This window comes from the organism of the source record quoted next, unplaced genomic scaffold, assembly GCF_019419815.1.
Source record: "Pyrus x bretschneideri cultivar Hongxiangsu unplaced genomic scaffold, Pyrus_bretschneideri_v1 Contig5, whole genome shotgun sequence".
Classification (NCBI taxonomy): Eukaryota; Viridiplantae; Streptophyta; class Magnoliopsida; order Rosales; family Rosaceae; genus Pyrus; species Pyrus x bretschneideri.
Window position 1 is genome coordinate 1610745 of NW_025999787.1, and position 277744 is coordinate 1888488.

The window sequence follows — 277744 nt, forward strand, 5'->3', positions numbered from 1 at the left end:
TATGGTTATAATGTATGACTTCACATGCAATCATAAAAAATTTTCGTTTCTTTGCTTGGTTACTACTTAGAAGGCGTTTCATCATATAGTTCCAAATGCTAGAACTCATGCCCATTTCATTCAAAGCATGTTATTGATTTACATAACAGATATCAAGATGAAGTTGTGTAGTTGCCACCATAGCCAAATAACCTCACTTCCCATATTTCGTATACGTTGTAAGTTTTACCCCCGTTGAGCTTTGTTTAGCCTTTATTCTTTGTCAACCCACATTATCCTCACCTAGCCTAGTTTAGGACAATCCACACCCTTGTTCTTAAAAGATAGTGAGCATAACTTAAATGAATTCCTTTTGAGTTACATTATGCAAGAAAATGAGTGTGGGGGAAGGAATGCTTGTTCTTAAGTATGTTTTGAGTTTCAACAGAAAAGAAAAACAGAAAAGAAAGAAAGAAAGAAAAAAAAAAGAGCTTGAAAAATGAAAGAATGAGTGATTGAAGAAAGGGCTCAAAACACCAATTCTGGCCCTAAATTGTCTCCCTTTTTGTTCCAAAGATGAGTTTTCATTCAAAAGTGAATTCTAAGTTGAATCAATTGCCTTGCTCACTATTTCTTTAAGAACCTTTATTTTCCATATCCCTTCTTTGTTATCCACACTCCCCAAGCCCCATTACAACCCGTGACTTCAATCTTGAGTGTTATGTGTTTCAATTTGTGGAGTTTGAACTTGGTATGAGCATATGGTGTCACTGGTTCTCGCGTCTAAGTAGTAGCATTCCATTCATGAGATCATATCTAAACATGCTTATTAACTCCAGAAATTGCTCTCTTTGTGATATATATATATATATATATGTGAGTGTTCGTTTTCATGTTTACATCAATCTTCTCACATATGACTAGATTAGGGTGTGTAGTTAGAAAATCTGAGTGAAAATCGAGTGCATATCTTGTAAGGAATTGTGCAAATTCTCTAAGGCATGTTACTACATTCAAAACATGGTTTTAAATGCTTATTTGTGAACTAGTATATGGTGACTATGATTAAGAATGTACTTAAGTGTGAAGATGACTAAAATCTGTGGGAATGATGATTTTTAACGTGTCATGTGCATTGGAAATCCCTAAGACAGTTGTTGGAGGGTTTAGGTTGTGTTTTACGTGTTTAGTGTCGTTTTGTTTATTTGTTTTTATTCTGTTTTGCTCGAGGACTAGCAAAAGATAAGTGTGGGGGAGTTTGATAGGAGCATATTTAGGCGACTTACTTAGCTTGTTTTCGTGCATCTATGTTGTTAATTCATAGTTGTTTTAGTAGTTTAAGCCATTTTCGTGTGTTTTTAGGTTCATATGGCTAAGGAAGCAAAAAGATGCATTTTGGAGCATTTTGGAGCAAAATTGGGCTTGGAATGGATAGCATATGATTGGAGCCAAAGTGTTGGACGAATTTGAAGGCCTTGTATTCATTTTGGACATAAAACAAAGGGCCTAGCCCATTCTCTCTTAAACCAACCCCAAGGCCATGCATTTCCTTCCAATTCCAAAGCCCACAATCACTTCAAAAGCCATGCAAAGAACCATCCATTCCATCAAAAACAATCCATCAATTCACATGCAAAACCACCATTAACACACATGCACCCAAACAAAGCCAACCTAGCTAACCCTACATGCATTCTTTATGCAACTCTTCATCATTCCACCATTCATTCTTTATTCCACAAACAAGTCACATGCATTTCCACCTTCCTACTTCATCATTTCACCACATTCTCCCTCTTTAACTCATTTCATTATTCATTCACTTTGCATTCATTCAATTCCACCCCATATGCACCTTTTATTCTTCATCATTGCAACCATGGCACATTTACACCAACAAAACAACTCCCATGCCATGGCCTACTCATATTCCCATTTCCTTTCCAACATCTCACATGCATTTCCACCTTCCTACTTCATCATTTCACCACATTCTCCCTCTTTAATTCCACATGCATTCACTTCATCATTACACCACCACTCATTCTTTAATTCCACATGCAATTCTTCATCATTCCTTCACACAAATGCTTAAACAAACATCCATATGTTCCCTCCACTCCTCCTATAAATACCCTTGCATTCCCATTCATTCATATCATCTCATTCACAACACAACAACACACCACAAACACATTCCTTTCTCCCTTAGAATCCAAAAACCATTCTTCCATTTCCACCACTCCTCATCCACTTCCATAATTCCACACTTTCATTCCCCCAAACCAACTATCCTTAGACCTTATGCTACAACGAAGAGGAAGATAAGAGGGCCTAAACGTTCATACAATTCAAGTTTGAGTTGTTGGAATGTTTAGGCGTTTCTTTGATTTCAATGTTTAATTTCAATTCTCTTTGTTTTGTACGTATGAGGAACTAAACCCCCCTTAGCTAGGGGGTGATTCGAAATATATGTTTATGCTTGCAATATGATTTGAGTACTTCTAATTACATTTCATAAGTTGTGAATTCAATTTGTTTAACTATTTGATTGATAACCTATTTATGTATGTTTATTGAGAGTCGACGCTTAATTTTCATGCATGAATTTGACGCTAGAATATAAGTGAGTTTCACGTAATAGTTATGAACTTATATTCACAAGTAGTGGAGGTTGCTTATAAACAATCGCGTTAAACAAATTCTTGGCATAAGTTTCATGCAATCATAGTAACGAATGCTTCGTCAACACTTATAGTTTTCATATTGCTTAATGATTCTTGCTTGTATCTCTATTATGCAATTCATGTAGGGAACTTGTGAGGAATGCTTTGGATTGTCGTATGCAATCATCCAATTCATTAACTTAAGGAAAACTTGACGGTTAATTTAAGCGGACCTAATTAACCCGGGGCGTTGAGAATTCATAATGGTTTATTGAAAAGCAATTGGAAATCGTTTTATTATGCAAGTGTAACATGTGTGGAGATGAACCCCTTGGCTAGTATCCATTCATTCCATTTCATCAATTTCATATTTACATTATGTTTTAATTGCAATTTGTTCATTTAGTTTAATTCCGTCCAAAACTCAATCCCCCTTTTGCTTTAATGTTCAATATAGTTAGAAATCAATTTAGTTTGTGTTTTTAAAGCATTTTGAGTCTTTTGGTTTGTCTTAGTGTTTTAACGTTTAGTTTCATATTCTTTGAGTCTAGTTTAGTGTTTTATATTGTTTTTACGTTTTTGAGTCATTTTCCAAGAGATTAACAGTCCCTCCTAATCCCCGGTCCAGAACGATCCCTACTTACATCCATACTACAATTGTCAAAAAGAGGGTTTAATTTGTGTGCGTATAATTCTCGCATCAGGCCTCAAACATCACAATGCAACAAACTGAAAATGGTAGTTGAAGAAGAACTAGAATGCGTAAATAGAAGCTTAAGATTCTTCGCAATTGCACATTCAGAGCAGAAGAAATCAACAGAGTGTTCCCCTTGCAGTGCAATCGTAATAGTGGATATAACTTTCCTGAATATGGAAGAAGATAGGTGCCCCAAGCGACTGTGCCAAATTTTCACAGGTGCTTTAGTACATACTAAGGCATGAGATGGAAAATTAGATTGAGGTAAAGAAGCATGGATACCTTGAAGATCATAGAAACCATTCTAACCAATCCCTGCAAAAGCATCTTCCCCTTAAAACAATCCTTAACAACAGATTCATTGAAATTGAAAGTCAAAGAATAGTAATTATCTTTGAGAAATTGACATGTAGAGAGTAATTCATTGTTTAATTGAAAAGAAGAATGAGCAGTATTTAAGGATGAATTGCTAGTATGATAGATGGACAAACCTTTACCATTGTCGATATACACCTTGTCTTTACATGTGTAAGGAGTTGGGGATGAAATATTGGAAATATCATGTGTGATATGAAAGGTAACACCAAAATCGAGAATCCAGGAAGGAGATGGTTTGGATGTATAATGAGTATAAATGGTTGCAAGCTTGGTAGAAGGTATTTTCCCAAAGATGATTGGATTCATTCGATCATAGCAACCAATGGCTTCATGACTTGTTGATCCATAGATTTGACATGTATTGGGAGAACCAAAGGAACCTTGAGAACAAAATCCTTGATTGTTATACTTATTGCAGCTAGAATTGGAATGATTTCTCCGATTGTTTCCTTGAAAATTGCAATTTCCTTTGTTGTTGTGAAATCGATTGTTATTCCTGCCACGGTTAGAATTGTAATGAAAAGAATTGTGCAAAGGCTAATTTTGAGTTGTATAAGCTTGAGATGAATGTGGTATGGGAAGTAGTGGTTATTCGTTCTGAGTTGCACAAGTTTGAAACGGTTTAGCAGCAACGTAACAGATCTGTTTCTAACGATGAGCCATTGACAATTCTTTGGAAAGAAGAATACCATGAAGTTCATCTAAAGTATTAGATGATAATTGAAGAGTAATGGAATCAACAAATGAATTAAATTCCTCTGGTAGGCCATGTAACATAGCAGCAATTAAGTTACGATCGGACACAAAAGCACCAACTATTGTTAAGGAATTTGAAATTTCCTTGATTTGCTGCAAATACTCAGAGATCGATTGAGATCATTTCTAAAGAGATTGAAGGCGAGATTAAAGCTGATGAACATAAGCAACAAAGACTCCACCAAAGTGCTGTTCCAATTTGAGCCACATATCACGAGAAGAAGAAACCCCAACAGTGAAATAAATGAGTGATCTCTTTTGAAAGTGTAGAATTTAACCAGATCAAGAGGTTTTGATCTTTTTTCATACCATAGTTCAAGCACAGGATTGAGTGAACCATCTGGGAGTAAAGGAGATGAACATGGCTTAGAACCATCAATAACTTCGATGAGTTTGTACCGACGAAGAATTGGAGCAAACAATGCACACCATGGAAGGTAATTCAATCTCTTGAGATTAATAGGCACCATACTCATAATATATTGGATCGTGAGAGAGGTATAACTTTGCACCGAATTAGGGTTTGGAATAGAAGAATTTGGGAGAGAAGACGAACAATCGGACGCCATTCTTGAAAGAAAGATCAAGATTCAACTGATTTTCAAAACAAAGGACAAGAATTCAAGAGAAAATTCACTAGAGATCGAAGCGGAGAAGCAATGAGGTGGTGGCGATTGATACCATATTGAATCTTAGCTTGTAAGAAAACTTAAAGGTGTAAAAATATTTCTTATCATTTCATTAACTGACTAAACAATGTTCACATTTTAGTATATACAGATAGAATTCAATTAACATGACCCTAACATTTGCAACTAATTACACATCCCTTGGCTAACTAATTCCAACTCTACAAGTACTATTAGACTCTTTAATTTCATGTTATGCTTCATGATTGGTTGATCGGCCAATGGAAAGGAAATGACACTTTTACTCTAACATTTGACAAAAAAATGCGATTTTTTTATTTTTATTTTTTTGTTTTTTTGGGACTATGAATGCTAAAGGACTTTAGTACAAGGTTACGACTAATAACTTTTTGACCACATAAATTGATTTAAATGTAAGATCTGACCACACTGATCACAAGAAAAATTGTAATGTTAGGGAGACTAAATTTATAGATAAAATTTTGTAAACTAAATGACATGAAAGTTAATGATTGAACTATATCTACAAATTTAGTCTTTCTAGTATTACCCTAAGAAAAAAAAGTGGCTTTCCTTTTTATCAAAGCAAGAATGCAATTTCATTATTCATTCAACATATACATCAGCTTGGAGAGTAGGTGACAATTAGAGCAAACTTGGCATACTTGTAGTCCGCCATCACTGTGACTGTCATGAAATAATTCATTAAATCAAAATCTCGTAATTATACTAACATCACAACTTAACTTGAAGCCTTTGCCACGGTAAGAGTCTTCTATACCTTGGAAGAGAGAGGAAGGGACCATTTCTAAATTACATGAGGATGTCACTTTTTTTTTTTCCTCCAAATTAAGAATACATTTAATATACAATTAAACCAAATCCGTAGATAGGCTATATCCAATTTAAAGTTCAAAGTTATTGAATAATATTTGATTCCAAAAGTCATTTCATCTGAAATGCATAAATTAGAGCAATCATTTTAAAAGAAAAAATTGGAGTCAATATGATTGTGCATTTTATTCCAAGAGTTACTTAGAATCCTTAATTAGTAAAGAGAGAGACTTTGAATGTGGTCGCTAGCTATGAATATTCTTTGACAGAAACATTGTTGGTTTTCAATTTTTGATCGAAGGCTCAGAAATTAAAGTGATAATTTATTTCTATATATGTTATTATATTTTTTAAATTAAAAATTGAAATTTATAGTCGTTTATATTAATGAGATTTTAAATAAAAAACCATAATTTGTGGGATTAAAAATATTAAAATATAAATATACTATTGTGTGTGCGTGTGTGTGTGTCTATATATATATATATATATATATATATATAAACATGGGTACATTCATCAAAATTAACCAAAACATGGGTACATTCTCAAATCAAAGAAAAAATAATGTAACCATATGAGTTTAAAAATGGATTAGAAAAAAATTGAATAGATTTTATATATATAAAAAAACATTTTACATATAACAAATTGGTATATTTAAGAATGAGTACATTTTAAGATTAATTTTTTTTTAAAATTACATGAAAGGGTACATACAAGTTTAAAAAAATGAAAACATCTTTTTTTTTTTTTTTTTTAAAAAAAAAAAGCTAATGGGTACAAACTTATTCTAATTTATTTATTTATTTTGGAAATGTTTTGAATTGAAAATTAGTTAGGAGTTTAATGAATGTGTGAGTATTAAAGTTCTAAATCAATTAGTAATTTTTATTTTATAAAATTATGCAGCTAACATGTAAATTCATTATTACATTAATGCTAGAGACTTGGATCAAAATATGAAAACTAATAAGGTTTCAATCAATAAATATTAGTAATTAGAGGTTGAATACTAATTTTTCCTATATAATATGACTGCATTTTATTCCAAGAGTTACTTAGGATCCCTTGTAAAGACAAAAAAAACAACCATATATAATATGACTCCAACTTTTCTAATATAATCTGAAGTCAGAAATATAACTTTTGTCTCTAACTTTTCCTGCATGTATTTCAAATCTTCATATATGCGAACTTTTTAAACAACTTTTTGTCATCCCATCCTGGGCCAGAAGATGTTTGAGCCATATGCAGGGCTTAGGACTCAAATCTGGTGAGGCCTTTCCCAACCAGTCCAACCATTTTCATATACAATTAACTAACCCAATTTAAATAACACTCAGTTTCTTCTCCTCGTGTTGGAACTCATTGTTGTTCCACATGGGCTAGAGAGCGAAAGATAAAGTAGTTTAAATAGAAATACCTCTCTTTAACTAACATCGAGGTATTTTGTGATAAAATTCTACACCTGAGGATTGTGCAAGTGATTAAGTGAAGACAGTATCAGTGTTGTTAAAGTAGGCCATCAGCCTGTCAAAAATAACGTAAAATGAGAGTGTAGTCCAAGTCAATCCTTCATAACATGGTTTTTGTGAGTTGGCGTCAAAGCCCAATTGTAGTTGAAATTTTAGTCGTCCAAGGCAATGATGAAGATTAAGAATCAACTTTGTTTCAATTTCAAAGCATAACAAAAGCCCTAGACATAAGTGTGCGCACTTTGAATTCACAGACCCTGTTTGGTATTCTGCCATTGGTATCTCAACGTCTCAAAACTGCCATATGTATGAGTCAAGGTCCACTCAGCAGCCAATCTTTTTATCTAATGGAAATTCAATACCAGATCTATACCCAATACCCATGCACCTCACTTATTCATCTTTATAAGATGAAGAAAACGAGGTTAACCCCAACAGCCTCCAATTACATTGGGATCTCAACGTCTCAAAACTGCCATATGTATGAGTCAAGGTCCACTCAGCAGCCAATCTTTTTATCTAATGGAAATTCAATACCAGAGCTATACCCAATACCCATGCACCTCACTTATTCATCTTTATAAGATGAAGAAAACGAGGTTAACCCCAACAGCCTCCAATTACATCTGCTCGAATAGTCGTTTAGTTAAAAAAATTAATTAGCAAAACGATGATTGTCCGGAAAAATATACATAGTTCACATTTGTACCATATTTACTTGATTATATTGTTAAAGTTGTACATTTAACAAGAAATAATAGAGAACATTGTAACCAAAAAAAGAAGATGAATAGAGTCCACAAGTGCCAAACTTTCGGTTCTAATATTCTTCTTTCATATATCTTTTTAGTGAACTACTTATATGGCACATAACACCAGTAGTGTTTTGTTTCAATTCAATAAAAATGCGTAAGCTTTTCTTCACATATCTTTTGTTTCATTGGCACATGAACCCTAGTATCCGTATACATGTGCCATACAACAAGTTTTCATCATTCTTGGGGGTGATACTTACTCCTTAAAGTTGTACATTTGCACTGCTGTCTTGCTCCAACGGAAAAGCTATAAATCAGATATAACAGACATGCTACTCCCTCATGTCGCAATGGATAAAAAAAATGCAACTAATGGATTATGGATAAATGTAAAACATATATGGAAACAAGTCAATCTCTGCAAAATTAAATAAGTAAAATGTCACATTTACTTGAAGACTGTTTTTGGTAGAACTAAGAGGCTACTTAAAGTATACTAGGTGGAAGTGCGGGAAGCAAAAGAAGACAAAAAGGGACACGAAGAGATGCAATGCATGCAGATAAAAGTTTGGCAGAGTTATGGTATTTGTCGTAACTTTGGTGTAAAAGAGAAATATAAATTTTATACAGTGGAAAAGGATGTGAGGTGAGAGTTTATGCGTAGTTATCTCCTGAAAATCCGTTGGGATATCTTGTTGTCGGCAAGCTTTAACTTTCTGAGTTCAACTAAACCCAGTTGCCTTTCTGAATTCCTGTGCTCTGTGCGCCTACCTTTTTATGTTTTTCCAAAGAAAGAAGACTAAATTTTGAAAACTAAAGGATATGAAAGTTGATGATTCATTTATTATTTAATCGTTGATAAACATGCTCAGCCCTATTAGTGATACATAATTTAATTTGCAAGTTTAGTCTTTCTAGCATTATCTTTTTTTAAAACATTTCTTTTTACCTTTTTTTTTTCCTTGCATTGCGTATTTAGTCGGTTACTTTTGGCAAGTGTGTTTGTTAATATTCTGCGCGTGGGGAGTAATTCTGGTATAGACTATTGTTTATAACGTGTGGCAAAGAATTAATCTTTGTTCAAATATATTCCTAATTGCACGATGGACAACCGGAACAAGAGTGTTGAATAATAGAGTTCGCCATTTGCATATACACGGAACAAAAGAAAACATCACGCCGCAATTAAACTTACTTACCGTGGTGTTAGGTGATAAAATGATAAAATTACATATTAAGCGTTGATAAACGTGCTCACTTCCTATTGGTGACACATTATTTAGTTTGTAAATTTTGTCTACAAGTTTAGTCTCCCTGACATTACCCACCAACACTATCTAACAAGCTACCTATGATGAGTGTCCCTACATCAATGAATGAAAGTCACAAGCATTTGTATTAAAAATTTATTATGAAACAATAAAAAACGTACATAAGAAAGACATGCTAAAAGTAATCAAGATGTCACACAAACCAAAAGAAATATCATAAGCTTACAAATATAAAAGCATCTACAATTTCTCAACCACGTAAACAATATGAAAGATAACACTTATGAGAACTAAACTTTGTAAGTCATAGTTACACCCATTGTTCTAAAAATCTCCGCCTAGCGACACCTAGGTTCCGCCCAGGCACTAGGCGGCTGGTCACCGCCTCGATTAATGCCCATGCATTTGAAAATTAAGAAAGGGCGCCTAGACCTGCTGAGGTGCCCACCTAGACCTCCTAGGCACCCACCTAGCCCGCCCATACCCTTCTAGGTTGCGACTCACTTAGACAGAAAATAGATAACTTTCATTTTGCATTTTATTTTATTTTTTTTCAATAAATTATAAGAGCTTTATTGAATACGTAAATCAACACACATTATATGCTTGTTCCCCATGTTTTCATTATGTTTCAATACTTCATAATATATATATCATTCTATTTTGTAGTTTATGATAAAATTATATATATTTTAACTATAAACATACACTTATTTACACAATATGATAGATTTTATTATATTTACTTAAATCTGCCTAGTTCACTTAGGCGCCTGCCTAGGCCTTGCCCATCGCCCAACTAACGTGTAGTGTATTTTAAAACCTTGATTACACCGTAAAGGCATCATGAGGAAAAGGCCATTCCACCCTCTGATGACCTTGCAATCGTCGACAAAGAAGCACTGCTATGAATCACTCCTTACAAATACTGAGCTTCCTTCTCATGGGCTTTTGGCATGTGCACAAACCAAAAGAACAACACCAAGAGAAATTGCTACCGACCCCAAAGCCAATGATTAGGGTTAGCGGATGAGTTTTTTTTTTTTTTTTTTTTTTTTTTTTCATTTTTCTCTCTAGCTAGCAGCTAGGGGTTAAGCCTTTAAGGCCCAAATGACCTATGATTTAAATGATCAGCAATTACATTAAATATCCTAAGGTTGTTTAAGCGCCATTTGCTTAAAGAATTACGTGGTGTTTTTTTAACAAGTTGCACGGTTTTAAGATTTATAAAAATTCATACGAGCTTTCATGAGCAGTCATTACCAGAAATTATGGCTTGCTCTACAAAATTTAAGGAACGGACGAATTTCGTCGGTTAAATTCTTCTCACTCAACGAATTCACAGGTACGTAGAGTTAGTAAAGTCAACATTTTAGGTTTACTGGAAAATCTTTCGAGACGGAACAATGTCATAGGGTAAAAATATTTCCACCGGGAAAACATTTGTCAGCAAAGGAAAAATTTGGTGGACAATTAATGAGGGTTTATGGGCGGATATCTGTTCGTCGTGTAAATATAGTTTAACTGATGGATGTATCCATCATGTAAGATTATGTGGTCGTCAACAAAAGCATAAATTATGATGTGCAAAAAACAGGGGAATATGTACTTAAGAGACGAGCACTTGAAGTTCTGTCCAATATATGGATGGGATCGACAATTTTATTAAATTTGCAAGGAATCATGTTAGTGCTCAGAATCGTAGTCGATGTCCATGCATGAAATGTAATAATTGTGTGTGGATGATAGCGGATGAAGCTCAATATCACATGTATTCAAATGAGATGGTACATAGTTACTACAGTCGACTCATCATGGGGAATCGTCCATTACAATGTCAGCGTCCTCCGGCAGTGGGATAGTTTCGCACGAACCTTTTACATTTGGTCGTGTTGATGAGGACCAAGTGATGGACATTTTGAATGATGTTTTTCCAAATGCTGCATTGAACATAGAAGATGAGGTGTTCATTGACCCCAATAAGTATGATAAATTGTTGAAGGAAGCTGAGCGAGAATTGTACCCTTGTTGTAAAGATTATTCCGTCCTCACAATTGTTGTAGAATTGATGCACATGAAAGTACAATGTAATATGACCAATCCAAACTTCGATATGATGATGGGTATTCGCAAACGTTTGCTTCCGAAACCAAATGCATTTCCTTCAAACCATTCTGGGTTGAAAGAGATCTTGAAAGATCTCAGTTTAGGATATGACAAGGCACATGCATGCAAGAACAATTGTATATTGTTCTACTGTCAGTTTGAGAAGTTAGAAAATGTCCCAAGTGCAATGAGCCTCAATATTGAACTAACAAGATTTCGAATAAGGTGTTCCATTATTTTCCCCTCACACCAAGATTACAGAGATTGTACATGTCGAACTATATTGCACGTGATATGATGTGGCATAAGGAGGTATAGGTTGATGACTAGGACTTGCTTTTGACGATTTCAATCCGCGTGGAAATTTTTCCACTGAGTACAGTAGTTGGCCGGTGGTCATTATTCCTTACAATTTGCAATCTTTGGGGTGCATGAAGAAAAAATTTAGTATTATGATTCTTTTAATACCAGGGCTAAAATCATCAGGCGACTCCATTGATGTAAATTTGCAGCCGTTGATAAAAAGCCCATTTGGATGTGCTTTTAAAATTACTAAAAGCGCTTTTGATGAAAATATTTTTGGAAACAGTCCTTAGTAAAAATGTTAGTAAATCTTGGAAAAGCACTTAAATTGCTTCCTGGAAGAAGCACATAACTGGTGCTTTTTGTAGAAAGCACTTAAAGTGCTTTTGGAATTGAAAAACACTTTATATAAAAGCGCTTTCAGTCTTTTTAAAAGCACATCCAAATGAGCTCAAAATTATGGACAAATGGTGTACGAACGTATGATATGTCGACGAGGGAAATGTTCACTTTGAGAGTTGCAGTAATGTGGACAATTAATGATTTCCCTGCTTATGGTATGTTGTCAGGCTGGAGTATTAAAGGGTATGTGGCATGGCCAACATGCAGTGAGTACATATCGCCATTTTGGCACGCTGGAAGGGTATGCAACTTGGGTCACCGTAGGTGGCTTCCCTGGAATCATGAGTGGCCTGAGAAGCCTGCATCTTTTGATAGGATAACAGAGTATCGAACTCGACCATGAGAATTACTCGAGATGAAATATTGGCCAAGTTGAATATGCTCTAATTTGATGAAGGTTCGAGACTGGTGGAACAACTTAATTAGACCAAAAAGAGTATTTTCTTTGACTTAGAATATTGGTCAAAATTGAGACACATTGAGGATCCCATGCATGTAATGTATGTGACAATGTGTTGTGTACAAGTCTACCTATCGAGGGAAAATCGAAGGAAACAATGAAGACTTGTATTGGAATGCAAGAAATGAGGATAAGGCATGTGGCCTACATTGGAAAATGGTAAATACAAGAAAAAGAACATCAATTTAACTTTCAAGTCGACTAGTAAGAAGAATTTCTTAAACTGGTAGAATTGTGTGAAATTCCCAGACAGGTATGCAAGCAATATAGCAAGACATGGGAAAATGGACATTGGGACAATGTCGGGTCTGAAAAGTCATGATTGTCATCTCTTGCTCCAACGGCTACTCCCGATTGGTATTTGGCCTTACTTGGACAACAAGGTTGTTGAGACGCTAACACATTTGTGTCAATTCTTCCTGCAACTATATTGTTAAATGCCACGCAAGTCCACCGTAGCTAAGATGGACGAAGATATTGTGCACATCCTATGGTCGGATAAAGCAAATGTATCCATTAACATTTTCATGAGTATGGTTCACGTAATGATACATTTGCCAAATGAGGCAAAGCTTACTGGCCCGGTGCACCCTCGTTGGATGTAATCATTTGAGAGGTAAGCTTGAAAATCATCTTAATTTATTAATATTAATTATGAAGTGCTTCAAAATGAATTTTTTCACACATTTTTTTATATTTTAGGCTCCTTCGCGGTTACAAACGGTTCGTCCGCAACATGGCACAACTAGAAGGATCCATTGCGAAGGTAGTAATTGTACAAGAATCAGTAACATTTTGTTCGAGGTACCTACAAAATGTTGAAACTTCGTATAACAATCAACTGCGCAATTTTGGTGGGCGTGGGCGGGTGGAAAAGTTAAATGTGTTTGCACAACTTGAACGCCTATTTGGCGGAGGGCCTTCGTCTGAGCCTTTTACTAAATCTGACTTAGAGGTGGCTCACTGGTTCATATTAAACAGCTACAATGAAGTCGAGCCATTCATTGAACAACATGAAGTAATTATGAAGACTCGTTATCCATCAAGTTGGGTTGAAATGCATAGGCAATTATTTCCTAATTGGTTTGAAGAACATAAGTGTTTTCATTTTACTTAAAACTAAAATTGTTCATCTTGTAGATTAAATTATGTATTAAATTGTTCTTGCACTTTACTAGATGAGACAATTAAAAGCAGCTAAGTCACCTATGTTTGGCGAAGAATTGTTCTAGCTCGCTTGTCTTGTTAGAGCTGAAACGTACTCTGGATGTCATGTCAGTGAAGTTAAATTTTTGACAGTTGCACAAGATGATAAATTATGCACTCAAAACAGTGGCATTTATGTCCCAAGGGAAGATGAAAAAACGTTTTTTTTTTTTTTGGGGTAAACTGTTGACTGTGGTTCAATTGTTATACACAAACCATAAGGAAATGATGTTTAAGTGTCATTGGTATGATACAAACTTGGACAAACCAAATAGTGTCGTTGAAGATATATATTTGTTATCTGTTAACACGAATATTGGTGATTTGAAAGTGATCCTTATATCCTCGCCAATATGGCAAAACTAGTATTCTACTTGGATGATCCAAAGCTCAAGGGTGGTTGGAAAGTAGTCCAAGGCTTACTACATAGAAACCTTTGGAACTTGTAAGCTTAAGATCACGAAGAGGATATCAATGATGACCATGATCACGATGTGGGTTCTTCATTCACCAAAAACCTTCCTAGAGTACGAAGAAACCACATTGTTCAACCACCATTCGAGCTAGAAGGTGCCCCCAAAATTGAAATAGATGCATTATCTATTGACCTTGGACGCACACCACCAAATCAATAGAATTCCTTGGTAGAAGATAGCAGCGATGACTCAAGGAGTGAAAGCGACATTGAGAGGGACAGAAAGGAAGCAAATCAGTATATCGACAATGACTGAGAGTTTATTAATGTACAATTGTTGTAACAAACTATATTTAATTATCTTTTTTTTTTAAATGAAAAATGAAAAATTCAAGCTCTTATGCGACGGACCTCCGTCTTTATAACGTTACGCTATATTTTACATGACAAATTGTTTGTTTGGCAATTGATTAGGGCATTTATTGAGCATAAATTAAGGTATAGGGTTTAGGTATTTGTTGAGCATATATTTTAAGTTTGCCCGACGGAGGCTCCATCTTTTAAGTTCAGGCCTTATTTCACATATTCAAATCCATATATGATTGTTGGTGTATAATTATTTTCGACAATCCAACTGTCAGTATTATTCATATAAATATGAGATCATAAACGCCAAAAATTACACATAATTTTTTTCTTTTATGTTAGGTAACGTGACAAAATATTCAACGGTTATAAACTTTAATGTAATTTTCAACTATCATTTTATCTCTGAACTTTCCCATTTTCTACCAAAACAGTAACTGACTCTACAATAATACAATGAACGGGCCCGATCATCATTACAAGAATATTGATTATTAGAGGCAGTAGCTTAGGGGCGAAAATAAGGATTCATCTCTATTAATTTGCATTGGGGGCGGATATATAGATTTGCCTCTAATTAAAGTGATAGGGCCGAAATAAAAATTGTTGCTATTAATTTCAGATATTAGAGGCAAATCAATGGGCCTCTAATATATTTAATGAAATTTAATAATTTTAGTTTGGTATTTACATATTTTTCCGTTTTTTTATGTGTTTGATTTGATAAATAAAAAGATATTAACTCCCAAACCCCTAGTTCTCCGATACCTATGCACCCACATCCCTTAATTCTCTCATTCCAACCTTCCTCGCGCACAGACCCTCCATCTACTCCTTCCTTTTGAACTCGTGTTCTGTCTCATTTCTTCCTTCTTTTTAATCTTTTATTTTCTATTTCTTCTTTATCTTTCTTCATTGTGATATTCCAGAGATAAAAAAACTGAGCGACAAAATTTAAGAATGGGGAGAGTGCCTGGATTTGAAGAATTCGAAGTAGAACTGATTGAAAATTTTCAAGAAATTTTAAGGTAAAGGCCTTGTGCTAATCTTCACTTATGGATTTTATTATACTTTTAACTTGGTGCAAGATTTCTAGGTTTTATTTTTAGAAGATTACCTTATGAAACGGCTCAATTTGGGGTTGGGATTTCTTTGTTATTTTTGTTTGTTTTGCTTTTGCAGATTTAATGTACAATTCTTTTGAGAAGGGTGACAATACAAGTTTCCTCTTACTTTTGTGAGTTCTGTTTATATTTAAACATTACTTTATCTTATATTGCACTTTTATCTGGGATTTTCAATTGAAGTTTTATTGTGGAAATCTATTTACTTTTCTTTCATCTCTCTCTACTGTATCTGCAGGGATGAAGAACGATAAAAGATGTATGCATTTGGGCTTTCGGAGGCTGAAGATTGAGTCTGATTATATATAATTTTGTTATAATTTTATATGTACTACATTTTGGGCTAGATTTGTACTTCTTCCTCTTTCATGTATTCCCTATAAACATTGTAAATCAAAGATTTAACATTAGTAAAGAAATTTATTTCCTTAACTGGTACTAGAGTTTTTGTTTCAATGCATTCAAGAAAAATATCTAGAATATATATATATACACAATTCAATGACATCGGGCCCTGTGGTTGCCATGATGACAAAGCCCCAGTAGTGTGCTGACGAGCCTGCCCCATCCCCCGACAATACTTCCCCAGCCTTTGCATGAGGGTTGCATCCAAGGTCTCAGTCAAGATCTGAAACCCCGTATCCTCAGGTTGAGCCACGGACTCGATAGGAGTGTCCGAGGGAAGCTGGGAGGCAAACTCTTGAAGGACGGTTTGGCTCATCTCCACCATCATTGACTATGACAATGAGGTAAGAATTAATATTAAATTAAATTTTGCAATTTTTGGAAAGGTAAAATAGGAAATTGAAAAGAAGTACTTATGTGCAGCTGCTCGGCAAGCTCATCCCCGGGTTGAACATAAATGTCCTTAAAGATGTCTATCTCGGGGAATTTAGAACCCCTCATGTAATAAAAGCAACAAAAAAACATAAAGATAGTGGAAAATAAATTCAATATTTGTAAGAAATTGGAAGTGTGAATATTAAACTCTCATTACAAGTCGCCGCACCTCCATCCTATAGGAGATGGGTCTTGAACCAGAATGGTGGAGAAAAATTTTCTTCTCCCGGTTGATCTTGTTTGCCTTCGCCTTCTTCTGTTAACATAAAATAAACGTATTAGTGTAATATTTAAAGACAATGAAACAAACGCATAACCCAAAGTAGGAATAATTTTTAAAGCAGTTAAAATTAAATAAGTACTACATATAAAAACATACCACATGGGTGGGCTCTTGAAAATAGCCACAAAGCCATGCCCACTCGTTCGCCCGATCCTCCAACTCCAGCGGGCAACCCTCCTCTAGAGCGACCTCAGGATCATCAAACAACTCATAATGTTTGTAGAGGTTGCTCTTCCACTGCTTGTACTACTCGTAAAACAACCTTTCTAGGTAGCTGTCCATCGACTCATTTACGTCGTCAAAATTGTAGTTTGTCTATAATTTACCAAGTATTAAATTAAAATAAAAAAAATTAAAATTAAAATTGAAGTCAAAGTTGAAAAAGGAAAAAAAAAAAAATTAATACAAAAATATGAACTTGATATATAATTGAATAAAACAATGTTAGGAACTTACCGATAAATAGTTGCAGACTAGGTTCTTCATCTTCGTCAGGATCTCGCACCACAATTTTCACAACATAGGGCACTTGGTCCTAACGACATGTCCCACGTCATGGGCCAATGCACTATGCTGCTCTGCTGTAGGTGCAGCTCAATGCCTCTCTTCATATCCTGTCGTCACTTGGGTGACCTGCCACGTGTTCAGTTGTTGGCAAGGTCCCTAGGTGTTTTTCTTAGCTGCAAAACAACAAAACAAATGTCAAACATTTAAGTTAAATCTAAAAAGCAACATTGTGAACAAATTTTAAGGGACGAAAAATTTAAAACACATATTTTTTAAGATAAAAATCAATTTTTGTAAATATACTTAACTAGTCATTTAGCTAGTTTTATATTTTTCTTCTCCATTTCTTTTGTTAAAGTAGCAAATAACTGCATTTGAATTAGCTAAATTAAATGGATTTTGTTATTTTACTTGAGTAGGGGCGTTGGATGCGGATGTCGTGTTGGGAGTCCGAGCACGCCTGTGAGTACGACGTGCACTAGACGGAAGCGCCACCAAAGACGTTGATGATGCCGGTGCCTGTGCCACGTCAAGTCTTCCTGACGCAGCCATAGGAGGGTCCACTATTGTTAGAGCGCTCCTCGCAGTACGAGATGGTGGAGGAGGTGCTCGGGGGGGGGGGGGGGGGTCCACTACTCGCAGCCCTTCGGGTAGATATAAGGCGAGACATCTACAAAAATATAAGAGAAATAAAATGAAATCTTAGAATATAACTATTATAGGTAAATAAATTTAAAACAAAATGTGTAATTACAAAATAACATTATATAACATGAATGCACAAATTTAAATTAATCCACTACAACCGTAACCTATTCTCCTAGAACCCTAACCTAATCCGGCCACTAAAAACTATCCCTAACCTTAATTTGATTATATAACTATAATTTAGAAAATTAAACTAAATGTAATTTTGATTATATAACTATAATTTAATTATCCAAATTCCCGAAATTAGAAAATTCCCCTATCCCTAATCTACTCCGTGACTACACCTAACCCTAATCCCCCAAATTACATTCCCTAATTAAATTCCTCCTAATTAAAAACTACCCCTAATTTCAAATTAGTCCTAATTTAAATTGAGCCCCAATTATGAAATTAACCCTAATTATATGTCATTCCCCTAAATTAGAAAATTCCCTTATACCTAATCTAATATGTGTCTACCCCTAACCCTAATCCCCCAAATTACATTTTCTAATTAAATTCCCCTTTAAAAACTACCCCTAATTACAAATTAGCCCTAATTTCAATTGAGCCCTAATTATAAAATTAACCCTAATTATATATCATTCCCCTAAATTAGAAAATTCCCCTATCCCTAATCTAATCTATGCCTAACCCTAACCCTAATCCCCCAAATTACATTCTCTAATTAAATTCCCCCTAATCACAAATGAACCCTAATTTCAATTGAGCTCTAATAATAAAATTAACCCTAATTATATATCATTCCCCTAAATTAGAAAAATCCCCTATCCCTAATCTAATTCATGCCTACCCTAACCCTAATCCCCCAAATTACATTCTCTAATTAAATTCCCCCTATTTAAAAACTAACCCTAATTAAAAATTAGCTCTAATTTCAATTAAGCCCTAATTATAAAATTAACCCTAATTATATACCATTCCCTTAAATTAGAAGATTTCCATATCCGTAATCTAATCTGTGCCTACCCCAAGCCCCCTCAATAACATTCTCTAATTAAATTGCCCCTAATAAAAAACTACCCCTAACTACAAATTAAGGATAAAATTCCCCAAATCTAGAAACCCTAATGTTGAACCCTGATCCCTAAATCTAAACCCTAATCCCCAAATCGAAATCCTAATCGGCAAAACCTAATCCCCAAATTGAAATCCTAATTGGCAAACCCTAATCCCCTAATCTAATAAGTCTAACTGGTTAATTAAAATGAAATTAAAAATAAAAGAAAAGAAAAGCAAGATACCTGAGAATGGAGGACGGCGACTGGATTGACGGATGGTGAAAGAGGGAGGGACGCACGGCGTAGGTTGCGCGGGAAAGGTATAGGCATATTGTGCCTGAGTGACGGAGATAGTAGGTGAGAGAGGGGGAGGGTGGCTGGGAGAGACGAGGACGGTGGCTGGGAGGGAAGGAGAGTGCGTATGAGAGAAGGAAAGAGCGGCGGAGAAAGGGAGTGCACAGGCAAAAGAAAGAAAAAAGTGAAGGAGAGGAGGAGGGTTGTCTGAAATAATTAAAACGTACACCTTTGCGCGGTGCATGGTTTGTCGCGTAGATGTCGTTTAGTTTTTCACGCGACAAAGGCATCCATCGCAAAACCCTAAAGTCGTTGCACATTTTTTTGAATTTTCGTGGAAATTTAAAATTTTCAAGATAAAATTTAATGGCATGCCAAATATTTGAAATTGCGCGACTGAAAATGAAAGTTCGTTGCGCAAATAGGCTTCGAGCGACAATTTTTTGGTATTCTTCGCACAAGAATGTGTAATAATTTAAAAAAAATCAAATTATTTCAGAAACACTTGAATTTATAGGACCCAACATGGTGTCCCCGCATAAAATTAAAAACCTTGTGCAATGAATTTATATATTTCGTTGCACAAGTGTGAATTTAAAAAAAAAAAAAAAAGAATCTTTTGGTAAACCGAACATTTAACTAAATACATAAATTTACATATATTTCCCCAAAATTATTTTATGATAGATACAGTTGCAATTAATTTACAAAAAAATTCCAAATTATATTAATTAATCCTCGTCAGAACTATAATAACTTTCACTATCGTCGGTATCATCATCTTCAGTGTCCCATTCCTCCTCATCGATAGGTACATCACTGTCGTCGTTCACAACCTTTGGTGGATCGTATCGGGAAAGATCACCGAGGTCAATTGAAATTGAATCAATCGGTATTTGGTATTTGAAATGGTTCTTGGACAAGATTATTATCACGTACTGTTTCCCTGCCAATTTATATCGAAGACTCAAGATGTGGGTCCGCGACATTGATGTCGTCCCCATCGGAACTAGAATCTTGGTTTGGTACAGCATATATGTTCCTATGCTCAATCCTTTGAACAACTTTCTAACCCTTTCCGGCCTTAGGGTCATCGATATAAAAAAAATTGTTTTGCCATACGTGCCAAAATGTAAGGGTCATCATTGTACCAAGTTTTGGAAGTGTTGACTAAGAGTAAGCCAAGGTCCCTCTTAAGAGTTCCGTGCCCATGTGGGTTTGTATCAAACCATCAGCATTTAAAGAAGATAACTTGGTAACAGTCTTTGTACATCGCTTGTATGCCACTGGATAGTTTGCCATAAAACTCAATGTCTGTACTTCCGCCACCACCCAGGACATGGACATCGCAGTTTTGCGTGCATAACTTATCATCACGCTCAGCCCGCAAAAACTTGACGCCGTTAATATGGCAACCGGAGTACAATTCTGCCCGAATATGATCGAATGCCAAGTTATATAACTCTTCAATGTAAGCGGGTGAATTGGATGCTTTTAACTAATTTACCTGACATGATAGAAAAAAATAACTTCTTGTTTTAGCCACTTCGAATATATTGATGAAATTACTACAACATGTTCAATACAAACACAAAAAACTTACATATTCAAGAAACCACCGAGGAAACAATTCACGGTGCTTCTTCGCACATATATGTGAAGGATAATCTCGCTTCATCATTTGTTCATGCTCATCCACGTAAATCATTGTCTGGTCACAATTGTTTACTATGAACCAATGCACAACCTCCATGTCCTTTTTGGTAAATGCCTCCCCTCGAACAGGCTCACCAAAGGGTCGTGCAACTTGGGCAAAAGCAGAAAATTTCTCTTTTCACACACCCCCGTCATTATTGCCTTGAGGACGATTAAAAGCCATCTGAACATCTTTTAGATACATTCCACAAAATGTAAGTGACTCATATGCAACCCAAGCCTCTATAATGGTTCCTTCGGGCTTGCCCCTATTTCATACACTTTTTTTTAGGTCATCGAGAAGCCTAGAAAAATACAAACACCGTTAGCAAATAAATTAGATAAACATGTTGTATGATGACGAATAAACATTTGAATAACGAGTTTATACCTTTATATTAGGTACATCCATCGATAATTAACTGGTCCAACAAGAAGTGTCTCATCTGGCATGTGAACCATAACACAGATCATACTTGTGAAGAAAACTGGAGGAAATATTTGTTTGAACTTGTAGAGGACTTAGACAATGTCATGGCGCAACTAATTAATGTCTAATTTTTTGCAACGACCTTGCAGTCAATTGGTAAAAAAAATACTGACAACAATATGATTGGCTTCACAACATCATTGGGCAACAGGCGTTGAATACCAACTAGAAGTAGGCATTGTAGAATGACACGGCAATCATGACTCTTTAGTCCTCAAGTTTTCCGCCATCAACGTTCACTCAACAACCAATATTTGAAGCATACCCATTTTGAAACTTGACTAGAGATAGAAACTTCAAAAATTCTTTTCTGTCTTTCGATTTGAGTGAAAAAAACATAAGGAACCTTCTCGCTATGTCATCGTCCCTATTCATCCATAAATAGGGCCGTATTCCCATTCATTTCAAATCGAGACGAGCTTTAACAGTGTCTTTCATCTTGCCCTTAATATCTAGAATTGTGCCCACCAATGTGTCAAATTTTTTTTTTCAACATGCATAACATCAAGGTTATGTCTCAAATTTAGCTTCGACCAATATGGGAGCTCAAAAAATATAGACTTGTGGGTCCAATTCAAATGGGTTGCTAGTCGAGGCCTAGTTACAATTTTCCTGAAAGGATTGAAATCTAACTGGTTAAGCTACTCTAAAATTTGGTCATTGGACCACTCACTAGGTCTGAGTCGAGGCTTTGTTTGGTCGTCAAATCTTTGTCCTTCTCACACCACTCGTGGTTCCAAGGTGACCATCTTTAAGGACCAAGATGTGACGTCATCCTTACAAACTGGACATGCAAAATGACATTTAGTGCTCTACTCAGTAACCATGGCATATGCTGGAAAATCGTTTACTATCCACATCACTGCTGCCCGCATTGTGAACATCTTCCCAATAGATTTATCGTATGTGCGGACACCATTTTCCCATAAATCTTTTAGCTCATCAACCAACAGCCACAAATAAACATCAATAGACTTACCGGGACCCTCGGTGATCAAAAAAGTCATCATCATATATTATTTCTTCATGCATTTCCAAGGCGGCAAATTGTAAGGAAAAATAAATATCGGCCAAGTATTATGGTATTGGTTTAGAACCCCGAAAGGATTGAGTACATCAGTGGCAAGTCCCAACTTAACGTTACAAGTCTCAGATACAAAATCGGGGTATATTCGATTGAAATCTTTCCAAGCCTTTCCATCTATAGGATGCCTCATCACGTCATCATCCACCTGACTTTCTTTATGCCATCTTATGTCACTTGCAATATGTGTCGACATATACAATCGTTGCAACCTCGGCTTTAGTGGAAAATAGTGCAACTTTATGTGGAATCTTTGTCGATTTATTCTACGATGCCATTTTGAACCTCGACTCGTTACATACCGGGCATTTGTCCAATGCTTTATTCTCCTTATAGAACAATAAACAATTATTTTTGCAAGCGTGAATCTTTTTATAACCTAATCCCAGACCATTCAACACCTTTTGCACACTTTTATGATCTTTCGGCAAACTATTGTTGTTTGGCAGCATTCTCTTGATAACCCCCAAAAAATGGTCTAAGCACTAGTTGGAATTGTGATACTTTATTTTGCCATACATTAACCCCACAATGGTCCTAAGCACCAAATAGTCTTCGCATCCCAGGTATAATTCTTGGTTTGCACTTTTTAACAGTTTTTCATATTGTTCGAAAGCTTCACTATCGTCGATTCAAGCACACCATCACCCCCTCCCTCGTTTGTATTAATCGAGGGAAATGGAAAAGTGTCATTTATAATATTCATAACCTGTTCATTAGAATCCACATTAGGTTCAACATTTTCCATTCGTGTCACGTTTGATGACGAAGCATAGTCTAATTGTTCCCCATGGTAATTCCAAGTCGTATATGTGTTTGTCATCCCATTTGTTAGTAAGTGGAATCGAACATTTTCAAAAGTCTCCCTTAAGGTGTTGTTGCACCTCCTACATGGACATCGGATTCTAATTGCCCTCGTGTTGTGTCTAGATGTGAACTCAATAAACTCATTTATTCCGCAAGCACAATAAAATTGCAATAATTCATGACTCCAGCGAGATTTTGTCACCTTATGCCTCCAGTAAGGGCCCTAATCTCATTTGGGAATACATAGTTATGTTACGCAATTTACGGCTCCATCAGATTAGATTTTGACGTGGGAAAATTCTGGCAGCATCTCCCTACAGTTCTTCAAGTGGCTGATGTAGATATCAAAATACCTATCTGGCACTTGAAGAATGTAAAGAGATGTGACTGAAATTCCCTATGAAACCTAATCCTTCAACCGTAAACTACACCTCATAATTGGGCATTCCCAAACTGTCCAAATAATGGGACAATTCAAGAATCAACTAGACCTCAATCATGCTTTCACATCCATGAGCGAAATCCAACTAATCCTTAAACGGGAGACTAAGCTTTTATTAAAAATGCACGTACAGAGTTAATTACTATTAACTCAGTACAACACAAAACAATTTTGTACGAGACATACACTTCTGGATTTCATCCAAAAACCAAATACAAACAATACACCTCTAATTAACAAAAAAATTAACAAGCCTCATTAACAATTCACATCTAATTTGTTGTAAATTCAAATAACTCCTAATTAAAAACCCAAACAATTTACCTCTAATTTTATCATTCACCAAGCGATAATTGTACACACCAACCCTATACACAACAAATTTAATGGCGTTAGTTTGAATTCACAACAAAGTTTTGAAATATATAATGGAAACACTTACTAAATATAGCACCGAGGAAGGATGGTAGAGGCAGCAGCTGCAAAATTTGCAGTTTTTGCTTCTGCACCTAAGGAAACTGATTATAGAGATGAAGAATTTTTGCGACAAACAAGATGCCACCCAAAACATATAGGTCCGAAATATGGAGCCAAATATATCCGCGTTTTTTACCACCCCTTACGTGACGAACAATTCATCACGCAAAACATATAGATTTGAAATATTACGGTAAACTTAACCGCATTTTTACGCCCTTTGTGCGACAACACGTTCATTGCAAGCGTATTTGTGGGAGATCGTCGCATAAATTCTATGTGACTAAGTTTCGTCGCGCAAAATTTATAGCGACGAACAAATACGTAATTAATTATAATTATGGTAAACATAGATCTTTAGTATCTATATTTATGTAAACTTCATAAGTACAAACAAATATTTGATTATAATATTTATTCTAAAAATAATTGAAAACTTAAATAAATTAAATTAACTCATTTAATTATTTAAACAACAAAACATGAATTAAAGCCTAATTAAGTCCAAATACATAACTTAGAATAAAACCTTCAAATTATATATTGTCCTCAAAAACATAAATTTAAAACTACGGCTCTATTGGTCTTCCATTCAGCTCAACATCATAACGCCACTACTTGTAACCCATCTTCAACGCCTCCTCCATCAACTTCATCAAGTCTTCATTCATATCATCAAGAGTATAGTTACACTGTTACACATATATACAAATAATTAATTACAATATTTAACAAGCAATTTCACAAAATTAATTGTTTTCAACATTTGTCACACTTACTAATAATTGATCCATCACCAATTCTTCATGTCCTCGGACACAAATTTCCAAGAGCGTTGCTTAGCAGTAAGACAATTTTTCCGCATTGCTACACCAATTGCATGTGCAAACTCCACATACTTTGTCATATCACAAGGCTCGAAGGGCATGCTCTGCTGCCGGTTTCTTTCCTCCATTCAAGCCAAACCGTCACTCTCATACTATGATTATTATCTACCATCAGGTATACAAAAGAATGTGAAGAAAACTACAACACAATCTATGCTTATAAAGAACATGTAACATTTTACGTGACGAACTATTCATCTCGTGTTGTGGACTACAACCTTTGCACGACGAACCTTTTGTCGCAACAAAATACGAAATAAATATGTAGTAAATAAGCAATAAATGACACAACTTCAACACCCCCAACCATCGCTTTGCGTGACGAAGTCTCGTCCCTCAACGTTCTGCGCGACCAAACTTTTGTAGTGTAATTAAGTGACAAATATGCAGTAAATATGACAACTTAAACGCTAAGCGACCGTTTTACAGTGTTTTTGATTGACAAAATGTTGTCCCGCAAAAGTTTTAGCGAAAAACATTTTGTCGTGTAAATCCTTGTGCGACGATCGGAAATATTTATTTTATTCTATCTTGAAAACAGTTTCTCAAAATACTAATGTCAATATTAGAGTATTTTGAAAATTTATTCTTGAGATGAAATAAAAAAAATACAGTCCATACAAATTTATTCTTCCAAATTAATAATAATTCAATGTCATTATTTAATAAACCATAAATAGACTACTAAAAAACCTTAATCTAATCATCCGCTAGTTCAGCCACTCCGTGTCTCTCTGCGTCACGTTCAACATCAAACTTCAACTCCAGGGAACGATACTTGAACACAACGTCGATGCACTTCATCAGATTTGCGTCACTTTTGTCATACCCCAATTAGGCTTATATGCAAAAATAAATAAATTATATGCATCACTATTATATTTTCTCTAAAGAACAAAATTATTATTTAACTAATTAATAATTTACACGTACTGCTAACGCATCGATCATGACCGTCTTTATCTCCTTAGGGACATCTCTCCAAGACTCCCAATTCACTTCGCATCTGTCACGCACCAATACCCCGATTTCGTCCCCAAACTTGTTCACCACATCCAACTTCTCATATCCTATTAATTCTGTGTAAATGATTCGGTAGTGCTACCTAGAAAAAGAACTGTATCAAATGCATGTCGCAGATCTCTTCTTTTTCTTGTCTACCAACAAAATAAAAACTCATATTAGTCTACTTAAATATTTAATTAATTTACACAACCAACAAAATTTAGCACATATTACCTTTCTCAGAATATTCGCCTTGAGCTCTCTTTAACAAAGAACCACCAGAGTTTGCCATCGTGTGACACACCCCAACTGAAGTCGACACATGATGGCCGTCACGTGAGGGAGACGTAGCCAAGTGCGCAACATAAGTGATGATAATAATAAGAAAATGCGACTAAGTAAAAATAAAAACTAAACTTACTTAAACTAGAGATAATATGTAAGTACGTGAAAGTGATCAAGGACTTGATTCGTGATGTTTCAGTATGGTTTGAGTGTGGTGGTCTCACGGTTGTACGGACACAAAGAAGGAGAGGGTGAGGGATACATGTGTGTGTGGTGACGGATTGGACAAAAAGAAAAGAAGTAAGGCCCTGATTAGGCTGCCATGAGAAAAAAGAAAGAAAGAGAGTTTTAGGGTCCAATTAGCCCTAGGAAAACAACAATTCAACCTAAAACCTGATTGGGCTAGACATAACAGGAACTAATTGATTGGTAAATAAAATATTGTCAACCCAACAATATATTTCTATCCTAACTCATTAGTTAATTGTCGTAACATTTTCATTAGGAATCTTATTCGTTAATAGCAAGGAAGATTATTTAAAACTACATATGTACATCCACGTCACTAAGCCACCGAGGGCATAATCGTCATCTCACATACTCGGTGAGAAAATTATAATAACAGTTGGGACGGGTCGTCATAGTCTATCCCCCTTAAGAAAATTTCGTCCCCAAAATTTGTACACAACAACACATATCAATAACCATAAAAAAGACGTGGATACTGGTCTCGCATATGCTTTGTAGTTTCCTAGGTGGCTTCCTCGACCGAATGATTCCTTCATAAAACTTTCACCATGCACACAGTCTTGTTCCTAAGAACTTTATCCTTCCAATCCAAAATGGTTACTGGCTCTTCATTATAGGTCAAGTCTGGGTTAATCTCTAGTGGTTGAGGAGGGATCACGTGCGACAAATAGGAGACATAATGCTGAAGCATAGATACATGGAAAACACCATGTACCTTTGACAACTCTGGAGGTAGAAAGGTCGAATAGTGTGATACATCTTGGTACTCCCAAGATGCATAACATAAGCCGAAACATGTGCCTCATCAAGTATATCTTTCTTTAATTCTTCGACATTAGGCACGTACATTCGATTACCCTGCATCATCATACCATCGGAATTCCTAATCCTGAGATCTTTCTTTTTCCCGTCTGAACTTGCTTGAATTAATTCCTGAGATTCTGCATCATTCATTTGAGCTCGAAAACTTGCAAGTAGGGGTTCTTCCCAATCTTCCACTTCTAAATCAACTCCAGTAGATCTCAATTCAGTGAGGAGAGGAATACAACATGCATATAGAGCATTAATTTGACCGCGGGATTTCCTGCTAATTGTAATCACTGAGTAATTCTATCCATCTCTGCTATTGGAGATTAAGATCTTTTTGTGTGAAAATATATTTGAGGCTATTATGATCCTTAAAAATTTTACACTTTTCCCCATAAAGATAATGCCTCCAAATCTTCAAAGCAAAAACAATGGCCACCAACTCAAGATCATGAGAAGGATAATTCATTTCATGGGGCTTTAACTGTTACGAGGCATAAGCAATCACCCTACCATGCTACATTAACACACAACCCAAGCCATTCAAGGAAACATCACTATAAATCTCGAAGTTCCCAGTTGATAGGAGCATATTTATGCGCCTTAGTTAGCTAGTTCTTATGCATTTTTGTTATGTTTTATTCGTTAAAGTAGTCTTTTAAGCTACTTTCATGTGTTTTCAGGTTTAAAGGACATATTACATGAAATGATGCAATTGGGAGCTTTTGGAGCAAAACTGAGCTGGAATGTGGTGTATGCAAATGGAGCACGAGGAATGAACGAGGTTGAAGGTCAAAGGAGCTTAAGAAATGAAGAAATGAAAGTGAAGAGCAAGGAAGTCGGAATTGGTAACCAAAGTTTCTAAAGTTGGAAGTTTCTATTCTTGGAGGTTTCCATTGTCGTGAGTTTCTATTCTTGGCTTTGGGCTTTTAGATGACCTAAACCCTAACCTTAGTCCATTTTAGAGCCATTGCCGTGGGCTTTAGCCCAAGTCCTTTCCATTGTCATGCAAGGGGGGGCATTTTAGGCCCAAATCCATGCATTAAGCCCTTCATCATAATTGGCCCAAATCCATGCATTAAGCCCTTCACCCTAATTCTTCCTCCTAATTAGTGCATCCCACCATTCCATTCCATAATTTCCATTAGTGCATCCCACCATTCCATTCACACTTAAATGCCCATTATCCCATTTTTTTTAGCTTTTAATTCCACACCATCCCATTATCCTTTACATCCACTAAACCATGCATCCACATTCACCTAAATAAACCCTAAATTACATCCACTAAACCATCCATCCACCATAATTCCCACCATCCACACCTTTTCCCATCCACCAAATACCTTAAACAAACATCCATTAACACCCATTCTCTTCCTATAAATACCCATTCATTCCATTCACCAAATCATCTCATTTTCCATTGTAATACACAAACACTTCCCCTTCTCCATCTTCTCCATTTCCACTCCATTCCACACTTCCATCCCCCCAACCAACCTATCCTTAAACCTTGTGCTACAACAACGAGGAAGAGAAGAGTGCCTAAACGTTCATACAATTCAAGTTTGAGTTGTTGGAATGTTTAGGTGTTTCTTTGATTTCAAAGTTTCATTTTAATTCTCTTTGTTTTGTACGTATAAGGAATGGAAGAGAAGAGTGCTTAAACGTTCATACAATTCAAGTTTTGAGTTGTTGGAATGTTTAGGTGTTTCTTTGATTTCAAAGGTATGAGGAACTAAACCCCGTTTAGCTAGGGGGTGATTCGAAACTATGTTTATATTTGCAATATGAATTGATTAACTTTCGTTGGAATTTCATAAGTTGTTGATTCAATTTGTTTAACCGTTTGATTGATAACTTATTTATGAATGTTTATTAAGAATGCGCGCTTAATTTTCATGCATAAATATGACGCTAGAATATAAGTGATTTTCACCTAATCGTTATGAACTTATATTCACAAGTAGTGGAGGTTGCTTATAAACAATCGTGTTAAATGAATTCTTGGCACGAGTTTCATGCTCATCATAGTAACGAATGCCTCGTCAACACTTATAGTTTTCATAATACTTAATGATCTTTAATTGTATCTTTATTGTGCTGTTCACGTAAAGGACTTTTGGAGAATGTTGTGAATTGCGTTGCGCAAACCCATCCAATTCATTAACTTAAGGAAAACTTGACGGTTAATTTAAGCGGACCTAATTAATCCGGAGTGTTGAGTTTCATAATTTATCGAAAGACCAACTGAGAATCAATCTTGTATGCAAGTATAACATGTGTGGAGAAGAACCCCTTAGCTAGCCTTCATTCCATTCATTCCATCACAAATTCATATTTACATTCCGCTTAGTTTATTAACTTGTTTTGTTATTTCAATTTTTGTCAAATCAAAACTTTTCCCCCCCCTTTACTTTCTTGTTCTTTAGTGCTTAGAATCTGTTTAGTTTATGTTTTAAAGTATTTTGAATCAAGCCATAATCTTAAATTCGTCCAAAATTAGTTTTGAGTCTTTTGGTTTGTCTTAATGTTTTAAATTTTAGTTTTGCATTCTTTGAGTCTAGTTTAGTGTTTTATATTGTTTTTACGTTCTTAAGTCAATTTAGAAGGTTTTAGCAAGCCCTCCTAATCCCCGGTCTAGAACGATCCCTCACTTATCCATTCTACTACAATTGTCAAACGAGGGTTTAATTTGAGTGTCAAGTAATTATCGCATCAAATTTTGGCGCCGTTGCCGGGGATTAGCAACTTTGCTAATCCCTTAGATTGTTTTATTTTCGTTTGTTTTTATTTTTCCAGATTCTTAAATTTGTTTTGTTTCTTGTTTTAGGTACTAGTTCATGACTCGGAGTTCTCATCCGATTCGTGAACATATCCTGGAGTGATTGGGTTCATCGTCCGGCTGTACGACGTTAAAGCAAGCGCTACTTGGGAGGCAACCCAATACAGTGAATAAAGCTTGTTTATTGATTTCCGAGTGATTGTAAAAAAAAAAAAAAAAAAAAAAAAAAAAAAAAAAAAAAACTTGTTCATTTATTTTTGAGAAATTACAATTGTATCTAAACATGGCAGAAAGATGGAGCCTTCACAAGGGTTGTGTACGTGAGGCCCCACTATATGGCAATACTCTCGGAGCAGGAGGTCTCGGAGCAGAAGGTATCGGAGCAAGAGGCATCGGAGCGGAAGGCATCGGAGCGGGAGGTACCAAAGATAGATCATTCAAGGCCTCAAACCTTGGTGGAACGCTGGATGACCCAGGAAAGAAGTGCCTCTGGAAGAAAGCCGCAAGCTTTTGACGGTCATCAAGCTCATCAAGCTTCCTCTTCATGCCTGACGAATAATTGTTGGCAAGCACGTGCAAACTTCGGTTCTCGTACTTAAGCTGTTTGATCTCCTGCTTAAGACTCTCCACCTCCGCCATCAAGGATTCAACCTGACGGGAGCGAGCAAGAAGGCGTTGGCCCATGTTGGACACAGAGCCAGCGCACTGAACGCTAAGAGCCAAGGACTCTTGAACGGCCAACTCATCGGACCGTCCAGAAAGCAACTGACTGTCTTTGGGAGTGAGGAGGTTCCGAGCCACTATCGTAGCCGTTGTGGGATCCGTCATCACAGAGTCCTCATCTGTAAGAGGGCCATGGGAAGATAAGAAAGACGGGCACCATACCTTACCCTGACGAGACGCGACCGGATCACTGCTTAGACTCAAATCTAAGCAAAGGTTCGATGGGTTGGATGAGCTAGCCATTGTTCACGAAGTTAAAAGAGAAGGGGTGGACGGAGTAGATTTTCAAACGGGCCGGAGATGATTTCTGGGCAATTTTCAAGTGTGCATGCTAGAGGTGATCAATCACCTCTATTAAAGGAGAGGCATTCACCAATTCAGAATGAAGAGACACCACTCTTCAAAAACCGGAATTTCCGGCGTAAAGATCGCCAGCTCGTCAGACGCAATCCCAGCTTTTCAGAAGACGCGTGGAAGGCGAGAAATCAGCTGCACACTTTAGCCGACAAATGTGGGAGACAAAGCCGAAAGCTCCCGGCTTTCCAGAAAGCGTGTGCATATTTGTCGAAAACTCCCGGCTTTGCAGAAAACGCGTGCCACTTGTCAAAAGATCTCAGACAGAGCCGCATCCGCGCTACTACGTGTCGTTCAGAAAGCGAAGAGCATCGTTCAGAAATCGAAGGGGCGACTGCTCAGAAATCGAAGAGGCAAACTCAAAGATCGAAGAGTCGTCACTATTTCAAAAAGCCGGATTTGCGGGATCAAAACGTTTGTCGACAACGGTAAAAGAACAGTACCACCACTTGCTATTGAATTCCCTATATATGTCGACCTTCATTTTTTGGCAAAGCAAAACTGAAGAAAATGCCCAACTCTTTCTCACCTCTGAGGGCGCACTCCCAGCAAAGCCTTTCAAAATACTCAATTTTTTCTTCTTCCCCAAAGATGATACCAGATGCCTGGAGTACAGATGACCCAGGAGGAAACAGCACCACAAATACATGTGCTGATTCATTCACCGCTTCTTCAAAAGCAAAGGTATCTCATATCATCAAGGGCAAAAGCAAAGGTATCTCATATCATGCTCTTTCCCTGTCTTTTCCTTTGTCCTTGATATTACTTGCATGGCAAAGTGAAAGAAGCAATCAGCCGGCACTTGGAGTCTATCTGGACTCTATTCCCTGGTTGCTTACCTAGCTTTGCTGAGCTATCCTCTAACCCTCTTCAATACGAATTGGAGAGATTGAACAAAGAAACAGATAAAAGGAGGAAGCTCAGACCTTCGTGGGAGACCAAAGGAAGCCTGCTACCCAGTTCACGAGTAGCACAAAGGAAAATCAACGATGGGAGCAGCGCATTTCAAGAGTAAGCCTGTGGAATCACTCAAGATGAAGCCTCACTGCAATCACCAAGGAGAAGATGGAATTTACACTCCACAACCAGATTTGCATCTCTAAAACTCTTCTCTTTGATAGATACATTCTGCCATGTTTAGTATGTTTAGTATGTTTAGTATGTTTAATACGTTTAGTTGTTGTTTTATATGTTTTCTTTTGTTTGGTGTGTTTTAAGCTTAAAACATTGAGGACAATGTTTGATTTAAGTGTGGGGGGGTAACTAAGTATGTTGATGCAAATTTGTTGGATTTTATCACCCATAACTTCAAGTATTGATCCTTGCTGTTTTAAAATGTTTTTAAACTGTTTTAATGTGTTTTGACTTAAAAATTCGAAAATCCCATAAAAATTTGAAAAATTGTTTTGAAAAACCCAAAAAGAGTTGTTTTTGTGTGTTTGTGTCGTAGGTTACCTTCCAACACAATGATGAGGATTTGGTTTTTAATTGCATGACGGTTAAAGAAAGTTACAAACATGGATGGACGTTTGATATACTCTTTGGTTTATGCTTGGTTGTAGTTATAGTTCACGAATTCACATGTAATCACAAAGAAAAAAATTAGTTTTTGTAACATGCTTGAAGGAATGAGCTCAAACTAACACTACATCCCTGTGAGACTTGAGCTTAAACGTTTATTTGGAGAGTTAAAATCTGTGCATTCTTTGTTTTCTAAAGTCGTTGCATGATCTCATTATTCTTTGCTTGGTTGCTACTTAGAAGGCGTTTCATCACTTAGTTCCAAATGCTAGAACTCATGCCCATTTCATTCAAAGCATGTCATTGATTTGCATAACACGTATTCAAGATGAAGTTGTGTAGTGAACACCATAGCCAAATTGCCATATTTCCCTTTTCATTTGTTTTATAGGATTTAACCCCGTTGAGCCTTGTGTAGCCTACTTTCTTTGTTAACCCACATTATCTTCACCTAGCCTAGATTAGGAACATCCGTACCCTTGTTCTTGAAGCATAGTAAGCATGAATGAATTCCCTTTGATTAATGTGTGCAGAAAATAAGTGTGGGGGAAAGTGTATTCATGTGAGTTTTTGTGCCATAGGCACGGTGGAAAAAAAAAAAAAAAAAAAAAAAGAAAAGAAAAAAAATGGAAAAAGAGTTGAAAATAGTTGAAAAGTATTGGTTGTTGAAGTAAGAGCCCAAAACAATGAATTAGGCCCTAAGAGTTGTTTGAATCTCCCCTATTTGTTTAAAAGTTGATTTCTGCATTCTAAGGGAATTCTAGGTCTTAATTTCATTACTTTACTTATTATTGCTTAAAGAACGTTTGTTATTCCTTACCTTCCCTTGTTAGCCAAAACCCCAAGCCCCGTTACAACCCTTGACTTCTATCTTGAGTGTTGTGCATTTCAAATGTGGAGTTTGAATTTGGTATGAGCATATGGTGTCACTGGTTCTCGCATCTAAGTAGTAGCATCCCATTCATGAGATCATATCCATACACGTTTAATTACTCCCGAAATTGCTTTCTTTGTATAACGTATGTGAGTACTAGTCTTTCATGTTTACATCAATCTTCTCACATATAACTAGTGTAGGGTGTGTAGTCAGAAAATTTGAGTGAAAATTGAGTGCATAACGAGTGAGGAATTGAGGGAATTCTCTAAGGCATGTTACTACATTCAAAATATGTTTTAATTGATTAAATGCGAACTAGTGAATGGTGACTATGATTAAGTATGTGCTTGAGGGAAAGGAAGACTAAAAGCCATGTGAGTAATGAATTTTGACATGTCATGTTTCATTGGAAATCCCTGAGGCGAACGTTGGAAGGTTTAGTTTTTGGTTTTGGTTAGTTTGTTTCGTTTTGTTTTCTTTCTTTTGTTTGTTTTGCTCGAGGACTAGCAAAAGCTAAGTGTGGGGGAATTTGATAGGAGCATATTTATGCGCCTTAGTTAGCTAGTTCTTACGCATTTTTGTTATGTTTTATTCGTTAAAGTAGTCTTTTAAGCTACTTTCATGTGTTTTCAGGTTTAAAGGACATATTACATGAAATGATGCAATTGGGAGCTTTTGGAGCAAAACTGAGCTGGAATGTGGTGTATGCAAATGGAGCACGAGGAATGAACGAGGTTGAAGGTCAAAGGAGCTTAAGAAATGAAGAAATGAAAGTGAAGAGCAAGGAAGTCGGAATTGGTAACCAAAGTTTCTAAAGTTGGAAGTTTCTATTCTTGGAGGTTTCCATTGTCGTGAGTTTCTATTCTTGGCTTTGGGCTTTTAGATGACCTAAACCCTAACCTTAGCCCATTTTAGAGCCATTGCCGTGGGCTTTAGCCCAAGTCCTTTCCATTGCCATGCAAGGGGGGGCATTTTAGGCCCAAATCCATGCATTAAGCCCTTCATCATAATTGGCCCAAATCCATGCATTAAGCCCTTCACCCTAATTGGCCCAAATCCATGCATTAAGCCCTTCACCCTAATTCTTCCTCCTAATTAGTGCATCCCACCATTCCATTCCATAATTTCCATTAGTGCATCCCACCATTCCATTCACACTTAAATGCCCATTATCCCATTTTTTTTAGCTTTTAATTCCACACCATCCCATTATCCTTTACATCCACTAAACCATGCATCCACATTCACCTAAATAAACCCTAAATTACATCCACTAAACCATCCATCCACCATAATTCCCACCATCCACACCTTTTCCCATCCACCAAATACCTTAAACAAACATCCATTAATACCCATTCTCTTCCTATAAATACCCATTCATTCCATTCACCAAATCATCTCATTTTCCATTGTAATACACAAACACTTCCCCTTCTCCATCTTCTCCATTTCCACTCCATTCCACACTTCCATCCCCCCAACCAACCTATCCTTAAACCTTGTGCTACAACAACGAGGAAGAGAAGAGTGCCTAAACGTTCATACAATTCAAGTTTGAGTTGTTGGAATGTTTAGGTGTTTCTTTGATTTCAAAGTTTCATTTTAATTCTCTTTGTTTTGTACGTATAAGGAATGGAAGAGATGAGTGCTTAAACGTTCATACAATTCAAGTTTTGAGTTGTTGGAATGTTTAGGTGTTTCTTTGATTTCAAAGGTATGAGGAACTAAACCCCGTTTAGCTAGGGGGTGATTCGAAACTATGTTTATATTTGCAATATGAATTGATTAACTTTCGTTGGAATTTCATAAGTTGTGGATTCAATTTGTTTAACCGTTTGATTGATAACTTATTTATGAATGTTTATTAAGAATGCGCGCTTAATTTTCATGCATAAATATGACGCTAGAATATAAGTGATTTTCACCTAATCGTTATGAACTTATATTCACAAGTAGTGGAGGTTGCTTATAAACAATCGTGTTAAATGAATTCTTGGCACGAGTTTCATGCTCATCATAGTAACGAATGCCTCGTCAACACTTATAGTTTTCATAATACTTAATGATCTTTAATTGTATCTTTATTGTGCTGTTCACGTAAAGGACTTTTGGAGAATGTTGTGAATTGCGTTGCGCAAACCCATCCAATTCATTAACTTAAGGAAAACTTGACGGTTAATTTAAGCGGACCTAATTAATCCGGAGTGTTGAGTTTCATAATTTATCGAAAGACCAACTGAGAATCAATCTTGTATGCAAGTATAACATGTGTGGAGAAGAACCCCTTAGCTAGCCTTCATTCCATTCATTCCATCACAAATTCATATTTACATTCCGCTTAGTTTATTAACTTGTTTTGTTATTTCAATTTTTGTCAAATCAAAACTTTCCCCCCCCCTTTACTTTCTTGTTCTTTAGTGCTTAGAATCTGTTTAGTTTATGTTTTAAAGTATTTTGAATCAAGCCATAATCTTAAATTCGTCCAAAATTAGTTTTGAGTCTTTTGGTTTGTCTTAATGTTTTAAATTTTAGTTTTGCATTCTTTGAGTCTAGTTTAGTGTTTTATATTGTTTTTACGTTCTTAAGTCAATTTAGAAGGTTTTAGCAAGCCCTCCTAATCCCTGGTCTAGAACGATCCCTCACTTATCCATTCTACTACAATTGTCAAACGAGGGTTTAATTTGAGTGTCAAGTAATTATCGCATCACCAGTATCATTTGGAAGTGGTAAACAGGTGCGTAAGTGAAGCAATACTTCAGCTGCTGAAAAATCTGCTCGCAATCATCAATCCACTCTAATTTAATTCTCTTCTTGGTTAACCTCGTTAATGGCAGAGCTATAGCTGAGAAATCTTTCACAAAACTTTTATAGTAGCCAGCCAAACCAAGAAAACTCCGTAATTTCATGACAGTATGAGGTTGTTCCCAATTCTCTACTGCAGCTACCTTCTGAGGATCCATAAGAATACCCTGGGCTGATATCACATGTCCCAAGATCCAGCCAAAATTGACATTTGCTAAATTTAGCATACAACTAATGTTCCCTTAACTTCTTTAGAACCAGCGTGAGATGTCTAGTATGTTCTGCCTTAGATTTAGAATATACCAAAATATCATCAATGAAGTCAATAATGAACTTGTCGAGATACGGGTGAAATACCCGAATCATTAAATCCATAAAAGTAGCTGGAGCATTAGTTAACCGGGATGGCATTATAAGAAACTCATAATGACCATATCGAGTTCAAAATGTTGTCTTAGGGACATCCTCATGCTTGATCTTCAACTGATAATACCCAGATCTCAGGTCAATCTTTAAAAGCAAACAAGCACCCCAAAACTGGCCAAAAAGATCATCAATATGAGGCAACGGATAACGATTTTTAATCGTTACCCAATTCAACTGTCGATAATCAATACACAGCCTCAGAGTTCCGTTTTTCTTTCACACAAACAAAATTGGAGCTCCCTATGGTGAAGTATTCTGCTAAATAAAACCCTTATAAAAAAGTTCTTGTTTGAGTTTTCAATTCTCTTAATTCCGCAGGAGCCATTCGGTAAAGGGTTAAAGAAATAGGATATGTACCTGGAATTAAATCCATAGCGAATTCCACCTCAGAATCTGGTGGTAATCTAGGTAAATCATCAGGAAATACATCAGGAAAATGCCTAACTACCCAAACATCCTCCACATGAATATAAGTATCCTAGTTCAACCCCACATGAGCTAGATAGCCCTGACATCCTTTCCTCAATAGTTTCTTCGCTCTTATGGCCAAGATAACGCCCTGTCTCAATCCATAACGCTCGCCAACAAAAATAACCACAGGCAAGCCCGGCCGATGGAAAGTGACAACCTTCTCATAACAATCTAACTTGGCACGATTGCAATGTAATCAATCCATGCCAAGAATAAGATTGAAATCAACAATATCCAGAGGAACAAGATAAGCTGGCTGACAACATCTTCTACCAGAACAGGACATCCCTGATACTCCCAGCTAACATAACATGTCTTACCTTTAGGCATCGAAAACTTTAACTCATACCCGAGAGGTATTGGGTAAGGTTGAGTCTTTTGAGCAAACATATAAGAAATAACAGAATGTGTAGCACCTGAATCAATCAATATTCTAACAAAATGACCAAGATTATTCAACGTACCCATAATCAAATCAGGGTTGCTCTGAGCATCTTGCAGAGTGATGTGATGAACACGGCCTTACCCCTGCTGCCGACCTCCAAGACCTTTATTCCCGTGATTACCGCGTCCTTAAATACATCGTCCCTGACTGGGTTGATTAGGCTATCTCGTCGAACCAGCATTGCTAGAAGCAACATCACTATTTTGAGATTGTCCTCCAGTATACCATTATGGTCCACCACCCTGGTATGGTGCATACAGGGTATAATCTCCCTGATATGGTGTATAACCACCCTGATAATACGGATCAACTAGATATTGATAGGCTCCACTAGAATACGCAGCTACATCCCCATGATAGTGGTAAGCACCACCGTAACCCATCGGGGTATAACCACGAGGCCCTTGAATCTGCTGAAGAGGAATCACTGGTGGTAAAGCAGGAGGCTGGGTTTTCTGCTGATTCTACAGGTACTGGTTAGCCCGATGTCCCATATGGCCATAAGTAAAACATCAACTGCTACCTTATCTACACTCCCCAAAATGCCAATTATTGCATCTTTGACAAAGTAGAGCACCAAAACTATTAGAATCTATTTGTCTCTGGAATCGGGAACCTCCTGAAGATCGGCTGCCCCTCCGAGGCGTAGTAGAACTCAAACCATCACTGGACAAACCATAGCTAGTACCATTTCGTTTAAAATTTTGTGTCTTACGAGGACCGTGGGATGATTGCCCTTTGTCCTTACTAATATTATTTTTCTAAGCATTACCTTTTTCTTCCTCCTCATCACTATCATCTGGAGCATTCTTGGAGTCCTCAACCCGGAGTAGAACCTCAAAAAATTCTTGATATGTAGAATAGGGAGTCGAAGTCACCATAGAACGCAACTTTTTTCGAGTACCTCACTTAAAACATCAGAGCATCTCAGCAGTATTTGCATCAATCTCTAGACAATATCAAGATAAATCTGTGAACTTTCGATGGTAATATGTAGCTGACATTTTCCCCTGCTTCAAATTCGAGAATTCTTCCCTCTTATGATCCAAAAACTCCGGAGGTATAAATCTCCCCTGAAATAGATGCTTGAAAATCTCCCAATTTGTGGCATCTTCAACTGTCAACTGAAAAGATTCCTATCTCCATCATGATGCAGCCTCCTCACACAAGAACCAAGTGGCTATCTCGACCCATCTGTCCTAAAAAAGATTTCCCTGTTGCTGCATCACCCGAAAAGTTTTCCCAACATGGTTGAGCCAAGGCTCAGCTCCATCGGACCCCTCATTTCCAAAGAAATTACTTAGCTTCAAGTTATATACCGTCTCCAAAGGGGTCATCTGGGGAAGACGAAGTGAGGACTGAATATCATTAGCAATAGCTTTACCAAGTTGTCCAATATCTGAAAAATTAGATTGAGAAGAAATAGGTAGCCCTCTACGAGACGACATGGTTCTGACATAAGAGATCAAAATGATTAGGACTTAAACAAAAATGCAGGACTGCCCAAACCTAGTGCTTTGATACCAAACTGACACACCTCGACCGAAGTCGAGACGTGCTGGCTGTTATATGAGGATGACGTAGCCAAGTATGCAACCTAAGTGAAGATAATAATAAGAAAATGCGACTAAGTAAAAGCCAAAACTAAACTTACTTAAACGAGAGATAATATGTAAGTGTGTGAAAGTGATCAAGGACTCGATCAGTGATGTTTTAGTATGGTTTGAGTGTGCTGCTCTCACGGTTGTACGGATGGAAAGCAAAATCGAGAAAGAAGGAAAGGGTGAGGGATACGTGTGTGTGTGGTCACAGATTGGCCAGAAAGAAAAGAAGTAAGGCCTTGATCGGGCTGCCGTGAGAAAAAAGAAAGAGAAAGAGTTTTAGGGTCCAATTAGCCCAAGGAAAATAACAATTCAACCTAAAACCTGATTGGGCTAGACATAACAGGAACTAATTGATTGGTGAACAAAATATAGTCAACCCAACAATATATTTCTACCCTAACTCGTTCTTTAATCGCTGTAACATTTTCATTAGGAATCCGATTTGATCCTACCTCGCTTCGACGCTCTTGTGACGTCGAGTATGATTTAATTACAATAGCGAGGAAGATTATTTAAAAGTACATATGTACATCCACGTCACTAAGCCATCGAGGGCATAATCGTCATCTCACATACTTGAGGAGAAAATTATAATGACAATTAGGATGGGTCGCCACAGTCTATCCCCCTTAAGAAAATTTCATCCTTGAAGTTTCTACACAACAACACGTATCAATAACCATAAAACAGACTTCTCGCATATGCTCTACAGTTTCCCAGGTGGCTTCCTCGACCGAATGATTCCTCCATAAAACTTTCACCATGCGCACAGTCTTGTTCCTGAGAACTTTATCCTTCCAATCCAAAATCGTTACTGGCTCTTCATCATAAGTCAAGTCTGGGTTAATCTCTAGTGGTTGAGGAGGGATCACATGTGAAAAATCGGAGACATAATGATGAGGCATAATCGTCATCTCACATACTCTGGGAGAAACTTATAATGACAATTGGGACGGGTCGTCACATCGCGTACAAAAAAACAAACAAAAATTGAAAAAATAATTCGGTGAAAGTAAAGATTTTTCGAATTGAATTTTGTTAAGACTGAACAAAATTGTCAATTTAAACGAATTCTGGCTTCTTTGCGCAACGAAACCTTCGTCACGCAAAACCATGGAGTAAATACTGCATTCAACACTTTGACTAAACAACTCACGGTCTAGTAAATGTGTGAACCCTTGCACGACGAAATATTGGTCACGCAAAGTGACACACGCTATATCTGTTGTTTGGCGCAAAATACAGGCATTCACGCATTTTTTTGCGAACCTTTGGACGACGAAGGGTTTTTTTTTTGTTATATGAAGTGGTTTTGCAGGAGGAAAGATTACGTCGCGCAAGTTGTTTGTCCCATTAAATTATTTTCAACGAAGTGGCTCGACAAAATAGCATATTTGTTGCACTAACCTGTTCTACGTGACGAGTTTCCTTTCGTCGCATAGAGTTTGGTCGCGTAAGTAGTTTTTTCTACTAGTGTAAATAGATGTCTAGGAACATTGTTCTTGTCAACGGACGAGTTAAAGTTGACTATGATGAACGACATAGGTGTTTGATAGGAGCATATTAATGCGACTTAATTGGCTTGTTCTCGTGCATTTATGTTGTGTTTCCTTAGTTATTTTAGTCTTTTATGCTTCTTTTGTGTGTTTTCAGCTTCATATGATGGAGTTGGTGAAAAGATGCATTTTGGTGCCTTTTGGAGCAAAATTGGGCTTGGAATGATCATCACATGCTTGGAGCACAAGGATTGGACCTAATTGAAGACTTGAAGTCGACAAGGATTCCCATCATGAGAAGGTTTCCAAATTGAAGGAGGTTTCCCACTCACATGAGGATTCCTAATCACACAAGGATTCCTATTTGAAGTAGGAAAGTTAAGCCCAGGGTTTCCTATCTTGGTTTGACATTTCCTAAATTCTAATTGTCCTTATGTCCCAAACACTTTGAAGACTTCATATGCATTCTAGGACACAAAACAAAGGTCTCTTGCATTTTTTCCTTCCCTTGCCATACACCATGTCAACTTCCCCTTTATCATCATCCCTTGCCGTGCAAGGGAACCTTGTTTCCTTTAGTTTTAGGACATTTAAACCTTTCCTATATCATCCACACCTCCCTTGACCTTTCCTCTTCCTTGCCATGCAAGGGAGATGGTTCTTTCCTATTTCCTTGCATTAAAACACATTCCTTTTGTGTTTTATGCAATTGCCGCAACTTTTAGTTAGTTTCCTTTAAATTTCTGATTTGATTTCCTATTTCTAGAAGCTTTTGACTTAATTTCTGTTTACCTAAATAACCTAGGGTTTTAACTCCTGAAATCCTCTAAATAAACATCCTTGTTGCAGCCACAAAAATTGATTCATTAACCATTCACGCCAAAAAATCATCCCATCCCTCTAACACATCCATACTTCACCATTCTCCATAATTTCTGCCCAAAACTAACCCTTGCCGTCCCCTACATCCATCCCAAACCTAAATCCATCATTCTACATCATCCATAACCCCCTAAACTCACCAGAACCTCTTGTGCCGTAGCAAAGGAGAGGAAGAAGATTGCTTGAAGATTCTAGCTATTCAACATTGGATCGTTGGAATATTTAGGTGTCCTCTTTCTTATATTTACAATGTATAAATCTGTTTTCCTTTGTTTTGTGAACATGAGGAACTAAGCCTTTTGGCTAGGGGCTATTCAATACCATGATTATGCTTGCAAGATGAATTGATTACATTCAATTGTTATTTCAGAAGTTGTGACTTCAATTTGCTTAACTGTTTGATTGATAACTCATTCTTGTGTGTTGATTAAGGTGGCCACTTAGTTTTTCATGCAGGGATTTGAAGCTAAAATAAAAAGGAATTTCACCTAATAGTTATAACCTTATATTTGCTAGTAGTGGAGGTCGTTTATCGACGATTGCGTTAAGTGAATTCTTGGCAAAAGTTTCATGCTTTTCATAGTAACAATTGCCTCGTCAATACTTATAGTTTTCATGAAACTTAATGATCTTTGATTGTACCTTTATTGTGCTTTTCACGTAAGGGACTTTTAGAGAATGTTTTGAGTTGTTGTATGCGCATTCCCATCCAATTCAATAACTTAAGGAAAACTTGAAAGTTAAAAAAGTGCTGTTCACGGTTAACTTGGGGTATTGAGTTTCATGATTTATTGAAAGAAGCAATTGGAAATCAATTTGAATGTAAGTGTGTCATGTGTGGAGAAGAACCCTCTAGTTAGCTCATCATTCATCAATTCACCTAATTTAGTCTAAAGAATCTGTTTTCTTTGTCCTTGTCTTAATTTACTTAATTTTCGTCAAAACCAATTCCCCCATTAATTTAAAGTGTTAGATTAGTTAGAAATCAATTTAGTTGATGTTTTTAAGTGTTTTGAGTCAAGTGATAACTTAATTTCGTCCAGATTTGAGTATAGTGTTCGAAACTGCCCAGAAAGTATTTTTAAGACAGTTTTGAGTGTTTGTTTGCTGTTTTGAGTCTTTTGGTTTGTTTTGGTGTTTTATAGTTTAGTTTTGCATTCTTTGAGTCTAGTTTAGTGTTTAAACTTTGTTTTTACGATTTGGAGTCAGTTTAGAGTGTTTAGCAATCCCTCCTAATCCCCGGTTTAAGAACGATCCCTACTTACATATCTACTACAATTGTCAACAAGAGGGTTTAATTTGTGTGTTAAGTAATTTTCACATCAAATTTTGGCGCCGTTGCCGGGGATTAGCAACTTTGCTAATCCCTCGTTATTTCTTTTTATTTATTTTTCGTTTGTTTTCTATCTTAGTTACTGATTTGTTTGTTTCATTGTTTTTAGGTACTAGTTTATGACTCGAAGTTCCCAACCTGTTGATAAGAATATTTTGGACTTTGACGATGATTTTGAGAGGACTTTGAGAAGACAAAAGAACCAGCAAGAGTCTAACTCACCTAGCCCTGAACCTGACCTTGAAGAACAAGTTTTAGAAGAGGAAGAAAGGGGCATGGCAGAGACTTTTGAGGATGTACCCATCATGGCAGCCGACAATCGAACAATCAAGGAGCTTTCGGCTTCGGGAATGGACAATGCCGCACCTTTATGTATTCAATATCCCGTGGCAGCTGAAGGCAAGACCGAGGGGTTTGAATTGAAGTCTAGCTTGTTGCACCACATCCCGAAGTTCCATGGGCTGTCCATGGAAGACCCTAACAAGCACTTGAAGGAATTTGAAGTGGTTTGTTCAAGCATGACTCCTGTCAATGTCGATGGTAGCATCTTAAAGATGAAGGCTTTTCCATTCTCTCTAATGGACAAAGCTAAAGATTGGTTATATGAGTTAGCACCAGGGACAGTGACATCTTGGGAAAGTATGAAACGAGCGTTCTTGGAGAAATTTTTTCCCACTTTAAGAATCATTCTCCTGAGGAAACAAATAAGTGGCATACAACAAAAGCAAGGTGAATCATTTCCTACTTATTATGAACGTTTTAAATCACTTGTTGCTTCTTGTCCACAACATCAAATGAAGGAAGAGTTACTCCTTCAATATTTCTATGAAGGCCTTCTACCAATTGAACGTCAAATGCTAGATGCCTCGGCGAGAGGAGCTTTGGTAGATAAAACACCCATGGCAGCCAAGACACTCATTGCAAACTGTACATTAAATGCACAACAATACGAAAGCATAGGACAAAGGGATAACCCACAGCCACAAGTTAATGAGGTAAGCTCTTCATCCGATATTCAATCTTAATTAGCTAATCTTACTTCTATTGTGTCTCAGATGGCCGAAGGTATGAAGATCCAAGGACCAATGGTGTGTGGAGTATGTTCTATCCAAGGACATGTTTCTGACATGTGTCCTCAACTTATTGAGAATGGTGGATGGGAGAGCGCGAATGCAATTGGATTTTAAAGCCAAAATCAACCTAGGAACGATCCATATTCCAACACCTACAATCCCGGTTGGAGAGATCCCCAAACTTCAAGTGGAGGGACCCACAACAACCCCAATCACAAGGAGGCTTTGGGCAACAACCACCGGGCTTCTACAACAAGCCATACACACCCACACAAGCACCTCCACAATCTGCCCAAACAAGTTCAGGTAACACTTTAGACAATGATACACTTCTTAAATTACTAACTAACTTGTCTTAGGGGCAAGAAAATCAAGCCAAGGCAATGCAAAACAATAACAAAAGGGTGGATCATTTGGAGAAACAAATTGGGCAAATTGCAGATTTTGTAGGGAAATTTCGAAACCAAGGCCAACTCCCTAGTTCTACCATTCCAAATCCAAAAAGAGGGTTCGAAAGTGCAAAAGCCATATTGTTGAGAAGTGGAAAAGAAGTTGGGGCAGGTTCTTCATCAAAAACAGGTCACAAAGAGGATGTAAAACTGCACTTTGAAGAGGGGGAAACAAGCAAACCCACGGCAGGGGTGGAACTCCCTTTGCCGCAAGTTTCTAGTGACCCTAAACCATCCAATCTGTCCAATAATGGTAAGAATGTGTCAAATTCAGTTCCTACTAATGTTTTTCCTTCGAATGTTCCTTTTCCTTGTAGGTTCATGCAAACAAAGAAGGAGGAAGCTGAAAAAGACATTCTTGAGACATTTAGGCAAGTTCAAGTTAACATACCCCTTTTGGATGCAATCAAGCAAGTTCCACGCTATGCCAAGTTTTTAAAGGAGTTGTGCACCACTAGGAAGAGGATTTCGACCAAGGAGGTTGTCAAGGTAGGTGAAAATGTCTCCGCCATCTTGCAACGAAAACTACCCCCAAAATGCAAAGATCCAGGTAGTTTTACAATTCCTTGTGTCATTGGTAATATTCGCTTTGAATCTGCCATGCTAGACTTAGGTGCCTCTATAAATGTTATGCCATACTCAATTTATGCATCTATGAATTTAGGAGTGTTGAAAAATGATGGTGTAATCATACAATTGGCCGATAGATCTAATGCCTATCCAAAGGGAGTTTTGGAAGATGTTTTAGTGCAGGTTAATCATTTAATCTTCCCGGCGGATTTCTATGTTCTCGACATGGATGAATCGGATCATGCCACTTCATTGCCCATCCTCCTTGGAAGGCCATTCATGAAAACGGCCCAGACCAAGATTGACGTGTTTAATGGAACTTTGTCCATGGAATTTGATAGGGAAGTTGTTAAATTCAATCTTTCTAATTCTATTAAGTACCCTAGTGAGGACCATTCATGTTTCTCTATTGATATAATTGACTCTTTGGCGCAGGGATATCTTGACAATTTGAATGATGATGTGCTTGAAAAAGTCATTACAAGAGGCATGGAACGCAACAACAAGGAGGTAGCACCTATGTTAACCCACGGCACACCTAAAGCACTTTATGCCATGCCTCATAGTGAGGAACTTAGTGAGATGGTTGCTGCCCTTGAGTTGTTGCCTACGCATGATGGTAAGTTTCCTAATCGTGAGTCAATTCCTATTTCGACTAACAAGTTGCTTCCGTCCATAATTCAGGCACCCGACCTTGAACTAAAACCATTACCAAGCCATTTGAAGTACATTTTCTTGGGAGAAAATGAGACCCTACCTGCCATCATCTCCTCATCCCTCACAGCACAAGAAGAGGAGAAACTAGTTCAAGTTTTGAAAGAGTTCAAATCTATCCTAGGATGGACATTGGCCAATATCAAAGGTATAAGCCCTACAACATGCATGCATCATCCAATATCAAAGTTGAGCCAAACCAACTAGAGAGGCTCAACGCCGTCTTGACCCTCGGATGATGGAAGTTGTGAAAAAGGAGATAATCAAACTTCTAGATTGTGGAGTCATCTATCCAATGTGTGCCTAAGAAATCCGGTGTGACGGTTGTGGAAAATGCCAAGAATGAGCTTGTACCTACTCGCATTCAAACCGGTTGGAGAGTATGCATTGATTATAGGAAGATAAATGCCACCACAAGGAAGGATAACTTCCCATTGCCATTTTTGGATCAAATGCTTGAAAGGTTAGCAGGTTATTCCTTTTATTGTTTTCTTGATGGATACTCTGGTTATAATCAAATTGTTATAGCCCCGGATGATCAAGAAAAGACCACTTTTACTTGTCCCTTTGGAACGTTTGCATATCGACGCATGCCATTCGGTTTGTGCAATGCTCCGGCCATGTTTCAAAGGTGTATGGTTAGCATCTTTTCTGATTATGTTGAAAGGATTATTGAAATATTCATGGATGATTTTAGTGTATTTGGTAGTTCATTTGATAATTGCTTAGATAATCTCACTTTAATCTTGAAACGTTGTGTTGAAACAAACCTTGTGTTAAATTGGGAGAAATGCCATTTTATGGTTAAACAAGGTATTGTTTTGGGTCATATAATCTCTGAAAAAGGAATTGAAGTTGATAAGTCTAAAATAGATCTTGTACGCTACTTACCCTCTCCTACTTCGGTGAGAGAGGTTCGTTCTTTTCTTGGTCATGCAGGATTCTATCGACGATTTATCAAGGACTTTTCCAAGATTCACAGCCCCTATGCCGTCTCCTCTAAAAGGAAGTGCCTTTCGAGTTCAACGAGGCTTGTGAGAAAGCATTCAACCATCTCAAAGAACTCCTCACCACGGCACCAATTATAACTCCACCAGATTGGTCCATTCCCTTCGAACTAATGTGTGATGCATCGGATTATGCACTTGGAGCTGTTTTGGGCCAAAGGAAAAATAAGCAGCCATATGTTATTTATTATGCTTCACGCACTTTAAATGATGCTCAATTGAATTATTGAACTGAAAAAGAACTTTTGGCGGTTGTATTTGCATTAGATAAGTTTAGATCATATCTACTTGGCACTAAAGTAATTGTTTTCACTGACCATGCAGCCTTGAAGTATCTTCTCACCAAAAAGGAGGCCAAACCAAGACTCATTCGTTGGATGCTCATACTTCAAGAGTTCGATATTGAAATTAGGGACAAGAAAGGGTGTGAAAACGTGGTGGCTGACCACCTAAGTAGAATGGTGCGTGAGGAAGAGCCCATCCTTATTTTAGAAACGTTTCTGGATGAGCAACTTCTGTCCATTCAGGTAAGTACCCCTTGGTATGCCGATTTGGTCAATTATTTGGTATCTAGGCAAGTTCCTAGCACCCTAAACAAATTCCAACGTGATAAACTTAAAAAGGATGCTAGATTTTATGTTTGGGATAACCCATACTTGTGGAAACATTGCCCAGATCAGATTATAAGGAGATGTGTGCATGAATCAGATTTTCATTCAATTTTAAGTTTTTGTCACACATATGCTTGTAGGGGTCATTTTGGCACCTAAAGGACAGCTTGAAAAGTTCTTGAATGTGGTTTTTATTGGCCTACTTTGTTTAAAGATGCAAGAACCTTTTGTTTAGCTTGTGATCGATGCCAAAAGACAGGTAATATAGGCCAAAGAGATCAATTGCCGCAGGTACCCATTGTTGTTGTTGAAATTTTTGATGTGTGGGGAATTGATTTTATGGGTCCGTTTCCTTCATCTTTTGGTTTCAATTACATATTACTTGCAGTTGATTATGTTTCAAAATGGGTGGAAGCAAAAGCCACTCGAACTAATGATTCTAAAGTTGTGGCAGATTTTGTGAAAACTAATATCTTTTCAAGATTTGGGATGCCTAGGGTGCTAATCGGTGATGGGGGGTCTCACTTTTGCAATCGTACCATTGAAGCCTTACTCAAGAAGTACCATGTGACGCATAAGGTTTCCACACCTTACCACCCCCAAACCAATGGCCAAGCCGAGGTGTCCAATAGAGAGATCAAACAGATTTTGGAGAAGACCGTTGGGCCAAATAGAAAAGATTGGAGCTTGCGTTTGGATGATGCTCTTTGGGCATATAGAACAGCGTACAAAACTCCCATTGGTATGTCTCCTTTTCGTCTTGTTTATGGTAAACCATGTCATCTCCCTATGGAATTAGAACATAGAGCTCATTGGGCTATCTGTAGACATCAAAATTTCGGTGAAACAAATGTTCACCAACGTATTAAAGTTTTGACGTGTCAGGGCATACATGGCATACGCCATGTGTCGTACAAATTGTACACATGGCATGTGACTCAACAAAATAGGAAGAAATACCCTTGGATGATTAAACAAGTTTTTCTTCTCAATTTGGGCAATGACAAGGTAAGCACATTTCAATCCATTACGGATCAAAGCAAGTTTTTCTCATTTAGGCAATGACAAAGCAAGCACATTTCAAGCTTAAAATTGTATTAAGTGGGAAATTAGGCCATAAATAAGACCACTTCAATTTCAATATTGCATTAAGTGGAAAGTTAGGCCATTTGTTAGACCACTTCAATTTCAATATTGTATTAAGTGGGAAATTATGCCATAAAGAAGACCACTTCAATTTCAATATTGCATTAAGTGGAAAATTAGGCCATTTGTTAGACCACTTCAATTTCAATATTGCATTAAGTGGGAAAATTAGGTAATAGTGCTTCGGTGGGAAAATTTTGTGGTGGTGATTCACTCTCAAAGCCTATAAATAGGCTTCTCCATCAAGAGGAAAAAACACCAATTCACAAATACATTTCTCTACACACACCAAAACCTTGAAGCCTTAAAGTTCTAAAGCTCTCAAGAAAATCCCGAAGGATCAAGAAAGCACTCTTCGTTCTTCATCAAATCCTCCTTCAAGATCAAGCCCCAACGGCCCTTGAAGAACTTCCACCAACTCAAGATCAAGCCCCGACGGCCCCTTGAAGAAAGTGTTCATCGTTCATCCTAAGATCAAGCCCCAACGGCCCTTTGGATCAACAACATCAACAAATCCACACATCCAACCGTTCTTCAAGATCAAGCCCAAAAGCTCTTGAAGATCCGCTCATCCATCAACCTTCAAGATCAAAGCCACGAAGGCCCTTAAAGAAACTTCCAACTGTTCATCCTAAGATCAAGCCCCAACGGCCCTTTGGATCAACAACCTCAACAAACACACACCAAAACCTTGAAGCCTTAAAGTTCTAAAGCTCTCAAGAAAATCCCAAAGGATCAAGAAAGCACTCTTCGTTCTTCGTCAAATCCTCCTTCAAGATCAAGCCCCAACGGCCCTTGAAGAACTTCCACCAACTCAAGATCAAGCCCCGACGACCTTTGAAGAAAGTGTTCATAATTCATCATCCGTTCATCCTAAGATCAAGCCCAAAAGCCCTTGAAGAAATCCACACAACCATTATTCAAGATTAAGCCCAAAAGCCCTTGAAGATCCGCTCATCCATCAACCTTCAAGATCAAGCCCCGACGGCCCCTTGAAGAAAGTGTTCATCATTCATCATCCGTTCATCCTAAGATCAAGCCCCAACGGCCCTTTGGATCAACAACCTCAACAAACCCATACATCCATTCTTCAAGATCAAGCCCAACGCCCCTTGAAGATCCATTCATCAACTGTTCATCCTTAGATCAAGCCCCGACGGCCCTTTGGATCAACAACTCATCCACAAACCCACACATCTATTCTTCAAGATCAAGCCCAACGCCCCTTGAAGATCCGTTCATCCAAGATCAAGCCCCGAACGCCCTTGGATCAACAAACAAATCCACACATCTATTCTTCAAGATCAAGCCCAAAAGCCCTTGAAGAAATCCAACTGTTCATTCAAGATCAAGCCTCGACGGCCCTTAAAGAAAACCAACCGTTCTTCAAGATCAAGCCCAAAAGTCCTTGAAGATCCACTCATCCATCAACCTTCAAGATCAAGCCCCGACGGCCCCTTGAAGAAACTTCCATCAACCTTCAAGATCAAAGCCACGAAGGCCCTTGAAGAAACTTACAACTGTTCATCCAAGATCAAGCCTCGACGGCCCTTGGATCAACAAATCTACATCTTACGGAGATCGAATCAGAGGATCAAATTACAAAGAGATCGTAACCCCAAAATCATTAAACACAAAAATATTACTTTGTACACGTATTCTTGTTTCTTGTTTCAGGAATTTTTCGTGTTCACACTATCAAAACATTCAATTTGAATGTGGACCAAGGTGGAATTCATAGGAAGCTTCAATTATGTGAACTTGATGAAATAAGGCATGAAGCTTATGAGAATGCTAGAATTTACAAAGAGAAGACCACGGCATTCCATGATAAGATGATTAGAGGCAAGACTTTTACAATAGGGCAGAAAGTGTTGTTGTTCAACTCCCTTCTTCGTCTCTTCCCTGGTAAGTTACGTTCCAAGTGGGTTGGTCCTTTTGTTATTACTAATCTTTTTGTGCATGGTGTGATGCGAGAATTATATGCACACAAATTAAACCCTCTTTTTATCAATTGTAGTATAAGTATAAGTAGGGATAGTTCTTAACCGGGGATTAGGAGGGATTGCAAAATCACTTGGAAACTGACTCAAAAACGTAAAATAAAGTTTAAAACACTAAACTAGACTCAAAGAATGCAAAACTAAACATTTAAAACACTAAAACAAACCAAAAGACTCAAATAGCACCCAAAACACTCAAAACTGCCTTAAAAACACTTTCTGGGCAGTTTTGAGCACTTTGACTACTTTGGACGAAATTGGGTAATAAAATGAATCAAAACACTTAGAAACCCAAACTAAGACATTTTCTAACTAAGTTGGACACTAAAGTAAAGGGGGATTGAGTTTTTGACGAAATTAACTAAAATGCACAGATTGTAATTAAAAACATATTGTAAAGATGAATGTGATGGAATTGAATGGATGGGATGGCTAGCTAAGGGGTTCATCTCCACACATGTTACACTTGCATAATAAAAAGATTTCCAATTGCATTTCAATAAACCATGAATTCTCAACACCCCAAGTTAATTAGGTCCGCTTAAATTAACCTTCAAATCTTCCTAACGTTATTGAATTGGATGATTGCATACGACAACCCAAAACATTCCCCACAAGTCCCCTACATGATTGCATAATAGAGATACAAGCAAGAATCATTACGCTCTATGAAAATTATAAGTGTTAACGAGGCATTCGTTACTATGATTGCATGAAACTTATGCCAAGAATTCGTTTAACGCGATTGTTTATAAGCAACCTCCACTACTTGTGAATATAAGTTCATAACTATTACATGAAACTCCCTTATATTCTAGCGTCATATTCATGCATGAAAATTAAGTGTGCACTCTCAATAAACATACATAAATAGGTTATCAATCAAATAGTTAAACAAATTGAATTCACAATTTATGAAACGCAATTAGAAGTAATCAAATCAAAATGCAAGCATAAACATATATTTCAAATCCCCCCCTTAACCAGCGGGGGTTTAGTTCCTCATGATACAAAACAAAGAGAATCAAAGAAACGCCTAAACATTCCAACAACTCAAACTTGAATTGTATGAACGTTTAGGCCCTCTTCTCTTCCATTCCTCATTTGTACAAAACAAAGGGTATTGAAATTAAACATTGAAATCAAAGAAACACCTAAACATTCCAACAACTCAAACTTGAATTGTATGAACGTTTAGGCACTCTTCTCCTCCTCTTCGTTGTAGCACAAGGTCTAAGGATAGGTTTAGAGGGATGGGGAGTTATGGATGGTGTAGAATGATGTGTTTAGGATAGGGATGGATGTAGGGAACCTCAAGGCTTCTTTTTGGGCAGAAAATATGAAGAATGGTGAAGTATGGATGTGTTATAGAGAGGGGATGAATTTCTGGCGTGAATGGTGAATGAATTGTGTATGAATGGGAATGAATCCATTGTGGCTGCAATGGATGCTTATTTATAGGTGAAAAGGAGGGAATATGACAACTAGGAACTTGGTGGAAATCTGGAATGGTGATGGGAGATGCAATTGGCTGATTTGTGAAGGGAATGCATGTGGATTAAAGTGGAATGACAGCTAGGTTATGATGATGAATGCATGTGCAAAGTTGGTTGAATGATTATGGGTGCATGTGGCTGATTTATATGAAGGGAATGCATGTGGAATGAATGTGTGAATGATGGCAGATTGTGTATGTGAATGATTAGGGTGAATGTGCATGTGCTTTGACAGCTAGGTTGAATAAATTAAAGGGAGTGCATGTGGCTTGGCTGGAATGATTGGAATGCAATCTGAAATGGGATGTGTTGGTCTGAATTTCTGGTACAAAGGGCCTCCTTTGGTCTTCAATTTCGTCCATCTACTTGGCTTCAAGTATATGCAATCCATTTAACGCCCCAAACTACTCCAAAATGCACCAAAATGCACCCTTTTGCATACTTTGCCCTTAGAACCTGAAAACACACAAAAGAAGCATAAAGGACTAAAATAACTAAAGAAACATAACGTAAATGTACGAGAACAAGCCATTTAAGTCGCATGAATATGCTCCTATCAAATACCCCCACACTTATCTTTTGCTAGTCCTCGAGCAAAACAGAAAGAAAAACAAAACAAAACGAAACGAAACAAAACAAGTAAAACACAACCTAAACCTTCCAACAATCGTCTTAGGGATTTCCAATGCACATGACATGTTAAAAATCATCATTCCCACATATTTTAGTCATCTTCACACTTAATTACATTCTTAATCACAGTCACCACATACTATTTCACAATTAAGCATTTAAAACCATGTTTTGAATGTAGTAACATGCCTTAGAGAATTTGCTCAATTCCTCACAAGATATGCACTCAATTTTTACTTAGATTTTCTGACTACACACCCTACACTAAGTATATGTGAGAAGATTGATGTAAACATGAAACCGAACACTCACATATATGTATCACAAAGAACGCAATTTCTGGAGTTAATAAGCATGTTTAGATATGATCTCATGAATGGAATGCTACTACTTAGACGCGAGAACCAGTGACACCATATGCTCATACCAAGTTCAAACTCCACAAATTGAAACACATAACACTCAAGATTGAAGTCACGGGTTGTAATGGGTTTCGGGGCGTGTGGATAACAAAGAAGGGATATGGAAAACAAAGGTTCTTAAAGAAATAGTGAGCAAAGCACTTGAATCAACTTAGAATTCACTTTTGAATGAAAACTCAACTTTTGAACAAAAATGGATAATTTAGACAATTTACGGCCAGAATTGGTGTTTTGGACCCTTTCTTCAATCACTCATTCTTTCATTTTTTTCAAGTTTTTTTTTTTCTCTTTCTTTCTTTCTTTTTTTTTTTATTTTTTTTTCTTTTCTTTTGAATCTCAAAACATACATAAACACTTAAACATTCTCTCCCCCACACTCATTTTCTTTCATAATGTAACTCAAAAGGAATTCAATTAAGTCATGCTCACTATCTTTTAAGAACAAGGGTAGGGATTGTCCTAAACTAGGCTAGGTGAAGAAAATGTGGGTAAACAAAGAATAAAGGCTAAACAAGGCTCAACGGGGTTAAAACTTACAACATATACGAAATATGGGAAGTAAGGCTATTTGGCTATGGTGGTGGTCACTACACAACTTCTTCTTGAATATGTGTTATGCAAATCAATAACATGCTTTGAATGAAATGGGCATGAGTTCTAGCATTTGGAACTATATGATGAAACGCCTTCTAAGTAGTAACCAAGCAAAGAATAATGAGATCATGCAACGACTTTAGAAAACAAGAAATCACAGATTGTAACTCTCCAAAGAAGGTAATGGCTCGAGTCTCACAGGGTTGTAGCGTTTGTTTGAGTTCCTTCCTTCAAGCATGTTACAAAAACGAATTTTTCTTTTATGATTGCATGTGAAGTCATACATTATAACCATAACCAAGCATATACCAAGAGTAAATCAAACTTTTCTCTATGTTTATAACTCTTTTTAACAGTCATGCAATTACAAACCAAATCCTTATCATTGTGTTGGAAGGTATCCTAAGACACAAACACACAAAAACGATTCAAAACACTCTTTTTAGGCTTTTCAAAACATGTTTTTCAAATTTTTATGTGATTTTTGGAGTTATAAAACAAAACATACTAAAACACTCTAAAACATCTTAAAAACACCTTAAAACAGCAAGGAACAACATTTGAAGTTATGGGTGATAAAATCCCACGAATTTGCATCAAATAAACTTAGTTACCCCCCCACACTTAAATCACACATTGTCCTCAATGTTTTAAGCATAGATTTACATAAAACATAAGTAAACACACAAACAGCAACTAAACATACTAAACATGGCAGAATGTAGTTAACAAAGAGAAGAGTTTAGAGACGCAAATCTAGTTATAGAGTGTAAATTCCATCTTCTCCTTGGTAATTGCATTGAGGCTTGGATCTTTGTGATTCCACATGCTTACTCTTGAACTGCGCTGCTCCCATCGTTGATTTTCCTTTGTGCTACTTTTGAACTGGGCAGCAGGCTTCCTTTGGTCTCCCCCGAAGGTCTGAGCTTCCTCCTTTTATCTGTTTCTTTGTTCAATCTCTCCAATTCGTATTGAAGAGGGTTAGAGGATAGCTCAGCATATGCAGTTGTTGCTTGTCTCCACATGCTTCAATGTGTCATTTTCACTTGCCTTACTTGCTCCCCTTTGCAGAAGTGGGCCCTTCTCTAGAAGTGTATCAACCGTTGAAGATGACTACTCGAGAGCAACGCTAGGTAAGCAATCAGGAAAGGGATTCCCAGTCGTCGGAAGACTGACTCCAAGTGCCGGCTGATTGCTTCTTTTACTTTGCTATGCGAGTAATAACAAAGACAAAGGAAAAGACAGGGAAAGAGCATGATATGAGATACTTTTGCTTTTGACCTTGATGATATGAGATACCTTTGCTTTTGAAGAAGCGGTGAATGAATCAGCACATGTATTTGTTGTGCTGTTTCCTCCTGGGTCATCTGTACTCCAGGCATCTGGTATCATCTTTGGGGAAGAAGAAAGAATTGAGTATTTCGAAAGGCTTTACTGGGAGTGCGCCCTTAAAAGTGAGGAAGAGTTGGGCATTTTCTTCAGGTTTGCCTTGCCATAAAAGATGAAGGTCGACATATATAGGGATTTCCCAATAGCAAGTGGTGGTATTGTTCTTTTACCCTTGTCGACAAATGTTTTGATCCCGCAAATCCGGTTTTTTGAAATAGTGACGCCTCTTCGATTTCTGAACGACGCCTCTTCGATTTCTGAGCAGGCGCCCCTTCGATTTCTAAGCGACGCCCCTTCGCTTTCTGAACGACACGTAGTAGTGCGGATGCGGCTCTTTTGACAAAGCTGCATGCGTTTTCTGAAAAGTAGAGAAAGCGTCGTCGAACTTTGCGTTTGTCGGCTAAAGATGTGTAGTTGAGATGATGGCCTCCACGTGTTTTCACTTTGTCAGAGATCTTTTGACAAAGTGAACGCGTTTTCTGAAAAGCCGAGAGATCGTCGCCGAACTTTGCGCAGGAAATTCTGGCTTTTTGAATTGGTGGACGCGTCGCCTTGGCTTTTTACAGAGCTACCGATCACCTCAAACATACACACTCTGAAGACTGCCCATTTTTGAAAATTGTCTCCGGCCCTTTGAAATTTAACTCCATCCACCCCTTCTCTTGAACACCTTTGAAAAATGGCAAACCCATCGAACCTTAGCTTAGAATTGAGTCTCAGCAGTGATACGGGCGCGCCGCGTCAAGGTAACGTATGGCGCCCTTCTTTCTTATCTTCTAACGGTCCTCTTACAGGTGAAGACTCCGTGATGCAGGATGCCACAACAGCTACAATAGTAGCTAGGAACCTCCTCACTCCTAAAGATAGTCAGCTGCTTTCAGGACGGTCCGATGAGTTGGCCGTTCAAGAATCCCTCGCACTTAGTGTTCAATGTGCGAGCTCTGTGTCCAACATGGGCCAACGCCTGCTTGCTCGGTCCCGTCAAGTGGAATCATTGATGGCAGAGGTGGAAAATCTTAAGCAGGAGATCAAACAGCTTAAGTACGAGAATAGAAGTTTGCATGTGCTTGCAAATAACTATTCGTCGGGCATGAAGAGGAAGTTTGATGAGCTGCAAGAATCTCAAGGTCGCGTTCAAAGTGACCGTCAAAGGCTTGCATCTTTCTTCCAGATGCACCTTTTTCCTGGGTCATCTAGCGTTCCACCCAGTATTGAGGCCTAGAATGCTCTAGCTCTGATGCCTCCCGCTCCAATGCCTTCCGCTCCGATGCCTTCCACTCCGATTCCTTCTGCTCCGACGCCTCGTAGTGGGGCTTCACGTAAACATCCTTTGTGAAGGCTCCATCTTTCTCCATGTTTAGTATCTTTTCTTTTCTTTTCTTTTTTTTTTTTTTTTTTTTTCTATTTGAATCAAACGGCATGGAATTGATCTTTGAATGGAAGGTGATACTTGAAATGATCCGGTAATGGTTTAAATTCAAGATTGGATGCCTGAATCATTAACAACATGTTAGTATAAAAGAAAATTGAAATTGGAGGAGGTGGCTTACTTATGTGATCCAATAAGAACTCAAGAATAAACACCCCTTCTTTGAACGTTTCAGGGACTTTGCACTTGGTTAGATTTGATGTGAGGATTGGTCCTTGTCTTGTGTCATAAAATTCAACTTCTTTGGGGTTGTTTATCTCAAGAACGTCCTCTTTGATGAATTCATGATATTCCCTACTTTTCACCTTTGGAAGGGCTTCCAAGGTGTCTTTTTCACTTTCTTCTTCCTTGGAATTCATGAACCTGCAAGGCATAGGGATATTAGGTGGAATGGGGTTAGAACTAATTAAATTTGGAACAACCTTACTTGAATTAGATGGCGTGGGAGCAATAGGTGCCTCCGGCAAAGGTGTTTCCACTCTTGCCGTGGGTTGGGTGTATTCCTCTTCCTTGTGATTTGATTTTGATGGTTGAGGGTCCGTTCCAACCTCCTTGCTACTTCTCAAGGCAGTTTCAGATCCTTCCTTTGGATTTGCAATGGTTGAAATAAGGAGTTTGCCTTGGTCTTGAAATTGTCCTACGAACTCCGCGATCTGCCCAATTTGCTTTTCCAAGTAGTCCAACCTTTTGTCTTGATTTTGCCTTGCTTTGTTTAGATCTTCTTGCCCCTGAGACAAATTGGTGAGTAACTTACAAACCGTATCATTATACAAAGACTCACTTGAATTTGTTTGGGCAGGTTGTGGTGGCTGCATAGGTGTTGTATAGAACTCCTCATATGGTTGCCAATATCCTTCTTGTTGAATATGTTGAGGTTCCCACCACATAGAGTTTGAATGATCACTCCAATCCGAATTGTAAGTATTGGAAAAGACGTCGTTCCTTGATTGATTATGATCAAATGTACCAACTCTTTGCGTTTGGTACTCTTCCATAAGCTGTGACAAAAGAAAATCACTATCAAGTGCCATGTCTTGCTTCTAAAATCAACAAAATAAAACTAAAAATATATACACACAAACGAAAATAAAACAATCTAAGAGATTAGCAAAGTTGCTAATCCCCGGCAACGGCGCCAAAATTTGATGCGAGAATTATACGCACACAAATTAAACCCTCTTTTTATCAATTGTAGTATAAGTATAAGTAGGGATCGTTCTTAACCGGGGATTAGGAGGGATTGCAAAATCACTTGGAAACTGACTCAAAAACGTAAAATAAAGTTTAAAACACTAAACTAGACTCAAAGAATGCAAAACTAAACATTTAAAACACTAAAACAAACCAAAAGACTCAAACAGCACCCAAAACACTCAAAACTGCCTTAAAAACACTTTCTGGGCAGTTTTGAGCACTTTGACTACTTTGGACGAAATTGGGTAATAAAATGAATCAAAACACTTAGAAACCCAAACTAAGACACTTTCTAACTAAGTTGGACACTAAAGTAAAGGGGGATTGAGTTTTTGACGAAATTAACTAAAATGCACAGATTGTAATTAAAAACAGATTGTAAAGATGAATGTGATGGAATTGAATGGATGGGATGGCTAGCTAAGTGGTTCATCTCCACACATGTTACACTTGCATAATAAAAAGATTTCCAATTGCATTTCAATAAACCATGAATTCTCAACACCCCAAGTTAATTAGGTCCGCTTAAATTAACCTTCAAATCTTCCTAACGTTATTGAATTGGATGATTGCATACGACAACCCAAAACATTCCCCACAAGTCCCCTACATGATTGCATAATAGAGATACAAGCAAGAATCATTACGCTCTATGAAAATTATAAGTGTTAACGAGGCATTCGTTACTATGATTGCATGAAACTTATGCCAAGAATTCGTTTAACGCGATTGTTTATAAGCAACCTCCACTACTTGTGAATATAAGTTCATAACTATTACATGAAACTCCCTTATATTCTAGCGTCATATTCATGCATGAAAATTAAGTGTGCATTCTCAATAAACATACATAAATAGGTTATCAATCAAATAGTTAAACAAATTGAATTCACAACTTATGAAATGCAATTAGAAGTAATCAAATCAAAATGCAAGCATAAACATATATTTCAAATCCCCTCCTTAACCAGCGGGGGTTTAGTTCCTCATGATACAAAACAAAGAGAATCAAAGAAACGCCTAAACATTCCAACAACTCAAACTTGAATTGTATGAACGTTTAGGCCCTCTTCTCTTCCATTCCTCATTTGTACAAAACAAAGGGTATTGAAATTAAACATTGAAATCAAAGAAACACCTAAACATTCCAACAACTCAAACTTGAATTGTATGAACGTTTAGGCACTCTTCTCCTCCTCTTCGTTGTAGCACAAGGTCTAAGGATAGGTTTAGAGGGATGGGGAGTTATGGATGGTGTAGAATGATGTGTTTAGGATAGGGATGGATGTAGGGAACCTCAAGGCTTCTTTTTGGGCAGAAAATATGAAGAATGGTGAAGTATGGATGTGTTATAGAGAGGGGATGAATTTCTGGCGTGAATGGTGAATGAATTGTGTATGAATGGGAATGAATCCATTGTGGCTGCAATGGATGCTTATTTATAGGTGAAAAGGAGGGAATATGACAGCTAGGAACTTGGTGGAAATCTGGAATGGTGATGGGAGATGCATGTGGCTGATTTGTGAAGGGAATGCATGTGGATTAAAGTGGAATGATAGCTAGGTTATGATGATGAATGCATGTGCAAAGTTGGTTGAATGATTATGGGTGCATGTGGCTGATTTATATGAAGGGAATGCATGTGGAATGAATGTGTGAATGATGGCAGATTGTGTATGTGAATGATTAGGGTGAATGTGCATGTGCTTTGACAGCTAGGTTGAATAAATTAAAGGAAGTGCATGTGGCTTGGCTGGAATGATTGGAATGCAATCTGAAATGGGATGTGTTGGTGTGAATTTCTGGTACAAAGGCCTCCTTTGGTCTTCAATTTCGTCCATCTACTTGGCTTCAAGTATATGCAATCCATTTAACGCCCCAAACTACTCCAAAATGCACCAAAATGCACCATTTTGCATACTTTGCCCTTAGAACCTGAAAACACACAAAAGAAGCATAAAGGACTAAAATAACTAAAGAAACATAACGTAAATGTACGAGAACAAGCCATTTAAGTCGCATGAATATGCTCCTATCATGGTGCAGTCCAAATTAAGAGTTTGAGAATAGGGCAAGAATTCAAGGTGAACGGACATAGATTGAATCCATACTATGAGAACTTTGTGGAGCATGTTGTGGAAGAGATTCCCTTGCATGCCGTGGGTTCCAAATTGGAGTGAAGATGTTCTTCGTCCGGCTGTACGACGTTAAAGCAAGCGCTATATGGGAGGCAACCCATCCATTCAACAAAGGAAGCCCTAGGAATCCCCCAAATTCCAGATTCACATTCCTCAAACCCTTCTCTTTGTTGTTGTTTCTAATCTGCCATGTTATGTTGTTTAGTTGTTGTTTGTGTGTTTACTTGTGTTTTGTGTGAATTTATGTTTAAAACATTGAGGACAATGTTTGATTTAAGTGTGAGGGGGGGTAACTAAGTATATTTAATGCAAATTTGTGGGATTTTATCACCCATAACTTCAAGTGTTGTTCCTTGCTGTTTTAAAGTGTTTTTAAGCTATTTTGGAGTGTTTTAGTGTGTTTTGTTTTATAACTCCGAAAATCAGATAAAAATTTGAAAAACATGTTTTGAAAAGCCTAAAAAGAGTGTTTTGAGTTGTTTTTGTGTGTTTGTATCTTAGGGTACCTTCCAACACAATGATGAGGATTTGGTTTTTAATTGCATGACTGTTAAAAAAGAGTTATAAACATGGAGAAAAGTTTGATTTACTCTTGGTATATGCTTGGTTATGGTTATAATGTATGACTTCACATGCAATCATAAAAGAAAAATTAGTTTTTGTAACATGTTTGAAGGAAGGAACTTAAACAAACGCTACAACCTTGTGAGACTTGAGCCTAAATGTTATTTGGAGAGTTAAATTCTGTGCATTATTGTTTTCTAAAGTCGTTGCATGATCTCATTATTCTTTGCTTGGTTACTACTTAGAAGGCGTTTCATCATATAGTTCCAAATGCTAGAACTCATGCCCATTTCATTCGAAGCATGTTATTGATTTGCATAACACATATTTAAGAAGAAGTTGTGTAGTGACCACCACCAAAGCCAAATTGCTGTGTATCCTACTTTATTATATGTTTAAGTTAACCCCATTGAGCCTTGTTAAGCTTACATTCTTTGTTAACCCACATTATCCTCACCTAGCCTAGATTAGGACCATCCATACCTTTATTCTTGAAGCATAGCAAAGCATGATTTGAATTGAACTCCTTTTGATTAATGTATGGCAGAAAACAAGTGTGGGGGAAGTATTTCTCATGTGAGTTATTGTGCCATAGGCACAGGTGGAAAAGAAAAAAAAAATTCGTGGAAAAAGAAAAAGAAAAGAAAAAGTTGTGAAAAGAAAGAAAAAAGAGTATGAAATAAGTGAAAATAAGTTCACATGTTTGTGGTAGTTGAAGAAAGGGTCCAAAATGTTGAATATCGCCCTGAGTGTTGCTTAGATCTTCCTTTTGTGTTAAAAGTTGATTTCTGTGTTTTAAAGTGAATTCTAAGTCTCAATTTCATTACTTTGCTTGCCATTGCTTTAAGAATGTTTGTTATCCCTATCTTTCCATTGTTAACCAATACCCCAAGCCCCATTACAACCCTTGACTTCAATCTTGAGTGTTATGTATTTCAATTTGTGGAGTTTGAATTTGGTATGAGCATATGGTGTCACTGGTTCTCGCGTCTAAGTAGTAGCATTCCATTCATGAGATCATATCTAAACATGCTTATTAACTCTAGAAATTTCTTTCTTTGTGATACATATATGTGAGTGTTCGTTTTCATGTTTACATCAATCTTCTCACATATAACTAGATTAGGGTGTGTAGTTAGAAAATCTGAGTGAAAATTGAGTGCATATCTTGTAAGGAATTGAGCAAATTCTCTAAGGCATGTTACTACATTCAAAACATGGTTTTAAATGCTTAATTGTGAACTAGTATGTGGTGACTATGATTAAGAATGTACTTAAGTGTGAAGATGACTAAAATCTGTGGAGATAATGAATTTTAACATATCATGTGCATTGAAAATCCCTGAGGCAACGTTGGAAGGTTTAGATTGTCTTTTGTTTGTTTTGTTTTGTTTCGTTTTGTTTAGTTTGTTTGTTTTTCTCGAGGACTAGCAAAAGCTAAGTGTGGGGGAATTTGATAGGAGCATATTTATGCGACTTAATTGGCTTGTTCTCGTGCATTTACGTTGTGTTTCCTTAGTTATTTTAGTCCTTTATGCTTCTTTTGTGTGTTTTCAGGTTCATATGATGGAGTTGGTGAAAAGATGCATTTTGGTGCCTTTTGGAGCAAAATTGGGCTTGGAATGATCATCACATGCTTGGAGCACAAGGATTGGACATAATTGAAGACTTGAAGTCGACAAGGATTCCTATCACAAGAAGGTTTCCAAATTGAAGGAGGTTTCCCACTCACATGAGGATTCCTAATCACACAAGGATTCCTATTTGAAGTAGGAAAGTTAAGCCCAAGGTTTCCTATCTTGGTTTGACATTTCCTAAATTCTAATTGTCCTTATGTCCCAAACACTTTGAAGACTTCATATGCATTCTAGGACACAAAACAAAGGTCTCTTGCATTTTTTTCCTTCCCTTGCCGTACACCATATCAACTTCCCCTTTATCATCATCCCTTGCCGTGCAAGGGAACCTTGTTTCCTTTGGTTTTAGGACATTTAAACCTTTCCTATATCACATCCGCACCTCCCTTGACCTTTCCTCTTCCTTGCCGTGCAAGGGAGATGGTTCTTTCTTATTTCCTTGCATTAAAACACATTCCTTTTGTGTTTTATGCCATTGCCGCAACTTTTAGTTAGTTTCCTTTAAATTTCTGATTTGATTTCCTATTTCTAGAAGCTTTTGACTTAATTTCTGTTTACCTAAATAACCTAGGGTTTTAACTCCTAAAATCCTATAAATAAACATCCTTGTTGCAGCCACAAAAATTGATTCATTCACCATTCATGCCAGAAAATCATCCCATCCCTCTAACGCATCCATACTTCACCATTCTCCATAATTTCTATCCAAAACTAACCCTTGTCGTCCCCTACATCCATCCCAAACCTAAATCCATCATTCTACATCATCCATAACCTCCTAAACTCACCAGAACCTCTTGTGCCGTAGCAAAGGAGAGGAAGAAGATTGCTTGAAGATTCTAGCTATTCAACATTGGATCGTTGGAGTATTTAGGTGTCCTCTTTCTTATATTTACAATGTATAAATCTGTTTTCCTTTGTTTTGTGAACTAAGCCTTTTGGCTAGGGGGCTATTCAATACCATGATTATGCTTGCAAGATGAATTGATTACATCCAATTGTTATTTCATAAGTTGTGAATTCAATTTGCTTAACTGTTTGATTGATAACTCATTCTTGTGTGTTGATTAAGGTGGCCACTTAGTTTTTCATGCAGGGATTTGAAGCTAAAATATAAGGGAATTTCACCTAATAGTTAGAACCTTATATTTGCTAGTAGTGGAGGTCGTTTATCGACGATCGCGTTAAGTGAATTCTTGGCAAAAGTTTCATGCTTTTCATAGTAACAATTGCCTCGTCAATACTTATAGTTTTCATGAAACTTAATGATCTTTGATTGTACCTTTATTGTGCTTTTCAAGTAAGGGACTTTTAGAGAATGTTTTGAGTTGTTGTATGCGCATTCCCATCCAATTCAATAACTTAAGGAAAACTTGAAAGTTAAAAAAGTGCTGTTCATGGTTAACTTGGGGTATTGAGTTTCATGATTTATTGAAAGAAGCAATTGGAAATCAATTTGAATGTAAGTGTGTCATGTGTGGAGAAGAACCCTCTAGTTAGCTCATCATTCATCAATTCACCTAATTTAGTCTAAAGAATCTGTTTTCTTTATCCTTGTCTTAATTTACTTAATTTTCGTCAAAACCAATTCCCCCATTAATTTAAAGTGTTAGATTAGTTAGAAATCAATTTAGTTGATATTTTTAAGTGTTTTGAGTCAAGTGATAACTTAATTTCGTCCAGATTTGAGTATAGTGTTCGAAACTGCCCAGAAAGTGTTTTTAAGGCAGTTTTGAGTGTTTGTTTGTTGTTTTGAGTCTTTTGGTTTGTTTTGGTGTTTTATAGTTTAGTTTTGCATTCTTTGAGTCTAGTTTAGTGTTTAAACTTTGTTTTTACGATTTTGAGTCAGTTTAGAGTGTTTAGCAATCCCTCCTAATCCCCAGTTTAAGAACGATCCCTATTTACATATCTACTACAATTGTCAACAAGAGGGTTTAATTTGTGTGTTAAGTAATTTTCACATCAAACCGACATGTCTTTGAGTTCGGGCTGTGTTGTCTAGCTCCATAGGTGCACTCCTTCGTACCCAGTGCTCTATTACTACCCACAAATGGAAATATGTCCCCTTAATGTGAAGCACGACCTAATGGAAAAACTCTCGGTATGTACTTTATTTGTTCATATAATATTTTTATTAAATTTAATTATATATATAATTAGTTTTTTTTTTATTTTTTTCTATAGCTAACATTTGTTCGTGTTTTTTTGTTTTTCCCTATTTTAGACCGAGTTTGATATTGACTCTGGTGTATCACAAATGTTTGACATTAATTCGCTATGGATGGCATATTTCAAAGAGTGGATGTTCGAGCTTGATAGGAGCATATTTATGCGCCTTAGTTAGCTAGTTCTTATGCATTTTTGTTATGTTTTATTCATTAAAGTAGTCTTTTAAGCTACTTTCATGTGTTTTCAGGTTTAAAGGACATATTACATGAAATGATGCAATTGGGAGCTTTTGGAGCAAAACTGAGCTGGAATGTGGTGTATGCAAATGGAGCACGAGGAATGAACGAGGTTGAAGGTCAAAGGAGCTTAAGAAATGAAGAAATGAAAGTGAAGAGCAAGGAAGTCAGAATTGGTAACCAAAGTTTCTAAAGTTGGAAGTTTCTATTCTTGGAGGTTTCCATTGTCGTGAGTTTCTATTCTTGGCTTTGGGCTTTTAGATGACCTAAACCCTAACCTTAGCCCATTTTAGAGCCATTGTCGTGGGCTTTAGCCCAAGTCCTTTCCCTTGCCATGCAAGGGGGGGCATTTTAGGCCCAAATCCATGCATTAAGCCTTTCATGATAATTGGCCCAAATCCATGCATTAAGCCCTTCACCCTAATTGGCCCAAATCTATGCATTAAGCCCTTCACCCTAATTCTTCCTCCTAATTAGTGCATCCCACCATTCCATTCCATAATTTCCATTAGTGCATCCCACCATTCCATTCCATAATTTCCATTAGTGCATTCCATCATTCCATTCACACTTAAATGCCCATTATCCCATTTTTTTTAGCTTTTAATTCCACACCATCCCATTATCCTTTACATCCACTAAACCATGCATCCACATTCACCTAAATAAACCCTAAATTACATCCACTAAACCATCCATCCACCATAATTCCCACCATCCACACCTTTTCCCATCCACCAAATACCTTAAACAAACATCCATTAACACCCATTCTCTTCCTATAAATACCCATTCATTCCATTCACCAAATCATCTCATTTTCCATTGTAATACACAAACACTTCCCCTTCTCCATCTTCTCCATTTCCACTCCATTCCACACTTCCATCCCATCAACCAACCTATCCTTAAACCTTGTGCTACAACAACGAGGAAGAGAAGAGTGCTTAAACGTTCATACAATTCAAGTTTTGAGTTGTTGGAATGTTTAGGTGTTTCTTTGATTTCAAAGTTTCATTTTAATTCTCTTTGTTTTGTACGTATAAGGAATGGAAGAGAAGAGTGCTTAAACGTTCATACAATTCAAGTTTTGAGTTGTTGGAATGTTTAGGTGTTTCTTTGATTTCAAAGTTATGAGGAACTAAACCCCCTTTAGCTAGGGGTGATTCGAAACCATGGTTATACTTGCAATATGAATTGATTACTTTTGGTTGGGATTTCATGAATGTTGGATTCAATTTGTTTAACCGTTTGATTGATAACTTATTTATGAATGTTTATTAAGAATGCGTGCTTAATTTTCATGCATAAATATGACGCTAGAATATAAGTGAATTTCACCTAATAGTTATGAACTTATATTCACAAGTAGTGGAGGTTGCTTATAAACAATCGCGTTAATTGAATTCCTGGCAAGAGTATCATGCTTTTCATAGTTACAAATGCCTTGTCGATGCTTATAATTTCCAAAGAACGTAATGATTCTAACTTGTATCTTTATCATGCTGTTCATATAGAGAACTTGTTAGGAATAATTTGTTTGCGATGCATATTCATCCAATTCAATGATTCTAGGGAAATTTGAAGGTTAATTTAAGCGGACCTAATTAACTTGGAGTGTCGAGTTTCATAATTTATCGAAAGACCAACTGAGAATCAATTTTGTATGCAAGTATAACATGTGTGGAGATGAACCCCTTGGCTATTCCATCATCCATATTTTCATCTCATTCATATTTACGTTTTGCCTTTAATTACAATTTGTCCATTTAATTTAATCTCGTCCAAACACAATCCCCCCTTTACTTTATTGTCAAATTAGTTAGAAATCAATTTAGTTTAGTGTTTTATATTGTTTTTACGTTTTTGAGTCAAAAATCCAAGTGATTAACAATCCCTCCTAATCCCCGGTCCAGAACGATCCCTACTTATACTTATACTACAATTGTCAAAAAGAGGGTTTAATTTGTGCGCGTATAAATCTCGCATCAGAGCTACGCAACTACTATGTTGATCAAGGAAGTCGTCAACAAGCTCTAAACAATCCTCCCAATGAATTTGAGGATCGAAGCGAGCAGTGGCGTGGCTATGCGAGTTTTTTTATGGGTATTTTTGAAGGAGAATTACTTGTTTTTTTATTTATTTGCGAAGGACAATTACTTTAATTACATAATTGTGTTTACTATTTTAATATTAAATAAGTTGATTTAAAAATAAATTAATTAATTAATCAAACATTAATAACGTTTGATTAATTAATTTGTTAAATTTTTTAAATTTTACAACTTTTACCCGACGAACCATTCCGTTGGTTAACTCTTACTAAACTGACCAAATTGTTGATCAAGGAACTACTATGTTGATCGAGGAAGTCGTCAACAAGCTCTAAACAATCCTCCCAATGAATTTGAGGATCAGAGGGAGCAGTGGCTTTCGAAGGACAATTACTTGTTTTTTTATTTATTTGTGAAGGACAATTACTTTAATTAAATAACTGTGTTTACTATTTTAATATTAAATAAGTCGATTTAAAAATAAAAAAAATTAATTAATTAAACATTATTAATGTTTGATTAATTAATTTGTTTTTTTTTTTTTAATTTTACTATTTTTACCCAGCGAACCATTCCGTTGGTTAACTCTTACTAAACTGACGAAATTGGACACAGAGCATTAATTAATAATTTTGTGTTACCTACCCGATGGCAATGTCCGTCGCATTAAAACATATTATGGGGCTTTTAGATTTTAGGGTTTTAATAAGATTCTTTTTACGTTTTAACATAGATGGTTTTGTAAATCTAATTTAAGTCCATTTTATTAAAACTTACCATATTTAAATATTTATGACACATTTATTATTTATAACTTACCATCCAACATTGTCTACCCGTCCATAATGAGTGTATTTTCTTGTGCTTCAATTATATAAATAGATAAAACTTATTAAAATTCAATTTCTTATAATTAGAAAAAACGCAACAATAATATAAAAACAATTTATATTTTTTTAAACAAGCCTCACAGGTACAAAAGTATGAGCATGTAAGTTTCGATATGATTGCATCAATATATAAGTTTCGGTATGGTGTATCAGTATAAAGTTTCGGTACGACGTATCAGTACATAAGTTTCGGTATGATTGCATCATCACATAAGTTTCGATACGAATATATCGATACATAAGTTTTGGTACGAATGTATCAATACAATTGCATCGATACATAAGTTTCAGTACAAATATATCAATACATATATTTTGGTACGAATGTGTTAGGTACATAAATTTCGGCACGATTGTATTAGTACATAAGTTTCGGTACGAATGTATCAGTGTATAAGTTTCAGTACGAATGTATCAATACATAAGTTTTGGTACAAAATGTCTTGGCACATAACTATAGTATATACATACGTACAAATATATATGATATATATGGCTTTTTTATTGTGGGAACTTAATAATAATTGTCAAATAAAGGATAAATATATAACCTACGGACAAATGCTCAATAATTATTGCAAATATACTCGATCGTTACAATTAAATGTCAAGAACTAAAGTTAGTTTTTAATCTTATACACAGTTTTATTTTAAAAGTAATATTATTCAATGAAATAGGATTTTCTATTAAATGAATTTAACAGAAGATTTGCCATTGGTCAGATCAAAAATAATTTATTGAAATCTAAAAGTAATCTTATATGCAGTTTTAATCTAAGTATAGATAATATCATTGGTTTAGCCATAATAAAAAAAAATAAAAAAATAAAAAAACAAGTGTTGGCACGATCACCAAAATTTTGTCGATTAAACTTCAGTCAACTCAAGTTTGCCCGCCAGATTGTTGTTGCAAATTTCATTGGGTAAATAGAAGTTAACCGACATAATCATGTTGCGGTCAGGAAACTACATTTACAACAGTGTTGACACAATTAATTTTGACTGACAAACTTCCATCAGGTAAAAGATCAAGTGGCGACCCTAGGTTTTAGGACACGGTTCTTGTTCGTCTCACAATTTAATTTTTCCAGTAGTGAGTGCTCAAACCCGCTCAAGAATTTCTAGTCCCCATCTGACTGATTAAAATTCTCTGAGTCTAAAAAAAGGGGCTAAAAGTTTTGATATATATGTCTAAATTTTGCTTCTTATCAAAATTTCTTTCTGGTTCGGGTCCTAGGTGGACTTGAATAAATAATAATAATAATATAAACAAATTAGCTTGTCTCATGCCCTTACTCTAATTGCCTAGCTCACAAGGTAAGCTATATGGATATGAAGAGTACCAATTGGCAATATGGAAAATAATTGAACTTATAAATTTATGTAAGGTCTCCCTTCATATTAATGTGTGATCAATTCTCAACATGAGAAAGCAAATATAATTCAATTCCCATATGCACTGAATGTTTCGAATAAAGATGATGATAAACAAATGGCAATGAACTTCCGTCCATATATCTAACAATCTAGTACTAGAAGCAAAATCGGTTCTACAACCCTACTATATGGGAACAAACATCAGTAACTAGCAATTAATAGTTCAAAAATCTTGTTTATATTAACTGCAATGAAAAGGACAATCACGAATTAGCTATCCAAATTGTAATGGTTACAAATGTACGGGTCGAGTAATTTCTTGGTTATATGCCGGGGCTTGTGGATTCAAGGGTACAAGAAGGGGTACACCGTTTACCACTCAAACTGCAGTAGGAAATGCTATTCAAACAGTAGTGGATCAAAGTTACAACGAACATGAGTTATGATAAATGGCCTGGGTTTCAGAAGAGATGCGGCATTAAAAGCCTTAAATCTTTTCTACGTAAAGTATACTCCGAAGACATCGAACAATTATTTATCACCATGATCAGATCGAACAAGTATATATCCTATTATCATGTAATATCCTTTACATATATATTGTTTGATGGCGTATATCTCCTATATATTTGTCTGAAATTTTGAGTATTTTAAATTGATTAAAGTTCAACTGATTACATCATATGCAAGACAATAAACAAATTGTTCCGCAGCTAAATTTGAAAATTAACTTGTAACTCCCATCAAGGCTACCTAACCACAATGCTTATATATTTAGTTTAGTATTTTTTTTTTCTTATTTGATCCTTGTAATCTTGCAGTTCTCGTTGAATTTGACTTTCAACAAAGTGCTTGAAGTCTAGTAATTGCTTTTTGCGGTTTATTATGCTTTATTTGTAATTATTTTGCAAAAATTGTTTTAGAGGTGAATGTTTATTCAATAAATTAAATATTTACTTCTTAAAATAAAATAAAAAGTTAGTTTGAGAATTGAGATTTATATAATGGAAGTTAAACGAGATTAGGCATAATATACTCGTTAGTCGACAAGCCTATCATGTCCAATGTCAGTTTTGTTCTACCAAGTGCTCTCGCCTTTTTCCTTCCGGTATTTCAGGTCATTGGTAAAATGTCAATGTAGTATGAGAAATGCGTGCACATAGGTCAAATTCCATGACATTATTATTAACACGAAAAAGAATTAAAGAAAATACATGTATAATTATAAGAAAAATTTATTGGGATCCAACTAAACAATTTTCCCTACTAAATTTTCAAATTTTCACTTAATAAATAAGAAAAAAAAAATATGGTTGTTTTTCTCTCTACACCCAATAACCCTAATTAAACCCACCACACCATTTCTATTATTTCCAACAAACTCAAACCAAACATCTATAAAAAAAAAAAATTCCAAGGTCGTCTACGACGGTGAACTTCTATTCTTTTCCTTCTCTTTCTCCTCCTCCCTCTTCCAACCTTGAGAAGAATATGAACCACCAAACTCCGCTAGTTTTCAGCGTCGAAATCAAACATGGGTGCGCACCATTCACACTAATTCACAGTTGTCTCTCTTTTTCCTGATTGATTTGATCCAAGTTCACATAGAGAAGCAAGACAGAGAGAAAGGAGAGCATCAATTGAATTCGTCAGAGCTTCAAATGTGTTCGCCGAAAAAAAAGAAAGGCGTCTCGTTTTGGTGGGTAGACTTATTTATTGTTTTTTTTTTTTTTTAAATTTATTTATTGTTAGATCTACAAGTTGTAATTGTTGTTAAACTTGTTTCTTTCAGGGAAAAAATGATATTGTATCAAATAAATTTTGAAGTTGGGTGGAATGATAAAATAAATGGGCTCAAATAGAATTTTCTCTTTACCTGAGTCTCAATTTTGCATGTCATAATCTGTAACCCCACCATTACTACTCTCTCTCTCACTCTCACTTTATAAACCAAACAAGGGCCAAAGGTAGACAATGAAAGGAGAAAAAAAGGTTCCAAAACAGACAAACCAAACCCCATTTCATAAATCAACCCTATAAGCTAGTGAAGCTTTCCCACAAAAGGTCTGGATAAATTCTCTGAGGAGAGAATTAATCAAGGAGCTCTCTCTCTCTCTCTCTCTCTCTCTCTCTCCATCCCCCTCTACAGATGGGTTTATGGAACCATCATGTGGAAGACCAAAATTTGTGCTTTCAAGCACCTCCTTTTATTGAATGGCTGAAGCCATCTTCCTCTTTTTCATCATCATCAACATCATCATCGTCTTCCCCTTGTTTATCTGAGCATGGCACTATACAATGCTTGCCTCTTTTAAGCCAGTTTACGGATACCAAGCTGGTGAAAGTAGAAGATCGCGGGGTTCAGGAAGAGGGTTTTGGAGTCAAAGAAGAGCAGATGGAGAAAGTTACAGTTGCCTTGCACATTGGACTTCCTAATAGTACTAGTAGTACAGGTGATAAATCAGAAACATATGATGAAAATAAGAAGGTTTTGAATCTCAAGGAAGAACAAGTGGTCATGAAGAAGAGCATTCATGGTTGTTCGTTTAAGGCAGAAAGTAGGTTTTGGATACCAACGCCTGCTCAGGTTCTTGTTGGGCCGATGCAGTTTGCTTGCTCCATTTGCAGCAAGACCTTCAATAGGTACAATAACATGCAGGTTAGTATTAATTCTTACCCATCATCGATTTGCTTGAATAAATTTGTTAGGGTTTCGAAATTGTGGACCTTCAAGATTAATTTTCGGCTACAATCAAACTACAGCCTGAGTCAAGATACAACATGGAATTAAAAATAAAACAAAAATATAGAGTTTGTAGTGAATTTATAAATCATTATATACAGATTTACTAATTTTACTGTTGACTATGCTTAGACAAATTTTTATCATTGACTGTAAATTTTAACACAAACTGCTTTTCTGTGAGAACTGGTGGTTGTAAGTAAATACGTGTAGTAGCATATGCATCTCTCCGCCCTAAATTCTTACTTTCGTTTTGCAAGATTGTATTTACAATGGCTTGATAAAGTTACAATATAAGTTACAATCATATAAATCTTTGCTTTTTGCTTGGCTTCATAAAGTAGTTCGACTTTTACAAAAGAGAGACACCGGATTTTGAGGAAATTATTAATCATTAAAGTTTTTCTTGTCTAGAAGGAGAAAAGGAACGTACAGAAGAATGGTGAAAGAAAATTCTTGGGGAAATTAAGCACATTATAGTACTAAAGTTACTAATACAGCGCTAGAGCTTAGTAATATTTATCTTCTTTTGTAAGTTTAAGGTTTTAAGTTCTACTCATATGTTAGTGTACGTATTTACTTCCACAAATTCTCAAATAAAGAGAGTTTGAAAATTAAAAACTTAAATGGTTAGTTACAAAACGAGGCATTTGTTTTCACTTTTCTTACAACGAAAACTTAAAACTAAAAACTAAAAACTAGAAACTAGAAACTGAAAATTGACAATTGAAATGATTATCAAACGGATCATCTATTAAATACTATTGTTGCTCACAGTTTAGGTTCATATATCCATTCAATTTCATTCTCTGTGGACAAATAAGAGGGTAAATTTTGTCCCTTTTCATTTTAACATGCAATGTTGGTTGACCCTGAGGTTTTTTAGTTAACGATATTCTACTTTAATTTAACATGACTTATTAGGAGGTGGCTTCAAACTCGTTTATTGAACTTTTGAGTGATTCATATCTTAATCCATGTCAAAATGAGGAAGAGGTTGACATCGAATCCAAAAACCTCTAGACTACATTGTGGTACCAAATTATTTTACAAATATATAAGGATAGGACTATAACAATGATCAACCCTCTGGCTATATCATATTAACTCCCATTGCCATTTCCTTTTCTTCTTCTAGTCCCTCAATGTTCAAATCTGAAGTGAAAGGTGTGGTTTTAAGAAGCTGAAGCAAGTTGGGGAAGGCTTTTGGGCTTGTAAAAGTTTACATGATATAAATTGAGGGCATGAATGAGTTGAAGGGCAATAGAAAAAGAATAAACAAACAAACAATTTTTCTTATCTATGTACATTGTTAGTGTATATATATTTGGTTCATATTTTGTTGATATTTGATAAAATCGGTTAATATCGACCAAAGTATCTATAATGTTTCCCTTATTGTAGATTATTACTTGACACCAGCCAATCACTAGCCTACAACAATTTTTACACTTAGAAGTTCTTTTTGGGTTCGTAAATACTTTTTTTCTAAGTCAAAGTACTGTGTATTCGGGTTGCAGATGCATATGTGGGGCCACGGATCTGAATATAGAAAAGGGCCGGATTCTCTAAAAGGAACACAACCAGCCGCAATGCTGAGGCTACCATGCTACTGTTGTGCTCAAGGCTGCAAGAACAACATCAACCACCCAAGAGCCAAGCCACTCAAAGACTTCAGAACTCTCCAGACTCATTACAAGAGAAAGCACGGAGCAAAGCCATTCATGTGTAGAAAATGTGCCAAAACATTTGCAGTTAAAGGAGACTGGAGAACCCATGAAAAGAACTGTGGCAAGCTGTGGTATTGCACTTGTGGATCGGATTTTAAACACAAAAGATCACTCAAGGACCATATTAGATCATTTGGTAAGGGGCATTCTCCACACCCTTCTCTTGATGGTTTTCACGAGGATGAGAAGGAATGTGTAACTGGTTCGGAAGAGGAATGAGTTTTTATCCAAACTAGCCAAAGTAATTTGCCCCTTTTTCTGAAAAAAATAAAAAATAAAAGATTTGTTCCTATCTCACATGTCATGTTACAAGTAACAAAATGTGTGAGACAAGAACAACTAGGAACAAGGGGTAAACTTCTGCTAGTTTTGATAAAAACTCAAGATGTGGACATTATGGAGCTTAATTTATCTTTCTTTTGGGTTTACGATTTCAAACTATCGAAGCTCAGAGAATGAAGGTAATTAATTAGGAGGGTATGTACTATATATATCCAAGCTTGTGCTCTGTAACAAAAAATTCTCAGCAGCTTGCACACCATGCACATAGGGGAGCGGTTTGCTACGGAGCACTTGCTGTGTGATAGGGAGTAGTTAATAACTCTAAGCAGTTTGCTTAGTGGTTTAAATATAAATAAGTTGATGATTACTTGAAGCGATGAAGCAGATGAATTTCTTTCTCCTATCAACACATGGTAGGTATCATGCAGTTACTATCTTTTGTAGCATCTCCCCATGGAGAAAATTTATCAGCTTCATTGTCAACTGGTAATCTATTCATGATTGTTGTATTATCAAATTGAAATGTTTGGAATCTTGATAATCTCCTCTCTCTCTCTCTCTCTCTCTCTCTCTCTCTCCCTCTCTCTGCATTTTTTATTTTATTTTTTCTTTTATTAATGATAAACTTTTTCATGCTAAAGAGAATGAAATCTTTGACTTTTTCTCTAACGTGTGATGATCCTAGTATCTACTTATGACTAAAATAAGGGTACATAAGGGGTAGGGTACGACTAAAATAAGGGTACATAAGGGGTAGGGTACAAATATGTGGAAAAGGATTCTCGCCGCTTTTTCCTAGGGATCTTAGGGATTCCGTGATTATGACCGTTTATCGTACATTCTATAGTTAGTTTTCGTTAAGTACTATTTATATTTAATTTTAAATTTTGAAGTGATTTCTAACCGTACGATGTACTATGAATGGTCACGATCATGAGATCCCTAGGATCCCCCGAAAAAGAATCAGACGAAAATCCTTTTCGCAAATATGAAGTTAAAAAAAAAACGAAGGAAGGATAATTAATTAACTACTATGGTAGCTAGATCGCCTTTTGACTAATTCCATGATAATCCTTAATGGCATGCTTTCATAAATTAATAGCTAGAGAACAGTACTGCCATTTGTTGTTTAGGGGGAGATGCATGTAGTTTCATCTCCTTTCTCTGCCTTGGTTGGCAGCATAACTACTGAAGATGCATGTACGTAGCTGTGATAATGTTAAATCATTACCAACAGGGTTTTTTTCACAAATGGTCACTAAGATTGACTAAACTCATTATTTTGGTCCCTCACTTTCAAAATCAATCAATATCATCCCTAACATTCACTATGGTATTTCCATTTAGATTCCGTCAATTATTCTTTTAGTTTGTATGTGGGATTCACAAATCCAATAAAATGGTGACATGTGGATTATACAAAAGAATGGTTTTTATCGCAGATGGTCCTTGACTTTGATCAAACTCTTCATTCTAGTCCCTGAGTTTCAAAAATCAATAAACTTGGTCCCTAACTTTCACTATCGCACATCAATAGAATCCTTCCTTTAAAATTTCGTCAATATTTTTTGTTAGTGTGCTAATGTGGTCCCACTAATCCAATCATATAGCGCCAAGTGGATTAACTAAAAGAAACTAATCTTTTTTTTTCTTTTAGTTTTTGTTTTTAATTTCTTATAGTACTTTTAGTTTTAAATCTTAAAAAAATATTTTTTTATAGTCAATCCATGTGGCGCCATATGATTGGACCAGTGAAACCATATTATCACACTAACAAAAAAATATTGACGAAATTTTAATGGAATGACTAAATTGATGTGTAGTAATGAAAGTCAAGAACCAAATTTATTGATTTTTCAAACTTAGGGACCAAAATGAGGAGTTTGATCAATGTGAGAGACCATTTGTGATAAAAACTCTTCTTTTGTGTAATCCACGTGTCACCATTTTATTGGATTTGTGGGTCCCACATGCAAACTAACAGAATAGTTGACAGAATCTAAACGGAATGACCAAATTGATCTGTGGTGGTGAATGTCAAGGACGACATTGATTGATTTTGAAAGTGAGAGACCAAAATGATAAGTTTGGTCAATCTCAGGGACCATTGGTGAAAAAAACCCTTACCAATATGCTTCAACATAAAATAGTTTTTTTCAATTCATTATTTCCAATTTTGCAGTGGCAAGGTGGATATCCAGTGTAAGTCCAATTTGGGGGCCAATACCTAATCACCCATCGAGGTTTTAACATCAATTATATAATGATTGGGTGTTGATTTGTTGAGATGGATATACGTAGAAAAACTTTAATCTTACCTTGAGCATTTTCATCCTTTAGTTATAAAAATTTAAATTAATACCCAAAACAAGTAAACACAAAACCGAAATGTGATTGTGTGAAAGGGAGATTTGGCAAAGACTTTTTATAAAGAAGACGCACAAAAAAGAGTGATGGAGAGAAAAAGGCGCTTAAAAGAGGTTGAAATTTGGTTTCTTGTGAGGTAGGCTTGACCAGGTGTAAAAAAAGGAATAGGAGAAACGTGAAATGGTGTTTGATTTTTGAAGATAATTAGGGTCCTCCACCATATTTTGTCGGGTGAGAGAAAAACTTGAGAGAAAGTGAAAAACTACTCCTTTTTGTCAATACGTTAGGTGTTCTGAGGGGAGGGAAGGCAAAGGGGGTGGGGTAACTTCGAATGGGTGAGAGAAAAACTTGAGAGGAAGTGAAAAACTACCCGTTTTTGTCAATACATTAGGTGTTCTGAGGGGAGGGAGGGCAAAGGGGGTGGGGGGAACTTCGAATCCTGGGTGCTTAATTTCTATTATAGCATAAGTCCTCTTCAACAACCACCCATTTTGTTTGTACATATTTTTTTAGCTATATCCTTTCACATTCAACCATACATGTCATATATGTATACTTGCATGCACCAAAATTGGACCACTTTCAAGCATGAGTCCTCTTGGTGATGCTTTACACTTACCCTCTTAGCCAGCTTAGCCTCATGTCCAATAAAGGGCCGCCAATTAGGAGAGACCAAGGCTTACTTTTTGTTCATCATTATCATTGCCTTAAGAATGAAAACAAAGCCTCGAAATGTAATCACATAATCTATGGTAGCAAGCTAGGGTCTGTTAGTTAATTTGGGGTTAAGGGGTGTATGGGAGTTAAACCATATTCTATAGTACTCTGAGCCAAGTGAAATAAGCATGGTATGGGATGTATAGGCTTGATACTCTAGGTATGTGTTAGCATAATTAGAGGAGGTGAGTTCATTTTTTCATCTCATCGGCACTGATTTAACTTATTGTATTGTTCAATGCATAACACTTTGATTAATCGTAATAATTGAACTTGAGGGTTGTACATTTCTCCATGGGCATAAAATGCTTACCCATATTAAATGTCGCATGTACCTTTACACATTTTGAGGAAGACAACGTCGCACTAGACGCCTATGTGAATAACTTGTGTGCCTGATGCATAATCTTATTAAGGAACAAATGTTAAATGTCCTAAGAAGTGAGTTGGGTTAAGCCGAATCATACTTAACTCGATTTTTTATTAAGCTGACAATTGCAATAACTCTTTTTGTCTGATAACGTTAAGGTGAAATTATACATTAAAAACTTTCACTAGGAAAAGAAAATCTAAAGGAAAATGCTAGGGAAATCAAAATTTTGAAACAAATTTTGTAAAACAAATGTGGTTGTTGATGATTGAATTATTATAGTTTAGTGTTGATTAATGTGATTATTTCTTATTAGTGGCACATCATTTAATTTGCAAATTTAATTTCAAAAATTTGATCTACCTAGCATTACTCAAATTTAAAATACAAAACTAGAAGGAAAAAAGAACTATACATTAGATGTGTCATTTTGCACATTTAATTTATGTTTTAAGAGTTGAGCGTCATACCCATCATGAAAACTATACATTTGTTGTAAAGCTTTTTTTTTATTTTTTTATTTTTTTTATTTTTTTGAACAAACGATTAAGAGAGAAGGGATAGACTTAGCTCCTCAATGAGCTAGCAATAATATGGTTCAAATTCAACTTTGCAAGAATCGAACCTAATACATCTCACTCACAAGTAAAAAGAAATATCACTAAACCGTAGTGCTAAATTGTTTGTTGTAAATACTATTAATTGTGTAGTTGTGATGCGAGTTTTATGCGCACAAATTAAACCCTCTTTTTGACAATTGTAGTATAAGTATAAGTAGGGATCGTTCTGGACCGGGGATTAGGAGGGATTGTTAATCACTTGGATTTTTGACTTAAAAACGTAAAAACAATATAAAACACTAAACTAAATTGATTTCTAACTAATTTGACAATAAAGTAAAGGGGGGATTGTGTTTAGACAATATTAAATTAAATGGAAAAATTGTAATTAAAGGCAAAACGTAAATATGAATGAGATGAAAATATGGATGATGGAATAGCCAAGGGGTTTTTCTCCACACATGTTATACTTGCATACAAAATTGATTCTCAGTTGGTCTTTCGATAAATTATGAAACTCGACACTTCAAGTTAATTAGGTCCGCTTAAATTAACTTTCAAATTTCCCTAGAATCATTGAATTGGATGAATATGCATCGCAAACAAATTATTCCTAACAAGTTCTTTATATGAACAGCATGATAAAGATACAAGTTAGAATCATTACGTTCTTTGGAAATTATAAGCATCGACAAGGCATTTGTAACTATGAAAAGCATGATACTCGTGCCAAGAATTCATTTAACGCGATTGTTTATAAGCAACCTCCACTACTTGTGAATATAAGTTTATAACGATTAGGTGAAATTCACTTATATTCTAGCATCATATTTATGCATGAAAATTAAGCGCGCATTCTTAATAAACATTCATAAATAAGTTATCACTCAAACGGTTAAACAAATTGAATCCAACATTCATGAAATTCCAACCAAATATAATCAATTCATATTGCAAGTATAACCATGGTTTCGAATCACCCCCTAGCTAACTAGGGGGATTTAGCCTCTCATGTTCACAAAAAGAGAAATACAAATGAATTTAAACATAAAGCACAAAGGATTGATTACACCTAGAACGCCCAACGAATCCACGTGAATTGGTGCGCGTCGAAGCTCCTCTTTCCTCTTCTCCTTCTGCGGCAGTGAGGTTAAATGGATGATTTGGATTTTATTTTGGGTTGGGGATGGATTTAGGGAGGATTGGTGGTGTAGGAAGGTGTGTAAGGTGATGTGTAGAGGTGTGGAATTCGAAGATGTGGCTGAAGGAAGGCACGGATTATATTGGGAATTATGGAAGGAAAATGGAAGAAAAAAATGTAGATGGTGATAAGGTGGAATGATGGGTGAAGATTGCACTAATGGGTTAGTGGAATGGTAATGCACGGATGATGGGGATTTAGTGGCAAAAGCAATAGGATAAAATATGGGATAATGGGAAGTGGACGGCAATATATGGATAATGGGATATGGTGCTCGGTTTTAGGTGAAGATAAGTGGGAGATAATGGCATGGAATTAGGGTTAGTGGAATGAATGGAATGGTGTGAATAATGAATGGGAAAATGGGATATAGTGGTGTAGGTGGAATGGTGGGGGGATATTAGATTAGAAAAATGGCATGGTGGAGGTAATGCACGGTTTAGTTAGAATTATGGAGGAATTAGGAGATAATGGAGAATAAGAAAATGGAGAATGAATGGGATTTGCGGATGTAGGTGGGAATTATCAATGGGTGGATTAAATGGAAGGCTATGGATTAAAGGGAATTAGGGTTTATGGATGATAGATAGGAATGGTGGGATGCACGGCTTAGGAGGAAGATTGTGTGATGCATTGTTTTGGACGTCCATTCCTCGTGCTCTATTTGCATACACCACATTCCAGCTCAGTTTTGCTCCAAATTGCATCATTTCATGTAATATGTCCTTTAAACCTGAAAACACATGAACGTAGCTTAAAAGACTACTTTAACGAAGAAAACATAACAAAAATGCATAAGAACTAGCTAACTAAGGAGCATAAATATGCTCCTATCAAGTTGTCCACTTGAGATCAACAGGTAATAAATTAGTTAGTATATTTTATATATAAATTCTAAACCTTCAAATAGGCACTCAAATAACTACTTCTCCTCACAATCTCTCTTGTCTCAATTTCTATGTCTTACCCTTTATTTTATTTCAAACCATTTATATTCAAACACGAAAATGGCTTCGATCTGGGTATTCGGGTGGTAACTGACGACGTTTTGTTAGACCCAGTTGGTGGCATAAGACTGGTACTTGGCGACGGTGGAGAGGAACTCGCTGGGAAGGTCGACGGTGACTTTGATGTCAAATTCGAAAGTCCTGGAACATGGCTGGGTTGGAGTTGAAGGCCTTGACCTACTCAAAACCTTGGATTTTCAGATGTTGCACTACCTTGTGTGCCGAGAGAGGTTTTCAAGTGAGAAAGAGGTAGAGAGATGACTGAACGGTGGGGCTAGAAAAGAGTGTGAGATAGGAGAAGGGGAGGTGGAGAGAAGGGTTCCAATATGGCAGCTAATAATTGGCCATTCAATGACAATTTAACTTAAAGGACCAAAAAGCACTGCCACGTAAGCCAAGTTAAAAATCCTTAACAGAATAGACGGAAACATGGCAATGCAAATACAAAACGGTGTTTCAGGGGAAAGTGGGACAAACTGCATTTTAGGGGATAAAGTGACACTATGTAGCAGTTTAAGGGGGTGTTGCTGTAAACAGTGGGAATGTTTGGTCACATACCAACAGTAACTTTCTCACATGCCTAATAGTGTTGTTTTTGTTTGTTGTATAGCAATTATCCACTTTTTGTAAACTAATCATGGATGTTGTTGGATTGGTCACGGGCATAATTTTCATTCATTATAAACCTACGGATGTGGCTTTATAAATATAGCACTCCGCAAATGATCAAGGGACAACAACTGAAAGAGAAAAGAACTGAATGCAATAATATCAGTATCCCTCCATTCCTCTCTTTAACTACAATCCTTTTGTGTTACAAAACTAAATAGTGTGATATTTTGCACCCACTTCGCTCATGTCCCTAGCAAAGGTTATCTTTCTAACTTTTACCTATTTATAACACATTATCAGCACGATTCTCTAACCCTAAACAGTTCTCATCTCCATTCGCCGAAAAATGCTTCCTCTAAGGATTTTACTGTTCTTCTTTTTCCTCTACCTCACTTGCCTGGTGTACCCTTGCGAAGAATTGCTAGTGCCATGCCTGCTTATAGTTGTCAATATAACAATTACTTATATCTTTGGTTTCTTGTTTGGTGTAGTTCCTGATTACTAACCCAATGTATATTTATCTTTGCTGCAATCGAAGATGGTGAAGTATCATTGCCCATCTTGGACTGCAGATTTAATTTTACTGCAATTTTAGGTGTTGCGGTATAATCGCCCACCCTACTCTACATATTTAAATTTTCTTGCTGCTTGAGTGGTGCGGAATTGCTCATCCTATGTTATATTGTTTCAATGAAAGTGGTGCAGCACAATCGCCTTCCTCATCAATCATGTAAATCTCGAGCCTGAAGTTTCAAGTACTTATCATTTTGGCCTGAAGATCAAAATGAAAAAAAAAATTTGTAAGAACCAGAAGTTCTAACACTATATTCCTCTAGAATACATATTATTGCAAGTTCTTACGCATCTCATTTTTCTTTTAGAAAAGAAAATGACGAACTTGACAAAGCTTGATTTTGTTGCCCTGGATATTACTGGAAAGAACTACCTTACCTAGGTAGTGGATGCCAAGATCCATCTGGAGGCAGGGAATCTTGGAGAAATCATTAAGGAGGAGAACAGTGCATCCTCTCAAGATCGGGTGAAGGCTATGATCTTTATTCATCGCCACCTTGACGAAGGACTAAAGAGCGAATACCTAACTGTTGCGGATCCATCAGCCCTCTGGAAGGCACTGAGAAATAGATACAATCACCAGAAAATGGTGATTCTTCCAAGGGCTCATTATGAGTGGACTCACCTAAGGATCTAGGATTTCAAGACAGTGGCTGAGTACAATTCTGCAATGTTCAGAATCAGCTACCAGATGAAGCTCTGTGGGGAAACCATCACTAAGGAAGATATGTTGGAAAATACTTTCAGCACATTTTATGCCTCCAACGTGCTCCTACAGCAACAGTATAGAAAGAGAGGCTTTACTAAGTACATCCAGCTGATATCTATATTCCTTGTGGATGAATAAAACTCCTGATGAAGAATCATCAGTCCCGACCTACTGGATTGGCATAATTCCCAGAAATGAATGCTGATACCCTTGAAGTGAACACCACATCCTCTCGTGGTAATAATTACAAATGAAGACGTGACCACAAGCGAGGCCGATGGAGGGAAAGGCAAGAATTGTGGTGCCCATTTTCACAGCCAGGTTCCAAGGCATAATTCAGGCCCAAGCTTCAAGAATGCAAATCGCCAAAAAGGCAAAGCTCATATGAATAACACTCATAGAAATCTTGAAAGAGTTTGCAATAGGTGTGATGACAATTGGCACTAGGTGCGTACCTGTCATACCCCAAAACATCTGGTGGACCTGTATCAAGCCTCCCTCTAGGAGAAGGGCGTCGAAACTAATTTTATCGACCAGGCTAAACTGATGGATATACCTAATCCAATGTCCGATTTATCAGGACAATTGAACACAACCCACCTGGATGTTTCAGACTTCATTGTGGAAAGAGGGAATGAAGTGAATCGGTCTGATTGAATCACTTCTGTTTGATGTACTCTTATCTGAATTTGTAGTTTAAATCTCGCATTTTCAATTCAATAAAAGTGGCATTTCAATTTCCTTTATTATGAATAAACTGTTTTTTAACTAAGATTTCCTTACTCAAAGAGCATGGATAAAAATTATGGTTATTCTCAAAATAAGAGCAATGGTGGAGATATTTATCCTGTAGACAGCGCAACCACGCCTACAATACTTCGAAATCGAAAATATTTCTCAAGCTTGATGCTTGCAAAAGTAAAGGTAACAACAATATCAGGCTAATCAGATGTAATTGAAGGCTCAGGAAAAGCCCAGATCATGTTCCATACAAAATGCATTGCATGCTACTCGATCTACTCGATCTACTCGAAATTTGTTGAGTTTTAAAGACATAGGTTTAAATGGATACCATATTGAAACGAAAAGTGTAGAAAATGTGGAATACCTATGCATTATCTCCAATGATACCCTGAAATGTATATTAGAGAAGCTGCGTGGTTTATTAAGTGGATTGTATTATACATACATAAAGACAATCGAAGCACATAATGGCATCAACTAGAAGTTCATTGATTCAAAAGTTCATATGCTTTGGCATGACCGTCTAGGTCATCCAGGATCCACCATGATGCGTAGGATCATTACCAACTCTAATGGACATCCATTATTAAGCAAACACATTGCTTTCTCACATGATAACCCTTGCAAGGCTTGTTCTCAAGGAAAGTTGGTAATTAGACCATCATAACTAAAGATTGATGTTGAATCCCCATCAATTTTGCAAAGAATTCACGAGGATATTTGTGGGCCTATTCAACCACCTTGTGGACCTTTTCGATATTTTATAATTTTGGTTGATGCATCTACCCGATGGACACATGTTTGCCTATTGTTTACTCGAAATGTAGCTTTTGCGAGACTTCTTGCTCAGATAATTAAGTTGTGAGCACAGTTCCTAGATCACACCCCATTAAGTCAATTCGACTTGATAACGCTGGTGAATTTACTTCTCAAACCTTTGATGATTACTACATGAAATTGGGCATTAATGTTGAACACCTTGTTCCTCATGTCCATAATCAAAATGGTTTAGCAAAAGGTTTAGCAAAAGCATTTACCAAGCGGCTTCAATTAATAACTTGCACTCTGCTCATGAAAAACAAATTGCTAGTCTCTGCATGGGGACATGCCATCTTACATGTTGCATCATTGGTTTGACCAACCATCAATACTCATCAATACAACCTGTGTTTGGGCATCAGCCAAATATTTCACATTTACGAGTTTTTAGTTGTGCTATTTATGTGCCTATTGCACTGCCACAACGCACTAAAATGGAACCTCAGCGCAGACTAGGAATTTATGTGGGTTTTGATTCACCATTTATCATTAGATATTTGGAACTTTTGACAGGTGATATGTTTACAGCTCATTTTGTAGATTATCACTTTGATGAGATAGTGTTCCCGTCATTAGGGGAGAAAATACCGTTCCAGAAAAACGGCAAGAGGTGACATGGTTTGTACTTAACTTATCTCATCTTGATCCATGAAGCACTCAATGTGAAAATGAAGTGAAAAGGATCGTTCGTCTTCAAAGTATTGCTAATCAAATGCCAGATGCATTTAATGATGCTATGAAAATGACAAAATCACATATACCGGTTGCAAATGCACCTGCAAGAATTGATGTCCCTATTGGACAAAATAAAGTGGCAGTGAATTATTCATCTAGTGCACGCCTGAAGCATGGCAAACCTCCAGGTTCAAAGATTCAACCTCTCAAAAAAGAAAGATGAGGGCATAGCTGAATCCAAATGAAATCATTTAGGAAAAGAAAATGAATGACAAATTCACAATTCAAAATTCTGAACTTTCAGAAATGAAAAATGTCATTAATGAGACACATGCCCCTGAAGAGACAAAAGTACATGAAAGCAAAGAAATCTCCATAAATTATGCATGTACTAACGAATTGTGGGATCGAAATGAAATAATCATCAATGATATGTTCGCTTTCGCAGTAGCCACTGAACTCATATTAAACAATGATTTTAAGTCCCGCTCTATTGATGAATGCAAACAGAGACAGGATTGGCCTAGGTGGAAAGATGCAATCCAGGCAGAATTAAATTCCTTGGAAAGGCGAAGTGTTTTTGGACCGGTAGTCCAAACACCACCTGGTGTCAACCCCGTGGGTTACAAATGGGTATTCACAAGAAAATGCAATGAGAAAAACGAGATTGCAAGATATAAAGCATGACTCGTTGCACAAGGTTTTTCACAAATACCTGAAATTGATTACGAGGAGACATACTCTCCTGTAATGGACACAATTATGTTCCAATTATGTTCCGTTACTTAACAAGTTAGGTGGTTTCAGAAAAACTTGACATGCAACTTATGGATGTCATCACTGCATATCTATATGGAGAATTAGATACTGACATATATATATATATATATATATATGAAAGTCCCATAAGAACTTAAGTTGCCTGTAGATCGAGCATTGTGCTAATGGAATTTTGGTCCATCAATTAGCTTACATTGAAAAAATCCTAAAATGATTTGGCATAGACAAGGCTTATCCACTTAGCAGGCCAATGATCGTTTGTTCTTTGGACATTAAGAAAGATCCATTCCGTCCAAAAGAAGATGATGATATGGTCCTTGGTCCAGAAGTACCATATTTGAGTGCAATAGGTGCTTTATTATATTTAGCACAATTTATTAGACCAGACATAGCTTTTTAAGTCAACTTGTTAGCAAGGTATAACTTTGCTCCAACAATTCGTCATTAGAAGAGAAACAAAGATGTTTTACGATACCTTCGTGGGACAACAGACATGGGCCTCTTCTACTCAGAGAAATCCACAAATGACCAGATTCTTGTTGGATATGCAGATTCTGGTTTTTTCTCTGAACCGCACAAAGCCAGCTTACAAATTGGATATGTGTTCACTAATGGAGATACAACAATTTCATGGCGCTCAATAAAGCAAACATTAGTTGCTACATCTTCCAACACTTGGAAATACTTGCTTTACATGAAGCAAGTTGTGAATGTTCTTGGTTAAGATCAATGATCCATCATATCCGGAATTCATGTGGTTTACCTTCAAAGATAGACACTTCAACTATCATTCATGAAGATAATGCAACCCGTGTTGCCTAAATGATGGAAGGATTCATCAAGGACGATAAGACTAAACATGTATCTCCAAAGTTTTTCAGTGCACATGAGCTTTAAAAGGCTAAAGTTATTGAAGTTAGACAAATCTGTTCCAATGAAAATATGGCAGACCTGTTCACTAATTCTCTACCAAAGTGCACATTTCAGAAGCTAGTGCAGGGTATTGGATTACGTCGGCTTACCAATGAGCTAAATTTGACGAATGCAGAATCAGGGGGAGATACAATTCAGGGGGAGCATCCATGATACATACATGTTGTACTCTTTTTCCTTCGACTAGGATTTTTCCCACTAGGTTTTTCCTATCAAGGTTTTAATGAGGCAACATAAGCATGCTTAACACTATATCAACAATCTAGGTAAAGTTGTGCCATTTTTCCTTGACTATGGTTTTCTCCCACTGGGTTTTTCCAAGCAAGGTTTTAACGAGGCAACTGATGTTGATTTGTGGACACTCAAGGGGGAATATTGTAAACAGTGGGAATGTGTGCCCACATGCCAACAGTAACTTTCTCACATGCCTAATAGTGTTGTTTTTGTTTGTTGTATATCAATCATCCACTTTCTGTAAACTAATCAAGGATGTTGTTAGATTGGTCACAGGTGTAATTTTCATTCACTGTAAACCTACGGATGTTGCTCTATAAATAGAGCACATCGCAGGTGATCAAGGGACAACAACTGAAAGAGAAAAAAAAATTGAATGCAATAATATTAGTATCCTTTCATACTCTCTTTACCTACAATCCTTTTGTGTTACGAAACTAAACAGTGTGATATCTTGCACCCGCTTCGCTCCTGTCCTTAGCAAAGGTTATCTCTCTAACTTTTGCCTATATTATAACAGGTGTTTCAATATATAAGCATTTTTATTTATTAAACAATGCCATTATGTTTCTTTTGATTTTGTTTTTTTTTTTTTTTCAGTATTATTGTGAATTCTTATTTCAATATCTTTTGTCTGAGAAGCTATTATTTTCTTTTATAAGTTGTATTGCACAATAATAGAAGTAGCGTACACTTGTAATCAACTAGAAGTTCATTGACCAAATGATGACATGAGTATCTTGGCTATTCAAGATCCACAATGACGTGTAGGATTACTACACATCCGAACATTCATATTGAGACCGCAATATAGCGCATTTTTCACGTCCTTGCAAGCACTACTAAAAAAATAGCTTTTCCTGATGACTATGCTGGTGAAAATTTGCGCCACGATAGGTAATTTTGTTACGACCTGTCCTAAATTTACCATATTTTAATCCTTAATGTGGGAAATATCCAAAATGCCCCTAGTGGGTATATGTTGACATAGTAGTTAGGACAAATGTGACATTATTTAGTGTGTTATTACGAACACGTAAACACATGTAGTACAAGATTTGGATTTAAAATGAAGCTTTTATGAAACGCTAAAGTCAGAAGCATTTTTGTAGATTTATTTTTTATTTTAGAGACTTCAATTGGTTTTTTGGGTTTACTGGGGCCCAAACCCCTCTTTTTCTTCTGTATTTTCTCTCTGCAGAGGAAAACTCTATTGAACTCTCTCGCTTTCTCCCTTCCTGGAGCTATGCCCACTGAGCACCACCATCGCCTCCAATCTCCAACGGATTGAGTTTCCAAAATCATCACCGTCTTCCTCTTGTCACCACAAGCATAACCCCAACCTTTTTTTCGTGGAATTTGAACCCGCAACAACAGTCCTAGGAGATTCGCCACGGGCTCACTTTCCTTGATGAAATTTTGGTGATTTCCGAGGAAAGTAATGCTTCTAACCACCATCATTAGATTCCTCTCATTAACCCGACCTGAAAATCCAGCTCGGATCTAACCCAATCCCAAAACAGATTGTTGACTTTTACTATTGGTCATTGATGAAATATTCTGTTGATTTTAACTATTGAACATTGACTTCCGGTTTATGCCCCATGACCTTTCTAAAGGTATTTCCACGCGTTGATTCAAGGTTCACTTCGTTTCTTCAAATTTGATCGTTTGAACACAGTTCCAAGATTGACCGCCATTTGAATTTGTAGCAGGCGGAAAACCTACTGTTGGATCGTTATAAAATTGTAGGGTTAATGACAAAAAACTACCTCAAGTTTGGGTCAAATGACACTTTCATACCTCATCTTTTAAAATTGACAATGTCATACCTCATCTTACGAATTTGTGTCAATGTTATACCTTCCGTTAGCTTGGCCGTTTATTTCTTAGTTAAATGCTGACGTGGCTTGATGCGGGACCCATTTTTATTAAAAAATTATTAAAAAAGTTATTAAAAACAAAAAAAATCATTTAATATTATTTAAATATTAAAATTATAAAGACCCTTTTTTTTTTTCTTCTCTCTTCTTCTTCTTCCCTCTTCTTCCCTCTTCTTCTTCTTCCTCTTCTTCTTCTGCAGGGGGACGAACTGGGGCTTTTTTTTTTTTTTTTTTTTTTTTTTTTGTTCTTCTCTCTTCTTCTTCTTCCCCCTTCTTCCCTCTTCTTCTTCTTCTTCTTCTTCTTCTTCTTCTTCTTCTTCTTCTTCTACTTCTGCAGGGGGACGAACTGGGTTTTTTTCTTTTTTTTTTTTCTGGGTTTTTTTCTGTAGGTCCATGGTTATTTCGTGCATCTCCCCCTCTCTAATCCCATCATCTTCCTGCAACCCAGCAACCCAGAAAAGAAGAAGGAGAAAGAAGAAGAAGAAGAAGAGAAAAAAAAAAAAAAAAAACCAGCAGCAAACCCGTCCACTCCCACCCAACCCCACCCCCCCCCCCAACCTAACCCGCAGAAGAAGAAGAAGAAGAAGAAGAAGAAGAAGAAGAAGAAGAAGAAGAAGGAAGCAGAAGAAGAGAGAAGAAGAAAAAAAAAAAAGCCCAGTTCATCCCCCTGCAGAAGGGGAAGAAGAAGAAGAAGAAGAGGGAAGAAGAGAGAAGGAAAAAAACAAAAAAAAAAAAAAAAAAAAAACCCCAGTTCGTCCTCTGCAGAAGGGGAAGAAGAAGAAGAAAAAAAAAAAAAAAAAACCCCCCAGTTCGTCCTCTGCAGAAGGGGAAGAAGAAGAAAAAAAAAAAAAAAAAAAACCCCCCCCCCCCCAGTTCGTCCCTTGTCCTCTGCAGAAGGGGAAGAAGAAAAAAAAAAAAAAAAAAAAAAAACCCCCCCTCCCAGTTCGTCCTCTGCAGAAGGGGAAGAAGAAGAAAAAAAAAAAAAACCCCCCCCCCCCCCCCAGTTCGTCCTCTGCAGAAGGGGAAGAAGAAGAAAAAAAAAAAAAAAAAAACAAACAGCAGCAACCCAGTTCGCCCCCCTCACACCCACCCTCTCCTCTCCACACCCATTCCCCCACCCCCCCCTCTCCCCCCCTCCCCCCACCCGGACCCCCGCCGCCCATTTTCTCCTCGCCCAGGAGAATGGGTTTTTTTTTTCTGGGTTTTTTTTTTTTTTTTTTTTTTTAAGGGGTTGTAGATAGTGGGTGCGAGGTTGGGGTGCGAAGGTGGGGAGGTTGGGTGCGTGGGTGTGGGGAGAAGAGGGGGTGAGGAGCAAGGAAAACAAATTGATTTTTTTTTTTTTTCTCTTCTGTTTTTCTGGGTTGTAGTTGCAGAAAGGGGAAGAAGATGAAGATGGGGAGAAGGGAGAGAGGGCGGGGGGGGGGGGAAGGGAGATTGACGTTGGTTTTTTTTTTTTTAAATAAATTTTTTATTATTTTAATATTTAAATAATATTAAATGATTTTTTTTTTGTTTTTAATAATTTTTTTTATTAATTTTTTAATAAAAATGGGTCCCAGATCAAGCCACGTCAACATTTAACTGAGAATAAACGGCCAAACTAACGGAAGGTATAACATTGACATAAATTCGTAAGATGAGGTATGACATTGTCAATTTTAAAAGATGAGGTATGAAAGTGTCATTTGACCCATACTTGAGGTAGTTTTTTGTAATTAACCCAAAATTGTAATATGTTATTGTAGAAGTAATGTGTTGGCCTTAGGAACTTATGAATCGGAAATCCGATTTGCAGATCTTTCAGAATAAGAATAATTAGGGTAGTTGGCTTAAGTAGAAACCACTCGACTTAGAGCATCTCCAATGGGAGTCCCTAAATAGAGACTCCCACCACCAACTTTGAGTACTCATTTAAGGACTTAAAGGGAATCTTTGTGTCCCTAAAGGAATATTGCCTCCAATGGGAGAGTCCTTATAGTAGAATCCCTAAATTTGAGGATTTTATGATTTTATGTGATAATTTGAATAAGTGCACATTTTTTGTTTATGTTAATCTTTTTAAAAATAATTTAACATTACGTTCTCGTACAACATTTTTGTGAATATTCTGACACAAAAAAATTCAAATTCTAACACCAAATTGTTTTCTTCATAGAAACGTAACCAGAATTGCTTGATTATTAGATTATGTAATTGCAAATTGATTAGGTATGTAGTTGGGCACAATGAAAAAAAAAAAAGAAATAGGGTTCATATATTGTAATGTGCTAATCTTTTTTTGTTTTTTTATATATAATTAAACTAGGTCAATGGTGAAAATATGAAGAATAATTAGGGACACAGAAAGATGGCATTATCTTACTATTAATTAAAAGAAACACATTGATTCAATACCCAATGAACAAAACATTAACTTGGTACTTAGTTTAAAAGAAATACATTGCTACATAATTTAAGATGAAGGTGATGACAGTGGTGCGGGGTGGTAGTCATAATCAAAGCTTATAGTACAAGTTAGCCATTTTTCTTCTCTCTCCTTTTTTTTTTGGTATGTAATCCATGCCTTTGAATCTGAACTCATTTGGGAAGTATCGGCCAACATCATCTTCAAGTCTGCCTTTTTCTCAAAACTTCTTTAAATTCTCTCATTTGTTTTGCTACTGCGCTACCTTCATTCACCTTCTTTGCTTTATTTTTTTTTCTTTGACCTTTTTGTTACCCATAGGCCTATGATAGAGGTTTTGGATTTCTGTACACAATAATCGTTAAACGACAAAATGACATGTTTGTAATTATTATTTTAGGTAATAGTTTCGTAAGGTGTTAAAAGGAAATCAGATGTTAGATAGGGTTCTTTATAAGTTGGATATTTTCAGAGTAAATATTGTGTTTAATGAAAAATGATAAATTAATTTGTAGTAACTAAAATCACCGACAACTAATGATTTAGCATGTGGACATGAGCCCAAGTTGATTGATTTACCCTTCTAATACTTGCAGCAATCCAAGCCTAGGCTTGTTTAACCATTAAATGAAGATGAGACGTGGCCTCCAGAAACTAGCTCAGCAAAGGAGGCTCCTTTGCCGGCTTCATGTGTTGGGTAACATATATTAGGCATTAGTAACTTAGCAAGAGCCCAAACTCCCTCCTCATACCTAACAAGAATTGACAGAGGAATTAGCCTAGAAAGGTCGTATAAGGTCATCTCCAACCGAGTTGGTCAAAGGACTATAGGTTAAAATATAGCCTGTTTTCATACAAAACCCATCTCTAATGAAGGGCTGTGCCAAAAAAATTTGGGATCCACTAGACCAAAATATAGTCAAATGGCCAGATGCCTAGGCAAACATAGCCAACCAGCCAACCCAGAAAGTTGGGCCTAGCTGTGCTACTAGTTGACATCACTTAGCTTCTTTTTTTAAGACAAAATTTTAAAAAAATAAAAAAATTCAATTTTTTCCTATAAATACATAAGTCATTTCTACACCATTTCTCACATCTTTTTCACTCTTCCATACTATCTTACCTCATTTTAATGTCGAAATTGTTAACATGCAAGTAAATTTAAAATATTTAATAACATGAAACTTAAAACAACACTTACCGACAAGTGGCCCTCAAAACATGTCCAAAAATAGTATTTTAATATGGTAGTTTAGTTCAATTAACTAATAAAATTAAAGAACAAACTTAAAATAATAAATTATTGAGGGGGCTATTTTTTAGGTCCTTCGGTTAGAGATTGCATATAGACATGGTCTGATCATTAAAAAATAATTTCTTGCAGGATTATAATATGAACGGAGGTAAACGTAGCCCCTTCAGTTAGAGATAGCCTAAGGAAATGGTCACGCAAGATATCAGGCCTTATCGTGGCCCAACCATAGGCCATAATATTCAACGTCGTCAAAAGGCCTCACTAAACATGACTCTTTATTTACGCCGTTTGTCATATCTCTTTGTGTCAAACATCTATTAACTTGAAGGGTCATATAATAAGGTTTGAATCACCAAATTAGGAAACACCAACATGCCTTACTGAATCACTTGTAATCTCATGCTTGCCGTTTTACACCAAATTTAGGCATCAGAGAGCACTTGGCTTACTACATTGGTATGAGTAGTGACGAAGCCAGGATTTGAAGGGGGGAGGGGCGAAATTAAAAAATTGCAAGGTTCAAAATAATAGCAACAACCAAATCCTTTTATATAGTAATGTCTTCCATAATTTAAGCATTGTTTGAAGGAGGATTTAAGCATTGTTTGTTATAGTATCGTTCCATTATGTAATTGTAAAATGGAGAGGTAAAAAAATTTCTTGCACTCTTAATCCTAGAGTAGACTATACTAACATGCAAAATAATTAATCCAACCAACAATTCAATTAAGCAATACCAAAAAGCATACAAATTATTAATAAATAAATATTCAATTCAACTAATCATAAGAATAATTGTATACATTATGTAATAACTCAATTAATTAATGGGAAAATTAGAATCCCCTACAATTTTTTTATATCATTTAGATTAAACATATGTGTCTTTTTAAAATTGGATTAAAGTGCTTTGATCAATAATCATCTTTATTTTTTAAAATTAAAATAAAATTTGAATTTATTTAGTGGAGATATTAGTAATTAAACTATATTTTCTCTTCTTCCAAATAAGTTTTTTCGATCATAGTTTTTTTTTTTTTTTTTTTTTTGTTATGAAAACATTTAATATTATTTATTTTTGCAAATGGTTTTTTCTTTTTCAAATGGTTGGTGATCAACATAAAAGCTCTGTGTAAATTTTTCAATTTTTTTGTGAAATTATATTTTTTTTGCTGTTTTTTCAAGTATTGTTGTTGACGAATTATTATTAGGTACAATAAATTACGTATATATTATCTGCAGGTACGTTTGAATTTACAAAAATAATTAATTGGTATGTTTATTTGCAATTTTGATACGTTTGATTTGATATTGTTAATATTGGTACATTATTTTTATTTTGGTACGTTTTATTTTGAATACATTGTGTATTGGTACGTTTATATTATTCTCAATTTATTTTCTTTTAACGTACTAAAAGAGAAACTTATTTTGGTACGTTTGATTTTGGGAGATTTAAAAATATTTTAAACTATTTTGGAAAGAAAATATCTTAAATCGTAGATAATTATTGCTAAATTGTAGCATTATTGTGAAAATAAATTGAATCTAACCAACTTCTTTTTTTTTTACAATTATCTCTAATAGATGAGCGTGTAATTAAAATGCTAGATTATAGGAAATTTGTTACAATATAATGTGCATATAGCACCAAAATTATGACAAAATTTTTTTTAATCAAATCAATAAAAGGCATGGATGTTTGATCTAGAAAATTCAAAATTGAGGTGTCTACATCAAAAGATCCCAATTTATCAATAATTAAGAATTCAAATTTTAATTTTCAACCTAAAAAATAATTTTAATTTCATATCAATAATCATAGAATCGGATTAATAATCAATAATCAATAACCATATTAGTACCTTACCGTAAAATTATATACCAATCAAACAAAATGTGTATTAAATAATTAATTAGGGTTAGGAATTGTAAAATTAGGAATTAAAAAATTCACCTTTGAAGGTTGAAGTATGCGGCTTAGCGACTGGAGAAGTGGAGAGTGGCTGGAAGGGTTGACAATTCAATTCGAATTAAAAAACTATTTCTTCTGTTACGAGGGACAGCTTTGCTGTGCTTTCTGGCAGAAAGGTTGAAAAGCAGAAGGGGGAGGGACGTGGGACTGAGAGTCTGAGAGGGATTAAGAGTGAAAGGGGTACATGCGGCCCCCCCAATATATATTTTTGGCCTAATCGGATAAAAGATCCATGTGATGCTAATGTAATCGAAAGATGGTCCCCGTGGTAAAAATTAGGATTTAAACCCTTATGGTGTTAGTCCGTTAGCATATTTAGTCCATAAGTGATTTTTCTGTTAAATGTCCGTTAAATGCAGGGGTAAAAATGTACACCTTCTTGCTTGTCTCTCTGTAATTTGTATTTTCTTGCCTGAGGTCATCATTGGCAGCAGCCAAAACGTGAGGTTCTTTGAACGATTGTTAGCACATGAGCTTCTTCGGAATTTGACAGTAGTCGTTGGTCTATTCTCTTATTCCTCTATCTGCTTGATTGCTATAATCATGCCACATCCAAAGAATTGGGTCAAAAAAATAGAAAAGGTTGGCTGCATCAAGGACGGGAATTGGCCGATTAGAAAACCCAAGAAATGGTTGGGGATAGATAGATAAGAGAAAAGATGAATATACAAATTTCAGAGATTAAAAGAGAGTGAATAAAAAGAAAGAGTGAGGAATCAAGCAGATAGAGGAATAAGAGAATAGACCAACGGTTGCTCTCAAATTCTGAAGAAGCTCACGTGCTCACAATTGTTCAAAGAACCTTAAGTTCTGGTCGCTGCCAATGATGACCTCAAGCAAGAAAATACAAATTGCAGAGAGAGAGATAGCAGAGAGACAAGGAAGAAGGTGTACATTTTTAACCCTGTATTTAACGGACATTTAACGAAAAATCACCTTTGGACTAAATTTGTTAACGAACTAACGGACATTCAACGAAAAATCACCTTTGGACTAAATCTGCTAACGGACTAACACCGCGAGGGTTTAAATCCTAATTTTTTGACCACGGGAACTATCTTCCGATTACATTAGCACCACATGGACCATTTTACATATGAAACGGTGTTATTTCAATTATTTTTTTAATTTTGTTTTTTTTTGCTAGGAACAAAACAACGTCATTTTGGCCTAGATGATTTTAAAAAATAATAATAATAATGAAAACGCAGTCTGCTGCTGCGTGCAGCAGAACCTAGACATCACCGGACCACAGGGAGCTCTAAACCACTGAACCAATGGGTTTTCCGGCCAGTGGAGAGGCGGACCCAGAAATCCAGTCCTGTTTTCCGACGAAGGGAGTGGTGGTCGCCACTCCTCACCCTCACGTGGCTTCGCCACTGTGTATAAGGACTAACCTACTTTTTTATTTCTTGGTTGATTGGACACCAAATAATGACAAGTTCTGTACTACATTATTCACAATAACTTTATCTAAATTCTTCACTCTTTATATAAATTAGATGTAAATATAAAAAGTTTAAAAAGAAGAAAAATGAAAGAGAAAGAAGTTGGAGTGAAATTTGCGAGAGAGAGAAGAGAAAACATGAGTTTTTTAATTTTTTTAACTTTATTTTTTAAAAGCATAGGACAGTTTTGATGATATATACCCGAGGAAAGAGAAAATAATAGTAAAATTCATTTTGTGTACAATTACATTATTGGCCATGATTTTTCTTTTTGATGTTTTTATTCAATTATGAACAAAGAATCAAATTGTCTTTCGCCCTTATTTAGTTGGGAGGGTTCTGTTAATATGGTGTATAGATATCATTTTATTCGAATAAATAAATAACATATGATAAAGGTGAAAAATTAAATATCCAACTCAAACCAAATAAGGTTTAAATGTTGAAATGACCTATATTACTCTTTTTTTTTTTAACAAACAATACTGTATACACCAACGGGGAGGGCAAACTCAGACTCACAATGGGATAGCTAATGTGGTTTAAATTTGCCTTTGGTGAGAATCGAACCTAAGAGACGTCTCACTTACAAGTGAAGGGAAATGACACACCCCGACCCAAAATGTCTACTAGGACTCCGAATCGAGCTGTGATGACTGACACCTGGAAGGTGACGAAGCCATAAAGTATAATGATGTGGACAATGTGAATAAATTTAAAACTAAAAGTACCTAAAGACCAGAGTGCACTATGAGCAGGAACGAGCCTGTTTCACACGCAACGTCAGAGCATAAGTAAAGTACAGTAATGTGGGTAAGGATCATACCCTCAGAGGTAGCCACCTATACTGAGATTTGCCACAAATCCTCGTTAATACGAACATCCAACAACTAAAACCTAGAGGGGCGCAAAAATAAGGGTGAGTGGGCCTAAAAATAAAGTTTTTAAAAAAAACCTTTTGAAAACATTATAACCCCTCGCCGTAAAACCTGTATAATTTCCTAGAAAATAATAATACATACGTATATAGAAATCATGCTCGAGAGTAGTGAAAACCAAGTATATGCGATGTCAAGTATCTCAACAATGAAATAAGTAAGCCAGGTGAAATAAATCAATGTAAAATGATATGTCAGCCGGAGTCACCTAACGTGACCTGTATAGCTGAACCTATAGCTCATTAACCAATTCCTACACACGAGTCAGAACCACCTAATGTGGTATGTACGATAGGCTGGGTGTAAATAAATACGCTCAAGTGCCACGATCACGTGAAGGTTGTGCGAAGTATCGCAAGTCACCTACGAGTCGGAACCATCTAATGTGGTCTGTACGACAGGCTAGCACCTACCATGGATCCAAGGTAAGCGTACGATGCAAGCGGTGAACGATCACGTGAAGGCTAACCCTGACCTCGGGCGGAGCACTAACATCGGGGTGCAGGATAATAAGTACCAAATGCAACCAGGCATAACCATGTACATCACAACCACTAACATCATAATGTACTCACCAGAAGCTTACCTGGGCTCCGCATCATCATGCAACATTATACATGACTACAACTCCCTAACACAAATATCAAGATGTCACGAACGATTGCCGCTTAGAACAATTATCAAATCATGTCTTAGAATTCTTATCAATAGAACATATAACTTACATGTTCTAATTGGGAAGATCCGTGCCACATCCCGACCCGGAGCGGATCACTTCCCGGGCCCGCTCCACCACCGTAGCACGATATTGTCCGCTTTGGGCTTACCATTCCCTCACGGTTTTGTTTTTGGGAACTCACGAGCAACTTCCCAGTGGGTCACCCATCATGGGATTGCTCTAGCCCCCTTCTCGCTTAACTTCGGAGTTCCAACGGAACCCGAAGTCAGTGAGCTCCCAAAAGGCCTCGTGCTAGGTAGAGATGGGAATATACATTTAAGGATCACTCCCCTGGGTGATGTGGGATGTCACAATCCGTACGTCAGATTCCTGATCCATAGTTTCTAATATCCTCAAATATTGAGTATTATAACGTATCAAAGTTTGGTGACGATCCAATGGTTGGATCGTCGATTGCTACAATAATCAAGTAACGCAGCTTAATCAAACTAGATTCATAATACTCAAATCCAAATCATATGGATATCAAATCTGAGATCAGGATATCAATTTAGTGTAAAATAGTATCGGCGGTCCATTGGCCACAAGCCACCGCCGGTGGCGGTCAACCGCCCCGTCTAACCAAAAAATTCAACTATTTCTAAAAATTCTCAAACTTCACAAAAATGAAGATGTCAGTGAGTGGAGCAACTTTCATACATGTGACTAAGGTCAATTTGGCCAGGAAAAGCCTCAATTCCACTTAAACCCGTCGGAAACCCTAGAAAGGGTGAGCTTCAATCCTCGATGTTCCGCCACCCTTACAACTAGCTGGGTCTTGTTCCTGGTTCCAAGAGGGTTAGATTAAGGGTGGTGATGGGTGGTGTAACTCACAGGATCGGTGGGATCGCCGTCAAAGACCACTGAAGTCGCACTTCATCCTTCATGGAATTGAAAGCCAAAACGCTCGGGTTTGGAAGGGAAAATGGTAGTACATGGGTCGAGAGGTCGCACGGGTCATAATCGGGTCGCACGGGTCAAGGGTGATTTCGTGCTTTTCGTTTCTCTCCCTTCCCCTTCTTTCTTCTACTTCCTATTGGTTCTCCTCCCATCATTCCTCTTTTGATTTGTCTCACCTCTTCTACCTTTCTCTCCCTTATACTCCATCTGCACTGACTATCCTTTGTTCCTTTTAATCTGGGCCACACATGAGGCATCCCACATTTTGCTCCAAAAATCTGGAATTTTCTAGATATTAACCAATCTACTAAAATGCCCCCAAATTTAAACATTAATAGGTCCTTCGTTATAACTCCAAATTGCGTTCTGTTTGTGCCCACACGTCCGTAGCAACGAGTCCTACGAGGATACACTAAGAAAATGAGTCTTACGTGACACGACACGGCAATCAACAAAAGTCAACACTTTGCCTCGAAGGGCATTTTCATAAATTCACATTTAAAAATTATAAAAACCGTAATAATTGGGGACGAGTCGTTACAAGAAATACCACTAGACCGTAGTACTAAGTGGCAAATTGCTCATTTGGCTAATTTAGTCTATGTGTTTATACGTAGGCAATTTATTTTTCGTGTTTAAGGCCATTAGCCAACGTCATCCTTTCAGTTAAGTTGCCGTAAAAAAATACTTCTTAAATTTAGTTTTATGAAATTATAAGGGTTTTTCAATAATTTGAAAAATATAGTTAATTAGTATTTTATAAAACAATTGAACAACATGGAGAAGGGGAAGGGGACTTAGAGGAGATCATGATAATTCAACAAGGCAGAAAGACTAGGAGTGGGAGATGTTGATGATGGGCGAGAAATTATTAAATGGTACATGTGATATCCCGTTTTCAAAATTAGTATTTTATTTTATTTTTGATGTATTTCGGAGATTTAAGTGAAGTTAGTTCTTTAAATTATCTGGTTTCGAGAAAACAAAGTGAGGGGTATTTCTATCATTTCCAATTTTATTCAACCTTTTTGGTCAACTCTTGAGTTCATTAGGTAGAGCCTGATCCCGCGAGCATGTAGGCACAAACGGATCCCAATTCAAAGTTATAACGAAGAGGTTAGAAATGTTTAAAGTGAGGAATATTTTGGTTATTTAGACCTTACCATAAATAGTAGGCTTCCACAAGTGGATACCCAAATTCTTGGAGGTTTCAATTTCAAGAAATTGTACCCAAAAGCCCAGAAACCTAACTCAAGTGACCCACCGCGACCCATGACTTTCAGATGCCGATTTCAAGCAACTCTAGTGGATTTTTTCGATGCCGCCACCACCATCTTTAAGCTTTCACTTCCCTCTACAAAACCCACCTAAGAACCACCTTGATTAACCACCGTCTATGGTGGTGCAAGGCCATAAAAAGCGACGAAACCCAATAATGCTCCAACCACCCTTTTCATTTTTTAGTTGAATCGGCAAAGCGATGGCTGATGCCACCATTTGGAACTTGTAGCCCATCATCCCAGGAATAAATCCCGACCAGGCTTGATCCGATTGGACCACCGTAGGTGGTGAATCGATGCCAGGAAGCTTTAAGCATCGGCCGGCTTTATCGGCAAAATTGACCCTCTTCTGTCCACTTTTGGACTTCGTGGCAGGTATAACACTTGTTTCACTTGTTGAGATCTATCTTCTTGTAAATTTTGGTAGAATTTGGAGTAAGTCAAAAAAGTGGGTTTCCGATTACAGGAAACCACCACGCACTGCAGCGCGTGGGGGAGAATCTATTTTCATGGATTTTGGACAGCGAGACGTTCTAGATGTCCTAAGCCCATATCCAAAGACCGTTCATCAAAATTAGATACAATGGTTCGATTATAATTGTACCACCGTACGATTTTAGTAATTGACAACAATCCGATCGTAGATCGTCGTGCAATTTTGTGAGCGCCCTATTTATCAATTGTTGGACCTTTGAGAACTTATGCATCAAAGGCGGATCTTCCAGATTGAATAACCTTAAATTGTTGACCTTAGTGAACCTACCTTATCGACGATTGACATTCTAGTCAATGTGCTCTACTCTAGAGTGTCGTTTATCTTTAGTTTGTTGTTAAGGCTTGATGGAGCTTAGTTGGCTCATCATGATGATCTGTCGTTCTCGATTAACGTGCATCTCTATTTACGTGCAAGTGGCACTTGGCCTCGTTTTACATGTTGATCTTATTAAGTTTCCTAAGTGGGATTTGTGTGTTGTATTAAGTCCCTTAGAGTGGAGTTGGTGAATTCGAAAGTGCAAATAACCCAAGTGAGTGATATTAATATTATGTTATATGGTTATTACCCAAATTCATTGTTATATATTATGTGGATATGACATGGATTTCCAAATGATTAATGGAAATGTGTGCTACTATGCTATGTTTACTTGATGGTGCTATCGAAAATATGTATATGTTATGCTTGAAAAGATTATGATATAAGAGGGCTAGTAGAGGACTACTAACGCAGTACATGGGGCAATGTGGGATATAATTGGAATCTGCACTATGTAGCAGTGGTACATGAATGGTCCTGCTTGGTTAATCTGCAACGGTGAACCATACTATGGGATCGTACTTGGTTAATCCGTGATGGGCAATCCTTATTACTTTGGAATGACCATGCATACATATTTCAATGTGATCATGCTTGGTTAATCCGCGATAGGTGTTCACTACCTATTAGTATCCATAGGAGTGACTCTACTTGGTGATGCGAGAATTATACGCACACAAATTAAACCCTCTTTTTATCAATTGTAGTATAAGTATAAGTAGGGATCGTTCTTAACCGGGGATTAGGAGGGATTGCAAAATCACTTGGAAACTGACTCAAAAACGTAAAATAAAGTTTAAAACACTAAACTAGACTCAAAGAATGCAAAACTAAACATTTAAAACACTAAAACAAACCAAAGGACTCAAAACAGCCCCAAAACACTCAAAACTGCCTTAAAAACACAATCTGGGCAGTTTTGAGCACTTTGGTGAATTTGGACGAATGTGTGTAATAAATTGAATCAAAACACTTATAAACACAAACTAAGACACTTTAACACTAAACTAGACTCAAAGAATGCAAAACTAAACACTTAAAACACTAAAACAAACCAAAAGACTCAAACAGCACCCAAAACACTCAAAACTGCCTTAAAAACACTTTCTGGGCAGTTTTGAGCACTTTGACTACTTTGGACGAAATTGGGTAATAAAATGAATCAAAACACTTAGAAACACAAACTAAGACACTTTCTAACTAAGTTGGACACTAAAGCAAGGGGGGATTGAGTTTTGGACGAAATTAAACTAATTGCACAGATTCTAATTAACACAGATTGTAAGTATGAATGTGATGGATTGCTAGCTAAGGGGTTCATCTCCACACATGTTACACTTGCATAATAAAAAGATATCCAATTGCATTTCAATAAACCATGAATTCTCAACACCCCAAGTTAACCGTGATGCACTAATTAACCTTCAAATCTTCCTAACGTTATTGAATTGGATGATTGCATACGACAACCCAAAACATTCCCCACAAGTCCCCTACATGATTGCATAATAGAGATACAAGCAAGAATCATTACGCTCTATGAAGATTATAAGTGTTGACGAGGCATTCGTTACTATGATTGCATGAAACTTATGCCAAGAATTCGTTTAACGCGATTGTTAATAAGCAACCTCCACTACTTGTGAATATAAGTTCGTCACTATTAGGTGAAACTCACTTATATTCTAGCGTCATATTCATGCATGAAAATTAAGCGTGTACTCTCAATAAACATACATAAATAAGTTATCAATCAAACAATTAAACAAATTGAATCCACAACTTATGAAACGCAATTAGAAGTAATCAAATCAAAATGCAAGCATAAACATATATTTCGAATCCCCCCCTAGCCAAAGGGGGGTTTAGTTCCTCATACGTACAAAACAAAGAGAATTGAAATTAAACATTGTAATCAAGGAAAAGAAACACCTAAACATTCCAACAACTCAAACTTGAATTGTATGAACGTTTAGGCACTCTTCTCCTCCTCTTCGTTGTAGCACAAGGTCTAAGGATAGTTTGATGGTGTGGATGTGTGTTTGAATGAATGAATTTCTGAAATGGAAGAATGTATGAGAATGAATGGGAATGAATGCTTATTTATAGGCGAAATGGGGGGGAACATGACAGCTAGGAGGGAATGTGGCTGCATGTTTGAATGATTAAAGGATGCATGTGGGTTGGAAATGCATGTGCAAGCATGTGTTGGCTGATTTAAAGAATGTGAATGCAATCTGAAATGCATGTGAATTACGTTGGAAAGAAGGGGAAGTCACGGCACAAGGTAAGGGGGAGTGAATGTGGCTGAAATGCAAGGGGGAATGATGATGAATGCATGTGCAATGACAGCTAGGTATGTGGTGGAAAGCTGGAATTGCACAAAGGGAATGCATGTGCACGGTTTTGGTGTGGAGAAAGGAATAATCTGAAATGGGAGAGCATGTGGGTGGAAATGCATGTTTGAATGATTAAAGGGACATGTGGGGGTGCAATGATGAAGGAATAATCTGAAAATGCAAGGTGAAATGATGTGGAATGACAATGGCATGTGGAATGGCTGGAAAGTGTATGAAACTCACGGCAAGGATGTTTTGGTGTTGTGTAAATGCATGTGAATGCATGGCATTTGAAATGATTGTTGTTGGAAATGAATGATTAAATGTGCATGGCTGGAATGATGAAGAATAAACGGTGCATGTGGGTTGGAAGTGATGAAGGAAATGCATGTGAAATGTAAAGGGAAAAGCTGGAAATGCTAGGAACCCACGGCATGGATGTGTTTTGGGTGTGTGTGTGTGAATGTGTGGCTTAATGATTAAGTGAATGAATATATGGCTGCATGTGGATTAAAGGGGTGTGAATGGTGGTGTAATGATGAAATGAAATGGCTAGAAAGGGTATGAATGCACGGCAAGGATTTCAGGATGCATGTTATTGGTGAATGGTGGTGAAAATGCATGTGAGTGCATGTTTGTGTGAATGGTGGAAATCTGAAAATGGCATAAAACAACTAGGCTAAGGGAAAGGCACGGCAAAGAGATGTTTATTGGTGTAAATGTGCAATGGTTGCAATGATGAAATGGATGGGAGTGCATGTGGATTAAAGGGGTGTGAATGGTTGTGGTTATGATAAGTGATAAGTGAATGGTTTTGATAAGTGATAAGTGAATGGAAGTGATAAGTGAATGGTTATGATCTTCAATTTCGTCCATCTACTTGGCTTTAAGCATATGCAATCCATTCCAATCTCTAATTTGCTCCAAAAGGCTCCAAAAGGCATCCTTTTGCATACTTTGCCCTTAGAACCTGAAAACACACAAAAGAAGCATAAAGGACTAAAATAACTGTGAATTAACAACATAGATGCACGAAAACAAGCTAAGTAAGTCGCCTAAATATGCTCCTATCACTTGGTTAATTCGCTATAAGGGTCACTACCTACATGGTGTTCTCAGGAGTGGTTATGCTTGGTTAATTCGCAATGGGGGACCACATCCTGATCGATTACCTATTTTAGGGTTCAACCAAACTGTGTCTCTCTATAGCCCTAGATTATTTTTTATTACATACATGAAAGATGAGATTGAAGGTCTGTGTGGCACAATTTAGAAAGTGACAATTGAATGAAATAGTTTACATGATGGTGTTGCCTAAAAGAGATCGAATCTAGATGTGACTCATTCCTACTCGTAGTAAAGAGACGTAATGATGAAAAAGATTCCAATCTCATTCCTACACGTGATAGTATTATTGAAGTGGTGTCATTCCTACACAACTTCGGGTTGTGTGATGACTAGATGTTATCTTGATAGACGTATGGTGAGATTCGAAATTGAATACCATTCCTATACATAATAATGAGGCGTATGGTGGTTATATTAATAAATATGAGGCAATTGGACCTTTGTGATTATTCAAAAATAATGAAAGGCGAGTGGTGAGTCACAATCCAAACAAAATGCTAGAATAATATTGACGGTGATCACATTAACGGTTGATACAGTATACAGAAGAAGTGTCATGTGTGGACGTCGCACTACTTTGACATTTAATCATTTGATGTTATTTATATTCACATATATGGTATTATTGTCACTCACACGAGCTTCGTAGATTATCCGGGTTTGGCTTTGCCCAATACGCCATTCCCACGGTGTAAGGTTACTTTGTAGAATAACTAGTAACGGTTAGAGGAGAAGATTTCAGGTGGTGTAGCTATGAGGGCAGTGCACTTGAGAGTATGTATTGCCATCCCTTGTTGTAAGTTATTCCGCTGAAGCTCTAATGTATATCATATGTATGAGTCTCAGTGACTCTATGTATTCTATATTGTACTGCTATTTTCCTTCCATTGCGCGTCAATTCCGAGCATATCTCAGCATCAGGGCGTGATAGTACAGTATTACCACCTAGCACTAACAACTGGTAGTATCCACCAATAAATGCATGATACGTGGCAAATTAATTAATAAATTAAAATTGATGGCAGGGTTTTACATGATTTTAACGTCGTTAGGTCTCTGCCAAAACCAAAATTGATGCCTGCCTCATCTTCCCCTGCATTTTCACCAAAACTAATTCCTCATATCCCACTCTCCTATTTCGCCAAAACCAAAAACTTTTGCCCCTCTTTGTTTACTTGAATCTCATCCTAAAACTAAAACCCACAAATTGCAAAACCTAGAAATCTCAAGCTACAGGTACTGGAATTTTTTTGCTTGAATCTAATTGCAATTTTTTTTTTTAAATTTTGTTTTATCCTTTTGGATTCCAGCTTGCATAAATTTTAGGATTCTAAGTTTACATGCTGCACCGTTCTCAAAAAGGAAAAGCTTATCCAAGTAGAAAAATATGGATACTGGTATTATATTTAACTTATCAACATATTTGGTTTGTCTTATATGCATTTTCTCTTTTCATTTTTAACTTGTCATTTGACTGCTGTTGTATATCTTCTTTTTTGCATCCATCATTTAACCATTCAAATACATACAGATTTTTCATTTACATACTGATTTAGCTTGTACAATAGTCGTTGATACCGATAGTGATGAAGAAAATAATCAAGAACAAGATCCAATCATTGATATTAAAAGTGATGAAGAAAATAATTGAGAAGAAGATCCAGTCATTGCTCGAACGGAGAATTCTAATGAAATTCTGATGAAGATTTATTGGGAAAAGTTGTGTACTCAGTGAAAACGATGCTTATGATCTCTACATCAACTATGCTATGACAATTGGCTTTAGTGTTCATAAGGGATAAAAGAGATATAATAGAAAGAATCAACTACGAACAAGTTGGTTATCTTTGTACAAAATAAGGTTTTAAGGCAGATGCTGACCCTTCAGAAATGAGCAATTTTGATAAGCTAGAGACAAGAACATGTTGCAAAGCTAGAATTCAATTTGCAGTACAAACGGATGGTACATTGAAGGTTTCTCAAATTTTTTCTCAACACAGTCATGAGCTTGCTAAACCAGAAGAGAGACAATTTTTGAGATTAAATAGAAAAGTTTCTTAAGCTCATTTAGGTGTGATTAAAACCATGGCAGCTACAAGAAAAAGGACTACAAATACATATTCTTATTTAGCATAAGCAGTGTTCTAAAAATCTCCGCCTAGTGCCGCTAGGCGGCTGGCCAACGTCCCGATTAATGCATAGGCGTTTGAAAATTAAGAAATGACCCATAGACCTGCTGAAGCACCCGCCTAGGCACCTGCCGAAGCACCCGCCTAGGCACCTGCCTAAGTTGCAACTCACTTAGGCAGAAAATAGATAACTTTCATTTTGCATTTTATTTTTTTCAATAAATTGTAAAAGACTTATCGAATACTTAAATGAGCACACATTATATGCTTGTTCCCCATGTTTTCATTATATTCCAATACTTCATAATATATATGTCATTCTATTTTGTAATTTATGATGAAATTATATATATATATATATATATATATATATAAAAAGTATAAACATACACTTATTTACATGAAATATAATGGATTAAGTTAAATTAGCCTAGACCCCACCTAGCCGCCTAGGGGCTAGGCCCTAGCTCGCGGCCCAACTAGCGCCTAGCGTCTTTTAGAACCTTCAGCAGAAGAAGCGTCTCTAAATGTAGGTTTTACACAAAGAATATTGGGAATAAGGAAAAAATGGTCGTGTTTGAAGCGAGGGATGCTCAAAGTTTGATCAACCTTTTCAAACACAAGCAGCGAGAAGATCCTAGGTTCTTTTACACTGTACGAGCGGATCAAGAAAATCAAATGACAAACTATTTTTGGAGAGATGGAAGATCACGACTTGGCTATGAATGCTTTGGTGATGTCGTGGCATTTGATACTACCTATCGTACCAAAAAGAAAAAAACATATTGTTCGGTTATGCTTTTTTATTGGTTGAGAAAACAAAAACGTTTACTTGGTTATTTGATACTTTTTTAGAATCAATAAGAGGTCAGAAGCCAAAGACAATAATTACTGATTAGTGTCAAGAAATGGTAAAAGGCATTGAAATTTTTTTTTCTGATATGGCACATTTCTCAGAATTATGCAAAAAAAAAAAAAACAAGTCAAGTCTTATTTTAGATGTGTTCAATAAATGGCTTAAATATTGTGAAACTGAATTGGAATTCCAATCGACTTGGGATGAGGTAGTTGCAGAATTCAACCTTATAGGTTGCTCACAGATGAAAACATTGTATGCCCTTCATACCAAATAGTGTTTGGCATTTAGCCACGATAGTTTCACATATCGGATACAATCTTCACAAAGAAGTGAGAGTACAAATAACGTTTTCCACCAAATTTCTACCAAGACAATGAGACATTGAATTTGTGCATCATTATGATAAGCAAGCAGCAAAAATGCGTACAAGTTAGTCAAAAAAGTCTTCTCCTTGCAATCAGGGTCTCCCTTCTAGAGTTACCCAAAGGAGTGAACTTTTGAAGCATGTTGCTACGAGGAATCTGTAATAACCCGTCCCCAAATTTTAAGATTTTATAAATTACAAAGAGTGAATTTACGAAAATACCCTTCGAGGCAAAAACGTTGACTTTTGTTGACCGCATTGTCGTGACATGTAAGATTCTTTTTCTTGGCCTATCCTTGAAGTACTTGTCATTCAAAACGCGTAGGCACAAACAGAATTGAATTTGGAGCTAAAACGAAGAATTTACAGGAATCGGAACAATAAGGCATTTTGGTAATTTCACAAGTTGAGATATTTTTCACCTTGGGCCACTCCTAGAGTGACACGTGGCAAATTTCCTCCCCATTTCTGGGGTGCCCATTTTCGCTTTCCTGTTACTTCTTTCTTTTTCTAGAACTCTCTCTTCCTCTCCTTTTCTCCCGTGACACTCTCTTTCACCCCTCAGCTCTCATTTCTCCTCCCAACTACCTTTTCTTCTTTCTCTCCCCCATCTCTGCAACCTTTCTCTCCGAACACACTTACACACCACATCATTCCTTCGGCGAGCCACTCTACAAACCACTATCTTTACCAACATTTCCCCCAACAGATCGATGTCAGACTCTCGAAATACCAAGTCTGGATGATGTCTCTATCTTTTCACAGTGGCAGCATCACTATTCAAAGGTTTCTCCAGCGAGTCCTCGCCGTCTCTAACGACAGTGAGCTTCGAAAACTCTCCCAAACTTCCTAGAATTTGTATTAGAGTATGTTTAGGATTTTTTTTTTTAAGTTGTTTAGGTGTTATTGGATTGCAACTATAACTCATGAGAAAATTTCTAAATTTTCCGGCGAGGTCCGGTGGTTTTCGAGCCTTTTTCCAACCATTTCCGACCACGGCAAGGGACCACGAAGGTATAATCTCAATCTTTATGGTTGAGTTTTGACCATGATCAGAGCTCGAGAAGTTTTCTGGACAAAATTCAATGTTCTCCTTCGTTGGGTCTAGTAACCCACAAGTTCAACCGGGTTAAAACCCGACCCGCGACCTAACCCGGCCTAATCCAACAATCCACTAGCCCTAACCAGATACAACCCAAAACCCAGCCTAAAACCTTGGGCCTATGTAATCCTAGTCCAAACCCAAAACCCTAACCTATTGACTTAAAACCTAAGTCCAAACCCGGATCCGACCTGAATCCCAACCCAGCCTCTTAGGTCGGCGCGTGGCCTCTGTGTGGGTGCTCATCATGGCCGAGGCGTGGAGCACATGTTCCTCTGCCGAAGGTACTGTGCTCCACGCTGGCAACTTTTCCGGCGAACTTTCATATGACTCAACTCAGTGCGTAAAGGAACCCGAGGTCCCTTCTAAGGTTTTTCGACGTGCCGAATCAAAATTCACTATCCATTTTCTGAAATTCGATCATTTTAATAGAGTTTTACTAAATGGCTTCTATATGTGCTTAGGTGCATCAGTGGTGGTGTCGACATTCTCACTAGCTCAAACGATTTCCGAGAAACAAAATATCTGTGAGTGAACCCCTTCTTAACTTATATGTTTTTATAAAATATTAGCCTAGCATGCATTTCATATTTCATGATTTGAGCATGTTTTATAAAATGTTTTACAAGTAATTTATGATTTCTTTAAATTGCATTTATGGAATATTTATAATTTATTGAAATTACATTTTTACTAAAGGTTACGAATTAGTGGATTTGCATATATAAATTTCTATGGATTTCGAATATGGTTTATATACGGATTTGCGAATATGATTTATTTTATGGATTCATGAACGTGATTTACCATGGATTTATGAGATGTGGCTTTGAGCTTTTGAGCTCCGAATTTGATATGAGATGTTTGAGGTATGTTTTCAGTAGTTATCTAGTGGGTTATCATACAGCACATCCACACAACACGGGTATGTAGATGTCTATGGCCATTGGACACAGTGTGATGTTATATATCTTATTCTCCAACGTAACCTGGAGTCGTACAGCTTCACCTTCGGGTGATGGACCCTGGTTTCTTCACTAGCATAACCCAGTGTCGTACAACTTCATCTTCGAGTGATGAACAAGTACTGCCTTTGGGCGATTATGATGATACCCCCTTTTCACTAGCATAACCCAGTGTCGTACAACTTCACCTTCGAGTGATGAACAAGTACTGCCTTTGGGCGATTATGATGATACCCCCAACTTCACTAGCCCGCAGCTAGTGTCGATGTGTGATGTTATATATCCTCTTCTCTAGCGTAACCCAGAGTCGTACAGCTTCACCTTCAGGTGATAGACCCTGGTTTTTTCACTGGCATAACCCAGTGTCGTACAGCTTCACCTTCGGGTGATGGACAGGTATTGCCTTCGGGCAACTATGATACCTCTAGTTAAGTACATCATTGATGAGATTACGGATATGCCTTCGAGCGACGATATTACCATTTCTAAGCATTGGTTTTACATACATGTTTTACGAATGTTTTGCATGGCAAGCTAGGATTGTTTTTTATAAAGCCTACTATATAGTATTATATATGTTTTCAAAACAGGGGGTTAGTATGTTCAGAAAGAAAATGATTTTCGTATTATTCATATAAATTATGGTCCACTCATATTTTTTGTTTTTGCACTCCCTCGGGAGTTAGAATCAAGGCACACGATCCCAGCGTCATAGCACTTCCACATGGGTATCTTCGAGTTTCCTCATTGTAGGACCCACCCCTTGGTTCATACCTTTCTATTATAATTCTTTCACTTTATTCTTGATTAGTTGTATGCTCTGAACACGATTATATACTAGTGTATCTCTTTCTAATTATATCGTTTATTTGCATGCATGTTTAAAATGGCTTTGTCACCCTCGAGTGTCAGCCAACACGTGCCTACCCTGATATTTGGGAATATCGGGATTGGGGCGTGTCAAATCAGTTTTGCAACAAAAATACCAAATTGCAGTCAGATTCAAGAAAAAAATTCCAATACATGTAGCTTGAGATTTCTGGGTTTTGCAGTTTGGGGGTTTTAATTTTGGGATGAGCTTCGCCACTTAATGCTACGATCTAGTGGTATTCCTCTACACTTATAAGTGAGAGGTCTTAGGTTCGATTCTCATCAAAGGCGAATTTTAACCATAATATTATGGCAAGTCTATTACAACGCTTAGTCCTCTCTCCAATCCCCTCAATTTAGATACTATTGTTTGTTAAAAAAAAAGGGGATGAAATTCAAGTAAACAGGGAGGCGGCAAAAGTTTTTGGTTTGGGCGAAAAAGGAAAATGGGATATGAGGAATCAGTTTTGGGGAAAATGAGGGTGTAGACGAGGCGGGCATCAGTTTTGGTTTTGGTAGAGACCTAACTGCATTAGAATCATGTAAAACCTAGCCATCAATTTTCATTTATTAATTACTTTGCCACATGTCATGCATTTATTGGTGGGTACTACTGGCTATCAGTGGTAAGTGGTAATACTGTACCATCTAATAATTTCTCATGATGGGCAGCATAATGATGCGGTTAGGGTGACACCAACAATTTGACATGTCGAGGAGAACAACGCGCCATTAGCTCTCAAGAAGAGGATGACCAGATCAAGAGAGGGGTGACGGCTGGAATAAGGTGGGGTGGTGATTTATGCTGTCTTGTTTTCTATTTAAAAATTTTAATTTATGTGTATTTCAAAAAAAAATTAAATAATTTTAAATGCCTTTTAAGAGAACTTCTACAGATTAAACTGAATTGATTAACTGTATTAAACACAAACACTGAATTAGTTAAATTAAAAATTCTGTTACTAAATTTATTAATAGAAAAGAACACAAACGCCATTTTAACATTTAAGCAATCAAATAAAACATGATAACTTCCAACACCTTGACCTCGACAACTCCAAGCCTTGTTTGTGCTACATTTGGCCTCATCCCCACAAGTCCCGAGGAGACCAAGCCGTGTGTTATACAAAATCTCAGTAAGAATCTCAGTAAGATAATTAAACAAAAATGAAATTTAATCTTGTAACACTCAAAATATGCAGAAAAATAAAACATTGTTGAAAAGTCTGGTGGGTAATGAATGCCCACAGTTCATTAGTAGAATTTTTCAACATGGGCAGAAGTTTTCAATGCCCATGCAAAGTAAAAGTTGAATATGTAAATACAAAGAGATTGTATTGTCAAAGGAGTGTCGTAAACTTCAATATGCAGTTAATGCATCAGTTTGGAGTTGCTATATAAATAGAGCACTCCGTATGTTTTCAAGTTACAGAAAATATAAGAAGAAGAGAACGAAAGAAAAATATCAGTAACATCATATATTTCTGTCTTTATTTGTTATCCTCTTGTGCTATATTTTAATGTGACATTTTACATCTACCTTGCACCTACCATTAAAAAAGTTATCTCTCAAACTTTGATCTTTTTATAACAAACATGGATTTTGCATGCAAGAGTAAGGCAAAGTCTTTCACATTCAACTGTTAGATTTCCACATGTCCAAAGGCTGAAGCGGCTTAAAACTTCCGAGATGGACACGTTTCATACCACAACACCTGTCGCACAAATGAAACGACAGAGAAACTGAAGGCCCTGCAGGAAAGGAATGTACGTGTCCTTTTGGGGTGTCTTCATCTGCTTATATCCCCGACCCACTCTAACTATTTCGACCTGTTGTTTTGCTGTTGTAAAAATACAATTCCACCAAAAGCGTAAGTTGAAGTAGACAGTGCAGAAAAAAATATCCAGTTCTTAAATCTGTTCCTGCAGAAGAACTTGTAGCTGAAATATGAAGGTATGTGTTTCAGTCCTTACTTTTTTGTCTAGTTGAAGCTCTTAGTGTTACTGTTATTGCGACACCAATTCTGGTTTATTTGTTTATGTAAATTTTGAACCTGAGTTTATTAAATTCTTGTGAGCCAAATTTTGAAAATATCTTTTGGGATAGACTATAATATAATTTACTGAAAATTTGATATTACCCCTTGAAACTATATTTTCCTCTACTAAAACCCATCTTCTTTTGTTTTCTTGAATAAAGCCCATTGACTAGCCTCCAACTAAACAAATTCTTTAATTAAGTTTGACTTTTCAAATTGTGTATTTTTCGAATGCCTAAACTACCCCTATTAATACTTGGATGGGGTTTTTGGATCAGTTACTTGTTATATCCATTTAATTAATTTTATATATTTTACAAAATAATTCATGCCATTCATTGTATATTCAATGTATTAACTTTCAAATTGTTATAACGTGCCAATTGAAAAATAATAATACTAATTTCATAATTTTGTGCATTACATATATAAGTTAATTTACCTACCAACACAACAATAAACCTAAAAACAGCTTCGGCTAATATTTCAATCCCTAATACACAAAACAAAAGCTATATGTTCCGCACAATACTTACCTACAAAATAGTCTATACCTATTACATCAAACCAAAATTTAAAGGGTCTAGTTTACTTTCAAAACGATCTAATTTACCTACATGATTTATGTGCATTAGATTAAAAGTTTATTTAATTGCCTACAAGCACAAACCCACAACATTCGAACATTATCTAATATCACTATTTTTTTTTTGGAATAGGTAAATTAATTTAAATGTAGGTAAATTAGTATAATATTAATAAGTAGGTAAATTAATTTAAATGTAGGTAAATTAGTATAATATTTTATAAGTAGGTAGATTAATTTAAATGTAGGTAAATTAGTATAATATTTGTATGTAGGTAATTACATGATTCAAAATGCAGGTTTATTAGTATAATATTTTATAAGTAGATAAATTAATTTGTATGTAGGTAATTACATAATTCAAACAATATTATTTTTTCCGTACAAGATTGTCTTTCTCTTTTAAATTTGGTAAATTAATTTATATATGTTGCTAATATTTATGATACAAGAAAGGTAAAATATCCATATGGATTTAATTGCTCATCATAATTAGGATGAGTAATAACATTTATTGACCAAATTAGGATTCTATGGCATAAGTTGTAATTGTATTGTAATAGTTGGTCATATATTTGTCTACATGGTAGGCTATTTGAAATTTGGATTTTATTTGAATGTTTAAATTTAGATGGGTTTTTACTTGGAAAATAGGAGTTTGGAGGGCCTATATCCAAAGAACCCTATATTTATACAATCACAACATCTTACTGTCACAATAATTCATCTGAATATATTACAATTATCATCTCACCGTCGAGATGGTGATTGTGTCAAATACATAGAAGTATTGTAATTAATATTTTAAGTTCTTTGTAACCAATATTTTACTTTGAACTTAAGTAAACAAAAATTAAGGGAAGAGTATTATGTCTTACAAATTTAGCTAGCTAGTGGGTTCTTCCAGAAGGTTAGGAGGATTTCTTCGCGGCCATAAAACACTAGGTTCTAGTTTTTCTTGAAACATTATTGAATTATTCGTAGGATCTTAATAAGAGAATATACCGCCAAAAATCGAAAGAGAAGGAAGAACAAAATAGTTATGATTACTTTCAGAAAAGTACCTAGGGTTTAAAATGATGGAATACTAGTTAAAACGTTTACCTTTTAATCCAATTACACCAGATGTTTCTTTGTTACTTGGTAAAATTCGGCACCCTACGTCTAAGTTTAGTTTGTTTTTATCTGCAAGAATATTAAGGGAAAAAAAGGCAAAAAGTGTAGCTATATTGTCAAATTTTCTCCCCATTTCCTTCTTTTAAGAGTAGGGTTTAGGGTAGTAAAAGGCCTTAGCAGCTTACTAACTATATGTTTTGTGTAAACTGAACGTTATCAAGGTCCATGAGACAAGGTCTCATTCTCATGGAAATGCTGAAGAGGACAAAGTGACGACGAGGAAGCAGAAAGCCGAGAACAAGGCTCATGAGGCAGAGCAGTCTCCAAAGAAGGCCAAATCTGAAGGTGACAACGGCAATACAAATGGAAAATCCTCGGAGAAAGTAGTTGCCGAGTATGAGAAGCTCTGCGCAGCGGTCAAGGACAACCTTTCAACCGAACAGATGCGCGAAATCTTGGAAGCTAATGGCCAGGACTCCTCCGGCTCTGATTCCACCATTCTACGGAAATGGTTAGTCCGTTTTTGTTTGCAATTAATTTCATTTGCTAATGTAAAGGAGCATTGCATGATTATTTGCAACTGTTAATCATATTCGATTCAATGTTTGGACAGTCAAGACTTGCTGTTTTACGGTCCATTAGATAAATGTCCAGCATGCAATGGCGATTTGGAGTTCAGGGTTATACGCTATTTTTGCACCGGATCTTATAGTGAGTGGGCAACTTGTACATTTATTACAAAGGATCCGCCAAGGAAACTAGAACCAATCAAGTTGCCAGATAGTGTCCTCAACTCTCCTGCATCCGATGTAATTCGCAGTTGCCTCTTTATTCTTTTTAGCGCGTCTGCTATGTTATAGCCCCTAATATCTATGTCAACTTAACGAGCTCATCTGTGGTGTAGTTGCTAAAGGATTACGAGGACCCAGGTCGCCGTCCTCAGAAGCATTTAAGCATCCCAGTTAAGCCTTTTACTGGGATGTTGATGTCGCTTATGGGCCGTCTTAGTGCATCTCATGTATGTAACACACAGTCATGTTGTCGTTATCAATTGTGCATTTGCCAATTTGTGGTGCTTACTGATTGTGTATCAATATTTGCAGCAATACTGGAGAAAAGAAATAGAAAAACACGGAGGAAAAGTTGCCAACCATGTGATTGGTAATTTGTGCTTATGTTGTATACATATTTTCTGCAGATAAAAGTGTACTCTGTCTAGACTTGTAATTGTTATTACAAACACTTGTAGGTGTAACTTGCCTGATTGCATCCCCTGCGGAGCGAGACAGAGGTGGCACGGGTAAACTTGCTGAAGCAATGTGCGTAATTATTTCTTTCCCTTGGCCCTAAGCGTTGAACATTTCTCTTGAGTTGTAGAATAGGTCTCTTCGAGTGTATTGCTGTACTGTTGCCTATAAGGAGGATAAGAATTGTCTCCCAGCATTACCCTTAATTCCAACTTGAGAATAGCAGTGTTTTTGAGTTCCCTTATTAATTCCGCTGCGAAAATAGTAGTGTTCTGGAATTTTCATTTGACAAGTATCACTTGAGAGTTCTGATCCTGCTGCAGGGAAAGAGGAATTCCCGTAATAAGCGAAGCATGGCTGAAAGACAGCATCGAGAAACAAGAACCCCAGCCTCTTGAAGCGTATGATATTGTTAGTGATCTTGCTCCCGATGGCAGAGGAGTTCCATGGTACAAAATGGATCCAAGCGAAGAGGCACTTGAGTCCCTTTCAACAGAAGTACAGAATTTTCACCTCAAAGATATCTATAGCACTCCATTTGAAATTTCACGTGAATATTTGTATCTGTGATCACAACAATAACGTATATGACTGCAGCTGAAGATATATGGGAAGAGAAGTGTCCACAAGGATAGTAAATTGCGGGAGCGAGATGGGAAAATCTTTGAGAGAGATGGCATATTATACAACTGCGCCTTTTCTCGTTGTGATCTAGGCAGAAGACTGAACGAGTATATTAGACCGTCTCCAGCTATTTGAGTTTATTTGTGATGATGTCAACTGGCCTTAATTTTCAAGCTTCTTCTGCAGTTATTGCATCATGCAACTTATTACAGTACCACAGAGCAACCTGCATTTGTACTACAAGAAAGGAAAAGTTGGCGATGACCCTAATGCGGAGGAAAGGCTTGAAGAGTGGGATAATGTGGACTACGCTGTCATGGAGTTTGTGAGGCTCTTCGAGGAAGCAACCGGAAATGAGTTTGAACCATGGGAAAGAGAGAAGAAAATCCAGAAGAAGCCGCTGAAGTTTTACCCTATAGACATGGTACTGTGTCTCATTTCCTTCTGTTTGCAATGTTATTTTGCCATGTGAAACGTTTGCTACTCTGAACAGGATGACGGAGTTGATGTGAGGCATGGAGGGCTTGGGCTTCACCAATTGGGAGTTGCTGCCACACATTGCAAACTTGAGCCGATGGTTGCAAATTTCATGAAGGTTTTATGCAGTCAAGAGATTTACAAGTATGATTCCGTTCCAGGCATTTGACTATCTACTGTCTTTTTACTCTGGAAGTCCTCAAACCAGCTGTTTCGAATGTAGATATGCTTTAATGGAAATGGGTTATGACACGCCCGATCTTCCAACGGGGATGCTTTCCGTTGTCCACCTAAAACGATGTAAGGAACTTCCTCGAAGATCCTCCTGTACCCTCCTTGTCCAATCTTTTACAAAATGACAAAGGTGTGTATTCAGGTGAGGAGGTTCTTCAGAAATTCGTGGAGACATTGAAATCAATGAAGGATGCAGGGCCGAAGGCTGAGGCAGTTTGGTCAGATTTTAGTCAAAGATGGTTCACCCTTATGCACTCTACTAGACCTTTTATCTTCAGAGACTATCAGGAACTTGCAGATAATGTAAGCAGAAGCAAATCATATGTCACTTGTTTGATTCTGGATATGTCCACTACACCTTGAAATCATTTCCGGTCTAATCTTGCAGGCTGCAGCTGCACTTGAAACTATTCGAGACATAACCATGGCTTCCCATCTCATTGGAGACATGGGTAAATCTACCCTTGATGACCCCTTGTCCGAGCGATACAACAAATTGGGCTGCTCAATTTCTCCACTGGATAAGGAATCTGATGACTACAAGATGATCTTGAAGTACCTGGAGAAGACCTACGAACCTGTCAAAGTTGGAGATGTTGTAAGCATGCATGTTTAAGATAGATTTGGAATCATTAAAACCACCAACTACTGTACAGAATATGGATGTGTGTTGGTGGTAATCAAAAATGCTTTTCAGGAATATGGGGTGTCTGTTGATAACATATTTGTTATTGAATCAAGTGCTTGCCAATCTCTGGATGAAATGAAGAAGTTACCGAACAAAGTGCTCTTATGGTGTGGTAAGTTCTGTAGTCCTGTTCATTTACTTGAACAGATTATTATTTCTTTACACGCATAAGCACCTTCCAAGAACGAAGCTCGATTTGTATTAACTTCCTCCAGTAGGGTGAGTGACTGTACAGTACTTTGCATGGTGGTGACTAAGCGAGCTCCAATATATTGGAAGAAAAATAATTTGCCCACTGCAGGTTGAACAAAAACAAGGATTTTACTGTAGTTTTGGTTTTCTGTCTGCAGGAACACGGAGCTCAAATATGTTGAGGCACCTGCATAAGGGTTTCTTGCCAGCAATATGCTCTCTGCCTGTTCCAGGCTATATGGTAATATAATTACAGCTACTACAAGTCCTGTCCCCGTATGATTTAATGTGCGTAAGCTCTCTAATTGAATACTAATATCTGGGTTTTGGCTCACAGTTTGGAAGGGCTATTGTGTGCTCTGATGCTGCTGCAGAAGCTGCTAGGTACGGGTTTACTGCAGTGGACAGACCGGAAGGGTTCTTGGTTTTAGCTGTAGCCTCTCAAGGAGACCAGATCACTAAGGTTAAGACCGCACCGGAGGTAGAACCTGAGAAAATGGTTTTAATTCAAGTTCCGGGTAATGTTTCCATTAAGTTTTAACTCAAATGGGCTTGTGCAATTCAATGACGCAGGATACCAAATCTTTAGAGGAGAAGAAAGTAGGAGTTAAAGGCTTGGGGAGGAAGAAAACTGATGAATCGGAGCACTTTGTTTGGCAAGACGATATCAAAGTTCCTTGTGGCCGCCTGGTACCTTCAGATGATAAAGAAAGCATTCTCGAGTACAACGAGTATGCTATTTATGATCCGACACAGGTATCTGTACTTGATAGAGTTTGCAGTCCAGTTTTCGAATTGGTGCATGGCTTCTCAAGTATTTCTTTTGTTTCAGGTAAGCATCAGGTTTTTGGTAGCTGTGAAGTATGAAGAGAAGGATTCAGTGATGGAGCCGGAGGAGTGAAGGGGTCACCGGAAGGAAAGCCAGGGAAACGGAGGAGTATAACGTTGCGCAGACCTTTTGACTTTTTCTTTTGCTGAAAGTAACCTTAGTAGTAGGTATGTCTTTGGGAAGGGTTTGTAGATGAACTTTTGTTGAATATAACGTCATCACGAATCTTCCAGTCGGTCTGTAGTAATGGTGTTTCTCGGCACCTTGAAATTGTAGAAGCATGTGAATCCGAAGACTCAAAGGTGGCATACATGCTACTCAAGCACGATTTTATACTGATTTTATACTGTTTACATCTGTACACGTATGTGAAAAAATGAGTGATTTGAGCCTCGAGGGTCCGACGAGGTCGTAGGCCTCCAGCCTTCTTCGAGGAGCTAGGAAACATTGCTGTTAGGTCCTTAAAGCCTTCATGTAATTATCCACAAAACTGCGGCTTTAGCAACGGAAGCAGATGCGACTGCTTTTTTTCTTTTTTTCTTATAAGAGCGCGGCCACCGATCATCTCAAACGATCACCGGGAGGTGTATGATAACCATTTTAGACCTTTTGGATCATATTTGTACAAAGTTTTGGTCTTTTGCACAAAAAGTGACGGCTACGGCTACGAAATGGTTGTCAAACGAGCCTCGAATTTGTAGATTCAGTCTGCAATTCCATTTGTAATAATACTTCCGTATATGTGAATTAAGGTAGTGTCTCTAATATGGCGGAGCGTTACGATACAAAATGAAATACAAAAGTTGAAGACAGCATGGTAAAGGAAGAACTCTTCCTTGGCAACCAACTCGAAAGAAAAAGAAGCGTAATTTTCGACAATTGTAACATCACATCGAGGCCGGTTTCAGTTTCAAAACTACTTATGGTCGATCATGCGTATGATTTCAATGTCGAAATCCAACGAATTCAATCAAAAAACAGATGATAACCTGATTTGGATTCCAATTTTACAGTTGATATTTCCCAAAACTATCTTAGATAGTAGAGGCTCAAAGTGTTAAAACATTAATCTTCAACAACTGCTGTTGAAGACTACAATTACAACACTAACAGTGCAACAATTCAAGCCAACTGATTCCACAAAAGCAAATGATTCAACTCCCAAAATGTCATTGATATAGAACCACGGGAGGAATGTTGAACTTGTCCGAAAGGAACGGTATTACCTGCGGTCTCTCGGCTAAATCGTGATAGAACGCGTACTCCGCTGGATAATCGTGCAATCGAAGCTCGGCCTTCTGATTCGTGTGATAATGATGCTTCGCTGAATCCGACTTCCCAAATCCAAAAACACTAACTTTGTCACAAATTCCCAAAGCAAGCATAATAGCCTGCATACCGGAAGAGTAATGAAACATGGAACCATCATGAACTGCCCCCCACTCCTCAAACGACTTCCCCGTCTCCTCCACAAACCGCTTCAACGAATAATACTTCACAATCCTCGCGCACAACATATCAAACCGAGAATCAGTCACAAGCAACGGCGCTTTGTGGGACATGTTGCATATCGTGTAATCGAAGAGATGCACCGGTTGACAAATGTACATAATCATAGGCACATTCAGTCCATAAGGGTGGCAAAAGCAACCATCTCTCCGAGCACAAAGATGCAAAATGTTACTATTTACAAACGAAATGCTGGTTTTCGAGCCAACTTTCTCCGAAAAACTCTGGATCCTCGCGTTGTTCAATCGAATGACAACCTCATGACTATCAATGAGAGCTCCATGATTACTCTTCAACAAAATCCCACTGTTTCCGACAACCGCACACGACGAATAGCGCCGTTGCTCCGAACCCACCAAGCCATTGTGCCTATCAATGGGATTCCTAACAAGTCTGACTAAATCCAACATAACATCAGCATGAAACCGTTTGTTTCTCGACCAATCACTCAAAACCCTCCTAAAATCCAACCAATAACGATAGAATCGGGGAGAGCGGAGCATTACCGGCAATCCAGTGGACGTCTTCGCTCTGATATCATGGTGATTAAATCGCCTCCACGAAGCGAAAGTCCGGTACTTTCCGAGACTGGCAAAGTTACCCTCCAACAGCTGCTCAATCTCCTTCTTGGCTTGAGCTTCACCTGCATCAACGGCGGCGAATCTGAGCAGAGTGGCATTGAACACCGGCCTCGACGGTTGGATTAGCACCTTATTCTCGAGCTCAAAGCTATGGCGGACGGCGTTCCGGCAGCTCAGCATGGCGGCGAACACAATGAGGAGGAGAATGCTGAATAATGGGCGGACAGAGCGCTTCATGGGAAGAGTGAAGAGATCGTTGAAAGGGTTGATGGGTGTCGCTAAATGCGGCCAGAAATGGATGGGAGTGCAGATCTTGATGCTCTGCGTGTGGACTTCATCCTGGTTTTCTACAGATTTTGGCATTAGGGAAAGTGAGGATTTTCAGAGAGGGATTTGGGAAGTAGATGGGATTTGCATCTGGGATTCTGCTGAGGAGTGTTTCAGTGGGACTGAGAGTGAGAAATTGGGATTTGGTTGAGAAATGGAAATTTCATGATGCTAAATGCTAAAGGGAGTGTGGGGTTTGGGCCGGATTGGAGAAACCAGCAGGTGACAAACCCCATTGCAGGCGAAAAGCCTGAGACTTTGAAAGGCGATGGGATTTTTCTTTTTTCTTTTTATTTTTCCCTGGGGAGTTGTGGGAGATGCAATGCAGTGGAAATACAGTAAAAAATTGACCACTTTATATATTTAGGGTGTTTTGATGGTGGGATGAAGGTTTATTGATTGGGCAGTTGAAAGGTGTGATTTGCACTTGTTGAGGATTTCTGTAGTGGGAGAGGGAGAGTGTTGTGGAATAGTGGAGGCATGGTCGCCTCTCCTTCTCGTAGCTCAAAGCAATGATGGAGAGTGGGTGGGATTTGGGGTGGGGTCTACTTAAGGTTTTTTGCTATTTCGAAGAACCCACATCAATCTGCTGAAAAAGCAAAAAGCAAAAGAAAAACAAAGTGAGAATGAAAGGAAATTCTACCAACAAAAAATAGAAGAAAATTGGGTTACGAAATAATCCCGCGGATGCCTACAATTCTCAAGATTATGTGAGTGATTCATATACAGCACTTGTTTCTTTTATAAACGGTTCTACCAATATTTTTCCATAAATAATTAAAATTCAAAACAGAAGATGAAACAAATTTGAAAGGCGCATGAAAAGAACTAATAAGAGAGAATTCCAACCAGCAAAATGGGCACCTTCCAAAATGCTTGGATTTTGGAAACTTTCTCAATCGGAGCCTTCGAATCACCTTCCACTTGAATCTTGTCAAACCCTAATTTAAAATCCATTTTGATTCTTTGCAATTTTATGAAGTGAAAATTTCGGTTGCAAAGACCGTTACCCTAGATTCTTAACTCTCAACAAATAAAGCATATTGAGGCTGAATTTGTTAAGATAACCAAGCCATCAAAATGAAGTTTCATTCTACCTATCTTTGTATGATGCCACCTAATATGAAATTATTTTTCAAACACGTATCTGTTCTTACAAATAACAGTTAACCATTTCTAAAGTAATACTCTATAATGGAATAACGTCCTTACAATCATAAAAATTCTAGTCCCAACTTGAGACCACTTATGTATTAGAGTACACTCCATATATAATTTTTGTTGTCCCATCTTTTTTTTTTTTTTTTGACGAAACCTCTATATTTTATTGAAATCAAATGCACTACATCAACTTCTGGCTGAAGAGGTCCTGAATGAGATCAGGAGGGTCTCTAACCATACAAATTTATTGCCAATAGAAATGGCAAACTTAGCTAATCTATGGGCAACCCCATTACATATTCTTGGCACATGCACAAAATGGACCGAGGAAAGCAACTCCGCCACTTGCCTGACATCCTCCACTAGCAAACCAAACTCAAACAAATCCCAAGAGTAGTTAGTGATAGCAGCAATAGCAAGAGCGGAATCACTCTCCACAATAACCCGTCTAACCTGCAACATCCCCGCCAGCCGAAAGCCCTCCAAAACTGATGCAAACTCCGCATGAAGAGCATACCCAATACCCTCCTTCCTCCATGCTCTCGCTGCTAAAAACTTCCCCATCCAATCCCTTAACACAGCTCCCACTCCCCCAGAAAAATGCTCTAGTCGTGTGGCCCTATCAATATTGATTTTGACCCACCCATCAGAGGGGGTCATCCATTTGAGTTAAGGAACCGACTTTGGCACACTCTACACTTCATAGGCTACCAAAAATGCCTAATACCAACACACAACCTTCTACACTACCTTCATAGGTTGTCCACGATGCCCATCCCATACCAGAGAGTTACGTGCCTGCCAGGAGCCCCAAAGAACCATGCAAACAAGATCAAACTTAGCTCTTTGATTCTCAACTACTGAAAGGAGCCACTCACGCATCAACATACCAGGTTCCGACAAGATACTAGCCCCCAATGGAGACCCCAACCACACAACCCTCGCAAACACACACTCCCAAAACATATGCCCATCCGTTTCGAGATTCCCCGAACACACCCTACACTATATATAAAGGTGCACCCCCTTCCTTGCAAGATTAAATTTAGTCGAAATATTGTCCTGACCAACTTTTCATGTAAAAATTTTCACCTTAGGGGGAATCTTAGCCCTCCATATTAACTTCCAGAAAGGTGAAAAAGCATTGCTCCCTTCCAACATAGACGCACCAACCGAATTAGATTACACCAACTCCCTAGCCACCAGATAGCCACTGTTAACAATATACTCACCCCGAGAATTATAATGTCAAACTAACCGATCTGGCAGTAAGTGAAAACTGATCGGCATAGTACTAATCAAACCCACCTCCTCCTCCAAAAACAAAGCATGTAACTCAACCAATTTCCGCAGGCAAGACTCCGTATCAATAAGCTCCTGGACACGCATATCATCCTGATCAGCAACAGCAATAGAAAGGACTTTGAAAGAAAGAGGTCTTGGTAACCATCTATCCTTCCATACCTTAATAGACCCCAACCATTCCTAACAACCCATTTGGAGCCACAGACTAACACCTCACGTGCCTTTAAAATACTAGACCAGCAATACGAACAACTTTTCGGAACGGTTGCCTCCCAAAAGGATAGGGTGGGAAAATAACAAGCCTTGAATAGTTGTGCGACCAAAGAATTAGGTTGCTAGAAAATACGCCTCCCCTGCTTAGCCAAAACCGCTAAGTTAAATGCAAATAAGTCCTGAAAGCCCATACCCTTTGCAAAGCTTTTCCCAAGACTAGCATTGTATTTTCCTCACATTCGGATCACTGCCCCACCAGAACCGAGCCATCAACTTGTGAAGATCATCACAAAAAGTCCTGGGAAGTAAGAAACAATACATAGCAAAAGCTGGAAGGGCCTGAGCAACCACTTTAATAAGAAGCTCACGCCCCGCACTACTCAAACATTTTCCTTTCCACCCACATATCTTATTCATAACCCATTCCTTGATGTAGGAGAATGTTTTTTTTTTCTTATTTTTCCCCACAAAGGTAGAAAGCCCCAAGTAGCGTTCATGTTGCTCCACCACTTGGACACCAAGAAACCAGACCATAGAAATTTGCTCTATTGAACCAACATTTGCACTGAAAAACAACATTACTCTTTGAAAATTTTACCGCTTGCCTCGACGCTTAAGAGTATACATCCAATATATGTTAAATAACCGCACACTCATCAAGACTAGCTTTTCTGAATAGAAAACTATCATCAGCAAAGAGTAAGTGATGAACATTCAGAGCACCCTCACAAATATGAATACCGCTAAGAGCCCCACACTGCCCCTTTTTGGCAATAAGTGTCGAAAGACCCTTCACACATAGTAGGAAAAGATACAGTGAGATCAGGTCCCCTTGTTGGAGTCCAGGGGATGGCATAACATAGCCCTTAGGGCCCCCATTAATTAGGAAAGAATAGGCAACTGATGACACACAAGCCATAATCACTCTGATCTATTCCCTAGCAAACCCCAACCTAAACATCATAGCCTCCAGGAATTTCCATTCAACACGGTCGTATGCTTTGCTAAGGTCCAAATCAAAGCCAAATACCCTTCTCGACCACGTCGTTTGTTATGGAGAAAATGCTCAATCTCCACAGCTACTAACGAATTATCGGAGATCAATTTGCCAATGACAAATGCACTATGATGTGGAGCGATAATAGTAGACAAAATCCCTTTAAGACGATTAGCTAACACTTTAGCCCCAATCTTATACACTACATTGCATAAACTAATCGGCCTTAGTTGGGTCATATCCTGAGGTTCATTAACTTTTGGAATAAGTACGACATGCGTAAAGCAACTTCATGTAACAAACAGCTCGACCTCAAGAAAGATCGAACAGCCTCCACCACATCCGCCCCCACAATATGCCAAAATTTATGATAAAAAAACGGAAACATCCCGTCCAACCCCCGAGACTTGGAATGATGCATTTGAAACAGAGCCAACTTAATCTCCTCTTTCATATAAGGTTTCAATAACTCCGCATTCCTCACCTAACATCCTCCACTAGCAACTCCGCCACTTGCCTAACATCCTCCACTAGCAAACCAAACTCAAACAAATCCCAAGAGTAGTTATTGATAGCAACAATAGCGAGAGTGGAATCACTCTCCACAATAACCCGTCTAACCTGCAACACCCCTGCCAGCCGAAAGCCCTCCAAAACTACCTCAAACTCCGCATGAAGAGCATACCCAATACCCTCCTTCCTCCATGCTCTCGCTGCTAAAAACTTCCCCGTCCAATCCGTTAACACAGCTCCCACTCCCCCAAAAAAATGCTCCAGTCATGCGGCCCCATCAATATTGATTTTGACCCACCCATTAGAGGGGGGTCATCCATTTGAGCAAAAAGAACTTGGAGCAATGTAAACACTCCGTCACCGTATCGCTAATCTTTACTTCCACCCCCTCTTGATCATTTAGATGGAACTTCGATCGAAACAACCATAGGAAATTCTCCATGATGTGGAAGAGTAGACCCAGTAGCCGTCAAAACACACCCGAACCCTAACTCGAGCTCATTCTCACGAAGACATTTTGTTTTTCTCGACATAGTTATAATTATCGATGAGGACACAAATATGCAAGAAATACAGTATTTGGCACCCAAGGAATACTATTTAGGAAATACAACATTCACTACGAATAAATAAGTCATAAATAATAACCTCCCTAAAGTTACAAAATTAGTTTGGTCCCAAATGTATGATTTTAGAGAAGTTTTACTATATAATGGAAAAAGCATCTTGGAAAGATATTGAGCCCTTACATGACAGCGTAGATTCAAATTCCGTGGGTGGCTAATCTAACAAAATCAATCGTTTGACAAAAAAAAAATCTTGTAAATTCCTTCAATATTGTCAAATGCAACTCAATAAGAAAAACATCCCAAAATAGAGAAATAAATTTAATTATTTATTTTCCTAAGAAAAAGCGACTCTTAAAAGTGCCTAGGGAACTGTGATAATTTGTTAGGTTTAAGGTTGAAAGTTGTTATTAGTACTCAAACAATTTAATTGTGCATTCCAAACTTTTTATATTTAGAAAGAAAAATACACTTATGAAGAGTGCATAATTAATTTTTTGGAACGCCAATAATAGTTTCCTAAGATTTATGCTAAAGAAAAGGTCCCTTAACAGATATTTTTTTTTTCAATATTTTGACGAAGAATGTAAACATTACATTAGAGTATAATAAAGTCTAATTCTTTTGGCAAAAAATGATTATAATAGACATTGAAGAGATTGTACTCAATAGTGTTTTTTTTTTTTTTTGGGTAAGCAAACTTTTTATTAAACACCAAAAAGCAATACATACAATTACAACCCACGGGCCCAAAACTAACTTATAAGCAAACATAAAGGGCCAAAACAAACAGATTACAAAAGGGCCAAACAACAAATTCGCCCCAAAAGGCAAAGCACAACAATAACAACTAGAATGTTCCACTGCTTCCGCCGCCACAAAGATTTCCGATATGCTCCAATCCTCACCCACAACCAAGCAGCACCTCATCAAATGCATCATCCAATTTTGATCTGCTCCTCGAGCACATCCACGTAGTAAGGATAGCCAACAACTAATAGAAGCCAACTATCAAGATGAAGTCAGTGAAAACACACGAGCAACATTGCTGGAAAAGGCAGATAGCAACAAGAAAGTGGTGGTGTTGAAAACACCGGAGCAGGTGGAAACACCAGAGTTCTACACACAATCTCAACATGATGCATGGTTGAAAATCGGACCAAGGATGAACTAGAACAAGGCGTACTAGTAGGGTAAGAGACACAAAACAAATTGGGAAATAAAACATGTTGAAAAAGTAGTAGAAGCAAAGACAAGAGAAGAGAAGGAAAGAAAAAGGGAAACGGCAACCAACCGCGGCCAAAGCTAGGGCTGGTGCTACTGGATTTGGTCAACTTTGAAAACCTCACACAAAAAGGTGAGAAAAACTCTCTATAAGGAAGAAAGACTCTCACAATATAAGCAACTCACTTTTCGTTCATATTAATTCATTTAATGACATGGATGTTTAAGTGAATTAAAACTAATATTAAAAATAAAAACATAAAACGGAAGAAGACTACACAATTAGACAAAGATTAAAAATATAAAAACTAAAAAGGGAGGAAACCATGTAAGCAATGGCCTCCATTGTTTTGCGCAAAGTACCTTCACGTGTTGAGTATTCATTCTCCTCATCTTCGGGTAAAAAAAAACTTCTTCCTGACCCTATTTCAAATCCCTAGTGCGGTACAATTATATGAATAACAAGAAAGAGGTCGACTGCATGCCCAAGAAAAAGTTTGAGAGGGGAGGTGAGAGTTGTTGATTTAGGGTTTTGTTTTGTTTATCTAACGAAAAATTTAACAGACTAATTGTGGTAGTAAAAATTTGTTATGTTCGATCTTAGCGAATTTGTACATATAAAATAAATAAACACATTTGACCAAAAACCAAAGCTGTGGGCCCAAGGACTGGGGTATGGGTTTGGCCAATGGACATGCCTAAGTCAGCTTTCTAAAGAGAGAGTTTTAGGGATTAATTGTGTGGCAAAAGCTTACTAAAATTTGTGAAAAAATGAGGTATTTATAGAGCATAGGGCCAGCCATGGAGAAGAGGGATCTCGCACCATGTGTCGCCATCTGGTTGGCTAAGGTGTGTAACCCGTAGGATGGAGTATGAAAGAATTATACCGGAGATCATTGAATAAATAATATCTTAGAATTATTTTGTGAAACCATGATTGAATTTGATTCTGATTCCTTACTTGATTGAGTTAGTCTTCAATCAGCCTAATAAAATTATAACCGAATTCTCCAACACTAACAGCCACCGAAGCTGACCTTAGATCCAACCTCTTTTGTGAAATAGATGTATGTTGTTTGCCAAAAAAAAAAAAAAAAAAAAAATTCTTTTTCACATAGCAATTAGGGAGCTGACGGCATGGCAATTAGAATAATAGAAAATTGGAAGTTTTAACAAAACACTTCCGGTATTGTTTACTTTTAACGAAAAATAACATTTTTATTTTTTTTCTGGTACTATTTACTACATCTTTATTTGTCATTTTTCATTAAAACTAAAGTTTTTTTTTTATTTTTCGTTAGTTTTCCTTAGAAAATTAAATTTTAATTCTTAAATAAGATGAAGTTTAGAAAAATGTCTTATACAAGATTAAAAATTGATTTTAGTCCCTAGACTCTATTTAATGCTAGTTTATGTATATAATGTCTTTATTTTTTATTTATAATTTTATGGTGTTCATAAATAAATTTTTAAAATTATATTATAAATTTTAATTCTTATTATAGTAAGTATCTTGTATAAGAAGATATTTTCGTAAAGATTTTTTGATACACTTATATTTTTGCATATTGTCGTATGTGCCACTAATTCATTGTAATTTAGGTACGAACATTTCGATACACTAGTTTAGTATAATATATTTAGGTACGAACATTTCGATACACTAGTTTAGTATCATATATTTAGGTATGGAATTTTTGTTACACTTATGTTTTTGCATATTTTCTTATGTACCACTAATTCACTACAATGTATTTAAATAGTGTAATATCACATGATTCACACGTACAATTGCTGATTGAATTATGGACAAATTGTTTTCTTTTTCTTCTGAAAAAGGGGGAAAGAAAAAAAGCGGAAACCATTAAATTATGATTAAATTTTTACAAAGACCAAGCAATAGCATTATCCCACCCACACCATCAGCCAACCATCCCCTACCCAAATTTCCCACACCACGAAAAGTAAAATGACCACGGCAACCCTGGAAATAATGATATTAACGGCCGCCTCCTCTCAAATCTTATGCAGCTTCTCCGCCTTCACAACCGGGTTGGCCTTGGCGATCTGCTCCTTCCCCATCCCTCTGAAATCGAACCCGCACGCGTGCTGCTCCGGGTACCTGTGGGTCCCACAGAACGTCATCCCGCACCTGCACTTAAACCCCGTCAACCCCACGCGCCGTCGGCACGTCGTGCACCTGTTCGCCTGCGCCCCCGCCGACGGCGCGGCCTCCTTCTCCTCTTCCTCCTTCGCTTCGACCACGCGCTCCACCCGTGCCTTGTGCGCGGGTGAGACGGAGTTCAGCGGGGACGAAAACGGACGAGAGGGAGAGAAGGACGAGGAAGGAGAAGCGAAAGAGGAAGAGGAGATGAGAGTTTGGTTGAGAGCGATCGCCTGTTGTTCCTTGAGCTGCAAGTCACGGTAGCATTTGGAACACAAGTTCTGCGTCGTCGGGCTTCCGAAGAAACCGCAGTTGTTGACGCATAGCTGCTGTGCCTGGCAACGATGCTCTTCCGCCATTACGATCTCAATTTTCTGCAATTCCAAAACAAATTATTCGAATATTTCCGCAACCAGATATCCGAATCCGATCAAAATCTCGACAAATCAGAAAAAATTTCCCCCAAACCAAACAGATCCAAATGACAACACAACCAAAATACCTGTTTGGAAATCGAATTAAGAAGGTGATCGCAGAATCACAATTTCTGGGAAGAACAAACCGAAAGGAAGGAAAAAAGAAAAACCAGGCGGTCCCTTGGCGATTGGGATTCCTGGTCCTCAGAGGAAACAAAATTCCTCTCCTTTTTCTCTCTTTTTTTTTTTTTTTTTTTTTTTCCTCTTATTAAAATGCGCGTAAATTAGACAGAAGAGGGGGATTTTATTGAGGCCGTTCAAATTTTGAAATAATTAAATTGGTCATCTTCTCGAAGTCGTTTCGGGCACGGCAGGGATTTTGGATATTTAATTCGCCACGCCAATTTGGACCCGCTCGGTTTGCCGATCCGGGACCGCTCGTATCGTTTTCATGTGGGCCTTCCCTTCGTGCGGGTGTTGGAGTGGGTCCCCGCTTTTAATTTTTATAAATCCGGCTGCTGCTGGCCATTGAAAGGTACATGCCTACAACTGGTTGCAAACGCCAACACGTGTTGTAATTGATTTTATTGTAGTAGTGCCATCAGCACATCTTTTCTTATTTCTCACAAGGTTTTTTTTTTAATTTTTAATCATCAGATTAAATAAATTAAATAAGAGCAATGGTCAAGCATTTTTTGTTATTTAATCATTAATTGTTATTTATTACATACTAGCCTTTTCTTGCGCACAAAATCATTAGTTGTCATTTGTTAGATGCTAGTCCCTTTGTTTGGCTCTACTATATTTCCTTGGACTAGACTGGACTAACTCTTGATGTAATCCCGTGTTTGTTTCACGCAGGGATTACGTTTAATGAGACTCACCTAGACTAAGTTCAACTAAAACCTTCTCCAAATGATTCAGAAGTTACCAGGAACTAAAAAAAAAATATCAATACTTCAAAACGAAGCCTACACTCAATATTCTTTCACGATATAGAAGACATTAAAACTGAAAAAAAAATAAAAATAAACCCATCTTTGCAAGTAAACATACTTTAATCAGTTACAAGATGATCTTCTCTGCATCACAGAGGCGAGACCACATAAACTTAGGTCCCTAAATAATCTTCACAAACTAAAAGGCAATAAACCAAAACTATTCTGCTTTTTAGACACCAACATTGGGATTCCGATGAAGTTCTTCACAGGAAAATTGGCAAATCTCCTTTGAAACCTTAGCTTGCAATCCGAGGATGTACCGCCATACAAATCCATAACAAATATCCCACCTTTCTTTGACAAGGCATCAAGAGCATGCTTGAAATACAGAACCAGTTCAGCACATTGATGGAGACAACTCCTCTAGTTAAAAGCACACACAATGCTCTAGCAGGTAACAGATGGTTCCTCAAGTACTTCTCATCTTGTGAGGAAGAAGAGTCCTCTTGAAGAGTAGATTCTTATCCACCACTCTCCAAACCATCTCCGTTCTCTCTGAGTGAAATGTTTCTCCTCAACTTCTCGGATAAAACTTTATTATTTTGGCGTCGATAGGTTGCAAGACATTCCCATGAAAAAGGGACATTCTGCAATATCCACCAGCCCCAACTTTATTTATGTTGTTCTCCATGCACCAATTTAGCAGTTCAGGGTCCAAATCCAACCTTACAGCTTCGGTCATTCCAGAGCCATCCTGTACTGTCATACACAGAGCTAGTGTTAGGTCTTTAGACACAGTGCTGGGAACAGTGACAGAGAACTTGTTGATTTTGTACATATGAAACTGGCCAGTTTGCATCTCCACATAGTGCTGATAGATAACTTTATCATAACAGAAAATAAATCTAGCCACAAGACACCCCTCTTAGTTATGTATCATAGTTAGAAGAATGAACATGTACATATATATGACCCCTGAAAACATAGAGAAGGCCAACAAGGTTGTAGAATCACCATCTCTTCTTTCAACTAATCTGCAATAACTCATTAGCACTAAATCACCACATATGGCAACTGGGGAGCTGTGAATTGAATCACCAACACCTACAGCTTCCGATATGGCAACTAATGTTTTAGTAAACAAACAGTTTTAATGAAAATTTAGTGGCAGCAAGTCGTCAACAAAAAGGCAACAATATTGCTTCCAGTTAGAATCCAAATATCGGATAACTAGTTTTAAACCTCTGTTCAGATATGTCAATAAAAAGGATAGTAATATACCTAAGAAGGGCAGTGCCGCAGAAATATTCTTGGGGATGTATATATAACCTCCCACCCACATACATTGAAAAGAACTTCCGCAAATAGCTTATGTCTCCTTTCGGCAACTGCATATAATATAAACTTCAAAACTCCTCTTGAAGAACCACATTAAATCATTCATTTGGATTTAGTTCTAAAATAAGATCAGAAACAAAAACAGAATACCACAACTTCAGTACTTAATTTAACTTTTACAAATTTTCAACGAAAACAAATAGCTATACTAAGTATGGAATGAGGAATGCATACCATATATCAAGCCTTTCAGGACTTGGTTTCCAATTGAAGAATTAATCCAGCCTCAGTATGGAATGAAAGGCAATCTATGTGCCATAATGAGTATTTCCTATATTCTTCATTCCCATCTATCATGTGTTCTTTTTGTTATAGAGTTCCTTCAATAGCCTCTGAGCATCGGCCTTCTTTCCTGGTCGAGCAAAGGTAGAACTGATGCATAGAACGGTACTTTCACATGGAACATACCCTTTTTCTTTCATATCAGTTAATAATCTTTTTGCCTCAGCCCGATATGACTTTTTCAAATTTCTCTCCAGCTCTGGCTGCCTTGATAGCCTACACCAGCCACAGATTAGTATGTTGTAAGTTGAAGAGTTAGGAGAGGTCCCTCTTGTCTGCATCTCATTCATAAGCTCCCTAGCTTGGCTCATCTTTCCCACCTTAGCAAAATCACTAATAAGGATATTATAGGTGCTAGTTTTGGGAACAAAACCCTTGCTTACCATTTCACAATAAAGTCTTATAGCTTCCTTTTTATTTCCCTTCTTACCATGACCAGAAACCAAAGTGTCATATGTAGAAGCATTAGGAACAAAGCCTTTGTTCTTCATTTGACCAAAGAACTCCTCTGCATTTGTCATCAGACCAGCACCTGAAAGTCCCCCTAAAAGAAGATTGTACGTTTCAATATTTGGAGAAACTCCCTCAGCCAACATTTGCGAGTAAGTAGCAAAAGCCCTTTTCATATGGCTGCTTCTGCAATATCCACATATAAAGGCATTGTAGGTATCAATATCAGCTAAAAATCCTCCTCCAGTCATCTCTTTCAATACTGAAGTAGCTTTCATGGTCATACCTAGCCTACACAAGACAGTGATGAGATTATTATAAACATCCCGATTGAGGTTAAGCCCCATACATACAAGCTTATGATGCATCTGCAAAATTGAATCAGCTCTTCTACTCTTTGAAGAAGCATCAAGCAGAATTCTGTGAATAAATGATGTAGGAAGAGAACCATCAGCCACCATTCCATTTAAGACATCTATTGCTTTTCCTATCTCATCGGTATCACAAAGTCCTCGTATCAGAATGTTACAAGTGTTTGAGTTTGGAATTAACTCTTGACACTTCATCTCATGCCAGAGTTTAAAAGCATTTTCAGTGTCACCCTCTCTGCAGAATCCATTAATCATGGTATTGTATGTGGCACAGTCAGGAGCCAAACCCAACTCTTTCATTCCAGTACAAACAGATTTTGCTTCGTACTTCCCAAGCCTCAGTAAACCATTCATCAAGACATTGTATGCAACAACATCAAACCCTATATTTTTCTCCATCATCTCTTGGGCCAAGTTAAGAGCAATTGACTCCTTTCGCGCTTTAAAGTAACCATCCATTAGAGATGTGTAGTTAACACGGTCAAGACACAAACCCCCAGAAGTCATATCCATAACTAATCCTTCAGCTCCCTCCATCCTTCTGCACTTTTTCATGTTGTTCACAAAAGCATCAAGTATGAAACTATTTTCCTCCAATCCTCTGATTTTCATTTCATTGTAAAGATCAAGAGCAAACTCTTGTTTGCCTGCCTTAAAACACCCATCAATTAGTGTTGCATACACAAAAGCATTTGGCAGGATATTCTTTTGCACCATCTCCCTTAATAAATTCATGGCCTCATCAAGCTTTCCTTCCTTCATGAAGCCATTTATCATTGAAGAATAAGTAATAATATTTGGTAGAATGTGGCGCTTCTCCATTTGTTTAAGTATAGATTCTGCATCATTCATGTCTCCTAAATTGCAAAGCCCATGTATGAATGCAGAGTAGGCAATAGAGTTTGGATCTAGGCCAAGCTTTGAAATTGTTTGAAACAGGTCTTTAGCCTCATCAGCTTTCCCAACCTTAAAGAGTCCAACAATTAAAGCAGTACAGATTACCAAATCAAAAACCAGGCCACGAACAACCATTTGGCTTTGAAGAGCAAGAGCTTCCATGGAAGAGCCTGCTTTAAACAAGGAATCCACAAGGGTAGTGTAGGAGACATGATTAGGATCCACATCCATTTCCTCCATCTCCCTTAGAAGCACTTTGGCTTCTGATAACCTCCCATACTTGCAAAGGCCATTTATAATGGAGCTATAAGTAACTACATCGGGATAAATGCCATTCATAACCATTTCTTCATACAAAGACAGAGCTTCTTCAAGTCCTTGCTGCTTACTGTAAGAACTAATGAGTGTGGTGTGTGTTATAAGGTTTGGTTTCAAGTTCTCACCTTTAGTCTGATTCTGGCCATCATCTCTTTCATCTTGAGGGCCTTCTTTGTTTCTCCGTGATCTCAACATTGTATCTATAAGACTCTTGGCCCTTACAAAATCACCCATGTTGCAAAACCCATGTATGAGAGTATTATAAGTAACAATATCAGGCGACAGACTGTCCCTACACATTCTCTCCATCAATTCAAGTGCCTGACTAACTTGACCAGCTTTGCAATGTCCAGCAATCAAGGTGTTAAAACCTACAACATCCTGTGGAATTCCACCATCCACCAAATTATCCATAACCCATTCTGCATACTCTACCAAACCAATTTGACAAAACCCGTTAACTAGTGTATTACAAGTATACGAATCGATTGATATATCCCTCTTCACCATTTGAGACAAAAACCCAAAAGCCTGATAAGCCAATCCTTGTTTGCAGAAACCCCATATGACAGTATTATATGAAACAGTATCAATTTCACCAGTCCTCAGGAAATCTAGTGCAAGACTCAAGTTTCCGACTTTGCAAAAAGAATGAATCAATATGTTGCGGGTAAAAATATTGGGCATAACCCCACAAGAGAGCATCTCAGCGTAAAGAAAAGATACATGAGAGACGAAACCTGAGGCATTGAATTGGTAAAGAAGTTGATTCCAGAGCGGCAAATCAGGAACAAGGCCGTGATTTCGCATAGAATAGAGGGCACCAGAAGCATTGGAAAATCTGCCACATGTCAAGTAAAGGTGTACGAGGGTGCAGAAGAACGATGCGTAGAGGTGGGTCTTGGATGGCGGGATGGCAGAACTGTAGCTTTGAACATGGGAAGGAGCAGAGATGGGTGGGTTTTTAATGGCCATGGGAATTGATCGACGAAGTTTGGCTGATGACAAGAAGCTCAATGATTCAAACTTACTGAAGAACATCACCACCCAAATAATAAGGAACTAACACCAAACTTTTCTAGCTTATTGGGACTTCACATGATCCTACAAAACAATAGAACAAAACTAGTTCACATGATCATATAGTTTATAATAATCAATTCTACAAGTTCTACGAAGCACTGTGAAATGGTTTTCCAAACATCATGCTAGCAAGTTAACAAGAATTCGGTATAACCATTTTGCACAGGAAACGCAAGCAACTGATCCAAAAACCAAACTCTACCTTTTTTTTCACTGCTTTCATCAATGTAGCCATTTGCAACTCAATACCTCAAATAATTCCACTACTTCTTGTCCGCCATTTCACCTATACAGTTTAAATTGAAAGCTGCCAACCTCATAATTTAGTCCTAACTTAACCAAATCGTCCCACTTACGCTATCGCTCCACTAAAGAACTGAACCTAATCGAAATCAGAAAGCAATGTCTGATTAGTTCCGTTTTCTAAGCGACCAATCAAAGCAAAAACGCAACCAGCCAAACAGAAACTAACAAACATACGTGTGTGTGTGTGTGTGTGTGTGTGTGCATATATTTACAGAGGACAAAAAGGGAAAAATAATTTACCTACTGGTACTGGTTAGGCTCCAGTCGTGGAGGCTGGTGGTAAAACAGGGGCAGTGCTAAGGCTGCAGTCGTGGAGGCTGGGGGAGAAGGGATAATATTCAGGAGGTTGATCACGGCTGTTGACGCGTCGCCGTCGTCGACGGGAATCCGGTCTCGCTGCTTCAATTTGGGTCGTGATGGAGAAAACCCTTACTCTACCGGTTCAATACTTTATCGACACACTTTATGTTTACTTTATTTTCTTTGGAAAAGGATCCAGAGGAGGGGAGCATCTAGGATCATTTTCTTAGGGATTTCGTAAACGTGTTCGTTCATCGTACATTGTGCAATTAATTTTCATTAGATACTATTTGAATTTTAAATTTTAAATAATTTCTGACCGTACGATATACGATAAATGAACACAATTACGGGATCTCTTGGATCTTTTGAAAAAGAATCCGACGAAGAGCTTTTTCCATTTTCTTTTGCTTTATTTAATCCAAGGTGGAAAGGAAAGGTTCTGGTTTAACTAGTGTTTGGCTCCTTTTTAGCTCGTTGAAGCTCAGTTCGTACATTAAACTAATTGAGCTTCGACAATATATTAGGCTCGTTTGAAAAATGAGTCGAGCTTGAGCTTTTGATATGTTGGGTCAATAATTGTTGTGAGGAGCTCGTATCTTTTTCCGTTGGATTGCAATTATTTTAAAGCATTAACTTATTATTTAGGCCAGATACTTTTGCATAATTCAAATCAATGGCTTGTTATTATGTTTATTTTGTTAGGTTTTTATGAAATTAAATCGACCTAAACATAAGTAGGGGTGAGTTAAAAAAAACTGAAAATTGAAAAATATCGGACCGAACACCAAAAAACCTAACTGAATCCCTTTAGTCTTTATGAATGTATGTCCATTATGTTTCTTTTGTGAAACTTTGTTGCCAAGTTTGAAACTAAGTCTAGCGCTTTTTCAATGAGCATACTTGATTCAATTAAGGAGGATATTCCATTGGTTATCGTCTTATAGAAGAAAGTATTGGAAAGCTTTGGAACTTGAAAGAGCTTCTCTATTTATTTTCTTTTGGAATAGATAAGGTGATCATCTTTCTTTACAATTGAGGTTATTGATAGAATATGATTGGTTTATATGATCTTGTATACGTACAACTACATTCCCACTTTCCTCATTTTCTTATTATTAGTCTACCAATGCGAGCTTCTTTTCTAAATTCCATATTAAGAAAATATCAAGTTTTATAAAATAAAATTAAAAAAAAAAAAAACCAAACCCAAACTGAAAAAAGGAAACCAAAATAAAATCAAACCGAACCAAAAGAAAATCAAGTTTCGGTTCGGTTTCAGTTTTGACAAAAAACGAACCAAATGAAACCAAACCCATCCATAAACATAAGTTCGAGCTTGTTTGAAGAATGAGTTGAGCGTCAATCAAAAGCTCATGTTTTGTTTACAAACGAGCTTGAAAAAATCATCCTAGTTGAGCTCGAGTTTGCAATTACGAGCTTTTTTCGAACTTGTGCTGAGCTTGAACACAAATAGTATCATCTAAGCCAAAAGCTTAAGCAACTTGGTATTTGTCTCAGCTCAGCTCATTTACACCCGTAGTGACAAAGACAAAACGAGTGTGAAAATCATTTTAAATTTTTATTGCAGATAGTCTCTAAATTTGACCTAACTCCTCATTTTGATCCTTGAATTTCAGGACCCTCGACTTTCACTGTCGTGCATCAATATTTGTTAAGATTTCATCAATACCTCTGTTATTATGCTGATATGGCATACATAGAGTCCACAAGTCCAATAATGTACTATTGTACTGTCACAAATTTTATAAAAATAATATCTTTTATCTGATAAAATTCATAAAAACAAATAAAGAAATTAAAAACCAAATACATAATCCTGGATCCCCTCTCTCTCCGGTCACCCCCATCTTCCAAAATTCCGGAGATGCACATCGTTCAAAATCGAAGGGCGATTTGGGAGCTCAGCAGAGATTCTCCGGTGACGGAAACTCCTGCTGTTTGTGCCATGCCGGAACGTAGTAACATTGTAAATGTAAATTTGTAGTAACTTATTCTGATTTGTAGTTTTTGGGCACAGGTTGGAATCCAAAATACACCTCCAACCCGTCACAGATATATTTCTCATGTTCTTTCGACTTTGATCAGGAATCACAGAAAAGTATATACAACAGGTTTTCATAATTTGATGCAAGGTGTCTACAACAATAAATTACATAACGACGTTTAACTGTGAACTTTTTTGGGTAATCAACGTTAACTGTGAAATTAAGTTAACAGTAACAAGTAACAAAATGGACATGTTCGTACATGGAGTAAAACAAAACGTCAAGTCTGGTATTCTTCCCTAACTTGTAAAAGACTGCCAGACCTAAGCTATTTTCGGTCTACCCTGAGTCAGCAATGATCGACTATAGCGGTGAGAGCACAGAGTGAATACTGCAAGCAAACATTTGAAGCATACAAATGGAAAATAGGTTCATAACTTTCAAAAACAGCTTAACACCTACTTAGTCGAAAACTATGGTTCTTTTAGTCGGGGTAGATATTCAATCCAAGCTCGATGCGAAACTTACCTTATGCATGGAGCTATGCAACACCTACGATGTATGCATTCCATGAATCATGTTGCTGAAAATGTTTCACCTCTTCATATTTTATGTCTCGCCCAACACCAAAACCCTCTGTTCTTCGGATTTCTCCGCTGTCTTGCATCTTCCTCAGCCAAAAATGGACCGACTTAAAGCCTGCCTCTTCTAAGCAGTCCTTGATCTCCGGCAGCGACCACCTGAGGCAAATGAGCAGTCGTCTCTCAATAATTCAGAATTTACCAGAATTACAAAAAATTATCAATAAGTTATAACTGGAAAAACATAACGACTTACAGCCTCCAGCTGTATGAAAACGCATGTCGAATTTTCTTCTGCTGTTTTTTGAGATGGAAATGGAGGCTAATTCTTGTCTTGCGCTCAATGATATCAAATTCAGCTTGCTCCCAAACATACTGCAAAAGCCAATAGAACTTTAAATAAATACAAGAGACATCTTTGGAAGTTATTTCATAAGATTCGATCTGCTCTGCGTCATAGAGGTGAGCCCATCACATAAACTTAGGTCCCTAGATATTCTTCAGCAGATAAAAGGCCATATTCTAAAACCTATATTCAGCTTCCTATGAAATATTTTAAAAAAGCTTGTTGCCTTCTACAGACCCACCCTCCATTAAATGGGAGGACGAAAAAAGGAGGACCGACCTTGGGCTCCAGGGATGGGTTTCTTGGGAAGCACAACGGGATTGGAGAACGAGAAGTGATTTAATGATCCCAAGTCGGGTTAGGAGGACTAGTAGCACAACTCTCAGAAGCTGAACATGAATACACTTAATCAACATAACACTGTAAAATTTTCTCAAAACGAAAAATATACATATACATATATACATGCGTTGTTCATCTCTCTGAGGACGTCAGGACACAGCTGTAGTCAATCAGCCAGTTTCACCAATTGATTGAGTTGTCCAAAATTTGTGTACTTTTGGTTTTTTGGCTTTTTCTTCCTTGCCTATCAATTAGTTCCTATTGGTTGGTAAATCAGTGGTGCATCTGAAGCGTAAGAAAGTTGGGATGTCTAGCACAGAGGATTCCACTAATATATGTCATATTTATATGGCTTATTGGCCTCTGTTTCATATTGTTTTCTTTTGCTTTCATCTTAAACCACACACAAGCACTGCGATTCTGATTAAGTGCAAATAATGCAACAATAAGCAAGAAGTATTTGAAATGAAGTTTTGTACCGTAAAATTGGCAAATCTCCTTTGAAGCCTTAGCTTGCACTCTGAGGATGTACCGCCGTACAAATCCATTACAAATATTCCACCTTTCTTTGACAAGACAGCAAGAGCATGCTTGAGATACAGAACCAGTTCAGCACGTTGATGGAGACAACAACAGCTGTAGTTAAAAGCACACACAATGTCTCTAGCAGGCAACGGATGATTGCTCAAGTACATCTCATCATGTGAGGAAGATGAGCTCTCTTGAAGAGTAGATTGCAATCCATCACTCTCCAAACCATCTCCGTTCTCACTGAGTGAAATGTTTCTCATCTGCTCCTCAGCCTCAGACTTAATTAGTTTGGCCTCAAGAGGTTGTAAGACATTCCCGTGAAAGAGGGATATTCTGGAATATCCATCAGACCCAACTTTATTTATGTTGTTCTCCATGCACCAGTTTAGAGCTTCAGGGTCCAAATCCAACCCTACAGCAGTCCTTCTCGGGTCAGTCCGGAGCCATTCTGCACTGTCAACCACATAATTTGCATTAGGTCCTTATACTGTGCTTGAAACTGTGACTGAGAACTTAATTGCTTTTTACTTATGTAATCGCCTATTTGCATCTCCAGTGTCAATAGATACCTAAAATATAATACAAAATAAGTCTATAGCCTATCCGCTGAAATAGTTACTTTATCATAGCTAGAAGAAGCTCGAACATGTACAATTGTGCATATTTATAACCCTGACAACATAACGAAGGCCAATTAGGTTGTAGAACCACGACCTCTTCTTTTAACTAAATCTCTGTATTTCATTCAATATGACAACTGGAGCCGTGAATCAAATCTCAACTGCTACAGCTTCCGTTATGGAAACTAACCGCACATACTGGAACTGGCGATTGATGTTTTAATAAAAATAAACAAACAATCTTTACGAGAAACCTATGGCAGCAAGTCCTCAACAAAAGGCACCAAAAAGCAACAGTAAAGCTTCCAGTTAGAATACAAATATCCAAAAACTAGTTTCAAACCTCTGTTCAGATATGTATAAAAAGGATAGCAATGTACCTAAGCAGTGCAGTGCCACAGAAATCTTCTTGGAGATGGAGAGGTAACCTCCCACCCACGTACATCAAAAAGAACTTCTGCAAATAGCTTATGTCTCCTTTCGGCGACTGCACATAATATAAACTTCAAATTAATCACATATCAAACCTCCTCTTGAAAAACCACATAAAACCATTCATTTGGGTTTACTTGTAAGTAAAGATCAGAAACAAAAACAACAACAAATATTTTACACAACAGATATACCAGGTTCACATGAATTGGGTTTACTTCAAAGTTTCTTCCAGTTTCCCATCAAAATGTATGGCATTTTTTTTAAGATTTTCCCATATTTTCTCAGCTACCAAACATGGGGTTAGTAAAACGACTGTGAATGGGCCGAACCTGTACAGATTGTTGATAAAGAAGAAACTTTGAGGGCATATCAGTTGATGGGTATTCATCAGCAACCTCCTCCTCCGCCGCCTCCTCCTCCTCCTCCTCCTCCTCCTCCTCTTCTTCTTCGGAAACAGTGAGCTTGGAAGCGGAGTGACCTTGATAATCACCGTCACCATCGTCTTCCTCAGTGTAGTGGAAGGCAGCTCTCCTTTGCTGGTGTCTCGGTTTCTTATCGCGCTTTCCCATCTCTTTCAGTTTTTCAACCACCGGCGCTCGACTACGCCTTGACCTTGAGAGGTAGGGTTATTTTGAAAAATATTTTTTATAAAAAGAAATTTGATAAATCAGTTTAAAATCTAATCATAATGGTTGAACCCACAAAATTAAATATTGATTACACATCATCAATCAAATATCGATGATATTCTATTAAATATTAATGACATGTTCATCACACATGGACGATATAGTAAACTAATTGTTTTAATAATTGAGACATGAAAAGTAATTATTTTGGCATATTTTCCTTTTTAGTTTGACATAAAATTACTATTTTGGTCACTATGAATTCCTATATTCAATATCATCTCGAACGTCGAAACCATGTAACGTTGTAGTAGAGCCACTAGCCAGCGATCGAAAGCCTTCAAGACGTTAGTATTCAGTATCACCCGACAGACAAATTGTACACATATTCATAGCTAATACTTTTGGTTACTTTCCGTTCAACATTGATCTACAATGTCATCTTTGTCATTGTGGAGGGATTTTACAAGTTTGGAGAAGAGTTCACCAAGCGAATCAAGGCGTTGAGTGGTGTAGCAAGGGGTGCCTTCAAGCTGCTCGCCCAGTAATAATGGACGGATTTAAAACTAAAAACTAAAGGTCTCGGGTTTAAAACCCACTGTTGGTGAGGAAGCTAGACTTGTGGTCACGGGAAGGCTGAAATGCCACTACGAGTCTTCCTGGCCCCCAGAAGGAATAGATGACCGTGACTTGTCACTAGTTGTCCTCTTTTTAAACAAATTAAAAAAAAAAAAAAAAGGGAGTAATTATGCTTGAATCAAATGACAGCTTTGTAATGACATTTCTTAGTATCCATTAAGAGTCAACTCTCATGTAGTTTACAACACGTTATAAGTACGAAAGCTTGTTTTTTTTATACAGGGCTAAAAGTTCTATTTGGATAAATTTTCAACCCTAGTTCCTTTTGCATTAATTTTGCAAAGTCCCTTCTTAATATCTAAATTATAAAAGCAAGCAGTGTACCGTCTTATGTTCCACTTACACTGAAAAATGTTGCCTTCTAGCACATGCAGTTATGGGGGAAGCGAAAGTGCAATTGTGCAATTCCCCAAATTTGAAGGGCCCCCAAAAAATTTTGTCATCTAAACCTATATGTAATAATCTATATATTAAAAAAATTTCTTTTATTAACACTTTAAAATCTCATTGTATACCGTGTGAAATAAAATATTTGAAGTGTCAATAACAACATTCCAAAAACGATTGGTTTTTTTTCTTCAATTTTATTATATAATAATATTTTATATTCAAGTGACACTTTAAAATTAGAGTTTTTAAGATTTCTTTTTTTTTTTTTTTTTTTTGTTTGGTTGTCTAAGATTGAATTGTTTTTTATTATTTAATGAAGATTATGTAACTTTTTTACTTATTATTTAATGACGTTTGTAAAATTACAATTAGTGAATCCTAAAATTTATTTTCATTTAAGTTATTGTTTTTAGCATCAATAGATTGTTCTACTTTTTTTTAGAAAACTATCTTAAGGAGGGACCTTTTAGAATTTCACACCGAGCTCCCAAAATCTCAAAGGCAGCCCTCTTAGGTATGTAAAGTTGTGGCTTCTGTCTAGTTTGGGCTTTAGGGCCTCTTAGGTGAAAATTCAGGAGTTCAAGCTTTTGATTCAAAGAGCAAGAAAAATTGCTTAAGTACTCTGTATTGAAATAACAATATTAATTCAAGGGGAGAGATTCATACTAATACAACAAATTACAACAAGAGGAATAAGCATAAAGAGGAAGCTGTGATGAATTGAAAGAGGTTGGAGAAGATGTCTTCTTCTTTTTTTCGGAGTAAATAAAAAACGCTAGCTATTACGAGGCTTTGTTTCTTAATAATTTGAGAAAGAAATGAGAGAGTTGTTTGAATGGTTGTTTGAGTGCCTTCATCTCTTCACCTCTTCTTCTCTTGTATTGGGAATCAGCTGCACCCATCACTCCAAATTTAAGAATGAGATAATATTAACCAATGTATTACATCATAGTTTTAGCCTAATTTCCGCTGTTCTTATCCAAAGTCATAATTTAACTTTAGATCCAAGTAGTCTTCCTGGCCTTCTGGAATGGTAGACTGCCGTGACAAAGTCACTAGTTGGTCCCTTTTTAAAAATAAAAAATGTAAGTGAAATTTGGACAAATTTAAGCTTAAACATATGAGAGGTGAAATGTCTAAGAAGAATCTCCCCACATCAGGTTTCTCACAATTCAGAAAGTTTTCAAGCTTTTATATCTTAGTTTTTTTGATCGAAACTTTAAGCTTGAAAACATTTTTCTTCTTTTTTACTATTACCAATTTACTTGAAAATCTCAACATTTTTCTTCTTTTTTACTATTACCAATTTACTTGAAAATCATGATGAAACAAAATTAATTACAATTTGAAAGCAAACAGCTATATGGCCTCATCGGATTATCTGTTTTGCTTGCTGGTGGTGGATTGATCTCACTTTCATCAAGTGGAGAACCAGCTTGTGTTATGAAGAATTGTTTGTTTTTAATATTCACATCCAAAACAAAAAATTAAATAACATCTCTCACCAGTTATTTAAAAAATAATAATAATAATGCTAGGGAGATCAAAATTTTAAACTAAATTTGCAAATCAATGAGTGACATCAATAGAAATTATGTCACATCCCGGCCCGGGCGGGACCACTTCCCGGACCCGACTCCACCATAGCACGATATTTTCCGCTTTGAGCCCCCAGCACACCCTCACGGTTGGTTTTGTTTCTGAAAACTTATACGAGAACTTCCCAGTGGATCACCCATCTTGGGAATGCTCTCGCACGCTACTCGCTTAACTTTGGAGTTTTGATGGAACCCCAAGCCAGTGAGCTCCCAAAAAACCTCGTGCTAGGTAGAGATGGGAATATACATATAAGGATCACTCCCCTGGACGATGTGGGATGTCACAAATTAAGCATGTTAATCAACACTAAAATAATCATCAACATATACATCATTGGTTTACAAAATTTGGTTTAGAAATTTAGTCTCTCTATTTTTACGCTTAAAAAATTAGAGCAAAACAACAAACATGCATCTCGATTGTGATTTAATTAAGTGGTACAAGTTAAGGAATAAAATAACTGCAATGTGTTCAAAATCCTCAGTATGAGGTCTTTACTTTATTCATGATCATGAACTATTACATACCATGTTGACCAAAATAAAAAAATAAATAAAAAATTTAATACATACCATAAGTCCCTTGCAAAAATTATGATCTTCGTTGATCATGTTCAGAATTCGTGTAAAGAGGATAAGATGATTTAATGGACCTTGATAAAAACTGATCGGAATTTTAACCTGGACGAAAGATAAAAGAGTCCAGACCACAAATACATATTTGTAATCCTCCAGCAAGAGGTCTACAATTAAGTTGGGAGGCTTCTCAAACTAACCCAGATGTTGCATTGTTTAACCATATTATATTGTGCCAACTTATGTGCCATTCCACTTGCAATTCTATTAACATGATTATACTTCACCTTGTACTATTTTTTATTTTTATTACCAAAAAGCAAAATCATTTTGAACTTGAGTACCTTCTATTCTCATCTCCTTCCCTCTCATCATCTCACACATTGTTTTTTGTTTTATTGTCTCTATAAAAAAATCAATATAAGATGTTAACGTGATTAAACCATAACCGTTCAAATAGGAGGGGAGGGAAGGGAAGAGAATCCTCCTCCCTAGTACTAGGCTTTCACACCATTACTCACGTGAACTGGATACGAATTTTACAAAAGTAATTTACTTATTATTAATTTGCTGGTAATGAAGGAATGAAATAAGTTTTAAATTATCTTCAATTAGTAGTGGGCATGCCGATATTCAATTGTATTTTTCACAAGCATGCATTTCCTATAAATATTTCTCTTTTTACAAATGACTATAAATAACAGTGGAAGAAAGCAGGGAAAGAACCCAACACATATAAATCAAACATGCAATTCGTTTGTGGTATTCAGATCAAATTTAAATATGGAAGACTCATTAAACTTTATGAAAACTCTTTAAAAAACTATGCAACCCTTAAGACGTGGTATTAATGACACACCCCGACCGAAATCAAGACGTGCTGGGTGTCACGTGAGAGTGACGTAGCCATGTGCACAGTGCGGAAGTATAAATAATAATAGAAAAGCGAATAAATAAAAACCAAACTACTAGATAAACTAGTTAAAGTAATACGCTAGTGTAAGACTAAGTGTGATAAACATAATCAGAGCACAAAAAGCCTAAGTGCAGTCCAGTAGGACGAATACTAATTACACAACATCTAAAGGTGATCCTACATTTGTGTTGTTCTGTCAGAACCACCGTCAAAGTCCTTGTAAGCCACCAAAGCGCTTCTACCTAAAACCTAGAGGGGCGCAAAACAGAAAATGTGAGTGGGAAAAAACAAAGGTTTTCAAAATCATTTCATTCTCAAAAGTTCTAACCCCTCTCCGTAAAACCTGTATAATTTCCCAGAAAATAGAATATATGAATATATCGAAATCATGCTCAGAATAACAACATTCATAAATATGCCATGACGAATTTCTCAGCATAAAGTATAAGTAAACTAGGTGATATCAATCAATGCAAATGATATGTCAGCCGGAGTCACCTAACGTGACCTGTACGGCTGAATCTAACGCTTGAATCCACATCTCAACAACTATACTTGCACATGAATCGGAACCACCTAAAGTGGTCTGTACGACAGGATTGGGTGTAGATAAATACGCTCGAGTGCTACGATCACGTGAAGACTGTGCGAATAATCGTGAATCACCTACGACTCGGAACCACCTATAGTGGTCTGTACGACAGGACTGTGCACCTAACTTGGATCCAAGATGAGCGTGTGGTGCGGGAGGTGAACATCACGTGAAGGACTGTGCCCTAACTCTGGGCTGGAGCACTAACACCAGGGTGTAGGTTTATGAGCTCTCAATGCATCTCACATAACTACTAATTCACAACCATAAACTATAAACTTAGCTGGCACTTACCTGTGCATCCGCAACACCAAACATTCATATGTGCAACTACTAATGCATAAATAAATAGGCAGACACTTTGCATGGCATTTTAAAACATATAAACATTCAATTTCATTTTTTTGGGAAAACTCTCAAGTATATAGGTATATACGGAAAACCAAAAGCCCACTCACTGGTATGTGGAAAGGTCGTAGCCCCCAAGCCTTGAGTGACTGCGCTCGTCTTCAGGATAGGTCTCACCTATATACGAAACAACTATAAAAACGTCAATTTAAAGCACATAACCAAAACTATGTAATAACTTCTCATACAATGTTCAAATGGGCTGTTTGAATATACCAACGTGATTTACTCAACCTCACGAACATCCCCATATTTTTAAAATAATTTTCTGAACACCCACGCACTGGCCAAGGCATGGCCAGACGCGCCGGCCATGCGCGGCCAAACCCTAACTGGCCCTAACGGCCGTTAGGAATATTCCGTTAAAAACTTAACAGAAGTTAACGGCCGTTACCTATCGCCGTTAGAATATTCCGTCAACTCTAACAGAATATTCATCTCCTTCTCCAGCAAGCCTCGCCAATTGCCGCCTTCTGAGCCTCGCCGGTTGCCGCCGTCTGCAACTTGAATTTTCGCCGGAAACTAGAAAATATTCAAATCTTCATATCTTCATATCTTCTTCATTTCTCAACCAAATTTCATGAAAATTGTACCAAAATGAATCTTACAACGAGTAGAACAAAACCTTACCACCTCCAAGCCTTGAAATCCACGGGATCTCACCAGAAAATCCTTCGATATATCGGCCAAACCTACAACTCACTGAACTCGAGCTTCCCGACATCCAAAACACCTCAAAATTCTTCCCTGAGCTTCGTGAAGACGTTCTAAAGCTTCTTATGACCTTAAAAACTCCTAAAAGCCTCACAATAATTAGTGCAAGAACAGTGCATGAAAATTGGGGTTAGGGTTCTGGAGGTTTTCGAAGGTTTCAAGTCTCACAAATGGTATATATGAACTCAGAAACTTGCAAGGAGTTCAAATCTTACCTTCTAGACGTCGATCCATGCGTGTATGGTTGGTTTTGAAGTTCGTCCGTACAATAGTAAAGGAATGGAAGAAATCCGAGAGGGAGGAGAGAGAGAGAGTCACAGAAGAGTGGTATGGGTGTGTGTGTCCTATTGAGTCAACAACCAAAAACAACTAACCGACACCCCACAACACCAACTAACGTCCAAGGGCAATTTAATCTTTTCACACCTGCGGTACAAATAATTCGGGACGGGCTGTCACAATTAATCCCAAGTGAAATTACAATTATTAGCCACAAGAAGCCTTGACTAATTTCAGGAAAAACCCTCCGACCAAAATTGCATCAAATTACTTTTATAAATATACTAATGGTAGCTATGCATTAAGATAACTAGACATATTCAAACATGGTGATTAATAATTCAAAACTTGCATGCATAATATCATAAGCAAACTGAAAAGCTAAGGCTTATAGCCTCACCCTAGTAAAAGGATTAGTTACGTAGAACCATAATTAAAAAGTACAATATTATTAAAAATATAGATAGAAAACACCTTATAAATAAACTTCAATCGTCAAAAGCTCTCTAAACTGAATTCCCCAAAGTAGTGCGTTTTTAACCCTAATAGCTAAATAATCTTATTTATACTACTACAAAATAAAATCCTTACCATAAAAGTTCTTCTAAAACTAGGAAATATAATAAGTTTAGAGAAACTAGGAAACATAATCCTAATGAATAATGGGAAATCTGTCAGCAAATTGATCAGCCACTTTATGGGCTCAAAACAGCTCCAAAATGGGCTCAAGATAACTATCTTTAAAGTTTAAGATATCCTGAACGTATATCTAGAAGGGTCCATCGTCAAAAAACATCTTCCTGGACGCCAAAAAGTCCAATTAAACTCAAAATGTCACTTTAACAGTAGTGTGCACTGCTCATTTATTTCATCACCATAAATTATCCGCTTGATAGAAAATTTTGACACTTTGATACGAATAAGTTGAAAGACTCACAAACATCCTCCAATTGAAAGTACTCCAAAATTCATCTGTTTGATCATATTTTGCTCAAGAGGAGGTCGCATGTCTTACATTTAGAATATAAACCAAAGTATCAAAATTCTCACATAATAACTAATAAATAATACTAAGATTAAGGTAAAATATATAGCATAATATTGACTCATCAATGCTCTAATTGCCTTCCATATTAACCCATCAAAATTCTATGGCCCCTCTCACTTTCTCTTCATCGCAACTCCCCTTCGTCCTCTTCATGAAATTAGGAAGAGTGATGACAAGGTTGTGGACGTCATGAGTTCTCTTCACTGTTTGCAGGTATATTATAATTATGGGAAATGATCATTTTCATATCTCTTCTTCCTAATCCATCAAGTTTAGAGATCCGGAACGTTAAAATTTAATAATCATATTAGTTTATATTCTGATTCTACTAAATGAGTGAACAATTTTAAATAAATATTTTTTTATATCGATTTCAGAACATTTTAATAAACAATTTTTAATGAAAATCCAATTTCTTCAATTTAATTAGGCATAATAAAGAAGGAACCTTCCCTTGAATTGAAATCCTTTTTGATCAAATACTTTTCAAATTTCCAAACGCGTCCTCGTGACAAAAGTGTTACACGGAAGGACAACCCTTCTCCCTCCTCTCCCTCTCCTCTTCATCCATCCGATCCGAAGCTCTTCGATTTTTAATTTTCCCGATAACCAAACAGGTCTTAACAAATCAGAAAATAAAATCTAGGGCTTCAGCACCTGCAAATCAGGCTCCGATACCCCCTTTTATTTTTCACCCCATCGATATGAAATTATTCGAACTCTAGGGTTTCTTTTCCCCTTTTCGATTCCGGTTTCGGAGTTCCGAGTTCTGTATGTGTGATCGGTCAGGCGAGATTAAAAGAGATGTATAGCAATTTCAAGGAGCAAGCGATAGAGTACGTGAAGCAAGCCGTGCAAGAAGATAATGCGGGAAATTACGCCAAGGCGTTCCCTTTGTACATGAACGCGTTGGAGTACTTCAAGACCCACTTGAAGTATGAGAAGAACCCTAAGATCAAGGAAGCAATTACCCAGAAGTTCACCGAGTACTTGCGCCGCGCCGAGGAGATTCGGGCGGTATTGGATGACGGAGGGCCGGGCCCGGCGTCTAACGGGGATGCGGCTGTGGCCACCAGGCCCAAGACCAAGCCCAAGGATGGGGAAGGCGGCGATGGGGAAGATCCGGAGCAGGCGAAGCTCCGGGCAGGGCTGAATTCGGCCATTATAAGGGAGAAGCCCAATGTGCAATGGAATGATGTTGCTGGTTTGGAGAGTGCCAAGCAGGCCTTGCAAGAGGCGGTTATATTGCCGGTCAAATTCCCGCAGTTCTTTACTGGTAATAGATGGGTTTTCCCTTTTGTTTTGACAGTGATAATAGTTTGCTTCAATTTTGATATATTGACTTTAGCTAGAAAGTTGAGATTTTTGATTTAGAATTTGTAATGGGTAGTTGTTAAACTTAGGGTAAATATTGGATTTTTACGGTTTCAACACGGAGTGTGAATTATATACTGTTGATGGCTAAAGCAATATGGGGTTGTAATTGGTTTTTAGTTCTAAGTGTTGCTGGTGCTGCATTATTGCCTTGAGTAATGTTGGGGTATTCGGCATTATATTTTCTGATATGTGGGGAATTTTGTCTTCGATAGTTTATATGTCTTTACCTTAGTTGGGTTTGCAATTTATTATCCGACATATAAATAATTGATACTTCCGAAACAAAAGTTCATATGTTATCAATGTTGATAGCATTACCTTATTATTATGATATATTTTTCCTCATATCATTTTCATGGTTAATTTGGAAGCACTCTTTTTGTGCATTTATCATTATTATCTAAACTGCTTGATATCTGTTATGAAGTGAAGCTTTCCTTTTGATTCATCCTATAAAAGCTAATTTGTACCCACTTACATACTTTTAGGCAAGAGACGGCCATGGAGGGCTTTTCTATTGTATGGGCCTCCTGGAACTGGAAAGTCTTACTTGGCCAAGGCTGTTGCAACTGAGGCGGACTCGACATTTTTCAGGTAATATATCCATCATTTATGTGATGAATTAAAATTTAACTAATTAAAAGTTGGTTGATACTCTCTAATAGAAAGCACGTGATCATATAAAGCGAGGTTGGCTCAAGGGGTTAGATGGTACAATATTGCCTTAAGCAATCCATTCCTTATTGAGTACCCTCACATATTCGGGCTATAAGCAAGAAATTTAACCCAAGCCATCAAGGTCTCGTATTACCTACCTGAGCTCCTGTCTTTGAGGTCCCAGTGCCTTTATTTTGAGACCTGGACTCAATTTAAGCTCCCCCGGTGCTTATAGTTGAGAACAGAAAAACTTTTGTTCCAAGTATACTTGACTTAGATATATTGTGCTTGTGCTTATGCTTCCTTTACTTTTGTTCCATTTTATTTCCAGATGTCTCTTCCTGATGATTTATAAATTGCTTCTTTAATGTTCCATTTTCTTCTGCTAGTATTTCTTCTTCAGACCTGGTTTCAAAGTGGATGGGTGAGAGTGAAAAGCTAGTTTCAAACCTTTTCCAAATGGCTCGTGATAGTGCACCATCCATTATATTCATCGATGAGATAGATTCCTTGTGTGGGACTCGTGGAGAAGGCAATGAGAGTGAAGCTTCTAGACGAATTAAGACGGAACTTCTTGTGCAGATGCAGGTATGTTTGTTTTGTGGGAATTAGTGTAGTAAGGCGCCTTCACTATATTTTTGAGGCCCTCAAACTTTTAGTTTTGGATTATTATTGCTATTCCGAGACTCTTTTATTTATTTTTGGTTTGAAGTCATTCATGTTTTCAGTTGATCTTATCTGTGATGTATATTAGGGTGTGGGAACCAATGATCAGAAAGTTCTTGTTCTCGCAGCAACAAATACTCCATATGCACTAGATCAGGTAAGTAGATATATGTGAAATTTTCTTTTATGGTTTCTTCCCTAATTAATGGAGGCATTATACGAAGGTGGCTAACTGGTAGTACTTACAGGCCATTCGGCGCCGTTTCGACAAGCGTATATACATTCCCCTCCCAGATTTAAAGGCTCGTCAGCATATGTTCAAAGTACTTTACATTTTCCTTTAATTTTGTATCCATTTTCTTTTTACGAAACAGGCAATAAAATAAAATTTACGGGTTCCAGTGATTGATAATTGTTATGGCTTTTAAACACATACTAACCCTTTGTGATTTATTTATTTATTTATTTTATTTTATTTTTTATTTTTATTTATTTAATTTTATTTTTTTTTGGTGGATATTCTGAATAGGTTCATCTAGGAGATACTCCTCACAACTTAACAGAAAGTGATTATGAAAGCTTAGCTCGCAAAACTGATGGTTTTTCGGGTTCTGATATTGCTGTTTGTGTAAGCACAAGTCATTCACATTTCTGTGTGCATCTCTGTCTTTCGACTACCTGCAGTGTTCCTTGCATTAAAGGGTTAATTGAGAATAGCTCACAACATCGCCTGTTTGTTTGGTATTTTTGGTTTGCTCTTTTCTAAAATTGGCAGGTTAAAGATGTTCTCTTTGAACCTGTTCGTAAAACGCAAGATGCCATGTTCTTTATCAAGGATCCTAGGGATATGTGGATACCATGTGGACCAAAGCAACCAGGTGCTGTCCAAATCACCATGCAGGAGCTGGCGGCAAAAGGACTCGCTTCACAGGTATCTGTACATGTTTGAATGCTGGAGTTCATAAACTTGCGTACCTGTTTTGGCTCAATATTCTTGTATTTGCTGATCTGTTGAATTCTGGACATACAGTGTAAATACCAGATTATGAAGTAATGGGTAATTTTTATTGGGTTTTTCATTTACAAGCCCTTCATAAGCAGCTAAACTTACACTTTAGACAAGAACACATAAAACCGAATGCAGAAAACACTGTTCTGATTTTGCAACTATGAATAACAAGTGAATAGTTTATTGAGTTCTTGAAGTGTTTTTCTATTTATAGACGGGTTTTTTTTTTGTTTTTTTTTTTAAATTTCCTGACTTAATAGTTCATGTTATCATTTTGAGAGATAAATTTCACTTGGAATGAAATCATCCCTAAAAGGATTGCCAAATTTTCATTGTTTTAAGAAATTACTATTCTACGAATCATGCATGCAAATGAAAAAGGAACTCCATTAAATGGTCAGGTGAACAAATTTGAAGTTTTTCCTTTTAAAAATTATGTTCAATGTTTAAAACTCACCAATGTAATTCTTCTTTCTTATTAAATGCCTTGCAGATCCTTCCGCCTCCTATCACAAAAGTAGATTTTGATAAGGTGCTTGCTAAACAGAGGCCTACAGTGAGCAAAAGTGACCTTGACGTCCATGAGAGGTTCACAAGAGAGTTTGGAGAGGAAGGGTGATGAAGTCTGTGTATTTATATATGACATCAATCCGCACTTGTCGTCATCGCCATGATTTGTACTTTACGAAGTGCTGGATTTAATGAATTACATACTCTGAATTAGTTTCTTCAACGAGGAAGGTGACTTGACTTCCCTTTTCTGTATTGAGATGGAAACACTGGTGTTTGATACATCTTGAATCGCTTGTTTTGAAATTGTGTAAATGACAGTTGAAAAAGTATTGCTTCAGTTGATATGTCAATAATGTTTGTCGCCCTGTTTGTCGAGTTTTACAGATATCTTCGGACAATTACTTTGATTCCTGTCGTATTTTATCTAGTGAGCAGTTGTCACTGTAATGTGTTCGTTCTGGTTTCGTCTAAGATTTTGTACGTTGTCAAATTTTTAGTATCTTGTGAATGATTTAACATGAAGACTTGTGCATCAGTTTAAGTTGAAAGTCGAGTTAGTTGCTTCACCGGCATTCCTCTGATCCTCTGCAATTTGTTTCTCAGTTAATCTCGTGTGCTTGTAATGGATATGTTTGTTTCAGGAGTGGATGCGCCGTCGGAGGAATTGGGTCCAGAGTCCGGCCGAGTTCCATGATCTGGGATTCAATTACCCTCTCCAAATCCTTACTATTTGAAGTCCGTGCTAGTATCTCTTACTGTTTGATTTATTTCATTATAATTTCCTTTTTTTTTTTTTAAGTATCTCGTTATGTTTTAACACGTAGGAAATTTGATATCTATTTGTAAGACACGTTTGGTACCTAGGATTGGATTGGATACCAGATAAAGGTCGGATTTTGTCAAGATGAATCCCATGATGGAGATTTATCCCTTGCAAAAATTCAGTAAAACGAAGGAAAATTATCCCATTCCACTGTATAACCATTCTATGTTCCAATAGCTTGGATAAAATTTGAAAGTTGACGTTCCTTTTTTACTTTAGCATTCCAAATTAATTTTAGCATTTCTTGAATTTGGTGAATTATTTACTCCAATCTACCAAAAACTATACTTGTGTCTTATATTTGGTTGAATTAGTCTTGGAGTCTAATGTGTGAATTGTGAGGAAGCTACATTTGGAAATCTTTGAATCTTTGTATGCATTAGTACTACGGTCCAGTGATATTCTTCTTCAATTGTAAGTGAAAGGTCTAGGTTCGAACGTTAAAAGCAAATTGAACCACATTATTAATAGCCCACTTCCTATCCCTTTAGTGTAAATAATACCGTTTGTTAAAAAAACCAAGATATTATATTATTTATTAAAAAAAAAAAAAAATGAAACAGAAGTGTATGTCCACCACGAGGACTAAATTTCTTTTCAAATATTTGATGCTAATATTAGCAATGGCTCAGCCACTTAGTAGTACAGTATAGTAGTATTCTTCTTTACTTGTAAGTGAGAGGTCTTAAGTTCGATTCTCGCCAAAGATGAATTTGAACCACATTATTGCTAGCCCTATTGTAAAGATAAGCCCACCCCCTCCATCTAGTGTAGATAATATTGTTTGTTTAAAAAAAAAAAAAATATTAGCAGTGGCTCCATGGGCAAAGAAATGAGCAAGAGAACAGTGACAACACTAGTAAGTTTCAAAAATATAAGAGGAAACTAGGATGATCAAATGTTGGAATAGCTGCGAGTTTAACAAGGCCCCGGACAGCAAAGAATGCAAGGTAGTTTTTCTTTTCAAATATTTGATGCTAATTTCACAGGGGAGTTTAACAAGGCCCCGGGGCCCGGACAAAACTTTAACTTCCCTTGAAACTTGTAGGGAAGTTTTCCTTACGACCAAGGTCTAAACCTCCCAAAACATCCCAACCCGAACCCCAAAACACGGAAGCCAAAAAACGAAAGAAAAGTCACCTAAATACCTCCTTAGTTGTTAAAGAAAGTTAAAGAACGTCTATAGGTAACTTGACAGTTTCTTAAGTCCCTATTGGTAAGATTCTAACGTTAACCGCTATAACGATATTGGACACCCGAGATGATTTCCTTGCAGCTGCTATTGATGTTGAGGCAGATGAAAAACCTATGAGCTGGGATAATTTGCTCACGGTCAGATATGTTCTGTTTGTTTCCTATCGGCTTTTGCTCGTGGTGTGCGCCTTTGAGACCTTCACTGATAACCGGAAGGGAAGAAGCGTAGTTGTGAACGAAGGTGGTGGTGTGGGAATGATTCTTGTTGATCCATTTCTTGAAGATGTCGGCTTTCGGTTTGTCATCCCAGGCACTCTAATTGGTCAAGAAGAAGCACAGGAGCTTAAAGCATACATGATGACAGAAAAGTGAGTTGTTCAGCCCTTGCTTGCTCAAATGTCAAATGTCTGTCAATCGAAGAAACAACAGTTAATTAGAAAAGCAAATACGTAACTGAGAGTTATAGTTATCAAACAAGTCAGTGTTACTAAGCTTATGGTGAAGTTTTACATCGATTAGAAATTTTGTAGTATTGTTATTACAGGAATCCGTTGCTAGAATCTCCCCGACGATAACAGTTCAGCAAACTAAACCTGCACCAGAAATGGCAGTGTTCTCATCCATGGGGCCAAATATCACAACGCCAGACATTATCACAAAGTAAGTTCTATGAAACGTTATTTTCTCTTCTCAAATACCCAAAACTACTTACAAGAATTTGGGGGGGGGGGGTGTTGTTGGTGGAGAGAGTGGGGGCTGTGTAGGGGCGATGGGTTTAAAAGGCAATCATCAGTGCATCTTGTGTAGGAGTAAATGAACAAATGACTTCGAACAAATAATTAACCGTGCAAATTCCTATTGCAGCCAGATATTACAGGATCAGGGGTGAATGTTTTAGCAGCATGGTCTCTGGTGGTAACCGCTGTCAATTATAACAAAATTTCCGGCACCTCGATATCTTGCTCGCATGTATCTACACTTGCAGCAATTTTTAAATCATACCAACCGTCCTGGAGTCCAGCAGCCATAAGAGCAGCTCCAGCATGGGAGTTTGCTCGGGGGACAGGCCAGGACAAAATGGCCCGAGAGCCCGGCCTACACACTCTAGCGAGGGGAGCCCGAGGGACAGTGGAGGCCTGAGCACTAAGCCTGTGAGGAATTGCTAGCCCGTGAGCTCGAAGTGGATCTGACGCAGGGCTGATGTCATCCAGGCGTCAGCCCAATTTTTTATTTATTTCTGTCAGGCGCGTGCACCTCACCCTCGCATGGGGGCACGTCACTCGACACGATTTCAGGCGCCTGGGGCGTGCGGCACAGTTTCAAAAAGTTATCGTTGGGAAGCCACGTGGCTTCCCATGGTCCCTTGGATCTCAACGGCTATATAATGTGGACCGTCTGATTTGCAACGGTAAAAAAACTAAAAAATCTTATTTAATATCAACCGTCTGAGATCAACAATTGATATTATTCTCCTTTATAAATAATAAAAAAAAAAAGAAAAATAGTTTTAAAATTCAAAAATGTTACCGTTGTGCCACATGGCACAATCTGGAGTGTTGGAATTCAATTTTTTTTTTAAAATCCAACTGCATAGATTAATTAGTTGAATAAAAAAAGTATAAAAAATTGTAAAAAATGAATAAAAATCTGAAAAAAATTGTTTTTACTTTTCTATAAATACATTCTCATTATCATCTACCTTACATCACAATTTCATATTTTCTCAACTACTTTCAACCACATTTCTATCTTTTCTCTCAAAGTTTCAATCCAATTTTTTTCAACAAAATGACTACTGATGCAGTTATGAATTGGACGCTTCTTGAAGATGTTGCGTTGTGTACTAGCTGGGTTGAAGTTACTCATAGTTCGCTTATGGGTAGTGAGATGCAGTTGCAAGAAATGTGGAGTCTTATTCATACTGATCATCTTGAGAAAATGGGTGGGAAAAGAACCAAAGAATCGATGTCCAGTCATTGGAAATTACTTAGCCAATCGTTTAGTACGTGGAGAGACGTCTTGGCACAAACTAGTACTAATCTTCGAAGTGGGGAAAATTACGCGGATTAGGTAACAATATATTATTTATTTGTTTGTACTATACCCAAATTTACATTATAATTATTTGTTTGTATTATTTATTTGTTACCTACTTTCATTACAATTATTTCTTATCCCGCATTGTGTAGCAACTTCAAGCACAAGCTTGGTATGATGCCAAAACCAAAACCAAAAATAAATCATTCAACCGGTAGGAATGTTGGAATATTGTCAAAGATTGTCCTAAATTCAAAGTTGCGCATGTCGGTCCAGAAGTTTTCATGAACAGCACCCCTCTACACTCTATACCTGATCATGCCTCGCATGTTCATGAAGATGAAGCAGAAGAAGTGCCCGAAATGCCCCCCTGAACAAGCGTCGGGATCGACCCGTTATCCAATTAGTCCTCAAGGTAAGAAGGCTTCAAAGAGAAAAGGGAGTGCTTCGAAGAATGATTGTGCAAAGTACATGGAAGAACTTGCTTGCCAAGGTGAATTGACTTTGGCACGGGAAATGGCGAAATTTGAGGCTCATAAGGCTAGAGAGGAGGCAAATGCTGCAGCTGTTGAGAGAGCATTTCAAGCTAATGAGAGAGAAAGAGAGCTACTTAGGCAAGAAAGGGAACATGTTAGAAAGAAAGAATGACTCAACGAGATCGTGACATTATGAAGATACCTTTAGAAGGGAAGTCTCTAAATTTTAAATATTTTTGGAAGTCGGAGAAAGCAGAAGTGGTGCAAAGGAGGTGTGCAAAGAGAAGCGACAGCAAGATGAGATGGTCCTAGCACAACAAAAGAAGATTATCCTAGCACCAGAAATTGGTTAAGTAATGATGAATAGAGTACTTTTTGTAATCGGAGCCCATAATTTTCCAATCACTTTGGGTTGTAATTTCTTATTTATTGAATAAAGTACTTTATGTTGTTTCCAATTTATTGATTTTAGTACTTTATTTAAACTAAGAGAATATTTATTTAATTTGGTAATTTATTTATACTAAGATAATCTTTATTCAAAAGACATTTAAACACACCAAATAAAATTACATAAACATACCAAATAATAAAAAACTCACTAAATGAACTAAAAGAAACACACGAAATAAAATTAAATAAACATACCAAATAAAATTAAATAAACATAGCAAAAAAAAAAAAAAAAAAAAAAACAAACACACTAAATGAACTTAAGTATTTTGAGCTTGTTTCAATTCCCACTAGTGCTCTATCAAATCAATTTGCCGGACATTGTGCATATATGGCCTTTGAAGTGCAATATATCGTTGAATGATCAATTCATTGTAACGTCCATCTCTTTCTAATGGCTCATGTTGCACGGGTTTTTTGGTGGTGGCATGAGCACAATATATACGTGTTCTTGAATTGTTCATCATGTCTGGCTCATATTCATCAACGACATCATAATCGTACTCATTTTTCACAATCATGTTGTGAAGACTGATGCATGTCATCATGATGGGTCGAAGCGACTCTACATCAAACAATTTGGCAACACCCCTGACGATCGCCCATCGAGCTTGAAGGATACCAAAACAACACTCCATATCCTTCCTGCACCCCTCTTGATAGCTTGCAAAGTGTTTTTCCTTTGCACTTCGCGAACGTGGCACTGTTTTGACAAATGTTGACCACCTTGGGTAAATGCCGTCTGCTAGGCAGTATGGCCTGTCGTACATACGTCCGTTGACGCAGTATGTACTTTTGGTGCCTTTCCTTGCAGGACATCGTTAAACACTGGGGATTGGGCAAGGACGTTGAGGTCATTTTGAGCTCCTAGAACCTCGAAAAAGGCGTGCCAAATCCATGTATCAAAAGATGCCACCGCCTAAAAAATGATACTTTTTGCTCTTTTTCTGTCCCCATAAGCGCCTTGCCATGCACTTGGACAATTTTTCCATGTCTAGTGCATACAATCGATGTTTCCAATCATCCTAGGAAAACCTCGCATCTCGCCCTTCTTCAGAAGCCTTTGCAAATCCATGTTAGTAGGTTTCCGGAGGTACTCTGTGGTGTAGATAGATTCGATTGCTCCGCAAAACCTCATCAGGGACTCAAGAATGGTTGATTTTCCCATCCTCGTTATCTCATCCACTTGGTCTGCAGATGCTCCATATGCAAGCATCTGCAAGGCAGCATTACTTTTTTGCTGAGGAAGGAGACCTATAGCACCAAAAGCATCATTCTTTTGCACAAAGTAAGAATCATGGTTGCAAACAGCAATCATGATTTTGTTGAACAAGTGTCGTTCCATTCTAAAACGACGTCTAAAGTACGTATAAGGGAATGCACTATTACGGACAAAATAATCGTCCAAGAGTTTCGTACCTCGTAGTTGCCTGCTTCTATCAAGGTTTCCGAAACGGCTGGGCCTGCAGATCTGACCCACAGCTTGGATGACTCGACGGGAATGTGAGGCTTTGCCCATTCTTGCTTCGTCATCTCTCCTTCTACACTCCTCATCATCTTCCTTTTCATTTTGGGCCACCTGGAGATTGAACATTCCTTCTGATTGGTTAAACAATTCTTCCTCTTGCTGATCAATTTCCCACAACATCCTTGAAGAAGAAGACATTGTAAAAATGAAGCAGAAACTATGATTAATGATAGAGATTTTGGTGAAAAAGGAAGTAGAAACTATGAATAATGATAGAGATCTTGAGAAAATTGGTGTGAGATTTGTGAGGATGGATGGCGAATTATATGGAGGATTCAGAAAGGATTAGGTTGTAGATAATGCCATGTGGCATGCCGTCATTTGTTAAAAATTTGATGGAAATCTATCCTCAAAGATTGTAAACAGATTATGACACGTGACGCAATGTGATTGGTTAATAATCTTATCGGAAATCCATCACCAATAATTGTATTTTCGGATAATGACACGTGGCGCAACGAGTACGATTAAAAATCTTATCGGAAATCCATCACCAATAATTATCTTTTCGGATTTTATGACACGTGGCGCAATGAGAACGATTAAAAATCTTATTCGAAATTACAAATAAAATTAGTTTGTATTATTTTATAACCTTTCGAATAATGACACATGGCGCAACGAGAACGATTAAAAATCTTATCCGGAATTACAAATAAAATTATTTTGTATTATTTTATAAATAAGAAAAATACTAATATTTTATTACCTATTGCCAGGGTTATTAAAGTGCAACGGTGGAGATGCAAGAGGCGGTTACTGTTCATTAAGGCAGTTATTGTTCACTGGGTGGATAACATAATGTAGTGCCTGGGGGGAGGGTTCCCATGCTGGAACTGCTCAATGTCTGCAATAATTGACAACAAGTTACTACAGTTAAAATTTGTTTCCATTGTAAGACCAACTCCAACCCAAGTACTAAAACCTATTTTTCCCTTTCTATTCCCCCCAACCTATTCCAACCTAGCTTAAAAATTGGACCTAAAACCTAAAACCTAAAAAAAAGCCAGATTTAGGCCAGAATTAGTGGTCGAGCCCCCAACCACATGGGCGTGTCTCCCACTTGTTTGGTTGATCAACGGCTCACATTCAAATGGGCTGTTGGTTATCCAACAGTCCACATTTAATTTAGTTAATATGTTTGTTTTATATTTATAAATTTATTGAATCCAACGGCTGAGATGGAATATGGTCAAATCTAACGATAAAAAAAAAGATATAAATGCCCAAATTTAAATTCAATGGTTAAAATAATTATAAATAATTATTTAACTCAAAATTCACCAAAAAACTCTATAAATACCTATATATTTGTTGAAACATCCACACAAAACTCACTTTTCTCCTACAATTCTTCCAATTTTTCTTTCTACCATCTTCCAAAACCATGTGTTTGCTCATGTGTCTTGTGTTTATACATCTCTATCATGTGTTTCATATTCTTCTATAGTGTTTCATGAGTTTCATGTGTCGGTTTAGTGATTTTTAAATGTTTATTGGAATTTAAATATTTTTAAGTTAAATGTTCATAAAATTAATTTAGGATAGTCTACATAATTTTTTTTAAAGTTAAATTAAAAAAAAAAAGCCTAAATTCATTCTTTAATAATCTGGAGCTAAAAAATATATTTATAAAATAATAAGAGCATAAAAGCTGTTACTGGATTCAAACTTAAATTTTATAGACTAAAAATTTTAAGTTTTAGGCTAAGGATTGAAGATAGTCTAAAAGTAGCCTAACAAATTTTAATTTCTGGTCACTGAAGTATTGATTTTCTTTGTCACATCAACCGTCATAGATAATAACAAGTGTCGTTGGAAGAGATACAAATGGAACCCCTACCACTCCTTTCAATTATGGATCTGGACACATTAACCCAGCTGCAGCAATTAATCCTCGATTAGCATATGCCCTTGATTCCCATGATGTTATCAAATTTCTCTGCAGCACAGGGGCTGCCTCTTTGCAAATGAAAATCCTCACAGGAAGTCTAGTTTACTGCCCGAAGACTGCTACCCCCTCTTACAATTCTAACTACCTTCGATCGGTGTGTCAAAATTGAGTGGAAGGCTTTCTGTTCATCGAACTGTTACTTATTATGGTAGAGGTTCAACAGTCTTTGTTGAAAATGTGGATTATCCAGCAGGTGTAAATGTTACAATTACCAAGTGAACTCAAGTTTACAAGCTACGGGGAAAATATGTGGTTCGGGGTAGATTTCACTCCTACCAAGAATAGTAATGGAAGCTTTGTGTTTGGAGCTTTGATGTGGAGTAACGGAATTCAAAAGGTCAGGAGTCCGATCGGTCTCAATGTCATTTCATTGTAGGAACAAGAGTTCCGCATCATTTCAGATATTAAATCACAGACGAAGTTTTCAACTTTTGAGTGTCCCATCCAATGATACAAGAGTAATTTATCAAACTTTTTGTTGCTCTAACTTGCATATCTATGGTTACGGATGCGGAGTACATACCTTCATATATCTATGGTAGGCATGCCCAACTCATAATAATATCGCCTTATTTTCGTAACTGGTATTCTGAAATCGCTGATAGCCAACACTGCAAGAGCAAGAAAGTTAAGCATCCCATTAGCTTCATAAATTAATAATTGAGAAGATCACTTATTATTGTTCTTCATTCCTGGTATTTTCATCTTCTAGGTAGGGTGGGCGAAGGACACAATCCTTAAAAAGTTCTAAAAATTAAAGATTTTGTCTATGACACATTCATAAGAAAATCTTAACAATAATTAATTCCAACAATAATAAGAATGTAAGATCCAAAACCTAACGATGTATACTCAGTTTATCATAATATTAGGGGTCATGAAATTTCAGTTGAAATCGTTATGTAGGTACAACTTAGAAAACTGTTCAATAATTGAATTGAGAGTGTTCTCATTTCACGTTCACGAAGAAATACACTGCCAATGAAGAGGCACTGCAATGGTACAACATGGATAATCAACAAAGTATCTCAACTTTCTAACAAGTAAAGAAGTGGATCAGATGACCAAATACAATAGAAAACAACATTGTCAACTCCAATGTGCCAATGTGAGAATGGCAACTAGGTTGGGAAAACAAAGTTCAAAATAGCAAGAAGAAGTTGGGCAATCAACTAGTGTCCAAAATTAATCGGAACCATGGCATGCCTCTTGAACGAGACAGTCTTGTATAGAGCAAGCGCATGCGACAACCCTACCAAGAATCACTCCCGAGTGGGGGCAATGAAAGTTTCCTGTTGTACATAAAAAAAAGAAAAGAAAAAGAAAGTTTTCTGACTCGATGAACGAACCACTACCACAAGCAAAGATAAAGTATCGCCAACGAGTTCACGTCATTTGTAAATTTTTCTCCTTTCAAAAGAAACATAACCTTTCTTTTGGACAAGAACATAACTTTATTAAATCAGAAGCTTCTGTCAACAAAAGTGGACAGAGTGACGTAACACAATTACATACTGAGAATACCAAGTGACTCCAAAATTAATAGGAAAAAAGAAAAAAAAACAGCTTTAAAGCATCTCAAAGAAATGACAAATTTTAAACATAAAATTTGAATTTGACAGCCTATATTGTATTTTGACATCTTTCAAAATTTTACTCTCTACCCGGTATATCAAATTAAATACTATTTTATTACACTATTTTCTTTCTTTTTATTTTATTAAACTATTATTTTATTCCCCTCTGTCTAGACTTGTCCTATCATCTTCGTCACCATCGAGTCCTTTCTCTCATCCACCTTCTTCACCTCCTCTCCCTTCTAGTCATTCACCATCTTCGTCCTCGAAGTCTTTGAGACGCCTTTCGTCGAACACCTTCAGTGCAGCAACTCGGCCCACCCACCCATCATCAAAACCCTCAATCTGAACCTCCTGATCGACGACCCATAACGCAATTTGTTCAGATCCAACGGCGGGGACACTGTCGTTGCTAGGTTTGTGCTGTTTTTCCCAAATTACTCCACCTTTTTGGGGAAGCCAGGGTTTTACATCAACACCCTGCATATTGCTACTCAAAACTACTATCCATCCACCACTTGCAACTAAATACCCAAATGGCAAAAACCCAGTAACTACCAAATATCTCACTTTTTTTACCTTTCCGTTGAATTTACGAGTAATGAATTTTCCCAACCTACCCCACTCCTCTGAATTTACTCCTCCCCCACTTTCCCATCAATTCAATGCTTCACATGGCCGCGGCATGTGGAACCCATTTGGGATTCACATGATCATCGACTTCTCGCTTTCTCTGATGAGATCGTTCCAGATTTGTGTGAATGATCGGATGATAACATCGTGATGGGATGCAGAGTTGAGCTCCAGAAAGTAGCTGAGCAGCTCCTGCAGATGGTCCTTCGAGTAAATTGCTATAAAGGAAGGGGCTGGGGAAGATGTTGCTCTTAGCGGTGGCGAAGCAGGCGGTGAAGATGGGGTATGGCAGAGTGGACAAGTTGCGCTTCTCAGGTTCGAGTAAGAGAGGAGAGTTGCATTTGCATATCTGATAAAAAAAATTAATAAAAAAAATATTTGACACTACTGTTAAATTTGACAGTGACAGCAAAAGAGAGAGTTGCTATTCCATGTCATGCCACATCAGATTTGGCTTCTCGATTGGAAAACAGTACAATTGTCTTTTTATTTTTATTTTTATTATTACTATTATTGTTGAGTTAGACATTGAAGATGCTCTAAACAAAAACATCACACTATAATTACCCTGATTGTAATCATCAACAAAGAGCTACTCCTCATTCCAAATAATTGGCAAGAAATTAAGGACATTTTTTTCAACTTTCCACTCCACATCTTCACTTTTCTCAAATATCACCCTATTTCCTTCCTTCTGAATAAGTGTTGCGGAACCAAAGTGAAGGCTTTCCTAAATCAATGGGTGCTTTAGTCTTTTAATCTCTCGGGTTTTAGTATTTAAATATTTAGATTTTGTTTTTTGGTGAAGAAATATTTAGATTTTTAGTCGTTTGATTTCCTATTTATACGAGGATTAAGATTATTTCCAGTTTGATTAGGATTAGATTTAGTTTCCTATCCTATTTTGGATTCGGATTTCTTTCCTAAAATAAGTTTACTTTCCCGTGCTCATTAGGTTGAAGAAGATGTTGACCCTATACCCTTTGTCTACCAACACACGGTTGACTAAGGCATTAGAGATTTGTTTATGACCAATGCATCGTCGTGAGGGGAGTAGACACCTTCCACATCCCAATATGAGAACATTAGGATGTTAGAATTGATGGGAAAGGTTTGTTAATGGTCGCCATCATCTTGAGCTTATTGCATGCGGCTTTTCTTTATTTCCTAGTTTTTCCCATGTGTTCCTTCTCCTGTAGATCCAGTTAACGTTGAGTATAGGACTTTCCACCGAACCTTGGTTTTCAGAAGATTTTGGTGTCTTTGTGGACTTCTTGCGTGATGCTTTTGGAGTGGGGTGGCGACACTTTGCACCAAAGCCCAGAACATTGGTTCTTGCTTGGGTCTGAACATGATATCTTCCACAACTTGCACCCGTCTCTCAAGGTCAGTGATCCTTCCTCATTGTTTGGTTATTGATGTCATGCGAAGCATGTCGACTGAAGCATATACTTGCGACAAACTTTGCCAAATTTTGTCCATGGCGAGAATGTCCCCGTCTTCAAAGAAGGTGTCACGTCCAGTGGTGGTGCAGGTGTAGCATGTCTGTCAAAGCCTCAAGCAGTGGACAAGAGAATAGATATGTAGTATAAGACTCAAGTAGTAGGTAAGAGAATATGTATGCTATTGTGTTACATGAGATGAATCCTAAAAGGTTGTATTTATACCAATCGAAGACAGGATGTTTTAGGATAGTAGAATCCTTACTAAATTGAGAGAATACTAGAGGATATATATGAATAGATACTGAGTCTAATTACTTGCGACGCACGCCAATCTTTAGATTGTAAGAACTCCAAGATTATCAGAAACATGTTGATTCCTTGTTGAATTAGGTTTTCGTATAATTGTGGAACAAGCATGGTCAATCTTAGCAAAGTCATTGGACTTTGCCCATAGATTCTAGAATAGGATGATGGTGGCTTCGCTACTTCGTTTATTCCACTACACAGCGAGGCAGTTGAGTTCATGAACGAACTTTACACTATCCATGTCTTGTTTTAAAACTCTTCATCTCTTAAATTATTATAATAGTAGTTTCAAATTCTTCTCTCTCCCTAATAATAGTAATTTTTTTTTTAAAGGCTAAAGCCACATGCCCATAGAAGGGGATTGTGGGGTGGGGGTGGTTTTACTAATGAACTCTGATGCCTAAGTCAACTTTCCTGAAAAGATAGTGACATTTAGGGTTGAGTTATAAAGAGTTAACTTCAACTTATATGACAAGTGTACAATGAGGGGGTATTTATAGGAGCATGGCCAACCACATAGGAGGAGAATTCCACACCACATGTTGACCTCCAATTGTCCAAGTTATGTCATCCGATGGGTGGAGTTGTACTTGTGCAATGATAGTCCCAAGGATAATCCTTGAGGATATTATTAAAGTTAATTAATAATATCCCAAGACTTATCTTAGAAATTTCTTGATTGGATGTGATCGGGCTTCCTTGAGTAAAGTAATATTTCTTCAATTGAGAAAGCTTAAAAGGTAGGAATTAGTTATTAATTCTATCTTTAATTCACTTGCCTTGTCTCTTTGCCATGGGCAGGCGGATATTGGAGAAGTTGTACTTAGCGACTCAGGTTTTCTTGGTGATTGAATTGCACGTGAAACGAATGTGGACCTCGCCAATTAAAGATGACATTCTTGTTAATTGTGGATAAAAGTTCACGTGTCGGCTCCAAAATTTTCCAAATTCTTTTTTATTCTACACAATGACACGAGTACTGACTCATTATCAAAATGGCCAACCCTAATGTCGTCCCAAGTCTCTGAAGTTATAGAAGTAAGATTTTTTCACACGAAGTCAGCATACACAAAATTGTTCCTCAAGTTAACCCATCTCCTGCAATTGTTATTTTCTTCTCAATTGACCCGGTCTTTCAGTCCATTTCGCAGGGACTAATTTGCATGTGCAGAGTTGATGCTCTTAGAAATGCAAGCCTAAGTGACATTTCATTATATTTTTTAAATAGTCTCTCTCTTCCCCCCCCCCCAAAAAAAAAAAAAAAGTAATAGATTGGGTGCTTTTTATTTTATTTTATTTTATTTTTGTGGTCAATTATCAAATAGTTGGTTGTGCTAAACTTAAGTACACATCACTTGCATTATCACAGACTAAAAGCAACGAACCTTTTTTTCGTTTCGTGTTCAACTAAATCACATTTTGCCGCGGCTGCCACACATTCAACTAACGAACCATTCTTTTGAAATGTCGCACAGCAGATATCACTACAAGAAACTCTTGCATTATTTGCTACTGGGGATATGGCAAGTTTTGGTCATTGAAAACGAGTATTTGTAATCGAGCCTACACAGTTTTTAGGACACATCTACTTACGTGGTACATGAATGAGAAAGAATGAGGATAAAACGAAATGAGAAATGAATGAGAATGAGAAAAACAACCATTCTTTATGTTAATGGGATATCTTCAACTTACTCAAATCCTATGCGACCCACCAACTTTTTCATTTATTTGGTTGTTAGTAAACACGTGAGCGGAATGATACCCATTCCTTGCTAGTTAACATGCTCTTAAACTGTTGCTAAAAATAGGTTTTAAGGATGAAGCTTATAGGCATGCCTGAGTATGCATGGTTCTCTTAAAGGTTTTTTCTTTTTTCTTTTCGTTATAGTGTTTTTTGTCATTCGTGACTAATTTGCGAGCTGTATCCTTCCGGGAAATGGAAAAAAAAGAAGAGAAAAAGTGAGATTGAATTTGCATGCTGCTGTTAGGAAAATAATAGCTTTATGTGCAAGTAATTAATTGGTTTGGTGACTGTTTTCTTCTTCAAATTATTGCGTTCCGGGTTCAAACTTTTCTTATTTTCTTAGTGTAAATTAGAAAAACTTTACATAGTTGTATTCGTCATTCGTCCTTCTATATATTGTTAGGAATGTAGATCAATTTTGTCGTTGTAATATGGCGTTTGCGTAGTTGGGTTTAAACTCTCTCACGTTGTTAATATGACGTTGATATTCAATTGCAATATCATGTTTATGTCGTTCGAGTCGCTCTATGTATTAATGAAATTGGGATATGCGCAGCCCATGCCATGTGTACAACACATATGCACATGAGAGAAAAGCTCTTGGGTGCAATCCAGATTGGGCTGAAAGCTGTGGACCCTCAACATTGATAATTCTAATAAATTCATGAATGTTGTAAACTTTCCTAATTTAAGTGTGATTGCGAAAGGACTTGTTCCTAGGGGATGAAGGATTTCTTCTCTCCCTTATTACTATCAATAAAGGCACTATGTAGGGAGGAATAACACACACATTCCCCTACATTCTACAAAGACATCTCTCTCCACAATCTCTCCTTGCCGCCGACCCTTTTCCCTTAGTCAGGTAAAATAGGCTATAACATGTTATCAGCACGCTCTTTTCGCTGCGCTTAGGAATCTGACGTGGAAGCTTTCTGCATCAAACCAGTTCATCCATATCATCACAAAATCAGGTTCTTCCAAACATAACGGTTTTTATCTCGATATTTTTGCAGCCTTGATAGCATGAACATTCACCATAATGCATGACCCAACTTTATGTTTTTCGAATTTTAGAATCTACATAAATTGTCTATGCATTATATTCATAATTGTTGAATTATGTGAATTTGATATTGCCATGAATTGCATCAAATATATGTTCATTCATTCAAATTATATATGCATTGAATTGAATTGAAAAAAAAAGAAAGGAAAAAGAAAAGAAATAAAAAAACGCTAGGGTTCTTCAAATGCATGACCTCGAGCCGCTCGCCCAGCATGCAGCCTGTGTGGCTGAGTCGTGCCGAGCTGCGAGACCCCAAGTCGGAGCTGAGGGCTCCAAGTTTGAAAACTCAGAAATCTCGTCACCTTCCATGGCGTCTCCACCGTTGCAAGTTGGCCTGCAGCCAATCCTCACCCACATGTCAACGTTTTTGACGACCTGCAGCTCGTCCCCGACAACTATTAATCAAGATTCACTCGAATCTCATCGAAATTTTTGAAAATCCAATTCAAATTTTTTCTAGGGTTTGGTTGTTAGAACATTGAGATTTCTCTATCTCTATTCATATTCGTGGTCCCCATTGACCCACGAACTTGCCTTTAGCATTGTTATCCCAAACCACGACCACTTGAAGTGGTGGCGTATGTCTTCTTCCCCAGCGAGCGCACTCAGCTATGGCTGGGGTGTTTTTGGTCCCAACCCATGCCCAATTTGGGCTTTGACATCTTGGTCTACATTTTTTTTCTTTCTTTGGGCTTGCCTGTAGCGGTCCAAACCATTAGTTCGGCCCGTACAAAAAAAAAAGGATTTTCTTCACTGGGCTCGCCTGAACCGACCTAGTCCAAAATATGACAACAACCTAGGTTTTATGGTGTCCCCAATGCATCGGATATGTGCCCTGTAATGGGCACTCCTTTGCCTTTTTTTTTTTTCTCTCTTGCCTTGGTCCTGCAACTCACCTGAGACAATTCTAGCCCAATCTGGGCCTGGACTTCACATCAGAGATTTACTCAGCCCACCCATGGCTTTAAATTTGGTCCAAAGTCCAAATAATTAATTCAATTATAATTATAGACCTGAAGTTCTATTTGCATATTTCCTTGTTGCATATTTCTGTATATATATTTGCTTTATCTACAGGAACATATGAACCTGAAGTTTATAATTATTTCAAAACCTGAAGTTTTCCTTAAAATTCTCACCCATGAAAACCCGAAGTTTTTCATGCAAATTTTAACCAATACATGTCTATTAGAACCCGAATTTTCTACTCCTATGTGAATGGATTGATAGTTTTTCTCCATTGCATTAACCACATCTTGTCCATCTATTTTGTGATAGGAACATGTCGAATTTGAACAAACTCGACTTCACTGCTTTGGAGGTCTCTGGAATGAACTACCTCAAGTGGGTCCACGATGTGAAGCTCAACCTCACTGCAAAAAATTTGCGTCTCGCCATTGAAGATGAGACGGACAATTCGGTTGGCAAAGCTAAAAAAGCCACTGCCATGATCTTTATTTGAAGACTTATTCATGATGCCCTGCAAACTGAGTACCTTGCTGAGGAGGATTCATGAGCACTATGGGTCGCTTTGGCCGATCGTTTTGATCACAAAAAAGGACATCTTCTTGCCTGAAGCAAGACATGACTAGCATCATTTGCGCTTCCAAAACTTTAAGTTTGTGAATGAATCTGTGAATGAATATAATGATGAAGTTTGTCGAATTTGATCACTTCTTAAGTTTTGTAATGAAACTTTGACTGAAAAGGATCTTCTGGAGAAGACCTATTTGACCTTCTCTACTACTAATATTGTCCTGCATCAATAATATAGAGCTCAGAAGTTCACTAAGTTTTCAGATTTGATCTTTGTTTTACTTCTTGCTGAAAAGGAGAATTAGCTATTGATGAAGAATCATCAAACTTGACCTATTGGGGCGAATACTGTGCCTGAAGCACACTATAGCACAAACCAACGCCCAAAACGCCAAAAGAGGCATGGTATAGGCCACCAGAAGCCACCTCGTAAAGATCAACAGAGCCAAGGCCTATCTAAAGGAGGAAATCGAGCCTAGAAGCGCCTTAACATTGCTCCTAAGGCCCTAAACTTCAAGAATAAGGGCAAAGCACTTGAAACCATGGATGTGGATATGTGCTATCGTTGTGGTTCAAAGAACCATTGGTCCTGTGTTTGCCGAGATCCTCACAAGGTTGTAGCTGAATATCATTCTTGTTGTAAGAAGTTTGAATCAAACTTTATGCAAGTGGACGAACTAGATAGTACTAAGATGGAGGTTTCTGACTTTCAAGAGGCTGTTATCCTTATGGAAGATTAGAATCTTAGACATAAATGATTTTTTTAGCTGAATTAGACATTGGGGCCGAACTCCCATTTATTTTTTGGTTAATTTTTGAACAATTTTCCTTTATGTTTGGATTATTTGTTGGTGATTTTTTTTTGGATATTAAGTTTTTAATTAATTTCCGTCCTTGAATACTTAAAATTATTTTGAATGGATATTTGTTTTTTAGAACTTTTATGCATGTGACCAATTCAAATTAATTTTTCATTCTAGGTATGACTAGTGGGGAAGTTAGTTGTCTGGCAGACAATGCAACCATGCACACCGTTTTGCATGAACGCATCTATTTCACTAACTTTATACCTAAGAATGCACCTTTGACAACCCTCTTAGGCCCATCCAACCTGATCGAAGGATACGGTAAGGCACGTATAATGTTGTCCAATGGTACAATTTTGACCATGGATGAGGTACTTTATTCTCTGCATTTCAGAAGAATGTTGTTGAATTTTAAGTATATTAGAGATAACAATTACCAAGTTGAAACCCATGTAGAAAATAGAGTTGAATTTATGTGCATAACTTCCTACGAATATGGCCAGAAGCGTATTCTAGAGAAGATGGAGCGTATTCCGTTGTCTGTATACTACGACCATAGGCCTTATAAAAAACCATTATGTGGCCAGCCTTACCTCTGGGACCACACAAAATTACACTTTGGCATAATCGTTTGGGATATCCTAGATGAATAGTGATGCGTCGTATCCTCAAATCATCACACGGGCATCCACTAACTCGAAGTTTAGGTTCGATTTAAGGAATCGCATGTCAAACATGTTTTATAGGAAAACTTATTACTAGGCCTTCTTATGACGAGATTCGATCGAATCCTCCTATTTTTCTACAACGGATTCAGGGGAAATTTGTGGACCAATTCACCCTCTATGCGGACCATTTAGATATTTTATGGTTTTGGTTAAAGCTTCCACATGCTGGTCACACATGTGCTTGTTGTCCACAAGGAACACTGCATTCTTGAAACTATTGGCTCAGGTTATCAAGCTTAGGGCTCACTATCCTGATTATTCGATCAAATCTATTCAGTTGAATAATGCTGGAGAATTCACATCTAAAACTTTGATGACTATTGCATATTGGTTAGGGTTAAAGTTGAACATCTTGTACCCCATGTTCACACCCAGAATGACCTAGCAGAGGCGTTCACTGAGCACTTACAAATGATTGCTCAATCGTTGGTCATACATACTAAGCTCCCGATTGCTGCTTGGGGCCATGCAATATTGCACGCAGCCATATGGTCCGCCTGAGGCCTGTTGCGACCTAACCTTATAGCACATTTCAGTTGATTATCGGATACAAACCTAACATATCGCATCTGCGCATTTTTGGTTATGCAGTCTATGTGCCGATTTTGCCACCCTTACGTACAAAAATAAGGCCTCAGTGAAGGATGAGAATCTATGTTGGATATGATTCTCCTTCGATCATTTGTTACTTAGAACTTTTGACAGGCGATCTATTTACCGCTCGTTTTGCGGATTATTATTTCTATAAGACAGTCTTCCTATTGTTAGGAGGAGATAAGAACGTCAACGTTCTTGATAAATGACGTAATTATCGTGGATGACTCCCACTTTGTCTCATTTAGATCCTCACACCACTCAGCCTTAAACTGAAGTGCAACGCATATTAGACCTTTAGAGCATAGCTCAGAGCATGTCATATGCTTTCATCGATCTAGCATGAATGCCAAGATCACATATTCCAGCTGTGAATGTGCCTGCAAAGATGGATGTACCAAATGTATGACATACTTCCCTCCTATGGTCGTTTGATCGCTAGACGCAAAACGACCCACCTTAAAAAGTTAAAATATTAAAATGCTATTTCCCCAACCACTATTATTCCCAAAATAACTTTAACATATGCATACATATGAAATTATAAAACATCATATAATTTTCATAATGCATCATAGACGTGGTATTTCAACTGGCTCTCATGCCAGGGTGCTGTTGATTCATTCGAAGTGTTCTAAAATGCACACGTCAATGAAACAGCAAAAAAAAAAGAAAGGATTGTTTGATTTGCTTAAAGATTTCGTAGGTGAGTTTTGTGCTTCTCAACATATGTTGGCCAAATTCAAATAAGCAATAAAAATAAGGATATGTTGCCCAAATCCTTTTTGCTGATCTTGAAGTCACAAGTAAGCAAATTCAATTGCAAAACACAGAGGTATCTAAATTCTAAAGGAAAACTTCGATGACATATATACAATGCAGCAAATGCAAAAGATCCACATATAAAATTATTCCTTTACCTCTTCAATAGAAACATAATCTTCTACATTTTCCATAGAAGTGTCATCTTCTACTTCTTCAACGAAAAAGTCATCTTCTAAATCCTTTTTTTTTTTTTTTTTTTTTTTTTTGTTTTGTTTTGTTTTGTTTTGTTTTGCTTTCTCTAGATAAAAAGATGAGTTAGGGCTTAAAATAAACTGAACATGCAACCCAACCTTTTTTTTTAACTCAAAAGAGAATAATTAATGTCCTTATCAGTTATTTTACAAATGAACTAATTTATAATTAAATTTTTTTTATTAAAGGTGAATGAAAAAAATAAGACAATGAGATGAGAATAACTTCACTCTAAAAATATTAGCCGTGTGTCATTTGCCGAGGAAAATGCACTGGAGCTTTAATATTTGCAGGGAGGGTAGGTTGAAGTATTGGCCATACCCAACTGGAATACCAAAAGAGTGTACAAGTGGTTCTCCAAGAAAAAAAAAAGTGTACAAGAGTTGGTAATCCCAATATGTGATCCACAATTTTTATCATATATATATAAGCTTTAATATTTGCTGGGAGGGTAGGTTGAAGTATTGGTCATACCCAAACTAGAATGCCAAAAGAGTGTACAACTGTTGCTAATCCCAAGATGTGATCCACAATGTTTATTTTATATATATATATATATATATATTTTTTTTTTTTTTTTGACTTGTTCATTGGGCGAGTAGTGTGGGTTACCTTCTTCTCCATATGATATCCGAAATATTCAAAATAATAATGTTAAAGAGATTAAATTTGTAGATAAAGTTTTGAAAGCTAAATAACATAAAAGTTAATTGGTTTATTATTTACACGTTGATAAATGTGCTTATTTTTATTGGTGACACATAATTTAGTTTACAAATTTAATCTCTGAATTTAGTCTCTCTAACATCATCCTATCCAAAATAAACCAAATCAAGGGCAAGTGTATGTATGTATATATTAATTACTTATGTATATATTAGCTGCAAAAGAAGAAAATGAAATAGAAAGGTGATGTGGGATTTTCTTTGGTTTCTAAAAATATAATTATTTAAATGAAAATGTGAATTAAGTTAGCGTGTTTTATTTATTTATTTATTTTTTTTTCGTTGATCGTTTTTATGTAAGTTTTATTATGATAATAAAGGATGAGTCCACCTACTTCCGGCACTCCACCTCATAATTCACTCCACCTCATAATTGCCCATTTCTATTAAAATCATAAAATGTCTGTACTACAATATATCTCCACACCACTCCCTCACTTTGGTTCACATTTGAAGAATACAAGTCACTCTATAATTTGATCTCTCTTTAGTCTTTCTTCCTCTCCCACCTCACTTTCTGGTAAATACCTTCAACTTTCCTCCAATGGAGTTGGAAAGTATCCTTTATTTCATTGAGAGCAAGAACATTTTAGTCACTGGTGCCACTGGCTTTCTAGCAAAGAGTACTATTCGATTCTACCCCCCCCCCTCTCTCTCTCTCCCTCCCTCCCTCTCTCCCTCCCTCCCTCTCTCTCTGTGTTTATGTTTTTTTTTTTTAGTTAGAGAGCATCTAATTATGCTTGAATGGATGCAGTTTTTGTAGAGAAGATACTGAGGGTGCAACCAAATGTTGAGAAGCTCTATCTTCTTTTAAGAGCTCCAGATACAAAATCAGCTACTCAGCGTTTGAATAATGAGGTATGTATATATGCAACTGGTTGATTGCCCCTTGATTTTCTTCTTCAATTCATTGCGTCTCGGTTCAAAGTAAAATAAGGTATATATATATATGTACAGCTATCTATATATAACTTTTAGTTTAGTGCAGGAGAAATGTGTGCTTCAAGTGTATTTACCTTTTGCTTCTACATATCTTCTTTTTGCGCATACAAAATAGGCAAGAATGGCAAAAAATATAAGCATTTGTGTCTTGGACCACCTCAATCAGTCTATATAAAGAAGAAGTTTGGTGCACTACAATAAATAAAGGGAAAAAGCATGCGATAACTTTATTTAATGAAAAAAAATTAAATATTAATGAAAAATCTTTAAATTTTAATAAACAGGAAAAAAGAACATAAATTTTAATGAAAATGACACAATTAAAAAAAAAAAAAAACATGACGTGTGAGACTTGTGCATTCATCATAGACACTTTTTATGAAACTGAACACTATTTATGAAAATAAACACTATTTATGAAACTAAATGGTACTACACTATTTATGAAACTGAATGGTACTACATTGTTTATTGGTCCAATTTCATAAATAGTGCCTAGTTTTTTGTCCACTTTCATAAATAGTGTATAGTTGTTGGTCATGTTTCATAAATAGTGCCTAGTTATTGAGTCCAGTTTGATAAATAATGTTTAGAAATTGGTACAGTTCATAAATAATGTCTTTTTCTTGGTCCGATTTCATAAATAGTGCCTAGTTATTGGTCTACTTTCATAAATAGTGCCGAGTTCTTGGTCATGTTTCATAAATATTGTCTAGTTCTTACTCCAGTTTTATAAATAGTGTATAGTCCAGTTTCATAAATAGCTTCCACCTATTGGTTTAGTTTTGGAAATAATGCCTAATTCTTGTTTTTGTTTCATAAATAGTGTCTACTTATTGATCTAGTTTCATAAATAGTTTACTTATTTGTCTAGTTTCATGAATAGTGTCTACTTATTCGTCAAGTTTTATAAATAGTGTTTAATTCTTGGTTCAATTTCATAAGGTTTGAAACTTGGACTTTTTTTTGGTACTGTAAAACACCCATTGCACCGAAAACGATGAACCTAGAAGTGACCCTTTGGATCAAAACTTAAGAAGATTATGTTCTTAGTAATTATATTTAAAAAGCTATTTTCAATGACCAAATTAAAATTTCCTCAAATTTTTTGCATACCCACAATAATAAATGTAGCTCTCCATCCAATTCTTGAGCTTGAGTGTCATCTTGGAGAAAATTTTCATTGTGCCCATAACACAAATGGTATACTACAACGTGTTATTATGTAAGTAGTTGGAATTTTTATTTTTTATGTAATTAATTTTTTAACACAAGAATCTCACAACTTGCATAGAGACACGTGGTGTACCACTCCGTGTTCCGGGGGGCACATTGAAAAATCTCTCATCATCACGACTACTATTGGGAAACAACACCACAAAATTAAAACTAGGGAATGTAATTCAATTTGAAGTCTTTTTCTTATTCTAAGCTAAAAAAATAAAATAAAATAAAAAAATAAAAAGAAAAAAAGAAATCTATTAATGTAGCTGTGACGATGGGAGAAAAAAGTGGTGTTTTTTTTTTGTTGTTGTTGTTGTTGTTCTTTTGTCTTTATCATTAAATTAAGTTAGTGGATGGTTTTTAATTAAAATGTAAAGATTTGAAATCATTTTCATTAATTTTCCTATAAATGTATGAAATTTGGGGAAACAAATATTTTTGTTTCTGAATTTGAAATGGGATTGAAATCTGAATTTTGTCATTGCAAGTATTTTTTTTTTTTTTAACTTTTTTGGCCACTTCTATATGTAGATAATTGGGAAGGATCTTTTTAGAGTGGTAAAGGAAAAATGGGGAGCAGGTATGAACTCAATCATCTCGGAAAAGCTGACTGTGGTGCCTGGAGACATTTCTCTTGAGGATTTGGGCTTGAATGATTCTAACTTGAGGGAAGAGATGTTGAGTCAGATAGATGTCATTGTGAACTTAGCTGCAACAACCAACTTTGACGAAAGGTAATGATGTTTAAGGAAGTGACTTCCACATGCTTCGACTTTATAAATTGAAAAAGATCATGCAACAAAATAAATAGAAGTATGCCGAAGAATAAAAATAGTGTGCAGATATTGTTGAATCCCAATTTACTTAGAATTATAGTTTATTATTGTATTTTTGTCAGACTGTGAACTTATAAACGCAGTCAATTATTTTGACGCATAATTGAGATTTATGGTTTGATTGTTTAGTATGTCTGGACAAATATCACCAATATAATATAGGAATATAGCAAACTAGATTAAAATATATGATGTTGTGTGCAGATATGATATTGCACTTGCTCTCAATACTTTGGGAGCAAAACATGTGTTGAACTTTGCTAAGCAATGTGTTAAACTAAAGGTGCTGGTCCACGTATCCACAGGTTAGTATCTGATATCTGTCATCCCTTCGAATGTTTCTGGATCTTTTGATTTTAATTAATTAAGATGATATTATCATTAAACGTTGTTCTCGATTGCTTTTAATTAGCATGACCTTTTATTCCTTTTGTTCTGAACTAATTATAAGATTATAATGCCCGGCTTGAAATAATACGACCAATATATAAAATGATTGTGTGTGTGTGTGTGTGTTTTTTAAGAAAAAAATAGCGAATTTATTCAATTTACAAAGTCATATGATCATTCCAGAGAACATCATGAATAACGTTCGGAGGTTCCTCAAACTAATACAAAATCAAATTATATACAATATTTAACAAATTTACTTAAAAACACAGTAAAATAGCACAATTTTTTTTAAAAAAAACAAGTTTTTAAGGTCATTAAAGTTGTGTAACAAATGCAAAAGCTATATTATTTGTGTGAGGATGTGAAGGTAAAAGAATCCAATATTTGTGAAAGGAGAAAACTTACAATGACTTATAAGAGTTTGGACCACATAGCCAATTAGTTTTACTGTGGAACTCCAACTTGCTTTATGGTATCAGAGCAGGTTGCCCCACATGTAAAGCCTAACGGCCACATGTGCTTCATCTCACCAAATTCATGTTTTCCACGTGCTTGGCTTGAAAAATTGCCACACTTGAGGGGGCACACGAGGATGTGAAGGAAGAGTCTCACATGAGTGAAAGGAGAAACATTGCAAGGGCTTATAAGAAATTGAACTATTCTCCATATAGCCAATTAGTTACTGAACTTTTTATGTTGTGCGAATTTTTACATTTTTTTAGCTAAAATTGAACCTTTCAACATATCATAATCCTTATTCATTATCCCACTCACTGCTGTTTTATGATTTCAGCTTATGTTTGCGGCGAAAAGGAGGGACTTCTATTGGAAAACCCATACCACATGGGTGAGACACTCAATGGGACCACAGGTCTGGATATAGACAATGAAATCAGGCTGGTCCACGAAAAACTGAAAGAACTCCGAGCGGAGGAAGCATCAGAACGAGCAATTACTCTCGCCCTCAAAGACTTTGGACTCAAAAGGTTTGTCAGAAAAAAATCTCCCGAGCTCCTTCTTCTTTCACTTGTTTGTTCGCTTAAACACTTCGAATTCTTTAGAACGAGAGCAATTTTTTGACAAGCATGCTACGATGAGCCTTAAACGTTAACTGTTCATGGTAGCTTTAATTTAAGGTGTTGAAGGTTGACCATCTTTGATTAGTAACCAGATTGAGTGATTGTATTTGGTGCTATACAGTATCCTGTCGTTCAAAGGCACAAAGGCAGCCATCAATTCACGAGTAAAACTAAGTCAAAATTAAAAGAAAGAATAATAAGATATTAATCATATTATACATGGCATATGGTTTCAGTAGGCAACATATGTGCAAATTTTTGCCGATGCTTTTGCTTGCCAGAGCCTTCTTATTTGGGATCCTTGTACTCTTTCCTTTGTTTTTGATGCTCTTTGCTTTGATTATGTAGGGAATGGTTGTATTCGGAGTTTCTCTCTTCAATAAATTACTTCTTTGTTTCAAAAATAAAAATAAAAATATGAGAATGACATAGAATACCACTTGAGGTGTACCCGTATTATATAAGTTGTTGCCCTTATATTCTTGGCTTGGGTTTACTGTCCAAAAGATATTTATTGTTGTCAAATGATAGCTTTCATTCAATTAGTTCAAATATCAACGTTTACATCTTCCATGAACATTAAATAAAAATTCAAGAAATAAAATTCCGTGAAGAATTATTGATATGATCCATTATAATAAATGAAAATATGACTTTGGCCCCTACAAACTTAATTTTCTTTACCTAAAACTTGACATAATTTTTTGACCTAATTAAAACCCAAATGATTAGAATCCATATAAACAAATTCCTGAATCTTGAATTCAATTAATTTATATGTTCCGAATGCTGAAATACCCCTATTAATATCAACTGGATTTAATTATTTTTTATTTACCGTCAATTATTGTAAATTGACTAATTAGTCATTAGTTGTGTTAAGTGTGGGATTACGCATTGCATTGTGCCATTTCTTTTCCTATTCCAAATTTCTCAATTATTCTTGCTTCCTATATTTTTGTTTGAAATTAATTTATAATATGCATCTGGGTAATTATTGTGCTTGTAAATATAGGTAAATTAGTGGACATTAAAAATAGTAATTAGTGTGCATGTAAATATTAGGTAGGTACATTAAGTTAAAAGCCAACTAAGGAAAAAATTGTCTTATGTTATTCTGGAAAAAGTATTATGTGATGTCCTAAAATAATGTGTCTATTATTCCCTCGTCTTTTAGTTGTAATATATTGTTGTATGAAAAGAGTGTACTTATAATTTCTTTAAGGCGCAAAACTAGTTGTAAGTTACATTCATCGACATGAACGGAGAATAGTATCACATGTTTTAAATAATTTGTAATGGGAAGTGTTATTGGCACTTCAAAAATCTCATTCTACACTCATCACATGAGTATTTTTATTTCTAAATATAGAAAGTTTGGAGTGTCTTTTGAGGAATTTGGAGTGCCAATAACAATTCTCTTTGTAATAATAGATCAACTATTTCCCTAGCTTGTAACTTATATTAAATTTTGGGTTTTATTTAGAGGCTAAAAAGTTGGGAGTTTATGTTTATGAAATAAGAGTTGCAAGAGCTTATCTTTGAAAAACAAAATCCTATAATAACGAAAGAAAGAATAGTGAGACAGATATGGTGAGGGCAATGATACCGCACAGTCAAAAAGGTTTTTTTTTTTTTTTTTTTTTTTTTTTTTTTTTTGGGATTTTTATTACTAATGGTCCCTGATATTGACCAAACTTATCATTTTGGTCCCTCACTTTTAAAATCAATTAATGTCGCTCTTGACAGTCACTACCTCACATCAATTTGGTCATTTCGTTTAGATTCCGTCAATTATTTTGTTAATTTGTATTAGCATTTGCCTACACACTTTGTTTATATGAACACATTTAAAAAAAAAAAATAGGAGGGAGAGAGGTAGAACGTGGAGGGGGGGGGGGAGAGTGAGAGGTTTTTGTTTTTGGTTTTTATTTTATTTTATTTTATTTTATTTTTAATTTTAAATATTGAAGATATTTTAACATCATCTGTAGTTGAGACTTCAATAAAAAACAGTAAATATTGAAGATATTTTTACATTATTGCCCATCAATTTTTTTGTGTGATAGAAGACTAAATAGTCTTTTTCCTCTCTTTTGGTTAACAAAGAGGGTTTCATTAATGTAGTTTTAGATGTGGGACCCATAAATCCAATAAAATGGTGACACGTAGATTATACAAAAAAAAGATTTTTATCACAAATGATCCCTAACATTGATCAAACTCCTCATTTTGGTCCTTGAGTTTCAAAAATCAATAAATTTGGTCCCTGACTTTTACTACTGCACATCAATTTATTCATTCTGTTAAAATTTCATCAATATTTTTTGTTAGTATGATAATATGGTACCACTAATCTAATCATATGGTGTCACATGGATTAGCTATAAAAATAAAAAATAAAAAAAATAATTTTTTTTTTTTTAAGATTTAAAACTAAAAGTAAAATAAGAAATTAAAAACTAAAACTAAAAGGAAAAAAAAGACATCATCGTCTTCATCTAGGTATGCTAAAAAAGAAAAGGAAGGCACCATGACACCACTAAAGCTCTTGACCTCCCAACCTCACTCCTCATTCTATCCAGTTGATTATAATCCTATCAAATTTGAATTGAATTTGGATTCGATTTTACCGAATTTGGATTGCATTTTTTTTTTCCAAATGGAATTGTGGGATGCGAGAGAAATGCCAATGTGGAATACTCGTCAATTGGTTCATTCTAAAAAAAATAGTTTCATATAATTAATATGATTGGATTAGTGGGACCACATCAGCATAGTAACAGAAAATATTTACGAATTTTAATGGGAGGACTCAATTGATGTGTGATATTGAAGGTTAGGGACCAAATTTATTGATTTTTGAAACTTATGGACCAGAATGAGGAGTTTGATCAATGACAGAGACCATTTGCAATAAAACCTTCTTTTGTGTAATCCACGTGTCACCATGTTATTGGATTTGTGGGTTCCACATACAAACTAACAGAATAATTGACGGAATCTAAATGGAAGGACCAAATTGATGTGTGGTAGTGAATGTCAGAAACGACATTGATTGATTTTGAAAGTGAGAAAGCGTTTGGGATAAAAACCCTTCCTTTTATGGTAAGATGATAAATTAAAGGTGGACCTGTGATTTGCCATCAAACTTGCAGTATAAATTGATTGAGATATAAATCAAGCACATCAGTTACTAATATTTTTTTCCGAATGTTACACTTATTATATATTTTTAGGATAATACTAAATGGATCAAAGTTTTAAACTAAATTTCCAAATCAAATGATGTGTCACCAATAAGAAATAAACACGTTAATCAATACTTATTAATAATCCAATCATCAACAACCACATCATTTGGTTTATAAAATTTGATTTCTCTAATATTATCCTATTTTTATATTATATTTTTTTTTTTTTGGAAAGAAATTTTTATATTATATTTGTATCACACCTCTAATAGAGGTTGGCCTTTGTGTTTTGATTGAGACATAAGCCAAACACATCAAATATTAATATCGTTGTAGGAATGATACACTTATCATATTTTTTATATCATATTTATACCACCTCTCTAATAAAAGTAGAGCCCAACCACATATGTAGGTCTCAACTCCATTTTAGCGGTGGTACAAGTGTCATGAAAAATGGGCCAAGTGTAACATTTTTGATATTAAAAAAAAAAATGCTATGCAAATCATATTTTTGTACCACATTGATATACTATCTCATGTGACAAATGATGTGTACTTGACACATCAATGAATAAATTTATTTAATTGAACATTGGTTTTATTCATCACCTATTACATAGTATTGTATAAAAATGTGGCATTCCTAGCATCGCTCCTTTTTATTTTATTTTTTTTTCAAACAGATCATTTATCACTTGCATGTTAGTTTTTACTTTTGAAAAAGAAGAAGTTTACATAATTAAACATCAACGTACTGATTCAGTAACTACGACATACTAAAAACCTAATCATTTAGCAATTAAAATTAAATTTGTTTTTTCTGCTATGTATTTGCAACAAACATTGTAAGTTCTATCTGGATTAATTGCGCCCTTGAAACTAATCTTACGAAGAAACGGTTAATAAAATAAAGAACACATACCACTCTATGTCTTAGTAGTCTTATCAAAAGCATGAACTCTTTGTCGAACTTCTTTTTTAACAAAAGATATCTACACTAAGGGGTGGGGAAGTGGGTTAAGTCTCATAGTGAGTTAACAATAATGTGGTTTAAACTCTTTGTCAACCTTTTATCTAATAATTTATACTTTCAAACAAATTAGGATAAATAGATATAATGAATTATAACAAGGAAGGATTTCCATACACCTTATTTGTCCTCCTACGCATTCATGTTTATCTTGACAATTTTGTTTGAACAAATAAGAAAAAAATCAATGTGAATATAAATAAATAAGAGAGTGTAGAACGAGAGAATGGTGGCTGAAAATCATTATCTCATGACGAATCTACTGAACCATACCTAGTGTGCATTGTAAAGTTATGAAATCTGCTGAATATTATATATCTAAATTTGTTTATTAACTTTTCTTGTCCTCTTTCTGATTAACTATAGTAGGATAAATTAATTGTAGTTATGTAAAATATTGAAATCCAAACGATGCAAATTCTAAATCGCACTTTTTGGGTAAATTACTTTCTTAGAGCAATTCAGTATGGATGGCCAAACACGTATGTGTTTACCAAGGCAATGGGAGAAATGCTAATAGGAGATCTAAAAGAAAATCTGCCTGTGGTCATTATTCGCCCTACCATCATCACCAGCACTTACAAAGAACCTTTTCCTGGTTGGGTTGAAGGAATCAGGTGTGTCGATATGAATAAACCTTTCTTATTATTTTTAAACATATACTAGTTTTTGGTGTCATATAAATATTTACATTTTTTATCTGTTCACTTGTGTCACATGCAGAACCATTGATAGCATTGCAGTTGGCTATGCTAAAGGAAAATTAACATTCTTTCTCTGCGACATTAATGCAATTGTTGATGTGGTGAGTTAACAAAATACTTCATTTTGTTACTATTCGTACCCTCTTATCTCCAAGGTTTGAGTACATTAAAATCAAATACAAAATTACATAGCTATCTATACGTGAAAATTCATTTCTACTCATAAAAAATTGTAATTTGACATGTGTACATACTTTTCTACAAATATATATTCATATAAATTTCAAACTATGATCTTCAAATAAGGAAGAATGACGCTCTATATATAAACAACCGAATAATGTTCATTAAAGAAGTTGTATTATACCTGTTACAAATATTAGGTTGGTCAGGCAACAAGTTCATTAGCCCAATAAAGAAAAGAAAAAGAAATTCTACTTAATTAGTGCTATCTTTCATTTATATTCTTAAGCATTTACAAAACATTTGATGATATATTACTTATATAAACATCGTGCAGATACCAGCTGACATGGTTGTGAATGCAATACTTGCTGCAATGGCAGCCCATGCAAACCAACCTGGTGAAGTAATTTATCAAGTAGGATCCTCTAGGAGAAATCCTGTAAGATATGGTAATCTTCACGATTATGGAGTCCATTTCTTCACCAAGAAACCATGGATTAATAAAGATGGGACGCCAGTTAAGGTTGGCAAGGTTCCAATTATGGGCAGCATGGCTAGCTTTCACAGATACATGACTGTCCGTTACTTACTTTTCCTCAAGGTAATTGGTTCTACATATTCTTCTGCATCCATAATAATATTTTTCAATCATAGCTTGTCGACGAACGTAACCAAGAAAACTGTGAGGTCAAGTGCTGGCGTGGTATTGCGAGTAAATATAAATTGTAACACTTGTAATGAAATTAAGGTTGACCGCTTGTGGTTTAAAGTTAGATGTTAAATGCACATGCTTTAGTATTTTAGCGGGACTCGTAGCACGACGTGAGAACATGTCTGGTTCCATCATCTAGAAGTTCCCCATCGAATCTTATTTTACCTTTTACTTTCTCTAAAAGTATGTAAAAATAGCCCCTTGAGTTCTCTGTGTCTATTTTGATATTGTATTCTTTGTCTAATTTTTCCAACACAATAGGGATTGGAAGTGGTTAATGCAGCATTTTGCCAATACTTCAAGGGCACGTACTTGGATCTCAGTAGAAAGATCAAATTTGTGATGAGACTGGTGGAGCTTTACAGGCCATACTTGTTCTTCAAAGGAGTGTATGTATATGTGATTTTCCTTATGTTCTTCATGCCAATGGTCTTGACAGATTATTTTGATCCATATTGTGAGACCTAACTAACTATGAACTAATTATTGCATACAGCTTCGATGATATGAACACAGAGAAGCTGCAAATGGCAGTAAGAGGAAACACCACAGAGGCAGACATATTTTACTTTGATCCAAAGTGCATAAATTGGGAAGACTACTTTCTGAATGTCCATCTTGCTGGGGTCGTTAAGTACGTTTTTAAATGATTACCCAAATTGGTGGAAGTAATTGGGAGGACTCTACCCAGTGTATTTTACTCGAGGCTGTATGCTGTGGCTCCGAATAGCATATTATAGTATACTTCAATCATGTGTACGAATTATGATAGAATGTTATTGGTATTTGTTTTCATAATCATTGATGGTGAAAAATTGTTGTCGCCAATGTAATATGTTATATGAAAGTGTTTATTTTAATTGGTTAACTAAATTTTGTGTTTTCATTATTTACTTTTTTTGGTCCAAGTATAATTCTAGGTGCCATTTAGTACTACGGTCAAGTGGTATTCCTCTTCACTTATAAATGAGAGGTATTCTGTACAACTTGTATGTATTGATGAAAAGATATTTGGTTGTATGAGAAATTGCTATTGTATTTACTTACATTGTAAAGCATAGGTGTTGATGTAGGGTTTGTGCGCAAATGCAACTGCACCATGTAGTAGTGGTCCATGGATGGTCCTGCTTTGTATATCCATGATGGGGATCATACATATTTTAGGAGTGATCATGTTTGGAATATCCGCGATGGGTGATCACTGCCTACACGATTAGATTATGCATTTGGTTCTGCTTGATATATCCGCGATGGGGGTCCATATGCATTATAAGAGTGAGCATGCTTAGTGTATCTGCAATGAGTGATCACTACCTAGTGCTATAGGATATAGTCCTGCTTGGTATATCCACGATGGGGGACCAACATATTACATGGGTGATCATGCTTGGTATTCCCGCGATGGGTGATCATTGCACGCACCATTAGATTATGCATATGGTTCTGCTTGGTATATCCACGATGGGGGACCATACGCATTCTAGGAGTGATCATGGTTGATATATCCGCAATGGGTGATCACTACTTGCACCATTAGATTATGCATATGGTTTTTCTTGGAATATCCACGATGAGGGACCATACACATTCTAGGAGTGATCATGCTTGGTATATCCGCAATGGGTGATCACTACTTGCACTATTAGATTATGCATATGGTTTTTCTTGGAATATCCACGATGAGGGACCATATGCATTCAAGAAGTAATCGTGCTTGGTATATCAGCGACGGGTAATCACTACCTAGAGCTATAAAAACGATCATACTTGGTATATTCGCGATGGGGGGCCTTATGGTTTTTAGGGGTGATCATGCTTGGTATATCTGCCATGGGTGATCACTGCCTACATCATTAGACTAGGCTTATGGTTATGCTTGGCAATCCATGATGGCGATGACTTTCTAGTTGGATTTCGTTTAATTGGTTTAGAATTCCATTTCATTTTTTTTTTCCATTGAGTTAGTTTCAATTTGAGATTCTTGTGCATAGAAGTTACTCCGGTTTATGATTGTGGTTGTAACGTAAGGTTACAATGTTGGATGTTTGGATTTCAATAGTGAAATACAGTAAACCTTACGGTGGTTAGCTCCATTAATCTTAGTGAAGTGATATCTGATCTTAATGGAATGGATCAATTATTTTCTTGTGATTATTGACTGGTCGTTGGAAATTAGTGTGATGTACGTGATGGATGAAATGAAATTCTTGGTTATTATATATGGTTTCACTAAGTAGTCTAGAATCTAGTGAATTATGCTCTGTGAGTTCCATGGAGTGATTCTAGAACTTTATGTTATTTTCTTGCTAAGAGATGTCATGAGAAATGTTGGGGTTAATAATGATGAACTACGAATGGCTTGATCTCGTCTTAAGGTACATAGGCAATCTAACACAGAGGTTAGATGCAGCTATGATACAAAAGAAAGCTACTGCACTATTCAACTTTTGATTTGTATTTTGGTCATGTCTCACATAGATGGTCAGGTATGTGGTGACGTTACGTATTGATCTTGGACGTATATCGGGATTGGGGTGTGATAATTTGATTCATTAAGAATCAGGATTGGATTCGGTAGAGTCCTAAAGTGAATGGAATTGTTAAGGATTAGAATGAACAATGATAAGATTCGTAATATCCCAAGAATCATTCTTCACAGCTGATCAAGATCTAGAATGAATAAAACATGAAAGAAGGCTAGGTTCATAGTCCTAAGTCTAGTAGAAATGGTCGAGCTTTACTCAGAGATCATGATGGTTTGGTGTTGCGGAATACAACCTAGATAGGACTCTACTTCAACATGGGATAATCAACATGAAATCACTCCTTTATATAGAAGAGGTTTTGCAACATTTGAGGGACCTTTAATACAACACACAAATTTGCCTTGTGCAATATCTCGTTCTACGTGAAACCCTCTCATCTTTGAGAAAAATACTGATATTCCTAACTTTGTCAAGCACACCTTTCAGTTTGTATAAAGGGCTCTATGGTTGACAGCTTGTGACATCTTACAGTTTGTAGAAACAACACTCCAGCTTATAAAAACAACACTACTCCAAGTTTGGTTTACTATCTATCTAAGTCTCTCTAGGCAGGGAATCTCTGAGTCCTTATTAGAAGAGGTCGTCTCATTAGCTTCTCGACAAGTGAGGTGTTACCAGGTTAGATCGTTCGACACATTGAAAGTCGAACCCATTTATGATTGGATATTCACAAGTGCATTTCAGAGTTTGGCACTTTGACGATTAAACCACTTTTATGGTCAAGACACCTATATCCTTTGAGTATATGTGTCCATATAGTCTGATACCGATTCGACGCACTTATATTTTTACAAATATAATTGGTGCAGCCAAGCCCGGTGTAGATGATTCTTGAACTTCGTAGTGACTAGCAGCCATGTCTTTCAGGTTCTAAACCCAAACGTTGAGACGAGTTCCTTCCTTGGCCGCGATTGATTGGATAAGAAGTTAGCAGTGCGTTCGACACCACCACCACCACATTCATTTACTCACCGACCGAGCTCGGTCGATGAGTTGGCACACATTGCATTCAGCTGAAGGATATAATTAGTTCATTAGCTATTCAGCCTATGTGCCACGTAGGCTTGATAGTTTTTAGAGTTAACAATATGTTCTAAATTATTTTTTCTTTCAAAATCTTAGTTTTTATCCCCCACTCACTTAGTTTTCCTATGTATTCGAGGTCCGTCGCACCGCGTCGAGGATTGTCCGTCATTGTTTTCTCAAGTTTGTGTCCGAGTATACATCCATGTATTTGTATTTCTCGTTAACCTGTATGTCGTAAGCCTTAGTAAGCTTTGGTATAATTTTTGGGTAGTTTCCTTATGACTAGTGTTGTTGATAGGGTCGGCGATCCTAGATTGTGTAGTGTGTATTTGAACGAATGGTGGATTGAGAATTGATTGAGCACGATTTGTAGCGTGTTCAACGGGTTAATGGGTGGGCCAAACATCGGATGGGTGTTGAATTCCTCTAGATTTTCCTCGGTTCTTGGGGTAACCTGCGGCAACTCTTGACAATTTATGAAAATTTGCCACCTAACTTCTCCAAGTGGTGAAGCGCGTCGATTTCATTCATAATTTAATTCATTTGTGTGATTTTTCTCAACAACAGTTTGTCCTATATATTATGTCCACTGAAAGATAAAGCTCCCGATACTCAGACTCTTTACACCGGTTTCAAAACTGTTTTCTTGTAAGGTTAGAAAATGCGGTATAATATTGGGACGACAACTATTGTTAGAAGTTGTGGTGCGGTTGCTTTTGGAATGCGAAAATCCTCGTTTCCTACATGTGGAAATGACAGAAACACCATTTTTTTTTATGAGACAACGGTTTTAACTAAAATTGTCGTTAATTTGAGACTTATTCAGACGAGACGACAATGTTTTGCAGTCGTCCCATCTGCTTCAAGAGACGAGGCCCACTTAAGCAAAGATTTTTTTTTAGCAAACATGAGACTTTGACATAATTACTTAACACTATTGACGATCTTCATCACAATCGATAAGGTAGGAAATGATACAAGGATATGCACTTCACACATGCATAAGGGTACATTTGTTATTACAATTCTTCAAGTTATAATTAGACCAAAACATGCTTTCGGAGGCCAGGTATGTGAGTATTCATAATATAGTCTTCCCAATCAATGCATTTCGGATCAAAGTTAAATTCCTTCGCGTCTATGTAACACTCACTTGTCAACTTTTGCAGCTCCCTTGAGTTACTGTCATCAAATCTGCAATTAAAACATGTTTATTATTGTCCACTCCCTTGAATAATGAAAATGATAAAACTTGTAATTACAAAAGTATAACATACGTACATGCCCTTGAATAACATGTAGGGTTTGTATAGCTCTACTAAGCGCATCACCAATGTGAGTTTCCGACTATAGTTAACATATATGTCCTCAAAATATTGGCCTGAAGCTTTATTTACGAACTTTAATCCCTTCAAAAAATGCAAATAAGAACATATGAAAGGAATGAAATTAACGAACTGAGAAAGACTAACATGTGTGATATCAATAACCAAAAAAAAAAAAAAAAAGAAAAAAGAAAAACGATTATTAAGCAGACATTAATTAATTCAATCTCAATGATCACACAATCCATGAAATGGAAAAGAATATACGGTATGCCCAGAATACAAGATGATACACCAAGTGTTATAATATAAGTGGAAGATAGTGTTGAAACGTTTCACTTGTACATTTTACATGCCTTTAATTTCATAACATGTGGTGTATCACTTTATATTTTAGGTTCGCTAAAAAATCTCTCCACGAGATGAGATGACCCACATTTGCAATCCGTATTAATTGTGGATTTTTATATTTTATTATATAGCATTACCGTCAAGAAAATAGATAGAACAAACCTGCAAAGGTATCCTGAAGCAAATTTGCATGTAAATTAGGAAAGAAGACATAGTCCTATACATTGTACACTTGCCAACTTTAGTAGCGTTTCCATCCTTGTTAACCCACGGATTTTTGGTGAAGTGTCGGTACACAAAATTGTGAATATCACAAAATTGTATAGGGTTTCCAAATGAGGATCCCACATGGTAAATGACAATAGAAGGTTGATTTGCATTCACAACCATAGCATTAATAATTGAGTTTACCACCATGTCAACAGGAATCTGCCCAATTTACAAAATTAATCACTCGTTAGTTACATATTAATTTTTTTTTTTAAAACCATCGCTTTAATAATTAAATAATTTAACAAAAAAAAATATCATAGAAGAGAAACACAGACGAGAATGAAGTCTAAATTCCATAAACTTATCCTTTCTATATGTATATGCACATGCATGTACATGATATATATATATATATATATATTATGTAAATAGTGTTTGGAGGCATCAACATATTCATTGACTTTGAACTCACCATATCAAAAACTGACATAGGATCAGCGAGGAGGCATGTCAGCTTTCCTTTGCAATAACCAGCAATAACGCTATCAATGGTTCTGTAATATGAACAAATATATGATTTTAGTTTTATGGGATCACCATACACTCTATTTTTCATTCATCTTTTAAAGGCTATCGATATTGACACTTGTAACTTTCAATTATTGAGTAACAAAGATATTTTTACAACTTAGAATTTTAAGGCGCATGATGCAAAATAATTACCTGAAACCTTGAATCCAACCTGGAAATGGCTCCTTATAAGTACTAGTAACCACAGTTGGACGGATGATGACTAGAGGTAGATTACCCTTTGAGTTCTCAAGAAATATTTCTCCCATTGCCTTTGTAAATACGTAGGTGTTTGGCCATCCATAAAGTTTAGCCCTGATAATTATTAATTATATTAAAGAAAAGCAAAAGATAAATAGCATAAGTCCATATATAACACTCAGAAATGGCACAATCTACGTGAAATTGTTGAGAATTTCAAACTTCTACCACCACGAGCTAGCATTTCTTTTACTTTTGATTTCATCAAAAGATGGGAAAAAAATAAGCAAAAGTATAAAATTTGTAAGTGTGTTAATAAAGGCACAATTAGATATTGATGCTTTACAACCTTTCAATGCCAAAATCCTTCATGGTGCTTCTGATATTTTCTTCTGAAGCACCTTCTGCCTTTAGGTCATTCAATTTCTCCTCTACAACCTTCTTTTCCTGTACTTGGAAATTAAATTTGGTGGTGCCTTTAACTTTCTCGTCCATAAATGATGATAAGTCCTCTGGTATGAGTCCTTCCCTTTCACCACACACGTAAGCTAGAATAAAAAATAAAAAAAAGGAATTTTTTGATCACCATCAGTTGAGAAAAATCTATCCAAGGGCACAAAGGCCAAAAGAAAAAGGTTTCCTTACCCATATATATTTATATTCAATTAGACAAAAGATAATATATCAGAAATATGATAATTGAAGATGAATTAAACAAGAAAAAAGAGGATAAGTACAGTATGTGACAAACAAAAAATAACAGAAAACCGAAAGGCCATACTAAATGATCGAAAACTGACCGGTTGATATGTGGAGAAGCATCTCTAGTTTTAAACATTTCTTTGCAAAGCTCAACAAATGAAGAACTCCAAATGTATTCACGTCTAGCGCAATATCATATCTGCAAACGATATATGTATACAGGTAATAAAAAAAGGATATAGGTGTACTCGTACATGATTTATTTATCACTTTTATCAGAAGATTGTATATACTACATAGTGTCTATGTTGTACTTTATTCACTTTAATCAATAATGTAGTTTGTGTTTCAATTTTATGTGTGTATATACCATCAGTAATTGGGGAGGGTGGAAATCAACACATGACCTCGATTGCAGGGTGAATGCTCATACCTTTCATCAAAATTTGTTGTCGCTGCAGAGTTAAGTATGATTTGTACTCCATTGAACATTTCTTCCCTCAATTTGATGTCTTTCACCCCGAGGTTTTCAAAAGTTACATCTCCCGGGACAGCCACAACTTTTTTTGATATAAAGTTATCAAAATCTGCACCTAGTTTCTCCCTTAGAACCTTGAACAACGCCTTTCCTATGATCTTAATTTACAAATATATATAAAAAAAATTAAAATAAAGCGAATGGCATTGATTATAGATTGAAGTACATGTAAATTCAAAGTGTTGTGTATTTATGCAAACCTCATTATGCATGCGATCCTTGGCTGAGTTGGTATCCGGAGCTCTTACAAGAAGATAGACCTTTTCCACATTTGGTTGAACCCTTAATATTTTCTCCAAAAATACTGCATATATGCCATATATTAGCAAGTTAGGTTACTCTGTGTGTGTAAGAGAGAGAGAGAGAGAGAGAGAGAGAGAGAGAGAGAGAGAGATGGTATACCCATTGCAAGGAAGCCTGTAGCTCCAGTAACCAAAATGATCTTGTCTTTGAGATATCCCAGAATGGTCTTTAACTCCATTGGTGAAGTTTAGAATTAAATCGAGAGACACAGAGAAAGTGAGCGGTATTTTGTTTTGAGTTATGTTCTGACGGTTCCTTGGATTCGGAGCGTTGGAGGGAATTAAGTTGTTGATATATATCAGTGTACTTATACGAAAATTTAGAATGCTTTCATGTGCTACGTATTCAAAGTGATATAGTTGCAACTTGGAAGACGTGGTTTACTAAAACTTAGATGCTTCTCATTAATAAATTTAGAAGTTTGATTAAAATCAGATAAAATATTACACACATATATTTTTGAAATTAGGGTTCAACCAATGAGGCATTGTGTGCGTTAGAAAATAGGTCAAGAAATTAGGGTTCAACCAATAAGGCATTGTGTGTGTTATTAAATAGGTCAACGAGTACTAAAGTTGTTGTATTTGGCTAAGTGTCAAGTGCATTATTGACCTAAATTGATAATAGAATATTTATACTTATGTCGAAAATAAAACATTCATGAATTAAACCCTAATATATCAAAAATATATTTAGTCCCTAATTATATATATATTTTTTAATAATATGCTTTAGTATCCGAATTTTTTGGTACACAGAAAATTTTGTGATTTAATTGTTTGTTGGTGGGGGGGGGGGGGGTGGGAGTGGAATGATGATTTTTCTTTTGTTTTATAAGCAGAATAAAAACTTTTATTAGAAAAGTATTAATACCACATTGGTTACCACGTCGATGGTGAAATCCTAAAGATCTAAAACCCTCGGAGAACTTAGGACAGCTAACTACACCCATAAATAATTAAAACATGTTAATTTATAGAAACTTAATTGTTTTTTTTTGCTTCTAGGTATACCATCCTTGAATTAGAGCCACACGTAGAGTGCTGTTGTCATGGACAGTATGTGTTGTTATGAAATGACTACTCTCTGCATGCATCGACATAAGGGTTTTGTGCCACGTACGTCCAGTATTGTATACATGTAATGTTGTTTTTAATTAGCTGACTACTATTGCTGTATCATGTATATATATAGTTATTTTCCTACAGGATAATACTCTTGACTCGATAGGTCGGCTTTGAGTTGGTTTGATTTTTATTCTTATTATTATCATTACTATTTCAGGTTGTGCGTTAGTTCAGCTGCATATTAGAAGGAGAAGACTGGAATGAGTTCTTGGAGCGTTCTAGACGCGATCAAATACAAAGTCTTTGCAATATCAATTGGGCATGCATATTGCGTTATTCGTTTTGAAGAGAAGCGAAAGCGATAATTCATTGATACGAAATAATACGATTACACGATTACAAGGGTGTCAACCAAGTACATATTTTTAGTGACCAAATTCGTAATTTGAATGAATAAGCGCACAACAAGCAAACTTAATTACTATATGGCAGCCAGAATCAATGACAGAGCCAAAAACCGCTCTCAGGTCGGGCCTTTAAGACATATAAAACAAATTGGGTGAACTGCCAATTTAGTCCCTGAATTATCATATGAATGAAAATTAGGTCCCTAAACTATTTTTTTTTTTCCAGAAAAATCAGTCATTGAATTATAAAAATCTGCCAATTACATCCTTATATTAGATTCGTTGCTACTATATTTATTTTTCCGTCAATTTAAGTCACGTTACTTGCATGGAATATGAAATGTCAAAGGAAAGAGAGAAAATGACAAAATTACATCCTAAAGTGTGTCAAGTGACTAAGTTGATGAAAAATTGGATAAAATAGCTTTAAATGTAATGGTATGGATGAAATTAGCAATTTTTAATGAATTTAGGGACTTATTTTATTGAAAAAATAATTCGGGAACCTAATTTTCACTGAGTTGATATTTCAGGGACTAAATTAGCACTTCACCCAGAAAAATTAGACCAAGTATAGCAATATAATTAAAAAACTAAAGGCTTTTTTGCATTACTAGCATGGAAAATTTATCAAACACGAGTGATGGGGATTTAAAATTTCCATAAAAAATATGGATGATTATATCATAAGAACATAACTTGTTTACGAGCTTTAATAAAAAGGAAGATTCGAATAAAAATTTAAGGTCATGACTCAAAACTATTACCATGAGATTTTCTTTTAACATAATTGTATAGACCTTGTTTTATATGAATAGATTTTTTAAAAAGAAATAGTTTTTATCTAAAAGTCCATTCCTTTCATCTTGCTGCTATCTAGCTGCAAATAACAACCATAATAGAATGCTCGCGCATACGCAGTAGCAGAATAAATATAGTCTGATTAAAAGGATTTCATAGATACAACTTAAAAAAATAAAATAAAAGTTTCCTTCACATAGGTGGAGTATGCGAGTGAATGTATGTGTGATCATACGGTTAAACCTACATTTTCATCTATCACCTGCTAAACCACACCCGATGATGGAATTTTTTTTTTTTTTTTTTAACAAATGATATTATCTACGTTAAGAGAGTAGGGGTGAGCTTAGCCTCACAATAGGTTAGCAATAATATGGGTCAACCTTGCCTTTGACGAAAATCGAATTTAAAACCTCTCACTTATAAGTGAAGATGAATACCACTAAACCATAGTACTAAATAGCAATTGATGAAATTTTGTTAATTACCCCTTTTCTTGTTTTTTCTTTTATCTTGCCATTTTTTGTCGAATAAAAAAGTATATTCATCAAACAAACTCAGAAACTGCACAAAAGGCTTGGTTAGGTTTAGCTTAAGCAAAATATATAAGTCTGGCCGCGGGTTAGCTGTCCCGAATTATGCGTCTTCTCTAATATTGTGACCCTTGTTCTTTGCTTAAATTTAACCTTTAACACTGTTATTTTGCATAAAATTTAATTAAAAATTAAAATAAAATAAAATAAAAAAGCAGGCCATTTTATAAAGCTTGTGGAAATTCATCATCCTCAATCTCCCTGTAATCCTTCCCCCAATCTCCTGCAATCCTTCAAAAGAAGCCCTTAAACCATGTGCAAACTCATCATCCTTATCGTCCTTATCAACCCCATTAATCCAATCATAGTCCTCGATCTCCTAACCCGTAGAAGAACCCACAAATCCAATACGTTCCCTCAAATCGTCTCTATCTCTGCTGCTAATTTGACCCAAACAAACCTAGAACCCCAATCGTCTCTACCACTAATCCAACACAAACAAACCCAGAAGTAGTATGTGAAGGAAGATGAGGTTGACGACGAAGAAGACGATCCAGAACAGGTGGGCTGTGGAAGCCCTAAACTAGGTTTCTTTGTTTTGATCCAGAAGAAGAAGATAACGATGATGGGTTGGTGAATAAGGGCTGAAGCCCACGTATTTCGGCGATTGGGAGCGAAACGGTCGGTGATTGGGGCGAGGGGTGGCTATCGGAGTGATGCAGTCGGTGGGCAATGGGTGATTTGAGTTTTTGGGGATTTATTTGTATTTCTTAAAAAAAAATTATTTTTATTAATTATATTTAAAAAGTTAACAGTGTTTTTCTAGAGTTCCCGGGTTCGAGAAAATAATTGTGGGCAGGGAGTTTAAATAACTTTACGGGTCTTTCTAACTTCTGAAATGGATGAATAACTATGGTTGGTCATAACTTTTTTTTTATTCTCTTCTTAAACAGTGTTTTTCTAGAGTTAAATTGAATGATACCTGTCAAAAAATTAAATTAAAAGACACAAAGTTGACCTTTTTTCGACTACCATCTTATACAAGAAACTGTGTACAGTTCTTTCTCAAATTCGTCTATTTGATCTTCAAATACTGTTTATATTCACACATCTCAAATGACTTCTCCCTACACCTTTTTAATTTTTTAATGTTTTTCTATGAAGTGTTAGTGGTGTATAGAAAATATTAAAAAAATTAAAAGAGTGTGGGAGAAGTAATTTGGGATGTGTGAATATAATCTCTCTAAAAATTACTAAGAGGAGAATATGGGTTATTTAATATCAAAAGCAGCTACAGGAAAGAAAGAACAGTTATGGGCATAATTTTCAGTAATTAAAAAAAATGAACAGAAATGATGCTTGAGTACACGACCATCTTGCATCTTCTTCATTAACCAACTTTGACGAACAGCTTTCAGCTGCCATGTAGAAACTAGGAAATGTAGAACATAGGATACCGTTGATGAACTTGTTCATCAGAATGCAACATATATTATCTCAATGACAATGTATGAACCTTTTAATTATCGTTTCATCATAACATGTTTCTTGAGGCCTGGAATGTGAGTTTTCATAAAGTAGTCTTCCCAATCAATGCACCTGGGTTCAAAACCAAAACTTTCTGCTTCCACAAAACTCTCCCTTGCCATCATTCGCAACTTCTCAGTATTAATGTCATCAAAGCTACATACAATTCAAAGATGTGAGTTCAACGCATGATTACGTATCATTACGTACGATGATAAAGTTACAAATACACATATGCTTAGATACAAAATAAAACATACGTACATGCCCTTGAACAGCATATAAGGCTCATATAGCTCCACCAAGCGCATCACCAATTTGAGTTTCTGATTGTAGTTAAGATATATATCTTGGAAATACTGGCCAAATACTTGATTCACAAACCTTAAACCCTTCAAAAAGGAAAAAAAAGGGTCGCATGAAGAAATATTTATAGATAAAATTGCATACCGTTATGCATATATAAATTATTATACATACCGATATACGTGGATACATATTATGTTCGTATTCACTATTTTATTTGTTCAATTGTATATTACTAGCAACGAAAGAAATAACAAACCTCCAAAGGTAGCATGAAACGAAATTGCATATACATGTGAAAAGTTGCCATATTCTTGAATACTGTACCCTTGCCAACCTTGACAGGCATTCCATCCTTGTTAATCCATGGATCTTTGGTGAAGTATCGGAAGATAAAATTGTGAATACGAGAGAAAATTATAGGATTCTTCGACGATGTTCCCACATGATAAATGATTGTAGAAGAACATTTTGCATTAGCCACCAAGGCTATAATTATTGAATTTACCACCATGTCAACTGGAATCTGCATGATTTAAAAGTAAATGTTTGTTCTTTAGTTCTACAAAAAGAAAAAGAAAATAATATTGCATAAGCAAATCTGAGTTAAAAAAAAAAAACTATTTAAATTAGAATATCCCTTGGAAAAAATTGTATGAAAACATAGAATATAGTAGCACGCGCTTGTGAGTCGATCAAATAAATATTGAGAAACAAAGAAAGTTTATTCGCCATGTTTAGGACCACTCTGTAATACATGTATGGCGTCATATGAATCACAGCACAATAAAAGATGATTTTATCATCTCAAATAATTTCTGAAATAAGTATGATAGTATTCAGATATTTAAGTGAATTTAATTTAAATTTTTCTTTTTTGGCACTAAAATCTTCAAATGTCATGTGTTAGGGTAATGTGGCAACAACATAAGATAACTGTGTTCTTGAATTGTAAAATTGCATCGCGCATGATACATAGAGAGTAATGTTTTCTTGTTATACTTTTGTTTCTTGACTATATAATTAAATAGAGCGATGATTAACTAGGTAGTGGCAAGAAAATTACTATGTATATAACTTAATAAATTGTGTCTGTGCGTAATGGGAATTAATAGTTCACATATCATAGTAAAACTACACTAGGAAAGAAAATAAAAAAAAAGTTGTAGTATTTTCATGATTAAAGAATTATTGTGGGTGTGTATGGTGGGGATATCATGAAGTTTAATTTCACTCACCATATCAAATACTGACGTTGGATCGAAGAGTAGACATGTCAGTTTTCCTTTACAGTAACCAGCAATTACGCTATCAATGGTTCTGTAGTAAACGAAAATAACATATATTCAGGAGTTTAGAAATGTCCTAAATAAGGCCAACCAAATGAAATCATAATATTATTTGACAAAACTACACTAGCTAGGAAAAAAAAAATACAATTAGTAAGCATTGCATATGAATTTTTCAAAGTGTCAACGATAATAGTAAAAAAAACCCAAATAATTTATGAACTAATGGCTAGCAATTTATGAACTACTCCAAGGGACAATTATATTCCCCAAAGAAACACTTCAAAGTGCTAGCACGCTTCTTACCTGAAACCTTGAACCCATCCCGGAAATGGTTCCTTGTATGTACTGGTAACTACCGTTGGGCGTAGGATGAGTACGGGTAGATTATCTTTTGACTGCTCTATAACTATTTCTCCCATTGCCTTTGTAAACACATAGGTGTTTGGCCATCCGTAAGATTTTGACCTAAGAGTTAGATAATTCTGTGAGAAAATAAACAAAAAGTTGCAAACAAAACCTAGGAACGTTTAAATTGAAAATTAGCAAAAAGTCGGGTTAATTTATTGATGAAAACCACTTGTTTAATGTTTTGTGAAAAAGAAGTCATCTTTTGTTTTCATGCAAAACTTTGGAGAGACCTTTCAATGCCAAAATCCTTCATTGTGGTTCTAATGACTTCTTCTGTCGCATTTTCTGCTTCTAGCTCCTTCAATTTCTCCTCTACCAGATTCTTCTCAAGCGCCTTGAAATCAAACTTAGCTGTCTCCTTTACCATCTCATCCATGCAAGATGAGTCCTCCAGTATGAGTCCTTCCTTTCTGCCGCACACATAGGCTGAGAAACTATCACAATCAGTACTGTATAGCAAATCAAAAGACCATAATACGGTAAACAAATTCGAGATTCATTGCTGTGCAGCTTAGAGAAGGTAAATTAAGAGACTTGGCAAATGGTGTTTCTTGCTAAATACAAGGAGCCACGTAGGATAAACTAGCTCCAATAGACTCGTCAACACAAGTCTTCATAGTGGGAGAGATTTTGCAATATATTTGAAACACAAGGTTGAACACCCATGTACATGACACGTTTCATAATATAAATGAAGGGACAGTACAAAATTAGTTACTCCTTGAACCCCCAAATTTCTTTGGACGCCCAAAATAATTTAATAAAGTTTCAAAAATACCCTCTTGCTTTTCATGAATTTATTTTTTTCCATTTTTCATATTCCTTAGACACCTATCCTCCCTTTCACATCAGATCGTGGATACCTCGACTCAATAGCACAAGTTAGATCCACATCAGGGCCATGCTCTCTCCCATCCCCTTCTTGAAAAACTTAAAAGATTGAATGGGGTGTGGGTGTGGGTGTAGCTGGGCTGGGATTAGGGTAGGAGGGTGTGGGACGCAGAACTGATACTGTAGATAGTATTCTCCTCGTGGTGTATATATTGGGTTACCACGTTATTTCTTTAAGAAATCACTTAGCCTTATGTGATATTTATGGGTGCTTTAGATTTAGTCCGTTACAACAGTTAATCTCTAAACATAAACCTTCGTATATTAAAACATCAAAATAAGATCCAAAATTTTAAATTTGATGTCATGTAATATAAGGATGTCCATACGTTTTAATTTATATGCAATACCATGCCATCATTGCCCTGTACGGCTATAAGTTTTTTTTGTAGACATTTAATTTCGTTTGACTGATTCGTAAACCTTTCCCCGCTTCCTCTCTCCGCGACGGTGGGAAACCGCGATTATCTTTAGTCAAAGAGGCCTTCTCGTAGATTTCGGCTTTTTTGAGGGCTGTCTCGTGCCTCTCAATTCCCAGTTCAAGGTTGGGAACTGGGAAGTGCCTTGCTTTAATCTTAATTAGTTCGAATATACATTCTAAATATGTATACTAATACGATAAATAAAAAGTAGATACATTAACTTGGTAAAAATTAAACAATAGGCACATTATTTTTTATAAAAAAAATTAAATAACAGGTACTTGATTTTTGTAAAAATAAACTAGAAGATACATTGTTTCTTTGTAAAAATTAAACAACAGTTACATTTATTTTCATAAAAATTCAACAATATGTAAATTATTTGTTCGTAAAATTAAATAACAGGTACATTATTTTGTCAAAAATTAGGTACATTATTTTGTAAAAAAATAAGTAATATGTATTTTGTTTCTTGTAAAAATTAAGCTACAACAACATAAAATTAAGGCTTATTAGTCGAAATGTCTCTTGAAACTGCCATTGAGTCTCAGTTTATCCCTTGAAACTGGTTTTGTCTCACTTTGCCCCTTGAAATTGACATTTTCAACTCTTTTGTCTCACTTTGCCCACTTCCATTAATGAACTGTTAAATCCAAGGGTATTTTGGATATTTTATTTTTACACATTTATTTACTTCTAGCCTACACTAAACGAGTCTCAATTTTATTTTTGAAACTCAAATTCAAACCCATAAATTTTGGGCATTTTATAAAATAAATTATTCAATCAATATAAAAATTCCAAGCAACAAAATCATTGTATCAACCAAAATAAGAGTTACATTTTGTTCATAGAGTCATTTCACTTGTAAGACATTCATGTATTGGCTCGAAACTTTGCAATTGAAAAATATTCATTACAACAAAATCATTATACCATTAAGCTATCATATCCAAAATACTTCCCAAACCAAAAAAAATCATTTAAAACAAATGTGCACAGTTTGAAACAAAAAATTTCACATGGATGAATTTATGGGTTTGAATTAGAATTTCAAACTGTTGAATTTATGGGTTTGAATTAGAGTTTCAAAAATAAAATTGAGACTTGATTAGTGTGTGGGCTAGAAGTAAATAAATGTGTAAAAATGAAATGTCTAAAATACCCTTAAATTTAATAGTCCATTAATAGAAGTGGGTAAAGTAAGACAAAAGAATTGAAAATGTCAATTTCAAGGGGCAAAGTGAGACAAAACTAGTTTCAGAAGGTAAACTGAGACTCAATGACAGTTTCAAAGGGCATTTCGACTAATAAGCCTAAAATAAAACAATGAGTAAATTATTTTCATCAAATTAAATAATAGGTACATTATTTTCTCAAAAATTTAATTTTTTTTATTAATAATGCATTGAAACTATAGCATTAATGCTCTTATTTTTTTTGGGAGTTTTAACGAAAAGTCTGTGGTACTGTTCACTTTAAAAAAAAACCATATTTTTACACTAAAAAGTTAATCCTGGTACTCAAAGTTTTCAAATCATTTTCATTAATTTTCCTTATTTTTTTTGCAACACAGTATATATCATGACATCAATTCAATTTGTCATTAATACGCATTGAATTTTATAACATTAATTGTTTGTTATTAATGTGCGTTGAATTTTATAACATCAATTGTCATATATATCATGTACTTAGGGGTATTTTAGGCATTGTACAAAAAACGTATGAAGTCAAACTTAATTAATGATTTTGCTTATGTCGAGTCTAGTCAGTAGGTTTAATTAAAAAAACAAAAAAACTGTGGGGTTTTAAGTAAAGAAAATTCATAATTAGATGGTAAATTCAAAATTTTCAGTTAAGTTTAATTGGGTGTAAGAGCCTTTTTATTTTAAATAAAATTAATAGGTGAGACATGAAACTTCAGCGTATGAAAATCCACTCATGAAAAATATACTCTAAAGTGAGACATATTAATCATGTCATCCACTTATACAAATAAAAAATTCTCTCATATTGGAACAATGATACCACAGATTTGTATAATTTCTATAACAGAGATAGAACCACATGTATTGGTGTGTCGTACCTCTATGAGAAAGAAGGTACCAATGATGGTATAAATATGTGTTAAGTGTAGCATTTTATGAAAAGTAAATAAAAAACTATTCATATTGGAACCAAAATGAGAAAAATGAACACTAACCAGTTGACACGTGGAGCAGGATCTCTAGTTTTAGACATTTCTTTGCCATGCTCAACACATGCTGAACTCCAAATGTATTGACGCTCAGTGCAATATCATATCTATAGAACAAATAGTAAAGACATAAATTTACATGTTTATTTTAGTATTTTATAGAGAGACGATATTATACAATGTCTTAAGTAATGTTGTTTTCAGTGTTCCATATGTAGTAACTACCTTTCATCAAAGTTGGTGGTTCCTGCAGAGTTTAATATGATTTCAATTTCACTACACATTTCTTCCCTCAACTTGAATTCTTTCACTCCCAAATCTTCAGAAACTACGTCTCCCGGGATAGCCACAACTTTGTTTGCAATGAAGGAATCAAACTCTGTGCCCCATTCCTCCTTCAGAACACTGAACAACTCCTTCTCTATGATCTGAGATTATATAATATAAGTTAATATTTAATAAAATGTACGTGATTAACTACAAGATAATTAAACAAAGCTATTGCAGTTGCGAATACGTATTTACAGATAAACCTCTTTATGCATGCGATCTGTGGCTGCCATGGTATCTGTAGCTCTTATAAGAAGATAAATCTTTTTCACATCTGGTTGAACTCTTAGTATTTTCTCCACAAACACTGCATGTATTTGCAGAAAGGGTAAAAATTAGAATTAAAAAACAAAAAAACAAAAAAAATCTAATGCTAGAAATGTATTATATTGAATTAATGTACCTATATGAAGATTATACAAATTGTATATTCCTATATTATATAAAAAAAATTAGTTTACCTAAATGTATATTATGATGAATGAAATGAAAATGAAATCTAAATGTAGGGTTTAGTCTTACACAAAGTTAACAAATGAGAGATAGAGAGAGAGAGAGAGAGAGAGAGAGAGAGAGAGAGAGAAATAGTACGTACCCATTCCAAGGAAGCCAGTGGCTCCAGTTACTAAGATGGTCTTGTTCCGAAAATATCCTAAAATGCTCTGCAACTCCATTACGGTGGATACTGGATGGATAGAGAAAAGTTTCTAGGTTTTTTTTCTCTTGTTTTGCTATGGAGAGAATATGTATATATCTTGTTTGAGTATATAGCTGATAACTTGGATTCAGGGTACTGATTGAAGCCAGTCTTGGCTACTTATATAGTATGAAAAAGAGGAAATATCACCGACGATCCCCTTAGCCAGAAGTGTAAGTTTTAGTTTTCGTTTCCGTTTTTCATTCTTAAGGCCGGGACCATGTCGTGCACTTCTTGTTGCCGCTCACCGACCATCATTCATTTTCTCAACCAATTTATGCCCACTATTTCGATCAGAATTATATATTGTCGTACGTTGAAACAAATTGACTTCCTCGTAATGCTCGGGAAAGTTGTGTTGCTCATTGTGATTGCTAAACTAATATCATGGACTATCAGCACGTTTTTTGTTCTTATAAACAATGGCATCTTTGCTTCAATCTATTATTTTTTTTATTTTTTATTAATATATAGATTCATGCAGGTAAGCTAATGAAGATATGCCTTAAACATATAAGATAAATAAGTGGGGACGTGCGCATTCATTCATAACTCACATTTGTGTAAAACTCATAAATACGTAAAAGTGGGTGGATGGTGGATAGAGCAGGCATTTGTCGACAAAACAGTGTATCTTAACATGGATGGATGGGCATGCTATAACTACATGAGTAAACTGTCAAATAACTCCCGCACCATCTGCCAATTACACTTTGAACTATTTTTCTTGCGGATTTACCCCCTTCACTAGTACGAGACTATCAATTACCTTCTTGTCGTTAGATTTGAGAACTTCATCCAAAATTATGTTAAGTGGTAAAGTGTGTGAGGCATGTGACAATTTCAAGGACTAACATGGAATTCGACTCAGGAAAACAACAAGATTCGAGAGGATTTTATTGTCCAAATAGTTCGGGAAGAGGGGATAATTGACATCCATGTGATGGTTCAACACTCTAAAATATGTCACATGCCTCTGACATTAATTAGCAGCCTTGTATTAGCTTAAGGAGGTAATTGGCAACATTGCGATAGTTCGAAGAATATTTTGCAATTTACCCTAACTACAAAGAAGCCTTTGTCTTCCTCCGCCAAGAAGAAGGAAAAAAATATTGTTCTACAAAGAAACACTAAAGTTAATCCAATGTTCTACAAAGAAACATACATTTTGACACACGTTTTTGTGGCTCTTATTGTATAACTTTTTTCAATGATCCAAACCGTCTATATTTCAATTCATCATTCAAAATATATTCCATAAAGAAACACTAAAGTTAATCCAATAGTTATATGGTTTCCTATTTGAGTACTTTTTGGTAGATATGATATTTGAGAGAAGATATAAAAGATGGATCGCTAGAATACATTACGAAGTGAACCACACAAAAACGCGTGTCAAAATGTGTGTAAAAAATTAGAAGTTTTAATGAAAAACCCACGGTACTGTTCACTTTAACGAAAAATCACATTTTTATACTAAAAAGTCAATCATGGTACTATTCACTTTCCCTTTTATTTTATCTTTATCATTAAAACTCAAACTTTTTAAACCGTTTTTATTAGTTTTTCTTAAAAAATTTCTGCAAATCCTAACTGTATATATATTCGCATTTGATGATAAGAGTAAAAACATGTGGGCGAGGGTGTGTATCAATCCTAACTATACATATATATTCGCATTTGATGATAAGAGTAAAAACATGTGGGCGAGGGTGTGTATCAATCCTTATATTTGCATTTGAAGATAAGAGTAAAAACATATGGGCAAGGGTGTGTTTGATAAGACTAAAAACATGTAGGCGAGGGTGTGTATCAATCCTTATATTCGCATTTGATGATAAGAGTAAAAACATGTGGACGAGGGTGTGTATCAGTATTTGGCTTAAGAGGAGAGAGTGCACCATCAACAATGAACCTGAACATAAGTGGTCAAAATCACAACGAACCAAACAATAATGTCGACGCTTTTTGTTTGACTGGTCGGTTAACTTCCCAACAACCAAAATAATAAATGCAGGCTGCCAACACATGTTAATTACGTGACTTTGGTCTTAAGTAGGTGGGAGAACGGCACTGTGCAATTTTGCGGACAAGATTGTCTGTCCCCTTACTTCAATTATCTTTTCGTACCCTTCTGTTTATATGATAATGGTTAAATCATGTCAAAATTTTATATTATTATTTATTTTTATTTTATTATTTTTATAAAAAAATAATATAAAATATTAAAATAAGTTAACCGTGATCACATAAAGGCATGGGAAAACATCGGAAGTGGAAGGACAAACAATCCTGTCCCAATTTTGCCTCAATTTCACTTTATTTACGAGTTTGCCAGCCGGCTGATTGGGTCAGAATTTCGCTTTTTTTACAAAATTGCCACCACCTCTTCATTGCTCGTTCGGTGATGGGAGACCATGCCGCTCTGGGATCGAGATGGACAGACAGTGGGAGAGGGAGGAGTGGGGATTTGAGGGGTAGGCTGATTTCCATTGATGCATCCATTGTCAGTCCGATTTGGGACAGGGTGGTTGCTGTCGGTGAGATTGAGGGATGGGTGTGGGATTCGGTGAGGGTAAAGGTGACAGGGAGAAAGAGAGACAGGCAGAGAAAGAGGAGGAGTGGGGGTGAATAGGTCCGATCCCAGACTCAGCGGGTCAAACTCAGTCCTTGGCACCCTTGCAAATCTAGCTTCAAGCTGTACATCTTTCTCTCTGCATCTGCACAACCTTGTCCTGCCACTGTTTAGTGAATTTTCATGATTTTGTAAAAAAATTCGTTTAAATTTCTGAGCTTTGGAGGGTTCTTCATTTAGCCTATGGGGTTTTTTTATTTTTTATTTTTATTTTTTTGACGTTTTTATCTGAGACTTAGTATTTATTTTCTAGAGTTTTTAGAATACTTCGATTAAATTTGTGAGTTTGGTAGTGGTATTTTTTCTGTGCATTTTTGGTGAACTTGGTTGTGGGTTTTGATGTTTGTCTGAAGCAGGGAAAGGGAAGAAAATCACGAACCAAGTGCTATTTCAGCACCTGTTAGGAGCTGAAAGAAGCAAGATGGTATAGTTTTCTGTAATTATTACTATTGCTGTATGTAAATGACCAAATCGAAATGTCTTTGAGCTCCTTACAAATTCAGTTTCCTGACTTATTTTCCTTTTCTCGATTTGAATGCAACTCTGTCCAATCATATTTTCTTATATGGTTCCACAATTCTAGAAGGTTAAATAAAATAGATCAACCCTCCTTCCTCTATGTTATGAACAAGTGTATTGCCATCGGCATCGAATATATGTAATTTAGTTGTGATGTGGAATCTTGAGACGTCCTCTAGAAATGCAGCACTATCTAATTTGCTTTGATTTAATCAAAGCATAAAAGCAAACAACTCACATACAGAAATTATATCAAGCAACTGGCTATTCGATCAAAAGTTATGTGAACACGAAAAATTCCTGAAAACAAGAGACAAGAATAACGTGTACAAAATAATATTTTTTATGTTTAATGATTTTGGGGTTACGATCTCTTTGTAATTTGATCATCTGATTCTATCTCCGTAAGGTGTAGGTTTGTGGATGAGTTGTTGATCCAAAGGGTCGTCGGGGCTTGATCTAAGGATGAACAGTTGATGAATGGATCTTCAAGGGGCGTTGGGCTTGATCTTGAAAAATGGGTGTATGGGTTTGTTGAGGTTGTTGATCCAAAGGGCCGTTGGGGTTTGATCTTAGGATGAACGGATGATGAATGATGAACACTTTCTTCAAGGGGCTGTCGGGGCTTGATCTTGAAGGTTGATGGATGAGCGGATCTTCAAGAGCTTTTGGGTTTGATCTTGAAGAACGGTTGGATGTGTGGATTTGTTGATGTTGTTGATTCGAAGGGCCGTTGGGGCTTGATCTTAGGATGAACGGATGATGAACAATGAACACTTTCTTCAAGGGCCGTCGGGGCTTGATCTTGAGTTGGTGGAAGTTCTTCAAGGGCCGTTGGGCCTTGATCTTGAAGGAGGATTTGACGAAGAACGAAGAGTGCTTTCTTGATCATTCGGGATTTTCTTGAGAGCTTTAGAACTTTAAGGCTTCAAGGTTTTGGTGTGTGTGGATGTATTCTCTTCCATTTTGGGAGTAGAGAAATGTATTTGTGAATTGGTGTTTATGTGTCTTCTTCCAATTTGGAAGTAGAGAAATGTATTTGTGAATTGGTGTTGGTTTGTGAATTGGTCTTTGTTAGGGGTGGTTCGGTATGGGATACCGAACCAAAAGTAGTATCCCGAATCCCAAACCGAAATTTTTTGGGACGGGAATTTGAAGACCAATCCCAAACCAAAATTTCGGGAATCCCAAATTTCGGGAATCCCGAAATATTTTCGGGATTCCCGAAATATTTTCGGGATTTCGGGACAAATCGGGAATCCCAAATTAAAATATGAAATTATGAATTATTCTTCAAATATATAATTTAAGAACACATTCATGAACTAGGAATGTCATTTCATTCACACTACCATTTAATCAAATATTGGCATGTTTGATTGTTTTTATCAAAGTCAAAATTCAAATTAATTAAACCCTTTTGACAATCTGTTAAGAGACAAAAGAATCAAACCTTCTGAAATCATTAGTCATGACAGTAACAATAATAAAATCCAAATGAATATCAAACAGAACATGAAAAATATGCAAGGTGTAAGGCATTCCAGGTTGCAGAGCATGAATTAGAAACTACTAGCATCAATTATAAAAGAATAATATATAATATATATATAAATTAATAATATATAATTTCTGTTTGGTATGGGATTCCCAAAATATTGAGAAGTCAATCCCAAATCCCATACCAAATTTTCGGGATCGGTTCGGGATAGCATCCGAAAATTTCGGGAATTTTGGTTTGGGAAATTTTTGGTTTGGGATCGGGATTTTTTCGGTTCGGTTTGGGATTTTCGGGAATTTTTTCCACCCCTAGTCTTTGTTGTGTGAATTGATCTTTGTGTGAATTGGTGTTTCTTCCTCTTGATGGAGAAGCCTATTTATAGGCTTTGAGAGTGAATCACCACCATTCATTTTTTTTGGTGAAGTGAGTGGATGATGTAGGTGAAATGAGAGGAGGTTGTTGGTGAAATGAGTGGAGGTTGTAGGTGAATTAAGTGGATGATGTAGGTGAAATGAGTGCAGGTTGTAGGTAAGGTAAATGGATGATGTAGGTGAAATGAGTGGAGGTTGTTGGTGAGGTGAGGGAATGATATAGGTGAAATAAGTGTTGTATTGGTTAACATTTATTTCACTGAAATTTCGATGTCTACAAGTTAACACAGCAAAATGTTAACCTAAAACTTATACGGCTACATTGATGTCAACAACCTTTTAGTTTGTTAGTCTGCACAGGTTCGGTGGCATCTTTGTAATGATTTTCCTTATGAACCCGGTCTTCTCTCCATAGGGTCTGCTCGGTTGACTGGTAGAATAAGGTCCCAATATTTCTACCTTTATTTATGTATATGTATGGATAGCTGCTTCGATGTTCACTTGGGTACCGTTTAGTACGTGGGATGAGACGGAACAGAGTGGGACAAGGCGTTCTGTTCTACGTTTGGTGCGCCTAAAACGGGGGAAACGAGCTGTTCCACGGAATGAGTTTTGGGTGAATTTTCGTTCCACCTCACCCCCCCTAGAACAACTCGTTCCACATCTATGGAACATAAAATTATAATCTCTCAGTCTCCTTCTTCTTCCTCCTTGTTTTCATCCGAGGGCATCTTTGCTCCCGCTCGTTCCATTCCGTCATGTCCCATTCCGTTCCGTCCCGTCTCGTCTGCATACCAAACGATACCGAACAAAGCACTTTTGAAAGTTTACCGTTGTCAATGTGAGTTAGTTTATTGTTTTTTACTATTAAACTAATTTGTGGACCCTAATTTCTACGAGAGCATCTCATTATCGTGGAAAAAAATAACATAATAAATCATAAAATTAAAGAGGAGGGCTTGGTCATAACTATATTTGATAATTAATTCATAACTCTTTAATTTACATGAACAACCTTTACGTTTCTGCTAAATATTAATCGGTGTTGGACCTCTTATTACACGTAACATGTGATATTCTTTTTGTTTGCTAAAAAGAAAGTGATTCATTATATATATGCATGTTGTGTGTGAGTTAGCACAGAGCTAATTGGTGAATCTACAAAGAAGAGCATTTATATACCTGCTGCTTGATGTGGAATTTTGCTTTTGTTTTTAGCAATAACATGTACAATCTTGGATTCTATTGCAACGAAAGCAGATCAAGTTTCAGAGTGAAATTTATAATTGTAGTTTTATTGGTGTGAATTATCCTGCACACACACCATGATATCTTTGCTCATGAGTAATCTGCAGGGTCCTTTGGTCCAAAAGAGTTTCAGCAGCTAGGCAGTGCAACAGTCGTTGAGTACTTCCATGTGCCTCCTTATGCTGGGATTTTGTTAGACCGGTATCCCAGGTGTGTATTTTGTCTTCATATAGTTCATAGTTTTATTTAGTTTTGTTATATAATCAACTAGAAACACATTCAGTTGGGCAAATTCTGCGTTGTGACATACATGACATTGGAGTTATGCTCTGTTTTTTATTAAGGATGGTTGTTATGTTTTCTTATATTTGCATATTAATCCTGCCTAAAAAATTTAGTTTATTGGAATTTGCTCTCTGGTTTTGCTTTGAGCAAATTAAGTACAATTAAGTGCAATTGTGGCTTCTTCTTGCTCTGTGTTTGTTAAAGATTCGCTATAGCTGATAGCTCTAGATGTGTAATTACATAATAATTAGCTCTGCTGGTTAATCCAATTAGTTGAGGTAAGGAATATATTTTGACTGATACAATTGCATACTCTCATGGATTTCTCCATAGATTGAATTTTCAGTTTTTGGGAATGTTAAAAATTTAGTTTTTTGATCTTTTCTTGAAAGGATATGAAATTGGAAATCGAAAATATCAATTAATTGTTGAAATTATTTGACTTTTGGTTCAAAAATTTGAATGCAAGAGGTCCTGTTGGTCCATTTTTGACCTTTTTTTTTTTTAAATTTTTTTATTATATTTTGTTTTTAGCAATGAATTTAGGAGACCATCTGAGGCCGCTTGAATTTTTTTGCGCAGGATTTTAATAGAGCTTTAAGCTCTTCTTATTCCGTTTCAATTGTTAGCTTCTGTTTAGTGTGGCGCAAAGTGTTGTCCTGTGTTTTCAGCCATTTATCTATATGTATGGGGTTGATATATATATATAGGTTTTTTTTTTTTTTTTTTTTTCCAATAATAGGACAGTTAGAGTCTCCAGTTTTGTAGATTCTTTTAGATTTTGTTTCTTGAATTTCAGTTTCTTCATGACCGACAATTTGAGGTTTAGTTATACTTACAAATGTAATCGACCTTACAAGAATGCTTATCAAAAACTATGTATGTTACAAAATAAAAATAATCACAGAAATTTTGCTCCCCTATTTGGTCATTAGGTAGTTATTTTTCTTTAACATCTGAAGAACATTATATCAAAGACATCTAAAGAAACTTTTAAATGTGTTCTTCAGTACTGCACCTAGGAAGAAATCAACTCAAGTGCATTTCACTTTTGTGTTTTTTTATTGCATCTAATGATGTGATTTATCAATATGCAGGAAGAAGTTGTCAAGTTAAGTGAACAATTGAGTTATTTGAAAAGTTTGGTAAGTGTCTTATGCCCTGGTTTATGTTCAAGCCTGGGTTTCTTAGTTAGTCCTACAGTCACTATATTTCTATTCATATATTTGGGTGTGGTGGTACTGTTGGCGCCATAGCTTTGAATCCCAAGATTTTTCAACTATGGCACTTAGATTTTGTCTGATGATCAATTATGACACTTAGGTTCAATTATGACAAACTGTACTCGTATTAACCAGTGATTAATTTGAGTTCAGAAACTTTACTAAGTTACCACATTCAACGAGTGGCAATCCCCATTTTCAGTTGGTCTTTGTAGAAAAAGGTATGTAGGCTAAAAAATATATTTGTTATTGATACGTGAATGTGGAAAAATGGAAGAGAATGCTTTTTTTTTCATTATCCTTCTCTACAAGATTACAAGGATATATATACATGATACAAGTGTGTAGGTAGGACAAGGTAGTCGTCCTAGTGTGTAGGTAGGACAAGGTAGGACGGCTGTAGGACGGCTAGTGTGTAGGACAAGGTAGGACGGCTGTAGGACGGCTAGTGTGTAGGTAGGACAAGGTAGGACGGCTGTAGGACGACTTGACGGCTGTAGGACGGCTAGTGAATAATATTATATACAATTACACAAGGACTCCAACCATATTCCTTATTTGTCTAACAGTCTTTACGTAGTAGTGTCCAATCTTAATTAAGTGTTGAAAATTTTGAACATTTTTGTTTCCTTAATAGATGCCATTCATGTTTCCTGCTTTCATGTCTGCTCTAGAGAGAGAAAACGGGATTATATGTGAGACCCCAAAAACATGAGACCAATTTGAGAGTTAATGGAAGGACATGCATGTTTCTACCTCTCCCATGTATCCGAAATGTCATTAGCAGATCTGCAGCTATTTCCTTCTTTAGCACCCTATTGAGCAGGGTGCGTATCTTCCCTAAAAAACGAAATAAAATACAAAACTACAAATTAAGCCTCTTACTAAGGAAATAAAAAAATACATGGTTTTTCAGTTTAGGCAAACAGGACCATTACCATTCACAAAGAGAAGAATATGGGACGACCTGCTTTCATCAGAGCTTGGGTCGTTACAGGGTACCTACAAGAAGAGTTGAAATGTTTATCAATATGTATATCACATGGAGACCTTATCCCGGGAGAATTAAGTGAAGGCAGGAAAGTTTGTGCTGTATCACCACAGAAATTCTAGTTATCATACTTCAAATAATCAATTCCCTGCAAAGAAAGTGCATGAGCATTTCAAGATTCTCTGACAACATATCATCATTGGAGATGTTGATTGAGTGAAATGATGATGAAATTAGGAGAGCTAGGAGATATTTTTCCTGATTTCTATTTGTTAACTGACTTTTGTATTTTTGGTTGCTACCTTGCTCTTAATTTCTCTTTTTCTTCCTTCTTTGCTGCTCTTTGATTTTTACAGTCCCACTGCAAAATTGCACCATACGTGTTTTGCCCATTTTTGTTCATGTTCCTATTGTTTGTTATTGTAGTGGTGATCTTGCATGTTTTTTTATCTGTGCTTATGTTTTGGAGGTTTTATTTGGGACAGTCCATTGTTTATTGCTTTTCATGGCTACTGGTTTGCTTAGATTTCTGCCTTTGATTTATTTAGGGCTGGTTTGGTTACGAATATTTTTTTTTTTTTTTTTTTTTGCCATTTTGTGATTGGGATGTGATTGTAGGCTTCTTCCATTTCTCTGATGCTTATTTTTTTTTTTTTTTTTTTTCCAAAAGAACCTAGGATAATTTTGATGAGTGTTGTTAAACAATTTTGATTTCATAATTAGGGTTTAGGGTTCTATTTTGGTAATGGGTTCAATCCTTTTCCTTCTCCAAACTGTTAGTTTAGGGATGGTTAGGGCAAGTGTAGGAAAGGAAATGAAAATTGACATTTTGAGGCTTACCTTTTGGTTGGTGGCTGAAAAAAATGGGGGAAAAAGGAAAAGAAAATTGTAGTGTTGAGTGGCTCAGTGGCGGTGTTTGTGCAGGCATTTTTTTAAAACTAAGTCCAAATGCATTTTTGTTTAAAACTCATCGAGGCTTACCTTTTTGTCAGTTGCTTTCTTTCTTTTTTGCGTTTTCAATTTTCCAAATTATTGTTCAAAGGTAGGTTGCTTTGGCTGGTTGGTGTTTTCATTAGGTTTTTCTAGGAGTGGACTCTCTCATCCACCCCTAAGTGCTTGAATGAGTGCTGTCGATAAGTACACTCTCATCCACCACATCTTTTGTAATCAGCTCGGTTGAATGTATATAAAAGCTAAGCTGCTTATCTTACCGACACTGTTCACTCATCTATCTCTTTTGTTCATTCATGATTATATTGATTTTTTTTCAGGTTGAATATGTCTTATTTATGTAGTTAAGACTGATGCATTCAAGTCCCGCAGCAGCGCGTGGGCATATAACTAATGTTATCTAATGTGGAGACCTTTGTCTTTGCAATCTGCAGATCCACGGGCATTTGGGCAATGGTGGGTTTGCAGACCAGGTAAATGGAGAAAACATGCTGAGTTCGAACATCTAACTACCACCTAACTAAAGAAAATGACATCTAACTACCCCCATTTAATTATACATGCCTTGCGTACCCATATTACTGGGAGAAATTTGAAAAAATAATCAGAATTTTTACCTCATAATAACTATAGCCAACATTTTAAGTTTGTGAATAATTATAATCAAAATTTAATGTAAAAGTACTAATATACCCTTAATGATTAAAAACTTCCCAATTTGCTCTTAGCCGTAAAAACTAGTAGTGCTCCAGCATGCATGGTCAAGCTTTACTTTTTCACAATTCTTGCATCACCAAATTCTAACCATCTTTGTCTTCCCAACATACTCGCCAGTTGCCACATAATTCATGTACTATTTGACCAGCAATATTGAACAATAATTTGTCAAAAAATGAAGAGGGATAAAGGTTCAAAAGTTAAAAAATAGTCTGATTTGTCAAAAAACTCGTCTTTCAACCGATGGCTGGGTTATAATTCTGTGAAGTTCATCAGACCATTATTCGGCCAAAGGTAGCCCCTCTTAGCCCATTTTTAGAATTCAGCTCATTAGTTGTAATAATTGATTCAAATTCAAATGCTATATTTGAAAGGGGAATTATTATTGGCACTTCAAAAATCTTATTCTACACTCCAAACTTTCTGTATTTGGAAAGAAAAATACACTTCTGAGGAGTGTAAAATGAGATTTTTGGAGTACCAATAAATTTAGGGAAGTGTTATTGGCACTTCAAAAATCTTATTCTACACTCCTCACAAGTGTATTTTTCTTTCTTAATATAAAAAGTTTGAAGTGTAAAATGAGATTTTTGGAGTGCTAATAACAATTCCTTAAATTTAAAGTATAAACTTAAAACTAAAAAATTATTAAATGATTTTTGCAAGATTATAATTTTGAACAGAGCTATGTTTAGCCCTTTGAGTTAGAGATGGTCTAATGCATGAATAATTAGAAATCACTTCATCTCTTCAATTTTGGATCCGCTTTTCCAACTTATTATTAGGGGGCTATTAATCTATTAATTATTTAATTGTACCATTTTGTTCTCAATAAAGTTGTAATCTTTCTGCGATTTCTAGCAACATTTCATTTCCCAAAATTTCCATCAAAACATGTGGACAAGGAAGCCTTTATACTATACACAGACCCAAAACCCTGCTACCACTTCTCAGCTTACAAACATGGCTGCAACGGCCAAAAATTCCTCCAAAAATCCCTCAAGTCCGCCCCGAACAAAGAACAAGCTTTCAGGTTCACGAAACAAAGATACCCAGATGTAGTTTTTGTAATGAGTTCGAAGGTATTCTTTATATTTGCTAGATTTGCTCTTCGGTTCATGTTCAAATTACGCAATTTTGTATACCAACATAAAAGCTCAGTAATGCGTCTTAGGAAATTATAATTTTAAGGGTACATTAGTACTTTTATATCAACTTTTGATTATGATTATCATAAACTTAAAAAGGATGGCTATAATTCTATATGGAGTCCAAATTTTAGTTACTTTTCCAAGTTTCCCATATTGCTGTCTGTACAAATCAATCTTTGCAAAAGACAACCACCTCCATGAAACGGGTTCAACATAAGCATGATGTTCCAATCTAATAGGACACTGTTATGCGGAGAAAAAACTTCAAATGAACAATGCATTATTGGATTGAAACACTATATGGCGGTAAACTTAATCTCAAAAGTCCTCCATAGTAAATATAATTGGATAGTGATTTTTGCACCCTCATTTTCACTTCTCTGCAGTAAGCACTCACTTGTTCTTAGCCAATAGATTGAGTAAATAAAAGAAGAGTTACGCTACATAATTTAAAAGAGTGCATATGGTTAAAAGAAATTACAGGAATCACTTCCAATTATAAATAAAGACATACTTAGATATGCCTACAAAAAATTACACTTTTTTCGTACACTCTATTACGTCTCACTTTACCTCTTTGTTTTCTTCTTGTGTCCCACTGCCCATTTCGTCAATTCAGTTCAAGAGGCTGCATAATTTATGAGAATGCTAGCAACCTTATCATTTTGACCTCCTCTTGTAAATTCTCATTTCTCCTTCTTATCTTTAACATCACACGATGATCCAAACCATTTATTTGCCAAACTACCTCTTAAAGATCACGGTGATCTATAGTATTTATGTTCTAAATCCCCTTTCAATTATCCAACAAACTAACACATGTTTTTTCAATTAAACCGAAATTATGACAACCTTAATTGAATTCTGATTTGGTTGTTTTGCAAAATTAATCTTTAAACGGTAATATTTCCTATCAACCGATTTCCGAAAAAAAAAATAAATAAATAAAATACTTGTGAGGCGTTCTGTATAAATTGTCGTTGTCAAGTGTATTTCCTAGTTTACTATTAAATGTTTGGATATATATTGAAGTAACATAGAGGAGAGACGAATGGATTAACCTACACAATAACCCCTCAACACACAGCGACCGTAAATTTCAAATGTCTTGTCGGGAAACAAGCCGGATCATACCAGACTCCCTTAGTTTTTCTTCTTATTTTGCCAGAGGAATAAGGACCAAATTAATGTTAAACTACAACAAAATTAATATCTTTATTCGATAAAATCGCAAACAAGCTTCACCGCAGGCCAGCCTCAATCCGCTTCTCCTTTTGCTGTTAAATTCGACTGCCAATAATGCTAGGGAGATGAAACTTGCAGTATGTTTGAGATGCAGTACAACCTCAGAGATACTAATCATAGAAGGGGAAACTGCTGAAAACTTCAGTTGCAGTGTGGGGTCATTTTACCTTATAGCATTCCATCTCCATTGTCTAGCTCATTACTCAGCCACAACCATTTACAGAAGTTATCGTCTCCAGAACAAGCCGGAAAATGAAGGCCTCCTGCAAACAGTAACTAGGCAGGAGAAATATTTAGATGGGAAGGAGATGGCGACCTCTCTTTTCTTTTGCCTGTCACAACTGTGGTTTTATCATCGTGACTGGCAACAGAGTCTGATGTGCATGATCGTAACTCATGGTTGTCGCAAATACCACCGTTCTGAGAAGATGCCAATTTCTGTGAGACTACACCACAAGCTTTAGATACACTTTGCCGTGTAATACAGAGCCAGGTTCTTGCAGGCTCCTGACAGCTTTCATCTGCTACGGGCACATGCCATGATCCATTTTCGGATTCCTGAAACACATTTAAGGGATCAGCTAATCACCAACACAGACTATATTTGAGACCATTTAAATGTCTCCAAACATTTAAAACAATCATCCAACTAGTGAAGATTATCATCATTCTATTACGCAACTGAGATTTATTTGAGACCATTTAAATCAAACGTTAAGCATCCAAAGCGCCTCAGAAATGGCAAACTAAAACAGCGTTTTACTAATTAAGGTGACAATTGAGGGGCAACTTGGGAGTCATAATCTATCTATAGCAAAGTTCAAGCCCAACTTAAGTCTGTTTAAACCAAGGTGCCAATTGATTAACATGTTGAAATCTATATCTCTATTGTTCAACTGCTGTTGAAAAGATTACGACTAACTTTACACAAAAAAAACCTATTGCCATCAAGCTTGAGCATAAGAAACAGTCATCGCAACTTTCGCATCAGCATGAGAGACTATAAACGTAGAAATATACAAATTAATGCAAGGTAAGCATCTTTATTAATGCAAGAAAAGCAAGTACCTAAAGGAATCATTCAAAACTGCATGGCATACTTTAGATTTTAGGTTTTACCCATACAAGTGTTCCTCCTGAATATCCGGAATGATTTATCTTAAATTTACAATCCAATAAAATCTTGTATGTTCATTACTCATATATTTCCACATTCCTCAGTTTATTTTCCACATTAATTTCCTATATGAATAAGAATGGCAGTCTTATTTGAACCCCCAATTTCCAACATAGCAAATTTTTTGAAACTTTATAGTGTAATTTTCCCATCAAAACCTTTGAAAATATTGAAATAAACAAATAAATATAATACTTTCATCCTCCCAGTCACTGTTGCAGGACTGACATCACCACCTAGGGGTTTCTGCAACCTCTCTCAAAACCAGCAAAGGTGCCGTGCATCCTTTCTTTCACAATTATTTGTGTTTGACAAAAATAAAAAGTAGATTTGGAACAAAATAAAATGAATGAAGGTTGCCATTGTACTTTCATCAACCAAAAGAACATTTTACAAATTAGGATTCAAATAAAACCATTAAGTTGAAAAAAATACCCTGTCAGCATAAACAATTAAGAAGTGTACCATAAGATAAATCAGATAGACAAAGGAACGGAAGATAATCAGTAAGGACAGTCTACCGAAAGTAACCATGAGAAATTCAAAATGGTACCTGGATGACTGAAGAATATGTGGGCGGCATCTGAAGTTTCAGATTGCCTTTGGCAAAAGTGTATCGAACCTGAAACACAAGATGCAAGAGAACTTCTAGGATTAACGATTCAATGAGTGAATAGATCAGTTCACATTTTAAGCAAACCAAAAACTAATCAACTAGATTTGACAAACCATCTAACATAGCAAAAAGACAAATATGCAGAAACACCGGTTGGATTAATATCTTTTGACTTTATGTGCTTTTCTACATAAGGTTTAACACGATTTTCTCTATGTTACATCAACATACAACAAATATGCAATGTAATGACAATGATTTTGCCTTGTAATATCGTTAGAGGCTGATGGTAATGTAGAATATGGGGAGCACAACCCTTGAATTAGTGTTTGTCTTTGATTTATCCAAATTCAAGCACGTAGCGGGTACACTGGCTAGAGAAGGAAATGGAAAGGAAGACACACCTCGGCACACATACAAGAATATAACTATCACTAACTGTAGGTTACCTATAACTTACTGTCTCAAATCTGTTTGGAGGCGGGGCGGTAGTGGAAACACCTTTGCCCAGTGGGAAAAGGCTTAAACTCTCTTAGACGTGGTCAAGACGCGACTAGGCGGCTGAGGCGTGTGACTGGGCGTTCCCAGACCCTTCATCTTCCTGGGACCTTCGAAGTCGAAGGCTGGGATGGCTCTGAGTTGTGCTGCAGTGGCATCTTCATGAAGAAGACGACCGCGAAGAAGAAGAAAGCTAGGTTTTTTTTTTTTTTTTTTTCAAGACTTTGGCCCAAAACGACATGGTTTTGGCCAAGTCTTTTAAATATTTTTAAATGACTTGGACCAAAATGACGTTGTTTGGCCAAGTCTAAATTTTTTTAATATAACCCCAGCAGGTCCCTCCCTTCTTCCCCATCCCTATACCCGATTTTCACATTTACAATTCACCCAATCCCCAATTCCCCAATTCCTCAAACCCTAAACTCTCCCCAATCCCATATTTCAATTTTACCCCAATCTCATACCTCAATTTGCTTCAAAATTATCCACACCACCACAGTTTGTTTCAAAATTCAAGTAAGGTTTTTAGTATTCTAATTTCTAATTCTAAATGGTCAGTTTGATTGTTGATTAATATGTTCTTCAAAGTATTATATTAATTTACATATATATTAAAAACTTCAGGTCCTGTGAGGCAATGCCTCATGCCTCAAGGCTTTCGCCTATGTGGGCTATCCATGAGACGCCTCGCCTACGCCTTCGCCTTTAAAAACATTGAATGAAAGGTAAATTATTAGCATTGTCCAACTCAAAACATATTTCGAATCAAAAACTCAAAAACAGTGTTTATAAGATGTATCTGAATTATATTAGAACTTATTCCTTGCATCTATGGTTCATAAATTGCTCAAGACTAGGACCCCTTTATCTGCAACTCATACCCATCTCTCATCACCCCTATTAAATAAAATCCACTCAACTTTCTGTAGTGTGATTTAAGTCATCCACGGGGTCCATCTACACGGTCCCTTTTATTATTTGTGATCATGCAGTGTGATTTTAGGATTCATATGTCTCGTGTCAACACTACTAAAGAAACGAACAAGTTTCACATATTTTGGTTAAAAGTTAAAAATACAAAAGGAAAATCTTCCTACTTCTGAACTGCATTGAGAGGCACTCTTTCTCTATTAAAAAATTAAAATAAGAAAAAGAAAAATGGGTGCTATTCTTACCAGCTTACTCAAGTAACAGAACTAAGCTGATTAGATTGGTTCAGATGGTCAAGGCAGGTCAGAATCTAAGTTTTAAAGAATCTAAGACTTAAAAAACAACATATTTAAAATGCATACAAGCTCAAGCACTGCAAATGAAAATGTTTAAAATATGAGGTCATGACAGAATTGAATAGCTTCGATAAGGCCAAAAACGCAAGGCATTGCAATACACAGAGTTTCATATCATGCCAAACCATATGGATTCTTCCATACTCGTTCTAAATAGGTAACTAATAGAAGATATCATCTATAATGATATGTTGATGAGATTGTGCAAGAGAATGAGATAAAACATGGAAAAGCCAATAAAAAGTTGAGGGCACATGCAATAACACGTAGAAAGATGTTAAGGTTGTACTAGTAAATGTACTTGGTGTCTCTCTTTCCACTTGAGGAAGAAGCTGCTTCCTAGGAGTTCAAAAATGTGGTCTCGCATTTCATCGTTTGTAACGAGCAAGCATTTGAGTTTCACAGCAGCATAGAGCCAATACCTGAGTCATAGCAGAGAAGTAATTTGATTATTCGGAGCATGACAGTCGTGATGTTTAAAATGGTGAACACAACCACTATAGAGAGAATGGTATTTCATTCATCAAATTTTTTGTCAAAATGGTGAATAGGTGTCAATGTTTTTCTTTTAAAGACAGATACACGGAAAGAGAGAGAGAGAGAATTGCAAAAAATAGAATCAATGTTTTCATCAAAACAGAGAATGTGACCATGAAAAGGGTTTTTTTAGAGAAAGAAAGATAACTGCAGATGATTGCACAACATAAAAGCAGGAAACTAGTAATAACATTCAGTAAGTAGTGGATTGGAGGCTCATACCAATCGTCATTGGAACCACTCGGTGTGGCATAAAGAATGCCTTTACCCATCCACTCCTCGAACAGTTTTCTGTGGGAAGGATTTTCCACAAGTCCCCGGAAACGTCTATTATGCATGACAACAAGTGGCCATTTCCCTCCACTCCTATTGTACAATTCTTTTACAACAGCGTCGAGCTGCTCTATTATAGAACATAAACATAGTGTCATGATTACATGTGGCAAAGAGAGAGGAGGGGGGAAGGTGGGGGCTATGCAATAACAGGAGAAATAAGCAAAAGAAGAGAGAAGCCATAATTTTGAGGTGTACAACCTGAATAAGACTGAATCCACCATCAGCGAAATTTTGCTGGTAAAGCCCAATATTAGCTCCATCCACTATAGCTTCATACTCAGCATGCTTGTCCAGCCAATCCTTTAAAGCAGTTGAGTGGAGATAAATTACAATATGTTCTCAAAGTACTTTTGACCAGGAAATTGAACACGTAAAGTACATGCTTTGCTACTTTCAACTTCTTGATAGACTCAACAACTCTAATTCGACTTATAAATATTTGGTTTCTGTCATTTCAAGACAAACAGATGTGGAAAGTTTAAACCAAGGCAACCACAAAAAAAGATCACCACCCAAAGACTTGGCATCTCCATGGAATCAAAGGTTTTGATTGTTTCCTTCTAATAGTTGGATATGCAATCAAACGTTAAGCGAATGCATTCCAAAGCCCATATTATTCATTTACCCATATTCATAATCCAGTAACAAAGTAAATGAGCTCAATTTAACCCAAAATGACGGGAAAATATGAAAAGAGAGATTTTTGTTTTCTGGTTGTACTCATCATAAAGGCATAGACCTTTGCATACACATTGCATATATTTACAGGTGTAGTAAATCTATGACTCTACCTCTAATACTTTCATACGGGTCAACCGAAACAGACTCAAACTGTAAAGCATCTCAGTTCCTGCATGTTCAATCATTAAAGGCTCGACATATCTACGAAATCCGAATCAAGAAAGCGTTTATACTAATACTGTGGGGAAACGGCATCACACGGTAACAGTTTCATTATTGTCTAATGAATTTTTAAGTCAGTTCTCAATTCCTCAAATTTGAATCCATGGAATCTATTACATCATTACAAACAACAATTAAACATCCACATAAACAATGATTAAAGTTCTAAATAATGCATAGAAAATTAAACAAAGAGAAAGATTTTGGCTCACCTGGAACTCACTGAAATTAGACTTAACCTCCCTTTCCATTGCCAAAGCAGCAACCGACTGCGCAAACCTCTCCGTCTCCGCACAATCAAGGTCAACACAAACTAAACGCTCACCACAAGAGCTACATTGACTGCTGCTCAAATCCACATTGGCTCTCCTCACATCCCAAACCCCCTTCCCGATCCACCCCTGCCCGTGCCACCCTCCTCCATTCCTCAAAACTGACTCTTTAACCCGAACTGAGTCCCAATTCACCTCACCCACCTCACAAGCCGCTCCACCACAAAACCAATCCTCAATGTTCTTGGCCGTTGATTCACTAACACACCTCCCTGCATTCCTCAACTTATGCAAGTACCCATAAACCCTCTCCCCATTTCCCGTTTCCGCGCTGACCTTCAACAACGCTGCAATCTCCGGCTCCTCCAGGCTCACCCCCACCATACCCATATGCTCCTCCACCTCATACGCCTTCTCCGCCTCCAATTTCTCACAAAAGCAAAACAATGCCGGGTCATAACTCCGCAACCTCGGAAAAATTTTATACTTCTCCATACCCTTCACCAGCCCAAACGCATAATCCCCATCGCCTTTGGCAGCGGCAAGCCGGGCCATGGCGGTGATGGTGGCCTCATTCGGAAGTATCCCGATCGACAACATGTGATCGAACATGCGGAAGCCATTTTCCAAGGACAATTGCTTGATGGAGGGGTCGGCGACGGAGTTTGAGCAGAGGTAGAGGAGAGTGTTGAAGTGGTGGTGGTTGAGGCGGGTGTTCTGAGAAACGGCGGATTCGTAGAGGGAGATGGCGGCGGGGAGGTCTTTGTGCTTGGAGCAGAGAGTGAGGGAGGAGTGGAATTGGGCTTCTGGGGTTTGCTTCTTCTTGATCTTCTTCGGGGTCCCCATTGGCATGGCGGAGTAGGGTTCTGGGGAAGACAAAAAACGGAGGTTTCTGGTTCTTAATGTTTAAATAAGTATGGGCTGGGCTTGCATATAGAGAGTGCAAGGTGAGAGAACGTTGGATTTATAAGAAGATGGGCTGGACTTTGAATACAAACTAAATAGTTGCTTTTTTTTTTTTTTTTCTTTTTTGAGAATTAATGGTTGCTTCAAGCTCTATGATGTTTAAGCTTGGGTCGTTTCTTCTTCCTCCTATTCTTTCTCATTGAATCTGGTTCTTCAGGGTGTTGGTCTCTGTTATCATCGGCGATCCCGGAGCTGGGACTGTTGTCGGACAAGTTGAATTGAACTCAGGTATGTTCTAAGATTTATCCCGATCCTATTTGTTTAGGTTTGTTAATTTTTGCTCTATTTTTTCTGAAATTGATTGATTAATTTGTTGCGTTAGTGTGGTTGCAGATGAGTGTTTGAGGTAGAGATTTTGGGTTTTCCCCAAGGCAAGAACTAAAACCTAAACGGATAAATTAGGACATGAATTATGGATAAAACGCATGCAATAAACTGGTAGAGTCTAAAGCTAATATAATCTGGACTACCAAAATCATGAACTATCAATTTTCTATCTTTTCAATTTCTACAGAGCACCTTCCTGCAAACGATTCTTACAAACTTCCACTCGGTTCTATCAATTTTGTTAGAATTAACAATTTTGTTTGTCATTTATTTATACTTGCATACATATGTCTGCTTTTAAAGGTATGCGCGTTTGGGCACGAACACCCTCTCTTGCATATGAGTTATCCTTGAGCAGATGTATATGAAGTGAATTGCGCTGTCCCAGACTCCCCAACCATGCCAGGCATGTAAATTCATTATTGGTAAGTTAAAGTATGTTATGCATGTTAAACACAAGTTTTGGGTTTTTTGTTACGTAATTAGAATCCATGTTATACATGTTAAACACACGTGCGTAGTGTAGATAATTTTAACCAACATTATAGAATCCATGTTTGATTGAAAAGTTTGAATGTTCTGAGATGGAAAAGATAATTTTTGGGATACTTAGTTTCATCCGGAAACAAATAGTGTTTATCATCACCAAGTGGTACAAAGAGTATTTTAAAGTGTTTTTTAACCAATCTATTGTCGAGTTTTCTAGCGGGTTTCTTATTTTATTTTCTGTTGTTTTGCAAGAAACCAGAGCCTTTCCATGCTCGAGAGTTCCATAGTTATGTCACCGCTCTTTTACATATTTCCACTTTGATTTCCAATACGAGATTAAAGCCTTTGATTTCCAACAAATTTCAGTTAGGTAAATTGATTTCCCTCAAAATATATAAATTATGTGTTTTCTTTAATCATTTTGTTATAATATTCAACCCATTTCAATTTAATACCAACTGAATCCTAATTTGTTCAATTTCTTTTCGTTTGGCTATTGAGTGCGGTTGTTTGCCGTTCTTTTTGAGGTGAGATAAAGTTTATATCTGTAGATATATGTATCTTAACAACAACCATGGGGGTTGCCAATGACTTCTTTTTTTTTTCTCTAAATTTTGTCTTTTCAAGTGCTTTTGAAGGCCAATGGGACCCACATTTATTATTTATAATTTTATTAGGAACGGCCAACGGGGCCCACATTTAGCATCACATTTTGGAGGTTGCATTAAAACGATTTCTAGTGCTATATTCTTTTATTTTTTTTAAAGGGACCTTAATAGGTTATGAGTTTTATTTTTCCTTTTAATTGGAGTTTTTTTTTTGGGATCCAATTCTTTTTTTTTTAATTCTATGTTCGAAAATATAAGCATAGTTTTTTTTTATTATATTTTATTTATTTTTTTTTAAGTATGTAATTGGGCACATATTTATATGTTTATTATAAATTTGCTTGAGTCCACCTAGATTATATGCCCTAGTCCTAAAGCCTAGCGTCTTTAGAACCTTGACTGCCATGAACGTTGTATATTAGCCTTCTGCTTCACAAGAACTGTTCTAGGTTGTTGGCATAGGAGCAACATCACATATGACTTATATACGTCCAATCTCAATATGACAACACCTTTTTAAGACAGTGATACAATAACCAATCTAGTGGTTCAAGTTTGAACATATCAGACTAGTTCTTCTACTTTGCAAACTCCTAAATAGTGCATTTCAATTAAAAAATTTTCTTCATGTACGAAAACTGTGTCCATTCTATGTGAGCACATCACAATGATTATTCTTCAAAACCATATTGCATTTAATTCTTTTAAATCATTTTGCATTTAATTCTTCAAGACCATTATGCATTTATTGTCTTTGCACAATCTACAAATGGAAAATTTGTCGTCCATTTATAGATTGTGCAAAGATTATAAATGCATATTCATATGTAATGAAGTCTATTTTTTGGATACATGACAAGGTCACAGGAAGAATCTATTTTTTGGGACTGTGTAGAGTTTTTCAAAGTGATGGAGGGGGTGAATACTTGAGTCATAAATTTAAACTGTTTTTGCTTGACAAAGACATGCTTCACAAAAAATCATGTCATCACACTCCTGAACAGAATGGTCTTGCTGAGTGAAAACAAAGACACATCCTTAATACAACAATCACACTTCTTCAAATTGCTGCCTTGCCACCAAGGTTTGGTTTCATGGTTGTGTAACCTCAGTCTATGTGATCAACAGAACGCCTTATCAAGATCTTAATATGACCTCACATTGCACATATTTGTTTTGGTAATTCTCCGTCATTATCACATTTTAAAGTGTTTGGTTGTGCTTGTTTTCCTCTTCTAAAACCATACAATTCTACCAAGCTCTAACCTAAAACAAGACAATGTGTGTTTTTATGCAGGTCAATATAAAAGTGTATTTCTACCTTAGTCCAATTTCAGGTAGAATATTTGTCTCAAAACATGTTATATTTGATGAGTCTATATTTCCATATACATCTATATGTCATACTTATTACACAAAAACTAATGTCTCCCCATTAATGTAAACCTCTACAACATCAACACCACAATTAGTCATACATCTTAATACAATAATTCTACCAAGACCACCATTCTCACTGATTAATCAACCTTCATCATCTAGAGCCTCAGAGTCTTTAAATTTAACATCCATTAGTGCTCTAGAGTGTTTCAATTTTTCCACACCTTTTAGTTCAACCCTGCCATCTTGATTTTTAGCCAGAAAGTCTTTATGTTGTTCTTCCAGTTCCTTCAGTAAGTTCACATCCTATGCAATTGTTCAGACCAGTGATGTCTTTGCTATTGAGTCTAGTTATTTTAAGCATTCTAGTAAAATGAAAATTTAGTTGGGTGTAAATTACTTTATAGTATCAGAGGAATCCAAATGGTACTATTGCTAGACACAATGCTAGATTTGTTGCAAAAGGATATAGTCAAGAAGGTGGTATTGCCTCTAGTGAGACATTTAGTCATGTGGTTAAACCCACCATTGTCAAACTCATTTTAGCATTGGCAGCTCAATTTAATTGGTTAGCAAAACAATTAGGTGTAAAAATGCATATTTCTTCATGGCGAATTACATGAAGAAGTGTACATGGCTCAGCCTCAAGGGTCTATTAGTCAGATCATCCTTCTAGTTTTGTGTGCAAACTTAAAAAGTCTTTGTATGGTCTAAAGCAAGCTCCAAGGGCTTGGAATGAAAAGTTTACTAGTTTTCTATATGTTTTGGGTTCCAAATCTCTTATGCAAATCAATCTCTATTTGTTAAACACTCTTTTCTTGGTAGTGTGGTTTTGTTGTTCTACGTGGATGATACTATTCTTACTAGTAGCAGTTCTCAACTCATCTGTGATGTTATTTTGGCCTTAACTAAGGAGTTTAATATGAAAGATTTGGGGCAATTGAATTACTTTCTGGGATTGCAGATTACATATCAGTTCACTAGTTTGTTTATCTCTCAAACTAAGTGTATTGGAGATTTGTTGCAAAAAGTTGACCGGCAAGATTGCAAGCCTTGTGCTACACCATGTTTACCTTATCATAGGCTTTTAAAAGATGAGGGAAAGCTATATTATAGTCCAGAGCAGTATATAAGTATTGTTGGAGCTTTGCAATATCTCACTTTTAGTAGGCCTGACAGTGCCTTTTCAGTCAATAACCAGCATTGTCAATTTATGCATAACTCAATAAACTCTCATGTTGTCGCAGTGAAAAGAATTCTTAGGTATCTCACTATAGACTCCATTTGCAAGTCTATAGTGATGCAGACTGGACTGGTGACCGTAATGACAAGAGATCCACTTCTATTTATGTTGTTGTTTGGGCCCAAGATAACACTTTGGGCTGAGCCTAGAATTGTTCTTGGTCCAATAAGGAATATCGAGAATATTCCTTGCCAAGGGCCAAGTCCAGTATAGTTCAACTGAATCCTATCAGAAGATGGTTTTGCCTGGATAAAGGTGAAGTGATCAAATCCTAGTGCAATGAGGATTCTTTGGAAGTTAAGGATGATTCGAATCATAAAAGATGCTGAGAATCAAGGGATCGAATCTGAATGATTAAAGAGCTTGGTTTAAAATCCTATGAGGGTTAGGATTGGTCGAAACCTAATCAGATTGAGTTGAGGAGTTCTAGTCCAAGTGAAATTTTACCTTGGCCATTAGGGAAATTACTACTATAAATAGAGAGGGGAGTGCATCATTCAAGTGCCTCTAATTCAATACACAATTGCCATGCGCAAACCTCTCAAACACCAAGAATTTTTATTTTCTTTTTTCTTGCCAACACATCTTCAGTTTGGATAAACAGCATTGTGGAGGCAACTGTCAACATCTTCAGTTTGGATAAACAACATTGTGGAGGCAACTGGCAACATCTTCAGTTTGGATAAACAGCATTGAAGCCGGAGAATCAGCCGATCGAGGAGCACCTTCAGTTTGGATAAACAACACTGCTTTGAGACCGGCAGATTATCTATCCAAGTCTCGGTCAACTAGAATTTTCGAGTCCTTGTTGGAAGATATCATCTCATCAGCCTTCTCAGTGAAGTGAGGTGTTACCAGGCTTGACACATTGAAAGTCAAGTTTATTTTATGATTGGATATTTTCAAGTACATTTTAGAGTTTGGCATTCAGACGGCCGAACCACATTTACAATCAAGACATTTATCTCTTTTGAGTATTTGTGTTCGTACAGTCTGGTACCAGTTTGGCGTAATTATATTTGCACAAATATAATTACTGATACGATACCCGGCGCCAACGATTCGTGAACTTCAAAGAAACTAGCAGCCTTGTCTTCAGGCTCTAGAACCCAAAGGCTGAGACGAGTTCCTTTCTCGGCCGTATTCGCAAGACACAGAAGTCAGCAGTGCGTCCAATGCCACATCAATATGCATTTTACTCCCCAGCCGAGCTCTGCCGACGAGTTGGCATGCCCTACATTTGATTGAAGGACATAATTAGCACTCGACCTACGCACCTCGTAGGTTAGATAATTTTTAGGGTCAACAGTTTTATAATTTGGTTCCACTTCTGTAGATTGGACTGGTGAAAGAATTCTTACGTACTTACACGTTTTGTTGGAAATGTGCCCTAAAACCAATCATATGATGATACTTTATGGACATTTCACATGTTAAACTAATCTAGTTTAATATTAAGGGCAAACATTATTGTTTGAGCCGTCTCATATAAATGTTATATGCTTAAACGATAAGTCCAAGGAATATGTGATTGGAAGAATGCGATCTAAAGAAGTTAGATTCATGAGACCATTCTTTCGTTGACACATCCTAAACGTTCCTGATCATAGGATTGTCAATTGGGCATTGACAGTCCGTTAAGATCAGTACGTGCTATGTCTTCTCTCAGGGAGAGTGACTAGTCTCGAGTCATTGGTGTGTGTGACATCAAGACAAGTACGTAGGTGCTTAATAGAGAATGAGTTCACTGAACACGATCAACGAAGAGTTCTCATATTCATGTCACATGAGAACTCATGGTTGGGATAATGCAAAGTAGTCCTTTGACCTGAGGCATCACAGCTGTCTTGTGGTTAGGTACTTGATCTTTGATTATGTCAAAGTCACTCTATCAGGGTGTCCACGGCATCGTCGGGGTTAAGCCACTTAGTCATGGAGGCAAGTGGATGCGCAACAAGGGATCTCTAACCTTCAAACTGTTTGAGGGAGAATACTCTATGATATGATTTAGAATCTCTGGCCAGCGTATGAATGAGATGTTGGAATGCGTTCCAGATCACATTCAAGGTAATCATATAAGTACAAGATTCACATTGGATAGAAGACATGAATAAACTATCAAATCCAAACAATGTGGTCAAGAGTATTGTATTAGAGAAAGACCGTATTGCATTTGTAATCCTAAAACTGAATAGGTTCTCCACCTCTTCTGATTAGCTTGGGTAACCATGACATGCTGCTAGGCGTCAACCATGGTTTGTGGAAGCCCTAAAAGTGTATTATCACTAACGGGAGAATTGAAAGTAAGTTTCAATTCACAATCGATTAGAAAGAGTTTTTAATCGCCCACTGCCTCGCTAAAAGGAACCTAATGGATCGTTCACCGAGTAAGGTAGTGTTTGAAGAAACAACGGAGATGAGTAAGAATAATTAAATGGTTTAATTATTTATCTAAGGCTAGGATTAATTAATATATTAATTAATCAAACGAATAAGTTCGTTAAAGACCTCGGGTTAGTTTTGGGCCGCAAGGCCCAATGGGATTTGAATGTCAAGCCCATTAACTCAAGTTGTATGACAACTTGAATAAACAAAGGGCTTGAAAGCCCAATGAACCCTATAGGCCGGCCATGATAGAAGAATAGGGCTTTTGGTCCATTAGGTCACTTATTTGAAGGGACTATATAAAGGACTTTATAGCCTAAAAAATTGATATATGGTAATTTTTGGGGAAAGGATGAGAACACAAGCTCTCCTTTCTCTCTAAAATTTCGGCCACCTTGGAGGGATCATCTAGCAATCAAACTCCTCCAAGGTCACTCATTTCTTCTTTATTATGCCTTGGTGATGAATCATTAGAGGTTCTCAATTTTGGGAACTTGGAGAAACCTTTTCATCCATCCAAATTCATGGATCTAAGATGCAAGGAATGAAGGCCCTCTCTTTGGGTGATTAGCCTTTGCTTATGCAAAGAGGAATCTACAAAGGTATTGATTTCTCAACTCACTTTGTTTTGAGTTGAGTCTTGGTTCACCTATCTACTAGGCTTTGAAGTTCATGGGTTAATTTGAGTGCATATAAACATGATTCCGCCTTTTAATTGTTAATTGCATGTTGTTGATGTTGCTCAAATGAACTTGTTTTTCACAAATCTTCCTTCAAGTGGTATCAAGAGCCTAAGTCTAGTAGTTGGTGAATCCTTTTGGGTTTTGTAGTTCATAGTTTGTGATTTGAATGTTGTAATTGTTACAAGCTTTATTCTTGCTTCTTTGAATGTAAATTTTGTTAGAAAATTTGCCATCTCAAATGTTGTAGATGTAGTTCATATGAGCATGAATTTTGGAGCTAAAATTTGGTGCCATGTTTTTTGGGAAATTCGGCCAAATCCAAAGGGTGGATTTTTGGGTTCTTGTTTGACTTGTTAAAAGTGTTTTAAAGTGACTTTTGGAACCCCTATGTACCCTAGTATGGTTGTATGTTATTTCCCTTAAGTTTGAGTGGTTTTGGTATGTTTTTGGGTGAAGAATGTTCATGGAGCTCTTATGGGTTTTCATGGATGTTCTTCATTGTTCTTGATATGTTCTTGCCAAGAACAAAAGGTTTGGTGTTTTGATTCAAAGTTTTGATTTATTTCATAAAGTTTTTGTTTTGAAATATTTCTTATGTTTAAATATCTTAGATATTTGTTTTGAAAAATTAAAGAAATTTTAGTGGGTAGGTGTGTAATGATTTATTCCATTTCACACACCCCACTTACAAAACTTTGAAATTTTTTTATAAACTTTGCTTCAATGGCCGGCCACCCTACTCAATTAGGGTCCTTGTGGGGCTTTTATGCAATTACATAAAGTTTTGATACTTTTGTGTATTTGTACTTTGACCCAAAAGTTTACGTTTTTACGTAAAGGTCCAAAATCACTAAAAGGACAAATTGTTTTGCTCCTTTAATGAAGTTTTAGCTTTTGTGGAAATTTTTGGGTTCTAGTTGTAATTACATGAAGTAGTGGACTTTTGTGTTTTTACAAAGTGACCCCAAAAGTTTAAGTTTTTGCAAAATAGCCCAAAAGTTGAGGTTAATTGCACTATGGCCCAAACAAGTTGAGGTCATAGCATTTTGGCCCAAATTAGGTAGAGAACAAAATTGTTTTGTCTCTTTAAATGAGAATTGGATTTTCATTTCATTTAGCTCCATTTAAATCAATTCTATGGATACAAAAACCAAATGAAAATGTTGCATTCAAGTTTAATTAGTTAAAGCGTTAATTAATTAAAGAAATGGTGATTATGAACCTAAGCCTACTATAATTGAGCTATGTGAAAGGCCGTTTCAAATTTGTTTGAACCATGGGAATGTGTAGATTAAATTTTGGTTGTAATTTGATATGATCAATTGTTGTAAAAGAGCATAAGCTCTTCTTTACTTTAAAGTAATTTGATTTGATCAATTGTTGTAAAAGAGCATAAGCTCTTATTTACTTTGAAGTACTCCTTTCTTGTTTTATTCGATATGCATGAAATTGGAGTAGTTGGGTGCAACGCCCTAAGACAACACGCCTTAATGTGATTAAACGCGTAACTAAAATCAATCTCCATCCCTAGACCGAGATTCAACACTAGGCTCGTGTTGAATCTAATCAAAGGTTCATAGTCATCCTAAGGCCCTAAGACAACTATATAGTCCATCAATGAATGCAAACCTTATGTTAGTAGTATCATATACTCTTGCTTTAAAAACCGTTTTAAAAGCTTAGTGGGAGTATTATATACAACTAAATCAATCAAATGGACCAATAGTTGTAATAGGACCAAAATGTTTTAATTGGATTAAAATGTATGTTTATATGTGATGAGACCTAAAACCCTCAACTAAAACCATTATTAAGTTGATAAGCGAGAGATGCTTTGAATATCTCTTCGTGACCTTCCACCGTGGTGGGCTCCAATCGTTTGTGACTCATGCACCGGCTTCACCCTATAATGGGGAAGTACAAAGTATGTGCTTACATCCAGGAGGAGTCCATAAACATATGATGAGGTGAGTGTAGACAACGAGTATGACCAACATGATATAATTCTTAGGTTGTGCTTGAACCTCTACATAAACTAAGCATGGTGGGAATAACTTAACTAAGTGAAATGGTGCCAACATGATATAATTCTGAGGCATTCATTCTCTAGAGGCCAAACTAGATGGGTAATTACAAGAGTTGTAAATGATTAAAGTGTTATTCTCTCATCATTATTTTTGCTAACCAAAATGATATAATTCTGAGGTGGGCTTGGTAATGGTGAGTCTCCCATACCCTGCTAAGAGTTCAACAAAACTCTCGAATTCCGATGAGGGATATGGAATTTGCCAAAAATAGTGGGTGGTGCTATTTGATTTAAAGACCCGAATCAAATGGCTTAAAATCAATCAATTTATATTCGTTATGTATTTGTTTACCAATATATTTGCAAACGCTATCCAAAACTTGACAAAGAAAAACCGAACGCTTTAGTTTCCGAACTTGGTACCACAATCCCATAGATTGTCTTGAATGGATTGTAAAAGTACCTAAGTAGTCTCATCCTCACAATCTTCCTATTGATAATGTATCAATGGAAGAACATGTTAGATAAGTCTACCATGAAGAGGACAATGCAAACTCTAGTGCTTGTCTCTTTGTTACACGAACAAGGAACTTGAGAAGTAAGCACAAGGGCATGGACACTTTATGTGCCATGATTCTTCACTTACAAATTGTTGTATGAAGAAATGAGAGTTGCCTTGAACAACTCTTGAAAGTTTGTTATTATGTTTAGAACATAATGGTTGGTTGACAAAAATAGTCCATTTATATGGACTTATGATGATTTTGAATCATTGAGTGTTGAAGTGTTAAACCACTTAACGAGACGGAAACTAGGCAAGGACTTCACCTTTGTGTCCCTATCCTAATGGTTCACTAAGTTTATTGTAAACTATATAGTGAACAATAACCGCACGCTCTCCAAATCGTTTGATGTGTATAACACATTTGGAATAAGTTTCAAGAGAGATAGTGGGAGTTTAGGGACCATGACTATTGTAGTCAAAAGGGAAGTCAAATGAAGAAGGCAAAATAACTCCAAGGGAACAAACTTTCTTTATGAAAGGATGGACATTGGAAGGGGTATTTGCAAGAAATGTCTTGCAAGTGTCAAGAACACACCTTTCGAAGGTGTTGTAATATGTTCTTGAAATAGTTCAAAACAGTTGGTTCTTCTACTTGAATGCTTGATTCCGTATTAACTATGTTTTACAATTGTTGTAAAAGTGTGCTAATAAAAAGTAGAAGATTAATGAGAGAAGAGAAAGTACTTCACATTCGGAAAGTGAATAAAATATAGATCTTTGCGAAAGCGGATTGTACTTACTTCCTCATATGAACTACCAAAGAAATTGGAAAATACTAAAGATTGTCTTTACATTCCAATTTTAAGGAACTTAAATCCGTCACTATAGTAGAGATGGATAAATGTTTTGTTTGACAAAACATTGTTCTTTCTTAATCAATAATTAGATTATTGTAATTTAATTGGTTGTCTCTATAGTAGAGATGATGTGGTAGTTTAACTATTTAGAATACGATGATGCTTAAAACCCAAAAGGTTGCAAGGGAGTGACTAATCCCAACTGAGTTGTGACACCTCTAAAACATAAATTACGAGTTGGTAATAGATGGATGCTTTGGATCGTTAGATCCGGATCCAATGCCTTCTTGTTAAAATTGTATAGAGGCGAAATGTTCGAATCTTTATTCTTTTTGGAAAGAAGAAAGAATCACAAAGTTGTTGAGATTAATTCACTTAGATGTTAGTGGCTCTTATCCACAACATAATACTACTCATGTTGTATGACATTCACCGAAGATCACTCTCGGTTGGACTATAGTTTATTTTGAATAAACACAAGTCCGAATACTTTGCAAAAGGTTTCAAAGAATTCAAGAAATGTGAGTTGATGAATAAGACGTCTAAAGTATTTACCTCCTTGGATTTGATCCAAGGAAAGATAACACTTTAGATGAGTTTCCTTGAAAGATATCAAGGAAAATAGCATCATAAGATAATGAATTTCTCCATTAGGAGAAGAACGAACTTGAATAAAATTTAGTTCGTTAGATGTTATCTATTACCCATATATAGGATATATATACTTCTAAAACAATATGATTGTCAATTAGAAGATCTTCCAAAATTTTCATAACTCCATAAGATGTAGTTGGAAAGAAAGACAAATCTTAAACATGTTAAGATTTGGGGTTGTGTGCTAATAAGCAATATTTGTTTGATATGATCAACAAAAATAACAACCTAGTTCCTACACCACAAGCTCCAAGGTAGTCGAGAAGGATTTATAAATCGTCTCAGTTGAATGGTTTGAACTTTATGACTATGTCATAGAGTTACACCTCTTAATTCGAAAGAAATAAGAATGAAAATCCTTATGACTACACTGAGTGTATATATATGACATATACTCAAGGAAATGGTAAAGTACCATTTGAATCGAAATAATGAAACCTTAATAGCTAATCGGTAGCTTAAGGTGACTACACTCAAAGAAAATGGTTGACTTTGAAGAAACCGTCTTTGACATAGTCTTAGTTTCAATTAATTCGAAGATTGCTAGAAACAACTAAATGGTGATTCAATGTTTGGACATAATATGGGTTTCCGAAACCATTATCAAGATAGTCTTGATAATATATGTCTAAAACTAAGAATCACAAGACATATAAGTTGTAGAGATCCATCCATCATGAATCTCAGCAAGTTAGTGGGAGCTATAAGCATCTTATGAGAAAAAGGATCAAATCGTTTGATTTCTCATAAAGATGTAAATGAATCTTTTGTTTACTAGGTTTACAAAAGATTAGTGGGAGTTAATCATATTCCTAAATTTGAATATATATATACATGATATATATTAATTTTGAAAATGAAAGGAATTCTTCATCATTAAAGTTATGACTTTAAACATTCTATAATGATAGAATGTATATGGGAGACATAGTCTATATACATGGGATGGAAATCTATAATGATAGATTTCAAGATATAATTGGATTATATCAATCCCTAAAATAGACAAGAGATGCTAGGAAGTTTCTCATATGATGATAAACTTCAATTAGAATGACAATACTAGTAAGACTAGGAAGTTGTTCTTCTCAAAAGGAATGTACCATTTTGACTCTCAAAGAAATAATGCGTAAATAGAATCCTTTATGCATACGCAGAAAGGTGATTTATGTATTTCATATTGTATGAAAACATTGATATAAGTTGTACCTAGAACGGTACAAGATGATATCAGTGCAAGCCCAGGATCAGAACCATGACAACTGTCAAGTGAATCCTTAGGTATTTAAGAAATACTAAGGATGGATTCCTCAAGAATGAGGAAGAATTAGAGTAACGTAATGGAGGCGTAAATGTATTAGATTATGAATCTAATCCATCATAGAATATCTCTTCATTATGAATGAAGTGATAATGAGATATCTCTTTATTATGACTAAAGAGATATTTGGGTGGAAACGTTAAAAGTAATGACTTTAATGTGTTCCATCATGTATGCAAAATATATTGCCATATAGAAGCTTACAACATTGTTGTTTGGATGGGAAAGTTCATTTATGAACTCTCCATTCGGTTCCAACCAGAAAGTGTATGACACTAATGGGGCGATAGCTCAAGCCAGGGAATCAAGGTCTCATCAAGGTCCGAACTCAAATGAGAGACTGAACCACATGATTGAGAATCATGTATAATGGTGACGTCGTTATTCTCAAGGTTGCTTCTATGGTTAACATATAGATATCCATTGTCTAGGCCTACTACTCAGCCATTTATGAAATGTCTACAGAAGAGATATCATCACTGATGACTAAGTTGATTGGCTCTAGTGCAAGTGGGAGATTGTTGGAAATGTGCCCTAAAACCAATCATATGATGATACTTTATGGACATTTCACATGTTAAACTAATCTAGTTTAATATTAAGGGCAAACATTATTGTTTGAGCCGTCTCATATAAATGTTATATGCTTAAACGATAAGTCCAAGGAATATGTGATTGGAAGAATGCGATCTAAAGAAGTTAGATTCATGAGACCATTCTTTCGTTGACACATCCTAAACGTTCCTGATCATAGGATTGTCAATTGGGCATTGACAGTCCGTTAAGATCAGTACGTGCTATGTCTTCTCTCAGGGAGAGTGACTAGTCTCGAGTCATTGGTGTGTGTGACATCAAGACAAGTACGTAGGTGCTCAATAGAGAATGAGTTCACTGAACACGATCAACGAAGAGTTCTCATATTCATGTCACATGAGAACTCATGGTTGGGATAATGCAAAGTAGTCCATTGACCTGAGGCATCACAGCTGTCTTGTGGTTAGGTACTTGATCTTTGATTATGTCAAAGTCACTCTATCAGGGTGTCCACGGCATCGTCGGGGTTAAGCCACTTAGCCATGAAGGCAAGTGGATGCGCAACAAGGGATCTCTAACCTTTAAACTGTTTGAGGGAGAATACTCTATGATATGATTTAGAATCTCTGGCCAGAGTATGAATGAGATGTTGGAATGCGTTCCAGATCACATTCAAGGTAATCATATAAGTACAAGATTCACATTGGATAAAAGGCATGAATAAACTATTAAATCCAAACAATGTGGTCAAGAGTATTGTATTAGAGAAAGACCGTATTGCATTTGTAATCCTAAAACTGAATAGGTTCTCCACCTCTTCTGATTAGCTTGGGTAACCATGACATGCTGCTAGGCGTCAACTGATGCGTGAATTATACGCACACAAATTAAACCCTCTTTTTGACAATTGTAGTATAGATATGTAAGTAGGGATCGTTCTGGACCGGGGATTAGGAGGGATTGTTAATCACTTGGATTTGACTCAAAAACGTAAAAACACAATATAAAACACTATACTAGACTCAAAGAATGCAAAACTAAACTTTAAAACACTAAAACAAATCAAAAGACTCAAAACAGCACCAAAACACTCAAAACTGCCTTAAAAACACTTTCTGGGCAGTTTTGAGCACTTTGAGTACTTTGGACGAATTTGGGTAATAACTTGAATCAAAACACTTAGAAACACAAACTAAGACACTTTCTAACTATATTGGACACTAAAGTAAAGGGGGATTGAGTTTTTGACGAAATTAACTAAAATGCACAGATTGTATTTAAAAACAGATTGTAAAGATGAATGTGATGGAATTGAATGGATGAGATGGCTAGCTAAGGGGTTCATCTCCACACATGTTACACTTGCATAATAAAAAGATTTCCAATTGCATTTCAATAAACCATGAATTCTCAACACCCCAAGTTAACCGTGATGCACTAATTAACCTTCAAATCTTCCTAACGTTATTGAATTGGATGATTGCATACGACAACCCAAAACATTCCCCACAAGTCCCCTACATGATTGCATAATAGAGATACAAGCAAGAATCATTACGCTCTATGAAAATTATAAGTGTTGACGAGGCATTCGTTACTATGATTGCATGAAACTTATGCCAAGAATTCGTTTAACGCGATTGTTTATAAGCAACCTCCACTACTTGTGAATATAAGTTCGTAACTATTAGGTGAAACTCACTTATATTCTAGCGTCATATTCATGCATGAAAATTAAGCGTATACTCTCAATAAACATACATAAATAAGTTATCAATCAAACAGTTAAACAAATTGAATCCACAACTTATGAAACGCAATTAGAAGTAATCAAATCAAAATACAAGCATAAACATATATTTCGAATCCCCCCCTAGCCAAGGGGGGGGTTTAGTTCCTCATACGTACAAAACAAAGAGAATTGAAATTAAACATTGGAATCGAGGAAAAGAAACACCTAAACATTCCAACAACTCAAACTTGAATTGTATGAACGTTTAGGCACTCTTCTCCTCCTCTTCGTTGTAGCACAAGGTCTAAGGATAGGTTTGGAGGGATGGGGAGTTATGGATGGTGTAGAATGATGTGTTTAGGATAGGGATGGATGTAGGGGACCTCAAGGCTTCTTTTTGGGCAGAAAATATGAAGAATGGTGAAGTATGGATGTGTTATAGAGAAGGGATGAATTTCTGGCGTGAATTGTGTATGAATGGGAATGAATCCTGATGCGAACTAAGTAAGCACACAAATTAAAACCCTCTTGTGACAACTGTAGTATATAAATAAGTAGGGATCGTTCTTAACCGGGGATTAGGAGGGATTGCAAAATCACTTGGAAACTGACTCAAAAACGTAAAATAAAGTTTGAAACACTAAACTAGACTCAAAGAATGCAAAACTAACAATAAAACACTCAAACAAATCAAAAGACTCAAAGAATACAAAACGCTTATAAACACAAACTAAGACACTTTCTAACTAAATTGGACACTAAAGTAAAGGGGGATTGAGGTTTTGACGAAATTAAACTAAATGCAACGATTGTAATTTAAAGGCAGAATGTAAATATGAATGTGATGAAATATGGAATGAATGCTAGCTAGAAGGTTCTTCTCCACACATGTCACACTTGCATACACTTTGATTTTCAGTTGGTCTTTCGATGAATTATGGAACTCGACACTCCAAGTTAATTAGGTCTGCTTAAATTAACCTTCAAATTTCCCTAGAATCATTGAATTGGATGAATATGCATCGCAAACAAATTATTCCTAACAAGTTCTCTATATGAACAGCATGATAAAGATACAAGTTAGAATCATTACGTTCTTTGGAAATTATAAGCATCGACAAGGCATTTGTAACTATGAAAAGCATGATACTCTTGCCAGGAATTCAATTAACGCGATTGTTTATAAGCAACCTCCACTACTTGTGAATATAAGTTCATAACTATTAGGTGAAACTCACTTATATTCTAGCGTCAAATTCATGCATGAACATTAAGCGTGCACTCTCAATAAACATACACAAACAAGTTATCAATCAAACAGTTAAATGAATTGAATCCAACATTCATGAAATTCCAACCAAAAGTAATCAATTCATATTGCAAATATAACCATGGTTTCGAATCACCCCCTAGCTAACTAGGGGGATTTAGCCTCTCATGGTCACAAAAAGAAAAATAAAATTGAATTTAAACATAAAGAACAAAGGAACGATTACACCTAGAACGCCCAACGAATCCACTTGAATTTTTGCGCGTCTAAGTCCTCTTTCCTCTTCTCCTTGCTGCGGCAGTGAGGTTAAATGGTGTTGGTGGATGATTTGCGGGTTTAGGGATGGATTTATGGTGGCTGGAAGGGTGGAGAAAAGGCACGGCAATGGTGGTGGAATGGTGCGGCTGATTATGAATGAAATGGGAGAATTGGTTGCACGGCTGGACAGGTTTTTGGGGAAAAATATGGCTGAATAATTTATGAATGAATTAGGGTTAAATTAGGTTATGGTAGTGCACAGGTTCTGGTGGAATATGCCATATTTCTTGCGGCTTGTAGGTTTGAATGGGAGAATGGGCTGCATAATCAAGGGCTTTTGCGGCTGAATAATGGTCAAAGTGTTGCGGCTGTTATAAAAAATAAAGTGGCTGGAATGGCTCGGGTTTATTAGGTTGAATGGGAGAAAAATATAAATTGGTGGCTGCTGCTTCAATTAGGTTTTTTGATAATTAGGGTGAAAAATTGATGGGGGGGGCCACGGCTTAGAAGAATGGGATGGTGGCTTTTGGGGAGTGACGGCTTAGGGAATGAATTGATTCAATGGCTTACAAAAATAGGAAATTAAAACATAAATATAAAGGTGCGGCTAGGAAGGGAAATAGGGCTAGGGCCTTGGTTTTGTGTCCTAAAGTGCCTATAAGGCCGTCAAAGTGGCTAGAAAATACGGACGTTTAAGTTTAGGAAAGGTTACCAAAACGGGAAACTTAGGGTTAACTTTCCTAAAATAGGAAACCTTGTTTGAGTAGGATTCCTCGTTTTGGTAAGAATTCATCGTTGGAGTAGGATTTCGTCGTTTCTGCAAGTCTTCAACTCATTCGTTCCTCTTTCGCTCCAAAAGACTCCAATTTACATCTTCTTGCACACTTTGGCCTTATAATCTGAAATTACACAAAAGTGGCCTTAAACACTAAAACAACTAAGTAAACACAACATAAATGCACGAGAACAAGCTAATTAAGTCGCATGAATATGCTCCTATCAAATTCCCCCACACTTAACTTTTGCTAGTCCTCGAGCAAAACAAAACAACTAAAGTAAACAATACGAAATAAAACAAACAAAACATAACCTCAACCTTCCAACGTTTGCCTCAGGGATTTCCAATGAAACATGACATGTCAAAGATCATTACTCACATAGCTTTTAGTCTTCCTTCCCCTCAAGCACATACTTAATCATAGTCACCATTCACTAGTTCGCATTTCATCAATTAAAACATATTTTGAATGTAGTAACATGCCTTAGAGAATTCCCTCAATTACTCACTAGTTATGCACTCAATTTTCACTCAGATTTTCTGACTACACACCCTACACTAGTTATATGTGAGCAGATTGATATAACATGAAAGACTAGGACTCACATATGTTATAGCAAAGAAAGCAATTTCTAGAGTAATTAAACGTGTTTGGATATGATCTCGTGAATGGAATGCTACTACTTGGATGCGAGAACCAGTGACACCATATGCTCATACCAAATTCAAACTCCACAATTGAAATGCACAACACTCAAGATAGAAGTCAAGGGTTGTAACGGGGCTTGGGGTATTGGCTCACAAGGAAAGGTAGGGATAAACAAAAGTTCTTTAAGCAATAGTAAGTAAAGTAATGAAATTAAGACCTAGAATTCTCTTAGAATGCAGAAATCAACTTTTAAACAAATAGGGGAGATTCAAACAACTCTTAGGGGCTAATTCATTGTTTTGGGCCCTTACTTCAACAACCAATACTTTTCAACTCTTTTTTTTTTTTTTTTTTTTTTTTTTTTTTCATTTTTTTCTTTTCTTTTCTTCCTTTTTTTTTTTTTTTTTTTTTTTTTTTTTTTTTTTTTTTTTTTTTTTTTTTTTTTTTCAACCGTGCCTATGGCACAAAAACTCACATGAATACTCTTTCCCCCACACTTATTTTCTGCACACATTAATCAAAGGGAATTCATTCATGCTTACTATGCTTCAAGAACAAGGGTACGGATGGTCCTAATCTAGGCTAGGTGAAGATAATGTGGGTTAACAAAGAAAGTAGGCTACACAAGGCTCAACGGGGTTAAATCCTACAAAACAAATGAAAAGGGAAATATGGCAATTTGGCTATGGTGTTCACTACACAACTTCATCTTGAATACGTGTTATGCAAATCAATGACATGCTTTGAATGAAATGGGCATGAGTTCTAGCATTTGGAACTAAGTGATGAAACGCCCTCTAAGTAGTAACCAAGCAAAGAATAATGAGATCATGCAACGACTTAGAAAACAATGATGCAAAGATTATAACTCTCCAAATAACGTTTAGGCTCAAGTCTCACAGGGATGTAGCGTTTGTTTAAGTTCATTCCTTCAAGCATGTTACAAAAACTAATTTTTTCCTTTGTGATTACATGTGAATTCGTGAACTATAACTACAACCAAGCATAAACCAGAGAGTATATCAAACGTCCAACCATGTTTGTAACTTTCTTTAACCGTCATGCAATTAAAAACCAAATCCTTATCATTGTGTTGGAAGGTGACCTACGACACAAACAAACACACAAAAACAACTCTTTTTGGGTTTTTCAACACAATTTTTCAAATTTTTATGGTATTTTCGGATTTTTAAATCAACACACTCTTAAACACTCTAAAATAGCTTAAAAACACTTAAAAACAGCAAAGAACAAGTTTAGACATGTTAGGTGGTAATACCCTACGAATTTCATGCACAAATATCTTAAAACAGAATGTTACCCCCCCACACTTAAACTAAACATTGTCCTCAATGTTTTAAACACAATTAAAAACATTACACAAAACATAAAGTAAGCAACAAAGGAAAGGGTTTAGGGACGCAAATCTGAGTGTGGAACGATTCCCAAGTTCTTCCTTTGTTGATTGCATGGGTTGCCTCCCAAGTAGCGCTTGCTTTAACGTCTTCCAGCCGGACGAAACCTTCTTTCAAACTTCCCTAGGTCCCACAGCATGGAATTGATCCTTGAATGGAAGGTGATACTTGAAATGAACCGGCATTGGTTTGAATTCTAGAGTGGGTGCCTGGATCATTAACAACATATTAGTATAAAAGAAAATTGAAATTCGGGGAGGCGGCTTACCTGTGTGCTCCGACAAGAACTCAAGGATAAATACATCTTCTTTGAACGTTTCAGGGACTTTGCACTCGCCCAGATTTGGTGTGAGGATTGGTCCATGTCCTGTGTCATAACGTTCAACTTCTTTGAGGTTGTTTGCCTCAAGTATATCCTCTTTGATGAATTCTAGACATTCCCCAGTCACATCTTGCTCTTGATTCTTTGGAAAGGATTCGAAGATGCCTTTCTCACCCTCTTCTTCCTTGGATTGCATGATCCTGCAAGGAATAGGGACATTCAGTGGAATGGGGTTAGAACTAATTAAATTTGGAACAACCTTACTTGAATTAGATGGCGTGGGAGCAATAGGTGCCTCCGGCAAAGGTGTTTCCACTCTCGCCGTGGGTTGGGTGTATTCCTCTCCCTTGTGATTTGATTTTGATGGTTTAGGGTCCGTTCCAACCTCCTTGTCATTTCTCAACATGATTTCCTTGGCAGTTTCAAATTCTCCCTCCGGATTTGCAATGGTTGAAATAGGGAGTTTGCCTTGATCTTGAAATTGTCCTACGGACTCCGCTATCTGCCCAATTTGCTTCTCCAAGTTGTCCACCCTCTTATCTTGGATTTGCCTTTCTTTGCTTTGAGTTTGGACTTCCTGCGTCAAAGTAGTAAGTAATTGAAAAATCTTATCATTATCACTTGAAGTACTTACATTGCTTTGGGCAGGTTGTGGTGGCTGCATAGGCGTTGTATAGAACTCCTCATGTGGTTGCCAATTTTCTCCTTGTTGAGCCTCCTCGACTTGGTTTTGTGAGCCCTGCACCAAACAAAGTAATTCATTAAGCTTTTGATTATAATCTATTGACGAACTTGAGTTTGGTTGGGCATATTGAATATGAGGTTGTGATGGCTGCATAGGTCTTGAATAGAACTCCTCATATGGCTGCCAATATGCTTCACGTTGAACTTGTTGAGCTTCCCACCACATAGAGTTCGAATGATCCCTCCAATCTCTTTGTGGACATTGATTGGCTTGAAATCCTTGCCTATATGAAGCACCAAATGTAGGGACACTCTGCATTGTGGTCCTTTCGGCATACGGCGACAATTGAGAAGTAAGATTTGCCAATTGAGCTTGAATGCTATCAAAATCCATATCTTACTTCTCTAGTACCTAAAATCAAAGAAAGAGAACTAAATCAAATATCAAAAGTAACAACAAACAAAGAAAACAACACTAAATTAGAAACTAAAACGGAAACAACTAAACCAAAAAGAAAAGAACCAAGGGATTAGCAAAGTTGCTAATCCCCGGCAACGGCGCCAAAAATTTGATGCGAACTAAGTAAGCACACAAATTAAAACCCTCTTGTGACAACTGTAGTATATAAATAAGTAGGGATCGTTCTTAACCGGGGATTAGGAGGGATTGCAAAATCACTTGGAAACTGACTCAAAAACGTAAAATAAAGTTTGAAACACTAAACTAGACTCAAAGAATGCAAAACTAACAATAAAACACTCAAACAAATCAAAAGACTCAAAGAATACAAAACGCTTATAAACACAAACTAAGACACTTTCTAACTAAATTGGACACTAAAGTAAAGGGGGATTGAGGTTTTGACGAAATTAAACTAAATGCAACGATTGTAATTTAAAGGCAGAATGTAAATATGAATGTGATGAAATATGGAATGAATGCTAGCTAGAAGGTTCTTCTCCACACATGTCACACTTGCATACACTTTGATTTTCAGTTGGTCTTTCGATGAATTATGGAACTCGACACTCCAAGTTAATTAGGTCCGCTTAAATTAACCTTCAAATTTCCCTAGAATCATTGAATTGGATGAATATGCATCGCAAACAAATTATTCCTAACAAGTTCTCTATATGAACAGCATGATAAAGATACAAGTTAGAATCATTACGTTCTTTGGAAATTATAAGCATCGACAAGGCATTTGTAACTATGAAAAGCATGATACTCTTGCCAAGAATTCAATTAACGCGATTGTTTATAAGCAACCTCCACTACTTGTGAATATAAGTTCATAACTATTAGGTGAAACTCACTTATATTCTAGCGTCAAATTCATGCATGAACATTAAGCGTGCACTCTCAATAAACATACACAAACAAGTTATCAATCAAACAGTTAAATGAATTGAATCCAACATTCATGAAATTCCAACCAAAAGTAATCAATTCATATTGCAAATATAACCATGGTTTCGAATCACCCCCTAGCTAACTAGGGGGATTTAGCCTCTCATGGTCACAAAAAGAAAAATAAAATTGAATTTAAACATAAAGAACAAAGGAACGATTACACCTAGAACGCCCAACGAATCCACTTGAATTTCTGCGCGTCTAAGTCCTCTTTCCTCTTCTCCTTGCTGCGGCAGTGAGGTTAAATGGTGTTGGTGGATGATTTGCGGGTTTAGGGATGGATTTATGGTGGCTGGAAGGGTGGAGAAAAGGCACGGCAATGGTGGTGGAATGGTGCGGCTGATTATGAATGAAATGGGAGAATTGGTGGCTGCGGCAGATTTAGAATTATGGGATATATTGGCTGCACGGCTGGACAGTTTTTTGGGGAAAAATATGGCTGAATAATTTATGAATGAATTAGGGTTAAATTAGGTTATGGTAGTGCACGGGTTCTGGTGGAATATGCCATATTTCTTGCGGCTTGTAGGTTTGAATGGGAGAATGGGCTGCATAATCAAGGGCTTTTGCGGCTGAATAATGGTCAAAGTGTTGCGGCTGTTATAAAAAATAAAGTGGCTAGAATGGCTCGGGTTTATTAGGTTGAATGGGAGAAAAATATAAATTGGTGGCTGCCGCTTCAATTAGGTTTTTTGATAATTAGGGTGAAAAATTGATGGGGGGGCCACGGCTTAGAAGAATGGGATGGTGGCTTTTGGGGAGTGACGGCTTAGGGAATGAATTGATTCAATGGCTTACAAAAATAGGAAATTAAAACATAAATATAAAGGTGCGGCTAGGAAGGGAAATAGGGCTAGGGCCTTGGTTTTGTGTCCTAAAGTGCCTATAAGGCCGTCAAAGTGGCTAGAAAATACGGACGTTTAAGTTTAGGAAAGGTTACCAAAACGGGAAACTTAGGGTTAACTTTCCTAAAATAGGAAACCTTGTTTGAGTAGGATTCCTCGTTTTGGTAAGAATTCATCGTTGGAGTAGGATTTCGTCGTTTCTGCAAGTCTTCAACTCATTCGTTCCTCTTTCGCTCCAAAAGACTCCAATTTACATCTTCTTGCACACTTTGGCCTTATAATCTGAAATTACACAAAAGTGGCCTTAAACACTAAAACAACTAAGTAAACACAACATAAATGCACGAGAACAAGCTAATTAAGTCGCATGAATATGCTCCTATCAAATCCATTGTGGCTGCAATGGATGCTTATTTATAGGTGAAAAGGAGGGAATATGACAGCTAGGAACTTGGTGGAAATCTGGAATGGTGATGGGAGATGCATGTGGCTGATTTGTGAAGGGAATGCATGTGGATTAAAGTGGAATGACAGCTAGGTTATGATGATGAATGCATGTGCAAAGTTGGTTGAATGATTATGGGTGCATGTGGCTGATTTATATGAAGGGAATGCATGTGGAATGAATGTGTGAATGATGGCAGATTGTGTATGTGAATGATTAGGGTGAATGTGCATGTGCTTTGACAGCTAGGTTGAATAAATTAAAGGGAGTGCATGTGGCTTGGCTGGAATGATTGGAATGCAATCTGAAATGGGATGTGTTGGTGTGAATTTCTAGTACAAAGGGCCTCCTTTGGTCTTCAATTTCGTCCATCTACTTGGTTCAAGTATATGCAATCCATTTAACGCCCCAAACTACTCCAAAATGCACCAAAATGCACCCTTTTGCATACTTTGCCCTTAGAACCTGAAAACACACAAAAGAAGCATAAAGGACTAAAATAACTAAAGAAACATAACGTAAATGTACGAGAACAAGCCATTTAAGTCGCATGAATATGCTCCTATCAAATACCCCCACACTTATCTTTTGCTAGTCCTCGAGCAAAACAGAAAGAAAAACAAAACAAAACGAAACGAAACAAAACAAGTAAAACACAACCTAAACCTTCCAACAATCGTCTTAGGGATTTCCAATGCACATGACATGTTAAAAATCATCATTCCAACAGATTTTAGTCATCTTCACACTTAATTACATTCTTAATCACAGTCACCACATACTATTTCACAATTAAGCATTTAAAACCATGTTTTGAATGTAGTAACATGCCTTAGAGAATTTGCTCAATTCCTCACAAGATATGCACTCAATTTTTAGTCAGATTTTCTGACTACACACCCTACACTAAGTATATGTGAGAAGATTGATGTAAACATGAAACCGAACACTCACATATATGTATCACAAAGAACGCAATTTCTGGAGTTAATAAGCATGTTTAGATATGATCTCATGAATGGAATGCTACTACTTAGACGCGAGAACCAGTGACACCATATGCTCATACCAAGTTCAAACTCCACAAATTGAAACACATAACACTCAAGATTGAAGTCACGGGTTGTAATGGGGTTCGGGGCGTGTGGATAACAAAGAAGGGATATGGAAAACAAAGGTTCTTAAAGAAATAGTGAGCAAAGCACTTGAATCAACTTAGAATTCACTTTTGAATGAAAACTCAACTTTTGAACAAAAAGGGAGAATTTAGACAATTTACGGCCAGAATTGGTGTTTTGGACCCTTTCTTCAATCACTCATTCTTTCATTTTTTTCAAGTTTTTTTTTCTCTCTTTCTTTCTTTCTTTTTTTTTTCTTTTCTTTTGAATCTCAAAACATACATAAACACTTAAACATTCTCTCCCCCACACTCATTTTCTTTCATAATGTAACTCAAAAGGAATTCAATTAAGTCATGCTCACTATCTTTTAAGAACAAGGGTGGGGATTGTCCTAAACTAGGCTAGGTGAAGAAAATGTGGGTAAACAAAGAATAAAGGCTAAACAAGGCTCAACGGGGTTAAAACTTACAACATATACGAAATATGGGAAGTAAGGCTATTTGGCTATGGTGGTGGTCACTACACAACTTCTTCTTGAATATGTGTTATGCAAATCAATAACATGCTTTGAATGAAATGGGCATGAGTTCTAGCATTTGGAACTATATGATGAAACGCCTTCTAAGTAGTAACCAAGCAAAGAATAATGAGATCATGCAACGACTTTAGAAAACAAGAAATCACAGATTATACTCTCCAAAGAACGTTATAGGCTCAAGTCTCTCAGGGTTGTAGCGTTTGTTTGAGTTCCTTCCTTCAGGCATGTTACAAAAACGAAATTTTCTTTTATGATTGCATGTGAAGTCATACATTATAACCATAACCAAGCATATACCAAGAGTAAATCAAACTTTTCTCTATGTTTATAACTCTTTTTAACAGTCATGCACTTACAAACCAAATCCTTATCATTGTGTTGGAAGGTGACCTACGACACAAAAACTACTCAAAACACTCTTTTTAGGCTTTTCAAAACATGTTTTTCAAATTTTTATGTGATTTTCGAATTTTTAAGTCAAAACACACTAAACACACTTAAAAACAACAAGAAACAACATTTGAAGTTATGGTGGATAAAACCCTCCGAATTTGCATCAAAACACTTTAGTTACCCCCCCACACTTCAATCAAACATTGTCCTCAATGTTTAAAACACACCAAACAAAAGTAAACACATAAACAACAACTAAACATACTAAATATGGCAGAATGTATCTAACAAAGAGAAGAGTTTAGAGTTGCAAATCTGGTTATGGAGTGTAAATTCCATCTTCTCCTTGGTGATTGCAGTGAGGCTTCATCTTGAGTTTTTCCACAGGCTACTCTTGAACTGAGCTGGAGATTCTTTTGGTTTCCTCCGATCGTTGATTTTCCTTTGTGCTACTCTTGAACTGGGCAGCAGGATTCTTTTGGTCTCCCCCGAAGGTCTGAGCTTACTCCTTTTATCTGTTTCTTTGTTCAATCTCTCCAATTCGTATTGAAGAGGGTTAGAGGATAGCTCAGCATATGCTTGTCTCCTCATGCTTCAATGTATCATTTTCCTTTTGCCTTACTTGCTCCCCTTTGCAGAAGTGGTCCCTTCTCTGGAAGTGTATCAACCGTTGAAGATGACTACTCGAGAGCAACGCTAGGTAAGCAACCAGGGAATAGAGTCCAGGTAGACTCCAAGTGCCGGCTCATTGCTTCTTTCACTTTGCCATGCAGGTAATATCAAGGACAAAGGAAAAGACAGGGAAAGAGCATGATATGAGATACCTTTGCTTTCGCCCTTGATGATATGAGATACCTTTGCTTTCGAAGAGGCAGCGAATGAATCCATATGCTTCGATCCACCGTTTCCTCTTGCCTCCTTTGTACTCCAGGCATTTGGTATCTTTTTTGGGGGATACATCCATGGTTGAAAATGTGTTCTCAAGAGAAGGAGAAAACTGAGCATGTTTGTGCGGGTTGGTTGCAGTTTACATTTTCGGCCGAGAAGGAAAGTTATGCGTTTGTGGGTGTATGCCTTGCCATGAATGTTGATGTATATAGGAATTGTAATGGCAAATGGCAGTGCGGATGCGGCAATGTCTTCCACGCGTCTTCTGAAAAGCCGGGAGCTTTTGACAAAGTGGCACGCGTCTTCTGAAAAGCCGGGAGCTTTTGACAAAGTTGCACTCGCTTTCTGGAAAGCCGGGAGCTTTCGGCTTTGTCGCCCACGTTTGTCGGCTAAAGTGTGCAGCTGATTTCTCGCCTTCCACGCGTCTTCTGAAAAGCCGGGAGCTTTTGACAAAGTGGCACACGCTTTCTGAAAAGCCTGGATTGCGTCTGAAGAGCTGGCGATCTTTACGCCGGAAAATCCGGCTTTGAAGAGTGGTGTCTCTTCATTTCTGAATCGGTGAATGCCTCTCCTTTAATAGAGGTGATCGATCACCTCTATCATGCACACTCTGAAAATTGCCCAGAAATCGTCTCCGGCCCGTCGAGATTTCACTCCATCCAACCCTTATCTTTTAACTTCTTGAAAAATGGCTAGCTCATCTAACCCATCGAACATTTGCTTAGATTTGAGTCTAAGCAATGATCTGGTTGCGCCGCTTCAGGATAAGGTATGGTGCCCGTCTTTCTTATCTTCTCATGGCCCTCTTACAGGTGAGGACTCTGTGATGACGGATGCAACAACGGCTACGATAGTAGCTCGGAACCTCCTCACTCCCAAAGATAGTCAGTTGCTTTCAGGATGGTCCGATGAGTTGGCCGTTCAAGAGTCCTTGGCTCTTAGCGTTCAGTGCACTGGCTCTGTGTCCAACATGGGCCAACGCCTTCTTGCTCGCTCCCGTCAAGTTGAATCCTTGATGGCGGAGGTGGAGAGTCTTAAGCAGGAGATCAAACAGCTTAAGTACGAGAACCGAAGTTTGCACGTGCTTGCCAACAATTATTCGACAGGCATGAAGAGAAAGCTTGATGAGCTTGATGACCGTCAAAGGCTTGCAGCTTTCTTCCAGAGACACCTTTTTCCTGGGTCATCCAGCGTTCCACCAAGGATTGGGGCCTTGAATGATCTATATTCGGTGCCTCCCGCTCCTATGCCTCTTGCTCCGATGCCTTCTGCTCCGATGCCTCCTGCTCCGATGCCTCCTGCTCCGAGAGTGTTGCCACGTAGTGGGGCCTCACGTACACAACCCTTGTGAAGGCTCCATCTTTCTCTTTCTTTGTTAGATATAATTGTAATTTCTCGAAAAATCAATGAACAAGCTTTGTTTTATTCAATGTATTGGGTTACCTCCCAAGTAGTGCTTTCTTTTAAGTCTTGCAGCCGGACGAAGCCTTCTTAGGCTCAATTGGAACCCACGGCATGGAATTTATCTTTGAATGGGGGGTGATACTTGAGATGATCCGGTAATGGTTTAAATTCTAGAGTGGGTGCCTGGATCATTAACAGCATATCAGTATAAAACAAAATTGAAATTCGGGGAGGCGGCTTACCTGTGTGCTCTGACAAGAACTCAATGACAAACACCACTCCCTTGAAAGTTTCAGGGATATTGGACTTGGCCAGATTGCATATGATGGTTATGACTTGTCCAATTTCGTCAAATTCAACTTCTTTGGGTTTTGTGGTTTCAAATATGTCCTCTTTGACGAATTCTTGATATTCCCCCGTCACATCTTGCTCTTGATTCTTTGAAAAGGATTCGAAGATGCCTTTCTCACCCTCTTCTTCCTTGGATTGCATGATCCTGCAAGGAATAGGGACATTCAGTGGAACGGGGTTAGAAATAATTAACTTTGGAACAACCTTACCTGAATTGGATGGCGTAGGAGCAATAGGTGCCTGCGGCAAAGGTGTTTCCTCTTCCTCAATTAGCAGCTCCTCATCCACTTCTAGGCTATGTTTGGACATTTTTAGGTCAGCTCCAACCTCCATAGCATTTCCCAAAGTGATAGCATTATGGATTTCAAAATCTTCCTTCGAGTTTTCAATAGTTGAGTTGGAGAGTTCACTTTGCTCTTGAATTTGTTTCATGAACTCCATAATCTGCCCAATTTGCTCCTCCAATTTACCCAACTTCTTTTCTTGATTTTGTTCGTCCTTGTTTTGAGTTTGGACTTCCTGCGTCAAAGTAGTAAGTAATTGAAAAATCGTATCATTATCACTTGAATTACTTACATTGCTTTGGGCAGGTTGTGGTGGCTGCATAGGTGCTGTATAGAACTCCTCATATGGTTGCCAATATTCTCCTTGTTGAGCCTCCTCGACTTGGTTTTGTGAGCCCTGCACCGAAGAAATTAATTCATTAAGAGCTTGATTATAATCTATTGACAAACCTTGGTTTGGTTGGGCATATTGTATATGAGGTTGTGGTGGATGCATAGACGTTGAATAGAACTCCTCATAGGGCTGCCAATATCCTTCTTGTTGAATATGTTGAGGTTCCCACCACGTAGAGTTTGAATGATCACTCCAATCCGAATTGTAATTATTGGAAAACACGTCGTTCCTTGATTGATTATGATCAAATGTACCAACTCTTTGCATTTGGTACTCTTCCATAAGCTGTGACAAAAGGGAAGCATTATCAAGTGCCATGTCTTGCGTCTAAAATCAACAAAATAAAACTAAAAATATATACACACAAACGAAAATAAAACAATCCAAGAGATTAGCAAAGTTGCTAATCCCCGGCAACGGCGCCAAAATTTGATGCATGAATTATACGCACACAAATTAAACCCTCTTTTTGACAATTGTAGTATAGATATGTAAGTAGGGATCGTTCTGGACCGGGGATTAGGAGGGATTGTTAATCACTTGGATTTGACTCAAAAAAGTAAAAACACAATATAAAACACTATACTAGACTTAAAGAATGCAAAACTAAACTTTAAAACACTAAAACAAATCAAAAGACTCAAAACAGCACCAAAACACTCAAAACTGCCTTAAAAACACTTTCTGGGCAGTTTTGAGCACTTTGAGTACTTTGGACGAATTTGGGTAATAACTTGAATCAAAACACTTAGAAACACAAACTAAGACACTTTCTAACTATATTGGACACTAAAGTAAAGGGGGATTGAGTTTTTGACGAAATTAACTAAAATGCACAGATTGTATTTAAAAACAGATTGTAAAGATGAATGTGATGGAATTGAATGGATGGGATGGCTAGCTAAGGGGTTCATCTCCACACATGTTACACTTGCATAATAAAAAGATTTCCAATTGCATTTCAATAAACCATGAATTCTTAACACCCCAAGTTAACCGTGATGCACTAATTAACCTTCAAATCTTCCTAACGTTATTGAATTGGATGATTGCATACGACAACCCAAAACATTCCCCACAAGTCCCCTACATGATTGCATAATAGAGATACAAGCAAGAATCATTACGCTCTATGAAAATTATAAGTGTTGACGAGGCATTCGTTACTATGATTGCATGAAACTTATGCCAAGAATTCGTTTAACGCGATTGTTTATAAGCAACCTCCACTACTTGTGAATATAAGTTCGTAACTATTAGGTGAAACTCACTTATATTCTAGCGTCATATTCATGCATGAAAATTAAGCGTATACTCTCAATAAACATACATAAATAAGTTATCAATCAAACAGTTAAACAAATTGAATCCACAACTTATGAAACGCAATTAGAAGTAATCAAATCAAAATGCAAGCATAAACATATATTTCGAATCCCCCCCTAGCCAATGGGGGGGGTTTAGTTCCTCATACGTACAAAACAAAGAGAATTGAAATTAAACATTGGAATCGAGGAAAAGAAACACCTAAACATTCCAACAACTCAAACTTGAATTGTATGAACGTTTAGGCATTCTTCTCCTCCTCTTCGTTGTAGCACAAGGTCTAAGGATAGGTTTGGAGGGATGGGGAGTTATGGATGGTGTAGAATGATGTGTTTAGGATAGGGATGGATGTAGGGGACCTCAAGGCTTCTTTTTGGGCAGAAAATATGAAGAATGGTGAAGTATGGATGTGTTATAGAGAAGGGATGAATTTCTGGTGTGAATTGTGTATGAATGGGAATGAATCCATTGTGGCTGCAATGGATGCTTATTTATAGGTGAAAAGGAGGGAATATGACAGCTAGGAACTTGGTGGAAATCTGGAATGGTGATGGGAGATGCATGTGGCTGATTTATGAAGGGAATGCATGTGGATTAAAGTGGAATGACAGCTAGGTTATGATGATGAATGCATGTGCAAAGTTGGTTGAATGATTATGGGTGCATGTGGCTGATTTATATGAAGGGAATGCATGTGGAATGAATGTGTGAATGATGGCAGATTGTGTATGTGAATGATTAGGGTGAATGTGCATGTGCTTTGACAGCTAGGTTGAATAAATTAAAGGGAGTGCATGTGGCTTGGCTGGAATGATTGGAATGCAATCTGAAATGGGATGTGTTGGTGTGAATTTCTGGTACAAAGGGCCTCCTTTGGTCTTCAATTTCGTCCATCTACTTGGTTCAAGTATATGCAATCCATTTAACGCCCCAAACTACTCCAAAATGCACCAAAATGCACCCTTTTGCATACTTTGCCCTTAGAACCTGAAAACACACAAAAGAAGCATAAAGGACTAAAATAACTAAAGAAACATAACGTAAATGTACGAGAACAAGCCATTTAAGTCGCATGAATATGCTCCTATCGTCAACCATGGTTTGTGGAAGCCCTAAAAGTGTATTATCACTAACGGGAGAATTGAAAGTAAGTTTCAATTCACAATCGATTAGAAAGAGTTTTTAATCGCCCACTGCCTCGCTAAAAGGAACCTAATGGATCGTTCACCAAGTAAGGTAGAGTTTGAAGAAACAACGGAGATGAGTAAGAATAATTAAATGGTTTAATTATTTATCTAAGGCTAGGATTAATTAATATGTTAATTAATCAAACGAATAAGTTCGTTAAAGACCTCGGGTTAGTTTTGGGCCGCAAGGCCCAATGGGATTTGAATGTCAAGCCCATTAACTCAAGTTGTATGACAACTTGAATAAACAAAGGGCTTGAAAGCCCAATGAACCCTATAGGCCGGCCATGATAGAAGAATAGGGCTTTTGGTCCATTAGGTCACTTATTTGAAGGGACTATATAAAGGACTTTATAGCCTAAAAAATTGATATATGGTAATTTTTGGGGAAATGATGAGAACACAAGCTCTCCTTTCTCTCTAAAATTTTGGCCACCTTGGAGGGATCATCTAGCAATCAAACTCCTCCAAGGTCACTCATTTCTTCTTTATTATGCCTTGGTGATGAATCATTAGAGGTTCTCAATTTTGGGAACTTGGAGAAACCTTTTCATCCATCCAAATCCATGGATCTAAGATGCAAGGAATGAAGGCCCTCTCTTTGGGTGATTAGCCTTTGCTTATGCAAAGAGGAATCTACAAAGGTATTGATTTCTCAACTCACTTTGTTTTGAGTTGAGTCTTGGTTCACCTATCTACTAGGCTTTGAAGTTCATGGGTTAATTTGAGTGCATATAAACATGATTCCGCCTTTTAATTGTTAATTGCATGTTGTTGATGTTGCTCAAATGAACTTGTTTTTCACAAATCTTCCTTCACGTTTTTCAATCCGAAACTTTTCATCTTATCGAAATCCATATGTAATACAGAAAACTAGTTGAATTATGCAGGAATAACTGGTTTGAATCGGCATTATATCAAATCTGCACCCCTAATTGCAAGGTAATATATCGGGTTTGTTTCTTAATGCGGTGAGAATTTCTTTCAATTTTGAACTTACATACAACGTGATTCTTTCCTTTCTAATCAAACTTCCACAATCTCGTGAAGATATCATTCTTTCTCAAATCTTTAGAAATATGACAAAAACTTACATCACCAGCTGCCAAGGCAAAATATAGACATTGCTTACTGCTTGCTCATTCACACGCATTCACATTTGTGGATTACTTTGTAATTAGGAAGTCCAGTACGAAATTTGACCGTATCTTTCAAGAGATTTTATTGGACATTGCGTCGACAACTTTCCTTAAAGTGACTGTCTTAAAATCGTAAATTCTTACTTAACGGAAATAAATACAATATTTGTCAATGAAAAGAAAGAAAAACAAAAGAAAATAAGAGCAAAAGTAGAATGGTTAAAAATAAAACCGATCGATCAAAGTGTGTGCAGACTTCATTTTTAAACAATGTTATTACGGCCATGTTTGAACCATTCTTAATTAAGACATGGTCCATTTGTATTGGCAATGTGTTTTAGCACCAAAAGAAAAAAAAAAAAGGTTGTGGTCCTCTCATTTGTGATCTACATTCCACAGCGTTTAAGACATAGAGTAAATGATAATACTTAGGTATTTACTAGTGAGTATTCTATGTACTCAATTTATGATTCGGCTCAATAAAAAAATGTCATGTGTTTTTTATTTTTTAAAATCCAAAAAAAATTAATAACATGTCTATTATTTTTTAAAACAAAAAAATATGTGTTAAAATATCATCAAACAAAACTACAAGGTGAAGGCCTACTACACTAGTGAGTACCCCAAGTCTTATCCTAAATAAATGTGCATGCATGCATGAACTTTCATATTTATAACGTGGATAACATGTGTTCAAACAAAACTATCAAACGACGTACGTCGGCAAAAATGACAGTGGGCCTGCGGCTTCCATGGACTTGACATCATGAAAGTAACAAGACGCTAAAAATTATCATATGATTTCGTGTGGTTAGTCAATTTCATCAATTGTATCTAAGTTACCAATATGTCAATATCTCTATCAATCACTTATTGGAGATGAAATACTTGCGTGTGAAGAGTTTACAGACACTTGAATCTCTACGCTCATTGACAGTCAATTTTGGATTCGATGCTCGTATTCTGATATGGTATTAGAGAAATAAGTTGTTTATGTTTAGGTCTAACGAACACACATTTTCTCACATTCTTATTAAAAAATTAAAAAATAATTGACATGACTGTTTTTGACATTTTGGAGGCACTGTGCGATTTAATAAAAAGACCTTTATTTAAAAAAAAATTGGACAACATATTCCTACAGAATTGAACAATCAATATTCAAACTTATTGAAATCAACATCTCATTCTTACTAATTGAATAATCTTCAATTGCCATTAAATCATGATTTAAGGTTCATCCATAAAAAAATGGAACGCGGATGAAAGAGAAATATGAAAATACACTTGTGCTTATAGAATAAAGTAATACACAAGTTTTTATTTTTTTTTATAGCTAGAGATAAGTGAAGAATTAGTATATTAAGTATAGGATTATCTTAATATAGATAAAATCATATGATGATGATTTTCTTTTCAATTAAAAACTTTCGTATTAGAAAATTTATACTCATATGTAATATATAAGAAGATCAAAAATTTTGAGGCCCTTCAAAAATTCGAAATCCTGTGCTACTGCACTTTTTGCACACCCCAACACTCCGTCTGATAATTGAACACGTGCTAGGTTCAACAACGTGGCTTGTTGAGAGTATCTCTTAATCGATTTGAATCTCTTGTATAAAATACTTGAAAGTCTTGTGCATAAATCTCCATTGCGTTGAATTTTCGCATTCAAACATCTCTCTAACTTGCTCTTAAACATAAAATCTCTCTCTCCGTCTATTTCCCTCACTAGACCTCTAGCTAGTGGAAACAAGGGCGAGAGATGAGTGGCCCAGCTAATAGAGAGTTGAATGGTGGGATGTTCTTATCCGTTACAGACTTGAATGGTTGGATGTCCTTATCCGGATTAATACATCCCTTAGGGTCCGTTTGATAGGCTATATAAGATTGGGTTTTAGTGATATGATTAGATTAGTAAGAATTTGTAAGACAAAATTAATAACTTATGTATAAGGATATGTTAGATAACTCACTATATTGTGAACTTATAATCCATTATGTTCAGTCCTATTCTTTCTACATTTGACACAAAAAACAATGGATTGGACTTAAGTCAATTTTAATTGATTATAACATATCTCATCCAGCTCACTAACTGGAGCCTTAGAAACTTGAATGATTAGATGTCCTAATCCGGATTAGTAAGGAAAAGAAGACGGGTAATGTTAAAGAGACTAAATTTGTAGATTAAGTATTGTAAGCTAAATAACATGAAAGTTGATGATTTGAATTATTACTTAAGTGTTGATTAACGTGTTTATTTTTTTATTGATTATATATCATTTAATTTACAAATTTAATTTACCTAGTATTACTCAAAAGAAGAAGCCAAGAAGCATAAATTACACTACTTATGGGGCCACCAGCCGGCCGGGTAGGCAAAAACAGAAGGAAACACACCCACTTACTGCATGCCGACAGTAGAAAGGAGTCAAGGGACTCACCACCTTTTAATATGTGGGCTGCAGCCTATCTCGAATCCAACTCATACTAGCCGAAAACTAGGGTTTCAGTTTCAATATAAACGATTTACATGAGATTGATGAGAACTTGAATTAGCATACTTCTTTTATCCAACTCATACTTTAAGCCTTGAGGCTTCCAAATTTTCCTACCCAAAAAAACACCAAGGAAGGTCTGCGTATTACAAGAGCTTGTAAGGGGAAGGGTGTCCAAAATCTTCCATAGCAAAAGAGGTGCAAAGAAATCCTCCATGACAGCTTTCGATCTGCGATTAACCATGCTCATTACAACTATTATCACATACCGCATCTCCAACTTATTTGTAGCCGTTAAATCAAATTTCAACGGCTTGGATCACGGACTTAGTGGATTAGGTGAAAAGGGATCCGGAGATGATCCCTTTCCTTCCTCTCCTACCAGTTAAGCAATTTTTGTCGTGATGTGAGCATTTACATAAAAGCAATTGACAAAGAGTACGTGAAGACGTGTCTAAGTTCTTCTAACCACCTTATGCAAGACTTCTATCTCTGAATTGAGACACTCTCAAGTTAATGAATTTGCGTATTGTAAAAAAACGAAAGGATCCTCTTCGGATCCTTTTCTACCTAATCCACCAAGTTTGTAATCCGGACAGTTGAAATTTGATTCAACGGCTACAAACAAAGAACCCTTTAAAAGTTATAATAACTGTAGCCGTTGGATCAAATTTCAACGACTTGGATCCCAAACTTAGTAAATTAGGTGGAAAAGGATCCAGCCGTAAAAAAAGATTATATTTACCTAAAAATACCTTTTTATTTTCGTACACTGTTCCTTGATTTATTAAAATATACATTTCTTTCTAAAATACACGCACTTACATACTTTTCATGTACATCGAATTTTGTTTGTAGTTGTCACCTCATTAGATAAGTTTCCTCGGACTTTTTTTACCATCATTGACCTTCAGCCACTAGAGAACTAATATTCTAGAGTTTGCGACTTATTATGATGTTGATTATTCCTTGTTGGTTGTGAAGACCTTTAGAATGTTGAGTATCTTTTGAAATTTATCCTCGTTATGAATTCAAAGTCGCTTTGTTAAGTTCAAGGGTAGGTTTACCGACTACTGCAGGACACTTCTTTATTTATTTTTATTTAATTTCCACGTTATCATTTAATATTTTTAGTATTATAATTGTAAATAGAAATATAGCCAATAAGTGATGCAGTTCATCTTCTTTTAATATGACTAAAGTTAAAATAAATAGAGAGAGAAACGAATATAACTATGAACATTATTTTATTTATGAAAAAAAAAACTTCAAGATTGACGAAATTGCTACAATTTCGAGAATTATTTTGTGACTGACTTATTTTACAAGTTGTGGGACCATAATTTTTCCAGAACTAGGTGGATTAGAATACGCCTACTAGCATAACTATAACTTGATAAAGAATAAGCACAAGTAAGACTACCATACTATGTAGGAATTCCGCACTACTGCTAAGCTCACTCATCCTCTTCAATGCTCCGCTTGCTCTCGCTACTTGAGGGGGCGCAAAACAAAGTGTGAGTGGATCATAATAATTAATCAAGTAAAATCATTTTCCAATATACTAACCCCCGTTTTGGAAAAAACATATATAGTTAGAAAACTACATAATAGTATTTACTACCATAATAGTAAATGAAAATCACATCAAATTCAATAATCAAAATCATTCAATCAATAGTTTAGAAATCATACATGTACTCAATCAATCATACTAGCTAGTGTCTACTAGCATAAGTATAGCATGCAACGTATGCTAGTCTCTACTAGCTAAATTCTCTTCCGGTATCTATTTGTATTTCCTAGCATCTAGAAATATATTAACACTTGCAAATAATCTATGACCAAAGATAACTATACAAAAATAATACATGATGACCATGTAGTAAAAATAAGTCACAATAGTTACAAGTATCACTAATATTAATTCTAATAACTTCTATTTAAGTCTCATCAAAGACTAGGACAATTCAAATATTTATCAAAAACCATTTAATAAAAAATAATTTTTTTTAAGGGATCCACTCACCGAAATGCAAGAAAAAAAATCCATAATAGGTGCCTTGTCCAAGTTTGTATTTCCTATAATTGCATCTATAAGATATCATTTAACTTTATTAAGCACTTTATAAGATTTCACAAATTATAACACCTAAACATGATTAACGGCTTTGAATTAGCCTAAACAGAGTGCGCCACACTATTCGGGATGTCGAAAAACCTAAAGTAGGTCTAGGGTCCCTCACGATATGGTAAGTTTCTTAGTTGAAGATCCTAATCATTGGAGGCTCAAAAAGGGAACTGAGTTTGGAAGATGAAACATGGTAGCTGAAAGCCGCAATGAAGGTGATTTAGAAGCCACAGCCACAATGATGCTATCTAAAGATGAAGTGCCAGAAGATCTTACCGTTGAATCCAAAAAGCTTCGCCTAGAGATTCTTGTGTTCGAAGATCTAATGGTACGTCTGGATCCGGAATGTCAAATGTTCACAAGATATGAAGCTAAGACACCATGCGTCTGAAGAAATAAACAGTACGTATTCCAACTTACACTAAGAGGTATGGTCTTTGGCAAGGTTCTAAAAGTCGCTAAGCGCTAGTCAAGCGGTGGGCTAGGGCCTAGCGCCTAGGCGGATTTAAGTAAATCTATTATATTTTGTGTAAATAAGTGCTTGTTTATACTTAAAATATATATAACTTCATCATAAATTACAAATAGAATGACATATATATTATGAAGTATTGGAACATAATGAAAATATGGAGAACAAGCATATAATGTGTGTTCATTTAAGTATTCAACAAGTCTATTACAATTTATTGAAAAAAATAAAATGCAAAATGAAAGTTATCTATTTTTTGTCTAAGTGAGTCGAAACCTAGGTGGGTGCCTGGGCAGGTTTGGGCGAGCTAGCTGGGTGCCTAGGCAGTCTAGGTGGGTGTCTCAGCAGGTCTAGGCCCTTTTTTTTTATTTTGAAACACCTAGGTATTAATCGGGGCGGTGACCAGCCACCTAGCGCCTAGGCGGTGCTAGGCATGAATTTTTAGAATAGTGGTCTTTAGGTAACTACCCCTCCTCAAAGGAAACAAGTCATTTCAGATGCCTAGTTAGTGGCAATTGTAAGACCATAATTTTTTTATGGCCAAAGTATGGTGGATTAGAATATGCCTACTTCAAATTCTGGTCATGGACTCAACAACCTCCATTGTAGAGCTCATTAAACGATTAGTGATGTCACCATCATCCTATTTCGGAATTAGTGGGCGAAGTCCGTCGACTTTGCTTAGATAGACCATACTTGTTCTGCAAGATTTGGGAATATAGCATGAAATCAACAGGTTTCCTATAATCTTGGAGTCCACAATCCATAGATTAGTGTGTGCCACAAGTAATTGCACTCCTGAGAGGATGAAATATCTACTTCCTAGATATCCTCTAGGATTCTTCCTCTTTAATAAGGATTCTACTATCCTAAAAGATTCTTTCCTCGATTGGTATAAATATACCCTTTAGAGTTCATCTCTAATAACGCAATCTTTGGATACTTATTTTCTTGCCTACTACTTGGTTCTTAATATTGCTTACTAACTTGACAGTTGGAAAGCCGTTCACGGCATACTCTCCCCGGTCTTTGACTTGCTTATAACTATTTGTTCTTTTACTAGTTAACGAATTTAGGCATCTCCATCACACGCGGCGGTGCACAAATTTGGTTCCAACATAAGTGAATAACAAGCATCTTATTTATAATAACCTAACCCTTAATCTTTAAATGAAAATCTAATTCTAACAGGCAGAGCCCAAATCTTAAACTTATTTCCTCCAACACCCCCATCTTCATCGGTCAAATTCATAGCGATAAACAACATGAGTTTGCCAACAAGAAGATGTTAATGTAGGTTCTGTTAGTCAAACAAACAAGTAGGCTTTGCTACGCTCACAAATAGACATGCAGGCAAGCTCTGCTACATGCACAAACAGACATACAAGTAGTTAGGCTCTGCTATGCGGACAAACTGACAGAAGGTAGGCTTCGCTATGTGAATAAACTGACAGGTAGGCAGACAGCACATGGCATGTAGATTTTGAAATGGCAGATGACAAATAGATCTAAACAGACGAATTCAGATTCTAGCATACTGATGTTGGGAGTATGGACCTCATCACTAAACAGATGAGATTCTTATACCCCTAACTGCAACAATAGATGAAAAAAGGATAAACTCTATCACTCGATTCGTTACAAGTCCAAACACTCGAGTGACAGTCATATCAAACTTCAAACAAACCAAGACTTTAAACAAAAACAAACTTCCTTGCCTATGTGGGCCTTAAAACAAACAACCAGTAGCCTAATTTCTTTTTTCTACCTTTTCTACTTTTTTTTTCTTCTCTTATCTAGAAAAGAACGCGCAAACACACAAGTGTAGCAATCAATATTTTTTTGGGAAGGGCAAAAAACTGCAGCAGCAGAAGTGGTGCGATCATTATGACTTGGTCAAACAACAAATACAGATGGTAACTGTGAACACGAAGATTTCTTGCGATGAATGAAACAAGAACACGTGTACAAAATAATATTTTGTATTGATTTTGGGTTACAATCTCTTTTACAATTATGGATGGGCTGTTGATCCAAAGGGCCATCGGGGCTTGGTCTAGGGATGAACAGTTGTGTGGATTTGTTGATGTTATTCATCCAAAGGGCTGTCGGGGCTTGATCTTAGGATGAACGGATCTTCAAAGGCCTTCGGGGCTTGATCTTGATGAACAGTTGATGAGCGGATCTTCAAGGGCTTTTGGGCTTGATTTTGAAGAATGGATGTGTGGATTTGTTGATGTCGTTGATCCAAAGGGCCGTTGGGGCTTGATCTTGGATGAACGGATGATGACCGATGAACACTTTCTTCAAGGGCCGTCGGGGCCTGATCTTAAATTGGTAAAAGTTCTTCAAGGGCCATCAGGGCTTGATCTTGAAGGAGGATTTGACAAAGAACGAAGAGGGCTTTCTTGATCCTTCGGGATTTGCTTAAGAGCTTTGGAGTTTTGGTGTGATGTGAATTGGTGAAGTGAAATGAATGAAATTGGCTTCTATTTATAGACTTTTTCAAGGCCTAATTTTGAATATAATATTCAGATGAAATAAATCATTTTTGCCAGGTGTTGACACATGTCTTATTTGATGACTTTTCTGATTTATTTCGATTTTTCATTGAGTCACACGTTACGTGTAAAATTTATGTGACACGTAGGCGTTGAAATTTTAATTATTGGTTAACATTTATTTCACCGAAATTTCGATAGCTACAAATGCCCCCACTTCAAGGCTCCGTATACATGTGCTTGTCATGTGCAGGAGATGCGTTTTGAAGTCCTTAATGTAGATGTCGATTCCAGGGCCTCAAAAGGCTTGATCTTGAAATAGATTGGAAATTTCTTCAAGGGCCGCTGAGGCTTGATCTTGAATTGGGTTGAAAGCTTTCTTTAAACGTCGTTGAGGTTTGTTCTTGAATTTTGTCTGAAATTTCTTCAAAGGCCTTCGGGGCTTGATCTTGAACGAAATTGGACCACAAGGAGCTTCACGTGGTAGATGATCTTTAGCCTTGGTAGTGGATGAATCGGCACGTATTTTGTCGTGCTTGTTGACTTTCCACAACTTTGATCTTGAATTGGATTGGAGGATTTTTTGGTTTCCTCCAATTGTTGACTATACACAGGCTTATTCTTGAACTGGGCTGAGGGGTTTCTTCTGCCAAACTTGCACCAAATGTCTGAATTTACTCATTTTATCTAGATTACGCAGTTCTGTAGGGAAGGGCATCGTGCTTATAGTGATTTGTTCCAGATCATCGCATTGCATTCTTCTCTGCTTATTTCTTTTGCATAGCAGAAGTGATGCACAACCTTTTGCATTTAAATGGTCCTTCAGAGCATCGTTTCTTAGCAACTCATCCATGCTTGGCAGCTTCAGTGTAAAGAGCCAATATCATATCAACTGTTATGAGGTATTTGCTGAGGAAATTCCAGACCTAACAACAGTTGAAGACGAGCACTCGAGCGAAATGCTAGGTAAGTAACCAGGCAAAGGTTTTGGGCAATCAGTTCCAGATTGGAAGTTTAATTTCGGGTTCCGACTGATTATTTTCTTTCTCCTCGTCTTGAGGTAACAGCAAGGGCAAAGGAAAATACAAGGAAAAAAGAATGATATGAAATACCTTTGTTTTCGACCCTGATGATATGAGATACTTTTGCTTTTAAAGAAGTAGCGGATAAATCAACACATGTATTTGTTGCGCTTATCTTCACATGCTTCAGTTTACCGTTTCCACTTGCCTCATCCGTTCTCTAGGCATCTGGTATCTTCTTTGGAAGTACATCAATAGTTGAAGATGAGTACTTGAGAGCAGTGCTGGGTAAGCAATCAGGGAAAGGATTCCAGGCAGTCAGTTCCAAATCGGAAGGTTGATTCCAAGGGCCGGCTGATTGCTCTCTTTCTCCTTGTCTTGTAGGGGAGAATAAGAACAAAGAAAAGGACAGGGAGAAAGCATGCTATGAGATACATTTGCTTTCGACTTTAATGATATGAGATATTTTTGCCTTGGTGTGACCTGGTTGTAGAGGTGTTTTCAGGGGGGGGAAGAAAACTGAGTATGTTGAGGGGTTTGGTTGCAGATGCATTCTTGGCAAGGAAGAAGAGTCAGGTGTTTTGGAAATATGTCTTGCCATGGAGGATGAAGGTCGACATATATAGGGATTTTCCAATAGTGGGTAGTGGTGCGGGTGCGGCCTTGTCACCCACGCTTTTCGGCAAAAATGTGGTGGTTTGAAAGTGAACTTCACGCGTTTTCAACTTTGTTAGAGATCTTTGACAAAGTTGCACGTGTTATCTGATAAGCTGAGATTGCGTCTGAAAAGTGTTGGCGGATTTTATGCAGGAAAATCCAGATTTTGAAATTCGGAGAATGGTGTCTCTTCGATTTTTGAATTGGTGGCCGCGTTGCCTTTCCTTTTATAGAGGTATCGATCACATCCAACATGCACACTTTGAAGATTGCTCGCTCGTGAAAATTGTGTTTGGTGTATTTCTGAGATTTTACTTCATCCAACCCTTTTCTTTTACCATTTTTTTTTTTTTGAAAATGGCCTACCTGTCTAACATCTGCTTAGATTTGAGTCTCGGGAACAATGCAGGTGCGTCGCATCAGGGTAATATATGGCGCCCATCCTTCTTATCTTCGAATGACCCTCTTACAGTTAAGGACTCCGTAATGATGGATGCAACAACGGCTACGGTAGTAGCTAGGAACCTCTTTACTCCTAGAGATAATAGGCTGCTTTCAAGATGGTCTAATGAGTTGGCTGTCCAAGACTCCCTGGCTTTTAGTGTTCAGTGTGTAGGCTCTGTGTCTAATATGGGCCAACGTCTACTTGCTCGAACTCGCCAAATTGAATCATTGACGGCCGAGGTGGCAAATCTTAAACAAGAGATCAAACAGCTTAAACGTGAGAATAGAGATTGGCACATGCTTGCAAATAATTATTCGACGAGCATGAAAGGAAACTTGATCAGTTGCAGGACTCCGAAGGTCGGATTCAAAGTGATCATCAGAGGTTTGCGGCTGTGCTCCAGAGACACTTTTTGCCTTCGTCATCTGGAGCTCGACCAAGTATTGAGGCTTCTAATAATCAACCTCTAGTGCCTCTTCTGCTTGGAGTTCTGCCAAGTACTGTGGCGGCACGTGAGCAACCTTTGTGAAGGCTTCCCTTTCTTTCCTTTTTTTATTTTTTTATTTACATATTTGTAATTTCTAGAGATATTAATAGACGGGCTTTATTTTATTCAGTGTATTGTGCTAAATACAAATGAAGCATATATCTCACTAAGATGTGTTACTTTCCTTATTATTATTATTATATTTTCAAAATAATGCCGTGCACCATCCCATAACCTTTCTCTTTTTTTTTTTTTTTCGTTTTTTAGATGGTGTCTAATGCACCATCATCCCCATTTTTTTTATTTCTAACTTTCAATGATTTTGTCGCCACCACACTTTTTTTCTTTTTTTGACTTGCTAACAAGCATTTTCTCTTTTTTTGCATGGTGTGGATGCACCAAGATTCCACCATTTTTTTTTCCTTCTTCTTCTTCTTCTTCTTCTTTTTCTTCTTTTCAGAATAGTGCCCGCGCACCAAGATTTCACCATATATATATATATATTTGATGGATGTTGCCTGACGCACCAAACATCTTTTACCATTTTTTTTTATTATATATACATATTTGGGCAAGCACCTGCAGCCTATTTTCCTATGATGCTAGACCTGCTTGCAGCTAGGCTCGTGCCTACCCTAGCCTAGATTTAGGCCTGGACCTCACTGTATCGGTTTGCTCAGCCCACTAGTGGGCTTTGGCCCATTGTTTTGGGCCCTGATTTCGCCCAACATTTAATTTTGGCCCGAAGTCCAAATAATTAATTCAATTATAATTATAGATCCCAAAGACCTATTTTCATATTATTGTTGTATATTTCTATGTATATATTTGTGTGCAGGAACCTAAGAACTTAAAGTTCATAATTCTTTCGAAACTCGAAGTTTTTCGAAAAATGGCTTAGTTGAAAACCCGAAGTTTTTCTTAAAACATCACCTATGAAAACCCGAAGCTTTTCATGTAAATTTAAACCAATAAATGTCTATTCGAGCCAGAACATTCTATTTCTATGTGAATGGATTGACTTGTCTCCATTACACTAACCACATTCTCGTCCATTTATTTTGTGATAGGGACATGTCAAATTTGAACAAACTCGACTTCACCGCTTTAGAAGTTTCTGGAAGAAACTACCTTAAGTGGGTCCAAGATGTGAAGCTTTACCTCATCGCAAAAAATTTGCGCTCTGCTATTGAAGTTAAGATGGATAACCTGGTTGGCGAAAATGAAAAAGCCACTTCCATAATCTTCATCCAAAGACATATTCATAAGGCACTACAAACCAAGTACCTTGCTGAGGAAGATCCATGAGCACTTTGAAGGGCTTTGGCCTTCGTTTCGATCACCAAAGGGACATCTTATTACCTAAAGAAAGACATGACTGATTCTGAATTTTATCGAATCCGATCACTTCTTAAGTTCTGTAATGAGGACTTGAACGACTGTGTTTCAATGGTCATGAACTTCGTAGCTTTAGCACTTGGTCTCACCAGGCGTGCCAAAAATGTTGACCCAGAAAACTACTTAGCCTACCTGGCACGCAGGCTGAATAGCTAATAAACTAAGTAGATCCTTTGTTTGAATGCGTGGCGTGCCAATTTATCGGCCAAGATCGGTCGAGGAATGAATAAATGTTGATAATGCATTGGGTACGCTGATGACTTCTGAATCTTGCGACTACAACCGAGGAAGGAACATGTCTCGACCTTTGAGTTCTAGAGCCTGAAGACAAGGTTGCTAGTTCTACAAGTTCTCGAATCATCGGCACCGAGTTTGGTAATTGTAATTATATTTGTGAGAATATAAGTATGCTGAATCGGTAACATACTTACTCAAAAAAGATGTGTGTCTTGATTGTAAATATGGTTTGACAGTCTAAGTGCCAAACTTTAAAATGCCCTTGTGAGTATCCAATCATAAAATGAATTTGATTTTCACTGTGTCGAACGTCGTAACCTGGTAACACCTTAATTTGTCGAGAAGGCTAATAAGATGACGTTTTCCAACAAGGACTCAGGAAATCCTTGTTGACCGAGACTTGGATAGATAACTAGTTGGTTTCGAAGCAGTATTGTTTATCCAAATTGAAGTTGTTTCTCGGTCGGCTGATTCTACGGCTCTAGTGTTGTCAGTTGCCAACATAGCGTTGTTTATCCAAACTGAAGATGTGTTGGCGGAGAAAGGATAAAATAAAAATATCTCAAGGTGTTTAAGAGGCTTCGTGTAGAGCGAGAGTACGCGCAAGGCAGATTTGTGTGTTGATTTGGAAAGGTTTGAATGATGCACTCCCCTATTAGGACTCCAGGGCCAAGTCCAACGTCTTACATACTGGGCCCAAAACAATGTTACTTAGTATGGCATGGAGTGAAGAGGATGATAATTTTCGTATACGTGAAACTATAATTACATATGGGTAAGGAAAAAGAAAAACAAAATTTATTTTTTTATTTTTTGTGAAAAATTATATTACTGTCTATGGATTTTTTTTTTTTCATATTTTTATTAAATTATATATATATATATATATATTTTTTTTAATTTGAGGTCAGGCGGCTGCCTTCAGGGTTGCCTCTGGTTATATTGGCATGAATAATTATAAACTAAAATGAAGAATAGAGCTTTGGAGACTTCATTAGACACTTAGTATACTGAGAAAATTATATCATAACTACAAAATTAATCGTTGAAAACATATGGTTATGGTATACTGAGAAAATTATATCATAAGCACAAAATTAATCATCGAAAACATATGGTTATGGCTTAAATTTTGCTACTATGGCGACGCACTATAAATTGGACCTTATTTTATAATTGAACTAATTTTCTTTTAACACATGCACTTCCAACCTCGTGCATGTTATATATGGGTGATTTTATAATAATTTTGTAGAATAACATGGCTGCAACAGAGGTCTAGGTCAACCTTGGTCCATGTGGCTTAGCCAATGTTTATCATGTGAACGTTGTTTGGAGAACATTTATGAAAACATGAGAGGGTGATTATATAAAGGATGAAGATTGTTTTAATGAACGTATAAATACAAATATTGTTGTGGCCTATATTTAACTGACAGGGGAAGGGGGCCGGCAGCACAGAGAGAGAATATTGAGAGAGATGTGTTTGTAGGGGTATGTAGAGGATGTTCTATTCCCCCTACACAGTGCCTTTATTTATAGTAATAAGAGAGAGAAGAAATCATTCTCCTCCAAAGAATACAAGTCCATATAGGAAAGAATAACTAGAATCTAATCTAGGATTTACACAATCACACTTAAACTAGAAGTTTACAACACGTAGATTTAGCATCATGTAGAGGTTGAGGAAGTCGACTCGTCAGTATTGATTATGGGAACATGCTATTCTCAATAAGGTAGGAACTTGCATAAGGAAGTAAGTCTCACAAAAAACCCTAAGGTTATGGTAAAAACCCGAGTAGGGACAAAATCCATAGTTTAAGCAAAAATGCGTGAGTAATGCAAAGTCAAATGAAACGTCTACGGGACGTCACCAGGGATATGATCAACCCAAGGTGGGTGTCTCGTCAAAACATCGTTAGGTAGCAAAAACCAAGTGGGAAAAACATTCCTAATTGTAGAGAAAAATAGTACATTAAGATCAAGCAAGTATACTTCAGGATACTCCCTCTGAGTTTGACATAATTCCAAAGAGAACTAGCTATGTTACAACTCAGAAAGTCTATGCATAAAATTCCTTGAACAAGCTTCTGAAAGGTCACCTTCAGTAAGGATTTGGTGAAGAGGTCGGCTAGATTGTCTTGTGAATGGATTTGCGTAACTTCAATCTTCTAATGCTCTTGTTGTTGATGTAAAAAGAAGAACTTCGGTGCAATGTGCTTGATGTTGTGTCATTTGATGTAACCCTTCTTGAGTTGTTCGATGCATGCTGCGTTTGCTTCATAGCTTCGAATATGGCCCACAACTGCTCTCAACCAAAAGCATTCCCAAGTTGCTTCATGTAAGGCGAGAATTTCAGCATGGTTAGATGAAGTGGCAACTAAGGTTTGTTTAGTTGACCTCCAAAAGACTGCGGTGCCTCTAACGGTAAAGACATAACCCGTTTGAGAACGCGTCTTGTGCAGACCAGACAAGTATTATGCGTCGACATAACCAACAAGGAGAGAATCAACTCGAGATAAGGGGGTGTGACATCACTCGAGGTTCTGTAGGGATAGAACAAGCCCAAATTCATAGTACCCTTAAGGTAACAAAATATATCTTTAACACCAGTTCAGTGTATGCGTGTTGGTGCAATAATAGTGGAGGAGATGTTGGGTCTAGTACATTGAGCTAAGTACAATAAAGCGCGTATTGCACTTAGATAAGGAACTTCAGGCTCCAAAATCTCTTCATCATCCTCATTCGGACGGAAAATATCTCATTTTGCATCTACCGATCGAATGACCATAGGAGTACTCGAAGGCTTCGCTTTATCCTCGTTAAATCAGCGCAACACCTTCTGGGTGTAGTTCGATTGATGTATTAAGATTTCATCTGAACGGTGCTCTATTTCGAGACTAAGATAGTATCAAGTCTTTCCTAGATCTTTCATCTCAAATTTCGACTTCAGATGCGCGACAGTTCTCGCGAGCTCTTCAGGAGTTCCAATGAGATATGTGTCGTCAACATATACTATAACAATCGCAAAACCAGAATGTGACTTCTTAATGACCACCTAAGGGCATAGTTCGTTGTTGACATATCCCTGACTAGTCAAATACTCACTCTGACGGTTATACCACATTCTTCCGGATTGCTTCAAACCGTAGAGTGAACACCTCAGCCAAATTGAGAGCGTGTTTCGGGGTTTGGAAATATTTGAACCAATCAATGTAAGTTCTTCAGGAACTGTCATATAAATTTATGTATCAAGATCCCCATAGAGATACGTAGTTACTACGTCTATCAGCTGCATACTCAATTTTTCAGAAACTACCAAACTGATAAGGGTATCAGGTATCGAAAAGTAATCACATCTATAAACGGTGAATAAGTTTTGTCATAGTTAATCCCGGGACGTTGTAAGAAGCCTTGAGCAACGAGACGAGCTTTGTAACGCACAATTTCGTTCTTCCCATTACGTTTCCGAACGAAAAACCCACTTGTAGCCAACAGGCTTCACATGTGAAGGAGTAGGAGCTACAGGTCCAAACATCTTACATTTCATAAGCAAATCGAGTTCGACTTGGATTGCTTGTTTCTAGTTTGTACAATTAGTTCTATGTCGACATTCATCAACGGAACGGGGTTTAATGTCATTGCTTAACATGATCTCAGTGGCTACTGCATATGCTAATGCGTGATCGACGATCATCTCATTTCTACATCAAACATCAAGTAAGCTAGCATAATATTCCGAAATCTCACGATTCTCAGAAGGTGGATTCATTTCTTTAAGGACGCTTCCGTAATCTAGAATTTCCTCACGAATTAGATATAATAAGTAAGTGACAATCGGATTCACGGTAGTCTCTTCAAGTGTCTGTGCCATGGGTTTCCTCTTATAGGGGTGTGAATCCTTTGAACCAAAAGGTCAGCTAAGCTTATGTGTAGGGGCAGATGATTGGCTAGTCACTAATGTACGTGGATCGCCAATTTTGGCGTCCCGGGCCTCCAGGAGGGAAGTTTGTCATACATTTGGTACATCCATCTTTGTAGGAAAATTCGCAGTTGGAATATGTGATCCTGTCACTCGCACTAGATATGTGAAAGTATATGGCATGCTCTGAAGATCTAATATGCGTTGCACTTTTGTCTCAAACTAAGCGATGCGGGGATCTAAATAAGACGAAGTAGAAGTCATCCACGATAATTTACATTATTCTTTAGAAACGTTGACATTCTTATCTCCTCTTAACGACGAGAAAACTGTCTCATAGAAGTGACAATCCATGAAATGAGCGGTAAACAGATCGCCTGTCAAAGGTTCTAAGTAACAAATGATCGAAGAAGAATCATATCCGACATAGATTCCTATCCTTCACCGAGGCCCCATTTTTGTACGTAAGGACGATGAAATCGACACATAGACCACATAACCAAAAACGCTCAGATGCTATATGTTGGGTTCATATTCGGTAACCAACTGAATGGCACTATATATTTAGGTAGCAACAAGCCTTAGGCGAACGAACATGGCTGCGTGTAATATTGTATGGCCCTAAGCAGTGATCGAGAGCTTGGTACGTATGACCAACGATCGAGCAATCATTTGTAAACGCTTAATGAATGCACCTTTGCCAGGCCGTTCTGGGTGTGCACATAAGGTACTAGATGTTCAACTTCAACCCAATCGACATGCAAAAGTCATCAAAAATTTTAGATGTGAATTCTTCAGCATTATCCAATCGAATAGATTTGATCGAATAATCAGGGTGGTAAGCCCTGAGCTTGATAACCTAAGCCAACAGTTTGGAGAATGCAATGTTCCTTGTGGACAACAAGCACACATGTGACCAACGTGTAGAAGCGTCAACTAAAACTATAAAATATCTAAATGGTCCGCATGAAGGGTGAATCAGTCCACAAATGTCTCCCTGAATCCTTTGTAGAAAAATAGGAGGATTCAAACGAATCTTTTCATAAGAAGGCTTAATAATAAGCTTTCCCATAGAGTAGGTTTGATATGTGATTCCTTGAATCGAACCTAAACTTCGGGTTAGTGGATACCCGTGTGATGATTTGAGGATACGGCGCATTGCTATTCGTCTAGGGTCTCACAAATGATCATGCCAAAGTGTAATTTCATGCGTGATCCCAGAGGTAAGGTTGGCCACATAGTGGCTTTCTATAGGGCATATGGTTGTAGTATACAGACCACTCGGGATACGCTCCATCTTTTCTAGAATACGCTTCTGGCCATATTCGTAGGAAGTTATGCACTCAATTTTCCACATAGGTTTTAGCATGGTAATTATTTTCTCTAATGTCCTTGAAACTCAACAATGTTCTTCCAGAACGCAGAGAATAGAGTGCCTCATCAATGGTCAAAATTGTACCATTGGACAATATTATACGGACCTTACCGTATCTTTCGATTAGGTTGGATGGCCTGAGAAGGTTGTCAGAGGTGCATTCTTAAGTATGAAGTTAGTGAAATAGATACGCTCATGCAAAACGGTGTGCGTGGTTGCACTGTCTGCTAGACAACTAACTTCCCCACTAGTCATACCTATAATGAAAATTCATTTGAATTGGTCACATGCATAAAAGTTCTAGAAACAAATATCTGTTCAAAATAATGTAACTATTCAAGGATGGTAATTAATTAAATTTTAATATCCAAAAACAAATCACCAACAAATAATCCAAACATAAAGGAAAATTATTCAAAATTATTCAAAAACACAAGGGGGGTTCGGCCACTAGGTGGAATTCGGCCCCATTGTCTAAATTTCAACTAGAAAAATAGTTTATGTCTAAGATCCTAGTCTTCCATAGGGGTGGTATGCTCTTGAAAGGCAAAAACCTTTATCTTGGTACTCTTCGGTTCATCCACTTGCATAAAGTTTGATGCAAACTTCTTACGACGAGTATGATATTTAGTTGCAACCTTCTAGGGAGCATGGCAAACACGGGACTACTGGTCCTTTGAACCACAGCGATAGCACATGTCCGCATCCATGGTTTCAGGTGCTTTACCCTTATTCTTGAAGTTTGGGGCTTTGGGAGCGAGGTTAGGGCGCTTCTGGGCTATGTTTCCTCCCTTAGATGGGCCTAGGCTCTGTTAACCTTGACAGGGTAGGTTTTGGCCGCCTAACCACGCCTATGTTGGCGTTTTGGGCATAATTTGTGCTATAGTGTGCTTCAGGCATAATAGTCGCCCCAGTAGGTCGAGCTTGATGATTTTTCATCAATAGTTGATTCTGCTTTTAAGCTAGAAGTAAAACAGAGATCAAATCTGAAAACTTAGTGAACTTCTGAGCCTTATATTGTTGCTGCAGGACAATATTAGTGGCATATAAGGTCAAATAGGTCTTCTCTAGGAGATCTTCTTCGGTCAATGTCTCGTTACAGAACTTGAGAAGTGATCAGATTCGACAAACTTCATAATTATATTCATTCACATACTTAAAGTCTTGGAAGTGCAAATGCTGCCAGTCATGTCTTGCTTCAAGTAAGAAGATGTCTTTTTGGTGATCAAAATGATTAGCCAAAGTGACCCATAGTGCTCGTGAATCCTCCTCAACAAGGTACTTGATTTGCAGTGTGTCATGAATATGTCTTCGGATGAAGATCATGGCTATGGCTTTCTCAGCTTCGGGATTATCATTAGTGATGTTTTTAAGGAAAACTTCAGGTTTTCCAATAAGGTATGTTTACATAAACTTCAGGTTTCGAAATAATTATGAACTTCATGTTCATATCTTCTTGTAGACAAACACAAATATAAAAAAAAAAATATATATATATATATATAGAAATATGCAACAATAAAATATGCAAATAGAACTTCAGGTCTATAATTATAATTGAATTAATTATTTGGACTTCGGGCTGAATTTAAAGTGTGGATGAAAAAATTATAAAATCCAACGTGCCTAAAAAATAGGCGATTAAACCTCGGGGCCCAAAATAATGGGCTAAAGCCCACATGTTGGCTGAGTAGTTTGAAATCATGCGGCCCAGGCCCAAAAAATTGGCTAGAATGGGCTTGGGCCTAGCATGTGTGGGCAGGCCCAACATCACAAAATTCATGGGTTCCAGGCGCAAACCCAAAAACAGAGGCTCGTTAAAGGGTTTGATCTGGTATGATGCGTACATAGATACACCAACCCATAGGTTGGGATCCGGTGTGACGTAGACATGGGGGACACCAAAAAAAACCAACTTGGGCTGGTGTTAAGGGGGCCATGAGTCTAGATAAGCTCGATAGGCTTGTTGGATATGGGTCATGGCAGCAAAAGCAAATGGCAAGCCTAAAATGGTGCTGTGCGATACAGGCCCGAGGGTTCAAGGCCCATTAGAGCTTAAGTTTGGAAAACCTAGGACACCTCAGCGGCGCTGGGTGTTGGATTTGAACTGGAAAACTTTCCGGCGTCGCTTTAAGCGATTTCCCTCGGTTTGGTCACAACACGGCGATGCACGGGGGGTTGATTAGATCCCAAAATTTTGGATGGAAACCTAAGTTTCGACGTTGGAGGGGTCCGAGAAACCTGAAGGATTCGAAGAATTCTTTGAAAAATTCATCAATGGTAATCGGATTCAAGAAAATCCATTGTCTTCGACGATGGTTTGGTCCCAAAAGCATGATTGTTTGTCATGATTGCCCAGGAAAGGCAGCGGTGAGGCCATGGCCGACTGCAAATAGTGTTGGGTCGTGGGTTCGATGCCAAAATGACGTCATCTCAGATGGAGCATGGGTTGGGCTTTGGTGCATCGGGGCTAAATAGGCTCACATGAGCTCGGGTTTGCGTCACAGGTCATGGGTTCGAAGAACCCTAAGAGTTTTCGATTTTTTTTATTATTTTATTTTTTATAAAATTCAATTGCATGCATATTCAATTCAACAATTTAATGCATGGACATTTGTTTGATACAATTCCTGGCAATATCAAATTCACATAATTCAACAATTATGGATATAATGCATACACAATTTATGTGGAAGCTAAAATTCAAAAAAAGTAAAGTTGGGTCATGCATTATGGTGAATGTTCATGCTATCAGGGCTGCAAAAATATTAAGATAAAACCATTGTTTTAGAAGAGCTTGATTGCGTGATGATATGGATGAACTGGTTTGATGCAGAAAGCTTCCACGTCAGATTCCTAAGTGCAGCGGTAATAACATGATGATAACGTGTTGTGGCCTATATTTAACTTACAAGGGAAGGGGGATGGCGGCACATAGAAAGAATATAGAGAGAGATGTGTTTGTAAGGTTGTGTAGAGGATGTTCTATTCCCCTACGCAGTACCCTTATTTATAGTAATAAGAGAGAGAAGAAATCCTTCTCCTCCAAGGAATACAAGTCCATATAGGAAAGAATAACTAGAATAAAATCTAATCTAGAATTTACACAATCACACTTAAACTAGAAGTTTACAACAAATACGTTACTATTTAGGTTTTATACATCTGATATCTAGTGTGCAAGTGAGATATAAGTATAATTTTTGTGGACACAGTGAAGCTTGTACTTATGCCTAGGGATAGCCAAAATACCCGTAGTTATGGGTAACTTTGTTTATCCGTTCGTTTAAAATTCATAGTTACCGTTATGGATAACGTTTAGATAAATAAGCAATTATGGGTATAACCGTTTATCCGTGAAATTAAATGAGTGGTTACGGATATTAACCGTGATTATAAATAGGTATCTGTTTACCCGTTTATTTTAATATATATAAAAATCTCTTCTTTATATGGATTGGTGATGTCTGAATTCGATTTTTTAGGTTATTGTTTGATTTTTAATCAGAATTGGTGATTATGGATGCTTTGTATTTACTTTACAAAGATGTGACCTCAGCAAGATTTTTAATCAAAATCCCTTCTTCTTCTTATTCTTGTTCTTATTCTTCTTCCTCCTCCAAAGCCCTTCGATTCTCGGCATAAAACTACTTTTGATTTAGTTTTTGTTAGTATTTTATTATTCTTGGTCAGAGCTTCAGACCCAATTGAAATAAAGATGTAATTTCTCACCCTGGTGCTCTAATCCAATTTATATACTAAGGTTTCTCTATCAGTTATGATAACTTTTCTTTTTTAATTTTCAAGTTGTTAAAAAAAACGTGTAGACGGGTGACAAGAGGGATAAATAGTAAAAAAAAAAAAAAAAAAAAAGTATAAACGGGCTAAAAAACGGGTAAACAGTTACGGTTAAATAGATACGAGGTTATGCGTATGGTTAACCATTTATAAATGGTTATGTGTATGTGTGTTTAGGCAATTACCCAATAGGTAAACGGTTATGTGGGGTATGAGCATAAACAGTTATGGATAAATAACCGCAGTTACCCACCAGCCATAACCGTTGCCCATCCCTGCTTATGCCTATTGGTTGTTAAAGTTTTCCACACTCCCAAAATAAAACCCAAATACACGAGAGATAATAGGAACACTCAAGAGTGTTTAGAAACTAAACTCTAGAAAATAGTTTCTAAACTCTGTATATTTAGTTAATGATGGAGGAATGAAATCTTCCCTATTTATAGAGAAGTCAATGACTTTATAATTGGTTAAGTAACCGTTCAAATAGGCATGCACCTCTTCGTTCAAACCTCTTAATCAAGAGGTACATTTTCATTTGAATCACACCACTCCATGAATGACATTTTAATAACCTAACTTTGTTTCTGAAACTTGTGCATGTATATATAGAAATCCATATGCATTGGAGTATATGAGTCACCTTGTTTCCCCTCACAATATTTCAAAATTTGAACCTTACAACAATACTGACTGGTGCCGACTCTGTGCAACTTGCATCGTGCATCCGGACTGTTCAAAGCATTGTGACGACTTGAGATGGCAAATTAACTTATTGGGTTGTTAATGGGTACCCATTAAGATCTAATTAGTTTGATTTCACTTACATCATCATCATCACTACCAAGCTCTCTGTATTATGGCGATGTCAAATTAAAAGAGTCTTAACAGGCACCCATTAACAACCAAATGGGTTGATTTGCCACCTCTAATGACGACCGATCGTCCCTTTTATTTTATTTTTGAACATATCCACAAACAAGAGCAACTTAATAGAGTAAAATCATTCTTTTCTTGTACTTAGATTAATCTATGCTATATGGAGTTAATAGATCATGTTAGAACCAACTTGACTTACCACCGTGTAGGGGAGCATTGCACAAACTCGACTACCTGTAAAATAGAGAAAAACTGTGAGTAAGCCTAACACCGAAGGGGGTGTGCTGGCCAAAGGTTCTCTGATGGTCAAGTTAGTGAATTTATTTAGACTCAAGAAGTGGGTGAGAGAATTGAAGTATTAAGATTGCGTTATCATAAAGGAACCTTAGATGAGTGTATTTATATCATTGGGAGAGAGACCTTTTTAGGATAGAATCATTGTCCTACGCCAGAAGAATCCTAAGTAGATAATTGCACCCTCTTAGGAGTTGTGATTACTTGTGGTGCATGCCAATTCCTAGATTATAGGAACTCTAAGATTATAAGGATTCGATTGGGTCTTATCCGGATCAGATCGCGTGTCTTGCGGAACAAACATGGTCATCCAGCGGAGTCTCTATGACCCCATCTATTGCCTTGAAACTGGGTGATGGTGGCACCACTACTTCTTTTGTCCCATCTTCGCTCAGAGCTTGGGAGTCCATGACTGGACTTGTGAGGTAGCTGTATCCGAATCAGCCTTACTCCAATCTTGGAAAATTATGGTCCTACAATTGCCCTTAACTATGCATCTGAAAGGTAACTTGTTCCTCTTAAGGATGGATAGTTATCCAAAGACCATGCCTTTAGGAATAAGCTGGAATACGTGACATTTATTCTTCTATCCTCATATGTTGAACCGAGCCTTGGTGTTAAAGTAGAGTAGTTGAGCCGCTTCAGTTTCTGTTATGTGACCTCGAAAGTCATGCAACAGTAGCTGTAATGATGACGGACTCCTCCATTTTGTGCGCACAATTTACATTAATCAACTGCTTATTTCTTCATGTGACTTCTATCCTTGTATGTGTTAATCTCAAGACAAGACTTTTTACATTCAATGGTAAGATCCTTCAATGACTTGCCTTTAAATAGCTATTTCTTCTTTGAAGTTTCTACAGTCACTTATCCTTTCATTATCACATTATAGAATCTCTGCATTCAAACCAAAGTCGTCTTTCCACACCCGGTTTTCTCTTTGATCGTTCAATGTCCAGAATCCTCAAACCAAAAACTTACTTTTGTCACACCAATCTCTGCCAAACGAAACTAAGCAATACCCAATTCAGCCATAATACCATAATAATGTCTCTCACTTATTGCAATTTGTTCCATAACATTCATCATTTCATTGCACCCTCCATGCAGTCTTTGCATATGGGTTTAATCTTAGCAAAGTGTTGAGATTCTTTAGAGGGTTCTTCATTGCCACTTGGTTTCTCACATTTTGGGAGTGGACAACGATGGTGGCTGAACCTCATCAGAATTGGTGGCTCTGACTAAGTGCACTTCATAATCTTCATAGGAAAGTCTTTTTAGCCCAAGGGCGAAGGGTTGTCTCCCCAACTGTTGTACCATGTCGTGCCCTTATTCTGCGACTTCAATAATAAACATGCGTTTTGACCTGAATAATCTTTATACCTTGTTTCCTTATTGAAAGAAAGATCTTAATCCTATAAATGCTTGCAAACTAAACGAACTTTCAAAAAAAAAAAACAAGTAACAGAGCAGAACATGAGTAAGTTTGTAGGCTCAGGACAAAGCTCAAAAGCCCCCCTTGGCAATGTTGATTAGGAAAAACATTACCTCCTAAACTTAGCATCCATAAAGCTCCCTATCGCGATATCTGGAATACCACCTTATGTTGGTACAATGAATTAAACATTAAACACATGACGAAACTTTTGCCCTATAATTGTTCAAACACATTTATTGGACTGAACACATAAAAAATCATGCACTATACCTGATATAAAAATGAGCCAACCTTTTACCTTGACCCAGTTTTTACCAAGGACTTTAATACTTGCAACGTGATGCTAAGTGAGGGTTCATCCTTTAGCTCGAATTTCTTATACATCTTCAGTGAATCTTAAACAAAAGTTTGTTGAAAACTTGGTTGTCAGCATGCAGGTCGGAAACACTTTTTGAATTTTTTTGTCAGACCCTATATGTCGGACCTAAGCGTTTCAGATCGGACTACCTTGATGAGTTTGATCAAAGCACTTCCGCATATCAGAGCTCCATTGGAATAAAATTCTTCTTGGGGATTACCTAGTGTGGATGCTTCCTTAGGACCTGCTAAACACATAGTGTTGCAGAACATAGTTATCGTAGTAATTTGGTCGGCAATAGAAATAGTCGTACTCAAGGTGGGAGTTTAGAGCACCATTGGATGACTTCTGGATCGTCCTATCAACTATTCCCTCGAATGGTGTAGAGCCCAGGTTTAAACAATTTTGCTTATTGTATAGACTTTTTGGAGTTCGGATGGTACAATGGACTTTTGGGTTAGGGCACCATATGCCTGTGCCCATAGCCTGCCAATCCTGACAGCAGTTGTTACAATTCGAATCTCCCAAGCTGCTCAAATATTCGTAGCAAGACAAATAAAATTTCCTTATTGTTGTAAGAAATATAATTGATTAGTAAGGGAATGTGATTGAATCTAGAAAGTATTGCCTACATATCTCCGGAAAGGAAAATCAAATCGCATGTGTAGTTCTAAGAAAAAAGATGATATAATGTAAAAATTACATCAAGGATTACTTTTGACGATAAGGCTATGGTGGGGCGTTAGGAGATGAGTTCTCCATAGACTTGTCTTCGTGCAGACGGCAATGTTGCGATTAAGTCCGAAGTGGATTGCCTACATATTCTGGGAAGGGATCAAACCGCACGTAGTTTGGATGGTGCTGAATCTAAAGATTCGCCTGAGTTTAGCGATGTTCCACTTCTTTGTAATCATGGTTTCATCCATGCACTCCAGATAATAGGTTCATTTGCCCTCTATTTCGATGACATTATACGAACCTTCCCAATTTGCGCCAAGTTTGCCTTCTCTCAGGATCTTGGTATTCTCAAAAACTTCTTGTTTGTACCATACTTGACCA

The 277744-nt window shown here is 36.6% G+C and overlaps 12 protein-coding genes, 4 long non-coding RNA genes and 1 pseudogene across 25 annotated transcripts; 9 read left to right on the forward strand and 8 right to left on the reverse strand.

Annotated features, from left to right (window-relative positions):
• The first annotated feature begins 15356 nt into the window (after positions 1-15356).
• On the forward strand, positions 15357-16284 carry LOC103954226. The gene is made up of 3 exons (XR_668163.3): positions 15357-15750; positions 15905-15959; positions 16085-16284. It is a non-coding gene; the product is annotated as an uncharacterized LOC103954226 (long non-coding RNA).
• Positions 16285-71325: 55041 nt separating this feature from the next.
• LOC103961118 (zinc finger protein WIP3-like) lies at positions 71326-74540 on the forward strand. Its single transcript, XM_009373640.3, has 2 exons — positions 71326-71889; positions 73494-74540. The coding sequence occupies exons 1-2, from the start codon at positions 71380-71382 to the stop codon at positions 73920-73922; spliced, it is 939 nt and encodes a 312-aa protein (XP_009371915.2). The 5' UTR covers positions 71326-71379; the 3' UTR covers positions 73923-74540.
• A 39046-nt stretch (positions 74541-113586) lies between these two features.
• On the forward strand, positions 113587-118042 carry LOC103954246 (protein ADP-ribosyltransferase PARP3; the record flags this gene model as incomplete). Its single annotated transcript, XM_048569125.1, has 17 exons — positions 113587-113909; positions 114012-114207; positions 114303-114416; positions 114502-114559; positions 114648-114717; positions 114969-115143; positions 115243-115376; positions 115456-115693; positions 115763-115890; positions 115970-116046; positions 116123-116283; positions 116369-116578; positions 116678-116780; positions 117019-117101; positions 117198-117341; positions 117434-117616; positions 117693-118042. Coding segments are annotated over 17 exons (2466 nt in total), but the record flags the coding sequence as incomplete, so codon positions are not given.
• Positions 118043-118654: 612 nt separating this feature from the next.
• On the reverse strand, positions 118655-120655 carry LOC103954224 (beta-1,6-galactosyltransferase GALT29A). The gene has a single exon (XM_009366027.3). It carries the CDS (start codon positions 120140-120142, stop codon positions 118859-118861), a length of 1284 nt encoding a protein of 427 aa, XP_009364302.2. The 5' UTR covers positions 120143-120655; the 3' UTR covers positions 118655-118858.
• A 1807-nt stretch (positions 120656-122462) lies between these two features.
• LOC125470283 lies at positions 122463-124563 on the reverse strand. The gene is made up of 6 exons (XM_048569126.1): positions 124468-124563; positions 124272-124403; positions 123439-123575; positions 123023-123350; positions 122576-122662; positions 122463-122480 (listed from the first exon to the last, which is right to left on the reverse strand). Exons 1-6 carry the CDS (start codon positions 124561-124563, stop codon positions 122463-122465), a joined length of 798 nt encoding a protein of 265 aa, XP_048425083.1.
• A 3368-nt stretch (positions 124564-127931) lies between these two features.
• LOC103954223 (zinc finger A20 and AN1 domain-containing stress-associated protein 3) lies at positions 127932-128914 on the reverse strand. The gene is made up of 2 exons (XM_009366026.3): positions 128752-128914; positions 127932-128623 (listed from the first exon to the last, which is right to left on the reverse strand). Exon 2 carries the CDS (start codon positions 128606-128608, stop codon positions 128102-128104), a length of 507 nt encoding a protein of 168 aa, XP_009364301.2. The 5' UTR covers positions 128609-128623; positions 128752-128914; the 3' UTR covers positions 127932-128101.
• Positions 128915-129679: 765 nt separating this feature from the next.
• Positions 129680-135389, reverse strand: LOC103954220 (pentatricopeptide repeat-containing protein At5g14770, mitochondrial). Of its 5 annotated transcripts, XM_018649153.2 has the most exons (5): positions 134952-135389; positions 134608-134787; positions 131179-134426; positions 130888-130994; positions 129680-130365 (listed from the first exon to the last, which is right to left on the reverse strand). In XM_018649153.2, the coding sequence occupies exon 3, from the start codon at positions 134361-134363 to the stop codon at positions 131298-131300; it is 3066 nt and encodes a 1021-aa protein (XP_018504669.2). In that variant the 5' UTR covers positions 134364-134426; positions 134608-134787; positions 134952-135389; the 3' UTR covers positions 129680-130365; positions 130888-130994; positions 131179-131297. The 5 variants fall into 5 exon arrangements, with proteins under 5 accessions (XP_018504669.2, XP_018504666.2, XP_009364299.2 ...); XM_018649150.2 differs by lacking the exon at positions 134608-134787 and having other exon boundaries at positions 129680-130360; XM_009366024.3 differs by lacking the exon at positions 134608-134787.
• Positions 135390-136745: 1356 nt separating this feature from the next.
• LOC103954221 lies at positions 136746-140514 on the reverse strand. Of its 3 annotated transcripts, none has more exons than XM_048568858.1 (6): positions 140205-140514; positions 139821-139927; positions 138769-139273; positions 137858-137976; positions 137549-137760; positions 136746-136966 (listed from the first exon to the last, which is right to left on the reverse strand). In XM_048568858.1, exons 1-5 carry the CDS (start codon positions 140442-140444, stop codon positions 137562-137564), a joined length of 1170 nt encoding a protein of 389 aa, XP_048424815.1. In that variant the 5' UTR covers positions 140445-140514; the 3' UTR covers positions 136746-136966; positions 137549-137561. The 3 variants fall into 3 exon arrangements, with proteins under 3 accessions (XP_048424815.1, XP_048424814.1, XP_009364300.2); XM_048568857.1 differs by lacking the exon at positions 136746-136966 and adding an exon at positions 137135-137411 and having other exon boundaries at positions 140205-140513; XM_009366025.3 differs by lacking the exon at positions 136746-136966 and having other exon boundaries at positions 137135-137760; positions 140205-140513.
• A 7620-nt stretch (positions 140515-148134) lies between these two features.
• On the forward strand, positions 148135-152251 carry LOC103954219 (protein SUPPRESSOR OF K(+) TRANSPORT GROWTH DEFECT 1). Its single transcript, XM_009366023.3, has 8 exons — positions 148135-148940; positions 149530-149635; positions 150088-150286; positions 150453-150521; positions 150613-150687; positions 150894-150992; positions 151140-151295; positions 151867-152251. The coding sequence occupies exons 1-8, from the start codon at positions 148469-148471 to the stop codon at positions 151990-151992; spliced, it is 1302 nt and encodes a 433-aa protein (XP_009364298.1). The 5' UTR covers positions 148135-148468; the 3' UTR covers positions 151993-152251.
• A 1348-nt stretch (positions 152252-153599) lies between these two features.
• LOC125470284 lies at positions 153600-160727 on the forward strand (annotated as a pseudogene).
• Positions 160728-161686: 959 nt separating this feature from the next.
• LOC125470442 lies at positions 161687-164320 on the forward strand. The gene is made up of 2 exons (XR_007252696.1): positions 161687-162876; positions 162965-164320. It is a non-coding gene; the product is annotated as an uncharacterized LOC125470442 (long non-coding RNA).
• An 8613-nt stretch (positions 164321-172933) lies between these two features.
• On the forward strand, positions 172934-183707 carry LOC103954218 (fatty acyl-CoA reductase 3-like). Of its 2 annotated transcripts, none has more exons than XM_009366022.3 (10): positions 172934-173154; positions 173286-173389; positions 175229-175431; positions 175738-175838; positions 176720-176912; positions 181688-181849; positions 181956-182037; positions 182457-182723; positions 183096-183223; positions 183331-183707. In XM_009366022.3, exons 1-10 carry the CDS (start codon positions 173076-173078, stop codon positions 183482-183484), a joined length of 1473 nt encoding a protein of 490 aa, XP_009364297.1. In that variant the 5' UTR covers positions 172934-173075; the 3' UTR covers positions 183485-183707. The 2 variants fall into 2 exon arrangements, with proteins under 2 accessions (XP_009364297.1, XP_048425004.1); XM_048569047.1 differs by having other exon boundaries at positions 172945-173051.
• A 3599-nt stretch (positions 183708-187306) lies between these two features.
• LOC103954217 (alcohol-forming fatty acyl-CoA reductase-like) lies at positions 187307-190979 on the reverse strand. 2 transcript variants are annotated; one of them, XM_009366021.2, is made up of 10 exons: positions 190709-190979; positions 190507-190610; positions 190202-190404; positions 189867-189967; positions 189416-189614; positions 189019-189180; positions 188768-188849; positions 188245-188511; positions 187688-187815; positions 187307-187600 (listed from the first exon to the last, which is right to left on the reverse strand). In XM_009366021.2, exons 1-10 carry the CDS (start codon positions 190785-190787, stop codon positions 187447-187449), a joined length of 1479 nt encoding a protein of 492 aa, XP_009364296.1. In that variant the 5' UTR covers positions 190788-190979; the 3' UTR covers positions 187307-187446. The 2 variants fall into 2 exon arrangements, with proteins under 2 accessions (XP_009364296.1, XP_048425538.1); XM_048569581.1 differs by lacking the exon at positions 188245-188511 and having other exon boundaries at positions 187308-187600.
• Positions 190980-194671: 3692 nt separating this feature from the next.
• Positions 194672-201842, reverse strand: LOC103954216 (alcohol-forming fatty acyl-CoA reductase). Its single transcript, XM_009366020.3, has 10 exons — positions 201389-201842; positions 200997-201100; positions 200689-200891; positions 200470-200570; positions 197181-197376; positions 196846-197007; positions 196489-196570; positions 195510-195776; positions 195209-195336; positions 194672-195100 (listed from the first exon to the last, which is right to left on the reverse strand). The coding sequence occupies exons 1-10, from the start codon at positions 201465-201467 to the stop codon at positions 194941-194943; spliced, it is 1482 nt and encodes a 493-aa protein (XP_009364295.2). The 5' UTR covers positions 201468-201842; the 3' UTR covers positions 194672-194940.
• Positions 201843-207381: 5539 nt separating this feature from the next.
• On the forward strand, positions 207382-211718 carry LOC103954215. The gene is made up of 3 exons (XR_668162.3): positions 207382-207974; positions 209147-209194; positions 211649-211718. It is a non-coding gene; the product is annotated as an uncharacterized LOC103954215 (long non-coding RNA).
• Positions 211719-214138: 2420 nt separating this feature from the next.
• LOC103954214 (proteinaceous RNase P 2) lies at positions 214139-220730 on the reverse strand. Of its 2 annotated transcripts, none has more exons than XM_009366018.3 (6): positions 219893-220730; positions 218976-219077; positions 218664-218839; positions 218206-218326; positions 216058-216126; positions 214139-214885 (listed from the first exon to the last, which is right to left on the reverse strand). In XM_009366018.3, the coding sequence occupies exons 1-6, from the start codon at positions 220562-220564 to the stop codon at positions 214604-214606; spliced, it is 1422 nt and encodes a 473-aa protein (XP_009364293.2). In that variant the 5' UTR covers positions 220565-220730; the 3' UTR covers positions 214139-214603. The 2 variants fall into 2 exon arrangements, with proteins under 2 accessions (XP_009364293.2, XP_048425154.1); XM_048569197.1 differs by having other exon boundaries at positions 218194-218326.
• On the forward strand, positions 220570-224956 carry LOC125470308. Its single transcript, XR_007252587.1, has 3 exons — positions 220570-221146; positions 221604-221670; positions 223640-224956. It is a non-coding gene; the product is annotated as an uncharacterized LOC125470308 (long non-coding RNA).
• Positions 224957-277744: the final 52788 nt, after the last annotated feature.

What these genes read in the sequence shown, in the direction of transcription:
- LOC103961118 (XM_009373640.3), top strand. Translation starts at nt 71,380, where the DNA reads ATGGGTTTATGGAACCATCATGTGGAAGACCAAAATTTGTGCTTTCAA. An exon ending in ATAGGTACAATAACATGCAG is followed by an intron (nt 71,890 to 73,493) that starts GTTAGTATTAAT and finishes TTCGGGTTGCAG; the next exon opens with ATGCATATGTGGGGCCACGG.
- LOC103954224 (XM_009366027.3), bottom strand. Translation starts at nt 120,142, where the DNA reads ATGCCAAAATCTGTAGAAAACCAGGATGAAGTCCACACGCAGAGCATC.
- LOC125470283 (XM_048569126.1), bottom strand. Translation starts at nt 124,563, where the DNA reads ATGACTGGAGCATTTTTTTGGGGGAGTGGGAGCTGTGTTAACGGATTG. An exon ending in TGGAGGAAGGAGGGTATTGG is followed by an intron (nt 124,404 to 124,467) that starts GTATGCTCTTCA and finishes GGGGTGTTGCAG; the next exon opens with GTTAGACGGGTTATTGTGGA. An exon ending in AGAAAAGCTAGTCTTGATGA is followed by an intron (nt 123,351 to 123,438) that starts GTGTGCGGTTAT and finishes GTTGTTTTTCAG; the next exon opens with TGCAAATGTTGGTTCAATAG.
- LOC103954223 (XM_009366026.3), bottom strand. Translation starts at nt 128,608, where the DNA reads ATGGCGGAAGAGCATCGTTGCCAGGCACAGCAGCTATGCGTCAACAAC.
- LOC103954220 (XM_018649150.2), bottom strand. Translation starts at nt 134,363, where the DNA reads ATGTTCTTCAGTAAGTTTGAATCATTGAGCTTCTTGTCATCAGCCAAA.
- LOC103954221 (XM_048568858.1), bottom strand. Translation starts at nt 140,444, where the DNA reads ATGGGAAAGCGCGATAAGAAACCGAGACACCAGCAAAGGAGAGCTGCC. An exon ending in TGTGGCACTGCACTGCTTAG is followed by an intron (nt 139,274 to 139,820) that starts GTACATTGCTAT and finishes TGTGGTTGACAG; the next exon opens with TGCAGAATGGCTCCGGACTG. An exon ending in GGAGATTTGCCAATTTTACG is followed by an intron (nt 137,977 to 138,768) that starts GTACAAAACTTC and finishes TGGCTTTTGCAG; the next exon opens with TATGTTTGGGAGCAAGCTGA.
- LOC103954219 (XM_009366023.3), top strand. Translation starts at nt 148,469, where the DNA reads ATGTATAGCAATTTCAAGGAGCAAGCGATAGAGTACGTGAAGCAAGCC. An exon ending in ATTCCCGCAGTTCTTTACTG is followed by an intron (nt 148,941 to 149,529) that starts GTAATAGATGGG and finishes ACATACTTTTAG; the next exon opens with GCAAGAGACGGCCATGGAGG. An exon ending in CTCGTCAGCATATGTTCAAA is followed by an intron (nt 150,688 to 150,893) that starts GTACTTTACATT and finishes TATTCTGAATAG; the next exon opens with GTTCATCTAGGAGATACTCC.
- LOC103954218 (XM_009366022.3), top strand. Translation starts at nt 173,076, where the DNA reads ATGGAGTTGGAAAGTATCCTTTATTTCATTGAGAGCAAGAACATTTTA. An exon ending in GCTGGTCCACGTATCCACAG is followed by an intron (nt 175,839 to 176,719) that starts GTTAGTATCTGA and finishes TTATGATTTCAG; the next exon opens with CTTATGTTTGCGGCGAAAAG. An exon ending in GGTTGGGTTGAAGGAATCAG is followed by an intron (nt 181,850 to 181,955) that starts GTGTGTCGATAT and finishes TGTCACATGCAG; the next exon opens with AACCATTGATAGCATTGCAG.
- LOC103954217 (XM_009366021.2), bottom strand. Translation starts at nt 190,787, where the DNA reads ATGGAGTTAAAGACCATTCTGGGATATCTCAAAGACAAGATCATTTTG. An exon ending in AAGGATTTTGGCATTGAAAG is followed by an intron (nt 189,181 to 189,415) that starts GTTGTAAAGCAT and finishes AATAATTATCAG; the next exon opens with GGCTAAACTTTATGGATGGC. An exon ending in TACATGTTATTCAAGGGCAT is followed by an intron (nt 187,601 to 187,687) that starts GTACGTATGTTA and finishes TTTTAATTGCAG; the next exon opens with ATTTGATGACAGTAACTCAA.
- LOC103954216 (XM_009366020.3), bottom strand. Translation starts at nt 201,467, where the DNA reads ATGGAGTTGCAGAGCATTTTAGGATATTTTCGGAACAAGACCATCTTA. An exon ending in CCTGCTCCACGTGTCAACTG is followed by an intron (nt 197,377 to 200,469) that starts GTTAGTGTTCAT and finishes ATAGTTTCTCAG; the next exon opens with CCTATGTGTGCGGCAGAAAG. An exon ending in GTTTCATGCTACCTTTGGAG is followed by an intron (nt 195,337 to 195,509) that starts GTTTGTTATTTC and finishes TCCTTTTTGAAG; the next exon opens with GGTTTAAGGTTTGTGAATCA.
- LOC103954214 (XM_048569197.1), bottom strand. Translation starts at nt 220,564, where the DNA reads ATGTTCGATCACATGTTGTCGATCGGGATACTTCCGAATGAGGCCACC. An exon ending in GTGGATTCAGTCTTATTCAG is followed by an intron (nt 218,840 to 218,975) that starts GTTGTACACCTC and finishes ATAATAGAGCAG; the next exon opens with CTCGACGCTGTTGTAAAAGA. An exon ending in AGTGGTTCCAATGACGATTG is followed by an intron (nt 218,327 to 218,663) that starts GTATGAGCCTCC and finishes GCTATGACTCAG; the next exon opens with GTATTGGCTCTATGCTGCTG.